The sequence below is a fragment of the Plodia interpunctella genome, chromosome 24 (genome assembly GCF_027563975.2).
Source record: "Plodia interpunctella isolate USDA-ARS_2022_Savannah chromosome 24, ilPloInte3.2, whole genome shotgun sequence".
Classification (NCBI taxonomy): Eukaryota; Metazoa; Arthropoda; class Insecta; order Lepidoptera; family Pyralidae; genus Plodia; species Plodia interpunctella.
Window position 1 is genome coordinate 2,817,904 of NC_071317.1, and position 229,680 is coordinate 3,047,583.

Here is a 229,680-nt window from a genome sequence, read left to right on the forward strand (position 1 = left end):
ATATATTAGAGTAGAAAACCATAAATTTCCTACTGGACTACTAGATTTTGAGTACAAAAAAATAAATTTCCCGAGTATTTTCCTGGTTTCTCCCACAGCCGTTGAGCCCAAGGTCCTCTATTAATAAATGCGTTTTATTCTTACAGAATAAGAGCCCACTCAAGATTCAAAATGCGTGAAACGCCTTTTCGGTTATTTGAATACCATTTAGAGCCTTGTTCTAAGAACTGTCTCTGAATAGAGTTCGCAAGTGGGTTAAATATTCATTTCCTATTTGCAGTTCCTTGAACTTCATTAGAAATGAGGTGAGCCGAGACTCTTATAATGTTCAATTTTGTCCACATTTGCATTGTATACAATCGCGTAGTGTCACAGGTAGCCAAACAGTGAACTTATTTGAATTTAAATATAGTTTTCTTTCATTTCGACTTTACGGATCGAATTTTTCTGCATCCATATTAAAGAAAAAACCGGACGGAAAACTATTTTCTAAGAACGTTTGTCCATGCAAAATATCGGACGACGGATCTCGGATGCCGGACGTTGTGTTGTTGGACAAAAAGCCTCCAAATATAAATAAAAATTGTTTATTAGGTAACGAATAAAAGATAATAATTCAGGTTGGAACCTCCTTATAAAAATGCATACACCAGCTGGCTCCGCTCTTACAATTAGCATGGCAATATGTTTTTACCTGACAACTTATTTCTTATTTGTAATATTATTATTAACAATATTACTTTGCTGCAGGTTATTTTCAAGATATACGGTCGCTGTTGGTCTATCTTTGTACGCAGTTAAATATTATAACACAAAACATTAATGTGTATCTCGACGTTACTAGCTTATGTTACCCGTTAATTTCCTCACTTCAACTCTTTTGGTGTTGTACAAAAAGTCATACATACATACCAATTTGTTCCAATCAAATTAATATTAAGAGTCTATAGGTACATGACCTAGAAAACAAATTGTTATAAATTTATTTAAATGCTTTCCAGGGTGTAAAATAGGTTAGTCTTTCCAAAGAAAAACACGTTACGTTTTTAAGGATATATTAACAAAAAGTAGGTAGCATTTTCTAAAGATTTCAACGAGATAATGGCTCCTCCCGCGCCGTACAAAAATAAACCTGAGTCACAGATTTATTTGAGTACTGAATTATATCATAGCGAATTAGTGACAGCTGCAGGCTACGTGCGAAGGCCTTGTCGCCATCTTGTGACGTCACACTCGCTACGTCACACACGTCATCGCAGGTCAACACGCCCCGGGGTCAACGAACGTCCATCAGTTTATTTTGGCGCGCTTCAACCATAGAAAAATTAACGCCACCATTTTGAATTAAAAAATTTCGACATGTCGCGCGCTTTTTATCGCTTTTTATTACCGTCATTGCAATAAATTACAACCCATTCGGGCTATTTGGAATTTTAATTATACGCTTAATGACGTTTTTAATCGATGAGGTACCTACTACTATTATTATTATATTTTTATAAATTGAAAAATCTTGTCAGATAGAAAAGAGTCATCATTACAAAAGTGTTGTAAAACCAGCCAAACCAGGTGTGACATCATAATAGGTGGATTGCAAATTTTTTTAGAGTCGCGGAATATCTGACCGGTCATTGAACTCCCAATCTCGATGAAGAGCCACGTGGTGTGGTGACGAAATATGCCGAAGGTTAGGAAATCACCGCGCAATGCCGCGTATGCGCAATACAAACAAACCACACACGACTAATTTTCATTTAGATCTGTGTTCTTCGTGCTGTTTGATGGTTTTAAACGAAATAAAAGAATCCTTCGTTAAATACCTTCAACCTTCTTCGATTTGGCACTAATATTTTCACTGTTTTTTTAACATCCTACTAAATTATAAATGCGAAAGTTTCTGAGGAAGTGTGTATGTATGTTACTCTTTCACCCAAAACCTGTTGGACATGAAATTTGGTGCACGGGTAGAATATAACTGAAATAACACATAGGGTACTTCTTATCCCGAAATTCCCACGGGAGCGAAGCCCCGGGGCGCAGCTTGTTTTCAATATTTCCTTAATAAGGATGATTTTTCATAGCATTGTCAAATAATAACAAGAACGTACAACAACCTTCAGGTTCGCAAACCTCTGTAGTGTATGACGTGTTATTCGTTGATCGCTCTAATATGGGGCCAAGTTCACGCGCCCATTGTACTGGGGACATAGTATTCACGAGGTTTTGGTCATTCGTTGAAGGTTTTTTATGTATTTGGGTCGGAGTGTAGTAGTTTTTATTTATTTAATTTTTTCAATAGTTAATTTTATTTATTCAATAGTATAATAGAAGAGAAATTTAATTAAAATAACACTGATAAAAACCAACAGCGTTTGTTATCGACGTCAGTTAAACTACAATCATTTGGATAAATTCATCACGATAAATAAAAAACTTCGTAAATTGTTGGAGTGTTTCTTTTTAATTTCTAAATGTTATTATTTTATTGTTGGTTTATTAAATGTTATTCTGTTATTTTTCTGCTGCCTGGTAGCGAAATAAAAACATAGTACCCACGTACCAGCTACCACTGCTGCTCCAAAAGTCCAGGGTCAATCAGGGGTCTTTACATTCTTCTCATAAACGATGGGCTAACCACTTGTCCCTGTTTCAGAATCTAAATTCCACCAATACACCTTCTATCCAGCAAAATGTGGCCCAAAGCTTCGCGACCTTTCGGCTCTCAGGTCATTTATTCTATCTTATCCTAACACCAGCATTACCTGTTTCAACTTGACCTAACCACCTGGTGTCTGACCTTCCAAAAAAACATTGAACTCAAATACATAAATTGTAAAAAACTTATAGTTTTTTGGCAGGAAGCACCGAGTTTAGTGGACATTTATGGCCAAAGCCAGTGCATAATTATATGCGGCTTCTGCCGATTTATGGGAAGATACCTATACGATGTGCTAACGGATGTCCGGCATTACCTACCACTTCATTATATAATTGGTTTCTCGTAAAACAAGATATACAGGGTGTTATAAAAACCTAAATAGTTACATACGAAGACGTAAGATACGATACCCAAAGGTACCTTAGGTAATTCCATTATGCGAAGTTTCAAGTTAATAATAGCACTATTAAAAATAAATCTTCAGTTACGACCACCATTAGTAAGTAAATAGTTTTTAGATTTACTTGAAATTTCACATAATTCATCTACTATTCAAGGTACCGCGTCTCGTACACCCTATTTAACTAACTTTTGCCGTCCACTACGCGTGCGTGGAAACGGATTTTGTGTAGAATGCTCTACGTCTTTTGCAATTTTCAACTAAGTATTAAGACGGATAGTGATAAAACATTGAAATATTTTTTTTACTAATGGATTGAGTTATGACAAAACTCGTCGAAAATGTTGTTGAATATAATGTGAACTTATAGTCCTGCGACGTCCGGCGGCCTCCCCTATACAAATGTTATCCACAATATCAGTAAACCACAAAAACACAATCTCTATATCATCGAATATATTGACATCAATAAGCGTCACAGGGCATCATCGACACAGTAAAACATATGAACTGCTTGGTAAAGGGTTAATGTGAATTCATGTATCAATAAACTTATTGTGTCATGAACGGCCGTTCATTGACCTACGCGGAATTAACAAGGGGTAGCGCCCCTGGTTGTTGAACTAATGTCGTATAGTTATTTATCTTGCACTGGATTGTTTGTTCCATTTTTCGATTGTTACCCCTGGGACACTTCTGATTTTTGGTCTAATGAGAGCATCCTGAGAATGGTGGCCAGGAGACTAGACTGTACAGCAGTGATTAAATATTATTTTGCGTAACTCCTTGTGCAGTCTAAATTGTATTTGTTTTAAAACACGTCACTAACAATAGTTTAAGGTTAATGTTCCTACTATTGACAAAAATGGACAAAAGTCTGAATTAAAAAGTTTTATTATTATTATGTATCTCCTTTTATAAATTCACGGCACTAAGTCCGGTCCTTTGGGAGGCTTGCGTGATTATTATTTGTAAAACTGTAATAGAAAAGAAAATGTTTTTTTATTACGTAAGTACGATTACCTTTTACTCCTAGAAGTTATATCATTCTTAGATATTATTAAAATATTATAATAGGTGTAACTCCCGCCTTAAGTAAATTAGTCTTTAATTAGAGAGACCTATTAGTGACGAAATTTCATAGGAAGTAAATACTAAATAAGTAAAATTTGTTATTCGGTAAAGCGATTTATTTTTTCAATAAAATAAATAATCTTAGTAACCTGACTATCAATGTTAGTAATGGCTTCGGCATACGATTTTCGATGGAAAATCTAAGGGGTTGGTTGGCTGGTCGCTTTAAAATACGACCACCCTATATCCTCCGCGGATGTCGTACGAGACGACTGAAATACCTAGCCTTGGCAGTAACATAGGCAAAAATAGCCTTCCTATGGGTTGACGTCAGGCAGACAGGTCAAATCACTGCTAAATATGAACAAACCGCCGCGCCATTAGGCTTATTTTTATGTTGACAGAGTCAACTTCGCAACATCACAAACACACACTCCATAAAACAAAAATATACTTACAGGCATTTATTCCGTCTAGTGTCCCATAAAAATTGAATAGCTTCTATTAGACGAGTGATTCAACCTGGTTTTTGTCGAGGGTGTTGCACCTACCACGTGCTCGAGTCGGGCATCGAACCCGCAGACATCTCCTTAAGGAAGACCATCGCATTGTTATACCCGGGTGGAAAACTCGCAGTGAATTTTACTTACAGCCTATATTATTTACATGAACAAGGATCGATTAAACACTACTTATATACTAATTTGATAAGATATTTTTATGATGACTAAGAAATTTTATTTTTTATTTTTTAGGAGGCTTTATTGTTTTCATCATCCGTTTCATTAAAATACAATATTGTATATAGTTGTTACTATTTTCACCATTCCCAAAAATTTTTACTTTTAGATTTCTTGAGAAAATCTCCCCGTGTGTTTCTGTCTTGCTATCCAAGATTTTCCCGCTTTTTTCATTGACAAACCATCGCTTATGGCATTAGACATGTCAACTCGAATTAAGTGTCATTTAATGGCGACGTGTGGCGATTTCGAACTATGCGCTAGCGCATTTTATTTATTGAGATTTCACGGTTTTTACTGTGGATACTATAAATACATCGAATTCTATTGATATCGGATAGGGTATGGGCTATGTGAATTTCTGAAGTGAGTATAATATAGACACGTTCACATACTAGGTGGTCAGATGACCTGAGGTCGTGGGATACCCATATTCACCAGGCACATTAAAAAAAATATGGTGAAATAAAATTGATATGAACTGTTTCTGAAATCATGTCTTGATAATGTCAATGAGCTTTTATAGTTTTAAAAATGTAATTAAATCAACTGATCGCGACCACATATTTTAAATGGACACATAACACAGACCAAAATCGCATATACTTTTTTTTTTCTTTATAAAAAAAGGTTGTTTCCAAACAAACGCTGCATCCATCAAAGTACCAGGCAGACATAAACAAACAGAGATTCGCAGCCCACCACGTGGCGCGCCAGCGAAGTTTTTACAGGGTTCGATGACCGCATCGTAATTAAGAGTTCAATCGAGACAGCGTCTTCACGTAATCGATATGTGATTTTATCGCGCGACTTATCGATATGGATATCGATCTAGATTGGCACTGGATAGTGAACATTGCAAAAACATATATATATATATGTATATTCATTAATATATATATGTATATATATACACACAAATTGATTTAAAACTAAGTCTACTGCCGACTTCCAACACGCCGATGAAGAAGAAGCGGCGCGATGAACTTCACTGCAGCATTTACTTCATAGACGTCAATTAACTAACCCTATCATTCATAAAAAGTTAAGTATGTTTTGTCTCGTTCTGTCAATGTCAATATTGTAAAGTAAAATAGTTAAAAGTTAAAGCATATTTTAAAGTGTACTTTAACTTTTTAATGAATAATGGGGTAAGGTGACACAAGAAAGAGACATAATACAAATTTTTGCTGCGAGCGAAGCCGCAAACAGCTAGAAAGGTCGAGAAATACTTACAGAGTCGGATACCCAATTACTACTGATCTGAGGAAGCCAGATCTCGTTGACAATGAAGCAATGAGGTAACTAACTATAGGAATGCAGGGAAATCACTATGGAATGACTATGAAATTGGCTTGCAACATTGTCGCTTGCAGACTGAACTTATGTTGGTAATAAGATATGCTTACATTTCTCAAATAAATTATTTATAACTTTACAATATCGTATTGTCGTATATCATATTGGAAACATCTATCGAGTCGAGGGAGTGATTCACCGAAGCTAGGGGTGGGATTAGATATGTAATAAACCTTGAAATTTTGAAGTTTCGTCTGTTATTTTACGGTCAGCCGGCTATATAACCTCTACCCTTTTCGGGAATGCAAGGACAAAATTTTTATCCCTTAGTGTAAGTATATCATTCTTCTCCTCTCATATCCATATTCTAACTTTGCTCAGCACTTTTTTTTCACTTACAATTCTCAACATTTATTCAATTTTCTTTCCATCCTCGACCTCGGTGGCGCAGTGGTAAAGTTCTTGCCACTGAACCGAGAACCGGGGATCGAACCCGGGACGGGTTCGATCCCCGGTCGGGTCATGATGGAAAATGATCTTTTTCTGATTGTCCCGGGTCTTGGATGTTTATCTATACAAGTATTTGTTATAAAATATAGTATCGTTGAGTTAGTATCCCATAACACAAGTGTCGAACTTACTTTGGGGCTAGCTCAATCTGTGTGATTTGTCCTAATATATTTATTTATTTTATTTATTTATCCTAATTTCCACCATCCTTCTCTAACATCACATCTCAAATGCTGATAAATAATGTTATACCTATATTACACCAAAAAACCTTGAACACGAAACAAATTCAGCTGAAGTCTTTGGCCTCACATTTTCAATGTTATAACACTCGCAGCTGTTTGCCTAAGAAGCTGCTAGACTGAATCCAAAATTTTTAACACTATTGAAAAATCAATTGGATTCAAATTTTGATATATTTTATTCATAAAAAAAGAAGATTTGTCTGTCGCTATGTTTCGGTGTGTATCTGTGTACACATTTAAGCGGTTTTGCTAAGACTGGTTGACACCATTTTACTCAAGTCGCCTAAAGGTATCTGGCATAACTTGTACGATATTTATGATCTAATAATATATTAGATCTGCTGTACGATGCCTGCTGAGCTGTTCATAGACTTTGACGTTTAATATTAATCGACAAACTACCTACCGCCAACTTAGTTGGCAAATAGTCTTATACACACTAATAAACTAAATAGTCAACCGATGTGAACGTTGATCTATGATTATTATAAAGAGGTAAGCGTTTGTGAGTATGTATGTTTGAGGCGGATAATCTCCGAAACTACCGAACTGATTTCAAAAATTCTTTCACCATTAGAAAGGTACATTATCCAAGAATACTAAAGGCATTATCTCCATTTTTCTATTTATCTCAAAATTCCCACGGGAGTGAAGCCCCGGGCAACATCTACTGTAATAAATTCTTTGGACAAAATAGTCTTGATACAGAAAGCCCATTGAGCATTTAGTCTAGATAACAAAAGAATCTCCAGTTTGATTGAGTTTTACAAGGAGCTGGTATGTACATTCTATATTTTTCCTTCGCTCGCAGACCAGCATGGAAGATCGAGTTTCGCAATCCTTGGCTCTGTCTACCCCGTAACGATTTATCCTTTAAGTGTAGGAATGACCACTGACACACACGTATATTACTTGTTCATGCGTGTGTTTTTATTATTATTCTAATTCAGTCAAACAATATGTAACCCAAGCGTGGTTATAAAATGAATTTGATATTTTAATTTTAGTCCAAACATTGAATTTTAAAATCTAGAAACTCGACGAACGCTTGTGAATGACGTCAGACGAATAAGGCTGGACATTCATCATCAAGATCATGTAAAATAAGTGATTTTTTTTTACGTTACATAATTATATACTTTTTACATTAACATAGTTCATCAGTAAGTGGAGGACGATATACGTGCCAATGGTCTGACAACTAGGGATGCCGATGACCGTGCGAAGTGGAGACGAAAAAGTAGGAAAGCGGACCCTGGGCTCCGACGCTCAACGCCTGTAAAGAAACCGGGAACTCGCTCAGATGAGAGAGAGAGTTCATCAGTAAGTAATGTCAAATTATAATTTCTGTTTTTTGATTTTTGTGAGCTAATATTGTTTATAGATCTGCTTTTCATAGACATCGATCTGTGATATGTGTATATGAATCAACCACAGATATTAGAATATTGTATTGTTCTAATATCTGTGGAATCAATAAAAAAATCTTAATCAAGCATATTTTTCTTCCTTTTTGTTGATGAACGATCAACATAAACGATGAAATTAATGAATGAAAAACAATTTTTAGTGTTTAGTGAAAATTCTCTTCATTCATAATGATGAATGAAGAGAATTTTCACTAAAAATAACTGGAAAGCCATGGAAAAACTAACAAAGTGAGTACGTCTCTTAGCACAGTTAAAATAAACCTCTTATCACAGATAAAATATTAATGTAAACATAAATACAGTTTATATTCGAACATAGATACGAGTAGAAGAAATATTCGAACATTATCATCATTTTTATATGCGTATTACGCAATTCGCGAAAAAATACAATGTAACATTGATTCGGTTACGTTAAAATTCACCCTGGTCGACGAATATGTGAATAGTTACTTGAGATTTCATTTTATTATGAGATTTGTTATACAAAAACATCATTTATGGCCTATGACATGATTTTCATACAAATTATTTGAATTTGAACGGACCAATGGTTTAGTCGTGAAAACGGAACTGACAGTCAGATAAACAGAATGACAGAATTTCGCATTTATAATTAGTAAGGATAGCCTATAAATCGTACCTCCATATATTTCCTTATAGTTCCAATAAAGGAGTACTTTCGTGCAATAAATTTATTATGAACAAAGATGGAGTCTTTGTTTATTACTATCCTTTTTCTTATCAGTTCTTGCTTTCATCCTCTTGTATTATTAACCTATAAAAATATGTACAAGTAGGTTCTTGGTTTGTGAAAAAAAAAACAACTCTTCCACGAAAATGATAATGTAACTTTATTGCATAGGAAAATAGTTGGCACGGATCTAAGAAAGTCTAGGCGCTGCTTGATGGCCTAGGTGCAAGCGATAGGGCCTCATGAATGACAATGCGACCCCGAACGAAAGTACTTTTACTATGTACATGCGTGATCAGAGTTGCCTATTGTACACAGCGTAGTTGTACACAGAGCCAAGTCTAAAAAATCACTGAAATTAATTTGATGAAGTGGCGGATGATTGGCGGTTCAATCGGTCTAACGCGTATACCACTGGGTTTGATATTTAATGTCACATATTGTAATCTAACGTAAAACAGATTACCTAACATGTGGTTAACTGCATTTATCTGTGTCAATATTTCAAACTGTCTCAATATCAGATAAAGGACATAATTGCTTATAAATATATGAAAAATAAATGATAGTAATTAAATAATAAACAATACCAGTAGCTGAAAATCATCATGAAGTTACCGTTTTCGATAGTATTAACGTATTTTTAGTTACATTCTATTTGCTTTCTTTTTTGAACATCCTTCTTTTCCAACGTTAAATGAAAATTAATTTTCCGCTTAACATACTTCATTATTGTCAGCTGCATAGAAAAATGCTATAAAAAGACGTTATTAGTTATTAACTTAGTATATTGACATATTTAAATCACTCTCTATATAATGAATACTCTGTGCATCACATTAACAATTGGCGCGCTGCCTGCGGACGCTCCGGCTTAGTCCAGTGCACCATTGACCTGCCTAGGGTAACTATGGTCAGCCTCTCACTCACGGACAAGACAGAACAGCTGATGGGAGGAACAACAAACTTATACCACTGTGAGTTTGTTTTCTGCATTTTAAACAGCAAATTGTCACAATACGCTCTGGCATATGTCAATTTCTAAATAGAAATTGACTTATTCCATGAAATCCAATTCAATCAATTCCATCAAATGATGTGGAAAAAGAACATACATCTTGGACTTTTCATACTTATTCCGGCTGATTGGTTAATTCGTATAACTAGGGGAGCAAAAAATATCTATGACAAGAAAATGTCGACTCCTTATCCTACCAAACTTCAGTTTTGACGCGGTAGATATCGCTCCATGTGTAGTTCCCGTCCTAGAATAAGACCGCGCAATATCTTCGTGTGGTTTTCGATGGTAACTGACAGGCAACAACAGGGTTCCCAAAGCGGCCGCGAGAATGAAACCGAGAATACGCTCGCTCAGGTTAGACAGAGAAAGAAAAATATATACATTAGATTGATGAAAGCATAATTGAAATAAATATATACCTACATAACTTTTCCATAATCTCCAAAACAAGAAACAGTATTTTTTATTCCATAAATAATTTAAGGATTCGATTTCGTTTTTCAAATCGGACGCTATTTTAAAATCAGCATAATTTTCGTCATTATATCCCATTCAAAAACGTGTGGTCCGGGCGCAACTCCCCTCGTTTCCATAATTCATACATTTTCTTGTTTTTCGTCTCCCGTTTCGGTTTTATATCTGAAAAAATTGCTAATGAGATGGTCAACACACTCAGTTGTTTTCATATAAGTATTCTCTATGGTTTTATAGCACGATGTATAATATTATCGCCTTTCGTTCACTTTCAAATAATTTCAAGCATTCGATAGCAACACAGATACAGAATGTAATCGTAACTGACACCTTTGCTGGATAAGAAAAAAAGGAGGATTTAAATAGATGTTATTGGTGAGAATATTCACTATTCTTGCTTCATTATTTAGTAATACTATAATTTTGCCAAGATGAAAGTTGTGAAAAAGACAAAAATAAGTCTTGTGTTATTTTTATTTTTCAACCGACTTGAAAAAAGTAATGAGGTTCTCAATTTGTAGTAATCTTTTATTCTTCTCCTACTCATTGTAACATTTATCTAAACTGCATTCAATAATACTTCGTTAGATGCAAACGAAACTTATTTACAAATCACGAGTTTATTTTCAAGACTTGGAAAGGAAACAGGCAATTAACAAGATTAAATCGGTACACTTTTAGAATTTTCATTGTCAACAATAAGGAATCATAGTGTCCCTACATATTGTCTCTAGGCTAGTCGCGCATGCGCAGTCGTGGAAAGTGTCCAGCATGGGGAATCAGCTACCGACGTGTCCAGATTTCGAAACGATGCAAGCCAGTTGCATAGAATGCACAATAAGACGTGACCTTTAGTGAAATGCAATTTCTAGCTCCAGTAGTCCCATGACATAATCTAGATTATGGTAATATGAACTAGGTTATGTTTGTTGTGTAACGTTTTGATGTATAGATACTGAGGCGTTTTGTTTATTCAGAAATGTGAGTAGTAATGATGACTATATCGTTCAGGGAAACTGTGTAGACGTCACGGAAAATATTGACAGGAAATAACATAAAATCACAGAATATTTAATCAATCGTGTAACATTAAGATATATGTATGCAAATGTTGGTTATGAGTTATTATATACGAGCGGTATTTCGCGCGAGGCAAAGCGGAGCGCTATGATAAAGTAACAACAATGCACTATCATGCATATTATATAAAAACAATGATATTCCGATGAACTATAGCGGAGGAAGAATCCGGAAAATCACACCGACTAGAAAGATTGTCTTTAAATCTCATATATATGTTTTTCTCCCTTTTCAGGGGATTTTAAATCTTTTACAGGATTTCGACCAAGCAAAAATATTATTCTAGGGAAAGTAATTTCCGGACGATCCTGCAAGTAGTAGTAGTAGAATTGCAGCTTTTTGAAGTTGTTAGTAGGTGAGAGGATGAATGTTCCGAGTTTTTAAGCTATTACGGAGAGTTTTGGGAATGACACCTGTGCAAGAGATGATGATCGGAGCGGTGATTACAGTCTCTACTATCCACTGCGTTTTGAGTTCAATGGCGAGATCAGTATATTTGGTAAGTTTTTCTGTATGTGTAGCTGTAAGATTATGGGTGTTCGGTACGGCGATGTCAATTAGGCAAACTGTTTGGTTCTTATCATGGAATGTAATATCAGGTCTATTGTGGTAGATCGTCTTATCTGTAATAATGGTTCTATGCCAGTAGATTTTATATTGTGCATTATCTAGAACAGCTTGCGGTGAATGATTCTAATAAGCGTTTTTATCGGAAATTAATTTATGTCAGAATGCTAAATATTGATGTATGATTGCAGCTATTTGGTCATGCCTATGTTTATAATCGGTCTGCGAAATAGATCTGCAGGCTCCAGTAATGTGTTGGATTGTTTCTGAAGCCCTATGGCAGTGACGACAGAGATCAGATTGCAGGTTGACGTCATGGATTATGTGCTTTTGATAATTTTTGGTATTTATAATTTGATCTTGGATTGCCAGCATAAATCCCTCAGTTTCGGGAAACAACTCGCCCCTCTTCAACCACGCGTTCGACGCTGTCTTGTCTACGTTAGGGTTGGTGAGGTCTTGGCGGTGTCTGCTGTGGAGGGATTTCTGCTGCCATGCTTCGATCTTTTGCTGAGGTGTAGTAAGGCTTTAGTTAGGTTGTTTTGATGAGACTTTTAAGTTTAATGGAGTATATTTCGCATCGGTTTGGACTATAGCTTTATGTAGTAATGACTGTTTAGAGTGGAAGATTGATCGGAGTGTAGTTATTTGTTTTATTTATAATGTCATACGAAATATGATAAGTCAACCTGTCTCTATGTATGTAAATTATTATGTACAACTCGTATTTGTTACAAGGCCTGTATATTAATTATTTACATAAATACGGAGTAAGTACCTATCTGTATTTTAAAGTAACAATTTTGATAAGATGATCATTATAATAATTCATTAATTGTATTCTGGACGCTGTAGTTGTTTCACATACAATGATATGATAAGAAGTGTTAAAAAACTATAAATACTTATATATAATTTTGTTTCACCATTATAATAAATTCATCATGTTAAATCCTCTTTTACTGATTTCAATATCACTCATTTTGTCACCCGCGAGAGAAGCTACCAATTGATGATCACCTGTCCTACCCTACCTGGACGACATTTAGCACATTGCGAACCCAAATATCTACCCAGTCGTTTTAGAGTTTATTCATTACAAACGAAAATCGAAAATGCAAATCTCTTTATAATATTAGTATGGATAGTATGCAAGTAGTAGTCGTTGGAGAGATTTGACACGCAAAAAAGAACATATTACAATTCGGGTAAAATCCCAAAATATCTTGAAAAATATCTGTATTTTAATTACATTCTTGAATGAATAAATAAATTCGTTAATTCACACGCGTGCAGTATGCGCGGCGCATCACAGTGCATCCGCTTTTATGCAACCATTAATTTGACTAGCAAACGTCAATTCTGACCGAGTGGAATATTCATGTCATGATTCATCGTGGAAGAAAGTTGTTCGTAGAATAGAATATAGGCTATTCTTAAATACGTTATTTTTTCAGTTTCATCTGCCTTCATTCGCGTAATATGAGATTCTCAAAACAGCACATTATAAATGTAGGTATAGCCAAAGTACAATCACGATCACAATCACAAAAAAACTACATTATTTTGCTAATTTATGTTTTACTTTCTGCACAAAACTGTCCCGACTTTGCTAGTTAAATTTCACCTGCTTCCGCTTGTCCTACAAAGTAGAATTTTTTCACGTCGCTTCAGATTCCTTGAAAATGCATTGTGCTAAGCATGACCTGAGGTGTACACAGGATCGGCTCCAAATGAGGAAAACTCACTTCACAACAAGAAATCTCCGACGACAATATATTGTGGCGAAAATGTCAGTTTTGTCAAAAACCTTATTTTTATTACTCTTAGACCAGTCTTCATAGTCGTGTTCCTCATGGTCGTGATCATTACGTGGAATGAAACACACCCATTGATGAAATGGTTTGCCATTTTCTATTTCACACACAAGCTAATAATCAACCAGTGTGCAGGTTTCCTCATGATGTTTTCCTTCACATAATTTAGTCGATGAAAACTACTATACATTAGTCAGATTGATATAAAAAGTAGGATTCGAACTTGGGACCTTTGAATCCACAGGCGACTTAACCATTCACCGCCACCGCTTCACCTAGACCAATATAAAATCAATAATGATGACAGTAAGCTCAGATCAACACTCATCATATGAAAGTACCTAGCAAGTTGTCAATCATCTTTACATCCCAAAGTCCATTGACTCCGATGTCACTTTCAATCCACTGGTTTCACTATAAAGCGTGTATGGTTTCACTATAAAATAAAGTACGAAAGTTTACAACCAGACTCAATATTCATTAGTTTATAACTGCAACCGCGAGATCTTTAGCCACGTAAATTACAAATGCTAAACTGAAAATGCCAGGTTTACACGGTACATAAAACTTATTCACTACACGGTAAATTTAATAATAAGTCATATGAAATAATAATCGTCACAATTTATTTCGTCTACATGGTCGCAGTTCCGTAGATATGACATGTTTCATAGATATAACATAGACATTGACGACATTGACACAAAACATTGTCTTTATCATATTTGTATTAACTAAAATTGCTTATATGTGGACGTCCAAATCAAGAGGAACCTAATGGGGGCTGGCACTTAGGTCTTTATTGCCATTGCTCGAATACAAAACAACGGCAATAATGGCGTAAGTTCCGGGCGCCATAAAGTCACTTTTGATTTGGATTAGACGGCCACATATTATTAACATAAATATATGTACGTCAAAACAAATTTCACTTGTTTCATCTGGAATGTCTGTCCCTCTATCCTAATCCATATACATATTATAAAACAAAGTCCACTGCCGCGTAATAATATTATATTAACAGTCCTAAAAATATACTGAAAATGTTTGTCAATGTTTGATAATGATTTTTATTAAAAAACAGAAACACGATAAAAAACGAAAATATAAGAGAAAGATAAGTAACATTATAATACACTAGATGTTGCCCGGGGCTTCGCTTCCATGGGAATTTTGAGATAAAATTGCCTATAGCAATCTTGGATAAAGTACCTTTCTATTGATGAAAGAATTTTTGAAATTGGTTCAGTAGTTTCGGAGATTACCCGCCTCAAACATACAAACTCACAAACGCTTACCTCTTTATTATAATAGATTGTGCTCTAATTATATTTTTTATATCTAATTCGTAAATAATAACGAATATTGATATACTCTCAAAGTTTGAAATTCCGTACCGTGTGAACCCAGCATTAGTAGCAATGAACCTCGGAAGCGCTCTCTTCCTACACTTTCTCTTCCGAGCACTAGTGGGAGTTTCCCGGACGCGCGCGTTTTCCACGACTCGCCGGCCACTTACTGTGTTTTACTGCAGGACAGGCGTACATACGTATGGTATGTTTTCTTACGTGTCCCATCCCAACATGTAAATAATCTTTACAGTACTTATTGTTGAATTTTGTTGAAACTAAATCAAATATTATTAAAACATTTATAAACTACGACAGATATTTCATAACTAGTTTTATTATTAATGAATGAATAATATTTTATCATAAAAAGAAAAATACGATAGTCTTTCTTTACTTTAAGTGATAATTAACTTATCATAACAAATAACTCATTTTTAACGTAATAACTCATTTTTTATTTGTATGTTTGAAACATCGTATATACTTAAATATACACCACAACATATACCTAATGCAATCTAATCCAATGAAACTAGTTTTCAATTACTAAAACACCGCGCCCGCGCATACCAAAATGGCGGCCAACGAGGAAACCCGAGACAGGTTTCCCTTTTCACCAACCGTTGAACTCTCAATAAGTAACAAAGATTTTCCATGACAATGCTTGCAGAAATAGCTAACATTTTTGTACGTTGGCTGTATTTGTACTGCTTCATTAGTAAATATCACAGTAGGAAATACGAAGCCGTGGTGGTCCAGTGTATAAAGTTCAAATCATTTCGTTTCACTGACCCTTTTCACACGTCATATTAACATTTCGGAACTACCACTGCTGAGAAGAAATGCTGAAAAAAACTAATTCAAACTGCCATATGATTATCTTTTATAATAAATTTTTAACACGCTGAAAAAATTATACGAAATAAAATTGAGTTGCACCATCAAATTTGACGATGATTTTAAACGGCGCGCCGCTGATGTTTAGACAAAATAGCGTACTTTGCGTTATTAGTAGTAAGGTCAAAGTTGACGGTGCAACCCACTCCTAATATTTAAATAATGAATGAATGTCCCAATTATTGTTTTAATTGTCGCTTGTGGCGCAACCCCAGATTGTTTCCATTATTTTGCTATTTAGTCTGTGGTCAAAGAGTCGATTTGGAGCCATAAAATCTGGCTCAAAACTCTCTAGTCTTTGTTGTTCGAGAGGAAACGATTACATAATGTCGAGGAATAAAATTTAAATATTTTGTATTGCATTAAATGAACTGAGTAATTGGAAATTCAAAATGGATGAAATAGCAGCCACAAAAGACAATAGGTAAGTGTTAGTTAAATAGTATCTAGTACTTTCGCCTATTGATCTCCCTTATACAAATCTACGCAGAAATTCGCCCGCTAATTGAATGACGCATTTTACTAACCCACTTTTATAATAGAGAGTATTAAGCTGTTTAAAGCGATAATGACCCATACAAACACAGTTTGGTTTGACCCCGTTAGAGCCGAGAAATCCAAACATTTGCATTGTCTGACTGACACAGTCGAACGAGGAAAAAGATTGCCAATTTACATGATAAAGATACAAATTAGCGCTCACAGGATTTGGGTGAATTTCTTTTATAACCATTGATTAGACGCTGCTAAGGTCTTTGTGAAGCCGTGTTAAGAACAGAGTGACAAGGGAATCAATAGTGAAAAGTTTTAAGTCAATTCGGCTATGACGCAGCAAATACCGATCCCTCAATTTTGCAATGAAGTTACGGCTTACGGCTTCGTTATGAAGTCCGGTCCTTTAAAATTCATAACGAAGCCTAAACGAAGCATGAAAACACATAAATGATTATATGGAAAAAAATATCAGCGGTCGATTTGGAAATCGAACCTATGTAAGTGTGAAAACATATTATAATTTTACTTTTTATTTAAAAGTTATATCAGATATGTATTAAATCAAAAGTCGTAAGTATTTCATTGATTATTTAAATATACATATATATATATATATATATATATATATATATATATATATATATATATATATATATATATATATATATACATGTTTTCTCATAACTTTTAATCGAGCAGAAACTCTTCATCATTCATTTGCTCTTTACCATTGAAAATCGCTCATAGATTTCAAGACTGCGGTTACGGTCGAAACGAGCAGGTCATTAAAGTTTAAAATTAGCTATATTCTAAAGATTATTTTTTAAACTACTGCCTAATTACCATATCCACAATTCTCTCTCGAATGCAGCATGACTTCCCTTCGCTGGATACCATCGATATCATCCCGCCATTTCTTTCTAGATTCTAAATCTGCAACATTTTCGACCTAAAGTAGATTTAAAATACGCAACTACATTTTAGTAATGGATGCATAGCGAATACACCAGTTGAATCATCAGAAAAATGACCGGATGAAAATGGCCGAAATGTGTGCCATCGACCTCACCGTGCCAAAATTTTACTTTGCTGTATGGAGGTAAAAATAAATCACCATAATTTTACATAACAAGGCTTTATTATGATTGTATTCGTATGACCCACTGTCGGTCTGTCACGTCACGTCATGAGACATGCTAAATGAGATGTAGAAATGTGACAAACCAAAAGATAATTTACGTTCTCCCACACCCTGTGCTGTAAACGTGGGAAAGACTAATTTACTAAATAACACTTCTAATTACCTACTACACACCAACTGCTGTTTACACCCAATAGTTTCGCTTGTGCTTTTTATGTCAGTCAACAGAGAGCAGAGTTCTACTTTATTTATTGATTTCTAGGCCAAAAGATACAGTTAATATTAAACAATATTACGTATTGGTACTTTATTTTTAACCATATCATGCTGATCACATTCCATCCACCTAAATTCGGCTTCTCTCTTATTCTTTTTAAAAATAGGTGTTTGAATAATGCGGCGTAGGTTCATCTTTAGCCACCCAGACCTACACAAACACAAAGGAATGCCACCCAAAAATATAATTACAAGTTTTAAGAGCATCTATTTAGCTTATCCCTTTATAACAGTCGAATAGTGCAAAATTGTATCTGCAAATTGCATGGTGGTATTAGAACCAAAAAAAAAAATCTGGGTGGCGATAGTCAGTGAAATGGTCAAGAATCCTCCTTGCGTATTTGTTTAAAGGATTACACGGATTTTGGGGACATTAAGTGCGCTTCTTGGCTTTTGTTGAAAGTGTTTTGTTAAGAAGGGCACTTTAAATCTATTTGCTCAGCCACGCGCACATGCTGAGTACAAAAAGTATTGTACATACTTGAGTTAAACGTCGTTTGGTTTGTAATCTACATATAACGCATATAAGTTATGAATAGATCTCTATCCACTGGTAATAGCGGAGAATTTGCAATGATTTCTGGTAGTTTGCTGGTGTGCCTATTGACTGTTACTCATACTGTAGCCGTTTGTGCTGAAAAGATCAAAAAGCTGTGCAACATGTCGGCATCTAAAATATTTAATATAAGACGGTCTATGTACTTCCAAACACACATGTTATCTTGATTTTTCGTCCATCATTTTGATTCTATATTGAAAATTAAAAAGCTTGCAACTCATTATGTCTGAATTACGACGATTTTTATAACGTGAACTACAAATTAAATACTCTGCCCGGAAAGTGTTTCTAAAGCTGTAATTTTTTTCTGAACGAAAACAGATTTCAGCTATTTGACGCATGGAATTAGTAGATACTTCGTACGAAGTACTTACTAAATCCATGATTGGACGTCAAGAAGTTTTGTATTTTATTTCATTTTTGTGTTCAAAATACAAAAACATTCATACGTCATACCCAAAGAAACTTGACCATGTTATTTTTGATTTACAATACATTACAAGAAAAGGCTATATTCGGCGCGGCGCTAACTTCCAAAAATGTTAATCCCTAAGGACAACCCTTCAAGTTACGTCTTAATTTTTTTTTATTCTGTTCTTGAATGAGCCACATTGTGTCTGTGCAACGCACAGGAAGCATTCAACACAATTGTCTATGGTTGAATGGACTTGTTCCATCGGTATTAGCATAAGTAAGTATGGGATACACATAGGAAAGACGTTTAGCAATGTTATTATAGTAATAATGAGCATTATTATGTATGGGCCCATCAATAAATTCTTCTCTTGGTGGATTTTTAACTACGACGACTATCAGGGACAAGTACATTTTGGGAAATTAATTATACAATTGATGATACAGAAAAGCTTGTGAAGTGGAAAAGATATAGTAGAGAAGCGGTCCCTGGGCGCAAACGCTTTATGCTAAAGAAGAATCCGGGAAAACGCATGCAGATGAAATAAACCCAGAATCGTTTATATAAAATTGTGCGTAATTAGAGGTTACGAGATATTTTATATATTTTTTTTTATTTTAGCTATATGCACCTGGTTCCGTTTTACCCATTATATCTGATATAACAATATAACCAGGTGATAACCCTATATATAAGTAAAATAGTAAATAGCCTATGAAAACGCTTGCAGGATCTGAAATAATCAAACGATGCCCACTTCTCTTGTTAAAAATGTAAAGATCTCATTCCATAAATTTAGCAATTTGTATTCATCGGGCTTTTTATAACCACAATCTATGCGAAAATCGACAATCGGTCGATTTAACCACTCGATAATCATGCTTCAATGAACACGTGCGGAAGAGAACAAACCACAATATACGTCTTTTGCAAACTAAATTCACTCAGTTGATTTGCGAATTTAGGCCTTCTGTTAAGATGTTACAGTGTAGTGCAGGAGCGTGTTGTGTTTGTAACATATCATACGAGCACGCGTGATGATATGCATCGGTCAATATCGATGTTGAATTGTGTGGAGGCGGCTTCTTTTTGGCAAATGGATTATTTTCCCAATTCCTTGGGTTCTAGCAATAAATTAAGTCAATATTTCCATGCTTTATTGAGAGCACAAGAACTAGGAAAGTTTGGAATAAATGTATGAACTCTTTATTGTAAAGTAAACCATATGAACATAGTAAGACTAAGTAGGTACCTAAAACTCTTATAGCCTTTTTTCAATAGACATTATAAGTAATTCATCAAAGATTTCACGAAAATGTACAATTCCATAATATGATAAACAACGCTAAAAGAGAGTTCGCTTCCATACAATATAGCGACGTATGCGCACGACACATTGGCGAATCATAACCATGCAATTGGACTTTCAAAAAAATCACTGAATGCGTCCATCCTTAAATTTTTTCGTCCACCCGGTGGTCACTCGCTCGGTGCCCTACACCTTGCGACATATCCGTATTATCCGCAGTGTTGTATACTAGAGACGTTTTAGACTATCGATAAAAATTTATCGAGAAAAAGTTCAATATACCATATCTCTCTCTATTTCATACTCGTGTGTTTTTTATATAATTCGCGGCCGCCTGTTGTTATCTAATAATAATATTAATATACGTGAAATATATAATAACCTTATGTTATATTCGATTGGATAATGATAATTAGGTATGACTGTTTATGTTTACATTAAAACGTGTGTAAATTTTTTTACGTCCATTATATGGCTCCATGTTAGTATAGTATAAGTCTACAGCTACCGTTCTGTTAGCTTTCATAATATTCGTATATTATTAAACAAAATAAATGCAATTCCAGAAATTCTACAACGAAACAAAATAACTTTACATGCCTGTATTTTATTTCCAGAATCATATCAATTCTTGTATGCATAGAAGTTCTACATTACATTAATGATACGTAAATTTTTGTGCTGTCAAATTCTTTGCAGCTGCACAATTTATCGCTAACGATAAAAACAAAATCGCTTCACTATAATACTACATTATTGGCGATTGAAGTTCACTTATTCATAACTAATTTTGGCCAAAAAAGCGTGTTCACGACTGTGTTCCGAATGGGTTGTGTGGGCTTAATCCTGTTTTTTTTTATTCTCGGACAATAAGGGCTTGACCATATTGTGGCGATATGACGGATGGCTGACGTCAAGATGGACAAAATGCACAGGCGGACGATTTTACTGGACTGTGAAAAACTTATAATCTTACTGATATTTTATGAATATAAGAAATTTTGTTAAGTCAAGAGTATTTTACCAGCATATGAGACAACGATTGCGAGGTTGTTGAAACGTCAGCTACATTAAATAAAAAAGTTTTGTGTTCAAAGAGCGAAAGTTAAAAACACTAATCAATATTGCTGTTTCACACTAAATTATGCATTTGTAGGATGAAGCACCTGTTTAGTATTACATTAGATCTCGGAATTATGATGCAGCTCATATCCTGCAAAAACAACAAATATTACATTCATATTCGTTTACCTGTGTTTTAATCATTCATTATTTTACCTTAAATGAGCTATATGTAATGCTAAAAACTATGAAATCATCTCACTTACGTCAATGAATTTATCGATGATAAATTAAATGGATTGCTAAAACCACAATGACAAAATCCCAGGTTATACATTAGCCAATTTATAGAGCATTGTATGAATAAGTTATTTTTCATTCATAACAGTACGTTTTTTCCCTGTTTGCAATTTATTTAAAAATATCTTTATGAGATCACTGTTTGCATAATTTTGAAGTTAAGAACATAAGAAATATTATTTATAGTCAGAATAGTAGATTATGTTGGCGGAAACCCGATTCCAAACAATATACCTCACTTGTTTTTCCACCCCATTATTATGTCAATTTAAAATATGTATATCACCAGAAAAATGACAAACATCCTTGCAAACTTCATTCTACATATTAGTAGATAGTGTATTGAAACATGTTAGTGTATCCTAGCTTATGAAAGTAATCGCGGTCCAGGATTTTCTTCCAACCACGCCGACGCCGCGCCCCGTGCGGGCTGGAGAGGACTCGCGCCCGCGCCGCCCGCCGCTGCGTGCGCATGCGCAGCTTTGTCAGAGTCTTGTCCACCGACACTTTATATACGGCGGGATCCCAAAAACACTGACTTAGTATTATACTATTGAAATCATTAAAAGGTGTACAGCAATGGGAACAGGCAAGTAAGATAAAGAAGACAAAGAAAAAATTAAAAATCCTACTTATTTAGCGTGAAATTGCAGTTGCCTTTAACTATAGCATTCCCAAGGAATCTTCAAAATTTTAGGGTTTATTTTATATTAGCTTTTTCACCGTCCATCATAGACATTTGATTTTTGAAAATATGAGTAGCCTATGTTTGAAAGGCGGTCATTAAGTTCATGCATACCAAATTTCATCAGAATCGGTCTAGCTGTTTAACCGTGAAAGGGGAACCGACACAGACAGATAGACGGACTTTCACATTTATAATATTAGTATGGATTCGTATGGGTGGACCAGTGGCCCATCCCAATTCAAAATTTCATACCAGAAACGAAGCCGAAGGACTTATTTAGAAAACTGTGAAAACATGCAACATCCATATACATCCGTAGAGGCGCTCGAAATATTTAATTATTATATATTTTTACTCATATATTTTTTCGAAAATGTCTTCTACGTGTACATACCATTTACTGATAGTAGATAAGATATACTACACATATGCATATAGATTAAAAAATATTTGAATAAAACTGGAACAACCTATATAACCACATCGGTCATTCGTGTCCATACTAGTTTTTTTCACCTTGTCTACAAATTATGCCCAATATTCCCTTATGTCAACGACAATAAGTACCAGATTCTAAATAAAGATCACCATTCCAGGCACCTTTAAATCCACATTTTATTGAGTGGTCACAATAGGATTACATGTACAATGTACGACAATTACAATGTGTAAGTGGTTACAAATGTTACAATATCGTTTGGAAGTTATTAATGGAGTTTTAAATGTACTGAATATATTTTGTCGTCTAGTTGTTAAGAATTGAAAAATGTTTAGTTGATTTAACGTAAAATAAAAAGATCATTTATCTTTTATTCACAAAGTTTATCAATTCTATTATGGAAAATACAAATAGATATTAATATATATATTTACATTAATATACGACTTCCGTGGCCTAATGGTCATCATGCCGGTCTGCTCACTGGAGGTCCCGGGTTCGATCCTCGGTCAGGTTAACATAGAAAATGACCTGGGTCTTGGATGTTTATCTATATATGTATATGTTATAGAATATAGTATCGTTGAGTATAGTAGAATATAGTATATAGAATATAGTATCCCATAACGTTTCGAACTTATTTTGGGGCTTACTCAATCTGTGTGATTTGTTCCTAAAGTATAAAAAAAAAGTATATACATATTGTCTGCGTCCCTGGGATTCGCTTCCGTAAAATATAGGTCTGTCTGTTCCCAAACTCAAAAACGAATTTTTACCAATATATAGTGTGATGTGATATAGTGTGTATATATATTATGTTTTTATCTGAGCGAAGCTGGATCGGGCCGCCAGTTGGGATATAAAATGTGTTCTATTCTAGGTAATATTTCTACACGTGTATCATGTTTAAATGGTTTTGTTATACATACATGTCACCGTCACATACACTTTTTAACAAATTTTGAAAACAAGATGAAATAATTATATAATTTTGTCGATTCCCACTCATTTCCAAGTTTTTTTCATCTCAATATAATTTTAAAAACTTGGTTCATTATGATAATTATGTCATCATGAAAGCAGTCTGTAGATTTTGCGTGAAACTTTTAAAATCTGCGGTATAATGTTTTTTATTTTATTTTTCTCCTTAACACAGATGAGAGTGAAGAAGTAATAATGCTGTCAAAATCTTGCGCAGACGGCTCTGAACTATCTTATAAAACCTTTATAGATTAAACTTTAAGCCACAGAGGCAGTCCTGACCGTGAAAAAAAAACATTTAAGGTGTGAATTAAATTACCATCCATTTCAGAAGAGCATGCATAATCTATGTAACAATTCATTAAAACTTGTATGTCTGTATGTCCCGCTCACTAACCGTATAATAACACCCCTATTTTTAATTTCTAATGGCGTGAATATAAATTTTCAGTTCAGAGTTCAGAAGTCTATGAATTGTTTATGGGATACATAATGTCCGTGGTGAATATTTTAACACTAATTTTTTTACAAATAACGTCGGTTTCGATTATTATATTATCTGCAAATATTATCTGTTTCGAGATTGGATCGAGGAGAGGGACTAAGTATAATGAACTAGAGTAAAACCATAATAAATTATACCTACACCTAAACCTTCCTCAGGAATTACACTATCTGTTGATGAAGACCGAACAAAAATCAGTCAGGTAGTTTTTTAGTTTAACGCGGTCATACAGACGGGAGGGACTTCTTTATATACATATGTAAGGATACATATTAAAGAGTTAGGAAATACTTATGGAAAGACTTACCTATGGAATGAAAAGTCATATTGCGCCGAACCCAAAGAATAAGAAAAGGTAAGATCAGTTTCGAGAGAGAGCGAATTTTCCCGCAAATATTTTTTAATCCATTGTGTCCTTTACATAAATTACCTTACTATTGATGAATATTAACAATATATGGCTAACGATCAGCAGTTCAATAGTGGACTTGACTATGGTGATAATAATAACTGGACAATATTCCTACGAACCCTCACTTATATCAGTTCGACTTCGTTCATTTGCAGGGTGAATTCAAACAGATTTTCTCTCTCATCTAAGCTTCATACCCGGTGTCTTCCTCGGCCATTGAGCTTCGCCTCCCAGCGTTGGCCTTCCTACTTTTCCTTTCCCACTTCGATTCATCTTCATCATTAATTGTCAGACCATAGGCACGCATATCCTCCTTGACGATATTATTCTGTGCTTATTTAAGCCCCCCGTGCCAGGAAGGACATAAGTCAGATACTCCTATATACGTAATAACAAGTTAGGGCCTACTTTTGTAATAAAATTTTGGAAAACCTTAGGGAGTGCATTGATCCGACCAGTGGACTAAATAAACATGGCCATTGAAGGTTTATTTCGACACGATGTAGGGATATGTGCTGATTTATTCCGATAGCTGACCCATTTATGAAACAGGGTCGGCTGCAGTGCTGGATGGAAAATCTCACCATTTAGAGTGATAGAACTGTGGTGGTTTAATGGTTCCGACGCCCGTCTGTGAACCAAAAGGTCCCAGGTTCGAAAGCTCGTGCCACATGAGTATTTCGATCTGACTCGTGTATAGTAGTTTTCATCGACCACCACTTGCTTCCGACTAAGGAAGAAATACGGAAAACGCTCAGATGGAAGGAGAGTAGTATTACCACAGTTGAGAGTTTACGGACATATAAGTAGTAAGACTTTGAAAAAATGAGACTACGGCCAACGGTGAGACTGAAGGTGTGAAAGATGGAGTCAAGTCCATCAGTTACCGAACGTTGGTTATATCATAGAATATTTCATTTTAAATTTAGAGTGACGCAGAAGTGACCCGCCATTACCTGTCAGACCGTGACAACATGATTGAATTCGCCACTAGGGGCGCTGATGTAGAGGAAGGTTTATGTCCAAGGCAAATTGGAACACAGGGTCGTTCGTCATTTGAGCGGTCTTTTTTCAAGTCAATCCTGTCAATAGAGCCTCGTTCGACAGTATCTCTCACTAGCGTGCTAAATTCCACGTCAAATCTAAGAAAAATCGTTCGGTTTGTAAACAGAATCACCTTAATGAAAACCTGGATACGGACAAAGAAAATACGTAATTTGTCAGCAGCATCGCCAAGCACGTTGTGGTCAGACGATCAGTGATTATTCTCACATGCTAGCCGAAGGCTGAATATTGAGAGTTTCTTGCGAAAGATGTCGCGTGGATACACACGTCGTTGCAATTTGGGGGGGGGGGGGGGGGTAGTTGTGCAATAGTATGTTCCTGTTGACATCGATCATCGATCGAGCCGAGACAATCCGTCGGCGGGTTGTAAATTTTTTACCCAATTCTAGTCATTTTTTTACGTGAAATATCAAATCATTATGGTGATTTTATTAGTTCACAGACATATATTTACCCGATTTTTACGAAGATTTTAAGGTGCCGCCGGGGCGAGGATTTCTTATACAAACATTATCCCATAATAATATTCAAAGCGTGAGTATTTATAATGCATACACATTATACATCTATAAAAAGAGTATTTACCTAGGCCTCAATCGATAAATTTTTTCAAAAAATTTCGGCCACTTAAAAACTGTATGCGCTTTCATAATAATACCTACGTAAGTGGATGAAAATTATAGGAAGTCTATTTTGTTTCCATGCCAATGCCATTACTTTACTCAAATTATAATGTAATTCGATTATGGCTTTGAATATAATCCAATTATAGCGTAATCTGATTTACGATTATAATCTAATCACTTCTTGCCTATGTCTGCTTGCGTCAGTGTATAAAAATAGAAGATGGAACCGATTTCACCAATACAACAAACACATTGACAACCAAAAATATTCCGAGCTGAAAACTGGCAACACTGTTTAATAAATATCAGATATGGACACAGAAATCGAAATATTATATGGAAGGAGCAACACATTAAGTACCAGTGTCCGAAGTACATTGATGGCACAGAATAATAAATATTTATTTATGCCGCCTATCGCCGAATAAGATGCCTACGTGAATGCATGAACATTGCGTGGTTTGTATGAGTGCTTTTATTTACCACAATGTATGCCACACCGCGATAGGTGTGGATTCGACATTACACTACTAAGCTAATACACAAACATGCAGCCCTAGGTAGGAAGTGGTCACCGTTGCCAATGGACGCTGCTCCACTGTTCCTTTTAACGCTTTCACGGACGCACGACTGCCATACCAGTTAAAATAATTAACTTCTATTGTGTCCTATCGAGCTACACATAACACTTTTGTCTACAAGCTCTGATGATGAACCGGTGAGATGCGAGGTGCGAACGATGAAGTGACGAAAAGTGATGATGGAATTTACCCGTTGTTCTATTTTATTTATATTATTAATATTTCTGTGCATGTGAACAACCGATTTAATCATTCAGCGGCGTCAACTTCTCCTGAAATGCATAATGCAGCGCATAGATGCAACGCAAATGCAATGGACCACGCACTAGGCATGTGCTTGTTTTATTACATATTGCTCATGTCATACAAATACATATATTTTTAATTTGATTTGATAATTTCAGTTTCAGAATTTAGATTAGTTTTAAAAGCGAAATGATGGAAATTATCGTATTTAAAAATAGGTACTTACATAAAATAATAATATATTCACCAATTAATTATGCAATTTGTAGTTCGAAAGACCTTTGCGTATTGGATCTTTATCCCATGCAAGTTTCTCAAAAGACCGGACTACTTATGTCCCGTGAATATTAAACAAACTTTATAAATTCTTTATATTTGTCAGATTAAAATCTATATTTTGTTTTGTTGTTTTGTAGTTGTTATAGAATAATTAATTTGTAATGTGTAAATATAATTGTTTTTAAAGCGTGTATTTCAATAAAAACAAGACTGTATAGGTACATTTATCATAGTCAAATACCTAAACTTTTATATGAAAAAATTTAACACAAAAAAAGCTAAGCTGTTAGGGTGAGTTACACTGTCAAATTTTACGATGATTTTAACCGGCGCGTTGCTGACGTCGCTAATTATGGTTTTTTTAATTAAATACTTATATTTATTTAATTTTTTCTGGTTTGTTTAGAAAAGTTTTAGCGGCCCAAAACAGACTTACAGAAGACAAAAGCTCGTAAACGAAACGACTACGAAAGCCTTTGGCCAACAGTGGGATAGGACAGCAGCAGAAACAAATGATAATTTAAAAAAAGTGGTGTTAACTATGTACTTATTATAATTCATTTTATTTCACAATAGTTTACGAGTAACATGATTATACGTCACAGGCGATGTCGAAATGTTTACAGTTGACATTAAAATGGAATTGGCACCCATTTTCAGTTGGACACCGTGGTCTGCAACGTGACCAGGTCACTCACCCGTGATACAGATTATCTACGATTTCAGATGCAGGTCAGTGAACGCGTAGAGGCGCTACGTCGTAGCTTCCGTAGCACTGTGGTAAAAAAATTCAGACGTGTGTTGTTGGCTGGGAAAAATGCTTATTATTATATGTTACTGATGATGTTCAAAATGAAATGTTTTTTTTTTCAATTAAAAATAGCTTAGACTTGGTGCGTCCCGTGGCTTCGCTCCTGTGTGTTTTATCGGGATAAAAACTGCCTTATGTCACTGGTGAAATAGGTAGCTTTTAAAATTGGTTGAGTAATCCTAAAATTATAACAAACTACCTTTTTACGATATGGAGTAAATAAAAATCTTTCTTAATATTATATATTTATTAAAATAGGTCTTATTAAAAATAATGTAGCGCAACTCGAAGGTTACGTTTAGCTGTATGGCAGCGTTGTTGCCTTGGTAGAATTAAAGTCATGTCAGATGCCTACAGGCGACTTAAAGTGTAACACCAGTATAAGCAGTCTACACACTCGAAGAAGAAGAAGAAGACTAGTAGAAATAACTTGTATAGAAAATATTCAATCTAATTTCATCAGACGGAAAATTTTGTGCTTTTCATGAATTATGAAAGCTCACAAGTACTTACGGTTGTTGGTACCATTGTTTTGACACTCGAGATGCATTTTGTAATTTGAATGTACAAAAACCAACTTCATTATGCATACGAGCTGAATTTGAAAACTACACAGTTGTCTCGAAAGAACACGATCTCAAAACACATTGTTTCTGATTTTTTGAGTATTCACATATGTGTTAACTTGTCCAATACGGATTCGTATCACATAGTTATACATCAGTACATAGTAAAAAAAAAGTAGCTTCCCGCTGTCTGTCCCTATGTATGCCTAGATGTTTAAAACTACGCCACCGATTTTTATGCGGTTTTTTTAATAGATACAGAGATTTAAGAGGAAGGTTTATATTTAAGTAACATGCATAATATTGTACCCATGAGAAAACGAGGCGGGCCGCTAGTTATAGATAAATGTCAGGCTTAATTTGTATCGTGTTACTTTATATATATATATATATTTAAAGGTAATATCATCAAAAAACTAAGTTTCTAAATGCACCTATAAAGGTGCATTTTGAGTTAGATCATGTATACTTTACGCGGAGAGAGAATTGTTGATTTGCGATCGAGGTATATACTCTGCTCTGCTTTTCACTTCGGTTACTGGACACTGGACAACATTTACTAAAGTAATTTTGAGATAAATATTGTTAGATTAGACATTTATTTTACCAGTTTATTTCATATAATCATTGAAAAGGTCCCTTTAAATTCATTATTCTAATTCACAACTTTTCACTTTGTATAAATTCTCGTATATATATTTTGCGATCAAACATATCTTTAACTGTTGTATCTTCTTCTTTTTCTACGGCAACGAATTATATTTTTGGCAAATATTGTGCTCCCTGTTATATGTATATTTGAACACTATAAGCTTGCCATTTATTAAATAAATAAATAGAGTAACAAGTGTCTTGTACGTATTTTTGAAAATAAACAATTTTAATAAAATTCGATTCCAGAACTTTTTCACTTCATTATTATTTTCAAAAATAAGTTAAAAGCATGTTTGACATGGTATAACAAATCCATTTATCCATTTTACGTGGTTTAAATATATTATAGTATTGCCCAGAAATTGTGCACAGATTATGAGTTGCGCAAAGAGAAATTAAGATTATTTTTTTACTTTTCGGTCTCAACGTGGCTTTATAATTATATATTCAGTAGAAGAATAGTTAAAATTATGAAGAGATCTAAGAAGAACCGGAAACGTAACTATCGTTTCTGAAAACGAGAGAGTTGCCAATGAAAAGAGAAAAATAGTAACAAGATCTTTAAACTTTGATTATATTTTATCATTGCTCTGACTACTCGAACAAGCGATGAGACTTTGTATGTCTTTGCCTTTAAATCTCCAGACATTTTCCGTGACACAGACATCGAGGTTGCGCGTGAGTGACCCGCCCTGGATCTCCATCAAATTAGTCGCTAATCAATTTAATTGGTGTAAGAATAACCAGGAAACCACATCTACGGTAGACCTTACCATGCTTCCAAACCGCGCAAGCTACAAGCGATTCTATTTTGTCGAAAATATAGTCCATTTAGCTGTGTGTTAAGAAATGGTGTTTATGACTTTTGTTGTTGAAGAATTTGAATTGCTCCAAAGCTCAATGATCTCCCTTCCGTATTGCTTTTAATATTGACTCTTAAGAAATTGTAATAAAGGTGAGATTTCTCTATCAAGAAAGTGGTTAGTTAGGTCAGTTTTAGCTGAATGTCGACGTGGTTGGTGGGTTCAACGTCCGTCCTAGCCTGTCCCCCCCTGTCCCCTAGCAGCACCTGCGAATGGCACTGCTTTTGGTAATTACCAATTAAAAGTACCACTAAACAATTTAATTTATGAGGAGTTTGCGGAAACTGTTAAAACAATTGAATCCAATTGAATCACTGGGCGTAAATAGACAGACATCGATGTTCCAATATTTCTCAGATATAGTCGACAGTCTTGTATCAAACACGACTATATTGACATATAAATATGTTTGTTAATTGTATTTAAGTATATGGAAAATAAGTACAAACCTGAAATTTTCCACTTTATGTTGTAATAGTTCCTCCATAGGTTGTTCTGTATCATCGTTCTGATACCAATACACGTTTCAAATTCAAAGTTCTTTATTAAAACATTCGACCCAAAACCAAAAAGACCACTTTTCGATGATCGATAAATCGATAGTTTAAAAAAAATTAATGTGCCATTGGAACTCTTTATTGGAATTCTGGTACCTACCGGACTTTCAATATAAACTAGCGACCCGTCCTGGCTTCCCTCTGAGAGAAATGTGTACACCCAAACCTTCCTCATAAATCACACTATCTATTGGTACGAACCGCATGAAAATCCGTGTGATAGTTTTTGAGGTTATCGCGAACAGACAGACAGACGCGGCCGAGGACTTCGTTTTATAATATGTAAAACGATAAAGATATTTCTCTTTTGCTGGACGAATTAATGAAATTACTTTAAAATTCAAATAAGGAGTAATTTTGAAGGTCCATAGGCACCTAAATAAATGAGGTGAATGAGTTTCTTTCGGCATTTCATCAGCAGTGGTTGTTCCAAAATGCTAGTAGTTTGTACCTTTGAGAATTTTATAATATTCTTAATTTACAATGTGACGTGCGTAAAAAGTGTAGGTTTCGATTAAATCCTTGACTTTATTTAATTGCTTTTTTTTTATTCATCGCTAATTTTATGTTAATTTATCACTTACATCTTAACTGCTTTATTAATACAATTAAATAATTTTTAATTTCAAGATTACATTATCATAGTTTACGTTTATCCCCGGGATTTCCTTCATAATTCTATCTCATAATTCATTTTCATATTACTACTATTCGATAACAGATGGCGTTCTAAAATCAAGAATATGAGAATGGATCAGGTCAGGAAAATGTCATCTAGAACAGATAATAAATTCTTGGTAATTTATCATAAAAATATAGCCTTTTATGTTTTGGCCTCGAAAACCAATTTCTATCATATTTGATAGAATTAATTCATCTATTTATATTGTTTCATAGGAAAATATCGAAAATATAATTTATCAGATAATTTTGTTGCCCCGGATAAATTTTGAATAAATTTCAGTCAAATCTCACTGGTCGCTTGTTTAGAATTCTAACCATGCTAAATTTCGATCCAATATTTTCAAAATTCGATCAACACTTGATTTTATCATATTTATAGGCAATAAACATTTTGAGGTTCATTCACTCGTCAGACGGTTGGTGAACTTAATTACCGTCAAACGATCCTTATATAGTTGAAGAAGGTGTCGCTACTATTCAATAAGTTTGCCAAGAAAATGAGTGTTCCAAAAGTTTCCGAATTTGGTCGCCATATCAAAAATCCTTGTCACTCTGTATACGTGACCAAAGTCGCTCGTTCGCGGAATCACACCCACAGTGGTGTCAAACGACCTTATTATCCTTAACGACAGCTCCTCCTTGTTATGTTTTCCTGGCATTATGACGTATTATGATGACAGGTAATTTAGATTGAGGAGAATATTGAGCTGAAATCTAAAGGGGGCAGGGATACTCAGGTAAAGACCACTATAATTGAAGAGAATTTCATTCGAGAGTATCAAAATCAGGTAAACTAAACTTTTAGTAATTAATCTGAGCTCTAAACTAGCCCGGTGAGGGCGTCGCTGCTGTTGAATCAATTGACAAGAAGAAGACATTTCGAAATTTAAAACACCTTTATAATCATCGTTTACGAGTCTTACGAGAGAAAAAGAAGAATTTTGTTTGCTGGGTGAAGTATGCTTGTCAATACATGCAAACTATTATAAAGTGTGTTTGTACTTCTTCTCTCATGTTTTTATGACTTTAATTACAGAATATACAGAGCCATATGAGCCGCGAAACTCGAATGTCATTTTTAGTTAGATAGGTATCCGATTTTTTCCAAATTTACTCGCTTTGAAATTACGCTGTCGTGGGTATTTATAATTTATTTTCAGAAATACTCTATCTCACTACAGAAAAATACTTTTTCGAATCTAAGGATACTGAAATTATTATTTTTATTCTTAGATTAGATGACGTATTTTTCTGTATCCTATGTGTATTTCTAGTTGGTGAACGAATGCGTTTTCCATTTGTATCGATCTAATTTTAATTTCGGTTGAAATGTGAAATGATTTGACTTCCGGTTCTAATTTAAAAATAAGCATCATAATAACTACTTACTTAATTCTTGACTACTTTCCAACTAGTCAAACCAGATACTTTTTTCAAATGTCAAAACCAAAATTTTATTTGGAGCTTATTTTGGAGTCAAAAGCATTACTAATAGATATAGTTTAATAGAAACAAAAATAACGTAAATAACGCGTACTTAACATAACTGATAAATTAAAGTGATATTTAGTTATTGTATAACGTTATGTAAATACCTGCATGCATTTTGTTTTATAACCAACTTCCGTCACCATAGACTAAACCAAAAATATAGAATAAATGTAAAACAAATCTATAGCTACTGCGAATTAAGAAACCGTAGGTGCTAACAAAGGAGATAGGATAACTAATGTAAATAAGGCAGTAAAAGCGCCATTAACAGCCTTCCATTGTGCATGCAGTCTGCACCATAGATACTACATACATAGACTAAGACATCTATCTATTCTATAGTCAGTCATCCACAGAGTTTACTGGGCTAAAAGTTGAATGAACCGAAGAGCGCGTCTCATTGCTCTTAGCTGCCACACACAGACAAGATACAGCTCACAAAGACAACTTACTAACACAACCATAGATTACACAAGTGCAAGGAAGCTGAGATAGAGGACACACACTGATGAAAACGAAGCGTGAGAAATGTTGATAACTCACTTGCGTCGAACGCAATCGTCACTTCCGAGTTTGAATTTAGAAACACGACTTCTATTTTTGAACTGTGTTTTGAAAAATGTTTATCACATGCATATGTGCGTGTAAATATACAAATATGCACGCGCGTGTTTTCATATGCGATAAAATGGCTGAGATATTACTTTGATTTTTTGTTTAGAAATTCACGTGGGCGAAGCCGCGGCCAAAGCTAATTGATGATAAAGTTCATACGGCCGTACTCGATGCACGCAATTGGTTGTTTATATCACTAACTAAATTGTGTTTTACTGCTATTTATTATTAACATGCAACGGGGTAAATTTGTTTACTCACCCTCAGCAAGAATTCTGAATATTACTACTTACCTACTATATATATATATGTTAAAAAAAAACGAAAAAGTAGCGAATATTAATATTTGTATACCTAGATGGTTCAAATTAATTAAAATTCTTTATGATCGAAAATAACAACAATTATCGTAAATTACTAGTTATCAACATTATACAAAAAAATACAAGCAACTTCTAAATTTTTATTAATAGCAATATTAGAAAGAGATGCGACCATAATTAATATCGGCGGCTATGTGTGCGTGACTACGTAGGCGATACGTATTAATGAGGTGTGCTTGTAGTGGTGAGAAGGTAAGTTGTATGACTGGCTTCGCTGACTTCTACAACTTATGTAAGCCTGGTACCTCAGATCTTGTTTGCGCATACATTTTAGTACAAGTTTTTTTTTTCACCGGCAGTTTAAAATACACAACCGGCTTGACGGGGCATTTCTTAAAACTGTCTTTGCATTTCCGCGTTCGAAAAAGTAAAAAAGGTCGTTCGCGCCTAAATTTTGTTTAAACTTCATTTATGTTGCATACAAATTCTTTAGGAGGCATTTGGAATACATTTACAATGATTAAGTCGTAAATTCTACATGTTAAGTAAGTTAAGTACGGGCATTGTAAGAAAACAATGTGTTGCTTACTTAATTTTAATTGATTTTTACCAAATAGAAATTTTAAATGTTCTTGTTTCGGAGAATGACGGGTCGAAAATTAAAAAGAGTTTTCTTTTAAATTTTTATGTAGATAGGTTTTATTTTAGATTATAAACTATAAGTACTAACTACTAGCGGCCCATCCCGGCCCCGCTTGGAAACAAAATAAATTATAAGCGAGTCTGTCGAACGCAATCGTCACTTCCAAGTTTGAATTTAGAGACACGACTAACCTTGCCTCGTTAAAATTTTGGAATACTGACAATTTCCAGCATGGACAAATGGACAACTCAACTCACATATTTTTATATAAGAATACGAGTATATTATATCTTTAACAGTTTTTTGACACGTAGGTCTCGATTTTGATCCACTTTCTGTCATCTGAACGGTTTCCCGTATACTTCCGCAGCTGTTAAGCGTCAGAGCATAGAATCAAAATAGGCAAATGAAGTCTACTGAAATGATTAAGTATTTTATAATTACACAATAGTTTCAACTAAAATCTTAATTATTTATCAGTTTATATACAGAAGAAACATAAGATATAGATTATAATTATAAATATGAGTACAAGGGTGCTACTTATTTCAAATTAAATCTCTTCAAGTACTTTATTGTACTTTGGGTACTTAATGAAATATTAAATATTTTCATATTTTCTTAACCAACAGGTAGATTTCCCGAGATATACGTAGATTGAAAGTCTGTACCATGCAAAATAAGGACGAAAATCCGTCGCTTCAGCATATATTTTTTGCAATCTTCGTAGCACGTGCTACGAAGTTCGTAGGAGATTGTTTAAATGTTATTATTGAAAAAGTGCTCGCCTATTATAGTAAGGTTACAAGTTCGAATCCTACTCGTCCCACGTAAGTTTGTATACCAATCTGGCTTATGTACCTACCTATACCAGTGAAGGGAATCATCATGATGAAACTTGCACACTGGTGGATTAATTCGTTCACTAGTGTGTAGTTACCACTTAACGATGGCAGTAGGTAGTCGTAAAAGTTATGTTAGATGCCTTAAGGCAACTTGAACAATATCAGGCACCAGTAGGCAAGATACCACACTCGACAAGAAGGAAAGCGTACTTAGCAGAAATATATTAACTACCATTGTTTTCTACAATTGTCTCTGAAATATTTATCAAGGCACTTTCTGTCATTAGCTGAACTTGAAACATTTTTTATAATCTATTTATTAATTTACCATCATTTTCTGTTATTTTCTGCAGTTGTCATTTGAAATACAATCCTCAGTATACTATGATATCGATGCACTGGCCAGGCAGAGGTGAATGACTGCAAGGCAAATACGGAAAGACCGCCAGCCGAGTGGAAACGAAGGAAAAACTATAAGCTACCTCTTTGGTGAAGCTGATAAAAACATAGAAGACGTCACTTAATTAGAAGGTTTTATAGAATGACAAGGAAATGACCCGGTGACCAAAATCGGAAATATTGTTGTTTTTTTATTCAACATCAGGCGACGTTTAAGTTTATTCAGGCTATTTAAGATTTTTTGAGAAATAGAAGAGATTTGGGAAAACGTGACGCTTGGCACGACAATGACAAAGATACTAATTTATTAGCAACATGAGTTTGGTTAGTTTTACATTTAAATCAGTTTGAATTTGGAATTTGTTAAATGTTTCCCCATTTCCTTAAGGAACTTCTAGGCTTCCCACAGGCTTCCCCATGAGTTCCCAAGATGTTTGATTCATTGATTGATTTTAACGGTGATTCCTTCATTAGACTTTCTATTATATATATATATATATATATATATATATATATATATATATCTGTGCATTTAGAACCATTTGTTTGAATTGTTTTTTTTTTATATTGATTTATAAATATTTTTATTATTTATTAATATATTTATTTATTTATTTATACTTCTACATTTGTAAAAAATATACACCAATTTGTTGTTAAAATCGCAGCGAAGGTGTACCTACCTACATAAATAGTTATAATTAAACTGGTATAAGCCGTGATGAGTGGGAGAACATCTTACTAACTATCGATTCCTGGCTATGAGATATTTTCCGCCCGTGAGGGTTGCCATCTTCTATATTTCCTACTTTTTTTGCCTGAGGTTATGTTTTATTATTATTGGTGCATATTTCTTGGGCATGATTTCAAAATGGTTGATAACCAAGTCTGCAACTTACTTCGGGTTAATTAAATTTGTAGTATGGAAATATGTAGTAAAATTAATATAATAATTAGTAAAAAATAGTTATTGGCTCAAGCTTTTATCGTTCCTCTCCTAGTCGGGAGAATCTTTGTGATTACATGCGTGACAAAAATATCGTGTCCATGTACGTCGAGGAGTTCCCTCGTCGGAAGTCGGTTATTGATTTCCACTCATTCTGATGATACTATCTCTAATTCCTTTATTTTACAGCACTTGAAGTGGACCAAAAAATTTTACATGTTAGCCTAAAGCACTTTTTCTTTATTAATCACAAATTGAAAGAGTGGAAGGTACCAACTACCAGAACCATTACGAAGTCACTACTTCTACACATATACAGTAATTTAATTATGTAAAGATCAAGTAGCGTAGTCAATTTAAACTTCAAAGCCCTAGGGCTGTATAAAATAACCATTATCATATTTCCAGGGTATCCTTGTATTTATGACGGCCGTAACATCTAATACGAATCATCCCTACCAGGCTCTCAGGAATCGCAAACACGTTCCATTTCCTACTCGTCTGGCGGAGGACTGGGCTAAAAGGTCGTCGACCGCGGTGATGGTGATTATCTAGTGCTGTGATTAACTCCTAGTAATTAGTTTAGTTACATGCGTTTAGATGACTGGGAAATTAAATTGTGATAGAGTTGCAATCTTGTTAGCGATTAAATTTACGATATAGATAAAAATGATATGAGCATTTAAATGAATTGAAAGTTACATTTTATACCAAAGTTCCCGTGGTATTTATTTTAATACGTTTCGATGTAACTTCATAATTAAGCAAAATCTGCTCGGCATATCCATACAAAAATTAGAAAAGAATATTTATATACTAAAATCTAAAAATAACATTGTAGTATAGTAATACCAATGTAACTGGAGCCCGATGATACAGACAGATGTCGTCAACACCGTAAGGCAAAAAGACGTGAATTTAGTTTTAATCAGTCTTCTCCGCTTCTCTGTGAAGAAGCTGTGTTTTCATAGAAGTCAATGCGTTCGTAGTCGATTCGTAAACGTGTTAGGATAAGCTTGGTATCCTAGTAGTCACATACAAGGAGAGCATAACGCGAAGACAATTTTTATTTGTTATATACATTTCTTACATATTTGACTTTTCATGTTCTTAGAATACAGAAAACTCACAACCTGTTCCATGTTGTAATGCTTCAGTAACGTTACTCGTATTTCCTTATTCGCGGAATCTCAATAGTGTAGTCTGATGTTTTGATGTTTTGACCATATCTCTTCTCACACAGAATATTTTGATCGATGTTTTAAAAAGTCAGAGATCTATACAGTGACGTTCTTAAGAGAACATATAGGAACCGCAGCTAGTCTTTAAAATATAGTAGGAACCTATCGTTAATATTAGAAGCAAGATGGAATTGTCCACTTATTAATATTAGGTATATTAATAAATGGACAATTCCATCTTCCCGGGCTCAGCTAAATGAGCGTTGGTCTCCACCACAGTCGCACTCCACCGTCCCTGGTACTGCGCCAGCAAGCCCGCTCAGCTTCGCCACCAGCTTGCAGCTTAAGCAGACTTAAAAAAATATTCCTGTTTTTGATAAGCTTCGTCCGTGACGTTATTGGATATCCAGAATGATAAAATGTCCATAAAAAAGCCGTGGGGCACGGTTATAACCTAAGTTTGGTCTACGAAGTAGGGATAAGCTGGCTTTGTGATTCTTCAGATATACTAAATTAAATAAGCTTAAAAGGCATTTAAAGGCTTAATAGCAAAAACCAACAAATGCGGATGCACACCGCAACGGCAAGCAAACCCGTAGCAAGTCGTCATAAACGTAACTTAGATGCCCATTACATTTTCTACGCTTCACTTCTGTACAGGTTTAAACATAAAGTCGATACTCCTATGTTTCGAATTTACTTAAACTTGTAAAATAATTACAAGAGGCAACACCACTGTGGTCTTGTAAAACTGACAACTGACTTTATCACGACGTATTAGAGAATATTATTGATTGATTTCCAGATAAATAGTTGATGAAAGTCAGTGTTGTTGTAAAAGAAAGCAATGAGCAGAAACCAACACTACCCAGCGAGTTACTAGGAATCCATAGATTTGTAGAGGTCGGCTGTCTTTTGTAGCGAAGTGTGCAATGTGTAATCACTGAGTTCCGGGGAAAACGTGAGTTATTGTCTGTGGGAGTTACAAAACTAACTTTATAAGTTTGCCGATAACCCGTAAATTGTGAAAAGTTGAGATCAAATAGTTTTTAGTATTGTATGCACAAATATATCCATCCTATATACTTTAGGGCTAACTCAATCTGTGTGTTTTTTTGTCCTAATATATTTATATATTTATTCTATATAAAATTGAAAAATTTAAGATTTCGTTGTTCTTAGATCTAGAAGAACTTAGATCCTTTTCTAAGTTTAAAACTAAATCACACATAGGAACATGAAAATAACTAATAAGATTCAGTTTCAGAACACAGCCAAAACCAAAGCCAGACTTTTTCTATAAGGGACATTTTATAGAATTTCCTGTATTCATAATGTAATAAAATTACAATTTTAAGAGACGCTTGAAATCAGCATAACCTAGCCTAAAATTAACAACCAAACGAGATGTATTACCTATACGCAATATAAGACAGTTAATCTGGGAGGAGCCTTTTTATTTCTTTTATCTAAAAGCGTTAATTTAGACTCAAATACGATACCCTTTTACATCTAGTTACACTAATAAAATTATTCGTTTTATCTATAATTCGAAAGGAAACTTTGACTGCGTTGATTATCTGAAATTACAATTCGTCCGTGGGACAAATTTCAAGTTGGACGAGAATGTCGCACTCAAAATTTTATTTAAATTGGCATACTAATAAATGGAATATACTAATGATTTATCCATAATTAAGATATTTCCTTAAAAAACAATGACCATCCACCGAAGAAAAACACCATAAACCGGTACACCCACACAGCAAACAGACAATGGTTGTTTTAACATCACCAGGGTAACATGACCTCCAAAATATTTCCACATATCCCCTTTTCCAGACAAAAATTAACTTGACGAAACGGGAGAGGCAGATTTACTTATAGCAGCCGAAATATCTGGCCGAGAAGAGACGTGGGCGCCATTTTTCGATTCGGTATTCTTTAGTTCACACGAAACCTTTTTTCTAGTGAATAAAAATTCAGTACTCGTATGGATAACGCGTGGAGGTTTCGTAATAATACGTGGGCTTCCCATTTCATATACCGATCGTGTCGCATTGAGTGAAATATTTCTGTGCGCCGGGATATAAGTCACTTTCCGAGCACTTGATCTTCCCAAATTGTTTTGGTTCTTTAGTGCTCTCAGATATATTGAAGTCAGCTTGTAAATCTTTTTAAACTTATTAACTTCAAACAATTGATTTGAATGAACTACTAAATTTACTTTGGTTAAAATTGCTTTATTAGCTTTAGATACGATATCTTTTACAACACGTAAGTTTTTTTATCGGTTATTCTACTAATCGATAAAAAGCGTAAACTTATCGACAAGCAAGCGATTGAACGTCACGCATACGCGTCTTAGTCACGTTATCTATCGATATAACCAACGTAAACCGTCAAAACTACCAGGAGAGCATAGCTGAACAAAAGTAAACTATTTCGACAACCGAACGCTCAATAAAAACTTCTAAACTTGAACATATTATGGGACAGAGACAACGCTATCTGTATTATCACCGTTCTCGCTCAGTTTACGTCAGTTGACAAGCACTGGGTGAACGAACTTGGAGAGTTTACTGGGCTAAAAGTTGAATGTACCTGTACGTTCGCGGACATTACGAACAAGATAGCAACTTTACCACACAACGGGAATCCAAGAACGCAGCACACACCTTTTGGGTTTTCATCAATTATAGCCATTAAGTTGTTATGAACAAAGTTGAATTTGAATTAGCATTAAAATTTTCTTGCGCTGTTATGGAGTGCATCAGCAAGTTTCTCACGACTACTCGTACATTCGCATATCAGTAGTGAGACGAGTGTATAGACGAGAGGTATGCATGTGTTAGTTCGCCGGAGGTTGGCGTAGTCTTGAAAATAATTTCGCGGTCACACTCAGCCGCCGGGTTCAACACAACCTGTACCACCTGTATCTCTTGCTCGCCTGGTTATTTATATCTATGCGCGAACCTATGTACCGGCATATAGCTATGTATCCCCCTTCCTAACAATCATGCCAGACGGCCGTGGTCATCAACTTCAAATAGCAATCAAGTGGAATGAAACACAACGGAAATTCTTGGCAATATTAATGGAGTGTTTTGGCATAATCAACGACAACTTTTCCTCACGATGTTTGCCTCCAACAATTGGTGATCTCTGAAAACTACTGTCAGATCAGTATACAAACTCACGTTGCACAAGTAGGATTCGAACCAGGATGGATGGAACCTGGATCTCTCGGTTCACCTGCGGGCGACCTAACCATTGAACCACGGCCGCTTCAACCTATGTATGTACGTAAGAAATATGCGATAATAACCATCCAGCATAATTAATATCCAGAAAGAGATAGTTGCACTAATGAGCAGTAAAAAATGTGTTTATGAAAAGCACCATCAATTTTGCTTTTTAGTTTTACGAGCGTATAAATGATGTTAGCTACTAAGTAATTCCTGGCTATAAATTATGGAGGAAGTTAAAGTAGACATATAAGTATCGGATTTATAAGTACCTACATATTGATTTAATTACTGTTCATGATTTATTAGGTTCAGTAAAGCACTTCAAACCTGTGACTGGTTAAGGGCTTTACTTTAGAAAGTACTGTATCAGTTTCAGAGATAAGTATTGTCAGACAGAAAGACGCTTCGAGCCTCTCCAAGTCTGCAGACATTTCGTTAATTAAAAAAATAGTTTACATATTTTTCTGATAGTCAAAATAAATTATATGCAAATTTATCTTTTTGATGATGTCCCGTGTATTCGATACAGTCAAGTTCTTTCTTATCAAGTATTTCTGTCACTAGTATCAGATTTTATTCGCGTCGCCTAATATGACATGACTTTTACGACTATCGCCATCTTGTGGCAAGTAGTCGCGTACACACTAATAAACTATATAGTCAAGCAGTGTGCAGGTTTCCCCACGTTTTGACGACCTCGGTGGCGCAGTGGTAAAATGCTTGTCGTTGAACCGAGAGGCCCCGGGTTCGATCCCCGGTCGGGTCATATGGAAAATGATCTTTTTCTGATTGGTCCGGGTCTTGGATGTTTATCTATATATGTATTAGTTATAAAATATAGTATCGTGTAGTTAGTATCCCATAACACAAGTCTCAAACTTTGGGGCTAGCTCAATCTGTGTGATTTGTCCTAATAAAGAGATAGTCTTACTGCATTATACAACTCTACATTATACATTCTTCACTAGAAACAAGATCGATGAAATTTTTGAGACTTAAAAACTTTTTATTGTTTTATTTTATTTGCAATTGAAACAATAGATATCCTAGTTTCATCACGCAATCTACAGATCTCATCAACTCACGAAATTTTTACGACAACATTATATCGGACAGGGTTCGTAGACATCTAAATGCTGGTCAAATATAAATTCAAATCCAAACTGTCCAAAAGGTGCCCACTCACTGGTCACTGGGTTGTTAAAGAAGACCTTTGAGAAAAACCATGAAACAAAAGCTATGGATAGTGCAGTAGACTTAGTTTAAAGCATTTTTCGACGTCAATATAATAGTATATCATCCCACCCAAGTATAGTGTCGTATAGGGAGGTAAAATCTATGGCAGGAAACAGAGTAGAATAAAAAATACTCCATCGAAAAGAAATTTATTGATTGATCATCCTTAGTTGAATAAAGAATAAATTTTGCTAGAACCCATAGATAAAATAAATATTTTTCATTTATCTATGGCTAGAACCAATAAAAATATTATTACCCCTTTTTACTACTTATCACATTTACTCTGTGCAGTACGTATGAAGTCAGATTGAAATTTTTCAAGTACGAATTGAAGAAGAAAAAGTAGGAATGCGTATTCTAGGTAACGATGCAGAACGGCTGAGGAAGGAACCTGGAAATCGTTCGGAAGAGCGACAGAAAAAATTACCAAGTGTTTTATAGTCTTATATACGTAACTAGAATTATTAGATGTCAAATTGTGAAAAAATATTTATTAAGCAACAAACTAAACAAAAAGGAAAAACTAGCTATCCAACGTGTAACGCTGCTGGAAACATAAATTGTTTTTCTTTTTATAATTTGATCGCCTGCATTTCAAAAACATATCGCTTAAAACAACAAAAAGGTATAAGATTATTTATTATAAAAAATAAGTTCATATCACACATAATATTTGTTAATTAACAACGATTTACATCATGTAAATTACTTTTCTCGACTTGACTCGCGGGTTTCTTTTCAAAATATACTTAAAATGTTATAGCTACGCAAAAAACTTTTATAAATACTCAGTGTATTCTTACCTTTACTCCTTCACTTTCTTTATACAAAACTATATAAAAATGTAAAATGGCTAACACCAGGGGCCGCTGACCTGGCTTGGAAGGATCGCTCTTGACCAATTAATAGCTGGCATAGAGGGTTTCCGATTGTCAGTATCACTAAAACTAGTATGACCGTCGCCTTACTGAATTAATTGACTAGTTTATGCCTCCAGGTTCTTTCGTAGCTATTATTATTTTATGATATTAAAAGTATTATAACTCTCATCTGAGTATTTTTCAGGTACTCCTCAGCCACTGAGAATCGGAGCCCAAGATCCGCTTTTCTACTTTTTCTACTATTCGCACGACCGTCGGCATCCCTAGTTGTTAGACCATTGGCAAAATATCATCCTTAACGACATCAAGCCAGCGGGTCTGCTCTTCTGCGTAGACCGGAAAAATACGTTGGGAACAAAGTCTGGCTATACCGCTTTCGCCTAGCCATTGAGAAGGGGCAAACCAAGAAGTGCTGGCTTGATATCTTCAAGGGTATATGAGTAAGGCCGTACGAAGTGGAAAAGAAAAATAGGATAATGGACTGGACCCCAAAGTTTTTTGTCTGCGGAAAAAACCGGGAAAGCTAAAGGGATAACAAACAATACAAAAAAGAAGATTATTAGAGCAATAAGATAAATATCTGTTTATAAATATTGCTACAGGCTTACGTGTGTCTATAGTTTCAGTCCTATAGAAGACCCTTTTTTCATAAATGCATCCGATTTTTACTTTTGAAAATTTTCCTGTCGCTTTGCTCCTTTCATCAGTCACCATGGCAACATTAGTAAAATCCAGTTGCACTCAAATCTTAATAACCCAAACACGGCAATTAATTTATCAATGAACTCTTTCAATAAGACGCGGCAGTCGGTCGTCGACCCGCGATGCAAAACGCGAGAAAGTAAACGTGGTCGTTTGGTTAGGGCCGTGCAGACGTGATACTTTTCAGGCCAGCCGTGCACAAATTATTCCCAAGGGAGGACATCGGACAGGCCAGTTATAAAATCACAGCCGAATCTTCAAAATTCGGAAGAATGCAACTGGGAACATGCGAGGATAAAATATTTTTTTTCAGAGGAAGAAATCTTCGAGAACAGAGAAGAAGAAGCACACCCCATTTGTATATTTACCATTTTAAATTGAACATTCAATTGACCGTCGTTAGTTGAATGTTCAATTTTAATTTGATACCTAGCAGAAATTTATAGACGATCCTAAAAATCCACATGAACGAGATTCGACGTACGTCAAGGCACGTCAGTGTCAAAACCTATAGAAAACAACGGGGCACGTCGGAGCTGCAACGTACTGCGTCGCCGCAACTAAGCATGACTGAGCAATGAAGCATGGCTTTTACGATCTTCTACAGCAGACTCATGCGCACGTCTACTAAACCCTTTACTGCTGCGGAACTTCCGTAGCGTGTGATAAAAAGATTTCTCAATTAAATTACCCGATTTGTGTTTGTTTTTGAGAAATTAATACGATATCATCTTCTTGAACTTCGAAAAAGATAAATATGTATTATAATATCCCTAACTGCTATTAACAAGTTGCCGTCTAAACTTTTCTTGTAATACATGACACCAAAAAACAGCAGACAGAAGACATTCTGAAGAATTTAATTAGCCTTTAATCGAAGCCTACTTGCAGTTGGTCGCTACGTCGACATTTACTGCTTAACTGGAGGAAATATGGCGACAGTCGCAAAGACCGTACAGCCGAAACAATAACAGCGCAAAGGGAACGAACTTTGGGCGTTTCTCGCAATAATGGCCAGAGCGATATATTGCTCCATGTGCCTGAAGGGCATATTGAGAGAAACGTCCTGATGCCGCCGGGCGGTACGATGTAGCCTTTTTTACTAATACTACCTTAGTATATACTAACTGCTACACACTATAACGTAACATAATGTATACGTAACTAACGTATATATATATTTCTGCATTATATCAACACAAGGCAAATCCAGCTATGTAAAACAAACTTGTCGCCTATACTTAGTGTGCGATGCAGTCAACCAGATGTTAAATGGTCACTGCAGCCTATGGACACCCGCAATACCAGGGGTGTTACACGGAAGTTGTCTACTTAATTACCTAGGGTTTTTTCCACAGTATAAAAAACACTAACAATCCAAGACACGATAATGCATCACCCACATAACAATTTGTTTTTCACCCGAAATCTAAGTTTAATTCAATAATTGATAAATTGCTGTACTATTTTAATTAATAATTCTACTGTTATTGTTGGTTATACTATTCAAGAATCCCTTCTGGCATGATAGGGACAAAACTGTTTAATGAGTTTATTTCGGCATTTCTTCTCAACAGTGGTCGTTCCGAAATGCCAGTAGTTAGTAGCTTTTTGAGAAAACTAGGTATATAATATAAAATTTGACGTGAAAAAAGTGCCTGTGAAGGTCTAATTTCTGAATAAATGATTTGATTCTAAAGGGATAATGTCTTATTCCCTTATAAATCCCAATATTTAGACCAATAGAAATAAATTTCCCGAAGCACGTGAGGTTTTCTTGCTACCTCCGTGAGTCACAGTTCCGATAGCCACACCAATAGCCATTTCGTCTGGTCGGAAGTGAAAGTAGAAAGTTTGTGAAAATCACTCCTCTCGGTTCTAGCGGTGCACTGCTATGCATTTTATTGTCTTGAGAATTGTTAATGACTAATTTGAGTTAGTATAATTATTTGGTTTCTCATTGAGGCCTTGAGTGCGGCTCAGTAGGTGTTTAGCCGGGAACGTTTTTCTTGCCTAATTTTGTGTTGAAAATAGATTTTTTATTAAAATATTCTCTAATATCTTTTTCCCATATTCTGTTTGCTCCTAAGATACGACTGGCAGAATATGCCTTATGGCATATAGTCCATCTGTTGTCAACTATTTAAGTCGTGCATAGTTTAAATAAATAAATAATCCTTCATAGTCGTATTTCTTTATGACTGGAGGATCATTACGTGGAAAACACACTTTGCATCTTTCTTGGCACTATTATTGGAGTGGTTTGCCATTACCTTCTCCAATTAACGCACAAGTTATATTCAACCAGTGTGCAGGTTTCCTCACGACATTTGTCTTCACGGGAAGCAAGTAATAAAAAGTTGGTACCTGCTCAATTTTTTTAAATCAGATGAAAAAGGGTAGATACTATAACTGCTGACATTCAGAAGTATTTTTACAATATTAATATCAAGTCAATGTAGCGTAGCTTAGTGAAATACACAGTATAGGACTATATACAGGACAATATAGGAGGACTGTAGGAGATCCCTACATGGGATAAGTCCGCCATTTAATTATTGTAGGTACGTATATCTTTCTTGTATTAATTTTAATTTAAGTATGTACTTATTTTCGTACAATAATGTCATAACAAACAAACGAACAATAAACAATTTCTAACTTGTTCTCAATTTCTATGATCTCATTTTAAAATAACGTTGTTATTGTCTATGAAAAGCATAAAAAAATGCATCCAAAGAAATGAATAAGAAAACAACTATTAGATCAACAATCGATGCCCTACATAGCTCTCCCGCCAAAAACTGCTTCAAAACAGACTCGTGAAAGTCCAATTTCGGTCAATACCAAAGAGATTGCCTAAAATCAAGTGCACAACAAAATACTTTGTGTATTAAACCAACCGAAGAGGCGAGCGCCAACACCTGTGCAAAAGTCTAACACTTCAGTGCTGGGTCCTCTACCAATACTCTTTCTTTATTATACTCCACCGACTAGAATTTAGCTGTTAATCGAATGATTTTTTTTATCTTCTTCGGTCCACTATTTTACATAGCAAAAGCGATATAATTGCTCACTTCTTATTTACGGTCGATGGCATTTAACAACGACAGTAAGTCAAACCATATATTGCCAAAAAATTGCTCACTAATTGTCATCATTGTCGAGAATATTATTTAAAAAAGCAGATAAAAACTGCGCACATCATCACATATTTTATATAACCGGCTTGACATGACCGTATGTTTCGTACCTTCGGCTGAGGGGAACGTCTGTAAGATGCCACTCCGGTTGCTGTAACACTCAAAGGCAAAATAGGAAGAAAAGAGTAGATCACGGTCAAACTTTCACTGGCTTTCTCCGACCTAAATGCCCAACGTTGTCGTAGGTCGAGTCGTCGGCCTTCGGGGTAGCACTTTTAGTTTCTGTGTCTATATCTGTCACTTTCATTGATCTATGAGAAAGTCGTGACGTCAACGTTTAGGGCAAGGTAAAAGGGATATGAAAGTAGGTCAGGCGGCGCGGGCGCACTCGAGAATATTCGAGATTGAACAGTGATTGAAATGATATTGATCTAACTTGAGACGGAACAGCATTTGTACAAGCTCGTCGAATATCTGGTATGATTTTTACCTACCCAGGTATGGTTTTTGGAGGGCTAAATACGTTCTAGATTTCTATTTTCACGGAAATTCTGACACTTTGACGATTCTGTAACCTAATTGTCATCATACCGGACTGCTGTCGAAAGTCCTACGTTCGATCCCCTGTCATGTCAACATGAAAAACGACCTTTTTCAGATTGGGTCCTGGATGTATATCTATATATCCTTTTATATTGATTGTCACAAAAGAGAATGGCGATCTTAACAGAGGACTTCTTGGGTTGGTAGTGGGCTGACTAGATGAACCATCGAAGTGGCTCGGTTCTGGCAAGAACATATTTAGCTTTCAATAGAGCGTTGAGAACAGATTTGCCGTCGACACGCGAAGAAGAAAACATAGTTAGAAACTTGTGATACAGGTATACTATAACTAAAGTAACACAAGTATCGAACTCACTTTGGGCGTAACTTGGCGTAAAACCTTTACTTGGTGGAAAACCTCCAAGGAAAAGGTTACAGTAATGTCTAAATGTAAAAGTTATAACTATATCTTTTTTGTTATCCTTCTGGGACCCGATTCTCGCCCAATCAAGGATCATTTCATCAATTTTCTACAAAAGATTTGGATTCCCGATCGAAAAAGTTTGATCGTTAGATGCGTTGGATTAAACTTTACCTATAATTTGGGATTTTCTGTTAATGCAGACATTGTGTTTAAAAAAAAATGGGGGTAACATTTGGTGAATTGAACTTCAATTACGTGAGTATTGGGACTGGTCTATTTCGTCATACAAATCTACTATGAAAATTTGGCTGTTTTTTGCCCATAAGGCCGCTTGTGTAACCGACCAATAAATTTTGAAGCTTTGGCTATGCTATCACAACCAGCTGCCTGACGTCAACCCTCTTTGGGGATGCTATTGTTGCTTATACGCTGTTAACGCCAACCTGTGGTATATTACGTATAAACTTTTCAGGTACGTAGGTAAATATATAACAAGCCCTTAGTCGCCTCGTACGACATACCACGAGCCAATAAATCCACCCTGTACGTTTAAAGAAGTTTTAACTTTCACGCTAACGATTCTTAACTCATTAAAAACATCCAAAATACCACCAAAGAACAGGTATTATGGTAAAAGTTGGCAGGCGAATGTCAATGGCCTTTGCAAGTGCGGTTTTGACCTTTACTATATGTAGCAAATCGGTGAAAGTCCATCGGCCGGGGAAAGTAACTCGCGCCCTTGTTTCGCGACACAGGGAAATGATTTATACCTAATTTATATAAATCCTTACATATTATTAAAAAGAAAGTAAGGTGGTTAAAATTGGCTAGGTACCTTCTGGATACCGGACGGCCGAAGAGACGGGAGATGGCGGAACGATATCGACAAAATCCTACAGAAATGGCCAGAATCTACAATAAACAGAGACGAACTTTTGTCAATATTAATTGTACCTGACTTAAATTGGAAATCGCACATAGATAAAATTAACAAAACAATATCCAGTTACTGTTACGCTCTTTCGATACTTGATGAAATCTCTTCAGCTGAAGTTGCCCGAACTGCATACTTTGGAAATGTTTTTCCTTACCTCACATATGGAATTATCTATTGGGGGAATTCTGTTAATGTAAATTCCACTTTCCTGCTTCAAAAAAGATGTATACGCATAATACATAACTTGTATGCAGATGACACATTACGAAATATATTTAAAGAAAAGGGCTATTTAACATTAACTAATATCTATATACTTGAATTATGTATATTTGTTCAAAATAACAAGTTATACTTTAGAAAAATATGGATCTCAGAGATAACCAAAGAAATTTATATAAAATTTATTTGTATCTTTCCATTGTAAATATTGAAGTGTATAAAAAAAGTGCCTATATTTCTGGAATAAATGTATTTAACCATTTACCTGTAAATATCAAATGTATCCAAAATAGTCACTTATTCAAACTTAAGCTTAAGGCTTGGTTATTAGACCATGTGTTTTATAATTTGGATGAATACTATGAGTATAATACTCGTACCTTACGAGAGTAAATAGGTATGTATTCCATAAATAATTATATCGTATGCAATTACTTATATCGTGTGCAAAGACAAATTACTTATAAGTTGTTCAAACAGTTTAATTTGTAAGTACTGCACCTACCCATATATAGAACATAGTATGTGTTATAAGTGTAACATAACGCTAATATTGCACGCCTGTAAGGGTAAACTGTTGAAACTTTAGTTTTGTATGTGCCACACCTTGTACTACACAGTTACTGCAATAAACATATACCGTAAAACGGGGCTATTTAAAATTCATGGGGCTAATTGAAATTATAAAAATAAAATATTTGGAACCTCATAACATTTTATTTTTCTACTAATTGGATATTTTGTTTTCGTCTGGCAACACTCACTCTAAAGCTGTCACCACGCAATGAAATTTTGAGGTTAGAAATGACATGTGTGTGCTGCAAAAGGGGCTTGCAAAAAATATTAAAAATATTGCTTAATTTATGGCTCTCATACTTTTATTTGGTAACTAGTTATTTTTTGAGGTAAGTTGAACATGATATTTGTATTATATCTTATGTTTCCTTGTGATTTTAATGGATTCTATAGGCTTTTTCTAACTACGTTGATTCGCCATATTTGTTTTGATTTATCAAACGGGGCTTTTTGGTACAGTTTTGGGGCTATTTAAAACATAATTCCAAATAGCCCCCTCTATGTCCGATGACAGATTTGTATACGATTTAAGGTGATGTGCCAAATAGCCCCAAACGTAACTTTCGAGTAATTAAGGCGAAGTTCTTCTGTTTTGTTCCAGTGCAATTGATCATGGTGCGTACATATACTAGGAAGTATACAAATTCCAGAAATGGCAAATCTTTTTTACCTTACCAAAATTACTCAGCGGAAAATTTACAAGTAGCAATAGAGAGTGTAAAAGAAGGAAGAATGAGTCTTACCGATGCCGCAGACACTTTTGGTGTGCCAAAGAGTACCTTAAGTAGAAAGACAAGAAATATTAACTGTACGCAAGAGACAGCAGGCCATCCAACATTATTTACGCCTGAAGAAGAGAAAGTCTTCATTAAATTTGTTTTAATAGTAGGGGAATGGGGGTTTCCGTTTGATACCACAGATCTTCGTGTATTTGCCAAGAAATATCTCGACAGACTTGGAAAAAATGTGTATAATCTAAAAGATAATATGCCAGGTTATGATTGGGCCAGAAACTTTCTTCAAAGACATAGATTACAAATTTCAAACCGTAAATCTGCACATATTTCCAGTGACCGAGCCAGATTTAGGTCAGATGATATTGATGCCTTTTTTGAGAATTATGTTAATAATAATAATAAATAAACATACTTAAAGTACATTCAACAATTTCATTTAAATAATGACTTCCCCTTAAATTGTTCCAAATATATCCTACATTCTCTCCTTTAGTCCAACTGATTAATCATCGTACTTCCAAATAACCCCAATATAGTGGCACTATAGTTTTATAGTGCAAGATTTTACAACAAAATTGAACAAGAGCACTATAGACATATAGCCAGGTACACACTATCAATGTTCTGATTATCGCCAAACTGATTCAAATTAAAACTGGCCTACATTTTACTGAAATATTAAACATTTTGTGTCGATTTCCAGATAGCCCCAAAATTGCGAAAATTGGAACAGCGCTTATAAAACAGGCTATCTTCGGAATTTTAATCAATATACGTTTGAAAATAATAGTTCCGGAAACGCCACTTCAAAATCTGTCCAAATTAATCATCAAAACAGGATTATTTAAACATAAAGTCGTTAAAAAAATTGTTTTTTACCAAATCTTGTACCAAATAGCCCCATTTAACGGTATTTGAGTTTGAGTTTGAGTTTGACGAGTGGAAGATAAACGGGGAGGCCTTTACCCAGCAGTGGGACACAATATCTACAATTTAGATTTGTTTTTAATATAAAAATAGTTACCCCTGTCGCCTCTATAAGTCTGTCTGTATGAACGCTATATATCACTTATTTAAAAATTACCGGATTTTTGTACAGTTTTATTTTGCTTTAGCAAAAAGCAGCAGTTCCACAGTACACCGAACTTTAGCGGATTCTGTATACATTGCTGGTTATTCGTTGCGGTTAATAAAAGCACTCATACTAACTACGCAATGTTCACGCATTCGCGTGACTGAGTTCGGCGACAGTGTGGAACTAGCATTATATTATAGACTATCAGATAATTTATCAGCAAGCGGTGAGACGAGCTCTAATACTTATAATATGTACTTATAATATACTTATAATTGTGTTTATCTAAGAAATTTTTGTAAGTGCCTATTTTTTCTTACTTTAAAAGGATACATATTGTGTACCGTTGTATTTAGCTAAATAAATAAATAATAGACCGCTCCTTATAAACAAAAAAAAACTATATGTAGTTTAGCCGTTCAGGAGTTACGATTCCATAAACAGATACACAAATTCAGAGATAATACATTTATTTACTTATATATTATTTTTACATTTATACATAAAACCTAAGGCTTTGACTTCCATGTGATCGCGGCCCCATTGCTCGGTCGTGCTGCGTTGTTTTAACATCCGGACGGACAACGCAGAAATTGTATGGAGATTCAACGTACGTCAACGCACCAATAAAAAGCCTTCGTATTTCTTTTGAAAACAACAGAGTCGCAACGTGCTGTCATAGCCTAGGTCTTCGTATTTCTATAGAAAACAACAGAGGCGCAACGGAGCCCACTTAGCAAATAGGTAGCAATGAGGAGTGTAGCCGGGATTTGCCGGCTCTACTCTATCGAGAAACAGTTCGCCCATAGTTCGCCATATTTTGCGGTTTCGATATACATTGCTAGTTTTTCCTTACGGTAAATAAAAGCTGTTTGTTTTAGCAGTTCATGCATTCGCGTTGGCATCTGTCTGCCGCAACGTGCTGCGAAATCGCAACGCACGTATGTAGCAATATAAAATTTTTAACCACGCCATCTAGCGTAATAATATCACAATATGTTCATAAGACATGCTTGTATATAGATTGCATTGTTAACAATCTAAATCATAGATGGCAGTCTTTTAGTAATTGACATCACGACATTCAAGCATTTGACATTTTAAATAATGTTGTCATTATTTGAAATAACCACGATTTCTAGTAAAAACCATAAAAATATAACCATGATATCGCCTAAAAATTCCGTCGCCGAACGCTAATTCCACGTACATTGCTGTTAGGTGAATTGCACGTAATATTTTCAGACATCTATAACACAGTAATAACGGCGAGTTTTCAATAAATTTGATAGACAGCTGCTAATAAATAACAATGAAATTGACATTGAGAGACAGATACATAAAACATATTTTAACAAAGTCGAAGAAAACTAAAGACGACGGATTCACGTAGGTATCCAAATTGGACTTGTAAAACTGGACACATGGTGTTCTTCTTGGGTATCCTAATAAATATATACTTACTTTTCGATGCGAAACGAAAGGTATGATGAAGTCTATTTTTGTTTTAAAGAGATCTTGTTTCATTCAACATGTAATAAAAGAATCATGAGGAGATCCCTTGTTGGATGCCGTGGATCGATATCCATCAAGTCTTACTTAAATCATAATAATGCATTACCATCGGAACTAAGGCCACGTGTAAATTTTCATAACAGTGCCGTTGAGCAATCATTGGAAGTCTATCCCGGCTGCACCATCTGGTCATGCATAATAATATTGTCATTTAAAATAAACTTATATTACAACATTTCAGCTCAATGGGTTCAAGGTATCTGCTTCAAAATTGAGTTGCAAGATTCTTCCCGAACAAAAATATTACCTAGTTAATTATTATTACTTACACACAATGAAAGCTTGTAACAAATATAAAGCTTTCATGGCAACGAGGCAAGTTATCACATTCATTTTGTTTTTGTTATTTTATCGGAAAATTTTAGTTAATTTAATGGCAAGACCATGAGCGGCTGCCAATGCCAAACTTTGCCAACCACCGCACCGCACGCAAATGATTTGGCGTTTGCCTTGCCTTGATGAAGTTCTTGTGAAACGTTTACCTACGAATTTACTAAAATGTTTCTCGAAACGTTGAAGTTAGAGCAATTTCTGCTTTTATCGTTATTGTGCAGTCCTATTCTAGCAGAATGGAACACCCGGGACTATGTCAGAAGGGAGCATTCTCTCACAAAACCGTATCAAGGTGAGTGACCCGTGAGACTGACTTTGATCTTGAGACCAAATTTGTACAGAATGTACATGAATATTACTCTTAATTAATTGATTGCAGGTAGTGGAATGTCGGTGCCTTACTGGGACTTTTTAGGTAGCACAATAGTTACTACGAATTACGTCCGTTTGACGCCGGACTTACAATCGAAATCCGGAGCACTGTGGAATACTGTGGTAAGTATATAAAAACCAACTAGATGCCATAAAGATGGCAATTACTTCATACAGCTATAAGTATGTAAATATTTGTTGTAGCCGTGGGTAAACTGATTAGAAGCCAAAGTTTACTAATTGTCCTTTGGTTATTTTTTTAAAGATCCTTTTTTATTTGTTAGATACAAATAAAAAAGTATTAGTTTTTATGGTTGTGTCTGTGACCTCTATCACACTGTGAAGCAATACACTTATTAAAAAATGCAAAAGTTTTCTTTCCGATTGATCATCAACTAAAGTTTTGAATTCCTTTAATATTTCATTTTTGTTATATACCTTCCTCTGACTGCATAAAACTGATTTATTGAATATTGTTGTAACCAATTTTGATATAAATTGCTTTAAAAAGTAGACTCACTCCTTTCTGGTTCCACATCAAAAATAACATTGATGTGAAAGATGGACAAACATCTGCATATTTAACTATTGATCAGTGGAATAAACATTTAAAAAGCAAAAAATTGTAATTTTTCAAGCTGTTAATGGTTTTTACATGTCAGTTATGTGCCCTTATCTGTTGTTTCATGTAGTAAAATTTGATTACCTATTTAGATAGTGACAATAGGGGTAATAATGGGTTCTTTAGCAAAATTTTCAAGTGGTTTTCGAAAACTTAAGGTTGAATATGAGTACTTAGGTATATGTAGTTGGTCAATTATTTACTACTATACTTTTCATGATATTTGAAAATAAAATTTTTTGCGAAGAAAGGGGGCCTAGATTTCTGAGCTATCAAGCAGCTCAGAAATCTAGGCCCCCTTTCTTCGCATGCTACTTTTTACAAAATAAGGCAGCAAACAACCATGTCACCTGATGGTGAGTGATCACCACTGCTCAGGATAACTGCAATACCCCTTGATATATTGTGATGCCCTGGCATCACAGGGTCTTTGCCAACCTTTAAAAAAGTCGTAGATTTGTTTCCATCCTAATATAACTAAACCGTTGCCTCCATGGAGAGAATAAATGTTTACATTGAAATGTAGCTTTTCTTTAAGCAACACTTTATATCCTAAATTGTTTAGATAATGGCATTCAGAGGTAGTTATGACAATGAATTGGTAATAAGGTCGAACAAAAATGTAGCCAAGGTAACGACGAAATCTTTGAAATTAAATTTTATTGCTATCGTCGTAATGCCTATTTTCTATTGTTAATTACGTTTTGAGACAAACAATAGTATTCACAGTTCATTAGTTCTCATCTATGAATGTTTAATGTAACATTATATGATGAAACTAATTGTTAGCGAATGTGGTATTGATTGCTGTTTATAATGGTTATTACAATATACAAACTGTTATTTATGAATTGTTCCTAAAAATCAACAGGGTTTTCATTAAAAAACAAAAAAATGTTTATTGCAGCCATAAGTTGCCATTTATATAATACTAACGGCCCGTCCCGACTTCGCTCGGATAAAAACACAATAAATTATACACCTAAACCTTCCTCAAGAAACAAACTATCTGTTGGTGAAAAATGCATGAAAATCCGTGCAGTAGTTTTTGTGTATATTGCGAACAGACAAACACAGCAGAGGACTTTGTTTTATAATATGTAAAGATAAAAATAAAAGCGTATGTAAAACTTTATCTTATAAAAAAAATTAAAAAAGTGCCTAGAATCTTTTATATCTGATATATCATTTTCGGTACTCGCACCGATGGAGGAGGTTTGTCGGTGTTACCCAGTACTGAAAAATGGGCTATTCTGAACAGTTCGCTGCTTACCGCCCTTTGTACGCAGTTATCAGATTTTACTGCTGCTAACTTAAGCCTAGGCTTATTGGCACTGCCATCCCAGTTTTATCAATTTAATTTTTTATACTTTCAACTCGAGATTTGTGGAAGAAGAAACATACGTGTTTGCAAAAGGAAAAATTAGCTATTGGAAAAAAATAACTTTCTACTAATACGTTCTAATAAAATCCTTTATGTATTTAATACTTGTATTTTAAACGCAAAAGTCTGTCTGTCATGCTTTCACACTTAAACCGATGGGCCGATTTTGATCAAATTTGGAATAGATACAATACCCCAGTGTCAAACGTAGGTTACAGCGGGCAAAGCTGCCGGCAACAATTAATCTCATAGTTTACTATAATACTCTTTTTTTATGTTAACCATTCTCTCGTAAATTCCTAATGGAACATGTAAATATATTTAAAATTAATTAATTATTATTTTCCAGCCATGCAACACACGCAATTGGGAAGTACAGATACAATTCAAAGTGCACGGCAGAGGGAAGGATCTATTCGGTGACGGGTTTGCGATATGGTATGTCAGAGATCGGATGCAAACTGGACCTGTCTTTGGTAGCAGGGACTACTTCTCCGGACTGGCCATCATATTGGACACATATAGCAACCATAATGGTGCTCATAATGTGAGTTATTCTGAGTTTTATTGTACTGTTGAGTTTAAGTTCAAAGTCGCTTGACAGAGTTCATCATATGGGTGAATTTCACGTGCGTTTTGAACGCCGCCGTGGGCTATCATTAATGTTTATTACATTGTACCATACACAGTAATCAATTTAATTATCCTATTTTATAAATAAGTAAAGTACTAGTACAATGTTAATTTTATAAATGGGTAAATAAAAAAAAAGATTCTTTATTAAAAAAAATGTGCGACACTAATGAAACGCTACACGCCGCATTCAAACAGTCGTGAAATTCACCCATATTGGATATGCGATGACCTTGCGAAGTGGAGAAGAAGAAGAAGTAGGAAAACGGAACGGAGAAGCATCTGTCAAAATCGAAGCATTTATTCCGATAATAGACACACAGACACTTTTTTACAATACACTCTATAAAATAATATTTATTAATACTTGCACTTCGAAACAACCACTGCTGAGAAAATATTCTTTATTGCACACAAGAACCCACAAAGTATGTATAGAAATTAAATGTTTAAACGAACTTAATGGCAATAGCCATCCTTATACAGTGTGTCCTTGCCACAGCGGCAAACCATGATTTTTTTTAAATTGAACGAATTGAAAATTGTATATCATTCACAGCATCAACACCCGTACATCTCAGCGATGATCAACAATGGCTCCCTGCATTACGACCACGACAGAGACGGCACACACACTCAGCTGTCAGGATGTGAGGCCAAGTTCAGAAACTATAACCACGACACACACATCTCCATCATCTACAAGCATGACACGCTTATTGGTGAGTAAGACGGCGCTCACTAATGCCATCTATAGGTACTATTATTATAAAGAGGTAAGCGTTTGTGAGTTTGAGGCGGTTAATATCCGAAACTACCGAACCGATTTCAAAAATTCTTTCACCATTAGAAAGGTACATAGGTTTGAGACAGTTAATATCCGAAACTACCAAACTGATTTCAAAAATTATTTCATCATTAGAAAGGTACATTATCCAAGATTGCTATAGGCTTTATCTCAAAATTCCCACGGGAGCGAAGCCCCGGGCAACTAGTATATAATATTTGTTGATATTTGTTGACGTCCTTAGAGAAATGGCTGCGGTAAAGTTTGTTACGTCGCGTCTTCACCTGCGCTTCTAAAATCTGTGGTAGACTTAAGTTTAAGTAAATGTTTGGCCTCAATAAGTGATATCATCCTAAGTTGGATAAAAAAATAATAATTTGACCATAAAATTTTATCAATTTCTTTTAATAGGTTTTATATATTCTCAAATGACATTATTATTTTTTCCGAACTATGACAGATGTCGACGCGAATGCACGAACATTGCGTTATTTATGAGAACGTTGTGTATTTACCACAATGGAAAATAAGCAATGTATGCCGTTCCCGCCAGAGTTTTGCGAACTATTTGCTTGTAATGTGTAACCGCCATAACAAATATAAATAAATATATCGATCTTGAATCAATCAACAAAGACCGTATCAGGGCAACGACCCTTTTAAGATAAATAACTGCAATGCTCACCACACGTGGTCAACTAATACGTGGCTCGAAATTTGTTCTAGAGATAAACTAATCTCTGTATTGGAAATATTCGCTTTGTGACCTATATACATTGACCGTATTGTCAGATGTGCGATTAAACGTGTGGTTCCACCCTAGAATAGGACCACTCCATATTTTCCCGTGAATGCCGTAAGAAGCAACTAAGGGACACACAACCTAAGAAGCTGATAGGCACTATAGATATAGACACAATAGCACTCTCAAGGAGGGTTGCCTCAGGTAGGTGGTTTGTAAAATCACAGCTGAATCATCTAAATTTTAAAAATTATTTTGTACGCTGTACCTACTTGGGCTTCGCGACGTCACATTCCCGAATGAAACAGATAACATGCGAAAATGAGAGAGAACTACAATGTTTACCACACGTGGTCAACTGATACGTGACTCAAAACTTGTTCTAGAGATAAACTTATTTCTGTATTAGAATTCGCTTTGTGTCGTATGTGACATTGACCATATCGTCAGATATGTGATAGCCTGAGTTCAATAATAGTTGTTGGTATATACTATTAACGCTAATGGTACAATTTGAATTGCGATGCGTTCTATATGTAGCCATTAATGATGATATGAAATATGATGAATTTATTGCACATCATAGATATATTATCATACAAATACTAGAGTCGCCAAATCTGATTAAATTATGTCTAAAACTATAAAATAATAACGACAACCTTATTCATTCAGATAACACAGATAATATTTTAACTTTCTTTTGTTGTATCGCTTATTTTGTCCTCTAACTGGTTCCAAGTGATTTTCTGTCTTTTGAGAATACATCAATCTTTAAGCCTAACCTATTAAATGCTTACTGAGTATGATAACTCGCTGATAAATTATTATGTTGAGAATTCATAGAGCTGTCTATGAATTCTCTTTATTGTCGCTACTATTGTAACTAAAAGATTATCTTGTTGGGTCAGACAAACTCCTCCTAGTTTAAGATGTAATTAGTATGTAATTGTTTGATATAATAAACGAAAAAAAAAAGCTGGAAGAAATTCCTCCATGGTAGTGTTTATTTTTCTTTCTATTTCTTGTGGAACTGTGTTCTCTTATGTTATAAAGTTATTATAAATAAACAAATGAGTCTGTACACTGTACATATTAATATGTACGTCATTTCTCTTAGCTATATTATTTACGGTGCCAACAATGCTTATATATAGGTACACAACATTAACTCTGTCGAGTATTTGTAAGACAAGAATCGTACTACTACACAGTAGGAACCATAAAAGTGAGGTTGTTCAAACAACTCGTAAATCAAAGCCGGCTCTAAGGAAATACCTAGATTTCTATGGTCGTAAAAATAAATAAATCTCCGTGCAGTGGAATATGAATATATACCACTGCACGTAATATGAATATTATTTTGAAGTCGGAACAGTCGAAATCAACATAAAGTTTTCACAAAAATTGGATGTTAAGTGAAAAAATATAAGTATCTAGCTGCGCCTCCGGGCTTCGTTCCCTTGGGAATTTCGGGATAAAAATTACCCTATGGGTTATTTTCTACCCGTGTACCAAATTTCATAACAATCGGTCCAGTAGATAATGCGTGAAGAGGTAACAAACAAACAAACTTACTTTCGCATTATATTAGTTAGGATTACTACCGTTTCTAACTTCTTCAATTATATTGAGGACATTGTTACTTATAGAATATTGATTTGATTTATTTTTTTTATATTATTCGTGATTGGTCCAATACGTGATAGTTCAAAATCGCACATTGATTTTAATCTTGCAAGGAAAGAAATGTCACAGATAATAGATGCGTTTTTTCCTTAATAATCCTTACATATTATAAAAAGAAATCCCCCTGTCGCGTCTGTCTGTCTGTATGAACGCGATAAATTCAAAAACAACGGGACAGATTTTTATACGGTTTTCACCAATAGGTATCGGGATTCCGAGGAAGGTTTAGGTATATAATTTATTATGGTTTTATCCAAGCGAAGGCGGGGCGGGCCGCTAGTTAATTGTATAATTATTAGGATCAATCGCGAATTTGACCAACTGCGCCAACTAATTTAATTATCATTAACAAAAAAATAGACATCATCTCTTGAGAATAAAATGTAACGTTGGACACATTCCAGTGTCAACGGACCTGGAAGGCAAGAACGCGTGGAAGGAGTGCTTTAAAGTGGAAAACGTCCAGCTCCCCACTGGGTACTACTTCGGGGCGTCGGCCACCACCGGGGACCTCAGCGACAACCACGACATCATCTCTATCAAGATGTACGAGCTAGATTTACTCGAAAATGTGAGTTTTTAAAGGTTTCTTGAGAGGTAAACCAGAGTGGGTTAGTGCTGGTTTGCATTCTTTCTCTTCTTTCGCTTCTCACCATTGAATCGATTCGAATTCGTTGCGTCACAATGGCGCACTGTGATTGGTTCGCTGCGTCTCACTTCGAATCGATTCGATGGTGAGAAGTGAATTCAAACCCACACTAAACCCACAAACACTTACGCCCTGCGTCCGCGACGTCGGACGTTACGGACTACTGTTCGATGATTTGCATAAAAACGCTTGATAACAACATTGAGGAATTTTTATTTCGTGCACTACACTAAGTACTTTCACAATTAATATTAAGGAAGTGAAATATTATTCATTCATCATACAAAACTTATGTTATTAGAAGACTGCAAACGAAGATGAACCTTCTGTTTGTGTGTACGAGGCTGATTATTGTTTGCACCCCATATTATTTCTGCTTGACCTTAATCGAATTTAGGGATCACAGTGTTATAATCTAGAAACCCTGAGTTATTTTCCTAAACAGTATTATATTTTCTTAACAATACATAATTTTTTAGCAGGTAAAAGAAGAGGACAGATCGAACATAATACCATCAGCTATCTCTTTCGAGGCCCCTAGAGAGCGAATCGAAGACTCAAAACCGGCTATGTCTGGTTTTAAAACCTTCCTATACATGATGCTTATAGCTATAGTCATCATAGTATTGGTCGTGCTTGGCATTATGTGGTACCAGAAACGACAGGAACATTCAAGGAAGAGGCTGTATTGAGTGCTTTTTTAGGATGGTATGAGAATTGTATTTCCTATTGTAAATTAGTTTTGCAAGGGCAATTGTGATAGTTCTCGTTAACACTGGCGGACATAGTACTGACGTTTGACAAAATTTTGTTTAAAAACTAACCTTTGAATGGACGACACTTAACGGCCCGCACTAATCATCAAGCTTGTATCGCGGGTCCGATGACACAAATACAGTAACGGGCATAACCTTAGACAGAGGGTGTTGACTGTCCGCTGTAGTGTTAACATGAATTATATAACCTCAGTTTTGTATAATAGTGATTTAAAGTTAGTAAACGAGAATGTGGTTTTGTATATTTGAAATATGGTTTTGTTTTGGTCCAAAATATTGTATTGGTAGATTTTTAGCATTAATTTCATGTAATTTCATTTCACCTAGTGACAACAAACAAAGTCCAATGATTTTATGAAAATAAATTCTTAATTAATGAGAAAACAGGCAAAGAACATCTTTTGTTTAAATTCGAAATTTTCATTTTGCCATCAACTACGAGAGAAAACTGTATGCATATGTCTGATAATTAAAAAGAAACTGATTCCCCTGGAATAATTACTTTGTATTATAGCTGCAACATCTAGTTTTAGCAATACATTGTCTTCACCTATACTTATTGATAATTTTGACTGAAAGTATTTATTTTATTTTTATTTATGAATATGTGATGATATTGTATTGTATTGAATAGGTGTATGATCTTGTAGAAAGTTGCATAGATTCTTATTATGTTTTATTTAACATTAAGACTTAAGATCGGGACAGACCGAACACATATGCGTAACGCTATGTCCACACATGTGTGTGGACATAGCGATACGCATATGTGTATTGTATACGTATTCTGTTTGCACTGACCTTTATTGTCGCTTATTTTTCTAATCATCGAGGTTTTATGTTCATAGCACACTTCTACCGCACCGCTCCCACACGGCAACATGACGCTCATTGAAAAGTGAGCTCTAAAGCGTCCCCTGTAGACATACTTTTCATTGACAACAAATATGCGGTCTGCTTGCTGTCAGCTTGTTGTCACTGTAAAGTATGTCTATATAGGACGCCATAAAGCTCACTTCAACGAACGCCATTTTGCGGCGCGGTGGAAGCGCGCCAGAACCTGATTTTTGTAGCCATCACTTTATTTAATAGTTTCATTTATTAAATAAACGGAAGATCATATGTATGGATAGTTGAACATATTAAGTAGGTTTTATAGTATGAATAATATATGTACAGCATAATCTGGTCACTAATTGTAGCTTAGACCCTTTCCAATGATTGCTTTTTCTGTAAACTTCTATCTGTACAGTCAACAACACGTCAAGCTATTCAAATTCATTGCAAATTTGCCCATTATTTGATCTTGTATACATGCGTGAGATGCAGTTAATTGTACTAGTAATATAACAAAGATTGATTCTGACTCCTGCACTGTTTTCGGTTTCACACACTTGGTTTTCGGTTTTCGGATTATTTTAGTGCCTCCACCTCCCCCTCTCCGCACCACTCAGCCCTTTCGTGATCGCCTTTCATGGAGGAGTTCAAAATAAATTCGACTGTAAGAACCAAGTAATAAGGCGGTAGGTTATCGTCCTCTGATTGATCCAGGTGACAAGCGAGAGCTTCTCCAGATGACGGTCGAATCACGCCATATGTTTGATAACTACTATTTGTTTAGCCAACATGCCACATTATTATTATAAAAGCAAATCACTAGAAAGGGCGCATAATCTTTATGGAATAACATATAATATATTATCTCATTATAAATCGCTATTTTTTATTCTGGTAAGTTTTTTCTATGTACTTCGATATTTGGTTCCCCATTTTTTGTGTTTACATGCATTTTGTATGTGGTATTTGTTATTGCTACTAAGTATATTTTGTTTGTTTTGCATATCTAGTAACGGACGGATTCGGCATACATTGCTGGTTTTTCATTGCGGTCACTCATACAAATTACGCAATATTCATGTATTCGCGTCAGCGTTCAACGGTAGTGTGCAGCCGGCATAATAAATAGAGTCCGCGCCACGAAAATGTCCCGTGGTGATTTTTGGAACTGTCAATAACAGCTTGGCCACGTTGTTGTTATTATCGACTGTGAAAACTTGTCGGCCGGGCTTCTTTTTTGTCGCGGATTTAATTGTTTTCAGCCAGTCTCAATATTTTCAACCTATTCTAATGATACCTATTAATTATAAATTGAATTAAATGCCGCTTTCAGTATAGTAAAATGGAACATCGTAATAAAAAAATAATAGATTACAACAAAATAGCCGGTAATAATCTCGACATATATTTTGTAAAAAAATAATGAAAAAATTTAGGAAGGGAAAAAATCTTACAAAATTTATTTAATGTATTAAGGTTTTTGGCAATACCAAATTGGGTATGAAGTTATGTCAATTTATTTACATATCCGACTTTGCTTAGATTTATATTGTCATATCATTTATTATCAGCATTCAATAAATGGATATATTTCAATGATTTTTAATGTCCTGTTAATTTCGATTATGGTTTGATTGTGTATTTTTAATTTAAAATCATTGAAATGTATCCGTGGCAATCGAGTATGTGTAAGAGTGTTGCATTAGTGTGTTTTAAATAAATGATTTATAAACTTTTAAACCCATGTATTATTTGCAACTGTGCGTTTTACTTATATAAATACTAGCTGTTTACCCGCGACTTCGTCAGCGTAGAATAAATAGCACCAGAATAGAATATCCCGCGATTTAACCTTTTCATACAAACTTTCTCCCCCATTATAGTAATTTGGAGATTGATTGTTGAAAAAAAAGTAGCCTATGTTTGATCGTGGATCTTTAACTATATGCGTACTAAATTTCATCGCAATCAGTCCAGCAGTTTAGCCGTGAAAGTGAACAGACATACTTTCCCATTCATAATATTAGTATGGCTATTCCTTGATGTTTGTATTTATAATTACCTAATACAAAATATTCCATGCTTATTTGGGAGCGAAATAAGCAATGTAGAATGCGCCAACTTGTCCCGCACATATTGTAAATGTTGATCAAGGGCTATAAACTGGTACACTCACAGACAATATCTCAAGTCGTCTACCAGGATTCCTCAGCAGGACACTGACAGGTACCGTGAACTACTCTGTTCATCAGAATCCCCTTTGATATAAGAAATATTTGAATTGATGAAATAGTTATTACCCTCGTTTCATTGGGTTATTTTAGCTGACATACCGCGCGCAGGGCCCTTCTAATCTATGCCTAAATCAATCTCACATTTTTTTGTAAGAACGCAGTCGTCGACTCGTACTCGTGATACTCGGAGTTCCTACTCGTACTAGGTAAAAGCAAATGTAATCTGTCTCCCACCCACAGATATAAGAACATTTCTATGCAAGTGACGTGCAAAGTGATGAATCTCTTTGCTTAGCCCAGAATAGAAACAAGAAAAAAATTAACTGTCATTTTAATGTCATGTGTCAGCAGCGTCAACGTCAACAAAGCGTCAACGTCAATCTTGCGAAGGCCGGGTGCAGGTGTCGGTGTGTCGCTAATTAATTAAGTTTTGGAGATATCTAGTATTTTTCCATTATTTCATAAAACTATTCAATCTTAGGGTAGAGGTTAGAGTTTACCATGGATATGAAATCTTTTTTACATTCTTGGACAGCCAAAAAGGGCTTGAATCCAAATTTCGATGTCAGGGCCACTGGTAAGTCCTGTAACCAAATCTATAAAATTATTTATCATGTACTTATTCTATTCAGACTTTAGAAATACTAAAATACTGACCGAATAAATAGTATCTTGAACCTATACCTAACCCAAAGTTGATCATAACCTTAAATTCATAGGTCCAAAACATCGTCAGCGCTTCCTTTGCGAAGTGCGCGTAGATGGCATTGCGTATGTCGGAGCTGGTAACTCGATGACCAAGAAGGAGGCTCAGATGAATGCTTCCCGGGACTTTGTGAACTATTTGGTCAGGTCAGGACAGGTGGCCGCGACTGATGTTCCAGAGGATGTCAAGGTCAAAACTGACCAGGAGAAGCCAGAATCGTCTGGTATTAGCGGATTTGGAGGACAACAGCAGTATCAAAGACCTGTATTTCAGGTGATTAAAAATATATATTTTAATACCTGATATAGTTCCTTGCAGCCTAGGATTATCATTAAACTGAGAATTCAATTGTTTTATTGTTGACTGTGCAACACAGAAAGGAGATCAGACATAGACATGTCATACTATTTATAGTTATCCCATACTACTTTTATTTTAATCTATCCTGTTACAATGTCCTACCTCATAATAAATGGATACAAAACCTTTCTCTAAATGAAATATAGGACCATTGTGAGCAATTATTTTTCTTATTCAATTATATTCAAAAGGATATATAAATATATATATGGTTTAACAGCATATTGTTAATATAATTTCATTATGTAACTGCAGGAAGGCATGGGACCTGAAAGCATGGGTCCCGCCTACCATGCTTATGGAGGCCATGACCAAAACTTCACGTACATGGACCGTCTACAACAACAAAAGAATGTAGAGGAAGCTGAGGACTTAGATGTCAATGCCAGTCTCCATGGGAACTGGACAATGGAAAATGCCAAATCGAAACTACATCAGTTTTTACAAGTGAACAAAATCAATGCGGATTATGTTTATAAGGCCATCGGGCCGGATCACACTCGGTATGTTTTGAAAAGTTTGGTCATCACAATTATTTAACAATTTCTTAGAAAGCATTTCTGATCGTGTAAACTTTTTATTTTAGTGCACATTTTAGGCCAGTGTTATTAGCATTATAGAACACTATTGAACTGCTATTAATTTATGACATCATTGCTTAGCTATTTACACAATTTATTACCTTTAATAATCATTGTTATTTATAAAAGTGATCAAAATCCCATGATTTGATTAAATTCCTGTTTATTGCACTTACTGTTTGCTAATTTATTAATTTAATTTATGCTTATAGCATTTGCCATAATATTTCATATAATTTTTATGTGTTAAATTTTTGTCAAGATTTTTTATTATAGCCACTTAAGCCACTGATTATTCATGAAATCTGAAAAATCAATGGCTGACAAATTTTGTTCATGTTGGAAATGAGGCCAAGCATAACTATGTATGTGATAGTATTTGATTTTCCATCGCACCAGTGCCACAGTAATATTTACTAAGAAAATATTGGTCTGCTTTATTCTTTATTACTGGAAAGCCAAAGCTGAATATGGGAAAGCAAAATACTTTAGCTTTCCCATATTCAATAGCAGAAAACAAATTAAACACTGGGGTAGCTCAAATATTTGCGAGAAAGTAATTGTATTGACAACATAAAAACATTCATGGAAAATTAATAGTTGCTTTTACACACAATAGTGGCACTGCTCATTTTCCATAAAAATTCTGTAGATGTTGATACAAGAACATTCTCGCCAAAACTCGTGCTAGCCCGTTTGCCGCCTCATGTTGCGTTTCGTCTTTCACTACTTGCTCATGTGGAAGTAAGTGACTCTGTGAGATGGAATTATGGAGATGGAATTGAAATTAGTACAATCAATCTATTTTAGAAACAAATTTTGCAACACTGTTGCAAAATTTTGCAACACTGTTGCAAAATTTGCAACACTTTTCTAAAATAGATTGATTGTACTAATTTCAATTCCATCTCCATAATTTGTTTCAGATGTAACATTTTTAAGGTCCAAGTCCGCGACCTGAATGCCTAATAAATCCCTAAATTATACAGGGTGTTATAAAATACCTATACACATGAGAAGTAGTAAGATATGGCACCTACCATGGACAGATCCATTATGCCAAGTTTCATATTAGTATGAACATTTATTTGTATTCATTAGTATAGAAGAGTTTATATTAACTTAAAACATCGCATAAAAGATCTACCATGGTGCAGTATCTTACCACTTTTTATACATAAGATATTTTGTAATACACACATTTTGGGTCACGTCTTGGAAGCTGTGGCGCATGTTAGGTTTGAGATTTAAACATGATCTGCAGTTTATGAATGCCAAATACCTGTGATGAACAAAATTCAAGACAAAAGGACTATGCTATCTTCATAATTACGCAAAGCTTCTTTTATTCCTTGTTTTTGATACAATGTTTGAAAGAAGCATGTCCCATTTTTCATACAACCGAAAAAGCTGAAGAAAATAATGGATAAACAAATTCATAGTCTTGGGTTTTGTTCTCCACACAGGTGATTGGGTCGGCAGTCAACACAGTTTATATTTGGCCTCATTTCCAGAATGTGACGTTGTATTCCTATGGCTATGCAGTGGTAAGTAATATGAATTTCGAATATTTTTTTCGTCCAGTTCTATAACTATACATATTGACAGTTGTTTAGTGTCTGTATATTTTAATGAAATTTATTAGTTTATTCAATTGTTTCGATTATTTTGTGCCTTACATATTTTAATTTTGGTCTGAAAATAAATGAATAGAGTTTAAAAGTTTTTCAGTTGGAAGTTGCCAGTTCTGGGCGTCTATGATTTTATTCTAGCGGATAAAAAATAAACAATTCTTTCAATATCTTAAGATGTTTAAAACCATTTGTGGTTCAGAAAGTTATGGTCATTCTCATTGCATTGTAATTTAACTTTGATTAATTTTCATTGTTAGATTCAGTTCTAAAAATAATTATATCTGTACACCATGTATTTTAAATAGTTGAATAATCTTGACATGTCCTATTAAATATACACTTTGAAAATCAACATATTTGGACATTTTTAAATTATTTGTTAAATGATAAATTACATATTAATTTGCAATTTTTGATTTATATAATTTAAATCAAAGACATTCAATGCATTTTCAACACAGGAGCTTCGGTTGCGAAATGACAATATACGTGCGTCAACTGGGACGTAACATCACGGGGCGGGAGTCGGCATCCAATAAGCAGACTGCGAGCAAATCCTGCGCTCTGTCGCTCGTGAGACAGCTGTACCATCTCGGGGTCATTGAGGCCTTCAGCGGCACTCTGAAGAAGGATCGGTGAGGAATTGCTTTTCTTTTTTATTTTCTAATGTGGCCAGTATATTTTTACTCTTTTGGTGGTGGCATGACAAAAGGGAATATTACGCAATGCTTTATGTAGTGCGCAATTGATAAACAAATCACAAGTTGTCTTGTTTAAAATGTCAGTTGTCAAACCAGGATAGACTGTCATAGTCGATATCAAAATACCTACACAGTCTACACCAAACGCTAGTGCTGCCCTCCGGCGTGGTAAATTTGCAGTGATTTCACTACAGATGTAAGAGACGTAAAATTTGTAGGCGATTGTCAGACAACACACATCCTCTACTACTGTGTGTAAAAGATTCGTATGTATGTATTTATGTATGTATGTTTCTTGGGGTGTTTAGTGAAGCAAGTTAAATATATTTTAAAATTAAAACATATGCAATAGAAATTTTCTTGTCACCTTCGATATCCATATTATTAACTCATAAAATATATAGGTATTTTAATTAATTATTATTTACAGCACACAACAATTTTTCTAGAGCACTGTTATATCTCTTAAAACATAAACTTTTTGTTTTAGCTCAGCCGAGGGTATTATGAAACCATACCCGGTCGCCATCAGTCCTGAACTTGAGCAGCAAATTGAAGAAACGTTGCAGGGTAAAATAAATCTATTCTTCTATATTATTAACCGTAAAGTCTCTGTCTGTTTTAATTTCACGTCAAAGCAGCTGGACTGATTTTGATGAAATTTAGTATGGATGTAACTAAAGACACGAGGTCAATCATAGGCTCTTTTTAAAAAAAAAAAAACAACCCCTTAGGGTTTGTTATTATATAGGGTTTGCTACTATACTTTTTTACTTCAGGTGGATCTGTGGTTTACTTATTTTTCATGTGTTTTTTTAATATAAGTTAATTTATATTTTTCTCTTATATTATATATGAATATTATGATAATGACTTCAAACTAATTGGATACAGAAGGGAATCTTTTACCAAGTAGTGAAAATTATCAAATTAAATGTATTTTCACAACCTTGATTTTAAACTCCCTCCACATTCCAGAGCTAAACATCCAGCCGATAGACGTGAACACGGCCCGACCGGAAACGGAAGCCGAGGATGGTAAAACAGTCGTGACGCTGCTACAGCTGGACAGAGTGAAGGCAATGCGCGAGGCGAAGCAGGCGCCATCTGGTGTTGTCTCCTGGTCGCCGCCGCAGCCTAACTGGAATGCTTGGACTGGCTGTAATATTGGTATGTTATAATCTCTTACTCTCTCTCATACTCATGAAGTTTTTTAAATATTTTTTTTCCAATACATTCTATCGCGCCTATGAGACTATTTATGAAAGCTACATTGGTATGGCTTCTTAAAAAAATAAACTTTGGAATGTTGAAGATTAAGCTATGTGATCTTACAGGCCTAACCCTATTTGGGAATGCTCTTGTTTGCTATCAGCTGCTATGGCTAAATATCCCTCGTATGATATACAAGTGGGTAACTCTAGTGGGCCTATTCTAGGGCGGGACCACAATTTTTATCAGTATGTTATAATACAAACATTATTAAGGAAGTCCAAAGAAGAGAAGATGGAGTGCTTTCGGTAGGATATCGCTAAAAGGAATGTAATAGACCGGTTAACATCAGACAGGGAAAAGTGGAGGAGACTGACATGCTGTACCGACTATTATATATATTTATTTCAGATGAAGGCCCACTCGCCTCGACTAGTTTGGAAGACATAAGTTCTGACTTGGAGAAACACCAAAGAGATACCTACCAAAATAGTACTTTATACCAGGTATGTAATGTTTAAAATATTTATTTATATTAGTAGGGAGTATTACGTAAAGTTTATTTAGATGGCGGCACCAGCGCTTTCTGTAAATCAAAGACAAAGAAAAGTATAGACAATGAATTGCCGTAAACAAATGTCTGTACCACTTTCAAGACTGAACTGCTTGGCCATTTTGATGAAAAATATAGTTTATTGACCCGAAGATAAATAAAGGCTACCGCGGACGAAGCTACGGGCAGCAGCTAGTACTATATTCATTAAAATTTATTGTCGGCTCCACACAAACGTTGAACGACGACGCGAATTTACGAAAATTGCGTAGTTTGTCCTAGTGTTTTTATTTACTGCAATGAAAAATCAGCAATGTATGCCGGATCCGTCAAAGTTCGGCGAACTTTTCCGCGATAGTGTGGAGCCGGCTTAAATCGGAGAAATCTTATTTCTAAACAAATACTTTGTAATTACTACTTTTTATCGCTTTAAAGATACCGTGCCATTTAAAAATTCGTACATTTTTATTTCTTACAGGAGAGCTTGCGTGAAAGGGAACAGTTGCCAGTGTTCGGCATGAGGTCGACCATAATGCAAGCCATCAACGACAATCCTGTGGTCATCATCAGGGGCAACACTGGTTGCGGGAAGACCACCCAGGTTTCTATTCAATATCCTGCTTATGAGTGTGTGTGAGAGAGACAGCTAGTGTTCGTGACGTCGACCATAATGCAAATGTTGAATAGGGCTAAAACTGGCCAATCACATCAGTTTTTGAAGTGAAAACTTTTTAACGGCGTTGTGCACCTTTTATGATGGGTAAAAAATGTTAAACTCGCGTCAGGACACGTGACCTGTGGGCGAAGTGCGGGTTAAAATTTCACTTCTCACCATCGAATCGATTCGTAATGAGACACAGTGAACCAATCACATTGAGAAAATTCGTAAGAAGTAAAAAAAAACGATAATATTTAAATAATATTTAAATTTTCATATGCCCGGAATACAATCGGTTATTTTGTTTAACCATTGTATTGTTATGTTATGTAACTGTTTGTTGTTCCTTGATAAATTTAAAATAAAAAATAATACACATCAGGCATATTTATTTATCATTCATATTTCAATATGTTTTATGAGAAAGTGACGAAACAGGTGCTTAAACTAAGTAAATTTTTTGGTCTTTAGGTGTGTCAATTTATCCTGGACGACTACATAGGGAGTGGGCAAGGTGCCTGGGCCAACATATGCGTGACCCAGCCTCGTAGGATCTCAGCTGTCAGTGTGGCCGAGAGAGTGGCCAATGAGAGGTGTGAGGAGCTCGGCAATAGTACCGGGTAAGTTGGGGTAACTTAGATCCATAGTCGTCATAAGAAACAGCTGCGATTTTCCTTTCAAAATCCATAATCAATTATTAATCATTAATAATAAGTAAGTTTGTTTGTTACCTCTTCACGCATTATCTACTGAACCGATTGTTATGAAAATTGGTACACGGGTAGAAAATAACCTGGAATAACACATAGGGTGTTTATCCTGAAATTCCCACGGGAGCGCAGCTAGTAATATGTAATCTGTAGATTGTTCTTGTATGTGACTGTGTCTGTTGTGAAGAATAAACAATAGTGACGGACTATATTGTTTACGCTGGCAGCTGTGTCAAGTCCAAATCAATGCCGCAATAAGAAATGTGATAGGACCAGAATAAAAATAAATTTCAGGACAACAATAAAAGCCTCAAAAATGTAATTAAAAAAGAATCTTATTTAGCCTTATGTAATACCAGCTTTTTGCCCACGGCTTCGCCCGCGTCAATTTTTCCGAGATGAAAGTTATCCTATATCCTTTTCCATATTTCAAACTAAGAATTTCAAAAAGATTGGTTGAGTAGATGAGTAGATAAAGCGTGAAGAGGTAACAAACAAACTTATAATATTAGTTAGGATAATGTACCTACTATGTTATCTTCAGCTACTCCGTGCGTTTCGAATCAGTGTTACCTCGGCCGTACGGCTCCATCATGTTCTGTACTGTGGGCGTGTTGCTAAGAAAGCTGGAAGGCGGCTTGAGAGGCGTCAGTCACGTCTTGGTGGATGAGGTCAGTATATTGAAACGGAACGGGAAAACTTTTTAGATTATTATTCATTATTTTGTTTAATTGTGGTTATTTTCTGACCATGAAGTCTACTTTTTGAAAATAATGCTGAAATGTTAAAAATTCTGGAGTCAAGCTGGATTTTTCACAAATTTGTAAAAATGTGTGACATGTATGACAGTATATTGAAATTAGCTTTTGCCCGCGGTTTCGCTCGCGTCCTCTGCGATTTCTCTGCGGAAGCTTAGAAGACACTATTTTCATACAAACTTTCACCCCCCATTATAATTATTTGACGGTCGATCTTTGAAAAATAAAGTAGCCTGTATTCGAACTTAATTAAATGCATACTTTACTTTCTTCGATGACTGTTTTCCGCGGTAAAATACATTAGCTTAAACTATAATTATGCTTATTGAAAAGATATGGCAAAAAAATACCTTACTTGTTACTCATCATAATACTTAGTGCCTATTTTTTCTTACTAAATACTTTAAAAGTATACATATTGTGTACCGTTGTATTTAACTAAATAAATAAATAATATACCCAGGTGCACGAGCGCGACGCGGACACGGACTTCGCGCTGATCCTGCTGCGGGACATGGTGCACACCTACCCCGAGCTGCGCGTGCTGCTCATGTCCGCCACCGTCGACACCTCGCTGTTCTCGCACTACTTCGGCGACTGCCCCGTCATTGAGGTCCGTTGGTTTTTTATTCTGTTGGCACAGAAAACTGTTGAGGTTTTTTTTTTATTTTATTTTTTTGTTGGCATACAGTTTTACAACATAACAGAAATGCTCGGATAAAAACGGAATTTACGACCCGTCATTGATTCTGTTAGCAGAGAAAACTGTTGAGGTTTGTTTATTTTCTTTGGCGGCACACAGTTTCACATAAATAAATAAATATATACGGGCAAATCACACAGATTGAGCTAGCCCAAAGTAAGTTCGAGACTTGTGTTATGGGATACTAACTCAACGATACTATATTTTATAACAAATACATATATAGATAAACATCCAAGACCCGAGCCAATCAGAAAAAGATCATTATCCATCCACGTTTTCTTGACCCGACCGGGGATCGAACCCGGGACCTCTCGGTTCAGAGGCAAGCACTTTACCACTGCGCCACCGAGGTCATCATACACATAACATGGAAATTCTCGGATAAAACCGTAATGAAAAAAGTATATAGCCCATGTTACTCCTAAAGATTTCGTCTATCTCTTAGCCTGTGCCAAATTACATCAAAATTGGACCAATAGTTTTTAAGTTTATTCATTCAAGATTCCAACCGAACATACATACTTCACAAATTGCAAATCAAATAGAATCTTATAAAAATACTTACATTTTTAATTTTATTCACAGTAACGCCATCTACAAAATTCTACAATAAACACTGTGAAGATTGTAGGTTTTATAAAAAAAAAGAATTGGCTATTCTCCAACTAGACAAATCATTTTTTTTTCTAATGTCAAAAACAAAATTTTATATGGAACTTAAATGACAGTAATGTACTGTGACATCACAGATTTTGGATTCAAAAAGCATTTCTAATATACTTTAAAAAAGCTAACACATTGTGAATATCATTAATAATAGAACACATCAATTAAAGTGACATTTGAGATTGTCGTGTTGGGTTATTCAAATACCTTCATACATTTTATAATTTATCCAGTCGAATAGCCAATTAATATTGCCTCAATTTTCAGGTGCCAGGTCGCACTTTCCCAGTGAAGCAATACTTCTTAGAGGATTGCATTGAGTTGACAAAGTTCACGCCGCCGCCCGATACCAGGAAACGGAAGTCTTCCGGCAAGAAGGCGAATAAAGACAACGATGAAGATGATGACGATGAAGGTAAAATTCTGTTTTTATTTAAATACCACCAAAATTTTCTCAATATACCTATATTATAAGCTCGGTATATCCTTATCCTACTAATATTATAAATGCGAAAGTTTGTGAGGATGTATGTGTGTGTGTGTATGTTTGTTATTCTATTATTATTTGCATATAAGATCTACATTTGTTAATTGACGTCTTTGGAGAAAAGGCTGCGGTGAAGTTTGTTGCGCCGCTTTTTCTTAACTGCGCTTTGTAAGTCGGCGGTAGACTTAGTTGAAGTAATTTTTTGACGTGACAATAAGTGATATATGATCCTAAATTGAATAAAATATTTAAATTTGAATTTGTTAAACTATCACGCAAAATCGACTGGACGGATTGCTATGAAATTTGGTACACGGGTAGAATATAACCTGAAATTGGAAAGGCTATATATATCGTCATCCAAACACGTTGCGAAAAGATAGGTGTTTAAAAAGCTACCCTGTATATGCATCTCAGCGTTTTCACTTCTGCATTACTGCTTTTCCTTCTCCACTTCGCACGACAACATAATTCATGTGTTATTTTATGTATAAATTTACACGTGTTTTGCAAATAAAATAACTATTGTTTATTTATATAATTTGAGGTCTGGGGGCGGACGAGCAAGACGAAGACCTTAACAAAAACTGTCAGCTCGGGGCTGACTACAGCCCTGACACCGCGCATGCGCTGGCGCAACTCTCGGAGAAAGATGTGAGGATTTTTTAAATTTCAATAAACATTATTGAATACGTATCTCTACGTAAATAAGTCCCGTTCTCATGGAACGAAGTATAAACTTCGATACGTAGACAGAGACGCCGAGATATCTTCTATTTCACTCATACAAGAGAGGGTTGTGCGTAACAAAAAATTGAGAAGAAACGAGACGTGACATCTTTTGTCCCTCATCGCGTATGAAATTAGCCGAATTGGGACGGGAAGTTGTGTGGAAATATTTTATCTCAATTGGTTACCACTCGTTTTCATAGTAATTTCTTTGCTTCGTGTCTTTCGGAACTTTTTGAGTAGTTTATATTTAGAAATTTCAAATGATTAGATATAGATTTACTCTTAGAGTTATGAAAAAATATAAATTATATGATTTTATGAAAGAAGAAGAACATTTCAATATTTACCTAGCAAAATAAGCTATTTTACAAATAATCCGACCGTGACGACTGTGGCCTAACGGTCATCACGCCGGACTGCTACACTACGAGGTCCCGGGTTCGAGTCCCGGTCATGGCAACATGAAAAATGATCGTTTTCAGATTGGATTTTATCCAATATGTATATGTTATAGAATATAGTATTATTGTGCTAGTATCTCATAACACAAGTCTCGAACTTACTTTGGGACTAACTCAGTCTATGTGATTTGTCCCTATATATTTATCATATTTTCTAGAAATTTAAGTCCCACTATTGGGCAAAAGTCTCCCCCAATTATAGATCTTAAATTTCTTTTAAACTTTCCACAGCTAAGTTTCGAGCTGATAGAATCGATTCTCCTCTACATCGATTCCCTGAAAAGTGACGGAGCAGTCCTAGTGTTTCTGCCCGGATGGAATCTGATCTTCGCGTTGATGAAGCACTTGACTAACAACAGGATATTCGGAGACACATCCAGATATGTCATCCTGCCCTTACACAGTCAGATACCAAGGGAAGACCAGAAGAAAGTGTTTATCACACCTCCACCTGGTATTATTAAGGTAAATATAAATAAATATGAACAAGCACGTGTTATTATTTACCACGTGAACAGCTATTTTTCCGTCTACATACGTCACACTACACGTAAACGTGTGTACGTGTTGCATGCGCGACTAGGTTTCCGACGCTCAACGGCGGTGGAAGAAACCGAAAACGCTCGGATGAGAGAGAGAGAGAGAGAGAGAGAACTTATAACCAAACTTCATATAAATTCATCATCAATCATTCATCTGAGATATATATATATATATATTAAGTTGATTGTCCCCTCCCAGGTGATCCTATCAACGAACATAGCAGAAACTTCGATCACCATCAACGACGTTGTCTATGTCATAGACTCGTGTAAAGCCAAGATGAAACTATTCACGTCACACAATAACATGACGTCATACGCGACAGTTTGGGCCAGCAGGACCAATCTTGAACAGGTATTTGTAAATGTTGATTATCTATATATAAGTATAAAAGAAGACACTGAATGACTGACTGACATATGTATGCCACAGCCCAAACCGCTGGGTCTAGAAACTTCAAATTTAGCACGTAGGTTCCTTATGTGGTCTAGGGGTGCACTAAGAAAGGATTTTTCAAAATTCATCCTCTAGGTAAGGGGTTAAAAAGGGGGTTCAAAGTTTGTATGGGGAAACCAGATCAGTTAGAGTCTAAATATTTAGCTAAAGAGAAAATCAAGCGGTTGAAACCACGGGCAAAAGCTAGTTAGTGTATGAATAGGATTTGGAGTGGTTTCATTCTAGGGCTCATGTATGATTTACAACTAAGAAAATAAATAAATAGTCTACATTTCAGCTATGGTTATATGGTTAAGGAATTTATTTGAAGCGGTGGTGGTGACGTTTTTTTAACAGCATATTGTTTTTACGTGTCTGCCCTATGTGCCCCTCCCAGAAATAAGTTCTGGATCCGTCCCTGTTCCAGCGCAAGGGGCGGGCGGGGCGCGTGCGCGCGGGCGTGTGCTTCACTCTGTGCTCGAGGGCGCGCCATCGCCGGCTCGAGGAGCACCAGACCGCTGAAATGTTTAGGACTCCGCTACACGAGTTGGCGCTCAGGTATCTTAACATATTATATATACTATTGTTATAATATGGTAAGCGTTTGTGAGGTTGTATGTATGAGGCGGGAAATCTCTGGAACTACCGAACTGATACCAAAAATTCTTTCACCATTAGAAAGGTACATTATTCAAGATTGCTATATTTTATCTCAAAATTCCCACGGGAGCGAAGTACAAGAAGAAGAATAATCACGCCTGTTTCCCAATATGTCAACGGATTTTGATGCTATTATTTTATAGTTAGCTATGATAGTGTAGTGATAGTGTGATTCTTGAGAATAGTTTAGGTGTTTAATTTATTATGGTTTTTACCAGAACGAAGCCGGAATATGCCACTAATCATCATTACGTAGTATATAACAAAGTTGCTTCCCGCTGTCTGTCTATCCCTATGTGTTTTTAAATCTTTAAAACTGGGCAACGGGTTTTGATGCGGGTTTTTTAACAGATGGAGTCATTCAAAAGGAAGGTTTATATGTGCATAATAAGGTCGTGCGAAGCCGGGGCGAACAGTTAGTAATAACTAAACTAAAAACAAATGAAGCAAAAATTTTCATGTAACGACTAGACAACGGGCCCCTGGTACATGCTTTTAATCCCGATATTTTTTTGTAAATGCAGAAGAAGTGCTAGAAAGACCTTCAGAAAAAATTGGAGAAAACCGATGAAATGAACTTCGATTGCCTAAGAATCGGGCACAAGATCTTGTGTCCCTTATAGTCACCTCATACGACAACCACAAAAGATCTAGTAGTTGTTCTATTATAGAGTGAGACCACATACCTGACCATGTGTAGATGAACCCTAAAAAGGAAGAAAAATATTTTATTTGGTACAAAAGAACATTAAAAAAAACAGAAACAAACTTTGTGTACCAAAATGGTCCTCCCCTCAGCATTTTTCGTGGTATATACCACAACACTGCTCCGTTGCTTAAGCAAATTTTCACAAATAAGAATATTTGTCCAACAGCATCAAGCTCCTTCGCTTAGGCAGCATAGGTCATTTCCTGTCAAAGGCTCCGGAACCGCCGCCGCTGGACGCCGTCATCGAGGCCGAAGCCTTACTGAGGGAGCTGGGCTGTTTAGACTCGCAGGCCAATGACGCTTTGACTCCGTTAGGCACTATACTCGCTAAGTTGCCTATTGGTAAGTATTTTTTAATTAGAAATAGATTTTGTCTGTTCCTAGCCCACTTTTTAGCCCTTTAAGTCTTGAAACTTTGAGCTTAAATTAAAAAACCGTAAATATGTGTGTAACTTAACTTATACATGAAAAATAGCATATTGTCTATTAAGATCGTAAATCGAAGCATTTTGATTGAGGCGAGGATCTAGTTACGCCGACTATGAAATGCCAACGGATTGAAATGATATACTTTTAACTTGATTGCGAGGAAAGTAAGAATTATATTATAAATAAGATTATATTTTACGATCTCGAGCAAACGGTACGTTCATAGGTGAAGATTGTACTGTAGAGTTTAGCTTAAAATCTAATTTTAGGCGTTTTACATACAATCAAAAACTATACGGGCATGCGAAGAGAAAATAAACTCAACACAAGTCTCAGCGCGAATCCATCTCACACTTGACCAGTTTTTTATTTAATTTTATCTATTCGGAAAACTTACAGATTAATGTAAATAACAATAAGGTGATTCACAAATTTATATATTTTTTACGTGTAAATTTAAATACCAGAACCTCGCCTCGGCAAAATGATGGTTCTCGGCTTCGTGCTGGGCGTGGGCGACGCCCTCACGACAATGGCGGCGAACTCGACCACTTTCCCGGAGATCTTCATGCTGGAGGGGAGGCGGAGGCTGTCCATGCACCAGAGGGCGCTGGCGGGCGACAGGGCGTCCGACCACGTCGCTATGCTTAACGCTTTCCAGGTCATTGCCGTGACAGTTTCAATTTTAACAGATTACCTATTTCTGTTGCCACTATAACAACAAATATTAAAAACGGAATAAAATATTTTGTTAAGTGAGCTCTTTTAATACTTTATTTTTAGCTAATAATTTAACGCTGCATGTCTTTTTAAGTTTTTAAAAGTTCGAGCTGTTTTTGATGCTTAAATCATTTTTAAAGTTCAAACCTTTTTTTAAATTCTAAAATTCCTAATTATTCTTGAGAATTGTCTCTTCGATACAAATGTTTTTGAAAAAACAATCTACATAGAAAGACAATTAAACAAACACGAACAGACTGGTCGCAAGCTCGAACTTTAAATGATTCTTAACTTGTCTCGTAAATGGCTCGAGTTTAAAAGACTCGCGATGTGAAAAAAACTTGAGCCTTAAATACGGCTCTCGCTTTAAAAATGACCATCAACGGAACGGCACGCGGCGAAAATAACACATAACTGTTTTGTTTTCAGATGTGGGAAAGAGAACACTCAAAGGGCGAAGACGCAGAGGTACAGTGGTGCGAGTGGAAGGGCGTGCAGCAAACTACGCTGCGCGTCACTTACGAAGCTAAACATCAACTCGTCAGTGAGTTTACAAGCGTTATATATTTTGTATAATATCTAGGGGGCTACCATGAGACATAAAGCACGCAGCACATCATTGCGTCCACACGTTCTCTCTTTTTTTCACATGGTAAATTAGAAGATTCCTAAATTGTATTTTATACCTAATTCGGAAAATATCGACGCAGGGAGAGAATTTCGGACCTCAGCAATTCGCAGGAAAATGGGAACCGACTTGGTTCATCTTTCCTATTGCGACTTGTTAAGGTCTGATGAGGTAAAATATTGCCATATAAGGGTCCACCCTTTCACCAAATCGTGTCGTTCGATAGCGAATAATATATTTTTTTAATTGTAATTGTAATCGAATGATAATTATTTTATCGGCTTTTACACCTCAGTATAATGTCACCTTCACAAACTTCTATTGTACATTGTATTGTCTAAGTAAAAATATATTTATTTATTTATTTTTATAACATCTTTAGACATCCTGACGACCGCGATAGGGTTCCCCGAAGAGTGTTGCGTGCCCCAGCGCTGGAACCCCAACGTGAGCGACCCCACGCTGGACTGCGTGATAGCGCTCATGTGCATGGGGCTCTACCCCAACGTCTGCCTGCACCAGGGGAAGCGGAAGGTGACTCTCTCTCTCTTACTCCCTCTCTCATTCTCAGGATTCTCGTCTGTGACGCTCCGAAACCAGGGGTCTGTTTAAATAAGGAACCCTTAAATTTTACACAAGACAGACAGTATGTTGCACTTATGGTTTTCTATGTATCAGATACTTTATTAGCAAGCGGTGGAACATGCACATAATGTTTAATTATTACCAGGTGCTGACAACGGAAGGCAAGCCGGCTTTAATCCACAAGACATCAGTCAACTGCAGCAATCAGGAGCAGAAGTTTCCGTCTCCATTTTTCGTGTTTGGTGAAAAAGTCCGAACTCGAGCGATCTCCTGCAAACAGACCACTATGGTGGCGCCACTGCATCTGCTGTTGTTTGGATGTAGGAAGGTCGAATGGGTGAGTACTGGCAGTTTAAAACAACTTTTTTTTTCTTTTTTTTTTCTTAATTAAAGTAAGTAAAATTGTTGTAGATCGACTAATTAACATTATAAATTCTATGTTTAAAATTCTGTAAAATTGTTGTAGACCAACTAATTAATATATAAATTCTATGTTCAAAATTTCGTCCGGAACGATCAGTCTATTTTCCCGATCAGTCTACTTGTACAAACGGTTTTGTAGCACGATGCCTACTATCGCCCTTCGTTCAGTTTACAATAATTTCAAGCAGGTAGCACTATGCCAACTTTTTGGACACTATGGCATATTTTATCAAGTGAGTACTTTTCCAAACAATATTTATTTTCTGGCTTGGTCTACTTATTATGTTAAATATTCAAACCGTCTACTTGTCCCAATAATTCCTGACCGGTCTACTTCCAATATAACCGAACAGTGTATACTACTTTTAATTTCTCGCAATCGGAAGGTAATCTCAAATGTCAACTCAACAGTATTGGTCCATATCATGTCTGAAGGGCTCGACCATTACTGTTCCACATGTTGGGTAAACTGAATAATCTAGTGTTAACTGTTATCATCCCAGGTGGACAACGTAGTCCGATTGGACAACTGGTTGAACTTTGACATGTCTCCGCGCGCTGCTTCGCTCGTGCTGTCGCTGCGGCCCGCGCTGGAGACGTTGGTAGAGCGCGCCGCCGCACAACCTGACGCGGCTTTACAGTTCTCACCCACTGAGCAAAAGGTAGCACACTATAGATGTTCCATCTATCGCTGAATTATTTTACAGTAAAAATTACCAAAACGCATATTTATATGTTTGGTCCGTGGCTAAAACTATGTTTATAATCGATAACTATTCTTATTTCAGGTTCTAGGCTGCATAAAATCACTTTGCGTGGTGGATGCCGGAGACTATAACATACAAAGGGATGTCTCCACCCCGTCCTTCAGATCTGATGGCCCCAAACGGGGCATGCGGGGCTGGGGCACCTCCGGACCTAGGGGTAGCTTTGGAGGAGAAAGAGGCGGCTTTGGTGGTGGAAGAGGTGGCTTTGGAGGTGGAAGAGGCGGGTTCGGAGGCAATGGAAGTGGTTATGGGGGAAATGGAGGTGGCTTTGGGGGAAATGGACGTGGCTTTGGGGGAAATGGAGGTGGTTATGGAGGTCGAGGCGGCTGGTTTAGAGGTGGATATGGGAGCGGCAATGGCTACGGTAGAGGCGGGTTCGGCAATAGAGGCCGCGGCCGTGGTAGCTGGTGAACATTCTTTTATTGAGGTGTATGTGATAAGTGATTAAAATAAAAATTGACGAAATAATGCAATGGTTTTATTTCATTATGGAACAAAACATAAGACACTATTCACAGTAAAACACGAATAACGTTCTAATCGATGTGTACCTAATGGTTTACAAAATAACTCGCTAAACACAGTGTAAGTTTCGACTAGTACCGTGAGTATGTGTTAATGAATACTATATGATTAAAATTACCACTAATTGCGTCGTAGTTTTAACGCGTTACAATCAAAAAGTTAAGTATGGGTATTATAAAGTAACGAACTAGTTTTAACGCGTTACAATCAAAAAGTTAATTTAGTATGGGTATTATAAAGTAACGAACTAGTTTTAACGCGTTACAATCAAAAAGTTAATTAAGTATGGGTATTACAAAGTTACGAACTAAGTACATTAATAGTAGATAACAATTATTGTTGAATATAAAAGTAATATAATCTAATATAATCTAAGTACATTTAAAATAGGTAACTATATATAATGTCTAATCCTAAACATGTTGTAAAAAGCCTAATATTCATCAAAAGCTGACGAGTAGCGAAGGTAATTGGTCCTATGAGCGTTTCGAATGCAGCGGCTATTAGTACAATTTTTCAAAGAAGACTTTATAAAATAGAATTTATTTGGGTATGACGGATTGTAATATAATGTGTTTAAAACGCTCGTAGGAATGACCAATTATATGTTTTAGGGGCCGTTTCGACGAGCGTAATTTTTACGCTGCGTTAGAATTTACGTTGGCGAAGTCAGTAGTAGGCAGTTCTTTTTCGCTAAGAGCTACTATTAGAACAGTCACCAAAGTAAACGCTATCTCCATCTCTCTCTAAGCTATTTAAAGCGTACTCGTCTCAAGTAACGGCACTTACAAAAGCGACCACGATGGATGCAACTCCATTGAAATCTCAGCCGCGATAAATGACATTCGTTTTGTGAGAGACAGACGCAAGACTCTCGAGCCCTTTCGCTATTCAGCTAATTCAATGAATATGAGGTTTAATACAAATAAGTATTCGTCATTCAACAGGGTTTTGCACAACTATCAATATAAAGTCTTTGTCCGGAGCCACCATAACCTCACTCTTTTTGCTTCTGATCCTCAAGAATGTCAGGTCGTTAGTGGGGTCCAAGTCTCGAACAACGGCCTTCGCTTTGTCCACTAAAGCTGATAGTAGACCCGCGTATTGGACTGATACGTGATTCTCGAGAGTCGTTTTAATTGGTATACCTTGGGACAAAAGATTTTGAAGGTGAAAAGCTTAATAATGGCTGGCGTCTGGTGCCTAGAAGATACTGGGGAGGGATACTACCACGAAATATACAACACGTAGCACGATATTGTGTCATGGTTCTCTCTTAATTTTTACACGATGTGGGAAAAGTAGACAGCATGCAGGACGTAGGTAAGTACGTGTTTGTATGTTACATGGTAGGTAGGCCTTCTGGAAGAATTATACATAGCTTGGTAGTTTGTATAACACAATAATCGGTATTCACAGATGATGTACCGTTTCATATTCTCCTATGGATGGCGTACGAGGCAAATAATGCACTCGATAAGAAGCTAGGGATACAGCCTTGTCAACTGTTAGGCAACAGTGACATTCCAAAGGAGGGTTGAAGGCGGGTACTTGGTTGTTAAGATTAGTAGCAATTTTAAGATTTGTTTTTTTCTCTGTTTCTTCACGATTTCATAGCACCAAATGCAACTGGGAATAGTGGAAGAGCTAAAATAATAGCTAAAATGCAAAATGGTGTAACAAACATACCTTCACCATTCACAACTATGACTCCAGCTACTCCCTTATGAAGAGATAACTTGCGAACTGTTTCCTCTGCTTCGTTTGCCATTGTTTATTTATTTCTATAAAATTGCCACAATACCATTTAGAGCTTTGTCATCAAATTATGTCTGACACAGAAAATGTGCCATGGAAACGATAAAAAAAATGCTACTTATGTGCCAGTGCTATTCCATTTATATTTTTTAAAATCTTTTAATGCTATGCATCATAATAATAAATCCTTATGTAAATATAACGTGATAATCCATAAACTAATATTTTTATTATAAATATAGACCCTTATGGAAATCTATATCATTCTAATTTAACTGAAATATGTGGAAATGTGTGTAAACAACACAATGCAAGACTTTGACTGCTTTATCTTTCTCTCAGCAAGAAAAAAAAAATACAAAGACATATGATGATACAATGGCCTTTATTAGAATCATAGTTTCCTACAATATATAATGTATCATATAATTGTATTAGTCTACACAGATTCCTCACTATGTTGTTTACTTTCCGCAAGTAAATACAAGGGCATCCGTCCGCTCCTCAGCTTCTGTCGTTTGTGGACTTTCAGCTGATGCTTCATCATCTGCTTCCTGTAACCAAATGCTTTGCCACAGATATTACAAACATGTTCCTTTATCCCAGCATGATCCACTTTCAAGTGTAATTCTAAATCCCGTTTGGTATAAAAGCCTCTACCACATGATGCGCAGATATAGTCATGCTTCCCTTTATGTGTCAACATGTGTCGACTCAAGTTGCTTTTATTGACAAAACGGTGCGCGCATTGCGAACATTGATATGACTTCTCCCCGGTATGAGATTTCATATGCATTTTAAGTGACTCGGAAAATCTACCCTTGTAAGGGCAAAGAGAACATTTAAATGGTAGATTATCTACAAAGTGTGTTACTCTATGCCTTGTAAACTGGCCTTTTATAATAAACTTTTTGCCACAAATGTCACACATGTACGATGTCTCTTGTTTATGTAATGCTAAATGATTTTTCAAATAAAGTGCTGCATATGATTTCTTGCATATCGGACATGTACGTCTCACCTCTTCATGTTCAGGAGATGCCCGGTGTTCACAAAATTCTGAAAATGATTGAAATTCCAAATCACATTTTCCACAATGGTAGCTTCTTTCTTCTTGGTCCTTTACCAGTTTATCTAATGTTATTAAGTCGTCATTGTCCACGTAACTGGAAGATGGTTCTTCATCATCATCATTATTAGCTGTTTCTTCATAATTTTCTTGTTGCTTCAAAATTGTTTCGGATTGTTGTGCTGTTTTACGAAATAATATTGCCCCTAGTAGTAATGAATTGCAGGATTTGCACAAGAATTTCGGATATGGGTCGTCACTCTGTATGGTTATACCTCCGAATGTAATAAAGGCTTCTGACACATCTTCCTGATTGCCAAAGTCGTTTCCGTAAATTGATATACTGCCTTCCTTTAAACAAACTCTACAAATCTTTTGTTGAGAATCTTGGTTTTCTGACTTTACGAACACAGAAACCCTTTCATTTTGGGATAATTTTCGATTCTTTTTCCTATTCGATTTTTGAGAACTTGATTTGTGGCAAAGCTGCCTGCAGTGTAAAATATTGAGAAGCATTGCAGTTCCAACCATTGTGCGGTTTGCTTCACAGATTTGTATACTTTACTAATATCCAACTCAGAACAATATATACACTATAAAAAACTATTTTTTATTTTCGTGGCTCCATTTAGTAAAAATTAAAAACAATTTATTCTCTACTCATTAAGCTCTCAGGGACAGACAGCTGACAGTGACAGGACAGGTATGATACTAGCGAATAGGACAGATAGTATCGATAATGTCAGTAGTGCGATGCTTTTTTAGATAAAAATAATCAATATAATTATTTTAAATACGTTACTAATAAAAAGACAAGTTGATTTTCAAATCATTAGTTCGCATACAGTATTTTTTAGTTTTGAGCATTCCATGGTATCTACTTAATACTTATCACTGTTGTGTGTGTCAAGTCAATGTCACTTCGTAAATTGTGATTTTAGGTTATGTTATTTTGGAATGGATGGGAATTGAGAATTTTCGTAAAAAGGTTGTAAATAAAGTCAAAGGAAAAATTAAAGCGGGTTGTATTATCAATACCTATATAGTTTAATAATAAAGTGTAGCATGAATTTAACAAAGGTGAGATTACAGTTCCCAAATCTGTGTGTAAATATCTTGAATTTTTTTTTACTTAAGATGTATTTAATTTCAGAATATCTGGCGATTTGCGCCAGTTGTACGCAGTGCGATCAACTCCAACTTGGCGTTTATGAGACCTCTGTCGACGCCTGTAACTCGAATATCAGCAAAACCTATAGAGAATACTCCAGTGTCCCATGAACCCGACAAGTTGTATAAAAAGGTGGAATTAGAGATGAGGGGCATTGATCCCGCAGTATTGCTAAGTTATTCTTGGTTTTGTGTTGCAGCAGCTTCACATTTAGGCATTGAAGTGACTAAGAGGTTTGTTAAACTTTATAAATTCCTTTTTTATTTTTTTTTTCTTAACACTGATCAAAGTTTACTTTATATATATATATATATATATATTCCCGGTTTTTGCCCACCAGTAAAGTGTTGGAGCCCAGGGTCCACTTTCCGATTTCTTCTCCACTTTACATGATCTTCAGTATCCTTAGTAGTCATATCATTGGCATCATATTCTCCTTGACCAGTATATATCTGTCTAGCCTTACAAGAAAATAATTTTACTTATCAATAATATTGTTTCAGTTGGGCACTCAGAAAAGCAGAGAAAGAAAGGCACACATTACTGAAATGTGTACATATTTACAAGAAACACAAAGTCCAGTATGAAATCCGTACATACTTCAGATTTATTCATCTTCAGAGGCTCACCGGATCCACCTGTGACACATACTTAGAGTACATCGAAAGGAACCTGCCTGAAGGATGTGCTTTGAAGGTCACCAAAGTTGAATGCCATAAAATTCCTGATCATTTGACGCCACCTGGCAATGAATAATTTATTTAATTAGATTGTAGTGTTTAGAATAAAACAATATGTACTAACACATTTAATTATTTTTATTATGTGGAATGGTTAATGAGATCATTCTCCTTATTTTTAAAGACATTTTGCTGGGCATTACTTTAAAATACTAATTTAAACTTAGGTATACATAAACACATCCCTATGGTATTGTTACTCAAAATGCATTGCATATGTTTTATTCAACTGTTTTGTTTGTATATGGATAAAAAATAGAAAAAAGTTCATGTCATTTATATATAAACAAATGCACAGTTTTAAGTAGAATATTGGGTATCAAGTATCAGGAAATATATGATTCTTCTCACATTTGACATACATATTTAGGATCTAATGCTCTCCCTTTACCTAATAGCGAAGTGGATGTCTTTCTTCTAGGAATAACAATGTGTATTATACACTTAACACCTACAAGCATTGTTTAAAAATTTTACATAGTTTGTAACAAAAATGATACTTTACAGAGTCTCTTGAGAGAACAGTAATATATTTACTTATATTTTTAACCTGAAATACATTGACTAGATTTACACTTCAACACTATATACTTAAATGAAGAAAATATTTTAATTCTGGAATGGTCAGTCAGTACTTTGGCAGTCAGTATCTCTTTGTTTGTGAGGTACTCTCACACTTATTCTACTCATACTGCTTGTTCTTGCATGCGGTGAAGATGAAGAGGATTGCAAATGCTAGCTCCAGACCATGGAACATGAGCATCACAGCACACCAGATGTACTCCAGGCGGAGTATGTAGGTCTGGTAGATAAGGAAGTAGCAAACACCAATTGCAGATGGTATTGTCAACACAATAGAGAAGAAAACTGGAATTTCTGTAAATAAAAGGAAAGTATTCTAATCAATGGTATAAGAATAAAATAATATTGTATTTTATTGCCTGGGGTGAAAGTGAAAATTTTCACATCTTTATGAGACATAAATTACAGCCCATAATATAGTACCTAATACAGTATAGTATAATGTTTATAATGTTAAACTTTATTATAGTTAAGTTATAGGCTTATTGAATATGAAGATTATGCTATGTCCTATTACTTACTAAGCATTAATTCATTCAAATTTCGGTTGTTGCTGAATTTATTGATATGAATTAGTATATAATTATAATATAATTTATTAAAATAGGTACTTACTTTTACTGGCTAAATTGCCTCGTCGGCCCAAGAATATACGAATGACTTCCACAAGGCATAAAGCGCAAAATATCCCGGCTTCGGTCAGCAAAGCGTTTTCAGGGTAGGATACGTTGATGGCTTTTAAAATGCCCATGGCCACTTCACATACGAAGAACATGCCTAAATAAAAACTGTTCAGGTAAAGCAATATTTCGTAAGCAAGGCTAGAGTTCACATTTGTTACTTTAGACATGTTACTAGATGATAGAATAAAATATTCCGAAAAACGTGCCAAAATTCTATCGACGATCAATGTTTAGTTTGTTTACATTTTTTCGACAGTTTGACTTGACTGCATCACAGCGATATATTGACATTAGTTGCTATGAATATGAAGCGACATCTAGATTCAGAAGTGGAAGTTACCTATGAATTAATTCTATGATGTCGCATGCAAACGACAGATGGCATTAAAATTAATGATGGAACAACAACTTCGTACAATAGTACCTACTAATTCCATGAAATGTCCTTCTTACCTTCAGCACAGATATAGTTCTGTGGCACAGATTATATACCTATTACTTCCAGTTATGGATTTCTATGACTGCCTAATTCCATGCGTCCAGCCCTGTTTTTTACTGGTCGAAGGAGAAAGGAAAAGTCGTAAAACTTAATAACTAGTAATTTTATTGAAACAACAAAATACACCACGAGTTTGTTCTAACATAATAAAGAAAATACAAGATATTTTATACTTACTTAGTAATAAAAAGTCTTTGTTCATAAAATAGTGATAAAATATACTTAAAAATTACTTCAAATAATAATCAGATAATAAAGTTACCTATACTTTATGATACACAAAACCTAACCTATATACCAGAAGTATATAAGTAGGTACTACTTATTCAAAGCTGAGCTCAGTTCCCTTTAAGTGGCTCTCCGCCCAGTCATCGAATCTTCTAGAAAGATCATCCGACATATAATTCTTCCAATCCCCAATTTGCCCCTTCCTTATAAAGCGGAGGTCGGTCTGTTCTAAATACGATTTGCCAAATGATTTCTCTAAGATAGCTTCCAGATTGACAGCTCGATTAGTCTTCATGTTCTGGAAGGAGAGATGGTCGCACAGCTTGTCTATTTGCACATCTGACAGCTCTTTGCCTAAGAATTTTGCCGTCTTTCGGACGACAGATGGCAGGTCTCGCTTCATTTCTTCAAACTTGATGAAGAGGAGGTTGGGATCGTGACGCCTGTTCCAGAATCCTGTAAAAAAGGAAATAGTTATGTACAGTTTTATTACAAAATTATGATGTCAATATCTGTGGTGGGATGCCTGCTAGATAGCTCAGTAGCACAAAAGAAGATATAACATCAAGTGACTCACCAAGTATATGGTTCCATACGGGTCCGAAAGGTGCGCGGTCCCTCATGAAGAGGTCACAGAACTCCTCGAAGGTCCCCTTGAGGCCGTGCACTAGTGTGCAGTAGTGGTAGTACGACACCACCATGTCTTTGGGGTTGCGGGACGTGTAGATTATCTGAAGAGAAAAAAAGGTTTTTCAAATTGGGAATGAAATAAGGATAATCTGGCCTTTAGGCACTTTTCCCTATGCGTTGGCAAAAACGTGTGGTTCCTTACACGATACTTAATTAGTTTATGACGTCCCGAAATGAGTCTCCATTAACACAGAATTCGTTAGGATGACATTTAAAACCTCATTTTCTTGGATTCGAATGAAAGTAAGTACTCGACTTTGATAAACAGAAACTATATGTCAAGCATGGAATTAATAGTAGCAGGTCCGTTGTACGAAGTCTTACTAAATCCAAGACGTCAAGTCCTTGTCTAGTCTAGATATAATTTTCACCCCAAATAAATTTATATCGATGCCTACGGTTGCGGTGCAAGTCATAACCTCATAGGTAGTACGTCAGATATTTGACGAAGGTACTAAAGGCCATATACCTTTATGCTATTTGAATAAACGAAAATATTAACATTAACACACTTGACTAGAAGACGATGGATTCCTATTAGTATGCGATGACAATACTGGCATACATGCGAACATACCTTGGGTTTAGCTGAGCCGTCTTCCCTCTGGATATCCAGCGGCAGCAGGTCCCACGGGAGATGGCTGCGGATGTAGCGAGGGTGGGGCAGCCGGTACTTGACCAGGTCCACGGATGTGCCCTTCACGGACTCCTTGTGCCACTCCGCGTGCCCGTCCACCATGATGCAGGACAGCTCCACCAGTGGACATCTTATCTGTTAAGTTTTAACTATAATTGTAGGAAACATGTAATGGTACAAGGTCAAATTAATTATTTTGAAGTACAAAATATTATAATGGTAGATGTATGTACAAGTAAATTAGTTGTAAAGTATGTAAATAAAAAAAAAAGACTTTCACTATTTACATGCACTATTTAATTACAAATTCTATATTAATCAGTATGCGTAAAAGCTACACATTATTCGTGTTTTGTTACGACCACTTCTGAAAAGAAATGCCGAAAGAAACTCATTCGCTATGGTGGCACTATAATAACTACTACACATTAATATTTAATTCAATGGAAAAAGTATAAAAATATAAAACGAACCTGTTGCAGAGACTTGGCTCCCTCGTAGTCCAGGTCATGACCGATGAGCCACACCATTTCTTGAGCCCACGTCGAACCTACGTAGGTATATGACATAAGAAACATTGCTGGTTTTTCGATGCAGCTAAGATGCTCTTACATATAAATTACGTAATGTAAGTTCATTCGCCTCGCCATTTGATTGAATTCGAAGATAGAGTCAATAAAAATAAAGTACTAGTTACCGACCAACGAGCTAAAACTAACTCCAAACTCCCTTAAACAACTAAATAATATTGAAAGATTGTAAAACGATTATAGAACAACCAATTGCATAATATTAATAAAGAGAAAGTAAACTTAATAATGATCGCTTAAACTTGTTTGATTAAAAATAGAAATCTATTTTATTCTTAGATATAATTTCGATGTTATGTTATAATAACTTTCACTTTCAATAAAACTGTTATCGAATAGCGAAAGTTATGTGTTTATCTCTCTTGCTCTTCTATTTACTTTCTGGTTTCTGTCCGTGTCTTCGTCCGCGTAGATTTACATATGTGAGTACTAAGAAATCCCAATCCCAAATAATCTCTCATACTATACTAATCTTATAAAGAGGTAAGCGTTTGCGAGTTTATATGTTTGAGGCGGTTAATCTCCGAAACTTGCGAACCCATTTCAAAAATTCTTTCACCATTAGAAAGGTACATTATCCAAGATTACTATTGGCAATATTTTATCTCAAAATTCCCACGGGAGCAAAGCCCCGCGCACCACCTAGTCTTTAATACATCCATGTTATTATCCTTACTAATTATAAAAAGAAGTCTGCCCTTTCGCGTCTGTCTGTATGGACGCGATAAACTCAAAAACTTCAGGACGGATTTTAGTCCGGTTTTCTGGTGAATCGTGAAAAGGTGTATAATTTATGGTTTTACCCGAGGTAGGCCGGGGCGGACTATATCTATAGTCGTTATGTCACACTTTCACGGCTAAATCGCTAGGCCGATTTTGATGAAATTTTGAATACTTGAGGTTAAACACAGGCTACCGCGGTCGGCGCTGCACGCAACAGATTAATAACTACATAGTATAGAACGAATTAATTCCTTGCCTCGTCTGTCTGTCTCTGTCTGTTCCCGATAAACTCAAAAAGTACTGCACATATTTTCATGCGGTTTGATTCGTGATTCCTGTTTAAGTGTAAGTATAATTTATTATCCTTTTTCCCGAGTGAAGTCGGGAGGGGCTAGTAACATTATAAAAGAAAGTGAGTGATAAAATAAATCAATTCTGCTAAAGTTAAATGATATTGGTTTCGCAATGATGTTCCGTCCAATAGTGGAGCTTAGTAGCTTTTTGAATCGTGTTACTAGTTTGAAAAGAACCATAAGTAGGTATAAGCAAACACTAAACTTGAAAAATTATTTGAATATGTAAAATGTTTTTTACAAAAATGTTATTTTTGACACAAACTTCTATTGTTGTTAGAGAGATCTTAACGCATTAATGTGTGATAATAAATCATGTCCGTGCAGTAAACCGTTGAGGAGAAATCACGTCTGGAGCCGTCCCTGGGGGGCATCATCTGGTCATGCACATCATAATAATGCATTGCCATCTAAATTAAATGTCTACGTACTAAATTTCAGCTTAATCGGTTGAAGATATCTGCTTTAAAATTGAGTTGCAAGATTCCAACCGAGACATAGTTACTATATTACATTGCAGGTTAAATAAAAGCTCGTAAAAAAAAAGTGAAAAACTTACCAGTTCTCGGATAAGAGCACATCCAGACATCATCTTGTAGCACCTCCATGTCCAAAATGTCTTGTCCAATGTTCATATAGTCGGCGGGCAGAATCACCCTGCCAGGATTTATTTCCACCATACAATCTTTTTTCCCGAACAACCTATCCAACAATTCTCCCGCGCCATCCAAGTCCTTGTCCAATTTAGAAAACGTCAAATTAGGACGCGTTCGCATTTTGAATTTTTTTGTTCTACAATTATGGTTTTTGTCAGTAATTTTTATTTTTATTTCATATAGCTAGCTCTGATACACGTCTATTTTCGCCGGTATAAGAAAGTGTTGTGTGCGCGTATGGATTCAGTTTCCGTGTGCCGCAGCTGTACTTTCGTTTTGGTAGGGTGCAGCTAACAGGATTGTTGTTATATTACGACGAAAATAGACAAAAATTTAAATTGTAATATTTGTAATATTTTATCTTGTCCTTTCTCTTTAGATCATGTCCGTGCCATATAACAGATACCATATTCCTTGCGGAGTAGAGAGATCCAAGAGTCTTTTTGTAGGTTTTCTATTAATTGGTACCATGAAGTTTAAACTTATAACTTTAGGAATATGTCCAAAAATATAAAAAAAACTAAGTGGGATTACTGTAAAAGATTCGCAAGCCAAATACCAGAGCAAGAGGCGCGCTGGTATGTACAACCGATTGAATGTTAAATCTACACGGACCTCTAACTCATACATAATAATGACGAATTTCCTATGAATTTGTCCTGGGTGATTGTCATAGACGGTACTTTGTTCACGTAATACCTGACCCGGCCTTATCCATCGCTAGATTTCCTGGTTTATTTATGCCTGGTTAGGCATGTGTTAGTGCTAATACCTACCCACTGCTAGTACCATAGATAAAAGAAAGCTACCTATATGGCGGACATTTTGTGATTTAGGTACGTGTCAGACCGAGTTGCGCCTTTTCTTCTTCACTTGAGCTTTAGAAATCGGCAGTACATATGCTTAATTTTAAGTAAATTTTTATGACAATGACATACCTACTATGTTATTCTAAGTGTAATTAAGAATTTTAAATTTGAAAAATACCGTGATCAGATTCGTGGCCCAAAATTCTGAGCCATGCATGCATCTTTATGCATATCTTTATGCACCAAGGTGAAGGATGAAAGGTGTCTGCATGCGGCGGAGATGAGAATGTTAATATGGAATAGGATGAACAGGATGCGAAATGAATCTGATACCGTACTGACCCCACATAAAGTAAGGCGCCTATTGTAGGGCGGAAACCACACCCCACAAACATTCCGGTTCGCAGAACGTTCTATTGTAACCAGTCTCGTTCACTACTTCTGCTCACATTGGTAAGGTAACTTGAAGTTGCAACTAAGTACAAAGCTTGTAAGTAGAATTACTTAACATGTAACTTCTTATTTTTGAGTTTTCGTGTGTTAACCATTAAAATTAGATAAACTAAAATTTTGAAAGTTCAAAGTTCTTTTGTTGTTGTCTTTACGATCATACTAGCGCCGATAAAGGCAGGGCCTGTGTTTTGACTCAAAACAAGTAGTTGTAAACTTGTAATTTTTTTTCTAACGCTCCTTGGCCACTCCGATTGAGTTTCAAAACAGACAAATTCAGATTATCCTTTATATGGGTATTGTTAAAAATGGTAGTTGGTAGTTGTTAAAAATGGTTTCGCCTTCTCCATTTCACTTTGGTACTTAGTTACATACAAACTTCAGAAATCATGAACTCTATCCTGTCCTCGGAAGATTTGTAAGATAATACCCATAATAGATGATGGCGTAACTTCCTAACTCATATTATAAATGCGAAACTTTGTTAGTTTGTTTGTTACCTCCGCGCTTTATCTCCTCAATCAACTTCTTCAATGTAGTTCAAAGTAGGGACAAAGGATAAAACAAATATTCCTTTGGAAAATATACGCGGGCGAAGCCGCGGGAAAAAGCTATTACAAAATAAAAGTATACCTATATGCGACGAATATAAGTTCTAAATTTAAAACATAGATTAAAAAAGTAAACTGAAGTTAAAACTAAAAAGTTAAAAGTTAAAAGTAAACTGAGTTCTAATCTGTACAAATAAAAAAAGACACGCTGTCTTGACTTGATTCGAATGAGGTTCTTACCTGCCAGTGTTATTTTCGAAATAATCCCAGTTCCAGAGCCACTCTAAACCCCTGTAAACGTTGCCGTTATTTAGAAAAAAAAAACAAATTATAAAATGAGTGTTCGACCAAAATTGACGTATGGAAGATTGAACCATGGAGACGCGGAATTGTTAGATAGGTTCTTTCAAAGAAAGGATCGTATGGTGGAAGTGTTTCCTGGAGGAGTGATTCTACCCGCTGACTATACGCCCGTTGGCCAGGATATACTGGATTTGGAGGTCCATGTTGATGATGTGATGATGTCTGGTTATGCTCGTATCCCAGATCAGGTAAGTATGTGAATTACAATGGTTAGTATAGATAGTAACTATTGTTTGAATATTATTATTTAAATAGTAGTAGAAGCATCATTTGAGTCTAAAACACTCAATATACCTATAGAGAGAGAGCTCTCCCTATATTGAGCGTTTTCGTCTCCAGTTCACACTGTGGTCGGAATTACCAGGAAAACCATTGACACGTCCTTCCAGACGACATCAAGCCATCATTTTAAGAGCATCTTATATAGCAACTTTATTTTTAGGGTCAACGTGGGCTCAAGAAATGATCTGGCTACTCGGTCATGACCTGGACTTTGAAGGGGCCAAAATATCATTAGAGGTTAGCCAATTGTATAAAGTACGTGATAAGTACCCACATACGAAGAATACGACTAAAATATTTTTATAAATTTTTTAGTCATAATGTCGAGATTTCTGATTTATTTTATTTTCTAATGGAAGTATCGTAATTTAATCTGTTGACTGAAGGTGTAAACGACAATCTCAATGAGTTTGTTCTACTTAGTGGAACTACACGATTGGATAGAAAATGTGTTGATAATGATATTTTTTTTATACTTATTATTTTAGAATCGCTGCCCCCTCGTAGATTTGGCATACAAAACTACCGAGAGCCAAGTCCTTCCCATAGACAAGGTGAAGCACTACATGGGCCGGCCCCGATACATTCGTAGCCACTTGCCCTGGGAACTCCTCCCAGTGGACATGCTGAGGGAAGACGGCACTGTGAGGCCCAAGGTATAGGCACAGTTTAATGAGATTCGTACTCATACAGTTATTCGATGGCTTGAAATTTCAATATTCTCAACTAGAGATGCTGACGACCATGCGAAGTTGTGACGAAAAAGTAGGAATTCGGACCCTGGGCTCCAACGCTCAACGGCTGAAGAAGAAACCGGGAAACCGTTTAGATGAAAAATACAGTTATTGACGGCCTTGCTAAAGCTGAAACAGCCGTCAGGGTTGTCATAAAATATGAAAGACGTGACATTGTATCTGTATTAATTTTTCCAAAAGTTACAAACCGTTCATTTCTTCAGCTCCGCCGCTCCCAACCGGCATATTGCACGTTGGGAGCGGCGGCCGTCCCTCCTGAAAAATTAATTTGAAACTTAATACACTTTTTTGGTTATATTTAGTGGCAAATAAAAGATCTTCTACTCTGTTAAGTAGATAGATAATAATATATTCATCACGGTAATCATTTGCAAATTTTCACACGTGGAAAATTAAGAGCCGAGCATAATATGGCTGACAAGAGTTGTGGTTTGTTTCTACCAGATAATCTACACCTGTCGGAACCCAAAAGATGTGGTTACATCCTACTACCATTACGCGAGTCTGGTGCACGACTAGTTTAAAGTTAAAAATTGTCTAAAAGTGGAAACAAAGTATACATAAATTTCTACTTACGTTATTAGCTGGAAGTTTAAAAAAAAAGAAATTAAATAAAAACAAAATAAATTTCATATAACACTGGTTACTCAAAAATATCTGTTTGATTTCTACCTGTATATATAGGTGACTATGTTATGTATGACTTTGTTATTGAATACGAAAAAGTATTATTAAGCATTATGCATAATTAAACTTTTATGTGACGATTTTACAATTTGCAGAAAATAAAACACAAACCAAGTTTGATGCTCTTTTTATTACGACAAAAGTGAGATTCACAATGTTTTGCTTTAAAATTAATCAAATTTTAAAATGTAAAAAAACATGAATGTGTATGTTTTAAATTATTATAGGAGTAATAAAAACCTATCTACAAAAAAAAAATAAGTACATGTACATTTTAATCTCAAAAGGACTAGATAAAAAATATCATAATTGACTCAACAATACAATCGGTTGTTTTGTTCAATTCTCTCTTTGATATTGGTTTAGCACTAGTCTCGTCGAATACGTAATCGCATCGTTATGGAAATTGAATTGCGCCTCTATTGTGCGTAAACCACACCAAAAACAATTACGTTTTTAAATCTGTGGCGTAAACAGAACGATTAATGTCCCTTTTGACCTCGATATCGACACGATTACGTTCTCGCAAATAATCATAAAAATATTGAGTATTTTTAAGACGTAACTTTTAAAATTCACCTGCAATTTATTCGTATAGTATTATGTAAACGTCGGAAATAAACACAATTATATATTATATAATAAAAAGTCCGCCTGTCCTGACAGTCTGTCGGAACGCGTTAACTCAAAAACTGCCGGACTGTTTTCACCAATAGGTAGTGTAGTGTGGTTCCTCACGTTTAAGTGTATAATTTATTATGGTTTTACCCGAGCGAAGCCGGGACGGATCGCTAGTAGAAGAATAAATAGCGTGAAGGACCAGCAACGAGCGATAAACGGTTTGATTTATAAAAATAATTAATTAAGGCCCGTGCACACCGAATTCCTGAGTGGCACTTTTGCTGCACGATTGTATGGAATATTAACGCATGTGTGTACACGTGCGTTAACATTCCATACAATATGTGCTGGGTAAACGTTCGGTTAGCACGGGCCTTTATTTGTTACATAAAATAAATAAGTAATTAACTAAACTGTCCATTTCGTTCACTGGACAAATCTTCAGTTCGAAAATCAATGTTTATGTATTAAACTTTTATTTTCTATTTTTTGTAAGAAAGAATTCAAAGCGCTTTCCTGATTTCTTCCTCAGCCATCCAGCGTCGGAGCTCAGGGTCCGTTTTCCTACTTTTTCGTCTCCACTTCGCACGGTCGTCGGCATGCCTAGTTGTCAGACAAGTGGCACGCATATACTCCGCGACATATCTAAGTAATACCTCTCTAACTCATTTATAGTTTGGTCTTATACCACGAAACTCAACGGCATGATTAAAAAGTGATACAGGCACAATTTCTCAACGGGAAGTTTAAAGTTGATACGAAAATTCGCTTTATAATGAGGAGAAATTTCCTAGTTTGCACAACCGTGACGTAATGGTTACCAACGCGCAGTTGCGTAAACTGATCCACTCTACCGCGCTACGGAAATGTTTCCGCGAATCCTTAGTAATGCTCGCTATAAATAAATTTCCTATGTTATGTATATCCTGGAATTAGATAGTCTTAAATTGTAAGTTTACGAGTGTGTTTAGATATACCGTAGTTTAGTTTCGAGTAATAATAGAGGGACAAGCTTAATTGCATGTTTTCCGGGGGTTTCCCTATTTTTGGGGGCCGATGTTTAACATACAGCTACGTATGTTGATAAATAAACGATAGTCAACATTTTTTGTTGTAGTACCTATAATGATCCTGTTCAATGGTACATTCATATGGCATTTAATTACTGGGATTGTCACAGTAAAACTAACAGCATAGAAATAGTATTTTTTTGTAACCATATAAAAATATAAGTTTCTTGGTAGCTAGTTGAGTGGTCGTGAGCGGTCGAGTTATTAAAAAAAAAGATCGCGACGAATTGAAAACCTCTTCTTTTTTGAAGTCGGTTAAAATGTAATATAATTAATTAAGTATATGTAGCAAAGAGCGCGCCATTATGATAGTCCTTACTATAAATTATTTAAAAATGATTCCTGGTTCATTGTTTTTTAACTATGCTTGGCCAACAATGTATAGGTAATGTAATAATGGGAATGTCCAACACCCATCTTAGATTGATGTTGCGTGATGTGACAGATTTACAACGGCCAAAAAATTTTATGTTGTTATCATTATTTGTTATATACTTAAAATAAATTGTTTTTCTTTCACACATATGTTTATAACTAAATAGACATTGCGTGTTCAGTTTGAAAGTCTTTGGTTTCTTCTTCAAACAAAAATTATCATTTGCAACACTTAAATAGAAATTTCATCGTTGCTGGTGCCTTAACTATAAATGTATCTTGTGTAGTGTCGTAGTTTAAAATGTTTAGATAATAAAATAAAACTTTTAATTGCATGTTGAGTACTTGGTAACTTGATTTCATAAAACAAAGCAAATAATAATTCAAGAAAGAAATTATTTTGTTTGCCATCTAGAACCAAATTCGATAACCTGCACTGTAGTGTCCCCGCCTAATCAATCAAAATCGCACAACCAAACTGATATTTCGTCTAAGAGACTCTTTGATGACAGAAAGAACAATATTAACATCTGCTTAATATTATTGAGTATTGTAGCCAACTGTATTAAACTGTAGTTAAAATATAATCTGCTACTAAGTAGCAATGTTTTTGTATAAAATACATAAAATAGAATCGCTTTAAGAAATCTACGAATCTCATAAGTTTTATTAAAGTTTTCTAAATAGCATGGGCATTGGGCATGTATAATAATGGAATTCACAGCAATAAAATAATTTATGATAATGTAAATATTATGCTTAGTTAATTTACGAGTAGAATTGTATAAGTCTTTCACTTTCATATGTTCATGCTCAACAAATTAATCTATTTTAACAATATCATAAAATTCACTGTTATACAGCGTTACATATTAAATATTATTTTGTTTACATTTATTTACTAAATTTCTATTGTCGATGCGTAAAGCTCATATGTTAATTTGTAATAACATTGGAATAAATCTTTGGGATGTCGTGTACTGAGATCTCTAATAAATAATTCTTAACAACAATTCGACTATCTCAAATCGTGATTCGTGACTAAAACAAATATTGCACTTAACTAATTGTGACTATATACTTATTTAACAATACTTGTACAGACTAGAAAAATATAGTGTTCCCACAGAAGTGAAAATTTAGGAAAATACATATAATAGTACGACAATAGGCCGACATATAACAGCGATTAACACTAACAATACTGATATTAACAACGGTGATATTATTGATAGTGATAGTGAACATCCACAATCCTATAAGAATTATTTACATCCAACTAACAATATAAGCACTGTAGGTATTATATTAAAGAAATATCGTATACAAGTCGATTAAACGATAAATAATTTAAAGAAATAAATAAAACTATAATGTGTCAATTAAATTCGTTGCTTTTTAAATTGATACTTCGAAAAAGAAACATCAATTTTCTTCGCGTTAATTTTTCTCACAGAAAAATATTGTAATAAAAAGTGTGATTTACCTATCCCTAATAGATAAAGATACCTTTATAGAACACCTATGGTCCAGTCCTTTCCTTCGAATTATTCTTTCAAATACAGTATTTTTAATACATTAGAGAAGTGAAAATCAGAACAGATCTGCAAGAGACAACACAAAAGCTAATACAAGAACAAATTACAAAAATGGGCTTTAAAACGATTTTAAATAAGATGACAACTAGAATTACTAGATTTATGCCTAACATGGGGATTCCCAAAAGCACCACAACACTGATGATGATTCACATTTTTCGAATGATGATGACCATGAGGCTGCACATTTTGAGGTGGATTTTTCTCTTTAATGGAGTCCTTAGATTTTTGAGATAAGCAGCTTTTGTGACCAGGGGCTATTTTGGATTTAAATCTACCGACTTTGCCAGGTCTAGTGTGACCTGGATCAACGATTGATTCGGGGACGCTGCAAACGTGTGGGATTTGAGATATTTCTGCATGTGCGTCTTGGTATTCCGTGTCTGTTTCTACAAACAAACAAAAAACAAGTATTTAAGGTACAAATATAAAAAAAAAACTCCAACAGATCTGACCCAAAGTTAACATCTATACGAGATACCACAAAACAGAATCATGAATACGAATTATGTTTTCACTCGACTGTATTATTGTTACCATATCTGACATTTAATCTGGATAAAATAACATTCACACGTTTTATGTAACCTTACCAATTTCTTCCCTGCCCTGGCTAGGGGACACCGAGGAGCTGGTCTCCGGTCTGAGAGTGGAACACGAGTCTCCTGCTAATGGCGGGGCTGAATGCGACGGCGTCATACGGGGTACGCACTGAAATTGGAAGTATTTTATATTTTTAAAATTATTATCTGTGGAAGATCAGCGTCTTGGTTTACACCACGGCATTTGGTGAGTGGAGACAATTTTGTTACAATGATATATCATTGATAGTGGTTGTGGCAAACGTTGTTTTTTCTTTGTTTTATTGTTGACTAATTTTTTATGTTTTTTATGTTGTATTATAACAACGTCGAAAAAATATAATTTTTCTATTATAGATGGAAAGAAAGAACGCAACTTGTGCTGATGAAACTACAAGTAGTTAAGTATATGATCTTTTAATGAAGCATATTGTTGATAAACGTAAGCACGTTTTATCTATTGTATTTTTTTCATTCAACTAAGGAGTTCCGAATATAACTTAGATCTTTTCTTACCATATTATCGGCAAAATTGTCGAGTTCTCTTTCTTTGTAACTTGCGGCTGTTCCGGCTCTGCAGGGGGATGTTGAACTGTAACTAGGAACATAAAGACTGGATGGATTATTATTAGTACTGCAAAGGCACATAATGCCTGGATAATAATATGGTGGTGCTATCACAAATGGTTCCACAAAATTTCTTAACGAATACACAAGTAATTTAATAAAATGCAGAGTATATTTTGCTTCAGTGAATTAGTGGTTAATATTGTGACTAAGTGGTTCTGGCGAAATAAAATTCCATATCCCGGGATGATATGGAACTGGATGTCGCACAAGGTTACTAACACCTAAGGAAGAAGAAGCCTTCATTATAGGGAGCCGCAGAATTTCTTAAGCGGCCTCGGGCTTAGGAACACGCACAGATGTGACAGAAATATACAAGATATTTTTTTGACTTGGCTATGTTTTAACCTTTACTGAAATATTTACCAGAATGAAGAGTTGAGGCTGTCGGAAGTCTTGGCGGGGTCCGTGAACTCGGTGTCATTCCAAGGTCCCGCGAAACTAGTGGAATTTGACCTTGTGTCTGAAATCAAATTTAACTGCAATTGTCCATGAATGAGTTTTCATCTGGGAGATATTTTTCTTATTGTAGGTAATTTATTGTTTTCTTCTATTTTTGAGGGTAAACTATGTAATGTCACACATTACATATACAAGTGGTAATGTGCTTGTTTAATCATTTTTGTATTGTTGAATATCTATGCCAACATAAATCGATATTTACATTAGACCAGGTTCAAGAACAACGTTGAAATTGCCGCATATTCAGCTTTCTAGCTATTTACAGTAACATCATTGCAGAAACGAACGACAATCAACATCATGAGAAAGAACAAAAAAAAAACTCAAATTTCGTAAAAAATAATGCGCAGGCGCACCTCTACCGCGGTCCTTGTCGGTCCTGTTGGGGGAGTTGGCGATGCTCCTCCGCGCGACGTCCTGGAACGTGACGGGGGAATATATCCGTCTCTCTTCCACCGGTGACGTCACCGTCGGCGCTGGAGTGCTCGACCTCCAACACAGACACCAATCATTATTCATTTGAGAAAGAATCAAACCAGAAGATATTGCTGACGTTGCTGCGACCACGGCGACTGCAAGGTCGTTGATACGTCAGCTACATTAAATTAAAAAGGTCGTGCTAAGTCCCTTTAATATTATGTAGTTAGTACATACCTAGTATTCGATTCGGTGATGTAACTAACAAGAGATCATGTAAATAAACTCTGTAAATACGTTTATTTCGTGCTAATCTTAATATTTACTTGTTTACTTTATTTTTATACGTTTCTAGCAATCAACATATATATATATAGGAACAAATGGAGATTGCATTTAACAAATACCTACCTCATTTGGGAACTCTTCAAGCCTGGCGTCGCTGGCTGCACCGCCATTAGACTTCCAGCGCTATTGACTAGGGAATTAGGTCCAGAATTGACTGCGTTCGGTAGATGAGTGAAATTTCCAGAACTATCCTTGTTATTGTGCTGCATAGCCGAATGCTCTGCTATACTGTCTCTCACGTCTGCCGCCCTTTCCCATTCCAGTTCTGTGCCAGGTTGGAGTTGAGGGGATATCATTTTGGTTAACGAAGGTCTTGATTCACGACCTTCTAGCCAATAGGTCTTCATTGATCCTAAATTTAAAAGAAACAATGCATTACTTTAGTATAGACAACTAGCTTTTGCCCCGCGGCTTCACCCGCGTTGGTTTTCCAAGATGAAAGATACTCTATGTCCTTCTTCAAAATTTCAAGAAGTTTGATTGAGTAGATAGAGCGTGAAGAGGTACCAAACTTACTTTCGTATTTATAATATCAGTTAGGATGAAAACGAGAGAAATGGTTATGCGTAAGAATAATGTAAGTACAATGAGGGATTGGCGGTTAATAAATGAATTAATTACCTTTTCCCTTAACCTGGATCTCCCCCCTCTCGGTGACCATATAAGACGGCGATAGCAATTCCTGCGTAGTCTGGGAGATATGTATCCTCATAGCTTCGGAAGTAGATTCCATTCTCGAAGCTGTATTGACTGAATCCCCAAACAAACAGTATCGGGGCATCTTGAGGCCGACGATGCCGGCCACTACTGCGCCTGAGTGGACCCCCACTCGGATGGAAAGGTGAGAGCCTGGAAAGTAGATTATGAGGTCGGAAGTGAAATCAAAAGTTATTTATATTTGTGTTAAGGAAGAAAAGCCAGAGCGTTTGTAGGTAATATGATAAAACATCGTGTCGTATAGGGAAGTAAAATCGATGATAAATTGAAAATAAATTGTGTTACATAGTTATAATATAAGATGCATACAAGTGTAGTAAATAATTATCATAACGTCTGTGTTAGAAAAGGAATCGACCAAACTTTTGCAAATTATGTGTATATGAGAGTTAAACAGAATATTATAAATCACCTGTGCTAGGGTCCTTCAGATCAGTTATAGCGTCGACCATGTCGAGAGCCATATCACAGACCTTCTCTGCGTGGTTGTCTTCCTTCTCCGGGGCTCCTGACACCACCATGTACGCGTCTCCGATTGTTTCAACCTGGAATATGACATTCATCTCATCAATCAACATCACCCATTTATCTGTCTCGATGAGCGTATTGGCAGTTTTTTTCCTCAGCCATAAAGCCTGGGACGCCAGGGCCAATTTTCCAGCTTTATCAACTTTCCAATATTCTATAATATTTAGCAGTACCTATACAGCATACAACAATCAGAATCTAGTTACTAATAAATTTAATGTGTAATAACATCGGTTATTACGAGAAAGGATTGGAGAAATCCAAATCTAAAAACTCAATCATTCATTCATGAAAATTATAACATCGATTAGGAAATTATCAAATTTTAATTTTATGTAACAGTTAATCAAAAAAATCCTTGCTCTTCGCCGTATTTTCCCCGGAAACCGCACATCTTCGACGACGACAATATATAAATAACGTACCTTATAAACCCGGTTCCTCTCGGTGAGTGTGTCGAAGATGGAGTACATGGCGTTAAGCATGGAGACTACTTCCATGGGCGTGATGCGGGAGCAGATCTCAGTGAAGGTCACCACGTCAGAGAACAAGATGGACACGCTGTCGAACATCTGAAGGATAAATACAGAATGACGGGGCTGCAAGACAACATTTGCTACAAACGTATTGAGTAAATTGGAAGTTTTTTAAAAGTTTGACACCTCTGGTGTTATATTGTATAGGCGATGCAGCCATTGGCTGCTGGGACCATTGCCCACATGCCTAATTTGCCTTCTTGGTAATGTAAAAATGTGTTCCAGAATCTATATAAGTTGAAAATATCTGTTCCTCCTTTGCTTCCTACTTTGGCTTTTTGAAACAATCTTCGGTAAATTTGTCTCAGGGGAAAAAATTCAAAATTTAACCTTTGAATCAATTAAAAATTAATATTCTTGCGAGTAACCTTAAATAATCGAGACATCAAACATGAAAGCTTGGTTCAGCATGCATGCATGCATAACGAATAAAGTGTCATGCAAACACATTTTACTTTAATAATCACGCTCACGCTACATTAAAGTATCTCGCAGTTACTTAATCCATTGAAAAACAAAGAAACAGTAAAAACTAAGTTTATGAGATCTTTGGAAAATAATTACGAACGCTTAAGCCGATCTAGAACCTTACAGTCACGGCCGCTTTGCTGGCAGATTAAGGGTTAATATTAAAGGGTATAAACCCCACAGCTTCGAGCATAATCCCTATTATTGGTTTACAGTGTATACAAGGCTTTTATGTTCTATATTCTGAGGGATTTTCGCTAGTTTCAGATATATGTTGTTGGGTTTATACGACTGTCCTAAGTGCTACAAAACATTCCAGACATAAATGCCTAGGTAGTATGTCATCTATCTTGCTATTTACTTTACTATCAAGTTGAATAACGTCAACAAGTCACACGTGTATCATCTTAGTTAAGTTGAATACATTTTAACTTTGAAAAATTTGATGTAGATTTTTTTAAATCACCCTAATTTGTATTTTGATTTATCCAAGTTTCAAGTTCAAGTTTTTTTAATGGACCTAGATAGAGATTTCCAAAATATCGAATAAATATATAAACACATATATAACAATGCAAATACTTAATTATGCAAATAAATGCTATATTTCACCTATATTTGTTATATTCTACCCATGAACCAAATTTCATAATAATCGGTCCAGTAGATTTTGCTTGAAAGACTAACAAACATACATCCTTACAAAGTTTGGCTTTTATAATATTAGTAGGATTAGTAAGATTTATTCTGCCCCTAGTGTCAAGCAGTTGCAATTGTGCATTGGTAACATTATCTGCTGGAGTATAATTCTTCCTCTCTAAAGCCAACATCGCGGTCTATTTTAGATATTTCATTATAGCACTACAACATGGATGAATCTTTTGGCTTCTGACATAGCACCTTGTCTTTTTGTTCAGAAGTAGGTATGTCATTTAATTATACAAGCTTTTCCTACCTATGGCTTCGCCCATTTGTGTTTCTCTTCCAAAAATAATCCAAATATTTCTTACCTGTCGCATTATTTGCAGAACGTGTAATTGTTGATTGTGATACCTGACTTCGTAAGTGTAACACCGAATACTTCTCTTGTTTCTTTCACTTTCCCATTTCAATTCCCGTTACATGCTTGGACTCCTTTCCCATTTATATTTTATATTATAACTCACCTCACAGGTATCTATAGGGTTCTCCCCATTCCTTAGCCTGTCCGCCACCTGCTTCGGTATCATCTGGTACAACAGCTCGTCTGTCCTCTTCATCTCCTCGTCCAATTTCCTCATAGACTCCTCCAGTTTCTTACTCTTCTGCTGTTCCTGGTCCAGAGCTAGTTTCAGTTCCACAGATTGCTGCGTGCCAGCCAGCATTAGATCTCTGGAATTGTTCATAATTGTCCGTTTATTAGCTTGAGAATCTAACATGGGTTTACGCCAAGATTCTTCCTAAGTCCGGTCTAGTCCGGCTCAAACGCTACTAGTTAGCTTTGAGGCCAACTTTTTGGGAAGAAACTGAAGAAATACTGGTATTAAACCCAAGTTGAGATGGGTGGGGAAAAATAATCAGAACTTGAGCGGGAATTGACCCACGCTCCTGCCTAACCGAGATACCACTGCGCTAAAGCTGCTAAATTAAAAGCTTGCATCGCGCTATTGGTTCCAGTAAACGTCAAGGCCCATTCTGTATTTGATAATGATAAATAAAGACATTTAACTGACATCTCAACATGGATGGGTTTACTACCAGTAATTCCCGTTCAAGTTCTAATTATTTGTTCATCTCATTAAATATTTTTAAAACTTTACTTTACTTTTTGAATTGTTTGCATTATGTTGACATAGTTACGAACCTACTGAAGTCATGCATGGATAAGTCGTTGATGTAAAGCCCGGTGGAGACCAAGGCTGAGAGGTCAGGCATCACCGGAGTGCCGAGGTACATCATCATGCGCCAGTTGTCCATGTAGATCATCTGACCTGCAATATACGACTGGTTTAGTTGACGACCTGTGGTGCAGAGGCACAATCCGATGAACAAATGTTCATTTTATTCAATTCCCCAATTCCCCACTCGCTTGTTGTTTATGTGTCGGTCATGAATTCGGCGATTTCTATAATATGACTGCGACATACGACCACATCGTGAAAATCCGATTGGTAAAAGGTGACGAAGTACGAATACTTATCATGTTACTTCGACGACCTCGGTGGCGCAGTGGTAAAGTTCTTGCCACTGAACCGAGAGGTCCCGTGTTCGATCCCCGGTCAGGTCATGATGGAAAATGATCTTTTTCTGATTGGCCCGGGTCTTGGATGTTTATTTATATATGTATTTGTTATAAAATATAGTATCGCATAATATAACACAAGTCTCGAACTTACTTTGGGGCTAGCTCAATCTGTGTGTTTTGTCCTTATATATTTATTATTTATTACTTATCATAATCAATAGCACATCAACCTACCCAAAGTCATTGCAAATTCGTCGCTATTGCCGCGTTATAGAAGTTTATTCATGGTAACTTGATGTGCTGTTGACTGTATCAAAATATAAAATTGTGAATTTCTAACAAAATTGCATCTGTCTGTTGAATGCAAATGATGTACTCGTCTAGAGTTCACAGAATCGTGTATGATATAATAGAATATTACTAAGAAAGAAAATGTATACAGAAGTGCAAACGTGATTTGTAAAAGTTGTAAAAAAGATGTGATGAGGATTCATATCGTTAAACTGAATGACATGTTGTAATTGTAACTGAGTGTTAAACAGAATATTAATAAATTATAGTTAATAACAAATTACAGAGAACGTAACTTGGATTGTACAATTTAGTGCATGAAAAAAAAATCGATCATAAAAGTTATATCCCAATGAGTGTCTAAGTTTTCTCTCTCTATTTCTGCTGGTTATCCATGTGCACATAAATTTTAATGTAACTCACAGAAATACATCGTTTTTTGTGTGATATACCCAACTAAATTAGGTGATAGGTAGCTAATTTATCTTGTATGTACAAATGCGTTTTGACAAATAGCCGTCAAAGATTCACAATCGTATTACGACTCAGCATTTTAAATTAAATTAAATAAAAAAATATTTTCTGCAACGTTAATTTAAAACGTGCAATGTGGACTGTTTGTCAAAAGGCGCTGTGCTAGTCTAGATCCAATCTTGTGCCTTTGCAATAAGGTGCCTACGGACCGTCTACCTTTGAGATGTAATTTTATATGGTCAGGCAATCGTCTCCCGTCATAAGCAAAGCGCTTCTTAGTAGTAGTGACGCCTGGAAAATGTAATGGGATTAGGTACTAATGTTTCTACACAATGAGGTGTGTGGTTCCGCCCTAGAATAGGACTATCCCATATTCATATATATACTGTCGTACTAAGAGCCATGCCCGATTGCTCCGTTATGCTCGTTGTCCGTCGACGGATTAACCCAAAACAACGTAGAAATTGTATGAAATTTTGTTACATTCGTCGACACTGTTAGTGTCAAAACCTTAAACCACAATGAATGGAGCTACAAAATGCTGCGTCTTCTCTACGGAGCATGACTCAGCAATAAGGCATGTTCTAAGGGGCACATAGCCTTAACACTTTGGCCCACCTAAAAGCTGAATTTTGTTTAAAATATTATTATAGTACATACATAGCTACATATATCAATATTTCATTTTTAACAGTTTCACCAAGTTTTATTTATTCAGAAATATTCTTCTTACATGTTCCAGTTATATTTTTTTATACGTCTCAGTTGATGCAAATAAACTTTTTATCTATCTATCATCTATGTATCTACCTTTCAGCCTCAGGTTCTTCTCGGTGACGCCGTCAGTCTCGTCGGAGAGCCGCATCAACTCGTTCCGTTTGTCCGGAGCCTTGTCGTGCATGGCTGCCTCCACCGTCACCAGCTCGAAGATGTTGTTGGTGCGGTTCAGAATCTGCAGTATCGAAATTATTATTTTTTTCTTTCAAGGAAATATATCGGTTAAAGTTAAGGCTGACAGCAATATTACGAGTATTTGCAATTCGAATGTTCGCTGTAAATTCGCAACTGTAATGCCGTCTATACACTATCGCGGTGCAGTTTGCCGAACTTAAATGTTTACGTAATCGCGTCTGCATCTGTCCAAGTTTGGCGATAGTGTGTAATTGGAATAAAAATTGTGTATCTAATTATTTTAAGCACTCTGTTACATTTGGTTGATATTTGCAAAAACGTAGTCAAGGACATACCGCAATGTACCTAGGTATGTGGAAAATAAACAACTTCCTTTTACGTATGATAGAGGCGATTAAATTATGTAAAATTTTCAGATTTCATTTATTTGTAAGTACCTATTTCTTCAAAACTTTGATGCAATAAAAAAGATTAAATTTATTGAAATTATAGATAAGTAAGACGTAATACATCATAAGACGGTTTGCTCCAAAATGCTCGAAACACTTCAAAAAGACTAAATCATATGTGTAAGTGTAAACCAGCTACAATAAAATAATAAATACATATGCAAGGAAAAACGCACTGTTTGAAATTTGAAAGCAATGAGAGGCCGGACCAGATCGAACCAGTTGGTGATCTTCTTCCCCACCAGGTCTGGCAGGATCACCATCAACGAGTTACCGATGCTTCGCACTACCATGTCTGATCTAAAACAATATAATTAGCTATACTAAATAAAAATGCAAAATTAAAACTTTTAAAAAACTTAATTCAATATCATTTGCGCCATTAGATAATAATTGCGCTCACATCATTCTCATTTACTTTTTATTCTAGGTTTTTGGTTGGCAAAGAAAAGCCGTTTATCCAACAGAATACATTTTTCAAATACATACTTTTCTGCTTAATGATATTCTATTTTATTTTTAAATCGACTAAAATTTGGACCTTGTTTATTTTTCGTAAGATGATTATTTTATCTTTCTGGCAGAATTTAGGAAATTATTAATTGAATAAATGTCAATAAAAATAGTAACCTTTGTGTGCTTTTTTTAATAAAATTGAAGAAATAAAATGTTATATTAATTAAATAAATAAAAGTTTTTACATATTAAGACTTACCCAAAGACAATACAAAAGGGGAAGATCTCAAAGAGCACGGCCGCGCTGATTGGCAGATGTTTCTCCTCCCTGGTCATAGCCAGCGAAGCCAGTGTGAACGCGCGGTTGTCGAAGAACAGCTGGAAGGTCACGTGCACTGTGTCGAACAGCAATTCTTCGCGGAGGAGCTCTATCCGCATCTCCTTGTGGTAGAAGTGGCGGGCTACCTGGAAAAGGAATAGTTATCAATCTATTCCCAAAACTTTTGGAAGTAGATATCTATGACAAGTCTTCACCCTTGCAGGGAAAGTGCGCAAAAAGGGCTAAAGTGTATGTATACTTTAACCCTTTTTATGAATAACGAAGTAGTTACTTCACTGATATAAAACTAATTTAAAAGTAAATTAAAACATAATTTAAAAATTAGTTTAGGTGCAATTACATAACAAGAAGGCGCTGCCACATTTACCGATGAATGGATAAAAAAAATATGTTATCCTTAACTGATGTTTTTTGTAGGTTTTTTTAACGTAGAAGTAAAAACAATGGAAAATATTGTTAGTGTTAGTGTCTATAAAAAATAGTAAAACTTAGTTTTGTATAAACAGAAATATACTTTCGTCAATCTGTTTATCAGGGGGCGTAGCTCAGATGGTAGAGCGCTCGCTTAGCATGCGAGAGGTACCGGGATCGATACCCGGCGCCTCCAAATTTTGAACTTATTTTGGTTTCTAGTTTTAGTTTTTTTTTTAAATCCTAATTAGGTATGTAGCTCAGCTGTTACAAAAATATTATGCATGATTGACAACAAATCGTGTTTACAAGGCAAATCGAAACATTCTAAATTTAACCATTGATTTAATTTAATTGTCGATTTATAAATCGAAACATACAAACAAAAAATTACCGAAAAGAGGACTGTCCAAAAATCATCTCACCTCCCTGATTTGCCCCATGGCATAGTAGACAAAACCTCTTCGTTTCGACCTGTAATGTAGCGTGAGTCCCTGTCTTGTCTCATTTTCACATATGAAACTCGGTGCCCTCATTCTGGGGTAACTGAACTTTAAATATTCGTGTAAGTTGTCCAATCCATTGAGAAAATCCCTCATGTGTCGGCCCAACACTGATAAGACTCTGTCATAGCCATATTGTGAGACGAAGCCGACGAAATATACTCCCATTTGGTCCATGAACTCTCGTTCTGATATGCCTAGTACCTGTGGGAATAAAATAGCAAAGATTTAGATCACAAACTTATATACAAAATTAAGTTCTAAAGGATAATCTATCAAAATATTTGGTTTGGTCTAGAGGAAGTAGGTAGGTATTATAATAATCTATGGAACTACTAAATTTTGAAGTACCTATCTATTTTCCATAATTACATTAAAATGTAATGTAAAATGAAAGAATTGAATTTTTGTCACAAGCTATTATGGTCGAGAAGAGGTCATCAGAGATATGTTGTTATATTCAACGCCTTACAAAAAAATCATGTCAATCGTATCCTCGCCGGAAGCCGATCCTAAACGCACCATCAGGTCATGCTTATTACACCTAGGTAATGCATTGTTAGGAAATTGAAGCAATATGTAAAATTTCAACTCTGTAGGACAAGCAGAACTGCGGAAGTAGGTGAGGGAAATTTAACTTGCAAGATATAATTACAGACAATCGATGCAGATTATAAACTATAAATATTATTATAGGTTTAAGAAATAAATAAATACACAAACTGAACGGAAATTTCAACAACTTAAACAATCGGGGATGTAACTCAGTGGTAGAGTGTCTGCTTCGCATGCTGAAAGTCCTGGGTTCAAATCCCAGCATCTCCACAAAACGTTCATTTTTGTTTTGTTTTATAGCAATGTTTTTTATTATCTAACTCAATTCTTTTAATTATTTGTTTGTTTGAGATAACTTAATTGCATAAAAGCACATACCGAACCAACATCGAAACAAAATTAGAACACCTTCACACCACAACACCGCCTTCTAGGCGGTGTGGGCGGTGCGGACTTATTTCTTATTCTATAAATGAAGGGATCTCTTTCATACAATAGAGAGCAATTATTTTTATAATAATATTATAATAAATTAGTTATAGAAAATTATTTAATATTATTTTTTTATTAAATCAAGCTCGTAACCCTTACATGAGTTCTGGGTAGTCAGTTGTTATTTGAAGAAAATAAATCAACTACTAAAAATAATAAAAAAATAACAAAATTAAGAAAATATTATGGCCCATGAGGGGATCGAACCCGCGACCTTCGCGTTATTAGCACGACGCTCTAACCAACTGAGCTAATGGGCCGATGATGCGACTGTTGAAATTTACTATCATTATAATTAGGGTACACTATTCAACGGAAGTCGAAGATTTTTTAGAGATCTTTTCAAGGAATCTTGGGAGTATCACCAGATGTATGATATGAACATTCAATGTAATATTGTTATTTTATTAAAAAACTTACAATACAGATAAATATAAAAATAAACTAAAAATAAACTAAAACTAAACGTTTAAAACTAAAATTAAAAATAAACGTTTATGATACCGCTCAATTTCCCATTAATATTTTTGTCGTTTTGTATGAGACAGGCACTGAATTCATAGTAATTTTGAAATCTAAGGAGTTAGATAGGCCGGGTAGTGGTATGGAAATGTTCTAATCATGCTAAAATTATTATTTTTTGTAGTGAATAAATTCAAAAACTACTTGACCGATTGTGGTGAAAATTCGCGTTCAAAACGTTCAGAAGCATCTAATATAGGAGCATCTCATTCCAAACACAACGTTGTCCTACGCCAATGAAAATAGATTTACCTCTTGAGCAGTCTTCGCGAGCCTGGTGATAAGGTTCTCGGGGTAGACCTGGTGGACGGAGAAGGAGGGTTGTTCCACCCCCGCCTGCCGCCTTATGTCTTCCCACCGCTCCTCCCCATATGTCTGGCGGATGTACTCCGCCATGTTTTCCAGGAGCAACCCGTACATTTTGGCTGGAGAAAATAAATTTGGAAATTTACTAGGTATATTATTATACCTATCACCTGTTTACCCGCGGCATCGCTCGCTTAAATGCCCTCGGGAACAGATTTTTCTTCTTATTAAAATGGGTTTGAGATAAAATATCTATAGCGCATTTAAAATACAAACAGCGCCATCTAGTATTTTTAATGTAAAGTTTATTTTATTAATATTTCATTTAATCAGAGCGCCATCTAGAGGGAATTCCAGGGTTTGTGAGGATGTGTGTAACGTGTATGTTTTTTTTCTCTTTCACGCAAAATCTACTGGAACGATTATTATGAAATTTGATACACGGGTAGGGTTTATGTCGAAATTCCCACGAGAGACCCGGGGCGTAGCTAGTAACCCGAATGAAGCCGGGACGGGCTGCTAGTTAATTAGCTAAGTAACCGATATAAAAGCTAAGTTTAGTATATTAGCTAAGTACCTATATAGGTTATTCGAATAACTTTGCAATACATATTTGATATTTGATATATATATAGGTTCAATCATAGATAAAAGAAATATATGTTTAATTTTATCTATGGGTTCAATATAAACAGTTACAGTATCAGTTATTAAAAGTCATTGCTTGTGTTTCTTAAGTGATCATTATAAAGTTAATGAAATAGGAAACCCAAGTTTTAATAATTGCAAATTAAATTGATTTAAGACAAATCATATTTATGTGGCTACATGTTTAATTAGGACCAAGGACACGAAATCCCTCAGGGGGCTTTATCCCTTAGATCAAAGAAAGAAAATCCATGCTCTACGATTCATCAGCACAGTAATAGGTATTGCAAAGTTATTCGACTTTTTATAGTAAACTAGCGGCCGGTCCCGTCTTCGCTCGGGTAAAAACATGATAATAAAAAAACCTAAGCACGGGGACTTCTAAGGTCCCGTGCTCCAACTGATGACGTTATTGTACAGTGAATCAGTAAATAGTTTTCCCTATATGATTCAAAAAAAATCGGAACCATTCTTTAATAGGAGTTAATTTATTTTTTGTATTCCTCGAAGCGCACTTTTTTGGTGCGGTTCGTCGGGTGCGCTCAAAACAAGTGCGCTTCGAGGAATACCTCTCATAAGCTCCAGCGATTGGCGCTCTTAAATAGACAAACAATTCACCTTTACTTATTATTCTTAAAGATATCATAATACAAGTTTCATTAAAATATGGACAAATAACATCTCAAAAGTCTTCACGTAGGGAGATGGGAAAATCAAAATCTAAATATTTACGACACCGTCTGCGCCGCCCCGGTCGCCTACTATTTCCCGATTGCTCCCTCCATTTGTCCCCCACATCGGGAAAAAGGAGGGGAAATTTTTGTTTACCCGCGACTAGAAGATTCTAGTCGCGGGTAAACAAAAATTTCCCCTCACAACAAGACAAGACAAGGGAAGATTCCCTTGTCCACGATCCACCATTATCACAGTGTTTCGCGGTGGTAGCGAAAAAAATATCAAAATTGTCATGTTATAATTCGACAATTGGCGAATATCGTAGCGGGTATAAGTAGTTTTTTAATTACAATTTATTTTTAACAGTGTTTTGTGATCAAGTGATATTTGTGATCTTACGAACTATAAAGACCCCTAAATCGTTGGGACAGTATAAAATCGTAAATAAAAACAATGTCCCGTTTTATTTATTCAAATCACTTTGCTAGAATGGTCCTCCAAATTGGTATTTTGTTTATCCATGTCTCTGTTTGATACAGAGAGTGACAAGAGGAATAGATTCGAAGCAGTAAATACGTTGAGCGCGGCCCAATTTACTTCAATGTTACATGATATTTATTTAAGTACATGAAGAGATTATTACTCTTAGGTTTTGGCGAACCATATTGGGTATTCAGGCAACTTCTTTGGTAAGTACGAGTATTTATGATTTTGATTACATCCCAATCCCAACTATTGTTAGAAATTTATTTATATAACATGTAAGGATTGCATTTGCTTGCTCATGTAACACTATTGCTAGTAAGTCTATAAACACTTTTTAAAGACTAGCGAAAATAATAAGCACAGGTTAAAAAAATATAAAAAATGATTTTATGAAAAATGGAACTCGGCTTCCTCGCCCCAAACCATCCATCAATGGTTGTGTATTCAAAATATCGTATAATTCTTATCAGGAACTTCTGAGGCTTTCCCGAAATGACGCGAATAAATTTGCAGTCGAACCCTGAGCTATAGCTAATCTTTGCGTAATTGTCTTCCTGACAAACTGAATTCTTTAGTTTGCTTGTCTGCCTGTAATCAAATTTTGCAAGTCAGATTTATTCTATGCGGAGTTGAAATTACCCACGTCACTTCAGTTTCAGTTCTGCAGTTATTATGATAAGCATGACCAGATGGTGCACTGCTCCTAACGAAGGAACTCCTCAACGGTTTACAGCACAGACATGGGTTTTTTGTTAAGCGTTAAATGTCACAAGATCTCTCTGACGACAATAAAAGCTTAAGCACCTCATAATCCCAAGCCCACAGCCACAGCTCACACATACACTCAATCCATTACAATTTTCGTTTGCATTTTATTCCTCACATGTTTAGGCATTATCAAAATCGAAATCAAATCATTTATTCAGAAATTAGGCCTTCACAGGCACTTTTTCACGTCATATTCTAAATTAAATGATGTTTACCAAAGCTACAAACTACTAGCATTCGGAACGACCACTACTGAGAAGAAATGCCGAAAGAAACTCATTCAAACAGTGTTGGTCCCTATCATGCCAGAAGGGCTTGCCATTTTTTAAATAGGTATAAATTTATGTATAATTTTTTATTATAAAAAAAAGTCGTCCATTACGCCTGTCTGTCTGCACGAAATAAACTCAAAATCTACCGGACGGATTTTTGTGCGATTTTCACCTATAGATAACGTTATTCCTGAGGAAGGTTTAGGAATTCATTACCTATACAATTTATTATGTTATGTATTTAATTAAATTATATAATTTATTATGGTTAACCGAGCGAAGCAAGAACAGGCCGCTAGTTTCATATGAAACAAGACAATAAGTATTTAGTAGTTACGTTTCTATTAGTATCAACATTTTGAAGCAAAGGCCAAATAGTGCCTCGGGGCGAGCGCTGGAAACATAACATACGGGCTCGTGAAGGGTCGAGGCTGTGAAAACTTTTGACGACGAGAGATGGGTTTGGTACGTCCTGGCCCAAACTGGGCGTAAAGTTTACGCCTGGGCGAAAATGTGGCATAAACATTTTTTAAATTTTTTTCTAAACTAAACCCTGTAGTCTCTAGTGACGACATATTTTGACAACGAGGCACGTTTTTTTTACAACGAAAAAATTATACTTTCTTTTGAATTTACCTATGTTTGTTACAAAATAATATATAATACTATCGATCCGTCCCGCCTTCGATCGGATAAAACCTTCCTCAGGAATCACTTATCACGCATCATCTTTCACGCAACAAAATCCGTTACGTAGTTTTAAATATCTAAGGACAGACAGACAGCGGGAAGCTAGTTTGTCTTATACTATGTAATGATGTTCTAGAGACCTCCAGTTCATTTTCATCAAATAAACAATATTACAGTTTTCTAAAAAAAATTCCGGTTGGTGCGATTGAGAGTAAAACAACTTGTTTGAGACAACACTTTAAAAAATGGACTTATTTTATCGAAGCTGAAGTTTTATTTATATCCAAAAACCAACAGAATGTTGTTTATAAACAAACCTTATCTAGCTATTACTTATTATTTTCAATGAAAGTCATAAATTACGAGTTCGGCTGTACTCGAATATAATCCCGAGGGATCGGTTACGGAAGTTGCGCTAGATAGACTCGCGTCATGTCTCTATCATCTGAAAGTATTCCCGGTTCCTTCTTCACCCATGGAGCGTCAGAGCCCAAGGTCCGTTTTGCAATTTTTCAGACTAGCTATACGAAATCTAGTCGCGTTTCGCGGTGCTCGCGGAATATCGCGAAGTGTCTAGTGCTCTATACACAAACACAATTAACTGTACCTACATATTATATGCATTTATCTTATGTAACACCTGTTTCATAAGACGCAGTCACCTGACTGCGTCCTGAATTTGACCGAATTTCACTACAAATTCGCTCACCGCCTCTGCAATATGGGGAAATATCTAGAAGAAATGTAAGCATTAGATCACACACTTTTGCTCGTGACTGTACTTTTGCGTTCTCATTCACACGTTCGCCAAATACTAGTCTCATGCAAAATAGGGTTGCAAACAAATTATTTAAACAGCCTAACCTAATATATCCGAATTTCGGCTTTATTTTAAAGGCGTTTAAGTTAGAAATTGAGTGATATGGAAATATTTAGGTCAGATTTGTGAATACTAGTACAAAGGAACGATATATTCGCAAAGCTATTGGTTCTGCTCAATGAACAGTTGGCGAAAAATCTATTGTGTTATTATCGATAGTTTATCTCAAATGTTATGTTCTACCTTTGTACAATATTGATAGTGCTGGTTTCCTAATGAACGAGGTAACCTTTTGACAGAAGCAAGTGATGCTCTATGAAAGGTATTATACACCAGTCAGATTGATATACGAACCATATACGAACATAGGAACCATTGGATCGAACTTGCGACTTCTCGAGCTTTAAACTGTGTTATAATTTATAATACGGATGCCCGTATTATAAATTATAACACCTATGCAGGTGAAAATTATGAACTAGCGTTCAAAATATAATTTTCACAGTTTTATACCTAAACCATAGATGTATTAATTAATATTAGTTTATTTAGTTATTAATTAATAGATAGTCTGATTTGAAATCGGAATATCTACTCGTATTAGTAAAATTGTACAAAAATCCGTTCGGTAGTTTTTGAGTTTATCGCGTTCTTACAGACAGACAGGGGGACTTCTTTTTATAATATGTAAGGATAAGTTTGGTTGTTATGATATCTTATATTGCATTCCCCTGCACTGGGCCACTGAAACTATTTTATTTCAAATAAATAAAAAATGAAAATAAAATTACATTGGAAAAATATTATTAAGTAGGTTAAATTTATTATGTCAAAACATACCTAAATGTATATTAGCAAAATCCTTCATTTTTCTGTTACAACCCATAGAACAACTATAATAGGGCAATTTAATCGATAACAGCGACTAAATAGACTCATATAACTTTACGACCACCGTATTAAGGAAGCAGGCACTTCAGTATTCTTTATAAGGATGACAAAACACAATGTGATATTGAAGCTAATAATAGCCTCCACATGTTATTCTATACGCGATCACCGGACAAATCTATGTATTGTATCATAAATCATTTATTTATATTCTTTTAACTATTTACCTTTGTAGAATCTTACAATTAAGTATACTGACTCTTGCTTGTGGCTTCACACGGTTGAAGTTCTTCGACTCATTTTCTGGGATGAAACGTACACCATGTCCTTCTCCGTATTTCTAACTATACTTATGTATGTAAAGAGGAAGAATTATGTGAATAATTTACTAGCTGTTTACCCGCGGCATCGCCCGCTTAAATGCCCTCGGGAACTGTATTTTCTTCGTATTAAAACGAGATTGGGATTGTTGAATTGAAATATCCGTAGCACATTTAAAACACACAGCGCCATCTGGTGTTTTTATATTTGGCGCCACCTATCATAGGTTTTTCGCAAATACAATAGTTATTTCCGGGTTGACAGGTACCCTATGTCCTTTTCCATACTCTTAATTATATATACTTGTGCGATATTTCAAGAAGATTGGTTGAGTCGATAACGCGTGTAAGAGGAAACAAACTTACTGTAACATGAAGATCTTTACAATAACACGTTATTGAATTGAAAACTATATTTGCAGTCAGTCAGGTTACAAAGATAATGCAGTGTAGAGGGAGGGACCATACATAAATACATAAATTAAAAACATAAAGCTCGTCGCTACTTATACTTTACACTCACTTTCACATTTATAATATTAGTTGGGATTGAGATTATTGTTTTACCCGAGCGAAGGCGGGGCGGGTCGCTACCATTATGAAGCCAAAGTAAGTTTTTGTTTGTTATCTTTTCTCTCGCTTTATTTGCCCAGGAAGTTGGACATCTTCTGTCTCATTTGGGTGCAAGTTGCCTTGTGTTTAGTTTTCGTGACACAGACGGTGTCGTTGAAAGACAACGAAAAACCATTGAATTAGTAGGTACTCCGTACAACGGAGTACCTACTAATTCCATGCGAAAAACTCACATGCAACACATGACTACATGCCATGACTCACGTCCGCAGGATCCCAGTAAATACCAATTGAACACGGAGTATGCGCAATTAAATTATACTAACGTGTACATAATTGCGAATCCTTATGATCACTTGCCAGTGTGATTTGATTGTGTGCGTCAGTACTCCTAAACTGGCTGAGTATAGGTCGTCTACGAGCTACTAGCTTTTGCCCGCGGCTTCGCCCGCGTAAATTCCCCACGGGAACAGTTATTTTTACGGGATGAAAAATAAGACTATCTTATGTAACGTCTCAAGAAAATTATTTGAATAAAGAGAGCGTGAAGAAGGTAACAAACTTACTTTCGCATTTATAATATTAATGAGGACGAATTATTCTTATTACATATCTACATGGATAAGACTAATAGGACTAACTTAAATTTCAATTAATTCCAAAAAATAATACGGGGCACCCCGAAGCTCGGGATCAGCGTGACATTATGAATATTTGTCTCTGACGTCAACTCTTTTTAGGAATGCTGTTGTCGCCTCATGCTACGTCCATGGGAAGTAATACTTATAAATATACATTAATTACATAGTATGAAAAATAAATACCTAGATAGTAAGGAAATTAAAGATTAGATTTCTTCCCATTTTATTCCCTAAAATCTATTTGGGTTACGTCGAACTTTTTAGGTTAAAACTGGCAATAAATGTAAAACCATATCTGAATAAAAGAAGTAAATCACAGAAGGGTGAATACAATGACTTTACGTTATCATATTACATCGTAAATCGCATGCATAGTCGATCGCTCATACAAAGTCGTGAATTTATTGTAAAATGACGTTTGTCTGGAAGTGACACGCGGCTAAGTGGACTTTCCGGAATGAAATAGGGAAATGTTGGGAATAAAGAAATACGGATTTACTCATAACCACAGATTATAATAATAACACTTCCAGTAGGTACCCAACCAAGTGTATAATAGCTCACTTCTTCATTCCGGTTTTTAATCGGTTGAAGACATTCGCGAAGCGGGCGCTGCGCCGGGGAATATGATTGAAAATATTTATTTATTTTCAACTTTTGACTAACCAATCAAACAAACGTAAACCTTGTCTGTTCGCGATAAACTCAAAAACTACTGACGGATTTTCATGCGGTTTTCACCAATCGATAAAGTGGTTCCTGTGGAAGTTTTAGGGGTATAATTTATTATGTTTTTACCCGAGCGAAGTCGGGACAGGTCGCTAGTCATTAATATTATGATATATTTCTTTGTTAATTTTGACGTGTTCCTTCTCCACTTTCATTGATTTACCCAATATTTTGTGTGTCAACTTCAGTAATGTAAGTTATTCATGTTTTTCATGAGTATCTTACGGGAGGTCTGTGTTGATGAATTTGTTATGAAAAGCTATAAACTTGGGAGGAAAATAAAGGGTTAGTACGCGCATTTCTTCAAGTCTATAAATCAATAAGGTTTAGTAAAGTCTAGTTCATATAGTTCGGTTGGTCCATCGTGGATGAGGGACTCCATTTTTTTTTTGGTTTAGTCAAGCGTTTGAAATAAACTTCATAATATTTTTATTTAGTTCTTTTTATATATATTTTTCTCTTTTTAGTAAAGAGGTAAATTAAAGTACGGCCCATAGCCAAGTGCACAGTTAATTCACGATATCATTAAGATTTAAATGTATATTTTCACATCAGTCGATATATTTAGGTATGTGTGTGCGTGATTACTGAAGGAATATGAGCTTAATGTGACAAGTATTCAGTATTACAGCTTTTTGCATTTTATTTATATAATGATGATTTGTGTTTTGTGTTGGAATGTTGAGAATCTGTACAATACTAGTAAGTAGTGTTTTGGGTAGGACACCAGTTGTAGATGGTATGATATTATTATTTTGTTTCTCTTTCTGGGATTCACGGCACATAGTCCGGTCCTTTGAGAGGCTTGCGTGGGGATATGGATCCAACACGTAGAGGCCCTTTGGAGAGTTTTGATGTTTTGTAGGTGTCTCGCCAAAACCACAGCTCCTGGATATACCATTATTATTATTCTTATACGGGCGGTATACAGAACTGAAATATTATTGCAATCATAGAACTCGGGTACAGTTACAAGCACATCAACCTACTCGCAATTCATTGCTCGCAAACTCGCCGCTATTATCGCGTCATAGAGGTCCGTGCAGGGTAACTCGATGTGCTGTTGACTGTACTTTTTACATGCATAGGATTAAAAGGTCCCCCGAAAAAGGACAAAAGGAGCAGCCTTTATTTTACCATAAAATATTTTTACAGCGCGTAGGAGCGGCTTGTTATCTTCCGTTGTGTGTCTGTATGGCTGCCGATAGATCGTAAACCGAATCGTAGTAAAGCACCTCGTTAGGTGGTGGCTGTAAGGAATAATTTTATGTTCCGATGCTCGAGTAAATTGTTGGTGCTATAAGTACCGAGTTATGACTTTGACCGAATTTGTATTAGAAAATATCTTGCATTTAACATTTTTATACGTTAAGTGACCTGTGAAAAAGTATTAATTAACATTAACTTCTATTTTGTCCTACCTACATGAAAATTAGCTTTCCTTGTTGATATTTGACTATTGTCTATCAAAAATTACTTAGCGGAAAACTTTGAACATCTTTTAAATATAATTAACTATTTAATTAAGCACTAATTTCTTCTCAATCTGTGTAAGCTGAATAGATCTCCTTATTCAGTTTTTTTAGGCGTTTATTTAAATAAAATCCCAGATACGATCCAAATTATCAACAATGAAACCAGTGGCAGTAAGGTTTTAATGAAAGCTTTATATTAAAAGGCTTTTAAAGGTACCCCTAAAACATCCCAATGGACGAACGAATAAACATTTTTGAATGTTACAACGATACGAAATACATAGGTATTTCGTAGCGTTCGTAACATTTTGAGTGAGTACTCTGGTACTAACTGAATATGTGTCATATGGGCAACATATACATCGGTACAATTACTATTTACCTATGTGATTTAGTAGAAATTCAATCTTAGTTTATAGAAAAAAAAATAAAAATCTAGCTGCGCCTCGGGGCTTCGTTCCCATGGGGATTTCGGGATAAAAAGTACCCTATGCAGGTTATATTCTACCCGTGTGCCAAATTTCATAACAATCCGTCCACTAGATGTTGCGTGAAATAGTAACAACTTACATACACACAAACATCTTCACAAATATTCGCATTTATAATATTTATAGCATAATATAATTTGCGGTCTGTTTGTTATCAAACATAAAAGGACCATGAAATTCGCAATTTTTTTTTTATAAAACCACTCACGCACGTTCCGTTTTGGGCTCGCGAAAGTGAAGCATAATGATAGGGATACGAGGTCATTCTAAAAATAAATCCAATAATTAGTGACTCTTCCACTTGGGTCTTAGTAATAAGAACCTTGTTGTTGCTGAAAAGAAATGTAGTTGCTTTTTTCTCAAAATCAAAAGATAATAAAAAAATGCCTTTATCTTTTTAAATTATTGTTATTATTATCAAAGCTACACGAATATAATTTTGGACTAATCACTAATCGCTGAGAAGAACTGATGAAAGAACAAAAAATATGGTAACACTATAGATAGATAAACTGTTTATTTATATCGACTAACACTATGTAGAAGTTACAAACAGATGTGCATTTTACAAAAAAAAAGTTTATTTATTTGTTTTTATTGTAATAAAAAGAAAAAAATAAGTATTATTATTAGCCGGCATAAGATAAAAAATCACTTTGAATAAGTAATAGTTTACTTATTCAAAGTAATTTTTTATCTGATGCCAGCTATATGTACGATATCTGTGTACTCAGAAATATGCAAAAAATAAAAGTGTGAGAATGGATAAATTCTGTGAGATTTTTATCCGCAAGAAAGAACCATAAACATCGAAACGCCAATGCACAGCGAACTTTTTACCGACAGTGCATTACCACGAGATAAAGTATGGGAGGTGATAAGCATAAAGTCCCAACAGGAGTAGACCACATTAGCGACCCAATCGCCATTCTAATCAGGTGCGAATTTTGCTAACTACACTTAATAGGCGTCATTCAGTTTACACGTACATTCTTTGCATAAATGAAGTTGTGGAAGTGACATGGAGAATTGAACTTCTTGTGAGCAATATTCCACTCGTGAACTTTCGATTTCATCGAAGTCCGTGCAGTAATTAATAATTTTTGCGTGAAAAGTTAACTAATTAACGCACATGAGATTTTCTTTCTTTACGAAACGTCCAATATAATTTTTTTTTTGCAATTTTCTTTTGTGAAATTTCCAAAAAGGTAGATGATACTTCCGTATTCTGAGAGCATAGAAGGCCACCCTTTCAATAGGCTGAATACAAAACCCGTGCGACCTATGGGATACAACCCTTTTAAGAATTCTTTGAGGGCGATTGCATATATATTAAACTGTGTTGCAAAAAGGTGTCATCGTGAAAAATAACAATTTCATATAGTTTTTCGCTTATTAAATAAATAAATAAATATATTAATTAGGATAAATCACACAGATTGAGCTAGCCTCAAAGTAAGTTCGAGACTTGTGTTATGGGAAGCTAACTCAACGATACTATATTTTATAACAAATATACATGTAGATAAACATCCAAGACAAAGATTGCCCGCGGGAAAACGTCCATGTGACCTACTAATAAACCAAGATCGCATGAAAACCCGTCTAGTGGTTTCGAGCTTGCGCGGAAAGTTTATTTTTTAAGTAAATAATATGATTTTGTTTCTTTACTTTAAATCCTACCTTTTACCGCCATGAAAACAAATAACAGACTTTTTACGGTATTCACATTTGAGAGTTTCCCACTCTTCTTCGGTCTTCCTCTTCCTGTTCATCCACATTAATATACACCTTTTTGTCACGTGCGCCTCTTCCCTTCTCATTACATATGAATGTACGGGCAAACCAGACATTATAACTTGCAAAAACTGTCCATCAGTGCGCGCGCTACGTTCCTTTTTACATACGTATTTTATGTTAACCTACGTTCTAGTGCAATATACGACTTTTACTTAACAACATCGTTTCCCTTGAGCTCATTTACATATATGCGCCTATACCTCTTAATTATGTAGGGACGGAGAAACATGTATTAGTTACATATGCGGTACCACGACACGTATGAATATACAATTCTGAGCGTTTTGGTCACACACACTAGACGCAAATAATATAGTTACTAATGTAATAACGACGAATTTCTGTGAGAGAGAATCCTTGGATAACATTAGCTGTTACCCGCGATTTCATTCGCAAACGACAAAAGAAAATACATTAATATGTAGAGTAGAATACTCTTATTATTATTAATATATATTTTTTTGTGGAAATTATATACTTAATAAGCAGCCTGCCCTCTAATTACTGTTACAACTAAAATCTGTAATCAATCCCGGGTATTTTTTTTGTTGATTCATCAATTCAATTATTCGTTTTGACGTGAAAGAAGGATAAACAAACACATTTTCTTCATAATTTTAATTTATCTTCCTTTTGATTTTAGTATTATTATAAGATTCTGATCACAAACAGTATCTTTTATCCTTTAATCCCAACGGGATATGAATCCGAGACTTAAATAAATCATTAATCATTACTAAGTTCGGAGAAAACCACCAAGGAATTAAAATAAAAGAGAGAAGCTTTTACCCCGAGTTGTGAGCCCCAAGACTGTTGGATATTGACTCGAGGAAACTTTAACTCGTCGTAAATTAATGGAGAGATACTTTTAATGGTCCGAATTGGAATCAAGGTTGTATGAAGCTAAATTACAATTATTGCAACTTTAATAATAAATAACTAGCTGCGCCGCCGGGCTTCGCTACCGTGGGAATTTCAGTATAAAAAGTACCCGATGTGTTATTCCAGGTTAATTTAAAAAAGAAGTAAAAAAATATTATACCCGTGTACCAAATTTCATAACAATCCAGTAGATTTTGCGTGAAAGAGTTACAAACATATATACACACATAATACTAACTTTCGCAATTATAATATTAGTAGGATGTGAAAGTTTGTGTGGATGTAGGTATACACACATACCGATTGTTATGAAATTTGGTACACGGGTAGAATATTGATGATAATGATATCAAATCATATATTTTTTTATAAAGTAAATAATGCATACGAAGAGCTGCCAATCATAAAAGTGAAATAAGTATAATTAACAAGATTTCGTGTTAAAACTAAGTTCGAATTTCTTTGTCTCTGTTTCCGATGAACCTTCAATATTGCTTTTGGAGAAATTTAATAATCGCTCGAGGAATTTCCGTCTCATTTTTCACTTAATAAGGCTTTTTAGGAAAGTATTTCATTATGTTAAGCCGTAAATAAAGGAAAATATGTAAGTGGGATGTGTACTTAGTGTAGACAATAATGAGATCATTTCGTTCCTAAGTACTTCATGTTGAGGGTGTTTCAGAAAAGTGAAATACTTAAATATTTTTAGCATATACTGTAGATATTGGTTCGAGTCGAAGGTTTTGCAGATAGAGAATATACTGAAATCTAAGTTTGGTCAGAACATAGTACTGTAGGTACTACTTAGTAATTAATTTGTAGGTACTTATCCGTATCCTTGCATATATTACTAGAAACACCCCGGGGCTTCGCTCATGTGGGCATTTCGTGATAAAAAGTACCTCTCTGATATGATATTTCAGGTTATATTTATATTATATTCTATCCGTGTGCCAAATTTCATAACACAATGCACAAATAAAACATTGCACGAATTTTCACGCGGTTTTCACCAATTAGTGTGATTCCCGATGAAGCCTTGTATAACTTTACATGTTTTTACCCGAACGAAGCCGGGACGAGCCGCTAGTATAGAATCTAAAAAACAAAAAAAAACAAATACGTATCTCTGTAACATTACTAAGAAGAGTCTTTTTTCTCCACATTTATTAAGTAGCCAATTTGTTTTAGGTTATATCGCCTAATAATCTTCTTCATCATCACATAAAGACGGTTTTAATTCTGGCTAAGTAATTGTACCCTCTTTATAGGGTAATTACTTATGAATAAAAACATGAAGATAAGTTTGTTTAGCTTTTTATACGACTGCCCAAAAGGAGTGTTATGTTTTGAAATTAAATAATTTAAATTAAAAATACTTTATTGACTTTTTTAATACACTTGAACACTGTTGAGTTATTAGTACTAACTATTATGATTTACATGTCGACACAAGTACGACTACTTATATGACCTACCATGAAATATAAAATACGCAGCACGTCATTTGCGTCCACCCACACGTACTCCTTTTTTACACTATGCATATGAGAAAAAGAGACAGCATGTGGACGTTAGCAACATGCTACGTGTTAGTTCACTATTGCTACAGCATCTTGTTCCAGTTTAATAGCCAAATTAGTTAAATCACAATTTATTGCGTTGATTAACAACCTTAATTAACCAAAATAATGAATTTAAATCGTCTGTCTGAGCTAAGTTGTGGTTAGGTAGCGGTACATAGCGCTGTGGTGTTGGTAATGAGAAAAGTTGACCCTTTTATAAATCACATCTCGACATTAGCATGTCACAGGGAATCTGTGGGCGTACCAAAATAGTTGACCAAACATGCTGGCCAGATTTCTGGAAAGTTTTAATCCACGATGTCGTTTAAAAAAATCTTTCTATTGGTGTCCAAAACGGAACATTGCATAGTCAAACAGCCTGGCCAGAATCGCAAAAAAAAAAATGACAGACGGTTTTCGAGTTATGTTCAAGCAATTTTTGTTGATACTGCATGTTAGAAAAGTTCGCGAATTATAATCATAATTTCAATAATATAGATCAGTAAAGTACAAATATTTTAGTAGCTTAGGTTAAAATAAATAAGTGTATATTTAAAAAAATAGTAAATCCTCTCTTTTATGATGTTTAAATGAGTTTATTTCGGCATTTCTTCAGTGGTCGTTCTGAATTGCTAGTAGTTTAAAGCTTTGAAAAATATTATTTAATTTAAATATGACCTGAAAAGTGCCTGTGAAGGCAGATTTGATTTTTATTTATGCTTTTCTTCTCTTAGCGGTTTGCAAAAGTTCGCGTTTCTGCTTCACTCTTCTTAGGACTTTCTCATTGGTTACTTTTTGTGTCCAGCTTTGACAAATAGCAAGCATCTCATGAAGATAAAATTATATATCCATAATTATGAATGTTGCTACCGACAGTAGCAACCAATATCGGTAATATTCCTAATAGTTACTGCCAAATAAAAATATGACTGTCGTGGTGACCCAATTAATTTCCCGTTCTCTAAATGGTCTCAATGACAAAAGGAAAAAAGTGGATTTGCGGGCGTAATCTCCTTCTTGTTGAATGTTTCGTAACTGGGTGAATTTCCGAGCGTTTCGCTGCGGGGTCACGCGCAACTTTTCAAATTTTAACAAAAACAAGAATCAGTTTTATTATCTGACTTTAAAAGCATTAATCTGTACTGTGATCAATGTCAATTTTATGAATGATTGATTTAGGAACGGCCATAGCGATCGAAACGCTCGGAGATTCACCAACTACGGGTATATAACTATCCCGAGTGTCACAGGCTTTACAGATGAAAGCAATCATGTTTTTCTTAAATTGTCGTTATAACCGTAATACCGTAATAAAATAGTCTATGTTATTCCTGAACGTTTATTCTGTCTCTGTGCCAAATTTCATCGAAATCGGTCCAGTAGTTTTTGTGTTTATTCATTACACCAAAAAATTAAAAAAGACTAATATTGTCTTTTTATATTAGTGTGGAAATATGGACTAAAGACACAATCTTACCTTTGTAGTTGTGGTTACTGTGAAAATCAAAAGACGATATTTTTTTATTTATCCATCAGTCGCCTTGTACGATAGCGGCAGATGAAACAACATCTAAACTAGATGCTATTGTAATTCACATTTTGCGAATCTTCTTTCTCTCAATTTTGCGAAAAGGAATATTGTCTTTGGTCATATTATTCACCCACAATTTATCATTTTAATACTGATGTCACAATTTCCATGGGTCAGTTTTGGTAAAAAGCATCCTATATGTTATTTTAATTGTCACAATTAACCCTCTGTAAATTGCATACTCTAAATCCTTGAAGCGAGGTAGGGTTAACCTTTTTAGCGTGGAATTGAGGAGAAATATTGGTTGCTAGCCCATTGCTTATGAGATGAATCTTCAGTTTATAGATATTTTTATCGTTTTTGTTGATCTATGAGTTATATAACCCTTCCTTTGCCATGATTGAAATTCCATAGTATAAATATATAAGATCTTTGAGAAAGGATTTATGAAAATTGAGATCTTTAGATTTGATTATTTGTTGTTGAACTAGCTCTTGCCCAAGGCTTCGCCCGCGTAAATTTCCCACGGGTACAGTTATTATTCCGGGATGAAAGGTATCCGAACCCAGCAGCAGCTCCGGTCGCGATAGCCGACATTTGACCATATTCCATTCCATTAAAATCGGCTCAACGGTTTAGACGTGACAGACAGACAGAAAAATTGAAAGACTTTCGCATACATACATTATAAATATATAGACTGCTTGTTTATAATTTATGAAACTGATTTTTATATTGCAACTAAGTAACTACATAATATTAAACGTCCTTACCAAATACACAAATAAAAGCGTGTTCCTTCCATTAGTGAGGTTTTTTGGATCTAACTATATGAATCATTATTGTGAGTGGAATAAAAGGTTTTACGAAATATATGGTCTGCTTGATTTACGACGTAGCCCGAGGCCAATAGCCTAACTTTTATGACCTAGGACACAGAATATGTAATATGACAATGCTAGGAGCATACGAGGTAGGAGCTACGATAGTAAAATATTCAATTGAACGACATTGTTATTTACAAGCTTTTGTTAAACTAGCAATGACTATTCGGGTGGAATCTTGGAACTCAATTTTGAAGCAAATATCTTCAACCGATTGAACTAAAATTTTGAACACACGTTTAGTTTCGATGACAATGCATTATTACGATAAGCATGACCAGATGACCCAGGAATGGCTCCAGATGTGGGAACTCCTCAGCGGTTTACTGCACGGACATGATTTCATTTGTCACACATTGAATGCAATAAAATTCCCACGGTAGCGAAGTCCCGGGGCGCAGCTAATAAAATATACATTCTAAAATATTAAACAGTCTTTTTGTAGTGGATTCATAATCAAAAACAAAAGCAGCCAACGTTAACATAAAGAAGATGCAGCCATGCGAGTGGCTACATAGTCATTATTATCTCATTAGGAGGTTATCGTCTGAAGTTTTGCTTATCTGTGGTGTAAAATGTGTGACTAAATTATTATTAAAATAACGTACTATTAACGATAAACAAAGTACTGTCATGAGAAATAAGGATTTTAGTATTGTTGTCAGTTTGCCACGGGCAAATTTCCATGTATTTATAAAAAAAAACATTGCATGGAAATTTTCTTTGCCACACCATACATTTTCTTGATGGTAAATTGACGTCCAACCCAAATTGTCTATACTTTACTTACATATTAACGGGTTATTTTAAAAAAGTGTACAAATTGTAGATCTTAGGATTTTACAATTAGGATCTATTTTAGTTCATTCTTGAATTGGTAGACGAAGAAAATTGCTTTTTTAGGTTAAGTTATGTTTAGTTAGAATTGGCTAAAAGATATTTTCACCAAATGCCTATGTGGCTCAGACAAAATTGGATTTACTAAATACAATTTTCATGAATAGAAACAGAAAAGAACCGGTATTCTTTATTAATAATGAAACCCCAATAACCAACCACGGAAGATCCAAGACGAATCTAATCAATGAAATGAAAGAATGAAAAACATAAAAACAAACTCAAGTCACCTTGAACCAGACAGAGAAATACCACGAAAGTAATAAATCTATAACTTTTCACACAAACAAATTTTTTTTTCTTATGTTTCCTGCAATGTAAATACGAACATTTCGAACATAACAGTGTTACACAATAAAATATAAGTTTATTGTAACAATATTTTTCACAAAATTAATACCACAAGAATTTAAAAAAATAATAATAAAGTTATATATAGGAATAGGAACATATAGAAGTATGAATGATGAAGAATGGAATAGTTGCATACGGCTTTGCCCATGGCAAAAATTTCATTAGTGACATTCCATATGGAACTAATTTCAATGTCACAGAGAAAATAAAACAGGTTGGGAGAGTCTACCATGTTTTCTACTAGAAATTTCAATGTTATTTCTTGTTAGTTTCGGAAATATAAAATTCAAGATTCTACTACTTCATCATCCTAATCAAACTAGCAAAGAAAAGGTCTGGAAGCCTGCACACTGTTCGGTTTAATTCCGATCTGAGTTCTAAAAATAATCATTACTTTTTTTTTACAATTTTATTTAAATTTGGTTTTACTGTTAATCACTTTATTAATTGTAATGGTAATCTTGCAATAAGAAATTGGGAATGAAAAATATTGTGAGTATACTAAGACATTTATTTTTAGAATGCCATTTACTTATAAACATGTACTTTACTAATTTATTGAAATGGAATGATTAATTATGTAAAATTTAATAAATTGTTACAAATACATAATTTATCACAATAATTAATTGTACTGGACCGGATTTCAAAACTCCCACAGATGGCATTTGTAAAGTTTAGGGTTTAAGAAGTTCTGACATCGTACACCAACTTTTAAGGATTTTATAAAAGGGTAAATGAAGTTAACGAGTTCGAATTTTTTCAAACGGCGCATTGAATCATTGTTCTGAAAAGAAGAGACGAAAAATCTATTTTGATAAATGTTTTTCATTCTTTTTTCTTGTTTAATAATAGAAGACAGTTCATGTCTTAGTAAGAAAGCACCTATGCAATATTACTTCAATCAATAATTATTATTGATAAAAAAATATCATAATCCAACATATTCATATTTGTGTTACTACTGTAAAACCTGTAAAACACTGTTCAGTTCACAAATCGAATTTGTATGTTATAATAAACTAACACGATCAAATATCACGAGCACACAGCTTGCTTCCTGTAAAACACTATACCGTTCCATCCCTTTTTACAAGCTTTAATTTAATTTGCAATGTATGTAAGGATATATCGTATCTATATACTTATGATGACAAATGTTAGATGGAAATTCCAACTCAATATTGAAGCAGACAACTTCAACAGACTGAGACGAAATTTTGTGTACACGTTTAGTTTAGACGCCAATTTTATGATAAGTAAAATGAAAAATTATAATAAAAATGATTAAAAACAAAGTCATGACAAACCTAGAATTTGCTAGAAAAATGTCATTTTTATAAAAAGCTTATAATATGAATATCTATTGCTGATTGCCAAAACCGAAATGAAAACAACGTTTAGTTTGTCTTAACTTGGAATTTAAATATCGTAAAAATGTTGCAGAACGAAAGCAGTGGTTTAAATTCTTGCCATTTCCAAACTCACTTGCGCAATAATCCGCGCACAAAGCATATCTTTTCGTCACAGCCGTAATAAAAGTCGGGACAGACTATACATTCTCATTTGCTATGCTTTTACTGCGCTTGGAGTCTCAGGGTGACGACCTTGTATTAGCTGGCAAGGGTCTTTGTAACCTGTTGATTTGGCGGAGAAATGAGATCTTTAATAACTGCCACTCTAATCTTAGTAAACTGCTGCGACGACCTAGAATATTTCAAGCTTCTGTCTCTCGTTTTCGGGTATTCCCGAGTGAATTCAGGGCTGTGACGCCACGAAATCCTGAGTTAGCTTAAGATACATCTTACATATTCTAAGGCGGAAACACAGGTCGAAATAAAAACACAGTCGTATGTGAAATTATTTCGCAAGATTTGATTATGGCAGCGAGGTAAATGCAAATAGCGTGCACACTTGCACGCTAGCTTTTTGCATGTACAAGTACACTGGCCTACTAATGACAAAATCATATTACTATCAGTATGACTTATTATTGTCAATACGAGTTCGGGTTCTAAACAACGTATCGCGATTAAACCCAATTATCAAGTTAAACCAACCGCTATACAACTGTGAACCAAATCAAACTCCAAACAGTGTAGTTTTTACGTTTTGCGCGGACAAATATAGCCTACTTACAGTTTTATTATATGTAGGTATAGATAATATAAGATTATTTTTATTTATTTATTTGTATCATTATTCACAATACAAACATACTATAAGTTCTGCATAACCATATTTTTGTTTGACTGCAGAATCAGGTTTAGTTTTGCGATGTGAGATTTAAAAAACATTATTGCACGAAATTACAAAATGTATGAACAAAAGGTGGACTTAACGCCATGTGGTATGGTTTTACTAGCTCATGACCTACGAGTTAACGTTTTTACATACAGTTTTTTAATGTTACAATGTTACAATGAATAACTTCTTATAAAAAGTAATAAAAGGGTTTCCTAACTCTAAAAGTACGTCACAGGAAAGTTACACAACCGTGGAATCACCGCATAATTCAGCTTTCGTCGCCATTTTGTATCAATATTGATCAGCTTTGATGCGGTGCCGAGATCAACTCAACAAAAACAAACGCACAGCTGTGTCTGCCTGCCACTGTTCTTAGATCTTATTTTAAGTACAATAAGGTATATTTTTACACAAGAGAATTTCAGTAAGTCGTTTTGAAAATTATTTTAGAAACGTCTTTGTGTCAAGGTGTTTCATTAATTTTTTGGGGCTATTTGGTAATTTGTTGCTTTTTACACAATCCAAAATGGCAAAAAATATGTTATATTTATGATCAGTGGTCTAATTTTCTTTCCACTCTATATCCTCTCATAGAAGTCGTACGGGGCGAATCTATTACGATATACAAAAAATAAGTGATATAAATTTTAGCAGCGCATATATGACACTTTATTTGCACTTGTAACTTTGCACAAATATGTGTTTCTTTATATCTCATAAACTTAAAAATATTGCAAACGTCTATTTATTTTCGTATTTATCATTGTATTTGAAAGACACTTCCAAAATAATCCAGGTCAATTTGCCGCCAATGATTGATCACGCTAATGTCATAGATAATGATTGCTCCAATAATATTGACACGCCCTCCATTATGAGCATAATGACAGCAGTCTCCGCAAACAATGTCTGCAAACACGATGGCTATCATTAGAAATAAAGAAATATCTCCGAAAATATGTATTTTTGGGTTCAAATTCCAAGAGAAAGATAGCATCAAAGAAACCTTCCACTATTCTTAAAAAACAATTAAGTGGAGCTGAAAATGTTAAAGAAATATAAGGTCCATACGTCAAAAATTGTGTTTAGGACAGGGATCAAAGTGTTGGAAAGACATTTCGCAAAAAACTATAATATAATTCTAATAAGCCATTCTAATAAGTAATCATAAAACCTTTTTAATAAAATAAGTATTTATCTTTTAGTAATTGTTATAAAAGTGAATGTATGTTTGTTACTGATTTTTTCTTTTAAATTTACATACATTATAGTTACAGTCATAGGAATACAGAGAAGGACATAAATTACATCTTAAAAATTATGGCGTCAAGTTGGTTAACATTTAAAAAAAAAAATTATTTCAGTCAAGACTGTAAAATTATTGTAAATCTTTTTATTAAGTATCACAGAACGGCTTGTAGTCTATTTTTAAACTGTTAAACTTTTGAAGTATATGTGTGCCAATTAATGAATTCATTCATTTTAACTATGTGGCAATAACGAAAGACGTAAAATACACATTCAAATAAACAGCTGCTTTTTTATTTACCGGGAATGTTAACAAGAAGGCTAACAGCGGTGGTTTATCGTCCACTATCGTCTATTGCGCCAGGTAATTGCAGCGGCGTAGCTATCCGGTTAGGACCCTGGGGATCCCAAAAATAAGGGGCCCAAAGGTTAGGGCTGTTTTTTGCTTAAATCATCGAAGCTTTACACAACCCGGACATTTGGGTTAACTTTTTTCGCGTAAGGCAGGGGCGTGGATTCGATACCCGCTCCGGACGTTAATTTTTTCATCTCATTATATTCATAATTTGTTTATGGTGTGACAACTATAACAAAACAATTAAAAAATGGTTGCCTGTAAAGTCGGTTTTACGGGCGAAGATTTTACGTGACAACGTCTTTTTACGCGCGCGGCAGACCGATCATAGTTGAGTGGGAGAGAGACGCAAGGCATTCGGCGGGCCTCTCTCTCGTTCGGTGACTCATCGTAACGTTACACTTTTTCATAAGTGACTCCCAGCCGCAACCTAATTTAAGACGTTGTCACGTCAAAAAGGAAAAGCATCCAAAAATGTCCGTATGGCCCCGGATATCTTCGTTTCGTCGTGCACGTACTCTCTGTCACCGAATCAATACTGTATGCCACAACTGTATGTACACAATGTCAAACGAAGCGGTAACGCTTTGTGTTGACGCAACGTAGCGCAACGAAGCGGTGAGTCCATTCACTTATTTGGGGCAAGCTCTTTTTTGCCCCAGGGCCTATGATGCTAGCTACGCCACTTGGTAATTGGCTCGACCCGTTTTAATTAAATTGTGATAACTTAATAGATACCCCGTAGTGATAAAACACTATTCTATTGCAGACGTAATTGATTGCCAAAATGACAATTTTTATGATTTTTTTATGACAATTTCTTTTTTAATTGATGTTGACACATGTGTACTCTACAGTTACGTTTTTGTGAATTCTTGCAAATACCTTAGGATAATGGGTTAGGATATAATTCTTGAACGGCAACTCTGCATTTTTTTAGTTGCAGGCCTTAGGCTGCGGTGACTTTTACCATCTGGTAAGCGGCACGCCTGTTTGCCTGATTTGTAGTTAAAAAAAAAACGTTAATAGTTGACTGTAATAATAACTAGATGTTGCCTGGGGCTTCGCTCCCGTGGGAATTTTGAGATAAAATATAGCCTACAGCTATCTTGGATAATGTACCTTTCTAATGGTGAAAGAATTTTTGAAATCGGTTTGGTAGTTTCGGAGATTACCCGCCTCAAACACTCACAAACGTTAACCTCTTTGACCACTTTCCAACTAGTCAAATCAGATACTTTTTCTAATGTCAAAAACAAAATTGTATATGGGAGCTTGTATGACAGAATTTTAGAGTCAAAAAGCATTTTTAGTCATGGAATTAGTAGGTACTCCGCGAAGTACTCACTAAATCCATGTTTTTAGTATACTTTAATGAGATTGAAATAAACTGATCATTTAAAGTGACATTTAATTAGTGTATAAATGACCAATCATTTAAATACCTATATGCATGTTATTTTATATCCAGTCGAGTAGCCAAATATGCCAGCGATCTATCACAAGTGGGAAGCCTCTCTGTTCATTGACGTACATATTATTGCATATTGTATGTTAATATGATTATATGTGATCTAATAAGTATGCAGCGAGGGGCCTGCGGTCTGGTTAAATTGCCAATAAAGTGGGTTGATATCGTCGGCACCAACGGGAATACTAAAACTTTTCCCGACAATTTTTTTGGCGGTTTTACTTGGTTGATTTTCCTGTTTATTTAGACATTTTCTGGTTTTTGGAAGTGAGTGTTAAGTGAAAAAGTACAAGAAATAAATCATAGGTCCCGCACCTATTTTTTTTTAATACACTGGCACAAATACGCAGTATTTATAATAATTTTATTTATTATTATTTATTTTTCGATATTTTTTTAATATGCAAAGTTGTTCGAGGCCAAATTCAGTTTTATTTTATATATTTACTAGATGTTGCCCGGGGCTTCGCTTCCGTGGGAATTTTGAGATAAAATATAACCTATAGCTATAATGTACGTAATGGTGAAAGAATTTTTGGAATCGGTTTTGTAGTTTCGGTTATTACCTGCCTCAAACATACAAACTTACAAAGGCTTACTTCTTTATAATAATAGTATAGATTTAAGTAGAACAGAAAACAATTACTATGAGTTTTTCTCGATCGAGGTTGTGGATCCGTTCGGGCGTTTTGCTTTGGGTCAAACATATACATAGGTACTTTAAATGTTTGAGATAGGAAAAAGAGATTTTCTTAAATGTTAACATATCCCCGATGGGTTTTGTATTTACTAGCTAACACACATGTTTATCTAAACAACATGTAACAAAACAAACTTGTTTTCATTGTATAAATAGATCTTTCTCTAAACAAATATAACAAAAAAGCATATGTGGATCTAACGTGTCAATTTGTGTTAAAATCACGAACGGTTCGTGTCACTATTACCATGGAATTAGTAGGTACTCTTAGCACCTACTAATTACATGCACTTTACAAAATTTGGTAGAATGAGATAAAATATACGGTTAGTCTATGGAAAGATCTATGCTAGCCTCTTTTCTAGCTCTTATAATGTAAATCTCTGGCAGTTATTGGAAACCGATATACGAGTGGTTCCTCCTTTCTTTAAGACGGTTTTGTTTGGCTTAGCTTAGATCTTCTTTTTAAATATTTTCTTTTCGGTTTTCGAATTAAACTTTTCACTTTTTCGTTTTATTAACTTAGTAAAAAAAAAAAGAAATGAAAAAAAAAGTTTATGTCGACCCAAAACGATAAATATCCTATATTTATGGGTTTTAATAATGTTGTAGAAAAGGAAAGCATTTTATGTAAGATTTCTTAATGTATAATTCTTGAAATGCAATCTAAATGGGACTTAGATAAAATAGGGAATAGAAATAGTAAATACAATATAAATAAAGACAATATTTAAATCATGGATGAAAGTTATACCTATTCGCGTCATCGCGTGACCTTTTAACAATCTATGGTTCTAATCAAATGATATAGATACTTGACTAATTCTGATTTTAAAAAAATCTATGTCGTTCGAAAATCAAGACAACATTCTCATTTAGTTTTAAATGTTTTGTTAAAAACAAAACAGTTTTGTTAAAATATAAACTAAGCACCATATCACTTAAAAATAAGCACTATATCAACACATTATTTTAATCATAGACTATGGTTACAGTTACAGGATACAGGATCTTACTAAACCTATGTCCTTACGATTTGGTGAGATAAATTCAGAAATAAGAAAAATCGGTACCTTGGATAAATCCTTTTAAGCAAAGTTTCAAGTTAAATTAACACCTCTAAAAGCATGCACTTGTGTATATCTACTTATTACACCCTGTATGTATTCATCGGTTTGATGGAGGGCATTGACACCCTATCGTAAGTCCGACACTGTCTGTAAACAGAACAGTTTTGTTTCACCATTGGTTTTCCCGCGCAATCCTGTGTAAGACATCGTGCCGTCCACGTAACGAACACCAAACGTCGCATATTTTCAGAGGCTCACAATTAGATGGTCCGCCTTTCTTCTATTTTTGTCTACTGTATTTATGTATTCATTTAATTTAGTTGAGGTAAACACGATTGTGTGTTTGTTTGAAATAACTTTATTGCACATAATGAAATCCAAATAAACGATCAGAAATTAAAGAGAAACTTAACGTAAGAAAATATTTGTTTTTTGTTGATTTCGAAAATCAATTATCTCCTTTGATCATGATCAATAAATGTACAAAACAAAATTGAGATAATTTATAAAACTCCTATTTACTAATATTAAAAATGTAAAAGTGTGTTTGTAACTTTGTCCTTTTTCAAACAAAAAATGGATTGAAGTGTTTTGGTGTAGGTACGTATATAGTTGGAAGCTGAAGAGTAACATGAGCTACTTTTAATAATATTACTCTGAAAACATATATAAAACACATATATATGTATTGTATACATATATATATGTACAAATTACAATCACAGACACACATATCCCCAAAGTAATTTCGAGACTTGAGTTAAGGAATACTAAACTCGACGGTACTATTACATATATAGATAAACATCCAAGACCAAGTAAAAGCATATAAATAATTCTCTCTGTGAATTTTCTCTTGTAGTTAATTAATAAATTGTTGTATATAATCTTAAGGGCAACTTTCTCAGAAGTGCTTTGTTCTATGAGCTATTTAAATTGTAAGTAGTTTCTTCGATTTCCAGCTTAGAATCCATTACATATATGTTGTTCACAAATTGAGCTTCAACTTCATCAAATTAAGGCACTATTTTAACAGATATTCAGATATTCATATATGAAATATTCATAGGGTTATCGGATTAGGCGTGGGTAGAGTTGAGATTAACGTAATGAACCTTGTTAATTCAAAAACAGATGTCGAAAGTCGAGATGGGTTTATGCCCGCTCAGTTCTCCGGTTTCTTCCCAAACAGTTCAGCGCATATTAAAGTTGACTTTTTTTGGGATGTAACCGGTATATTTTCCCGATTACTTCGGTGACAAACTGGGCGTAAACTGATCTCTAGTGGGATGAGAAGGGATTTAAGGAGTTGAACAATGAGGTTCGAAAAAATATATAATGATGTGCTGTTGGTATAAAAAGAAAGGGGGTAGGTATGTGTCAATGGAAATTGTAAGTGACAGAACGAAACAGAAAACAATCCTTTTTATAATAAAAACAATAGAAAATAATTCAGTCAAAAATATTTCAACCCTCTTATTTATAAAAAGTTATCATAATTTAAGCTAAAGTATGTTTTTTTTCCTTCTGTCAATGTCAAATATATTATTGCTTTAACTTTATAAATATGAGGGAAATTATTTAATATAAGACACTTATAGGCGTGGTTTTATGGTCATCCTGATTTCTAAAGCACAGCTAGTGCTCAATAAAATATATTTCATATTTTCGAAGTAATTAGAATGTCTGTCTGTATACGAATTAACATTTTCACTCTCCAGTTAATTTCTTTAAATGCTCTGACGAAGTTACAATTGAAACCCAATAATGAAATGGATTCCATCTCACATTAAATTCTAATTTACATAAAAAGTATACAAGAACGTGTCCAAGTGCGAATTAGCACTCTTTTACGACTCTTATACAGCTGGTTCTATAGTGGATGCTCATCTGAAGGCTTGCGAGTGGAAGCGGTACGTTTTACCGTGATATGACCAACTATGTAGAGTACACTTACGTATGACTGTTAACGAATGGACGACAAAATGGACAAAAATAATTTTTTGTAGAAGTTTAAAACCATTATCCATCAGTATAGTTTCAATAATTTATTGTTAAAGTTAGTTTTAAGTTGTGTTTAATCCATTCGCACATCCATACTAAGATTATAAATGTGGAAGTCTGTCAAAGTTTCGCTGAAATTTTGAATACCGCGGGTGGAGCTGCGAGAAACAACTGGATTCTGACTAAATCCTTTGACTGATATCTGATGGTGAAATTCGGAGACCCACCAATGGGCTTTGAAGGTGAAGCGAAAGAATGAGATAACCCTCAAAGTGGGTGCAATTTTCTAGCCCATGCCGGTTCAACACTCTTTTTCAGGAACATATTCATCATTTTGTAGACTGGAAGCTCACACATGACACTAATTGATAGCCACAACCCGACCGCGCAGCCATTTATCATAGCAACAAGTTTATCTAGACCACGGGAATGTGAACCTAAAACCTTTAGCAATCTAGCAATGAGTTAGATATTGCGAGCCTTTAGAAAAGGCTCTAAAGGCTTAATCATAAATCGATGTAACTTATAGCTAAGATAGATTAATATAATCGAAGTATTTTTTAGGTAGATAGATTAATATAATCGAAGTATCTTTTGAAAAATCCCGAGATCTCTCTCTCATCTGAGCATGTTCCCGGTTTGTTCCTCAGCCATTGAGCGTCGGAGCCCAGGATACTCTTTCCTGCTTTATCGTCTCCACTTCGTACGGTCGTCGGCATTTCTGGTTGTTAGACCATCATTAAATAACGGTACACTAATTTGTAATCTCAAGGAGCAAAAGATTCCATTGTTTTTAACCACCGACGCAAAAAGAGGGGTTATACGTTTGACCGCTAAGTGTGTCTCTCTGTCTATATACGTGCATACGTGTACGTGCAACCGTAGTGCATCAACGGGTGAACCGAGTTGGATGCGATTTTTTTATTTGATAGCTGTGGCTTTTAGTAATGTTTGATCAAAATCGCTTCAGCTGTTCAAAAGTTGTAGCGAAATGAATATTGACAGATAAACTTGTAACTGTAGCCGTCCTGTATGCCGACTACGCAATGATCATGCATTCGCGTTCGCGTTCGACGATAATGTGGAGCCAGCATTAAGCAGTACACTCGTGAATTAATCACGTGTGAACAAACCACGCGCGGCGATGGTTTGGCAACACTATACAATATATGTGTATGAATTTTTCTATCGTATCTTGCACATTTTAGAGGGACAGATCATTTATCATTTCTCGACATGTGGAAAACGCTATACAAACATTTTGTCCTTTTCAGCTATAGGTTATCCGGCAATTCTCACCATGTTTGGCGTGGGTCATTACACACAGTCACAGGACCTTTTCACATCATTAACCTACAAAAGCACACTGAGCCGAAATATTATTCTGTTTGGCCAAAAGTGAGGTTTTAAATAATTAAAAGGTGCCTTTTAATTGCACCTTTTACAAGCTTTTATTTAGTTCTACTTGTCCCTATGTTTATTTGTTCTTTCACAAATTCCACCAACTTCTGCTGGAAACTAAAGCGATATGGAAACTTTTTATGACCGAGTTTCCATATCGCTTTAGATTCCATGAAAATGCTCAGATCAGCTCCCGACGAAGCTATTCCTCAACGGTGTACTGCACGGACACCAGCAAGCGGTTGACTGTCCACCATCTGATGAGTGATTACCGCTATAACACAACCGTATATAATACCAGAGGCATCACAGAAGCATTGCCAGCCTTTCAAGTACTCGTTTCTAAAAGTTTGTTAAAGGTTCCAATATCGTATCGTATCGGAAGAATGCTGCCGTAAAAAGTTGATTCCACACTTTACTGATTGATTCCACACTTTAATGATTGATTCCACACTTTAATGATTGATTCCACATTTTAATGATTCCACACTCGTTAATGGCAGAAAGTTTCTTAACTTTCCTTTTTTCCTAATGTTTTATTGTATTATGTTGAAGTTATACTTGGAAAATAACACAAATATTATTATTTAAGGGTATCTAAATGTTATATCGATGTCGAAGTCTCAAACTAAAATAATAAATATTAAAGTTGAGGTCGTAAATAAACTGCTAAGTTTATGTTGACAATCACGTTCTATCGTACTTGGCTTCACAGCCGCGGATGAAAGCGCGAATACGTTGGTTTAGATAGAGAGAGACACTATTTTACAAGTAAAGAGGAAGACAAAGGTCCTGATTTTTTTACTGATTTGAAAAAGGAATTACATTTTGATAAAAAATATCGAAAACTTGAGTCAAACAATCTTCTTGCATACGTGTTTGTTTGAAGTGTGTAGAGGGTACCTTTCTTCCCGGAAAAATAATTATTTTCTTGGGAAATTTAGGCAAGCGAAGCCGAGGGCAAAAAGCATAATTAGAAAAATAATAATTGTTTAGTTTAAACAGTTTTATGTTATACCGAAGGAAAAACGTGGGTGTGTTAAAAATAGATAGATTAAATCCGGTTGAGTTTCAGCTGTCTCATTAAAATGTGAGATGGCTTATCGTATTTTCTTCAACAATAGTATCTTTTTCATCCTTGCGTGTTTCTCATCAGTCTCTTATTTCCTTCTAGGCTGCGAAGCCCGGGGTCAGCATAAAAAAAGTTCTTTTTTAAAGATTCGTCTATGATTTTACAACCGGCCCTCTTTGAGAATGCTATTGTTTTGTGATAGCTGATGAGGCTGTGGGTAAAAAAGTGCGTATCACATACCATACCATACAAAAAATAATAACTGAAGGAGGGTAGGTTTTTAAAGATTAACGTATCTAGATGGACCGGTTTTGATCTCGTTTTTTTATGTGATAGGAAATAATCGAGAGTGTTTTTAGCTATGTTTGGAAAATGTGTGTTTGGAAACGATTAGTTTGACTTTTAGAAGTCTAGGGTTTTAACTTTTTTTTTTAATATGTATTTTATACTGAAGTTAATATTAGGAATTCTTCAGAGTGGCGTCACTCTGACATAGTGACTTTGGTAACGATTACTTTGATTTTTAGGAGTCGAGGGTTTTAATTTTTTTAATTAATATATATTTTATATTGAAGTTAATATGAGGAATTTTTCAGAGTGGCGTCACTCTGACATTGTGACGTCACTTCGACACCACTATTAGGAACAATTCATGGAATTTGTAGGTACTCCGAGTACTTACTAAATCCATGGAACAATTATCTTTTTTGACTTGTGGTGAAAAAGCCATATACTAAAAAATAAATTTAAAAAAGACTACTTGTAAAAATATCTGCAGTCAGGAAATTAATATGGCCGCTTTTCCCTCAAATGTCTTTATGAAAAGACGCGGCACATGAATAGCGGTCCCTCCACATATACTCGAATATTTTAGCTATTCTACGAAAATTAAAAATACATAAATCTTCTTCGGATAAATTCTTCGTACTGGAATCCAGGGTACAGGAATTCGGAGTGGAATCCCTTCAGATTGGAGTATAAATATAGTCGATCGCGTATCTCAGCTGGTCTTGCATGTAGATATTAAGGTGAGTATTCAATTTAATATTTATAAATGTTCACTTAGGTATCACTTATAATAATTATGTAGACATAAGCTATATTCAAACTAGTGAAGTGTGAATTCGGAACACCTCTCCACATTTTTCGTTTGGAAATATATTATATAGAACTCAGTAAACAATATTCCATTAATGAAATAATTAATTCTGGCTCTTATCTAATCTAACCTTTGGTCATAACTGCTTTTTAATTAAATAATCTGTAAATATGAATTCATTATTAAATAAAGAATATTTTAAGTAATTAAATTTCTATGATCTCTTCGAAATGAAATATTTCGATTTCGTCAACAATTAACAAACTAATCACACATATCCCACTATATAAAAAAAATGTTTTCCCAAAAAGAATTGCATAATTGGTATAATCGTCTCAACCCTTGTCCAACTGCTCCTTATCGCGTGCCAATCCAAAAGGGCGTAAAACTCAATAAGGGCGACCTACAAACAAGCTTTAGTATGACAGGGGTCGTTTAAGAATATTAGGTACTGCCTACTGCCCCCACGAGGGGTATTAAACAGTAAATTCATCCAACTAAGTCCGTATGAAGTGGAGAAGACAAGTAATGAAGCGGACTCTGAGCTCCGATGCTTTATGACTTAGAAAGAAACAGGAAATGTATCGATTTGGCACGACTAAGTAGAAATATTTTGCCAGAGTGTCAATTTTATACCCATAAAGTCTGCCGCAAACATATTTACTTAATATAGTGGTTAAAATGGTATATCTATTTACTTTATGCGATAAAAATTGAACTAATTGTTAATTACTACTAAACTAGTCGGCGCTTTTTTATTATTTACGTAGATCATGATGATATTTAGTTTATACTTTTCGATATCGATAATATTGATGTTTGTAAAAGCAGTCTAAATTAAAGCTCGAATCTTGTACAGTATGGTTCGTTTTATTTCTTGGAATGACCTCGTAGTAGGTGGGAACAAAGATATATGAAATAAACTTAGTGGCCCTTCTGTTCATGAGCACCATGATAATCATGTTCATCATGTTCGTGATAACCATGACAAGGGTCCAGAAGGGCCTGAGTCTGCAGACATTGATTCCTTTGTATATTCAATCGCTGCCGGTCATTCGATCTGAGAAATCTCACTCGTTCACAGTCAATCTAGGGTTGCGTTGAAGAGTTTGTGATTTTTTTCAGGCTTTTAGGGTTCCGCAGACGAATGGAAATACACGGAACCCTCGAAACACACGGGTGCCACAGCCAGTTTAATCAAAAAATGAAGGTAAGTTGTCTTAAGGATAGGATTACGCCCAGCCAAGAACCTTAAAATAATGTGTATTCGTAAAAAGTTGAAATGTCATCGTTATTCTAACTACAATATTAAAAACAAAACTGATTAAATTACCTGACTAATTTGCATTACCAAATTAAACACAAGTTGCAGACGTAAAAAATAAATAATAAATTAGCCAAATTAATTATTCTAAATTAGTAAAATAAATATTTTTAATTTACAAGTAATTTTGTAAGTGGTTTTAGTTTTTTAAAGTAAGTGTAAGTGTTAGTAAATTTTATATACATATATTTTTTTATTTGCTAGCGATACATTTACGGCTCCAAAATTGTGATGTCGAAAGATATGATTGTCATAGAAACTCTATACAAATTGCTGGTTATTACGTACATCATCATCAACAGCCATTTAAACGTCCCCGCTGCTGGGGCACAGGCCTTGCTTATAGATGGAGAAGGAGTAATGAGCCATGACCCAACACGAGGGCCTATTGCGGATTGGCGGGTTATGGCTAGGTTACGACTGCAAATACAACCGGGACCAACGGCTTAACTTGCCTTCCGAACACAAACCGACCAAAAACAAAATTACTTTTGCATTTATAATATTTGTAAAGATATATACATACAATTTTCCAATAGCAATAAATAGTGCATGCTGTTCAAAATCAATCGGAAAGAGTTTTGGTTTAGGCAGGATTATCCGACCGAGTGAAAGTGATTCGACCAATAACACAGTGTTATAACTTTTCCAATATGAATCACGATTCGAGAGCACGAGCTCTGAGACTATTATTGTGCTCGAGCTCTTCGGCTATGTTGGTATATTTGTGAGTGTTTTAAATATGCTTAAGATTATTTAACAAATTGGCTGTCGTGGATTACGAACTTAAAGAAATTTTAATTTAAAAAAAACGGAATCATAACAAATATTATAAATGCAATTTTTTACCTATTTACCTATTTCAACCCACGTTTTCATACTATATTCACGAATATACTAAAGGACATATTTATAATTCTATATAATTCTTTCAATTCCGGAAAAAATACCGTTCCCGTGGGAAATTAACGAAAATGTTTTTATAATATTTATAATAATAGCACCGAACACTAGCATTGTAGCTCGAATTTTTTTTATTTCCAAATATCTACCATTGTTATCGAAATCGGAGATTCCACGTCTCCTTCTCCAATAGTACGGAATTATATAATATTATTACATCCGTAACGAGTAACCCGGGCTGAATTAACGCTTACTTTCCGCAAACTACAGATTCCAATCGTATACGAGTAAGATCAACGCAGCAAAAAAATGTGATCACAAGTTCAAATATTTGCCTGCGTTGGGAATCGAACCCAGACCTCCAGATAGCGGTTGGGCGTGGTAACCACTACACCACAGGAGGACGTCTAGTGACGTAGGCCAAATAAAGGGAACCAGAAAAGCTGCTAGGAAGGAAGTAAATAATAAGGCCATTCTATTCTCGGCTTTGATTATCGTAGCATCTCGTAGCCGTCGTAGCCGTTCGTAGAGGAATGCTACGTGCGTAGCAGTGCTACGCGGCGCAAAATTGGATGTTAGCTTGAGCAAATACGTGTAAGAGATTTACGAGAAGAGATTTTCTTTGGACAAAGTTGAGTTTTAAAATAGGAACGGATTTAATAACTTTTGTTTGTTTATTTGTGTATTAGTACTGAACAAGTGAGATCGAGATAACGATTAAATAAAATATGTTATTACTGTTGATTTTAATAAATTATGTCGGTACCTAGATTCGCCTTTAACACTATTGTGTCACAAAAAACAATGACAGAATAGAACAATTAAAAATCTTAATCCTAACTAACGATAAAAGAGGTAACTGTTTGTTACCTCTTCACGCTTTGTCTGCTCAACCAATCTTCTTGAAATTTTGCATACATGTAGTTTGAAGTATCGAGAAGGATATAGAATACCTTTAATCCCGGAAAAATAACTGTTCCCGCGGGAAATTTACGCAGGCAAAGCTGTGGACATAAGCTAGTGTATATGTAAACATTTCATAACAGGTGCAATGCAATGAAACAAGGTCATATAACCTTATTACATTGTACGTTAAGACTTTTTTCCACATAACGTTTACTTTCTGCGTCTGAGTCTTAAAGTAGTGATGTCCGTCCCTTATAAATTGGATTTGTTACTGCCATCTTACATGTGAAACAACAATTGAATGATATCAATTGAAATAGACGTGATAAGAGCTTCATATACATAAAAAATTGAAGATAAAAAAGTGTGGTCATTCTTGTTTTTTGTTGTCTGCGATTTTTTGCTGTAAAATCTGATAAAACGCAGCTTACGTTACTGCTAGAAGCCGAATTTCTGTGTCATATTTTATCAAAATGGGATTTTGAGACATTACAATCGTGCATAATAGTCACCGCCGGTCCAGTATCATTGTCCTTACTGTTTCATTTCTATTATGTAGTCTAATTTAATTTATAGTCTTTCCTATTTATCTTCTCCACTTTGCACAATCTTCAGCATCCTTAGAAGTCGTGCATTGGTATTGGTAGTCTATTATGGTTTATGGTCACTGTCAGTAAACAGCGTTATGTGTGAGACTTGTCCATTTTATAGGACACGGATATTCGCACTTTGGTGTTATTTATTTCGCGTGGGAGTGGATAAATGGCTGTTTTCTCCGTGAATGAGAAGCCATGAACTTGACCTTCCTGTAATGTCTTCCTTGCATATTCCCAGCTTGAATTCTTAGCTGTGATGCCCTGAAGCCTGAGGTTTTCGTATAAAAGTTTACAGTAAAGGCTTAGACATCAGTATATCAGCATTTTCCCTGTTCTTCCGTCGCCATTGAGTGTCGAAGCCCAGGGTCCACTTTCCTACTTTTTCTTCTCCATTTCGCGTGGTCTTGGGCAGCCATAGTTGTCAGATTAACACGCATAATCTTTGACGATATCAAACCAGCATTTCTTGGGTTTGTCCCTTCGAAGCGGCATAGCTAAACATTTTTCCCTTTATATTGGAATACATCCAATAGATACATATACAGATAGACATACAGTTGTTTTTATAATTATTTCTTTGTTTTTTTCTGTAGATGCTCCAATTTAAGTTAGTATAAACAATCATAAATTGATAATTTGCTTTCAATTGACTTTTAAGTTAGACCTGAATGAATAAAAATAAAATTAATGTTACAATTACGATGTGAAAATTGTTTGGCGCGATTGTTATTCCATGAAATTCCCAGCTGCCACCATATTTAGTTTCAGTCAATTCGTGAACTCTGCGGCCGGGATGTGGCGGTAATGGCGGATTAGACGTGCCTGTCAATGACCTTTGATTTCCGAGAATAATCTTGTATTTAATAATATGTTCAAAGATTAATTAAATCAGCTGTCACTGTGTAGACACTGTACTAATTTTACCATCATTCTCGTGTTGTATTGAAACGAACTCTGCAGTTTTCCATACTTATACATTCCTTCACTTGACGACCTTGGTGGCGCAGTGGTAAGGTTCTTCCCACTGAACCGAGAGGTCCCGGGTCCGATCCCCGGTCGGGTCATGATGGAAAATGATCTTTTCCTGATTGGCCCGGGTCTTGGATATTTATCTATATATGTATTTGTTATAAAATATAGTATCGTTGAGTGAGTATCCCATAACACAAGTCTCGAACTTACTTTGGGGCTAGCTCAATCTGTGTGATTTGTCCTAATATATTTATTTATGTGACATTATTTATGCGACGCAGTGAATAATCACTGCGTCGCAATTTTCTATTAAAAAAAGTAACTAAAATCTTAATTAACACTGGTAATTATAATAATATAATTAACCAGTGTTAGCAATAACACACTCGATATTATGATGATGACGATCGCGAATTTTTTTTTTGCGTTGGACGGTACAAATTCAAAAGTCACTAAGTCGAAATCTTTAAAAATGGGTCAGCTTTGGCAGCATTTTGAAGCCTGGTTTAAGGAGGAATAAATGATTATGTCTAATAGCTCAATATAATTTTTTATGAATATGAAAATCGATATGTATCCCTGGGACCTATTATGTAGCTAATAACATATTATTGTACTTGTATGTTTCCTTTTATACAAGTTATCCCTTCCTCCACTTTTACGCCCACACAATAAATAAATAACTGTTAAACGGGAGACAATGGGCTCAATTGTCTCCCGCAGTCAGTTAAAATTGAATATAATTTAATTCTAAATCATGCTTTCAATTATCAGAAATATCTCAAGGACTACTTCAGTTCTCATATCTTTGTTATAATGGAATGGAAATAAAAATGAATGTATTTCTCACAGTTCAATGAACTGTATTTTATTTTATGAGTAAAATAAACGTTCTTGAAACCGAGGTGTCGGTCAAGTCACGTAAAGTCATAAAATAGATTAGTTATAAGATAAATTAGTCCTCACATGTAGTATGTATTGGTCATCATGTAGCTCCCGTCCTGTGTACCACTCCATAAACGAGGATGTCGTACGCGGCGGCTAAGGGATAATAAACCTTGATATTTGGCACATCTTGACACAAGTTGGATTAGATTGGACATTTTGGACAGTCCGATCTCCGCGAACAATCTACCTCGTTTTTGTTCAATAACTTTAAATGATAAAGTAAACTTTAGTGGTAGGATCATAGAGTCATAGATAATATACCTTTCACCATATTTTGTATACTTTAACAAAATGAAATATATTATTCATTGATTGATGCCCACCATAGCGCGTTAAACTCAACGGCGTTAGGATCGCTCTGGGTGCTGAATGCAAAGGGGCGCCGCAGGCATTACGGCGCCTAAAATACGCAAATAAGTCCTTTCCTGATCAAGTTACTTAAACAGAAAACAAGCAAGGCATAATTAAAAAGCAACAATTACTGGGCACATTTAAAATTATTCATAGTCGCGTATTCCTCATGGTTGAAGATAGTGGTCATTACGTGAATGAAACACACATAATGACTTTATTGGCACTATTAATGGAGTGTTTTGCCTTCTCCATTTCACACACAAGTTGATAATCAACCAGTGTGCAGATTTCCTCACGATGTTTTCCTTCACCTGATGCAACTGGTGGTCGATGAAAACTAGTAAACACAACATGAGTCAGAATGGTATACAAACTCATGTAGCACGAGTAGATTTCGAATCTGGGACCTTTCGTTTCACAGGCGGGCATCGTAACCTAATGAAAACGGTGACAAAAACATTTACATTTGTTTTCATCTTCATTCCATTCGAACTCAAATCAGAAAGATATTCCAAATTCATAACTAAATCCATAATGCTCATATTCCCATGAAAAGATTCGTTACGAAATTAAAATGATTGGAATTGAAACCCTATTCTAATTTCAAAGTTGAATATTTCAAAATTTGAAAGTATAAAGTTGCCATATTTACATCTCTCACAATTTTGTTTCAAATGGACGCAACGGCGCTCGTTCCCCGAACTAATATTTATGTAAATTGGATAGAATAATAATATAATTTAATATTTCGTAATTTCAAATTCTGTGTATTCCTGTTAGACTAAATTACATCGACGAATGAAGTCATATTTTAGTACTTTCCCCAAAGTTTTATAAATATTTGTATTTCATGTAGGTTAATAAATTGATAGATATGAAAGCAAAAAATATTCGTAGAAAAAGTATAAGTTCGATTTTTGAATTTATGTTTGTATAAGTATGTTTCTTCGAAAGAGGTAACACGTTATGTTAAGATAAGATTGGTTATCGCAAGTTTGCTAGTTTGACATTCATGCATTAACACTGATTATTACAGTACCTATTAATTTTTTTATTGTAAAACTTCGACATTCATTGACACATCACCATATTTGGCTACATATATCTCAACGTGTTGATACGTTTAACTCGTCATCAGAATTAAAGGGATATATATTTTGATGTTCACTCGGACGTCATTCATTAAATCCTGCATACGTTATGGACGACAGCCGTTGTGTTTGATGTCCGAATTTAATTTTCCTACATATACTACATTGTATTATATTTATGCGTTGTCCTTTGTTTACAAATCAAGGTACAAATCCAGATAAAAGGGTTATTTGTTTACTTGGTACAAAACCTTATACAGGAAATTCAGACAGTCTTAGTACAATAAACATCTCATCAAGCCAAAATAATTTATTGCAAATTCACCGTTAACACAGCCGCATGCTGGATAAATTGTAATTTTTTTAGCAATCAGATGGTACATTGGCACGTTATGAGTAGCGTCGAAAGTTATGAAAAAAAAAAGTATGTTTCCTATGTACAATTCAAGATTTTTTATTATTATTTATTTCCTGTACTTATACATAATGTTACTCCAGGAAAACGTATTGCTTAGTACACAATTATTATATTAGTAATAAGTACCTACTCACGTAATTAAAATCCGAATTCGTAAAATTTCAAATTGATTTATTGTAGTGTGTGAGAGTCACCTGTGTACTGGTAGATGTCGTGAGTAGATAAAGCGTGCATTTCGTATATAAGCGTGCATTTATACACCATGCCGCATCTATTTTATTCAAAAGCGGGGTCTAGAATGTTTTTACTCATTACGTTACTTCAGGAAAATGTGGCATAAATAATATATTTTTAAACGTAGGAACATTCATTTAAGGAAACAAGAAATGTATGGGTGATCATATCATTTATTTTTATGTAGTTATAAAGCGCCTTGGAAATGCGAAAGTATGTTTGTCATTATAAGAAAGCCTTAACCGCAGAGTGGAGTTTGCTAGAATTTAGTTTAAATTTTACAGTTAACAACACATCACCTACGCAAATTCATTACATAATCACCTCTATTATGTTACTGTTGCATTGATATCTTATAATTGTCTTGCTTAAGGCTGTTTTTGATAAGTTTTATGTAAAAAATAAGGACGTACGACACTTTTTAGTTTAAATCCACCTTTTTGTTAACTTTATAATGTAATTGTTTATTATTCCTGAATATTAAAAAAAACTAACTACAAAGATGTATGAAGTTAGTGATAAAATTATTTTCTTTATAGAACAAGTAATAATTTGAAAAACTCTATTTAAAAAAAATCTATTCTGCCAGTTTCGAAAGTACGAAATTTTAAAACACATTTCTGATGCAGCCATTAACAATTTTTATTAGTTATGGATGTACGTACGTACATATATTGAAGCTATTCCATAAGGTTGGTACTACATTGCACTTGACCTTGTCAAACTGTCGTGGCAGAGAGCGATGAGAGTACGTGACGTCCATATAGGGTTGTCACATTAAGTTTACAATTCTTTTTTAACAACCGTTTTGATTGTAAAGGAAATGTGGAACTACGTTGTGAGGAATGACAAAACAAACATTATTGTACAGTATGTACAAATATAAATATATATCTACTTAAGTACATAATCATTTCATTACATAGTATAAAATAAATTCGGGATGTTTAGATCTTTAATATTACGCAATGGATTTTGATACGGGATTTTTTAATAGATAGAATTATTCAAGCGCAATGTCGCATGCATAGCGCAATCTATGTAGCATGCATAACATTGCATCTGTACGAAGCCGAGGCGGGGCGCTAGTCATAAAGAAAAATAAAGCAACAGGTGCTTGTGCCATGAAATCATACAAAACTAAAATATTGGTATATAAATACAAAAATTGATATGATCCATACATTTTTTATTATGTTATATGAAACAGCAGATTTTTATTTTGGGGTTGCTCCCATACGAAAATTTGTTCAGTACCATATACAGAGAATGTAGACAAAATTATGCCAATTTATAAAAAAAAATCCTCGGTACGATATAGATTATGTAACATTTTAATCCTTTTATCAATTTGTTTATTGGTTTTAATATATATTTATATAAGTAGTTTATACTACTTATAAACTTTTGTATTTTAAAAAAATATTTCGTTGCGAGGGCGCTTTTACCATACGTTTTCACTCAAAAAAAGAAAAAGAAAAGTTGGTACCAAACTCACCTTATTTCTTGCCGCCAATAAAATCACGCCGTTACCGGAAATAAAAAGCGAACTTTCCGAACACTCACAAACAAAACACTGACATAAACATTTTACACTTTGAACATCAATTTTTTTAATGGCAACACTTTATTTTTCGGATCTAAAATAGATTATTAATATTTTCGTATGTTAACATCAAATTTGAATTTTTCGAACGCGTATCCTGCCAGTATGGGCGTGACATAAGGGCGGCAACAGACCTGCGTGTTTAAAGGCTACTGCTCGACTGAATTAAATTCGGGTTCGCATCTGGATGTCGCGTTCGCAGGCGCGGTACAGTCAGCGGGAAAAGTGGATTGCGACCGTTTCGTATTTGTGCAAATTACCAAGAGAATAAATGCCTTTGTGACGTCGCGATTATGAAGGTCATTCGTTTAACACTTCCTGATAAGTGGCCGTCTGTATATTGTGTCCTTGGTGAAATAAGGGTGACCGCAAAATATTTCCTAAACTAGAATATGTGATTTTAATATTATTTTACTGTATTTTAATTTAATAAATAACAATATTTTCAATTTTATTATTTTAATACGTAAGTTTGTTTGTATGTTTGTTTGTTACCTCTTCACGCATTATCTACTGGACCGATTGTTATGAAATTTAGTACGCGGTTAGAAAATAACCTGGAATAAAACATTGGATACGTTTTATCCCGAAATTCTCACGGGAGCGAAGCCCCGGGGCGAAGCTAATCTGAAATAAACATGATTTTATTTTCATTAATTTTAGAGAGATTATGAAACATGTGATAACTAAATACAACTATTTAAATCAGATAAGCCTATCAAGTCAATTGTTGTGATGTCAATAATGAGAGCTACATATAATGTTGTGGAATCTGTGTCATACTGTATTCATGATCTGTTTTAAGCATAGGTACAGTCAACAGCATATCAATCTATTCATAGGAGTTTGTTTATTGATATTGAGTGTGTTGTTGCTAAATTTGACACTTGTGTCAGATTTTAATTAAGTCGTCTAAAGGCAAGTAACTTGTTTATTATTTACTAGTTCAATCTGTGTGATTTGTCCTGATCTATTTATTTATAGTGCTCCTTTACACTATCCTTGGAACCTACACACCAAATTTCTATGCTCGGTAGTTTCGGCTGTGCGTTGTTTTTCAGTCGTCACTCAGTAACGGAAGAGTTTTATATCTATATAATATGTGTCTTATTAAACAGATATCATTATCTGTTTAATAAGACACATTAGTGTGAAAGAGAAGATTTTTTCTTCACTGTCACACAATGTTTTTATGAATAAAATGGACGTAACTAACTTTAGTGAACCCTCCTTTAAAGCAAAGTGGGTTAACAATACTAAGGTGGCCGAGCTCCGTACATGGCCTCACACTGTCGTCGGTTAGCAATTGAAATTATATTTGGCACAGATAATTAATATTGGACGCACGCGACGTTCGTAAGTCGACGCGCACACTTTAGACGCGACAAAAAATAGACTACGCTCCATTTTTTACGAGTCTTTTTCACAGACTTAACTATTATGTTGAAAAAATAAATCAAAATATTAATTCAATACATTCTAAACTAAAGTAAAAAAACTACAAAGTAATTTCTTAAAAAGTCTATTTTAATTTATATTGCTGTAAAATAATAAAAACACATTTAAGAAAAATGAACTATACACATGCCACATGAGTTTGTATAGCTTTATATTTTCATAGGCCAACTCTTTCTTCCGATGAATCGTGAAATTTACACACTGATAGATTATTTAGTTCACTAGTGTGTAAACATGCGATAGGGTATCCTTCAGAGGTGTCTTGGGTCTGGAATTGAACTATCAATAACAGCTCGGCCACGTTGTTATTATCAGTGACTGTAGCGACGCATCCAGGGAGTTCTTTTGTGGCTCTGACTCTAATGATATTTGTGAATTGAATTGGAAGAAAATACAATTTACGTCAACTTAACATATTTTTTAAATACCATAAAGTATATATACCTATATACACATACAACAAATCATCTTTCTTCACTTACACATCTGTTTCATCAAACAAACCTCGCTTTTATGACCTGACCTAGACTTTTATTGACTTAGACTAAAGAACATTTTCACTCATCACAATGGGGTGCTTTCGCCACGTACTCCTTGACTCCAGGAAGGTTAACTACAGTCTGTTGAAGCTTCTTAAAGCTGGGGTATTTCTCATCCAGTTGAGGAGCTTCCATGATGCCCTTAAGGAAGTCGTAAATGCCCGCGAAGAAGAAGTCAGCCCATGTCAATTTACCAGCCACAAGATAACCATTGTTATTTCTAATACCATCATCTAACTTCTTCAGAAGTAATGGATACTGATCTTTAGTATACTCCGCATGTCTTTTAGCCTTAACTTCTGGGTTTTCCTCGTTCCTCACATGAGTTCCCTTTGCCCTTATATCCTGGATCAGCTCCACAATCTGATCAATTTCGAAGTCCTCTTCAATGTCAGCGCCTGAAAGGCCATACTTTCTCCCCAGGTATCGACACATGGCGGTGCACTGAGTGTATATTTTTCCATCGATTATCATGTACGGCATCATGCCGTATGGAGTCTTGGGTTTGAATTGAGGCCAGTCGTTGTCTGGGATCCTGATGTCTTTGAACTCTTGTCCCCCGTAAGCGAGGAGCATCCTGGCGCCTTCCCCTAGGGCCTTCGCTTGAAAATAGTAAAACTCAACTTTAGGCATGACTATCACTTTTTTTAGAAAACGTGTGCGTATTGTAAATTGTCACTGCTAACGAATTTGTGACGGTTGTAAACACTCGATCTCTTTATATACACGGATACCCCTCGCAACAAGATAAAAAATATAGGTGTTTATTCAATACGGTAATAACAAAATTATATTATTGCTCAATGAATTCACAATGTTATGCAATTCGCTTCTTGAGCAATATTGTGAAGCTTGTTTTTTTTAAATTAACTAAAAAATAATAAAAAATTGACAAGATTTAATGGACTAAGCACTAAGTTTGTATAATTTCATCGCTGATAAATATTTGTTATATAAATATCTGCCCGCTCTGGGAATCAAACCCATGACCTATAGATAGCGTACCGTAATCACTAAGCTACGAATGTCGTCGAAATATTTATGTCAAAATTGTAAGCAAGGAAAAATGTTATTTTATAAAATTAATATAATTTATTCACTAACAGTATGTCTCTAAAAATGTTTCCCGAGGGGAAAGCCTTTAATCATAACAGCTAGTACAAATTAATTACTTAAAAACAACGTTTATTTAATGACATTATCACGGTTCGTCGGCCACCGTAATCAGCCGCAAGAAAGAGAGCAAAACGCCAAAAAACGGAATTGACTAAGAGAGTGAACAAAAAGAATTGTTAGTAAAATGACGTCGGCAGTGATTTGTAGAATTCAATTAAGTTAACTAGGTTAAGCTGACAACCAAGACTAGAGGTGTAACTGTAGGCTAAGGGTTGGTGCACACCAAATGCGTATATGTAGAAATTGTTATTTATATATGCTGAAAATTTATGTATACGCAATCGGTGTATGTCAGCGTTAATTGTGATATAGTTGTGTAATTTTAATAAATGTACATCGTGTACGTTGGCAACACCGAAATTCTTTCCGTACTTCATCATTATAATAAATGTGGAAGTCCGTTCATACTTAGTATTTTATGGCAACCGCTGAACCAAATGCTACACGAAGTCATACATAAGGTGTTAAATTAACCTTTACTCCTCAAATTTTGTGAGATGTTTGAATACAGTTTGTGAATACACATCAATGGGAGAATTTGGAATGGCTATTCTAGTTATACGGAATTCGCAATTATTTAACACTGCATAATACCATCCATACATTGTAACTTGACATGTAGTTAACTAGATATCTACTAAATGACTGTATATTGCAACTAATTACAGAACAAACATATTAACTGTTCACGTAATAATATGTAATTACGATACACTGTTTTTATTATATTAAGGTTTAAATAAATAAATATACATGGACAAATCTCATACAGGTTGAGTTAGTAAATACAACACAAAAAAATTTTATTCTTAAATCGGTCCAGCCGTCTTTGTATTACCTATCAACAAGATAAAAAAATTAGGTGTTTATTCAATACGGTAATAACAAAATTATATTATTGCTCAATGAATACACAATGTTATGCAATTCGCTTCTTGAGCAATATTGTGAAGCTTGTTTTTTTTTTAAATTAACTAAAAAATAATAAAAAATTGACAAGATTTAATGGACTAAGCACTAAGTTTGTATAACTTCATCGCTGATAAATATTTGTTATATCAATATCTGCCCGCTCTGGGAATCAAACCCATGACCTATAGATAGCGTACCGTAATCACTAAGCTACGAATGTCGTCGAAATATTTATGTCAAAATTGTAAGCAAGGAAAAATGTTATTTTATAAAATTAATATAATTTATTCACTAACAGTATGTCTCTAAAAATGTTTCCCGAGGGGTAAGCCTTTAATCATAACAGCTAGTACAAATTAATTACTTAAAAACAACGTTTATTTAATGACATTATCACGGTTCGTCGGCCACCGTAATCAGCCGCAAGAAAGAGAGCAAAACGCCAAAAAACGGAATTGATTAAGAGAGTGAATAAAAAGAATTGTTAGTAAAATGACGTCGGCAGTGATTTGTAGAATTCAATTAAGTTAACTAGGTTAAGCTGACAACCAAGACTAGAGGTGTAACTGTAGGCTAAGGGTCGGTGCACACCAAATGCGTATATGTAGAAATTGTTATTTATATATGCTGAAAATTTATGTATACGCAATCGGTGTATGTCAGCGTTAATTGTGATATAGTTGTGTAATTTTAATAAATGTACATCGGTACATTGGCAACACCGAAATTCTTTCCGTACTTCATCATTATAGTAAATGTGGAAGTCCGTTCATACTTAGTATTTTATGGCAACCGCTGAACCAAATGCTACACGAAGTCATACATAAGGTGTTAAATTAACCTTTACTCCTCAAATTTTGTGAGATGTTTGAATACAGTTTGTGAATACACATCAATGGGAGAATTTGGAATGGCTATTCTAGTTATACGGAATTCGCAATTATTTAACACTGCATAATACCATCCATACATTGTAACTTGACATGTAGTTAACTAGGTATTTACTAAATGACTGTATATTGCAACTAATTACAGAACAAGCATATTAACTGTTCACGTAATAATAAAATAATATAATTACGATACATTGTTTTTATTATATTAAGGTTTAAATAAATAAATATACATGGACAAATCATACAGGTTGAGTTAGTAAATACAACACAAAAAAAATTTTTCTTAAATCGGTCCAGCCGTCTTTGCATTATCTAATAACATATTTAAAAATTCGCGACGAATTGAGAACCAATTCAATTTTTTCAAGTCACAAATAAATTTAAGAAATAAACACAACATATTGAGATTAAAAATATATAATTGGTAGACCATGATTAAAATAGAAACAATCGCTATATTTATAGATATATTTTTCGTATATTAATACGATAACAATAATAAGTTATATCTACCATACACACACGATTACCTTCACGATTACCTTTTGTATTGACTGAAGCAAAGATAACATAACGTAATGGGTAACGACTTCCTTAATATTATCTGTAAGGAACACGCACACCTGCGATTATTTTTACACTTAGGTATATATATTTTTTTAACTACTAACAATTTTTTTAAGTCCTCACAATCTTAAATTAAAACAATAATATCTTTCAACCATGTACGTTAGGATTAACGTTCAGTTTTTGGATATCATTAAATTTGGTTACAAATTGTAAAATCTTAGTATTAATCATAACATTATAATATGCACCATAGTATTGAATTTTTAAATAAAAGCCTGCATTGAAATAAAAGAATTAGTTTTTAAGTCCCTTAATATCGATAAAACGATTTAAATATTACAGCGATAAGGTTTCAAAATGGCGGGAAAAACAGTGTACAGTTGTTAATTTATACGGTTCGTGGTTGGAGGGTGACCATGACGAAGGTGCGACTACGAATGCTTTGAAGTTAGGCAAAAAATATTTAAACCTAGAAATGCCACCAGAGATTTCACATTCATAAAAATTATATCAATACGAATTTATAAAACTTTCGTAAATAAATCAAATTCTTCAGCTTTTTTGTACTATCCATATTTTTTATACGTGAATAGATGGAACATACATACATGCATACAATGCAAAGCAATTGAAGTTAAATAAAAGCTTTTAAAATGGTCTCGTATGCACGTAAGCACCACGTGTCACACGCGCGTTGAATTTTAAACACAATTTGACTCAGCTTGGCTGCAAAAGATCTGACAAAACTTTTGACACAGCATTTGATTGGCTCATCATGCAATGATTTATCCATATCCATACTACTACTATACTAGTCCATACTAATACTACAAAGAGGAATGATTTGTATTTTTGTTTGCAATGAATAAACTCAAAAACTACTACGTCGATTTTGATGAAATTTTGCACAGAGATAAGCGAAACCTTCAGGAGTGATACTTTTCATAGGCTAGTTTTTATTAACCGAGGGAAGCCGGGGCAAGCCGCTAGTATGAAATTAAAAATAAATTGTTTATCTGTAACAGATAATAAATATTATATTTCTCCCAGTAAAAAGAAGTGATATTATTAGGTCCTTACATATGAAATTGGCGTGTTGTTGTACTGGCCACTTTAATCACAAATTTCTCCACAACACATGTATTTGTGTTTCGTTAACCGTCATTCATTTGTTTTTTTTTTTAAATGATGAAATTTCTTTCAAGGGAAAAGAATTTATTGATTCCCATCCGAATGGTTTTTTAGTAAAGGGATCAATGAGCTACCTATGAGATGGCAAAAGTGCATAGATAATAATGGTTCTTACTTTGATAAAATAAATATATTATATTAAAAAATATTCGACTTTTTGTTCCTCCTATACCAAACGCCAATTTCAAATGTAAGGACCTAATATAATATAGTAATATTCCCTTATTTTTATTTATAAAGATAGACAAAATAAAAGATCACGACGAATTGAGAATATGCTCCTTTTTTTAGACTGTTGAAAATTCGAAATAGAATTTAAAAAAATAACAAATTCAAACTTACCGCAGTCACAGCAAAATGCAAAACTCACCACCATTGCTCACCGCCGACAAGAGAAGTCAATCTCGGTTAAATGGCACGCTGCGTGACCGCCATACTGAGATGTTATACAGTTTCCAGTATTGACTGGGTAAAAAATAAAATGCATAAAGGCATTTAAATCAATCAAGTTAAATTACACTTTAATTCGTCAGTTTTATGAATATTTACTATTTTTGTTCTGATCCAAGTATGGCAATCCTAATAAGGATTGCCATTAAATTCCAAAATGTTGACGTCACAGCTGTTTGAAATAATAAAAAGTATCTCATTTTCTTCTACATAGTTGTATTCCTCATGGCAGGGTCGTGGTTATTACGTGGAATAAAACACACACAAAAACTTTCTTGGCATTATTAATGGAGTGGTATGCCATTGCCTTCTCCATTTCACACACAAATTAATAAGAATCAACCAGTGTGCAGGTTTCCTCACGATGTTTTCCTTCACCGGAAGCAAGTGGTGCTCGATGAAAACTACTATACATGAGTTGAGTCAATGAATTGGAATTAGAACAAAAACTCATGTGGTACGAATAGGATTCGAACCTGGGACCTTTCGATCGACAGGCGGGTGTCATAACCACCACTGCATCTCACTTTACTAGTTGAAAAAAGTGGGATTAATTAAATGTTTTTCCAGGGTTTAAAACTTTCGCGCTTTGAAATAGAAAATATAACAAAAAAGTTCGTGCTTAGTCCCGAATATATTATTAGTTGCTTTTGTTTGGAAAATGTAGAAAAATATTTTTGTTTTAAGTAGCTACTCGTACATAGTCATTAAAAGTTTAAGCAACTTTAAAAACTATTACACTTAAGTAACAAAAAGGCTTTAAGTACATAATTTGTAGTAGAATATTGAAAAAAATTCACGCTTCAAATAACAAAAACTCAAACAAAGTTTGAAAACAATATAAAATTTTTAAACAACAACTGCGACAATTCACATGGGTCCTATTTAAAAACAGAATGAGCAGCCATTTTGTTCAGATATAATAATTGAGTGAACAAAATGGGGTCGTTTCTGAAAAACTGTCTAAAGAAAAATAATAGGCATGTCAAAGACAAGAAAACAGTAAGTTTCGAGAAGTCAGTCGTCTACACTCGAATTTGATATCGCTCAAAATGGCAAAAGTTTGTAATTGAACACGGGTATTCCCCCAAAAAAATTAGTTATTCTGTATAGCGCTGAATTGGTGCTGGGAAATTTTCTTAAAATCATTATTTTTTTCTGCTTTTACTTATTTAAACAAAGTGATAAGTAAACCTATTTCTGACCTTTGTATTTACTTAACCTACATGTTTTTCAAACATCAAACGCGTATTTTCACAGTTTTTTCCTAAAAACACATGAATGGAAAGAAATTGGGAAAACATTTGCCGAAAACCGAACTTTTTCAACATTAATAGATTTTCAGGTGAAAGGTATCTTAATAATTGATTTCCTGTTACTCTCAATATATTTTGTGTTAAATCTGTACAATGGTCATACACACATGGCATAAACAATATTAACATATTTTTATATTACTATAATATATAATATTATTTATGCCTAGTTCATAAGCGCAGTGGAGGACTACGACCGCACGTACGACACACCGATGTTGATCTTCAAAATGATTGGCATCAGGCTGAATAGGAAGGACTCCGAATTTGCCAAGTGAGTTGTTTTTTCTTGAGGGAAGTCCACTGACCACAGATAGAGACAAGATGTCACATAAAGCTTCCTATGGCGAGAGAGGCCTATGCTCAGCAGTTGGTACAAAGAGGCTGAAATGACATCATCATTTCATGATGAACAATGAAAAGCGCATCAAAATCCGTTGTGAGTTAAAAAGAAACAGCCTGGCGAGGCGGGCGACTTCGTTTTGCACTATTTTATTTAGTCGTAAACATTGGAAGTAATATTGCATTTTGGTGAAAATCACAGAATGCCTTGCCGTATCCCAATACTTTTCTCTTATTCAGTACCATTATGGAACTACTGGATTTTTTTCTCTAAGGTATAGTTATCTCAGATACGATATAGTTTAGCTTTAACTATTCTATATAACTTTGAATAATTGATCAAATCAAAACCCCTTAAATAACATAGGTTGATGAATGGTTGCGAAATTTCAATACCAATTTTACCTATTCACTGCACTCTGCTAGCCGAAAATCTTTTCAGTCAGTTTAAAAAAGCGCGTCTCTTCGAAGATTAAATTCCTAGAGCTTACTGCGGTTATAAACGTCGAATTTACAACAATTAATATAAAATGGATCATAATAAAATGCCCAGTTATTTTGTTATTAAGCTAAGCGTTATTTTACTAGTTTTTACAACGTTTAATGTGTACGACATCGCCCGCTGCGTTAGGATGGGTTTCGGCTAATCGACGCAATCATATACCAATCACATTATGGCAGATCGTTGAAGTCTAGTCTAGCGATAGGCAACACGGAAACAATTCAGATCAGTAATTTTCCCGTTACTAAGTTTATTTATTTTTAGATTGTTCTGGAATTTCTACTACTGGTTTGAGTTCGTCAATATAGTGGGGGCCGCGGTGCTGGAGTCCCTCCACATGATCCTGGCGAAGAAAGGGAAGAACCTGGAAGACAATATCCAGATATTCATTATGGTACCCTGCGCGGGATACGCTCTATTAGGCAGGTTTTTGTTTATTATCTGGCTACTAAACCGCGACTCCGGCCGCGTGCATTTCCCACAGGAACAGTTATTTTTTCGTGATGATAAGTATCATATGTACTTCTCCGTACTTTAGTCTATATGTATGGAAAATTTCGAGAAAATTGATTGAACAGATAAAGCGTGATGATATAAACAAACAAATAAATTAATATATTTTTTTAGCTTTAACCAACTGCTACAAGATAGTGTCCCATCGAGAAATATTCGAGAACCTGGTGAATGACCTCCGAGACATGTACCCTCGGGGAGAGGTGACTGAAGAGCAGCATCAGATCATCAGTAAGGCTAACTCGATCGTCAGCTACGTTGTAAGAGGTGAGAAAAGGAATATATCTGTGATGTCTTCATGGCGAAGTGATCACGACGCCGGCCATCCGCAGGTCGGTTCGATTCCAAGCGCGGGTAAATGTTTAATAAATATTTGTCTAATGTTCTTGGTGTGGTGAGCTTGTTTAGTCGTTTGTATCAGTCGGACTGTAAAAAACGGGTTTGTATAAGCAATGGAAGAAAAAGAACAAGAAGACTTGTATCCAACAATAAGACATAAATACTAGTTTTTTCCGATAGCTTGCTTGTCACATAACATTGGACACTATATCTTTGTCCATTGTCGATCGTATGAGAAACAGTAACTTTTGATTTTAGCGGAATTAAACCGATATAATAATCTAATTATTAAAATTAAATTCTTAAAAAGGCGTAAAAATTGTTAAGAGTTCAACTAAATGCCATTTTCTTTTTAAATTTTTAAACGGCCGTAAGAATATCTTGTAGTGCAATCTATTGCCATTAAGTTAGCTAGGTACATAAATAATCTTGAAATTATAATCAATCTAGTTAAAGTACGGACAAATTTACCTGTAAAAACATTTATTTATAATTCATGTCGTAGGTAATATTTCTGAAAGGGCAAGACTCCATACGAGAGGTGAATTCGGGGCAAAAGGTCTCATTACTACGCATGTCATGTCACTGAGATTTGTTCATTTGTAATGTTAGTGACAAAATGCCACGAGATTATTGTATTCCTATTGAATTTGTTTGGTTTATTTTGCGGTTACAAAAAGGAAGGCGCTTGTGTATTTTTTTATTAAAGTATAATATTATTGCGTACGTTATATTATTTACTTACATTCTTTTAGAGTATTAATACTATTTTTAAATGTGTACGAATATTTATGTATATTTTTTAGCATGCGGCTAGTACATAAGTATATCCTTGTGTTGAAGAGACACCACATAGACGATTGCTTCTAGCAAAGTTCTCTATGATTCCAGGTTACTACTATCCAACGCATTGCTCCCTAAGTGGCACTATAGATGGTTGATTCTAGCTAAAGACAAAGAAAATTATATAGATGACGGACGACTAACGTGACCAAATGTTATAGGAGACTTCCATACGTGGCATTTCCATCGTGCCCATTTACAGGTTACTACTACTCCAACGCACTGCTCCTCATAGCCTACATGAGTCGTCCTTACATCGCTACGTTGAAGAGGCACCTTGGCTACGACGCCCCGAAGGAAATGCTGCTTCTGTATTACTTCCCTTTCGACGCCTTACAGCCCGTGGTGTTCGAAGTTATCACTGTTGTGCAGACTTGGCAAGGTACAAATAGAAAAAAATAACACAAAAAAGATGGTATACATATAATAGCAATGATCTGACAACTAAGGATACCGCAGACTTTGCGAAGTGGAGGAGTAAGATAGGAAAGCAGTCGCGGGGCTAGAATGCTCTATGGCTGCGTAAGCAACTGGGAAAATGCTCCGATGAGAGAGAGAGGTAATAACCATGTGCCTATAAGTCAATGACGTTATTTGAATGTGAGCTTTAAGGCGTCAACTATAGACCTACTTTACAATGATAAGACGAGAACTGACAGCGTACAGTCCGCTAATTTGTAGCCATTTATGTCTACAGGGGACGTTTTAAAGCTCAGTTTTCAATGAACGTCGTTAGTTCTTCAGTTATTCCTTTAAGGTCATTAACCCTTTGATCCTGGAGATAATAAAAACACTTGATCAACAATAGGATCGCGTCAGATCGGGCCGCGCGGGAATTGATATGTGAAGTCTAAATTGTTTTTATATTGAATACCTGCATTTTGTACATTAAGAAAGCAATATATATTTTTAATTGAATTGTGTTGAATAAATGTATGTGTTCAATGTGCGAAAATTTGAAAAATACAAATAATATCTGTAATCATATTGGTCAGGTACAGTGGCAGTGCTGTCCCTGCAATGCGGCGTGATGATGTTCTGCATCCTGCTCAGCCACATAGCGGTTCAGTTCGACCTTCTCTCTCTGAGGGTTCAGGGTCTGGTGCAGGTGTCTACTGACGACCAGCTGCCACCGACGTATCCGTTGAGTAAGAATTGCATTGATGTACGACTTCTTTCTTTTCGAGTGTGTTAAGTGTGTGTGAGAGTGTGGTAATAGTTGAAGCGGTGGTGGTGTAATGGTTAAGACGCCCGCCTGTGGATCGAAAGGTCCCAGGTTTGAATCCTACTCGTGCCACATGAGTTTGTATACCTATCTGACTCATATGTAGTAGTTTTAATTCCAAGAAAGTTGTTGTGTATGTTTCATTCCAAGTAATGACCACGACCCTCAGCCATGTGGAATACGACTATGAAGAATAGCTAATACTGGTGTCAGATTTTATTCAAGTTTAGAATAAATTTAAAAAATTAAAAAAAATATATGTTGAATAAAATCTAACACCAAAAAAAGAGTTTTTTGGTGTTAGAGCAGAGCAGAGGCTCTGAAAGCGAATGAGCTGATGGTTTCCAAACGGTTGGACACACGTAGCTAAGAACACTCTCGATTAAATGCTCTTTCAAATAAAAAAACGAAATCCAAAATCTTTCAGACGGTTGGCAGCTACGATGCCACGGACAGACATACAGACACGTTAAACTTATAACCTTCTGTCGTCGAGGGTTAAAAAGTTAAAGCATAATAAACATGTTTAACATAACTAAAATATGTTTTTTCACCATAGCACTTAATAATTTTTGTGAAATTCTTAAAAACCATTATAGCATAAAAACGTAATCTGGTTTGAAATAGATTTTAAGTTTTTTATGAATAACAAGTTAGTCTATTATAGTATTTTATCTAATTATTTATTTACTTCAGACAAATATGGCAGTATATCTAAGAACTGTGTAAAGAGCGTTACCGATGATGGTGATAGTGAGACGAGGATCCGCGAAGAATTGGATAATATAATTTCCAGGCACAGAACTTTGATCAGGTAAAATTATCCTAATCCTAACCTATATCCTAAGCAATATCACATAATGCAAAAGTAAGCTTGTTTAATATTATAAATGCGAAAGTTTGTAGGTTGTCTATTCTATTCTGCTTGACATAATTAGGTTAGGTTAGGTAAGAACATATCTCCCCCCGACGGGTTCCCATCTTGTCGCGATGGTGGGGCTTAGTAACCGGGGGGGCTGGTCTGATACAACCAGCCACCCCGGTGAACCAAGAGGAACCCAAGGCCCAGAGACTTTGGTGGGTGCTCTGGGCCTGGTGGACGGTCCCCTCGCTAGTACTGCCATTGGCTGGTGACCCGCCACCAGCCTTTGGATGTGGAAACTAGAGGGGACCAGAGGTGATAGACTAGACTAGAGGGGACTAGAGGGGACCTCTACGATCCCCCTGTCCTCTGTGGCCGAAGGGTGGCTGCCTCTGTATCGGGCGCAATGTGTGGGTGTCATCTGCCTATCACCTCTTGCGCCCGTACTACTACTTGCGGCCGGCCGAGGGGGCGTCGCGGTGAAATGCCTAGCGACCCCGTGACGTCCCCCATAACGGCAGCGTGGTAACGCCCCAGGGGTTCCAAGGGTTTAGTGGGTAGGCTGGGCCGACTAGCGGCCCAGGAGTCCCACACTCAGTGCGTAACAAGCATTCCCCTGGGTAAACAAAAAAAAGGTAAGAACATATCTATAAACCTTAAGTATCTAAAAATCGGCGAAACGAACTTTCGGTAAACAGTGTTTCTGTCTGAGGTTCCACACTCACGAACTGCGGGACTCTGTTGGATCTTATACGCCACAACATCTAGTCTGACTCTTTGCTTATGATGGCATAAAAATTATATATACCAGCATCCGCAAACATACCCGACGCACTACAGATGTACTCGTAATCTAAATATATCAGTCACCAGCATATACACGCGGGCGATGTTGCGGGCAAATACTTTATTACTTCTTCTTTTGATCTCCAGATCTTTTGTATGTAGATTTGTGCATTGAAACAAGGTCAGCTTAAACTTAAGTTTCACTATTACTAAAGTTTTGTAGTGAATGTTACGTAGAGCTTATTGTTTTATAGCAAATCTCAAACTTTAGTTTCAAAGGTTGCTAATTAAAGCTCAAAACTTTGCAAGAGAATGAGCTTCAGCCTAGAACGTCTACTATATTTCAAGTTAGCTTTTAAACTGCATGATACAATACAAAACAATGCTTTAGTTTGTTAGATGGAGCCTTTCATACACATCTGATAGCAACAACAGCTGATGTTATAAAATATACGAACCTTATTTTTTAGTTTATGGAATTTAAAAAAACGCTATACTTATGTTTTTAAAAGCAAAGAAATAGCAGAATTAAAAAAACTTATATGTAAACAATATTCGTATTATTCTTGCTGATCTCATTTCGCAGGCTGGCTGGTGACGTGGAAGACCTAATGAGTCTACCATTGTTGTTGATTTTCGCAAACAGCATCATTATCATATGTTTCTGTGGATTCTGTGCTGTCGTAAGTAAACTTTTCGTCTGTTCCATTTGTTAGTTTAGATACACAGTACACTCCGTTTTTTCTTACGAGTCCTAACATGTGAACGTCGATTATAAAAAAAGGTTGTTCATGTGAACAACCTTCACAGTACTTTGTTGAATTTTGTTTAAAATAATTCAAATGTTAGTTCAATCCTAGATTCTCAAGTCGAGCATTTATTAACCATGAAAGTAATTCCTTAAAATTCAAATGCACTTTGCCTTTCAATTTTTTATATTGCTGTAAAATCTTAAAAAGACATTGTAAGATTGCTTACATAATATATTCATAATAAGACTTGTAAGAAAAAAGATTTTTAGATATATTCACTGAAAGTTACTTATTGTATTAGGGTTTTTATATAGGTCTGTAGAAACCATTTTTTTTCTCTCTCTCTCTCTTTCATCTGAGCTTTTTCCCGATTTCTTCATTAACCATTGATCGGAGCCCGGAGTCCGCTTTCTTAATATGAATTATTTTAAATATACATTATTTATTTATTTTTAATAAAAATACATGACTTTTGATGATTACAGATAGTGGAAAAAATAAGTGATGTGGTGTACAAAACGTTCCTTGTGACAGCCCTACTTCAGATCTGGCTTGTGTGCTCATACGGACAGAGACTGGTAGAGTCAGTAAGTCTTATAACTAGTTTGTTACATACGTTAAACGTGCAATATGAAGAAAAAGAAAAATGCACGTTATTTTTAGGTTTAAAATGCAAGAAAACTATCAAGTAATTAATGGAAGGCCTCTACATAAATAAATTTAAAACCCATGAGAGTTAAAACTCGTTTTTATACAAAGAAATCGGACCACGTGGCCAGAGCGGTTTTTATATGAACAAAGGCGTCCGGTCATTTCAAAGTTTAAATTGTTTTCTGAAACTCATTATTGCCTGTAGAATAAATACCTGCATACATATGGTATTGAATTAAAATAAAGTATGCTCTATATTTCAATATGTACCGTCACTATTGTCTACGGCGTAGGGCACTCGTAGGCAGCTCGTAGCATTCTTGTAGCTTGTCGTAGCAGGTAACCAATTTAATCGTATAAATATATATCAAAGACTTTGTAAGTTTTGTAATAAAAAATAATAAAAGTTAAAAAGTTAAGTATCTTGTGTGTTTATAAAAATTTCGGCCTGTTGTCTGCCTAGCTAGCACGATTTTTTGCAAGAACGACATCGTATCAGCATCAACAATATTCATAATATGTAAAATGAACAGGAGCCTCTATCATACCGTAAATTTATTAATTATTTCCATTTAAACAAAACAATTACAAAAAAGTTCATACACAAAAAGCATTACTCGTATAATAAAACCACGGAGGTTAAGGTTTTCAACTACAATTTAGAGTTTATTTTTTAATTTTCAGAGTGAGGGCTTTTCCGAGGCTCTGTACAAATGTGGCTGGTATAAAACGTCGATAAGGAACCGCAAAACCATATTCATAATGATGCACAGGTATGACAACACTTGTGTTCTTTCTTCATAGTCATATTTCCTCATGGCTGAGGGTCGTGGTCGTGAAATGAAACACACAACAACTTTATCAATGGAGTGGTTTATTACATGGATGAGATTGTTATACAAACACATGTGGCACGAGTAGGATTCGAACCTGGGACCTGTCGGTCCACAGGCGGATGTCTTAACCATTACACCACCGCCACTTTTTGTGCTCTAGCGATTTCAAACACACGATATTTATTTAACCGAGCGAGTTTACCACAAATTTTCTCATTTTTATACAGTTGTTACAATATTTCTACACTATACATACGATTACCTTGGGTAGGTATTATATATGCAGTACTTCTTTATAGGATACTCGTAAGGAGATATCCGCATTCTTGTAACGGACGCGCTGACGACTAAGTACTTTTTAGAGGTGTTACAATTAATTTGAAATATTATTAGGATTTACCCAAGATAATAATATTCTACCACTTCGTATGCATATAGGCTATTTTTTAACTAGCTGTACGTCGCCGTGTTGTCGAATTTTTGTGTTTTAACCCATAAACTTATTTCAGATCTCAGAAAGCAGTGCGTGTTACTACTTATGGGTTTCAAACAGTTTTGTGTCTGGCCAGTTACACAACTGTAAGTTTATTGTCTGTGGCATGCTGTCGTCCTTGTCAAAGTGCAATATATCTATTTTCTAGACTAGAACATATCTAGTTATTTCACTTATGATAAGGACGGCAGTATGAATTTTTTTTCTATAAGTTTATATTTTTTATATAAATGGCCAGCTCGAATAAATCGAGACAAACAAAATGTTGATTCCAAAAATGATTCGGTCGAAATTCAAATATTACAAATGTTTATTTTCTTTTTCAGGTCATTAAAACTTCTTGGTCGTATTTATCTCTATTATTAAATGTCTATAAAGAAAAATAAATCTAGGAATTTAGCTCAGTGTGTGATATCTATATATTATACACAATTATAACTATATGTATCGAAATGTAGAATATTTTTATTTGAGTACCTAAGAATTTAAAACATATTGAACCTGATATACCTATTAGACTAGAATTTTATATGGAGCTTGTATCACAGTGCATGGAACGTCATTTTGCTTGCCAGCGGACGAGCAAAATGACGTTCCGTGCTCTGTGTTGTATAACAATGATGTTTTCATGGTCAATGATGTATTCGGCATGATGGATAATGAGACGGAAAATATAAATCATCATAATTAACAAAACTGATCAATTCAAGTGACATTTTAGTTAATGTGATTTGTAATGTTACATTTAAATAACTATATGCATTTTATTGTAAACCCCAGAAGCCAATTTAGACAGTATTGCTGTCTCTAGGCACCACAATCTCAGTATAGACCGTGTTGTGCCGCATAGAAGCGCGGTCGATGAAGTCTGCCAACTGGTTGCTAAACTTGTTGCAGTCCGACACTTCCAGTTTCACGATCAAACTCCGCACCAAGAAGAGCAGGTATAGGTTTATTACTGAAATAGAAATAGGTAAGATATTTACAACACATTCACTAGCTTTTAACCGCGGCTTCGTCCGCGTTAATTTCTCGGCGAAAGCTAAAGCGACATGATTTTCATAGACTCCGTTATAGTAATTTGGGAGTTGATTTTTGATCTTGAAAAAGTAGCCTATATTTAAACATGGGTACTATATCAAAATCGGTCCAGCGGTTTAGCTGTAAAATAGACAGACGGGCAGTCTTTCGCATTAAATTTATAATATCAGTGGAAGTATGGATTTTATATTATCCATCAATCTTGGAATAAATAAGATCTTTGTTCCTTACAATAAACCCAATCCAATATGTATATTAGTCGAAATTAGCTGTTAGTAAAAACCAATAAAAAATCACATTCCACTACCCAAGTATTTACTAATAATCGCAAAAATTGTGACTTAAATAAAATCTGTTACCAGTTTTAGCAATACCAAACTCGATAAGAATGAAAGAAAACTATAGAAAACTAGATGTTACCCCGTTGTTGGCTTCGCTCCCGTGGGAATTTTGAGATAAGATATAGCCTATAGCAATTTTGGATAATGTACCTTTCGAATGGTGAAAGATTTTTTAAATCGGTTTGGTAGTTTCGGAGATTACCCGACTCAAACATACAAACTCACAAACGCTTACCTCTTTATAATAATGTATAAAAATATTTATCATAAATAAAAGTATGTACTTACTTAGACAAAACATGAAATATAAAATCCAAAATCCATCATAGCCCCGAGACATACACACAGACAAAATCTCCAAAATCACAGACGTCAGCAGCATGGAAATCATGAAATAATAATAAATCTTAATGTACGACGGCCGTTTCTGAAAAAAGAAATTGTATTTTACTGCGATGTGCGCCAGAGTGCAGCACTAAAATAAAAATAAAGATTATTTTTTAATTTATTTAATCAAAACATTTTAGAGTTTTGACTATATACAATATGACAGTCATTAAGATTGTACTTTTTATTGAACGTGTTTCCGGTTTTATACTTGGCTAAGACGTATCCAAGCGCGGAACTTATATTTAAAAAATGGTAAGCCCTTCTGGCATAATAGGGATTATTTTTTTTGCGACCACATATCATTCTCTATATATTTATCTATAGTTTATAGATACTAATTGTATTTTATGTAATAAAATAAAAATAAATTAATATTATATATTACCGTATGAGTGCCATAGATCAGAAGGATATTGAAGGCAACTTCCAAGACGCAAGCCGCAATGGTGAAGATCACCGGCATCTCGTAGTAGTTAACATTGCGCAGGAGCAGCATCGCGCTCAGATCATCGACCTCTATCATGTACAACACTAATACTTGCAGGATTGTAAATATCTGAAATATAAGATAGGTTTAAAAAATCTATTGCATCTAGACCTAGTTAAGTCCCCTGGTGCCTTTAACCGCCTATATCAAAACATAGACAATATAAATAGAACTTTTTCTGCACAAAAATTCAAGTGCAGAAAAGGTTCAGAGTTCAGAAAAATTCTGTCAAAAAGGAGAAGAAAAGGAAGCTTTTAACATACAAATTTTTTTGCCGATGCAAAACCAAATAGAGGATTGATTGTACACGCAGTGTTGCCAGCCAACGGAAAAAAGCGCTCCCATTGATTTTCTTAACTTTCTTGACAGACCTTCACGAAGACACTGAACCGAACAAAATACAAAATATTAATTTTTCAACTTATGAAGATGTAATATAAAGTCTATTGACGACTTCCAAAGCTGGTAGAAGAAGAAGCGTAGGCGCATCAAACACTCTAATTGAACGAAGTATAAATATATACATAAATATAATAATATTTAACCAAGTACATGATTATACTTTCGTCCAACTAAAAAGAACGAATGAATTTTGAAAAATCTGTTCCATTTAATACATTTCATAATATTGTTGTTGTTATAAAATTTGGACAAATATTTATTATTTAAATGACTATTTAAGACTTTAACATTTTAGAAATTGTGATGCAGATTGCACATTTACGTACGCACTGCATTTACGTAATGTGACTTATTTACACATTATCAGTTGACACTGGCAGAGCAGAATCTAAAGGTCACGGTAAAAACGACAAAGATATTTTATAGTTTAAAATTATTCTTAATATTTACCTACATGTCACATAATATATCATTATAAACATTATAATTATACATAGTCGTATTGGTAATCCCAAATGAACTATAGATAGAATATGTAAATAAATTATTTTCATTTTCAACCATAGAGAATGTCTAAAATTTATACTTGTAACTATTAAATTAAATTTGTGTTTTTGTGTACACAATACCTACTTATACAAAAAGAAAACAATTCTTAACTGTCTTTATGCCCTTCTATGCCCTTCTTAAAAAACTAGCAACCCTTGAGTAACTTATATAATATGAATTCTGAGTAGTATCTTATTTAATACTACGATGAAAATTAAATTAAATAAAATAACTTTACTTACAATATTTAAATAACCAAAAACTAAAATTCCCCTTCTCAACGGCAAGCACATGCAGCATCGTCGAAATTCTGGCCACTCACAATACATTTTTATTTTTTTTTAATAGTTTTGTTCTTAATTTGATTTATTTAAAAAGTTTTAAATCTCTTATCTCACGGTCACCGCACGCACGAAATCACTAGTTCGTCATAAACAAACCACATCAAATAAATAACTACCGTGTACGTTTCTTGGACATGTTATCAGCATTAAATTTTAACCTTATTTACACTGATTTAGCGGCCATTATAACAACTAATGAGATTAATGATAGGGGAACGACTTCTGGGTAAAATCTGTTTGTTGACAAACATCCATCGGGTTTTCTGCACACTTCCTTAGATATTTTTTGCTGAAATTTGTATGGTGACTTTCTCACAGAGGTTTATAAAAATATATTTAATATTCTGTAAGCTTCTGATCAAAGTCATAAGTAAAACTATGACTGCTTGAATGAAGTATCTAATGAACGACTGCTGTCTGAGAGTTTCTCGCGTGGATATTGTGTTTGTCATCATTCCTATATTGAATAATTGCTATAAAACAGACGAGCGACAATAAACTCTATGAAAAGAACATTTGAATGCAAAATTGTATAGCAGGTTTTTGAAAGGTGGTCAGAAAATTTGGTCAATCACCAGAAATGCTTCAAAGATAATTCGAAAAACTCAAAAGAGATATCACACAACATTTTTCTTTGCAAAATCTTTGTAGTTGCGAATCTTATGAATGGGATATAAATAAATAGGTCTATTGTCTATCATATATTATCGAGTCAATTCGAAGTGAGACACAACGAATGAATCACATTGCGGTATGGTTGTCATACAATGACGCAGTGTGATTGGTTCACTGCTTCGCACTTCCATTCCGTAGTGAGAAGTGAAATGCAAACCCGCACTATGCCCTCTGATGGCTCCCCTTGGTGATCGATCTGGGGAGACTTGAAGTCAGACATTGGCATGGTTTTCCTCCTTGAAGACGTCAAGCCTGCATTTTATGATTCGCCCTCCTGCCAGGGCGGCAGCGGCATAGCCAGATATTTCTTACCGTACGACATCCACTAAAGGATTAATGGTATATTCAAGGGGGATTACGCCGGTGTCATTTGGATACATATTCTTTGACAAGAGATTACCGTTTTTATCATATTGTCACCTTCAATCCACGTGCTTCAATTTACAGCTGTGACTTAAGGGTTTTTTCTCAGCAATAGATGGGGAAAAAGTGAATCAGTAAAGAGATTTGGCACAAACTACATATAGATATTATGCCGGCTATATATTATCGCGAACAGTTCGCCAAACTTTGGCGGATTCGCCATACAAAATCTCTTGAAAAAACTTCGGCGATTGTGTGTAGCCGGCGTTAGATCTTTGCCACAAATGCTACACCGAATTGCGGGATATGTTATAGTCAAAACTTAACTTGAATTTCATAAATAATAGGCTATAATTATACTATAATAATAAGCAGTATAATAACTATATCTATCTACAGTACTTTTGTCGACCTACTTATATCGTACATAGGCGGCGATGAAATCAACGACTGGTTGCTAGACTTGTTGTCAAACTTGTCTTCCGACGCTATTAGCCTCCGTACCATGGATAAAATGTAAAAGTTTGACACTGGAATGAAAGACACGTTTATTTACACACTATTTCACATACCTATAAGATATTTGGCAAAAAATCGTGACATTGTCAGGTACCTTAAGCCTTAAGGTAACTGACTAACCTGACACCTAAATGCTTAAGGTGACTTGAATAAAATTCTGACATCAGTGGTATGGTGTGTTGGAAGTGGTATGGTGGAAATAACACAACAAGTTTATTTGTTAGACAAATTTAAAAACCCCGACTTTCAATATTCATTTTGCTACAACTTTTGAACGGCTGAACCAATTTTGATCAAACATATCTAAGAACCATCGCATAAAAATTTGCTATCAAATAAAAAAACCGCATCCAAATCGGTTCACCCGTTGGTGAGCTACGGTGCCACGTACATAGATAGACAGATACACTTAGCGGTCATACTCATAACACCCTTCCTTTTGCGTGCGGGGTTAAAAAGAGAAAGAAAGACACGATGTTATGGTAGTATGCATGACAAAACGTTCATTCATTATTACATTCGAGATTCTTTCCCATGTGGGAGCCCCCTTGCGCTGTCGTTTCGGCTGTACGGTCCTTGCGACTGTCGCCATATTTCCTCCGGGTAAGCAGTAAAAGTCGACGTAGCGACCAACTGCAAGTAGACCATTGTTATGAGAGGGTATTTTGGATAGTACTTACTAAAACAGAACACAAAATACAAGATATGAGACTCATCACGGTGTTCCTGGTCGCTGTAGGACTGAAAGAGATTTGAAATCTCCAAAACTGTCGACTCGAACATCACAAATATCATGAAGTAGTAATAAGACTTCATGTACGCAGTTTGTTTCTGAAAATATTATATTGTTATTACTAACTTGCATTGTTACTTTATATATGTGCCAAACTTCATAAAAATCGGTACTATCGTTTTTTAGTTTATTCATTACAAACAAAACAAAAATAAAAATCTTTCCTCTTTATAATTACACACTTTTATTTACTTGTACCTAATAGGTATATGATTTTATATGTTTGTTACATGTACGTTATTATTATTTTGTGTTGTGGTGTTTAATTTTTGGCAATAAATGTTCATTCATTCGTACGTTCGTTCTTTCATTCATTCATCCATCCATCCATCCATTCATTCATTCATTCATCCATCCATTCATTCATTCATTCATTCATTTATCCATTCATTCATAATATTAGTATGGAGTAATATTGATTACCATGTGAACTCCATAGATCAGGATGGTAGTAAAGATAACATCCAGTGACAATGTGATGATGATACAGAACACAGGCATCCCGTCGATCACATAGCGGAACATCACACCCACGCGGTCCAGCTCCAACATCGCTATCAAGGGTACATACTCGGCTGCTTTGCACAGCGTCAGCATCTGAAATAATTACAATATTTTTTGTGAAGGTACAATTAAAATTTTGTTTTTGATTTTGATAAACGTCCAAGACCCAGGTAAATCTGAAAAAGATAATTTTCCATATCGATCTGATCGGGGATTTCTCCAGTGTAGCAGTCCGGCGTGACCATTAGGCCACAGAGGTCATCAAAGATCAAAACAAATCTATGCGTATAGTGTATACATATATAAATATATGTATTATATCCTACATTATGTCTTTTTATTATTTTATCTATGACCTTAATATTAAACACTTAATTATTTAGGAAAACAATATTTCTATGAATACTTAATGCTTTAATAAAAAAAATGTAATACAAATTTGGGAGACAGAGAACTTTGTTTTATAATAGGTAAGGATACTTCCACATGTCTAGGGTACTTACAACATTGATATAAGCGATTGCTAATATTCTCTCCTTCAACGATACGCACAACCACCGGTAAAACTGTCGATATTTTGGCCACTCACAAAACATTTTTATTTATGTTTGCCTAATTCGTAATTCGATTATTTAAAAAAATCCTGTCTTTTATTATGAACGTTTCGTCTCCTACATACATTAATAATACATTTTGTGCACGTTACGACGCGATTTCGTCTAATTATTATTGGTCCGATTTTGATAAAATTGTCTGGCACATAGGCACTGATTAGTTAAACGTCCAAATATCACTGGAAAATTGGCTCAATAATGTTTTAATGAACAATATGTCTTCGTTTTTCTGGTTCTTTCCTAGCTATAGAACGTCAGGACCGCATGTCCCCGCGTATTAAAAACTCTGCGGTATCACTTTTTCAAAACGGTTGATCTGATTTTAACACAACAACAACACAACATTTATATTCAGTTATAATTTTATATGCTTCTAGTACAAAATCTGGTATAATGCTTTTTTATTTACAATATTTTAAGACATTAATGTCATAAGTGTTGTTGCCAACCGAGCATGTATCGATCATGAAGGACCAAAAGATGATATATTTTATTTACAAAAAGGTTATATTTCTAATCTTTGGTTGGGACAGAAATTCTGCCGCCGATAGTTGAAGAAAGAAAAAATAACGGCGAAAAGGCGTATAACAGATTTTATTTCTGTCTGTATGTTTCTGTCTTTCATTGCTAAACCGCTGGACCGATTTTGATGAAATTTGTTGTGCATTTAGTAATCCCCCGTTCAAACATAGGCTACGTTTTTTTTTTTCATTCAACCCCCAAATAAATTAAATGTCTGTAAATATTATACGTGGGCGAAGCCTCTGGCAAAAGCTATTAATAAAACTAGTTTTAATTCATATTTTTATTTTTTGTTATAATCTAATTCACCTAGCCTAAACATAATATGACTTAGCAAAATCTAATTTAATATTTACAAATTCCAGGAGTGTTTGTAAAAACCAAACAGTTTTTTTACAATAATCTCACTTTGCCGCAAGCTTTTATTTTCATCAACGAGATTTATTTTTACATTCAACGCGTCACAAAAAAATTATGTCAATTCCGTTAACCGTGGAAGAGTTCTCTCGTTGGGTGTCGATCCTGGTCATCTATTCATAATAATGTGCTGTCATGGAAACTGAAGCAATGTGGAAAATTTCAACTCTGTAGGACAGGTGGTAGTAAGTAGGCGAAATTTTACTTAAGTACTCGATTTGATTACAGACAAAGCAACATCGGAACAGTTAAAACTAAATAAAATCTTGTAGCGATACTTCGGTTGAAAGATACATCATTTTTGAGTAATTTTTAACGTCATTTACCGTCTACCATTATTACCATCGTATGATATCATTTAGGCTTGACAATTTTCAGGGTTCTGTACCCAAAGGATAAATTGGAATCCTATTATTATGACTTCGCTGTCCGTAAGTCTGTCTGTCTGTCACCAGGATGTATTCGATGAACCGTGACAGTTACACAGTTCACAGATATTTCTGTTGCCGCTATAACAATTATTACTATAAAACACAAGTTCATTTGTTAGACAAATTAAAAAAACCCCAACTTTCAATATTCATTTTGCTACAGCTTTTGAACGGCTGAACCGATTTGATGAAATATATCTAAGAATCGCCGCGTGACAATTATCTATCAAATAAAAAAAAACGCATCCAAATCGGTTCTAATTTTATCGTTGATGAGCTACGGTGCCACGTACACAGACAGACAGACAGACAGACACTCTAACGGTCAAACTTATAACACCCCTCTTTTTGCGTCGGGGGTTAAAAATAAAACAAATATAAGAGGGCTCCTAAAAACAAACTTGATTTTTGTCGTTTATATACATAATGGTACGGAACTTTAATGCACTAGTCCGACTCGCACTTGGCCGGTTTTATTATAATCTCGTATTATTGATTGGTTTTCGTAGTATCGGCGTTTTCGTCCGGTATTGCGATGGTGACGGTGCCATTTTGGTCAGGTTCCCTCAGGGTTAGAGATGGACCCTCTATGAACTCTGCCAACTGGTTCCCGAAGGTATTCCCACTGGAAACTTGGAGTTTCTTTACCAAACTGCGCACTAGGAGCAGCAGATAGAAGTTTATGACTGTAAAATAATAAAACCTTTATTTTAGTGAATATAGCTTAAGTACCTACATATATGGTAGTAAAGACCTCTACGCGCGGAAGTCATGAGGGATTCGAGAGACTGAGAGTCTGTCATGTGACGTGTGTGGTGGATTTCGTACGAGGTAACTAAGTGACACAGCCTAGGTAGCTTATAGGTAATAATAGCATTCCCAAGGAGAGTTGATATCAGGCAGGCGGCCGGTTGTAAAATCATATCCGAATCAATAAAATATTAATGTTATTTATGCTGATCACAGGCTCCGCGGCGTCACAGCCCCGAAAGAAATCTGTGGTGATGAGACTAATCTCGTTAGAAAAATCACTCCCTCCCGATACACAGACAATCAAGATATAAGAGCATTAGTTTACAAATGAAAGTTATCATAATAATTGACTGACGCTATGTACGAGTGTTTCAACTTGCTTAGTGTGCTTCCGTAAACATTAAACGATAACCATTGTCACAGTGTCAATTATAATTTTAGGCCATTGGGGCACCTCATCATCAGCCATTTTATCGTCCCCACTGCTGGGGTACTGGCCTTCTGTGTGGATATAAAAAATATATAGGGACAAATCACATGGATTGAGTCAGTCCCAACGTAAGTTCGAGACTTGTCTTATGGGATACTAACTCAACGATACTATAATCTGTTACATATACATAATTATATAGATAAACATCAAAGACTCAAGTAAATTTGAAAAATATCATTTTCCATCTTGACCTGACCGGGAATCGAACTCGAGACCTCCAGTATAGTAGTAGTGACATACAGCAGACTATTTCGCCTAACGGTCATCATGCTGCACTGCTACACAGGGAGGACAAACGGATGAATGGATGGGTAATGCGAATTGGTGGGTTTTAATGACTACAATTACAGCCGGGTCCAACGGCTTAACGGCTTACGTTCGAGACAATACATTTTTGGTCACCCATCCCATGAGCGACCATAGCAACAGTAACTTATACATCATAAAATATTCAGAAATTGTAAATAGAGCGTAGGATATAAGGCAGCTAGTTGGGTCGACGATGTAAAGAAAATTGCCGGCAACTGGATAAGGGTGGCCTAAGGACAGAGATAGTTGGCAGAGCAGAGCGGACGGAAGCAGATCCCTACAGTGGGTTATGGAGGGCTTGCAGTTGATGATGATGAAATATTTAACCAATTTTAGCCCATGACTTCGGATCTTTACTACATCATATCTTTAGCCCGCTATTTATAACTTAAAGACTTTGTATTTGTAATATTAGTACGAACTCTTACCTAAACTGAACATGAGGTTGAAAACGGCCAACATCTTAAAGTGTGCGTACTTCATCAGCACAACGTCAATAATGGTGAGCAGGACAGACGAACAGAGAGAGAAGATCATGAAGTAGTAGTATATCCTCGCCAGGAGTTCGCGTTTCTGGAAAATAAACCATAAAGTTGGAACGAAAAAGTTAGTTTTTCTTTGTCAATGGTTTCGAGAACTCGTGTTAGATCACGGCATGGAATTAGTAGGTTAGGTACGAAATACTAAATCCATGGATCACGGTTCAAGGTGATATGATATTTATGTTTGGAACTAAAAAAAAATAGAAATGTCAGATCATGAAAAATCTTTTTTTAGTAACTGGTAGAAAGTGACCATTGGATTTTTTATAGAATTTATTTTTAAATATTGAAATTGCATAGGTACATGATATTTTTCATGAGGACCCGGCAGACGCTCTTCATTTCTAGGCGCTAGAAATAGCTCTTAGGTGAATAGTAGGAAGTAGAATTTTACCATGTGTAGTCCGACTACCAGGATGATGGTAACAATAATGTCCAGTATGAACAGGGTAACATTAAGTTCATAAGGCATCTCCGAGTACGAAGAGAGTATACGGAAATCTGCGCTCCCGAAATTCAGGGTAAGAAACGTTACCATTATACATAATGCCTGAAACAAAAATAATCGAGTTTATTTTTCAATTAGGTTTTCAATTTCCATTTCGAGAATATAATCGAAAAAAAATCTCAGTCATTCTCTTAATGCATATATATTCTGTTGGACTGGTAAAATTTATCGTCTCTCGTCTCTATTTCAATTTCCCGTTTCTCCCTATCAGTCAGTGAGAGTTTCCCACGGGAATATTTTTTTGCACTTAGAATATTAATGGGTTTTATCCCACTAAATAAATGCAACAATTTGAATGTGAGTATGTTTGGGACAGATAAGTAATTATTCTCTGTACCTACTCTTCGATTTACACGTATGCAAAATGACAAATATGTTTATTGGTTGTTTAGTTAGGTACTAGGTATAAAAGCTTGTAATATCAATGTTAATATTTGAGTTTAATTAAATATGCACTTTAAAATGTATTTCGAATATCAAAATACCAAAGTATATATCAATAAAACCCTATACATAATAGTACTTCGAGCTTTGTAATTCTACCACAAAAAGAATTGTCTACTTACTATGTTTACATAGGCTAGGGTCAAAACCCCTCTCCTTAACGGCAAACAAAAACAACATCTCCGAAACTCTGGCAACTCACAATACATTTTTTATTTATTAAAAAAATTATAGAACACAAGTTTAAAATTCGAACAACTGTCTAACAGGCACAACCGGTCCGCATGTTTTGACTGGCCACTTATAATAAAAATATATGCAGAACTGGTTTATAAATATGAATGACCGACGCTTCTGTAATGGTGATAAGTTAGAGATAACACATATAAAGCTTGGTACCGGGCACGGATCCAGCGGCTTGGGCACGATGGGCGCTTGCCCAAAACCTTAATTGACTTTGTAAATCGCCAAAAATAGTTGAATGCAGAAAATAATTTCCGCCAATCACTTACACAGTATTTTTTATCAGTTTTGGAACTTAATATTTTATTCATAAAAAATTGTTGCACACCTGTGCCTGATTTTTCAGGCTAGTGTAAAGGAAATTTAATTTTCGTTATTTTAAGGTTTATGTCTCCGGACCGTTTCCGATACTTACGAACAGCACGTCGTCGCTGTGAGTGAGCCCCATATTTCATGAGATCTGGATCAGCGCCTGCTCCATACGAATGTCATACCGATAATGATTCACTTGCAATGTAATGCGAAAGGTCACTGGATAACAAATCTGCCGTTTAGTAAGTAGGTAGGTATTACCATTTATCTAATTACGTAGACAGATACATAAAACATGGTCAGAAAATACGTTGAATTTTATGTTACTAATAACTTTTAAAATAACTAATAACGTTAAAAAGATAAATAAATTGAGTATCATATATTTCTTTTATTTATGGTACCTACCTATACATAGGTACATAGTAACTAGAGCACAATTATAGTTTATCAAAACTCATGAAGAAACAAACTCTGCTCTGGGTACGAAAGAAAATCAGGGTGGGCAGGCTGTTCGTCCTCCCGTGTAAAATATAAAAGTAAATCAAGGGAAAGGGCTATAGTGACTTACATTGGAGATCATCTCTTAGGCTAGCCTAGCTACTTACTACCTAAATTCCACCAATAACCGCCATGCAGCTAATCGTGGCCTTCGAGTTTCACAATTCTTGGCTCTGTCTACCCTGTGAGCGATAAAACTGTGTCTTTCATTCTTCTAAAAACAAGAACTCATCGGACATTATATCTTGATTCGAAGGTATTTAGATTGAAAATCAAAAATCGTCATCTTTAAATAGGTATAGTTTTTATTATCCGTTTTTGGTGCACATAAATTGTCTTACGAGACCAGTTTGGCCACGCTCACAAACAGTTCCTCGAATCCTGAATATAAACACTAATATTATTAATATCTCCTTACTCACAATAAGGAAATATCCTCGTATCACAGAAGAGTTTTGTCAGTTCATTCGAAAGCCTTGTGGACATGGATATATCTAAAAATCTAATAAAATACAGTCATCTGCATTATTATCTATTGTTGTATACACCGGTTCTTATTCCAATGTGACAAAGTCTAAATTGAATGCATCTGAGACCGGCTGCTCCTTGGTCTACCTGGGATGATAACGAATGATAACTAAACCCAGGTCTAACCAAAGATACACGAACTACGTTTAACCAGCTGAGACCGGCGGCACCTAGCTAGCCGCGCTTCGTAGCTTATAGAAATTGATATAGAGCTGTACCTAAGTATACCTACCTAAGTACCTACATAGGCATTAAACTAAACACAATAAGTACAATACGGCATAAGGATTGAACGGATGGGAGCACGATGGAACGGACCTTTCGATCTCAAGCTCAGTCTACCATCACCATTTCAAAAACCAAAAAATCATCTGCCTTTAAAAATCTCCATTGTGTGTTATGTACATTTTACCCATTACGTTAAATAAAGGGTAAAAACCAGACTACCAATAAACAAATATGCGTTTGGGAAAAAACGGTAAATAATTGTAATAAACATGGATGAATGTTAGTTGTAATCAGTCCGTCGTCACCGGATGTCCACGCCACCCACCGAGATTTCCTGGATTACAATCTATTGTAAACATGCAATGAATAGATGGAATGCAAAATGATGTGTTTTTTTTTTATCCAGAATAAAAAGTACCTAAATCTGTATTATAAGTTGACGTTTTCTTTAAAGATTTCATACACATTTCATAGCTATTCATAGACATCTATTATTTTTTTCTGTAAGAAGTAACGAAGCTATACTAATGTTCTAATACTTTATTTCAAGAAGCACGGCCGGGCAAGTCCACGAGCGGTTTGTGCTGTACTTAAAATATGTGTCCTTCATTACAAAAAAATATATTTATAAAATATATATTTATTATAAAATAATGAATTAATTCCAAGCATAAAAATGGCTTTGAAATATTTTTAACATAATTGTTCTCATTGTTCATGCTTTAAATAAAATTCTAAAAATTAGTCGTTGTCAAGCTGTCAACTAAGAATTTATATTACTAAAATTTTTTATCACTAAAGACTAGGCCTCTTAGAGGGCTTAACTGATATATATCCAATATTGACGTGACTTACGCCTTCTTTATTCTTCAGTGGACTATATCCACTTTTATTACAAAAAATATTTTACAAAAGACTTGGCTGTATGGGCTAGTACCCTTTGCTAGTTGCCTTTGCGTATGGGCTACTTCCTCAATGAAACGAAAGAATAAAAAAAAGTCAACTTTAGGTTACTGTCAAAGTGTCAAGTCAACTTCAAGTAAAATTATTTTGTTTTCCATTATATATATTTATTGGGCCTTGTTGAGCTCAGTTGTGTTGATTGATATTTTCGATTTCGTAAAACTGTGTAAATTCGGAACAATGTCTAACAAAAGAAACAAGGAAGAAATAAACCAGGATAGCGAAAGTGAGGGAGAGCAGGATTCTGCAAGCGAAAATTCTGATGTGGACTCTGATGGAAACTTAGTCGGTGACCAGGTATGCATACCCTAACCTCAAAACACATGGCATTTTAAACATTAATAAAAATGACCGTATTTTGCTGATATCTTCGTTATATGTGTCAAATTTTAATTAGGATCCTAATATACGGTGTTTTGATTCTCGATGCCAGTACATAGTTAATTTACTTCACATTATTTACGTTCCGGTCTACCGCTCCGCTGTTTTGATTCAATATGGTTGCAAGTTTCAATACCTTTATTCATTGTTGTGCAATCTCAAAGAAATTACTGAAGTTCCTGGCACTTTTTAAATTTTAATTTTTCACAGATTGTATAAGTCATTCAAGCCATCATCTGATTTTGTTTGTTATTGTACTGTTAATATACCTAATATGAAAGTAGTTTATTTTATGGCCTACCTATATGGCGGAGATAGATATGCAAGTAACATGGATAAGTAGCTACCATACCAGTAGCTGGTATATGTATGTATACAGCAACACATAGATTCTGCTAGGTGTAATTCCACCTTTATATACTGATATTGATATATCTGGTGTGGATGTACCAGGTGTCTCTCATTTCTGTAGACATAAGTTTTTGTATACAACAATATCAGAGCATGACTAATGATTTTGAATCCATGACAGACTGTACATAAGGTTGATATAGTACATGTACTCAATAAGAACATAATGTAAAAATTCAATCATTGTTTTTACATTATTCTGATATCAAATAATCAAGTTTGATTGTTTTCAGGAACTGCAAGCTGACTTTGAGGGCCGTAATCCTGAAGACTGTGACTTCCATGGCATCAAGCAGTTACTGCGCCAATTATTTCTAAAGTCTCATGTTGATTTGGGAGGCCTTGCCCAAATTATTATCTGTAAGTTTTTGGACAACTTAAGGTATTTCCAGCATTTTATCAGTTGCTTAGGCAGTAGTAGAAAGTCAAGAGTCCAGTGTCTGCTTTTCAACTTTATCACCTTCACATACACACACACTATCTCCTTCTCATTATAAATAACCATACATATTTTTTTTCAGCCCAAAATTTTGTAGGTAGTGTGGTGAAGCAATGTTTAGATGAGCCCGAAGATGATGATGATGAAGACGACGGCAGTGATGGTGTCTTCGGAGTCACCACAGTCATTAATATTACCAAAAAGAAAGTAAGTGTTACTTTAGATCCCATTAACTTTACCAACCCAAAAGTGATAGTTGTGCAACATCAACAAAATAACAGTACTGTAGAGGTTAACTTTAATCTGTGAATTTTTATCACTTTTGTAATGATAAATCCAACTCTGTCCATAAAAATATTTTCTTTTTGTTATGCAAATATTATTGTTGTCAAAAACTTGTAACTAATTTTCCAGAATGAACCAAGCATACAGCAAATAAGGACACTACTCACGACCCTAGCAGAGGACAATGCAGATGACAGAACCAAAGCCCTCATACATAAGATACTCTCGGACGACTCGCAACATGTTGGACTTGTTATCAATGAAAGGTACACTTTTTACTTTCCTCAAATACCATTTCTGCACATAGACTTTTTGATTATGCTTTGGTATTCTATAGAGATGTCAAGAGTTTGGCTCTATTTACCCCATTAAGGGCGCGATACTGTATGTATGTCAATAGTTTTCCCAAGTTTTTTGATTTCGATTTTCTAGGTCTTACTAGCATACTGATTTATATCTTGTCAATGTTTCAGAATCCTAAACATTCCCGCACAAATCAGCGTGCCTCTATTTGCTTCACTACAAACCGAGTTAGAGAAAGCCATCAAGAAGAATATGCCGTATACATTCCAGTATCTAGTGTGGATCTGTAAAACATATAACACAGCAGGTAACATTGTATTTCAAATTTCATTCTACTCCTATCCAAATTTGTATAATTTCGAAAGTAGTGAAAATTAAATGGGGCTAATATGTTTTGACAAATACTCATTGTTTTTGGATGCATAAAACTTGTAATATCTTGAAATAAATTTGAATAATATACATATATTCAACTGATATTACTTTTGCCATAGAACAATGAAAAGAAAAACAAATACTTTTACACCATCTGTACCACGTTTGTCTAGGTACTTAAAAAATTTCATTTCAAAGCATTGTAGTGGCAGATGTAAATGAATAGTGAATGTGTTTGCAGAGAACTCATCGGAGGTGCTGTATGCGAACCAGGAAGAGAGGCCGCTGGCGAGCGAGGCGGTGGCCAGCTTCGACGTGGACGTGGCCGAGCAGGCGCAGCTCTCGCAGTGGGACTGCGACGGCGGCGCCCTCTCGCCATGCCGGAAGGTAACCACCTCTTATATTATTGGAAAACAAAGTGATGAGTATAGCGGAAGCGAGTGAGATTTGTCAGGATCATGGCAAGTGGAAATTCTTTGTCTGCCTACCCTCATGGGAAACAAACGTGATAAAATGTTTGTATGGAAAACAAACAGATGTACCTAATTAATTAAACGCTTAAATTAATTTTGATTAAAGAAAAAATATTTTAGACCATTAAACATTCATGTTCTTGTGTTTGCACTGATCACAGATATTTGTCTGTGGTTTTGGATGTGTTGTGCCCGTTTCTTTGTGTCCGCGATACAACCTTAGTGTATGCAGTTGACTGAAAACCCTAAAAATTTAACTTGACCCACTTTTGTCAGATTGAGAGGGCAAATTTTGTTTCAACAAATAAATGGAATGAACATTTTGCACCTATAGGGTAGGTTGCACTTTTCCACTTTTAAATAATTTTGATGGCTTGTATTATTGTTCAATATATTCCACATGTCTTAATTTAAATAATTTGTTATTCCAGGTACTCATTTTCGACGGCAGCAAACTCAACCACCTCGTGAGGCTTATCAAAGAAGAGGTGGAGAGCGCCTAGGGCTTGTCTATGTAACTGACATGTAATCGTATGCCATATATACGCGACGTATTTATATTTTATTACTGCTAAGTCATAACTATATTATTAAATTTGCTAAGCTTTTATACTATCTTTTATTTTTAATTCTTTAAGAGTGGAAATAGAGAAAAAAGAAAGAGATAAAATTTTGTGGCAACCCAAAAAAATAAAAATTGGCTCATGAAAAGACAAAACTGGTAATAGTGCGACAAAAAAAAATTGGAGGCGCCGGGTATCGATCCCGGTACCTCTCGCATGCTAAGCGAGCGCTCTACCATCTGAGCTACGCCCCCAGTTGGAATGAAGTGTGAAAATTCCGATGAAATGACGAAGCGAGTCCGTGCTAGTGTGTTGCAAAAAACTTCAAAAAGATGGCGTTAATTGAAACGAATTTTTAGTTCGGCAACTTTCCGATAGATTATTTACTGTAGTATGGAGCTGGCATGAAATAATTTTTATGACGGCTCCAGACTACAGTTTTCACACCTTGGAAGATTCGGTATACATTGCTGATTTTTCAAACTACAATGTTCGTTTATTCGCGTCGCATCAATCCGAGTTCGGTGATAGTGTGTAAGCATTATAATAAAAGTCACAGACAGTGAGTTACATAAAATCAAACACAAGCAATCAATCTATAGTAGTTTATTCGATTTTGCTTACAACATGTACGATTGGTTTAGTCTTATTCTAAATAACCACTATCTTGATAGGACTCGGAGAATCATACGGCCCACTACCATATCCATACTATTCTATCGAAATAGCACAGAAAATAGAATAATAAAATCGTTATTTCTTTTAAAACGTTATTCAAATTGCAGTTCCGTCCAAATGTTACATTATTTCACGTTTCTGAATACTGATGTACACAGATCCCAAAGCAAAACCAAAAAAAATGTCATATTTTTTATCGTACCTATAGATTATTAGGTTAATTATTACCTAAAGTCAACTTTACGCCTGAACATATCAGATCTGACTTCTATAAATGTTCAGAGAATCCCTCATGAGAAAATCTCTCAAGCAGCACAGTCCTTTCAGAATTTTGGAGGTATTGTCCATTTTTTGTATGTCTGTTTCCGACAAACTCTTGTCCTGGGCTAAAAAGCCCGATACGGCCTCTTCGGTCATCCAGTGGGCTGGGAGTTTGTGCATGTTGAATTGATTGGGGTCTGGGTTGATCGGCATCGGGGTCAATGACTTCTCCCAAGGAGTGATGTACTTCTGTTCCGAATGGAGGCCTTCGATGTATCTGAAATAGATGTATCAAAAACATTAGTTCTCTTTTATATCATAGTAAACACATTTTTTCTGAAATGAATTTCGTTTAAGTGATCTTGAGTGTTCAAAAAATAAATCAGAAGTTTTATGGAAATATTCTATTTCATTTGGGTACCAGCCCGTTGTCTTTAGTTTCATTTCGTCTTGGTACTGACCGGATGTAGGCCTCGGAATGTGTGACGCGGGGAGCGCGGGGCGGCGCAGCCACGAACAGCGGATCCAGCCCCGCGCGAGGGGGGGCCGACAGCGAGGACTCCACGCCCACACCCAGGCCAGGGGAGGGCGTGTTGCGCGCTAGGGGCGACATGCCTGATAATGATGCTGGGGAAAAAATAAATATATAAAATATATTAATCACTAAACCTTTCCTTTTTAGTGTGGGTCGGGCTAAATTTGTGAGGGCCAATACAACAACAATAAGAGGGTTAGTTGTATCAACTGTTAAAGTATACTTGAAGCTCGTAGCTGTACAATATTTGACATTGACAGAACGAGACATTTTATTTTAGCTTAAGGTATGCTTTGAAGGTTAATAAGTTTTTTCTATATCTTTCTGACGACATGAACTAGCTTTATGTCATCAGAAATATTACATTAAGAAATATTAAATTTACATTTTACATTTAACGCGTGAGAAAAAAACTTTGCCAGTGCAGTAAACCGTTGAGGAGTTACCTCTCCGGAACCGATCCTGGTTGCACCATCAGTATATTGCATTGACATCCAAACTATATGTGTATGAACTTAATAATGCATTATCATCCATACTAAACGTGTATACAAAACTTCAGTTCAATGAATAGAAAATAACTGTCTCAAAATTGAGTTGCAAGATTATACAGATTGAGTTGTGTGATACAGATGATACCCAATACTAACTCAAGTCCCAGATAAATCTGAATATTTGTCACACCTTCACGTGTGTGGAAAATTTGTTTCCCCACCACACTGGTGTGAAGGCTCAGTGTTACGTGTTACGTGTGAAGGTGGGTAAGTAGTATTTACCTCCAGGTGACATCACCCCGCTTCGCGCAGTGAACGTCTTTGGCGGCTTCTTCGTGGAAGGCATGAAGGTTCTGGAAACAAATTATTTTTTAATCGATCTTAAACTAGTTTTAGATTAGATAGATATAATAAATATAAGTACCATATAGGTAGGTAACCCTGTAGGTACTAAACTGAAGTTCGACAAAGGCGCCAGACCCCTTCTGATGCGGTTGCAGTTTCTGGAGCTACACTAGTCCTTTTGGAACTCAACCAGATCTCTTACAATTAACATGCAAGTCTCGGAGTTTCAGGAGAAGCGCGTGATCCTTTTTGATGTAGATGCTGTTTCTGGAGCGACACTCACCTGGACCTCTCGTGTATCGCCATCATTTTGCCATTGCCTTTGTTGACATGCAAGTCACGCACATGTCTCAAGAGGCGCGGTAGGTTGGGGAAAGGCGCTTGACCCTTTCTGACGCGGTTGCAGTTCCGCCATAGACACGGGTACTCGCTGAAGGAGCCCCGGTAGTGTTGTTGGACGTGTCCCGCTGCCGACACGCATGTTGGGAGAGAAATCAATGGTCAAAACAATCTTTCGATTAATTTTCCTACACGTCAACGTCGCTTACAAAAACTAGTGCTGTAATCGAGAGATTATGGCACTATAGTGCTTGTAATCGAACGATTATGGCACTATAGTGTTTGTAATCGACGTTTACGATTTCAATTCAATAAATTATTATTTATGGACAACTCTCAGCCTATTACTTAGCGCTAAGCTTGTATCGCGGGTCCGATGGACACAAACACAGAAACAGGCACAACACTCCCAGAACCGCACACAAACATTTGTGATCACAGGTACAAATATTTGCCCCCACTGACAATCGCGGAGGTCGTCAATTTCGGGAACTTCAATTGGTAATCAAATTCGAAAATCGCGCCTCGTATATTATGACCAACAGTTATATTGTAGTTTCTATTACAATTTTGCTATAAATATTTTAAAATTTCGTCTGAAAACTAAGACGGTTTGAGCGTTTCAATTTGTCTAATTAGTCTCGATACCATACATACAAAAACAAAATATTTTTATGTATTGCATATTACCTATATGAAAGTATTGTATCGATATCGTGCGGCGTTTGCAAAGCCATACTCACGTTCTAATTTACTCTTCTTAGTCTCAATGTAAGTTCCGATCACTTGCAGCATTAAATACAAAATTATCGTTATCAATATTAAACAATAAATATATAGCACATAATTCAATAAATGTAACGTACAGTTACAAAAACATTTTACGATTTGACGCATCAGAAAAATATCATTTATGTATCATTAAGTGTTGCACGCAGCTCTGCCCGTGTTTTTTGGATGACAACATAGTACCAAACAAAGTTGCCTTTCGCCTCTTTCTATTTCTAAGCTTTCTTCTTCTCTCTTCTTGCTTTAATTTATTTTTTATGAAGAAAGTATTTTCGCGAATGATTGACGCCATTTCTTTCGCAAGTACGCGTGCTTTTATTAACCATTTTGATATTTCGCTTCCTGTGTTACATCACGCACCGGATTTTGATGCAGTTTTCACAGTTATTTAGATAATGTATTAGCGAAGGTGTATACACCTCGTGCGAAGCCTGGCCGGCTAGTGTGTTTATATAATGACACTTACTGTTACCTCCGTCTCCGATGCAGTGTTCCATGCAGTCCTGGAGGTCCTCGAACTGGTAGTCGCACGTGTCCCACGCGCACTCGTAGGTCATCTCCATCGGGGTCTGATGACGAATATGATTTTTTTTTTAATTTAACTATACGGTGACTTTTAATTTAATACATTGGCAACATTTTATGCTCAGTCCGTGATTCTGAACAACTTTTAGTAACTCCGAAATCGCTATAAAAGAATCAGCTGTTCTATACAAAATTAAATACCTAACTTGTGGAAAATGTATGGATTAGCAGATTTTTTTTGGTTGCTTCCATACGAAAAGTTGTTCAGTGCCATGGACTGAGCATGTAGATAAAATAATGCCAATATATAAGAAATCACCTGTATAATTTATAAATTTAACTTCCCACTCCTAATGGTTTATATTCTTACACAACTTTAACAGCAGAGAAATAATCACACAGTTTAATTCAAAAGGAAATATAACGAGATAATTTTTTGTTACGAGACGAGATAAGTTAACGAGATAAGTTTCTCCAATTCTATTTCTAATTAAATAGGATGCAATCCTGTCCTGGGTGTGTTGACCTTAATGCACCTAGTACAGGATTGTAAGATTGATATACAGTACGTAGCTACTTTTTGCTGCGGTCGGAGTGGCGAACAACACAAACAATAGGCTTACAGCTATGATTTCGAAGATGCAGCTTTATCACAAAGAAAATAAAGGCCAATTTGAAACTCACATGTTGCGACAACTCCCTCATCTCCTCAGCCAGTTTAGCTGACGTTTCCTCATTGCACCGCGCAGCTCTTTCTTCCCAACTCTGCTTGGTTGAAGTCGGCAGTGATCGCCACTCGTTGCCCACGATGCGAGAAATCTCGCCTGTTTTAATGTTATATGTTATGGCTAAACCCCAAAGCGCGGTTACACCTAGGTTTAGCCGCCTGATCCTTAGGTGCAGGCGGTGTCAGTTGGCTAAACTTAGGTGTAGCCTGCTTTGGTTCAGCTAGACCTAGATTTAGCTTTTATAATTTTGGCTATACCTAGGTACGTCTTTGATGGTTAGACATTACAAATTTGTTATGGCTTTACCGGCGCGAATCCAGAATGAGCCGCTGGTGATGGTTCATAATTAATATAAAATTAATTATGAACTATACGATCTAATACACAAATGTATATCAACATTTTTTACGATTAATTTATCTTTATAAGAACAGTCAAATGCATTTAAAGTTACCCTATATGGACTTATTACCGGCCGACCCGGCCGGAGACCCTACATTACCATGGAATCAATTTTTTTAGACTTACGTTAGTACTTTTTAAACATACTTAAGTCTAAAAAAATAGATTCCCGAATGATCATTCTAGGGACGTCTCCCAGATTATATAGATGATAACAACAAATGCGCAATGAATGTGGTAGGTCAACATGCCATTGGCTACCCGCATTACTATATGTATATTACTATTGAATTGAGCGTATATATATCTCTATTGAAAATAACAATGTTCGAAATTAGGCAGTTATTTACCTCTACATAACTTCATAAAAGGCAAACGTGCACAGTACTTTATCTAACAAAAAAAAATATAAGGCCAAAACATACCATTCCATTTTAATACTAATAAAGCGTACATTTTCTCATTGACACCATGAAGATAAGTCTCTTCATAGTAATCTTGCAATTGGAAAAAAAACTATCAAACAAAACATACGGTCATACAATATTTATAAAGGAGGGAAACACCTACCTAATTTCTTATTTCTGTCCTTGGATGCTAAATTTGTAGATAGATGTTGTTAGACGGCACATTACACAAAAGTTTTATAATAATAGAAAAATAGTATAATTTAAAGTGAAAGGTAGCATGAATATGGAAAATAATGAAGAACAAAAAACCTGACACTTCAGTGGATGATAATAAACAAAAAAACATTAGTTTGACCCTTTTATTCATAACTGATGTCGAAATGTTTTGTCTCGTTCAGTCATTCATAAAAAAGTTACTACCCATCTTAGTTAAATAAACTTTTTGCTCTTTTGTCACTAGATTATTCAGGATTGAGATTTACCAAAAAAAAGAAATTTGAATGAATGGGTGATGTCAGAAAAATATGAATTTGTTAAAACATATTTTTACAATGGAGTGTTTCCATTGTTTTTTTTTTAATGAATGGGTGGGGAATCTTTTTACCCAGCTTTGGGACATATAGCTATTTAAAAATATTACAATAGGTTTTAACTTTTCTATGAATAACGTACAATAGGCAAATATAATATCTGATTCATCTTTTATTTAAAATTATTGATAGAAATATCACAGGTTCAAGCAAATCTCACCAAAAGTTGCATCGGGGTTGTTAGCTATGATTGCTTTCCTGACTTCGCTCGAGTACAGGATGTAGCCCGTGACCAGCTTCTGCTTGGAGTCCTTCTTCTTCTTGGTGCTGTGGGGGGTCGCGGGGGGCCGGTCCTGGCTGGGGGTGGCCGACATCGACGGGTTGTAGGGGTTGCTGTTGCCGCCTGGGGGATGATTACAAATTATATTCATTTTTATTATAGTAAATATGAAATGTTGTTTAATTTTTGTTTGTATATAGATCTAGCAACCTGAAATAAATAAATTTTATCGCAATTCAAGACTATTTCACACTAGTCGTAGTATATTTAAATACACTGAATTGACTATAGAACTCTGAACACTGTCGAAGTTGCCCGTCTATCATCCCACTTCCCACTAATATGTTTGTTACTTCTTTACGTCACTTCAAACGGCTGGGCCACTTTTTATGAAATGTTGTATTGAGATAGCTGATAGAAATAGCGCTTTATTATAAAGTAAATGGTGCTGCTATGCATAAAAACATAAGCGTATTTTTATATGTAATTACGCGGGTAACACCGGGTTTCAGCTATTTCAATAAATAAAACGTATTCTCAATTTTTCCAATTGAATAATGAAAACAAACATACCTATACTCAAAGGAGTGGCCGGCGATGCGAGCGACGAATCGTCCAGAGAATTCTCTAGAATCATCTCCACGTCTTGACTGCCGATCGTTGTATTGATCAGGTTGGTAAACTGTGGTTTACTGTCCTGTTCAATTTAAAAATTAATAGTTAATAAAAACATTTCACATAGTCACTGAACACACGAGATTGACCCTCTTGTCCATAAAAAGTTAAAACTTTGTTTTGTCTCGTTCTATCAATGGCAAATGTTATAAAGTTTGTTTGTTTCTAATAAGTTTATTGCACGAAATTAAGTAAGATATATTAATTAAAATTAATACAAGAAAGAAACATGTACAACGATAAAGATACATGTAAAAAGTATACGAATTGTATGACAGAAACTTAACTCAAATGCGTGTAACCCACGCACGCGCATTAAGCCATGCACACATAAAAAAATATGTGGCTAAATTTCACAAACGTTTGAACGCGGCGTGTAGCGTTTCATTCGTGTCCATAATTAAATTGATTACTATGTATGGTACAATTTAATAAACACTAATGAGAGCCCGCGGCGGCGATCAAAACGCTTGTGAAATTTACCCACACATGCAAAAAGAACAATTCATTCATAAATCTTGTCACTCCCTGTCATAGACACCGATTTTTTTATATACGACCGCGAACGTAATAAAACATTCCTCATTCCTGTAAACAAACATTTACCATAGAATCAGCGTTGACGTTCGGGTTGAACTGTTTCTGAGTGAAGGCGTACGAGGTCGAGTTTACTTCGTGTGCCGTCGCCAGCGGCGGCGGGCCCAGCGGCTTCGGGAAGAAGTAGATCTGGGGATAAAATATCAGCACTATGGTCCGTCTCGGCATCACTTGGTTAAAACTAAAGAATCTTACTATCTATTGGTGAAAATCCGTGCAGTCGTTTTTGAGCTTAAAATATAAAGAAATAAATATTTTATTATCATTCTCATTATTGTTTTTTGAAGAGTTTGCTGTAGGCTTTTTGAATTTTATGATGGACTAACAGACCTTGTCATTTCAGCTTAACCGGAATTTTTATTAGCTTTTATTATATAACTTGCATTATGATATACGAATTAAATCAGCCTATGACACTGCAGCTCTCCAACTTTCTCCACACCAAAAATCACCTCGATCCGTTTTGATGTGAAAAACGAACAAACACACATTAACAATATCAGTATATATGTAGATATAATCCAGCGTATTATTGTACCTCGTCGACAGTGACGTCTTTAGTGTGCTCCATCTTGCGCAGGCCGGCCTTCAGTTTCCGCGCCACGCGGCTGGATTCATCATACACTGATTCGCATACGAACACGTCCGACTCCGCTATCTCTGTCGGCCGGCCTGGGGGGGACAGAGAGGGGAATACAATGGGCTATTCGACTGGGTCAAAAATAAAATGTATATTTAAATAATCAAACACGATCATAAAATGTCACTTTGTTAATTACGATATTTACTATTTTTTCGGTCTCATTAAAGTGCATTAGAAATGCTTTTTGACTCCAAAATCGATATTGTGACGTCACAATACATTACTGTCACACAATACTTAACAGTATTGTTTAAAAAAATGTGTTTTCTTGGTCTTTGAATCTTCAATTTTTTAGGATTCTTTCTCAGCCCTATCACGAAACACAATAACACTTACATTTCAAATAATCGTCGTAGTCCAACACCGCACACTTGCCCACGATGCCCACTAGTGGGCTAGTGTCGTGCATAGTCGTCAACAATACTTCTTGTTTATAGAACGGCTGAAAATCACGTATTTATGTTATCACACAGTCAAATAATAGACGAAAACACACTCCACACTATCGCGGGCCAGTTCGCCGAACTTGACGGATTCGGCATACATTACTGTTTTCATTGTGCTAAATAAAAGCAGGCCATCAATATAATGTTATATGAATAGGTAAATATTTTAGGTATGATTATTATAGATTTGTTTTTGAAACAGACATTAAAATAAAATATAATATTTAGTGCCTTTTTCACCGCTTGCTGATGGCATATCGAACAGACAGCGTTAATTGTGTTTCACAAGTTTTGCAGAAAGCTAACTGCAGATAATTTCAGGTAGAATTATTTAAGAGTTAGTTTGTCTGTCAAATTACAATATATTTTATCAGAAAGTGGTGCGACAGGCGTTTAATGTTTACTGTTTTTTTGTCGAATTATCTATTTCAGGAAATGAAGTAAAGACGTAATGATATTGTACCTTGTTGATGATGTTAGCCACTTCCGAAGGGAAGATCAGGAACGGACCACGGAAGTAGCATTTGTTACTAAAACAAAAGTAATATATTCGTGATAAAAATACACGAATATTTATGGCAACATTTCATATACATTAACGCGGCGCTTTTTTTTTTAAGTATGGATCATGATTTACGTGAGATTAACGACTTTTTTGATTAATAAAATAGTCACATCAAAAATCTTTAAAATTATCTGGTTATAAAACCAGACTTTTTAATATTCTACCTTTACAACAACTATGGTTTACAAATATATTTACATACTATTATAAAAAAACATACATACAGCCAAATGCGGTCTTCGAGTTTCGCAACTCTCGACTCTGTCTAACTCATAAGGATAAGGTCATAAGACTTTTCAGGTTTACTCAATTAATTTATCGAAAAATAATAATTTTCCATCATGACCCGACCGGGGATCGAACCCGAAGAGCAGATGAAGACAAGCCGATGCAGGAGCAGAGCAGAGAACTCACTCGGCCGTCTCCCAGATGGAGTGCACCTGCGCGATGAGCTGCTTGCCGCCGTCCGTGACCACGTACACGCAGTCGCCGGTCTTCACCACGCCCGAGCACGCGGTGTTGTATTGCTCGTAGTACGTGTTCTCGTCGTCCGTGCCCAGCGGGTTGTACATCACCACGTCCTACGACGGGAATTTACAATTTCATGTTTTTATTTCAGACTAGCTTTTGCCCACAACTTCGAATGTGACTAAAAAACCGTTTCCCGTGGGAATTTCGGGAAATCCTTTCTTAGTGCTCCCCCTACTCTGTCCTAGGAACCTACACACCAAATTTCAGCTATCTATGCCCACTAGTTTCGGCTGTGCATTATCTGTCACTCAGTCACTAAAACTATACCTATTAAACTGTCCGCTGTATTAATAAAAATTTTGTTCTCTGATTAGGCCTGGAGTACTTTTTCTTTGTTTGTCCCTCTCTCTCTCTTTTCTGTATTTGACATTAAAAGAACGAGACAATACAAAGAATAACTATTCCGAGACTAATCAGAGGATGTGTGTGACAAAATATATAAAACACACGGCCAAAAAACTTAGTTCGGCATTTTTTGCAGTAAAAAGGATCAGACAGTGTACGAACATCGAAACAACTAGACTCGTGTACTTAGCTTATCGTGTTTCATAGCTTAATGTCTTACAGATTATTGATTGGGATTAGTGGAAACGAGCATTTCGTTTTATTCATGAGCTAAAGCCTAAATCTATATTATTTGAAAATTGAATTACAGAACAAAATCACCCGAACATGTTTCTGAAAATTTCAAGATTTCTTAATACTCTTTAACGATAAATACTGTATGTCGGTTTAAAACGAAATATTTGGCATGGTATCTATAGCTTCATATGCCGTGCTAGTACTGCAACTACTCAGTTCCCACACGGCTCGATCGTACAACGAGCCTATTGTTGTGCGATTGTCTTTATTATCTCCTGACTCAAAGGGGTCACTGTGGAAAGTAATAAATAATTAGAAACAAATTGAAAAAAACTAACCGGTCGTTCTTTTTCCTGAACGTTTTCAAGCACTTCCAACTCTGCTAACTCGTCTTTGTGTTTCTCGACGCGTTCGCGGAACACCGACACCGTCCTACTGGGCTCCAGAGGTACCTGAAGTTATACAAATAACTATATAACATGCTGAAACTGAATAGAGGCCGTTCTGGAAACAAATTCTAAGTTGCTTTTTTTTAACTTATTTCGTCACAATGCTATGCAAAGGTAATCTCCTTCCCCCGATTTATACGATGCCAAATCCAAACGTTTCTTCTAAAACCATTTCAAAACATTGCTCCACAATTTTTGCTTGCATTGCTTTACAATTTGACGATGTATGTTAAAATTAGTTTTGATATTAGTTAGAATATTGAGTAATATTTAATTTTGCATACGTTACCAAATTTGAATTTGTATTGATACAAATCACGAAGTAAAACAAAGATGAGATGTCAAATTGTAATTTTTTCAACAAAAGTTGTATGGTGGGGCTGAGGCAGAAGAATGGGGAAAGCGGTTCTGCACTTAGTGTAAAAATGTATGTCGCTGAATACAAAGAGATTACGAATATGAACAAAGAAGAAAAATGAATGGATACATGTTTGTTACTTTTTCAGACCAAACCTACTGAACGGATCTCGATGAAACGATACACGGCAAGAACGAAACGTAGTATTACACATATGGGATACATGTTGTCCCCAAAATTACCACGGGGGCGCAACTAGATCGTAAATAAATTTGAGAGAAATAGCTCTTACCTCTCTAGGAATAAGAGTGGCCTCCTTCTCTGCTCCCTCCCACACCTTGATCTTCTTGAACCAGCGGTGCCGAGTGCTGTATCTACTCTCGCACACGTACACATCCTTGTCGGTGTAGCCTGTGGAATGCAATAAGTAAGCTATTTTGGATTTTACGCGAAAGAGATTAAACCAACACATATACATCCTCGTATTTATAAAATTAGTAAGATTAAAATTTGCTCTTACCCTCTGGTTTGAACTTGAAGTACTCCTTAACGTTCATGACGTAGCAGTGCCCCATGACCTGGTCTAGCGGTATGCTGCGGTGGGTCTCCGTCTTGAACACCTCCTGCTGCAGGAACTTGCGCGTGCGCACGTGGAATGTTTCGTGGGGCCTACAGATGTGAAATTCTAAATATTATTATATATGTATATTAACAGCTAGTTTCTCCGTATTCTAAACTTTTCTTACAATATTTTTTTTAAACCTCGGTCTTCACGGCGTCACAGCTCCGAATGGAACCTGGAACTCGTGAGAATGACAGAGATATGAAGGGACTCACCGGAAGTACACATTCGCGTACATCATAGGCACCCCCTCCTTATTGGTCCAAACTCTTTCCACCTGAACTATGGACGGCTCCTTGTTCCCTTTCTCGGGCTGTACGTATACGAAGTCCCCCTTATTATACTGGGTTTGTTGGAGAGGTGCGCTGCCGGCTGGCATTGAGTCGTCCGTGCTGGACCTATAAAAAAATATTTTTAAAAAAGAACCGTGGCCTAAAGTAGGGCCACTTCTCCCGTGGATGTCGTACGAGCCGAATAAGGGTTAATAACAGCCTTGACAGCTGACCGGCAACGATGTCGGACGAGTCGAGTAAGGAATAAGAACACCCTTGACAGCAACAATAACAGCATTTCTAAGAATATTGAAATAAGACCGGTCATAAACTTACCGCCGAGTAGTGAAAATTTAAAGATTTTATCTTATATAAAACCAGTAATAAGCGTATAAGAGAGAAATAGTCAAAAATCCACTCAACAAAAAACAATAATTCCGTGACATAGTTATTTACCTCAGTGATACAAATAGGAGATAACTCAGTGGTAGAATTGCTCAAGAAACAAACACTGATTTTGAGTTATCACCGTAGGGATATGTTAAGCCCCGGGAGGGCTCGGAAGTCTAAATAACAAAGCGAAACGTCTAATGAGCAATCTGCCTAGGTAGCTGATCGCCCATGCAGCAAAACATCTGACTATGAAAACGTCGATTGAGATGGACATAATTGTTGTAAAAGTCAAATAAATCAGGATTCATGTTGAGCCGCCGTACAGTGGACATGACAGCCCAACTCATAAGCAATCTACTTAGCCGGAGTTTCGAAAATCCCACTAGAACAAAGGCGTGGGCAACAGCAGGTTTAAAACACACCTGGTCTCGTCTTCGTCCTCATTCTCCTGCAGCAGCTTGCACTGTTTCACCAATTCCACGCTGGTGGTGATCGTGTCTCGGGTGAATGCCAGGGCGGGGGACTGTAGGGTGTTCTTGCAGAGTATGTCCCGTTGTTCCACGAAGTAGGACTGCAGTTCGACTGAGTCTTCGAATATTTGGCTGTCGGTGCGGGAAAGGCGACGGGCTCTGGGAAAGAAATAATAAATGAAACTAACATCTCCAAAATTTTAAGACAAAGATTATTTATTGGCTATATAAAACATGCGTTTACACTATTTACTATATAATAAAAGAAAACTCATCTTACATGTATTACCGTATAACAATAACAAAACGGTGTTAAAGTAATTTGGCTATTTATAAGACGTAAGGTAGGTGTTTCACGATCTAGAATAGTACCGATCCATATCCACCCGCTGATGTAACTAAGGGATAAGAAGCCTTGACAGCTGTTAGGCAACAAAGCATTTCTAAAGGGGGTTGACATCAAGGAGGCAGCCGGTCGTAAATTCACCGGAAACAAGCTAGGATGACAAAGGATCTAAAATCATGATGGTTACTTTTGGCGCTAAAAGCGGTGAAAAATAGGTTTATTAGGCGTAATTAGTGACAACAAAGTTAGCGCCATATATATCGTTGTGACACATATTAGTCTAAACATACATATATACATGTCATATACATACATGCCATGGCGGTAAGCAGATACTAGCTGGCGTGACGGCGTCTTTACATGTACAAGTACATTTGTTCCATTTTTGTCTAAGATTGCATTTTTTTCTTCATTTTTTCCATTATATATATATATATATATATATATATTTCCTTAATTTTATTTATTATATTTGATAATTTAACTAACCTCTCAAACACGGCAAACATATCCTGTTGGAAATGATCCAAGCGCTTGTAAAGCCCTCTGTCCAGCCTCCGCTTAACTAAATCCAATGATATCGCGCGCACTTTATCCCCGCTCGCAGTTTCATCGTGTTCCGGAAGTTCCGCCATACTGTCTGAATAGCATCTGAAAAAACAGAACGTGTTACGAATAATATTATATTCGTTTTATTTTGTAAATTTAGACTTACTTGACTAATAAACAATTCAGATTACAAAATAAACATTTTAGAGCTAATACGCTGCAGAGCTAATACTGCTGCACTAGAGTGTAAAAAAATAGGATGTATGGGAACGCCAATAAAAAATTTAGCTAAATACAAAAATAGGGTATGTTTGAACTCGATTTTTTCACTAATATCTATTTCAAATTTCATCAAAATTGCATCGTATCGTCGGTAAGACGGACAGACTTTCCCAATTATAATCTAAGAATGGATATGGAAGTATGGATGAATCTCGTCTCGCCAACGCTAATTACCTGCCCTCCTCATCTTGGTGATTATAGACGGTGGTGAACAAATTGAGAAGCAGCTCTTGTACTGCCGCTGGCACATCGGGCACTGAGTCGTCGTCCTCTCTGTTGGATAGACAAATTAATAAATAAATAAATATACTAGGACAAATCACACAAATTGAGCTAGCCCCAAAGTAAGTTCGAGACTTGTGTTATAGGATACTAACTCAACGATACTATATTTTATAATAAATACATATATAGATGAACATCCAAGACCCGGGCCAATCAGAAAAAGATCATTTTCCATCATGACCCGACCGGGGATCGAACCCGGGACCTCTCGGTTCAGTGGCAAGAATCTTACCACTGCGCCACCGAGGTCGTCAAATTGTATTTAGTCATATATTTAACTTCTAAGGGCAGTCGGTTTTTATTAAAATGTTGACGATTATAAGAAAAACCGACTGTCCTTGAAGTTATCGTACGAGAATTCAATTTTTTTTTAGATACGAAACCAACAAAAACCAATTATTCTCACCTCAAAAGCTGTTTAGTCTGCAAACACATCCGCTGCAGAATGAGCGCGTCTTTATAAATCTGTGAATCAGGCTCGTTGTATTTACAAGCGTTGTCGAACATCAGTATGAAATCCGAAGCCAACTCGTTGACAGATCCATAGACGCCGTTCTTTAGTTTATGGGCTATCTTCTCCATGTCTATCGGATTCTTGATCAGCTCGTAGTAGTCCGGGTATTCCACTTTGTTGGGAAGTTTCATGAAAATGAGCGCTAGTAGACGGTTTGCTGGAAGAGGAAAATATGATAAGTGATTTGAATGAATGAATGAACATTTATTGCGAAAAAACCCGACAATTCGCAAATTAAAAAAACTAACTTTTCTAACTACACCAATGTTACGCCTTATACGTGATCATTATGGATTCGATTTAGGTTATCATGGATTCTTCGTCGTCGAATATAACAAAAAATTATTTTAATTTATTTCTTCAGTTTTGTACGCTTGACTACTAACTACATTTCTACCAAATTACAGTGTTGTCTTGGAGCTAAGCCGATGACGAAACTATAAGGGTTCCTTATAGTTTCGTCATGTCTTCCGAATGAATAAATTCGGATCCCTAATCCCTAAAAAACATAATTACTAACCTTTAGGATCCCTATAATCTCTAATGGCATCATATAGCGTCCTCAACTTCTGTTCCAACGGTGATAACTGCTTATTCTTCGCCGCTTTGAATGTCTTCAATACTGCCGCTTTCTTCTCAGAAGTGGGCACACCAGTGTGGAGTTCCTTCAGGCGATCGTTGAGGACTCGTTCTAGAAGGTTCGCGTCGTCGTATATCATAGAGCCTTCTTCGTTGAATTGACGGCAGTTCGAGAACATCAGGCGGAAGTCTGATGTCATTTCTTCAAGAGAGGTGTAACGATCATTCTGTGGGATCAAACAGGTTATATTTAAATATAAGATAACGTAATTGAGTGGTTAAAAGGTTCGCCAGTGCCAGCCGGATCGAAAGGACATAAATTCGAATCATACTAATATAAGATTTCTAAGAAAGTTTATGCATTAAAACAAACTCAAAAAATACTTAAAATATCACCATATCGAAAATACCATGACTACACAATAAATGAATGTTTACAAAAGATCGAGCAACGACTAAGGTGATAAGGTATAGCCATATAACTTTAAAGACGAATATAATAGTGGTCTATTATATTCGTCTTTAAGCACACAACAATGAATGGCCGAGCTTTCAAGAACTATTGTTGTACGAACTGATAAGCCAGATGAAGTGAATACTTTTACATTGTTCTGCATTATAATAATATGTATTGAAAATGTCAGTGGCTATATGCCACCACTGAATGATTCCTATAGATAATAATGTGTTCCACTACTCTTCATATACAATACATGAATAAATAAATTAGAACAAAATACGAAACGCACCTTGATATTACTCTCAATGGTGATCATATCAATGGGTTTGTCAATCACATTATAATACTCTGGATACAACTTCTTGCTAGGTTTCTCCATGAACAACAGCATGGGCTGACGGCCGTCTGCGCAGGTGAATTCTAGCAGCTGCTTGGATATGTAGTGAAGCTTCTTCTTCAGCGGCAGTGAAGATTTGGGCACAGATGGAGAAGGTGCGGGAGATGGCGTAACTGGAATCGGATTGACGCGCGGACGACCTGAGGTCACGAGGCAGAGGTTTATGAAAATTCCTTAGTTTTTTTTTTAAATTCTCTTTTCTTCTTGGATTTTCTGTTAAATTTATTGTAGTTGATAAAGTTCAGATAATACAGTGTTTTTTTAAACACTGGCCAATTTTTTACAATATGTCCAACATTATTGCTGTTATACTTCCAAAAAATATATAAGTAGTGAACATTTTTAAGTTTATACTATGAGCATGAATGATCCGTGAATTTGTATGGTCTCCCATATTTTTTTGTCAACTTTTGCTACTTCTTTGAATACCTAATCTGTTTCGCCGTCCAAACCTGCTAAGAAAATTTGGCTGGCTTTAAAAAAGGTATGCATGGTATTACGTCGGACATTTTGGGTATAAAATGAGAAAATACTGCCATAATTGTGATATCATGATGTACTTGGATAGTCTAGTGTTCTCCATTTGTGCTTCAGTGGCATAATCAGAAATTCATTTAATTATTAATATTTCCGAAATACAATTTTATATTTTACAAGTTTTGTTATAATGTCTCGCAATCCGGCGTGCATCTTAGCATAGGCCTCCTCCATCTTTCAAATTATCTTATTACAAGTATAATGTGACAATTCTACTAATATTATAAACGTGAAAGCAAAACGTCTGAGTGGATTTCGAGAGTTAAATCACATTTTCATCCTTAATTTTGCATTCTGGCCATTTTGTAGATGATATGGATACAAAAATATCCTATATTTGTATATGTTTAAGATAAGAAAACCTGAAATATATCTGGAAGATTGAATTCTATATAATAAATTAAATTAACTTATTTTTAACATGCCCATTAATAAAAAAATATACCACATACTTGAAAAACACCCTACAGACAGACATGAAAAAACAGTAAAGAATATATCATTGAAACAATAATTTAAAACACCTTTAGACATAAATATACTACGAAATCATTTAATTCCTAGCAGGTGTCATGTATAATGGCTCTCATTTACACTAACAATAAGGGAGCAAAATTTGTATTGTGTGTAAGTAGACCTTTAGATAATATTTCTTGGAATTATCATTGAATCCGACAGACCATTTAGCTGATTAGCTAAAATGTTTTCTATTGTTTACTTTTAGTGTTAAATGCTATGCTTTTCTGTGATTGGTGCACGTTTAGTATAAAATCGGGTAGAAGTGGGAAAAAATATCATTCTGAATTCGACGTGCGAGAAGTGTACACGATATCTAACAAAAGGTGCAGTGTTTACCTGGTATTCTGGCAGAAGCAACCAATGTGAGTAAATCTTTATTTATTTTACTTAATATAATTTTGTCACTATATGTCTATTAAATTTTTGTGTGTAGGTAATATATTTTATACACTGTAGGTTTGTTTGAAATAATACCATGTTAGAGTTTTAATATTAACTTTTTTTGTTATTTATCTACAAGTCCAAATTTTTTGTATTGTTTTGTGGTGCTTTATTTTGTTATAAACATAAGCAAATATTCAACAAATTTTGTGGACATAATTTATATGATTAGTAGTAATTAATGTTATTATCTCCCGTGTTGTTTGAAACTATATTTTGTATCTCTCTTTAATGACTATACGTACTTTATACTATACTACTATATTTATATATACTATACTATAGACTATACGTACTATACTTTAACGACTATATTATACAAAACTTTAACTATTTAGATTTTAATATTAACGTTACTTCATTTATGTTTCAGGACGAATATTGAAGCCATCTGTTGGCATCATGCATCCCACTATGCAGTTACCAAGAAAGGCCAGAAAAATGACATCATTTCTATACCACCGTCCGTCAAAAGATGCGAATCACAACCTTATTCCGATACAAACAATGTACAAAATGGCTTGTAAAGTATACTCGGCAAATGTGCAGCCATCTGTGTCTTTTTTGTTTAAAATTCATCCCGTTATTCAAATACAATGTACGATTGTCTGTCATTGTTGGAAGACAGACGCTGGTTAATTATAATAGTTAACTAGAATAATTTATTTACTTACAAGAAATACACGAATATTTAAATGGAAATTTTGTTTTCTTTCATATATAATAGATTACACTTTTATATATTTTTTTATATCTTAGCAAAAAAATAATGTTAACAAATAATGCCACACTAGATTTCTATTGACCGCCATACGACTCAAATTCTAGATAAAATCTTTAAAGTACAAAGAAAACATATGAAAAATACATAACAAGAAGGTAAATTATAAGATATAAAAAAGGATCTCCTGTCAACCAGCGATAGTTTGAGAGCATATATTCACTAAATATAATTGTATATTAGGATGATATACACTACTAATTGACGTGTACTGGACTAAACAACTAACCTCTGGGCCTTGGTGTGTTTTGGTTCTGACTCTTGACAGTGGAGAGGCTCTCGTCGTCGCTGGACGAGCTTTGCACTATGTCCAACAGTTCCTGAACGCGCTGTTGCATCAACCTTGAACATGGATACATACAGTTACGTTTGGTGATTGTTCCGATGGCGTTCCAGAATACAACCAGGTCAATTCTTTGACAGACTTAAAATTCAAATCACGTTAATGACATCAGCTGGATCGCAATTGAACCGCTATTTTTTTACCGTTTCGGTACATATAACATACTTGAACAGATTCCTAAATAAAAACTTAACCTTGAATGGATCAAGATCTCCCTGTCAAAAGCTTGCGTCAAAATGTTATTTATATAAAAAAATATTTACCTCTGCAACTTGACGCTGTCCTTATAGAGCCTGGACGTCGGCACGTTATACTGTTTAGCGTTCTCGAACATAATGTTCATGTCGCCCGCCACCTCCGATAGGGTTCCGTACGCGCCCAGGCGTAGTTTGTTCCTGATCTGATTCAGTGATACCGGGTTCTTTATCTCTTTGTAATAGTCCGGGTACACTCGACGGGAGGGCAGCTTTGCGAACGGTTCCGCCATTGGGGTACCTGAAAATATACTATTAACTGTACTACTATAAAATAAAATCCATTGTAATAGTTCCATGGTATAGAACCAAAGTCGCTTCTCGTTGGCTGTCCTACCATTTTTCGAGAATGTCCAACTCAGCCAGTCGTCCAGAATTTTATGGCCAAGTCCTTTAAAATTACGCTAATGGATTTTGATGCGGTTTTTGGATAGATAGTGTGGTTCCCGAGGAAAGTGTATAATTTATTATGGTTTTAACTATTGACCTATTAAGTATTAGGTATAAAGAGAAAATATTCGTATTTTTGTAAAAAAAACTGGGACCTATTTTGTTGAAATTTGGCAGAGATAGACGAAACGTTCAGGAGTAACAAAGGCGACTTTTACCATTAGGGCCGAGATGATTCTTGACAGTCTCGTACAGTTTCCATAGCGGAGAGTTCTCATCTTCTATCTTGTCTTCGTCGCTCTCAGCTGCGCTATCTTCAGAGTGCTACAAAAAAAATTATAATGTCAAAAACAAAACGCAAGTTTATTCCATTCCACTAATTATATAAAGGCGACAGCTAATACCTTAGATGAACACGTGGGATACTTTTAATCTCTAATGTCCGCGATTCTCGTAGGATTTGGTCAAAGTCTGATAGCGCAGTGCACAATACACATAATACTTACATACAATACGCTTTATAAAATAAATTATTTTGAGGTATAATAAAAAATAATTTATTTTTCTCCATAATAACAAAGTATTTATAACAAAAAGTTAGATACTTTGATAGGAAGTACCATAAATAGTGGAGAATTAGTAGTGCCTACCAGTGTAGGTTTTCAAGGATATTTAATTTCAGATAATTTGCTCTTTAGTCAATAGGGAGTACTGCACATTTATCCCGCCAGAGTACAGCACTGTATGTTAGGTACACAAGCGCTTTGCCGCCTTTTGCTATGTTGATGGGGTTGATTAAAACGTTTATTTTAGAGTACTTCATTAATCCTTTCATTATGTAAGCATTCGTTTGTGAAAATATACAACAATGTAGCATATTCGGGTGCCGAAATATTGGGAAAAATCGTTTTCCATAAGATAAAAAACTCATAGAATACGCCTCACGCTGTAAAATTTTCGAGCCACGGTTGAAAAGTAGGTCGGAACCCTTCACACGTGAAGACTTATTAAAATATGGACTTCATACAAGTAATCTTCAGTCAAAATCAAGTTTATATCAGTTTATGACCACAGTTGACCAAATGATGCAGAACATACCCTAAAATAGTGTTATTATTTTAAGGATAATCCACTAATTCCTTCCTTTTTCCTTTAAACTCGCACCACGATTGCGTAGAAAGTATTTTTGGTAGTAAATCTGCAACAATATTAAAAATTGGCGCTTTTTGCCTCCATTGGCAATGTTTGTGTACCTTAGTTGTACCAGTAGCGCCATCTGCGCTGAGCTTTGCGTAATATGCCCTATTAACAAAATCGTTGCTGCAATGACATCTTGTATTCTTATCCATATAATTGAAAACAAAAACCTAATAATAATAAAAAATCTTACTTTAACATGAGAATCATCGCTGTCCGGAGGCTCCATGATAGCCAGCTCCTTGCTGGTGGGTACCGGACCGACTCGAGAGGTCCTCTTGCTGCGGATCCGTTCTGAAGTCTTCGCTGGCCCACTGCGTCCGTGCTGGTCTATCTCTTGCTTACGGACTTGGATCACCTTTAATTATAGACAATAGATTAGTTGCCTGTGTATACAATGATGTATAAATGCATTATATAATGAAACATGATAATCAAAAGATCAATTTTATTAAAGTAACATTTTTTCTAACAACAACAACAAAAAAATGTTACTTTATATAAATACATATACAACTTAAAAGTGCAAGCCACCTCCTCCTGGAGTGCGTAGTGTTGCATCAACAAGACAAGAGTTCCTGGGAAATCCAGGAACCATGAGCGAAGCCTGCCGTACACCATCGGCGGTGCTCCGCTTCCTGAAGGAGCTGGGCTGGCTGGAATTATCAGCGGCTCAAACTCCGCACGCAGAAAGGGCCCAGACAAGAGGAAGGACAGTCCTCGAGGGAAGTAAAAAGTAAGTATACAACTTTTAATAAATAGATATTAATTTATATGTAAACTTAAAACAATGTCCTCTGTCTGTTTGCGATAAACTCAAAAACGACTGCATGGATTTTAATGCGGTTTTCACTAATAATTAAGGCCGCTGTATTATACACATGCCATGCCCATAAATAATCAAAAGGTTGGTCTGTACTCTACCTTCTTCAACATTTTGGCATCCTTATAAATCTGACTGCCTGGCTCATTGAAAGCGCAGGCGTTTCGCACCATCAACTGTAGGTCCCTCTCCAGCTCCGTCAGGCTCACGTACTCCCCGCCTTGGATCTTGGCCGCAATCGTCTTCAGGTCGATAGGGTTGTCGATCACGCTGTAGTACTCGGGGTAGCGACGTTTGGAGGGTAGGAATTGAAAGGCAGGGTAGAGGGGGCGCCCGTCTACGTTTGCTGTCATCACCTAAAAAAAATATAACAAAAATATCATTTATTTTTTCATTATTTCATTCCATTCCTGTTATGTAGCACAAAAAAGTAAATAATGGTCAAGTACCATTCAACTTCAGAAAACGAGGGTTCCACGTAATATTACAAAAGTAAAAGGAATATAGGATGAAATAGTTACAGCACTAAACAGTTCCTCATAGATGTCTTCTTCATTATTGGTTGATGTTTCAGAGATGTCTTCAGCCACATCAGATCGTCTGCTCGAGGACCCGTTGCGGGAGAGCTTTGGAGTTTTTATCTCCTCACCTAGAGTGGTAGACCATTATTATTCATTTATACCTTCAATGTGTTGGTGTCAGATTTTATTCAAAGAACTCCTGTTCAAATAAAATCTGACACCAACACAATGAATATTTCAATATTAGAGGCGAACTCTTTAGGCAGTCACATGCCTAGCCTTGGTTGCCTTTGCATTTGACATGACCTTTTAAGACTACCTACCATCACCATTATGAGAAACATTAATAAGATCTCAAAACATAAGAAGCACAAAGAAATGAATTTTGTAATTACCACCCTTAAATAGAAATAGGTTAAGATTTGTACAAAATGCAAGGCGTAAGATACACCAGCCGTAGAATAGGATCTCTCTAATGGTGACATTTGCTATAATTTCAAATTACTTGGACATCAGAAAAGATTATGAAAACCACTGCTCTCTTGACTCACCATTCTCCAAAGCTATCTTGGTCTGTTTGTACAGCTTCCATAGCTCAATAGCATCCTTGTATTCTGCCGAGTCCGGCTTGTAGAAAGCCTTTGCATTGTTCACAAGCAGCTCTATATCAGCTGACAGCTCTTCTATGTCTTCGTATGTGTCCGTTTTCAGCTTTTGTTGAACCTGTTGACACCAAATTTAAAATTGGTAAATATTGATCAAACCTCAGCTTAGAGCTTTTATTTAAATCAAATAATTTATTCAGAAATTAGAGCTCCACAGGCACTTCTTCACGTCAAAAAGCTACAAATTACATTTAGTTAAGCCAATTGCACCAAGACAAATATAGATCACACACATTGTTTGACCTGCATTTGCACCATACACATTTTTTTGCATTTTGTAAGGTAGACATCAATTGTGAAAGATTTGTTTTTTTTTTAAATAAGATACTTGTGTTACAGTAATTAATCACTTACCCTCAATAAATCTATGGGCTGAGTGACCACTTCATAATACTGGGGTTCCTGGCGCCGTTTTGGAGCTCTTATGAAGGAATCACAAAGCAAGGAGCCATCTTCTTTCTTGTGAGATCTTATCGTATCATACAGCTGCTGGCACATTTCTCCCTGGGGAATAATTTAGGAATTATCTGTATTATGAATATAAGCCAATTTGTTAAACTAAAATGACTCGTTCTAGCTTCACTTAAGTAAAAACATAATAAATTATACACTGAAACCTACCTAATTATTCATGAAAACTGCATGAAAATCCGTGCAATCATTTTTACCATTCAAAGACAGTCAGATTAACAAAGAATTTATATTTTAATTATTACAATTTTTATTGAAAAGGCAGTTCGGTCAACTTCTCTTCTTCTTACATTTGATCCAGTGGTTGCCATTGTCGGATGGAAATACCTGGATCAGATTACTGATCCGTAAAATAATACGACGACTTAATTCATTGACAAATTAAAACAAAATTACAATTTACAATAATATTTTCATGACTATCCGCTGTCGGCGTCATGAAAATCAATATGATAAAAAAATTAACTTACGGGATCCAGCTTCTTTTTCTTCCTGGATGGCGGCGGTCCAGGGTTGCTAAGTTCCACTCCATCATCACTATCATACCCATCAGCGCCCCGGCTAGCAACAGACGAAGCACGGCGTCGTTTGCTCATTTTAGTACGTACACAAGTGCCCTACCTTACAGTAATGAAGTAAAACGCACACCACCCACTTTTACCAACGTTTAAGACATTTTATAAATTTTGGAGATAATCATTGATACATTTAAGGACGTAAATTGTCAGGATACGTAAATAAATTAATTTTTCGGCTTCACTCAATGCATCAACAAAATGATGCCAGCCATGAAAAAATGGAATGTCAAGTCAAAGAACTTTAGTTAGCAGTCAAAGTCAAAATTGACATATTTCTTCTTTTTCCTGCTTACAGCAAAGAAATACTTAAATGACTAGGCCCACACGAAATACAATACGATAGATAAAAGGTGTCATTTTTGTACCAGTGGCACCACAGAGTACTCACCTTAACTTATAAATACCTAGCAAAATTTAATACCATTATGTTTTATACGTATAATGCCGGCTCCACACTGTCGTCGAACAATTTTCCAAACTTTGGCGGATTCGAGACATTGCTGGTTTTTCATTACGGTAAAAAATAGCACTCATAACTAGGTAGGTACCAACTCAATGTTCACCACAATGATCTGTGATGTTCACGCATTCGCGTCGGCATATGTCTAGGTTCGGCGATAGTGTGGAGCTGGCAAAAAAATTTTTGGTGCACGATTTCCGCTTCCGGATTTGTTTCTCGTTTTCAAACTTCTCACATAAACTATGATTCCCAAAAAAACTACCCACAAATTGTTTTTATTCATATGCGTGTGTTGTACACCCAGAATAGATTTACCAGAAATATCGTGTAGTAAAATATCGTGATTTGTTGTAATAAAATGAACAAATATTTCAAAAACTTTATTATGTGCGGCGATGTAGACTATCATTGTCTAATTTGTGTCGAAACATTTTATACAATGGATGACGTTGAGAAACATATCCGATGGGAGAAGCATAGGAAAGTTTTAAAGACTCAGTCATACTTTCCGAAGCTTAGAAAAGATTCAATTTACAAGGTAAAGTTACGTAATAATACTTAAGTCAAAGAAGAGGTTTTTGATTACTATTTCAGCAAAATGGTTCTGATTTGTTTAGGTAAAGTGTCAATAATGAGTATATTATATTTTCTAGCATTATAATAACTTTATTTTGGGTTAGCATAAAGTTTTCATATATATTAAGATGTAGTAGTATCTACCGATCCATTATAAGATCATCATTAAATAGCAGATACTAAAAACTAGGTACTTGAAAGTAGAGATCTGATACTATTACCTATATAAGTACGTCTCTTAGACAATTCCCACGGGAATTATATGAATCTTTATATGTATGCAAAGTCGCAGATAGATCTGCGTATATTAGGTAGGTAGCTGGTAGCTATGATGCTTTACTAGAGTAAAGCATCATAGCTACCAGCTACCTACCTAATATGAAATACTGAATTATTAAATAATTTATTATTCCAGATTGCAAACCAGTTCTACTGTGAAATCTGTAACATCATTTCGCCAGACATTGCAGATATAACTGTTCATATAAAAGGCGAACAACATGTAACCAATAAAGCGAAGCCTGTAGAAAAACAAAATATTAATTGTAAAAGAGACTCAGGCTTTATTATCTATTCAGATATAATCCTTACTAAGGAGGAATGGAACGTTGTGGTGGATAAGCGTTGTCTGATTTGTAATGTGCCCGTGACAGGAATAACAGGCTTGGATAGACATGCGAAGACTCCAGAACATGTAGTCAAATTGATACAAGCAAAGGTGGTCAGGGAAAACGATGACAAGTTCTACAGAAAGGTGAGTTTAATAGAGTTGAAATTGCTCAGTTTTCTTACGAGTGTCCTCTGTAGCATATGTCGATACGTCCATCTGTAAGTAAGTAGATCTTGTATTCCACAGAACAATAAAGTATTCATTCTAAATCCAGCGGCACCAAAATAATTTTTGTTTTCAATTTCTTTTTGGGTGTATGTACTATGTCGACCTATTTTTTGCCCTGCGTTTACTACTTACTACACTTCACTTATCCAATGGTCCAGTTTGCCGTGTTAGGTCGGATTTAAATAGATTTATTTAGATTTATATAAATTTTATTCATAGTTATTACTAGCGGCCCGTCTCGGCTTCGCTCGCGTAAATACATATAAACTAAACATTCTTTTAGAATCACTATCTATTTTTTAAAAACCCGCATCAAGTTTGTAAGCGCCAACCAAAAACAGGGAACAGACAGACAAGACAGCGCGTAGCGACTTTGTTTTATACTACGTAGTGATTTATTTAGATCTTAATTACAGATAAATCCTGATATGATTTACTGCTTAATTTGCAAGAAGACTGTATCTACAGAATCTCTCAGCGAGCACTGGGAAGATAAAGATCACATTGAAAATAAAGAGCTAAGTATAAGCAGGACTTCCAAAGGCTCTGGTGTTATCAAACGTAAACAGAACGAAAACTTGAAGAAACTGATGGAAATACAGAAAGTTTTATATGATATTGATGTAAAGGGCGGGAAAGCTACGTGCAAAAATTGCGAGAAAATTGTGAAGTTTCATTTTTCCGAGATGATTTCACATCAAGAAGAACATAGCATTGAAAAAGAAGATGCAAAAAAAGCTAATACTACAATATATAGCGATGAGGAAGAAGTAAAGTTCACGGAAGTCACAGACCATGGCAAGAAGCGAGCTGAGTTAAAGCAATATGGCAAGAAACACAATATTAAATTAAATGAAGGAGGTAGTAGGGGTTATTGTTATATTTGCCACATCCATGTCTCTGCTCATATACATGTGTTCAGAGAACATGTCAGAGGCTGGCAACATAAAGGCCATTTGGAATACAAAGGTATTAAAAAGGAGACTAAAAGAGAGCCGCGCATTTACAAAACTGCACCTTTAAAGAAGTTTCTGGAGAGTGTTTTCCACTCCGCTAAATATCAAACGGTATGGCTAAATTCCGAGTTCTGTGTGGACAACTTTAGTTTCCTTTTGGTTGCCCCTATAGCGGATGTGCCTTCTCCTAAGAAAATTTTGTGCCACGCCTGCACAATAGAATACAAACTGGAAGACAATGAGAAACACCTCAAAACTGCTCAACATAAGGCAAATTTTATTGATGCAGATGTTGTGACGACTTTGGGCGGAGAGTTCATAAGAGAGGTGAGTAGACTTAAAAAAGTATAGATAATAACTTTCTAAATTTTTGTCATTCCGTGGAATATTTTATTGAATAAAAATATAATAATACCTAGGTTACTTCTTTCTGTTCTTGTCGCGGAGATACACAACTATTCTTTAATGTTCTTTAAGAAGTATAGTAATTTTGGAGTGAAGCTACAACACATTTTTTAACCCGCGAAGGCACGAGTTATTACTCCATATCCATATTAAGTAGTATCATGTCTTTTTCCCATGGGGGTAGGCAGAGAGGATATTTTAAAATCAATGTTCTGTTACCTACCAATCGAACAGCGGAGCTTACTGGCACAGGTGATTTGATTGCAACACCTAGTTTGAAGATCATATTTGTTTTCGAAAATATATTTTGATTTGTCTCCAGGTTGCTCCTAACCTCTACCACTGTATCTACTGCAACCGCCAAATCGCGTACTTCGACAACGTGTTACGTCACTTCCGTAGCTGGAGCCACAAGGACAGTCGCATCAACAAGCACATGAACAGCGTCTCCTTGAAGCAACTCAAAGATAGCCCTCTAGCGCTGTTTAGCGCAAACCCTGATGTCTTGTATCTACAATTGATGGAGCAGTTCGCTTTTACAAGGTTGCCGAAGCTGCCTGCTAAATAAAATTCAACTGGTTTCGAAAGTTTTTGATTTTGTTTTGTTTGACTTTTATATATCTATGAATGAAGACGTGCACACGTGGCTTTACAGTCATAATTATGATTTTGTAATCTTCCTCTAGCTGGCTGTTCAACAAATCCACTTTTTATGTCGTGTTACACATAACGCTTAAAAATTTTGAGCTAGTTTTTTATTATTATTCAATAACTCTGCAACTTTTATGTTTGATATCAAAGCTGGAATTCGCCAAAAGAGAGTAAGTACAACCTCTTTGACAACTAATGGTTTTATATTTTAAATTTTTTTAAAGTTTTTATTTTATTTTCTTTTTGGTGTTTGTTTTATTAGTATTCAAGTACATCATTAATTAAAAATATCCAGAAATATGTAATTTTTTATTACTTCCCTTAACATTTAAAATTAACTAATTATTAACTAATTCATAATGAATAAAAAATAACTTTGCAATTTAAAGTCAATATAAGTCATATATCTTAGTATCTAGTATATACTTATTGTACAGAGAGCTTGTTGCATAAACTTCACAGACAATAAGTTTGATAATAAGTAAATTTAAGGTTCACAAATAAACTAACAATAATTGCAGTAAACATAATTAAGAATAAGTACTATTCTATCCTTATCATATTTGATAAAATTTCATTCCACTAGAAAGAATATATCTATAGCACATATTGTGCATTTGTGCAGGTTGGATTTTAGGTATGATGGGTCAATGCCCATCATGGAAAAAAATAACAACCTAAGTATTACAGCTTTAAACCTGAGAAGGTTAAAAGTTTTAATTAAAAATATAACTTTCTTTACATCAGTCTTCGTCAAGGCAACCCAAAATTGAAATACATATAAATTAAAATTAACTACAGACATTAGTAAGTTAATGAATTGAACATAAAAGAGTCGATAGGTTAACTCAGTGGCTGGCTAAAGTAAATATCAAACCACTGTGGAAAGTGGGACAACAGTAATATCAAGTCACTTTCAGACTCTTTGTGTAGATTACGCAAATAAGTTAAACTAGAGTTAACATACTGTTCTTTCAGTGACCCTGGCAAGGCATTGACATCAAAATTCATTAAAATTACTAAGCTATTCAACTGTATCGGATACAAAAGTGTAATAGTTCCAGAACCATTTCTTTTTAGGCTTTTTATGAATGTTGGAATGAATATTTGCATTCGCCTATCAAAATTGGTCATTATAAAAATAAAATTCAAAATTCCTGCACATATTTGGAAGCACATTGGTGAAGATACACACTTTTGAACTAAATCAACAAGATTGGCATTACCTACAAACAAACTTTCTATGTCCAAGTCACTAGATAAAACTTCAAGACAAATATTTAATAATATTTTTTCAATTTCAGGCTTCATCTTTAATGCTATATCATCATATACATTACTTTTAAATTTGTCACTTAATTTCTGACCCCATAAATCTTTTAATATGCACAAAAAATTTCCATTTCTGACATGCCAGTGTATTATATCATTTGAAAGCATATCAAGGTAAACACCTTTATCATTTAAATTTATTAATGCTTGTATTATTTCTGGATTCACAGCAGATGGATTGCTTGAATTGATATCCATTTCTTTAAATCTTCGAATTAAGAATGCATCTAATTGTCTATCAACAGAATCTGTATGCGATGTGTTGACTTGAAGAGTATGTCGTTGGTACATTTCTGTTAATGATTGCATCAAATTGTCATCCACCATGACATGATTTTCAGGCTCTATTCGGCACATTCTCCTTATGTTTTCGAGTATAGTAAACCGTAGATTGTTGTTAATTTTTGAGTTATGTTCCGACGCACTGAGGATCTTCACGAAGCTCGAAGACAGGGCTCTTGCTACATTCCGATCGAGAACTGGGTTTTTGTAGCAGAAACTAGGGCAGTCTCCATTGTTGGATTTTATCACTTTCTCAATTAGTTGATTATTCATGTTTGTGAATAAGATCTCGTAAAATTCACGTTCTTTTTAGTAACTATTATTGCATTGCATCTATCTACCAATAAATTCAATTTGAACTTGTATTTTGCTTGTCTAAACAACAAACAAAAAGAACAACTTCGTTCCTCACTCACTTCCTCTATAAGTATTACTTACTTACTCTACTCCCGTCCCGCGCGAGGCGCGAGGGGCTCTTTTAAATCGAATCCATGCTTTTGCTTTACTCATTGAATGAGACAGAGTAATCTGTCAAGTCTGACACTGACGTAAACAAATGTCAATATAGTATTTTTTTGCTTCTATCTTGTATGCCATCTTGTGGAGAACTGATGAAGTAAGTAACAATATTTAATTTTAAACTAGATGGCGTTATAGGTTTTTTACTTGGTAAACCAGCAGATGAGTTTTATATTACCTACCTATTTTTACTGTTTTATTATTTTCTTAGGACCACACGACTTAACACAGAGAATACATTGTTAAATTAAATTATTTTAAATAAAATGTTTCCTGCATACTTGAACCAGCAGTTAAACCCGCATTCTTTTTTAGCCTGTAATTTCATGCCGGAATTTTAAAAAGTGGATTTCAATGATTCCTTCCTATGGTATTCAAATTCAGGCACACAACTGGATATCGTAATCATTGGAGGCATTATTTATCTTATATAATATAATATTAATCAACCTCATTCATTTTGAGTACTGGAAGTATTATATTTATATTCTGTAACAGAATATATATAATACTTATATTCATGTTGAGTAATCTGATTCATGATTAGGCTAGACACTGACTCGGGAAGGCAAGACAAAATTAAATGATGTGTGGTCAATAGTCTGACAACCACAAATGCCAAATACCGTGCCAAGCACAGAATAATTTGGATATCGGACCCTGGACTCCGATCTCCGACGCTTCACGGCTGAGCCGGAAAACTACTCATATGAGGGAGAGAGAAACAGGACTACAAGTTTTTGTACCTAACTTGGCTTTTTATCGCTAATAAAACTAACTTATTAAGTACTTACCTCATAATAAATAAATATAGCTCATTAGCCGGTATCATTGTATACGAACCTACCTACTTCAACTTATTTGTATAACACCCAATATGTTAATGCAGATTCTACCCGTGTATCAAATGTCATCAAAACCGTTCAACAAATTTTGCGTGAAGAGTTACAAAACCACGTGCAACCACCATCCAAACTATCGTCGCAAGTAAGTACCTAATATTGTTTATTTTTAGAGAAAAGAGAGAGCCAGGTGCATTATTCACCCCGCGCTTATTGTAAAAGTCAATCAAGGGAAATGGGCTGCTAGCCCATCTCCTGTCACTATTTCTGAAGCCCAATTCTAACTTAAACAAACTTGCTACAATTTGCGACTTCGGACTTCTGGCTTTGTGTACCCCGTAAGGGTTGAACTGGATCATATATATGTAGATAGGTAGGTATATCCAAAACCATTTGATTAACTAATCCCATAATCATTAATAGGTCCTATATATTATGTTACCTCTTCACTGGTCTTCATCTACTGAACCAAAATTTTTCAAAATTCTCATTAAGAGTACAGAGAAGGACAAAGGCTACTTTTCATTCCAATTTACGCGGGCAAAGCCGTGGGCAAAGGCTAGTAAATGATAAAGAAAAGCGCTAAGAGGAAAGCGGAAAGATCTTCAAAAACAAAGGAGCATGAGAGAGGTGACCATCTCCCGTCTCTTTCTCGGGCGGGGCCTTACCACGGTATGCCCCACGTATTTAGACACAATGTGAGGTCTTGATAGTAATTTATTAGGCCCCACAAATGCAAGCTTTCGAAACACCATTCAGGGAATAGTAGAGTGAATTATTATCTCGACTCGATGACTTTTTTCATCGATAACGGTGTAAATATAACTAATTAAGACATCCGAATAGTCTGTTATTTCATAGCGAGTGATCTATTTTATTCTTTATTAAACAGTGAAGGTGCTTTCTCACAAAATTTAGAGAGTAAATAATTTTGATGTAAGTAATGACGATTTCGTGACTTGGCCTGTTATTTGCAATGATTTGTTCAATGTTTTTGGAAAGTTGAAGAGCTCGTTATAAAAGCAAATTAGGCAGAGATAGTGTTTTATATATCTAAGTAGACGATAGTTTTGTAACCATAGGTAAAGTATAGGTAATATAGGCACGCAGCACTTGCTGGGAGAGACCTTCATCTTCTGTCTTCTGTCTTCTTGTCTTTGGTATACATACCAAATTTCATCACAATGTATCGAGAAGTTTTTGTGTGAAAGGGTAACAAATTATGCATACCTATAAAAATATCTAGCCACAACTTAGTAGTTATGTAGGTGCTAAAGTTTGTCGCCAGACAATTTTATCAAATAGGTAACTGTCAAGCCCTTTTAACGGTCTTTCGATTTTCCATCTCGAGGAGTACCTATTTGGTTGCAGACTTGCCACTTTTAGTGGACAGTAGTCGCGACACCTATGATGATTTTTTTTCATTCTCTCTCTCGGAAAGCACTAGTGTGTCCGAATAGGTAGCATGTGGAAAATGTGAACAAATCATACAGCTAATATAAAATGTATAATTTAATGCTTCACTCACGATGGTGTAAAAGTCTTAAAAATATAACTTTGGGCCTCGAATAATTTGGCGAAAATAATAACGATTTATTAAATACGCGAGATTTGTAATTTGTATTACTTTGTAATGTGTATTGTGTACTGTATTACAATGAAAATAAAAATCTCGATTTAAAATCAATAACCATTTTAGAAACGCTACTGTTACATTTTAATTTTCTCAAATTTGAAATGAAAAGTAGGTAAGTACAGTGTTTGACACGACAAAGTTGACTTTTAATCCTTTCAACGATTTACGACGTCTGTTCATCTTTATTTTCTAACCGCGCATTTGTCTGAAATTATTTGTTCAATCGATAAGTTATCAATTCCAACAGATGGGCGGGCGAAAAATATCCACCCTACCAAGTGGGTTCATTCCCAATCTTCTCCCATTTTTCCGTTTCATTAAAAAAAAAAAACTGGAAACAAACGATTTCATCTTAAGAACTAATTCTAGATCGCCAAGTGTCAGATGGTGCTAAAAAGTGTCAGGTATGTTGCGACCCATAGACTGACATTCTGAATGATTGATCGCCGACGTGACTCTATAAAGGCATTACACACAGCCATCAAACAAAAGAATTGGCCTCTAATGCCCTCAAATGGCCCGACGAAAGCGTGCGAAAAATGTCGTCGATGATTGCGCTCACGCAATCCACTTTCGACAGATTGAACATTTTTATAAGTAAATAATTCTTTTATCATATTTTTCGGATATTTTTACTTGGATTGGTTCATTAAAACGGATGGAAATTCGTAACAACGCACATATTATCAAAATGAACCATGATAAGCGCACTATTTTATTGCACTATGATCACATAGTATGCACGTTTTTGGACCAATTAGCGGGTTGGTGTAGCATATTACCGACATAATCCCAACTAAATATTATATTAAAAAAAAGAGTAGTATTTACTTACCGAGATTTTTTCAATATTACGTACCTACACGCCAGTTGCGTGTAAATATCACTTCAGCTTTTCATTCCATAGAAGAGAAGATGAAAAGTTCGCGATAAAAACGATTAATCGCACCTCATTGAGTGATTAATCGCAACGAGATATCAACCGCGAATTAATGCAATTTTAATTCCGTCCCATCGATTACTCCGGGAGTGTGTTCCCACTGTACCATTTTGTGCACAGATATCATGATTTTATTAGGTAAGACTGGTTGGTAAGGATGGATCTAAAATAAAAATAAATGTTCTCTAAATGTTACCTATTAAAAACCCTTGCGTGATCTTTATTCAAAACAGCGAAAATATCAATAAATAATTATCATATAATTTGTTTCATTCACAATTTTTTTTTGAAATTTATTTTGGCACAAACAGTCATTAAAATTTTAGCACAAGACATCTGCACCAGCACAGATCATAAATGCTTAGACACAGCGTGGTAGCACCAGTGTTACTATTATTGTGTTGTGCTTTGAGTGTTATAATTGTGTGTCAACCTACTAGTGATAGCACTGCACTGATAGCAACATTGGTGCCATTGTGTGGTACTACGAGACATTGTACTTCAACTTCGCCACTTTTGTTTCGCTCGGGCCCCTAGTTAGGATGCATGTTTGCATTTTTTATATATTATTTCATATGTTATGTTCGTCTGTAAGGTTTCTATCATATGGGTCCCTGACATTGTATTTGTTTAAAACTTATCACTCATATTATAACCTGCCTGAAATAATATATATTATTTATTTTAGGTCAGCATTCAGAGTTTCGGCCAACCACAGTCGATTGAGGGCTCTTGCATCTAGCGTTACAGAGTGTATGAGGGACAACAGCTCGACATTATTTTTGGTCCTTCGAGCCGGCAGCTCGTAACAGTAGGTACTTACAACAATTTAATATTTTCATATTCTTGTATAACAGGGGCAAAATCATCGAAGCCAAGACGCAACCACTACATCAAAGCGATTTATTATAAACACTGCGGTAATCGCGTAAAAAATGGACGTCATATTCGATTCGCCTACTCTTCATCTCTTCGCCCACAGGAGTGAGCGAGACGGAGGAACCTCTCTGGGTGGCCAGTACACGGTAAATGACGTCTAAACAATGATCTATTATTTCAGTGAGCATACGTGAGATTGTTCAATTCAGAATGACTCCATCCCGTAATGAACCTTTTGAATTGAACGTCATTATAGGTAGGTACAATACTAATCTATGATTAAATGCCTTCTTAGTACTTTTATGTTCTAAATTTGAAATATCCATTACAGGGAACAGCATGATCGGCGTATCAGAGAAGTTTGAAAATCAATTCAGATACTTTGTTCTACATAAAATTCGTTGTCGGATGATGTTCTTATTAAATTAAAATCAGTAACGAAAAACACAAAATTACTAAATAAATAATAATGTCAATAAACATATCAATACTTAGTCACCTTTATTTTGAAGATTCCCTGTATTTATTTTATTTTCCCTGATTCTATGTATATTTATATAAATTTTTTTGACCAAGACAAAAAACTATTAGGCGTAGGTTTGACCCATCCTGGCCTATAGACCAGCAAGCTAGTTACCTATCTAGTACAAACATGTGTATAGTGGACTTACTATTGCTAATAGAACGTTTGAAAACTTTGAACAAACCTCCAGCTTGTGATCTACAGTTGTTAAGCTAATTGCTAATTAGTTATTACCATTTAGCTAAACAACCCTGAGATCACACAAACCACTATCCAGCTATGCCTTTGGGCCTTTAGTTACGGTTGCTATTATAAATTTGTCACTACTAAATACTCTCACACCTTCACGCATGTCCCCAGTTGCATTCACGGCTGTGGCGCTCAAAACCCAGTTGTGGTGTAATAATTCGACTTTAAAATTTTAAACATTAGGTTGTTATTTCCCTCCCGACCGCCTGCCTAATATCAAACTGGAGTGGTTCTTATTCTAGGACTGAACCACACTCCACGAATTGTTACTTTAATAGTTAACTTGACTTATTTAAATACTTACCTATAGACTTATTTATTTTAAAAAATTACGTCCATCCAATCATCTCCTGCGTGTGAAATCCAACAAGACGTAAAGTAGACGGCACGGTGCGGCGATAATGACGCCAGTTTGTCAATAATTTCTCCGTCGAAATTGGCTGCGCCCGCGCATGAAACAAGTTGAGGCGTCTTCGTGTGAGGCGCTGGCCACCAACAGCCTGCTGAGCTAAGGAAATGTAGATAATTAGGTGATTTTAGATGGTTATTGTTAAAATATTCTTATACAGGTGGCTTTAAATCGACCAAATTTTCCATAAAACTCACTAGAACTCACTGAGGTACTTATATGAAATATGTATATATGTACATATAAAATACGTATGTTGTCGTATGTTATAAATATGTAACTTTGTAACTAAGTAATACGTTACTATTAATTTAGCTAGTAATAAAAAAATAACTAAACTAGCTAAATATCAAACTTGTTTCTGTTACTGGCAACATACCCGCATGCATATTTTAAGTTAAAGTATGTTTTGTTAAAATATTATAAAGTGACATATTGACAACACATACTTTAGCTTGATTTGAATGAATAACGAGGATAGTTTTGTGATTTAGAGTTGAAAATCTGTCAAAATTTGGACTATAGTTGGCTGATCGGGAAAATAGACCGATCGTTCTGGAGGGAAATTAAAAAATCACATGGCTTTTTAATTAGCTGACAAAAAAAAATATTAATTTCATTATTTTAAACGTTTGACAAGTCAAGATTTCAAATAATGTTATTATCACTTTTTTGTAGCGATGCAATGTATTACCATCGCACACATAGCGTAGCGTGCATTGGTACGACGGCGTCCTAACCCCGCACGATCGATTTCAGCCGAGACGAGTAAAGAAATAAAGAAAATTAAACGTGTTGGTTATATTTACGATCGGCTATCACGCCATCGTTGTTAACTTTAATAAAACAAACTTGACGGCGCAGTGTTGTTTCCTTCTACTACTTAGACATCGTTAAATGAGTTTTAATTATAGTGTTGGGGTAATTTGATAGATTTATCGTAAATGAATTAGTCGGTAGTTCTAGTACGAGCAAAAATTAAAGTGACGAAGTTATTGTCTTAATTAAGTATTAGATTTTTATCCCATTTGTTTCTACATGATGAAACAGATGGTCCAAAATGTCAGACGGTATTGATATTGACAAATCATAGACAAAACTGCCTTGTGTGTCGCTTACCTAAGTATACTAATCATCAATTCTAATTAGATTGTTGTTCAAATAAATGCTATTTAAGGTCCTGCATTTCATATCAAACTTGATTTACTTATACATTTAACATAACTAAGTTTGTTTTCAATTACACTAATACCATGTTAGCTATTTAACTGCGGAATACCTAATTAATGTAAGTAACTGAAAGTATTTAAGGAATAACATTCTCTGTCTTATCTTTTCTCTGATTTATCTTGTTTGATTAGGACTAAAATTAATTTGTACTCGTTTGAATTAGGAACCAATACAATTTTTAAAGCAGGATGCTTAAATATTGAGAGCAGGACTAACAACCTCACGGCACGCATTTCAAAATAAGAATTCCCAGTAGTCATGCTCATTGTCAATGTCATCGAACATGGAATCAATCACAACACTTTTTTCATAAAATATAATATCCGAATGACCTAATTCGTCGTTTCTCCCCGTGCGGTCTCATTTAAGAACGTAATAAAACCTTTTTTGACGTATCCATGGCAAAATCCCTAACTGATATGCCCCTTTACTCCGTTAAGGTGTTAAGAAAGGTTTACAACGGCACGTAAGAACCTTCTTTATTGTGATAGTGTTAAGTGTGATATTGGTATGAGTGGTGGGACTCGTTTAGTAGACTACAAAGGGGCCGATAGGCTCGGCGGCACCTTTGAAGTCGCGGTCTGTAATTATGTAACTTGTAAGAGTGTTCAGAATGCATTGGCTCTCGGCTCGGATATCGTCGTGCCACATTACTATGGTTTTACTGGCTTGCTCAGGAATCAAGCTTTAGGAGTTGTGGATTCATGAACCTGATGATATTTTCCAACCAAGTTTGGTCTAATATTCACTTTGAGTTACTTTATTGATTAGGTAGTCATCAAAATAGGCAGTGTTATTTATTATACTTGGCTATAGGTACAGATAACAGCACATCAACCTACACAATTAATAGCGAATTCACCCAATTAAAAATTATAAGGTAACTTAATGATATGCGCTTGACAACATTGTTTTACTTTACAGGATTCTCATTAGAAAGGTTTGTCTTACTTGTTTCGTATTTAACAATGATATCTATGGCCCATATAGACATAAAAATCAAATCAATAAAAAAAAATACTTCACTTAAGACGTTACCTACATTATCATGTGCAAACATAGAAAAAACATCAACAATCAACATGAGATAAATAAAATATTCATAAAACCTATGAAAATTCTATTAATATTTTACTAAACTATTTAGGTAAGTACCTACAATAAGAAACAGATATTCCAAATCCAATTAGAAATATCATAAATCTGCAACTTCCGAATCTCTCACCGGACATTTCCTTCAATAATTAAAAGCATTGTCATTACTCCGTGACGAATTGCACGAGCGCGGGTAGCGGGGCGGGGCGGGGGGCGTGGCCTCCATACTTCAAAAGAGCCGCGCTTCGCACTACAAGAGCCCACTTATTGACGTGCGAAAAGGATAGCAAGAGAGAAAGTACGCACGAGAATGGGACAGTAGATCCATGTTTGTAGTAGTAATGTGTATAGACGCGTGATTCAAGATTACTGGAATGGCGGATAGGGGCGAGCTTGCGTCAGTAACGCTGTTTCTTGATATCGATAAACAGAATTTTTGATGTCGTTTGAGATGTCTATAATTTCTTGTAGTACCGGTGTTATGTACGCATCTGTGGTTTAATTAAAAAGTCATTATCTATTGTGACCCCAAAACCGCATGTTATTTTTTTATATAAATTTATTCACGTTATAGGTACTTATTAACGTTTGAGTTATCGATTTTATTTTCTTTTCTTTTGAGGTGATAACGTTCTAAAATTTAAATAAAACCATTCAAATGTTACCTTCCCAATATTCTCATTATATTTGTCCCATTCTCATTATTTTTTGTTCTACTATAATTCCACCAATAAATTATATTTATTCAAATTTTAATCAAAATCGGCCGAGCGGCTTATTGAGTCGATTTTGATGAAATTTTGAATAATTTGGAATAATTTGGAATTAATGGTGAAAGCGTGATAGACAGACTTTTGTATTTATAATTATAGAATGGAAATATGGTGCCGAAAGAATATGTGTTAGAAACATTTCAGCATCATATTATCTCCTCATCTATGGCATTTATTCACGGTCATGTCATATTAGTAGCTATATCAAGCATTTTAACATATACGTTTCTTTCAACTCCTACTTAAATAAACATTATTGAAAGCAAAATTATCGATATTACAGCATCCGGGCGCATCTCATCACTAGCGATAAATCTGAACCGCTAAAGAAGCTTACGTCATTGACGTATTGTTTATAAATCAGAGACCGCCTGCTATATGAGATCCCGAGCCGACAATGCAATCCAACTAAATTGAATAGTTAATCTGTGCGCACTACATCTCTCGTAGAAATGCCCTTTAAACTTGACGAGGTTATATGTCAGTGGGAAAATTGAAAAGTAACTGAGCGGCACTCTTTTGTTTTGATCAAAGCGCAGATTTTAAAATAATTTATATTCGTTGTGCGTGCACTATTAAAATTTAATGAAATTATCTTCATTACAGATGAAAATAAATGAATGATGAAATGATATTTTACGATGAATAAAATTTTATAACGATTACTTAATAAAACTTTTATTACGATTAATAAAAGTTCAAAGAACAACCCATCTAGTAGATAGTCTATACATAAGTACATCATAATTATATTTCTGTCATTTAGTATCTCTACTCGAGGTAGTTAAGATAGACGTCAACAATTTCATATCAGTTGCATTTCAAATTTTACCATAGATTTTTGTCTACTTTAGTAATATTTTTAATGTATAAAGATATATATGTAAATGATAAAAATATTAATACTTACATCAAATTTCTCACGTTCTGGCGTAAGACTTATAGGTACTAAAAAAATAAAAAGAAAAAAATTGCAGTGTTAAGCCCCGCTTGTTCCTAATTCGATAATTATGATCCCGGCCATTAAATCGAATTATCTATGACATGTACTCAAGAAGAGAGAGATAACTACTCATTAGACGTGATTTGGCCAGAATTGATAGAACAATGACTGATTGCGATGAGCCCTTTCTCTGGTCTGTTGTAGAAGGTGCAGAAGGAAGGGAGGAGGCTCAAGAATTTCTGGTTGTACGTTAATAGCAACACTGCTGACTCATCTTGGTAGACGGTGTATCAAAGTGGTTGAGAACTATGGTTCTCGATTCCCACGATCGCGAAATCGATAAAGGTGTTACAATTCTCTAATGTGATATTTGGGTAGTGAACATGAAATAATAAACTGTCGAAACCCATTAGTAACTAGCAATTATTTAAGTTGAGTTTTTTAGATCAAAATTATCAGAAATTACATATATAATTTGGATCATAATAGCTCTTCGGTTTTGTTTAATTAGGTTATTTTTTATAAATTAAATTCACTTGAAATAAAGTTATATTACCTTATATTTAAGTTGGATAACCTACAATTAATCGAGTGTATCGAGTTAGACGATTACTAATCAGCTATAGTGATCTCGAATGTAAATCTTTTCGCTAATAAATGGATATTTCTGCAGCAATAAATAATGACCTTGACAAAATCCGAAAGCACAACAGTTGCAAACCCATTAAACCCGAGTTCCGACTCGAATCAGGCCACGCCTAACCTCCGTTTAGTAATTAACCATCATTTATCTTTGCACCTCTGTCAAAATTGTGTCGTTCCTTCCAAAACATTTTAAAATATGCCATAATTAGGACCGTTTGATTAATTTGACCAGCGCGAGTAGTGTTGCCAACTCTTGAAAAAATGCTAGTCATAGTAGTCATAATTTACCACAAGTTTACCTAACTAGTGATGATGAAAAAATGGTAATAATCTTTCTGTTGAAATTATATTTCTTGCAATTGTATTGACTAAATATACAGCAGATACCTATTGTATATATTGTAAAATGTTTGGTGTACTACTGACCAAGTACCTTTCTAATCAGCAAAGTAGCTAAGCAGCAAAATGCTTACAATGTATGACTAATAGTGTTAAATGTCAATCTATATATATATAAAAGATTAAACATATAGCTAGATGATTTGGACTCCTACGAGTCAATTACCTTTAAAATTGCAGTATAAATCTCTTAAAAATCCTCTAAAATTTGGAGGTGGTGACGCCTAAGTTGGCAACCCTAGGAGCAAAATCGAACGTCAAATTTGCCTTTGAAAGTGTGAATTAGACGATTTTTCTCGTTGATAAAGGCTGACGGATGTGAAACACACTTTTGTGAGTTAATTATCCATGGTTATCTGTTAAATTTATTTAATTACATGCTGTTGTAGGTTCTATAGTGGATGGATTTGCGGTGGACGTTGGACGTTATAGTGATTAATGACTTAAGTATGATTTCTCGAAGCTATTTTTGTCAGAATAAATTCATTAGCCGTATACCTTGGAGGTTTTGGCTAGCTAAACGTTTCTCATTGTTATTTTTATTTACCTATTAGTCAGAAAAAAATATTTGGTATTGTTTTGGTTACAGCATTTAAGGTTACGTTAATGAGAATAACCTTGAAATTGAATAAATAGGTAGATATAGATTTAGTTTTCTTCCAGCTCCAAGCAAAATGGCTAAAAACCCGTAACGTTGCATAATTTAAACTGTACCCAATTAATTGCTGGTTTATATTAACAACTAGGTAATTCCTCGCTTCTCAGTTATAACATCAAAATTATAATTACGTTTTCTCGTAGCTATTGTATTTAGACATGGAATTAATTAAACTCGTGTAGCGAATAAAATTAACATTATACATAGATTGCCCGCTCTCTACATAAGAACAACGTAGCGGCAAATCGACACACATTGCTTAGTCGCATCCCGTATTGATGCATCGCTTACATTGAAAATAAGCAATGTATGTCGCTTCAATGCTTCAGACTTAAGCTAATATCAGTGGGTACGTTCCATTCTGAAGAAGGGTTACCCAAATTATCCTACACAATAGCCATTTGTGAATAACCTGTAATTTTCTTTTTGTACTGTAAGCTTTCAAAATTAGACCTCACTATTGTTAAGAAATAAAACATTTAAATAACATAATTATTCATATGGGAAAAATTGTTCAGCTTATTTGATACCTATCCAGGAATTGTAATATGATTTGATTATGAGTAATTGATTTTAGTATTGATCTATATATATACATTTTATTTTTATTGGTTTTTGGAATAATAAATCGAAACTTTTGTTAAATCTATACTATTATTATGAAGAGGTAAGCATTTGTGAGTTTGTATGTTTGAGGCGAGTAATTAAAAAGTAAACCATTAAAAAGTTACATTATCCAAGATTGCTATAGGTTATATTTTATCTCAAATTTCCCACGGGAGCGAAACCCCGGGCAACATCTAGTGTAATCATAAAACTCTAAGATTTATGCAAAATAAGACCGATATTGGACAAAAAGCAGATAATTTTTTATACCCTCGCCTTTGACTGACATTATCGTCTTTCATAAAAATATCTACACAAAAAAGCAAAATATCAATAAGTAACATTAAAAATATACATTAGCGAGGACCTCTTTACAGCGCAACATTTTGAAGTGAAGCGGTTAACCGAAGAGTTTACGAGCTAACAATAAAAGCTAATGGTCATTGCATTGCAATATTAACACAATGTTCGTTGCGAACCTTTCATTTGACGCATCTTGATTCACAAGAATCACAATGTGGATAAGACTGATCTGACTGATGACCTATTTATGTCAAAATTGTTGTGAAACTTCTCTAAAATAGTATTTTATTAATAAATAAATATTTGCATATATCACAATTATACCAACCTAATAAGATAAATGCAACAACAAAAAATGTGTCATAAGTAAGACTCTTTCCAAAAATCTTCCGTTCTTTTCTGTCCTCTTATATTAATTATCTGGTTACCCAACAAGTTTAACACATGTCCACCATTGGGAGTATAGTGGGAATGGGACGCGTTTTGTGACAATTTTGATTTGCATTTCTTTACCTTTCCCTTGTTATTATGTCCATTCTACCGCTTGTTTAATTTTCTGTAAGAATTACATCTTCATTAAAGGAATAACATCTGTGTATTTCCATGAATTAATAGATTCATCAACTACATCTTCATGTTATTTCTCCTATTTATATTCCTATTTATAGTCTACTCATATTAAGTACCAATAAAAAAAGTAATAACTATTGGTTCAATCTGCTTCGTAAAATATATAAGACAACTAGCTTATTTACAGAATTTGTTGTTGCGTTTTCCCAAACAGACTAACTAATCAATAACAACATAAATCATGTCTTAGCCTGAAAGTTCGTTTACCTGAAGTCCTCACAAACCATCGATGATAAGTCATCGACTAATTGAATCGATCATTAAAAGGCTAAATCCGAGAATGACAGCCAAAGCAAGTAATCGCTATTAAACCGGCTTGTCAATTTATATTGTCTCGTAAGTAATTCCACATTCCCCAGCCGATTGTGAGGCGTTATAATGACAGCAGGATGACGTATGGATCTGTCGCTTACGGCGTTTGGAGGCGCGCGCCGGCGGCCACATCAAAGAGGTGGGCTTCTTTGATGTTGCCGCGGCACCGCCCTTAGAGCTGGGACACAGTTCCTTTCAAGACACTTCGAAATTATATCGATAAACATTTTGAGATTTGTATCGATAGTACTATTGCTGTATAGTCAACAAACAAACAACTTGCTCTATAAGTGGCGGTAATAGTGACGAATTTCTTATTTTGGGTCGCTTTATTAATTGTACGATATTTCAGATATATTATTGACACTAAGAGGGTTTTTTATTATCAACAGTGTATTGTGTGATAAGTGTTTAATAAATTAAAAATATGAGACAAACTTTTTCATTTCCAATGTAGGCATTATCTTCTATTTAGAAAAAAATAACAAAATCAGTAGGTAGGTCAGTGAAGCCAATTGAGTTAATTTTGATGAAATAGGTATAATTTTAAAATTAAATGTCTCCTCGTCTAACTAATTGTGAACCAACAGTATTTAAATTTTCAAAATAATCGAAGATTAATAAAAAAAAAAACAAATGACAAAACTATCGATATTGGAGTATCTCACGCTCTACGCCCCCGTGAGGTAATAAAACGAATGGAGCACGTATTTTGACGTGAGCGGCGCTTCTGGTCGTCCGT

The 229,680-nt window shown here is 35.2% G+C and overlaps 16 protein-coding genes, 2 long non-coding RNA genes and 4 other non-coding genes across 36 annotated transcripts; 11 read left to right on the forward strand and 11 right to left on the reverse strand.

Moving 5' to 3' along the window:
- The first annotated feature begins 53,919 nt into the window (after positions 1-53,919).
- LOC128680328 (uncharacterized protein) lies at positions 53,920-63,221 on the forward strand. Of its 2 annotated transcripts, none has more exons than XM_053763393.2 (6): positions 53,920-54,146; positions 54,234-54,349; positions 56,582-56,779; positions 57,425-57,587; positions 60,488-60,654; positions 61,215-63,221. In XM_053763393.2, exons 1-6 carry the CDS (start codon positions 54,020-54,022, stop codon positions 61,422-61,424), a joined length of 981 nt encoding a protein of 326 aa, XP_053619368.1. In that variant the 5' UTR covers positions 53,920-54,019; the 3' UTR covers positions 61,425-63,221. The 2 variants fall into 2 exon arrangements, with proteins under 2 accessions (XP_053619368.1, XP_053619367.1); XM_053763392.2 differs by having other exon boundaries at positions 53,921-54,146; positions 61,212-63,221.
- Positions 63,222-64,948: 1,727 nt separating this feature from the next.
- mle (maleless) lies at positions 64,949-81,871 on the forward strand. Of its 3 annotated transcripts, XM_053763381.2 has the most exons (23): positions 64,949-65,156; positions 65,299-65,558; positions 65,901-66,148; positions 68,322-68,495; positions 69,052-69,131; positions 69,540-69,731; positions 70,185-70,279; positions 70,805-70,927; positions 71,456-71,604; positions 72,239-72,365; positions 72,916-73,065; positions 74,092-74,239; positions 74,859-74,965; positions 75,736-75,969; positions 76,246-76,401; positions 76,910-77,040; positions 78,018-78,193; positions 78,748-78,941; positions 79,430-79,544; positions 80,011-80,162; positions 80,359-80,550; positions 81,140-81,298; positions 81,425-81,871. In XM_053763381.2, exons 1-23 carry the CDS (start codon positions 65,081-65,083, stop codon positions 81,812-81,814), a joined length of 3,828 nt encoding a protein of 1,275 aa, XP_053619356.1. In that variant the 5' UTR covers positions 64,949-65,080; the 3' UTR covers positions 81,815-81,871. The 3 variants fall into 3 exon arrangements, with proteins under 3 accessions (XP_053619356.1, XP_053619357.1, XP_053619358.1); XM_053763382.1 differs by lacking the exons at positions 64,949-65,156; positions 65,299-65,558 and adding an exon at positions 67,693-67,773 and having other exon boundaries at positions 66,010-66,148; XM_053763383.1 differs by lacking the exons at positions 64,949-65,156; positions 65,299-65,558 and adding an exon at positions 67,741-67,773 and having other exon boundaries at positions 66,049-66,148.
- Positions 81,872-82,292: 421 nt separating this feature from the next.
- Positions 82,293-83,919, reverse strand: LOC128680333 (dynein light chain roadblock-type 2). The gene is made up of 2 exons (XM_053763400.1): positions 83,618-83,919; positions 82,293-83,076 (listed from the first exon to the last, which is right to left on the reverse strand). Exons 1-2 carry the CDS (start codon positions 83,697-83,699, stop codon positions 82,865-82,867), a joined length of 294 nt encoding a protein of 97 aa, XP_053619375.1. The 5' UTR covers positions 83,700-83,919; the 3' UTR covers positions 82,293-82,864.
- A 135-nt stretch (positions 83,920-84,054) lies between these two features.
- LOC128680324 (gastrula zinc finger protein XlCGF17.1-like) lies at positions 84,055-85,468 on the reverse strand. The gene has a single exon (XM_053763389.1). The coding sequence runs from the start codon at positions 85,284-85,286 to the stop codon at positions 84,126-84,128; it is 1,161 nt and encodes a 386-aa protein (XP_053619364.1). The 5' UTR covers positions 85,287-85,468; the 3' UTR covers positions 84,055-84,125.
- Positions 85,469-85,671: 203 nt separating this feature from the next.
- Positions 85,672-86,733, forward strand: mRpS10 (mitochondrial ribosomal protein S10). The gene is made up of 3 exons (XM_053763398.2): positions 85,672-85,835; positions 85,909-86,159; positions 86,430-86,733. The coding sequence occupies exons 1-3, from the start codon at positions 85,821-85,823 to the stop codon at positions 86,680-86,682; spliced, it is 519 nt and encodes a 172-aa protein (XP_053619373.1). The 5' UTR covers positions 85,672-85,820; the 3' UTR covers positions 86,683-86,733.
- LOC128680332 (transmembrane protein 216-like) lies at positions 86,724-88,214 on the reverse strand. The gene is made up of 2 exons (XM_053763399.2): positions 87,864-88,214; positions 86,724-87,542 (listed from the first exon to the last, which is right to left on the reverse strand). The coding sequence occupies exons 1-2, from the start codon at positions 88,096-88,098 to the stop codon at positions 87,349-87,351; spliced, it is 429 nt and encodes a 142-aa protein (XP_053619374.1). The 5' UTR covers positions 88,099-88,214; the 3' UTR covers positions 86,724-87,348.
- A 304-nt stretch (positions 88,215-88,518) lies between these two features.
- Positions 88,519-92,549, reverse strand: St2 (Sulfotransferase 2). Its single transcript, XM_053763391.2, has 5 exons — positions 92,211-92,549; positions 90,459-90,535; positions 89,926-90,120; positions 89,236-89,389; positions 88,519-89,114 (listed from the first exon to the last, which is right to left on the reverse strand). The coding sequence occupies exons 1-5, from the start codon at positions 92,425-92,427 to the stop codon at positions 88,753-88,755; spliced, it is 1,005 nt and encodes a 334-aa protein (XP_053619366.1). The 5' UTR covers positions 92,428-92,549; the 3' UTR covers positions 88,519-88,752.
- A 2,090-nt stretch (positions 92,550-94,639) lies between these two features.
- LOC128680299 (luciferin sulfotransferase-like) lies at positions 94,640-96,036 on the forward strand. Its single transcript, XM_053763345.1, has 4 exons — positions 94,640-94,668; positions 94,923-94,999; positions 95,251-95,418; positions 95,962-96,036. The coding sequence occupies exons 2-4, from the start codon at positions 94,943-94,945 to the stop codon at positions 96,034-96,036; spliced, it is 300 nt and encodes a 99-aa protein (XP_053619320.1). The 5' UTR covers positions 94,640-94,668; positions 94,923-94,942.
- Positions 96,037-96,334: 298 nt separating this feature from the next.
- Gyc88E (Guanylyl cyclase at 88E) lies at positions 96,335-152,050 on the reverse strand. Of its 3 annotated transcripts, XM_053763384.1 has the most exons (18): positions 151,791-152,050; positions 112,434-112,606; positions 110,535-110,816; positions 109,618-109,823; positions 109,079-109,202; positions 108,352-108,493; positions 107,758-107,832; positions 106,396-106,522; positions 105,719-105,923; positions 103,974-104,120; positions 103,433-103,565; positions 102,925-103,152; positions 102,367-102,655; positions 101,895-102,028; positions 101,443-101,539; positions 100,966-101,047; positions 100,462-100,579; positions 96,335-100,257 (listed from the first exon to the last, which is right to left on the reverse strand). In XM_053763384.1, exons 2-18 carry the CDS (start codon positions 112,599-112,601, stop codon positions 99,938-99,940), a joined length of 2,877 nt encoding a protein of 958 aa, XP_053619359.1. In that variant the 5' UTR covers positions 112,602-112,606; positions 151,791-152,050; the 3' UTR covers positions 96,335-99,937. The 3 variants fall into 3 exon arrangements, with proteins under 3 accessions (XP_053619359.1, XP_053619361.1, XP_053619362.1); XM_053763386.1 differs by lacking the exon at positions 107,758-107,832; XM_053763387.1 differs by lacking the exons at positions 112,434-112,606; positions 151,791-152,050 and having other exon boundaries at positions 109,618-109,819; positions 110,535-110,673.
- Positions 100,490-101,556, forward strand: LOC128680336 (uncharacterized). Its single transcript, XR_008405848.1, has 3 exons — positions 100,490-100,572; positions 100,807-100,849; positions 101,446-101,556. It is a non-coding gene; the product is annotated as an uncharacterized LOC128680336 (long non-coding RNA).
- TRNAA-AGC (transfer RNA alanine (anticodon AGC)) lies at positions 110,233-110,305 on the forward strand. Its single transcript has one exon. It is a non-coding gene; the product is annotated as a tRNA-Ala (tRNA).
- On the forward strand, positions 111,366-111,437 carry TRNAA-CGC (transfer RNA alanine (anticodon CGC)). The gene has a single exon. It is a non-coding gene; the product is annotated as a tRNA-Ala (tRNA).
- On the reverse strand, positions 111,846-111,919 carry TRNAI-AAU (transfer RNA isoleucine (anticodon AAU)). Its single transcript has one exon. It is a non-coding gene; the product is annotated as a tRNA-Ile (tRNA).
- A 1,354-nt stretch (positions 152,051-153,404) lies between the features above and the next one.
- On the reverse strand, positions 153,405-154,592 carry LOC128680329 (glutathione S-transferase 2-like). Its single transcript, XM_053763395.2, has one exon. The coding sequence runs from the start codon at positions 154,526-154,528 to the stop codon at positions 153,914-153,916; it is 615 nt and encodes a 204-aa protein (XP_053619370.1). The 5' UTR covers positions 154,529-154,592; the 3' UTR covers positions 153,405-153,913.
- A 6,933-nt stretch (positions 154,593-161,525) lies between these two features.
- Positions 161,526-168,936, forward strand: LOC128680334 (odorant receptor 4-like). Its single transcript, XM_053763401.1, has 10 exons — positions 161,526-161,672; positions 161,878-162,030; positions 163,148-163,327; positions 163,941-164,093; positions 164,867-164,984; positions 166,405-166,501; positions 167,056-167,157; positions 167,906-167,994; positions 168,567-168,636; positions 168,877-168,936. Exons 1-10 carry the CDS (start codon positions 161,588-161,590, stop codon positions 168,934-168,936), a joined length of 1,107 nt encoding a protein of 368 aa, XP_053619376.1. The 5' UTR covers positions 161,526-161,587.
- Positions 168,076-180,333, reverse strand: LOC128680300 (uncharacterized). The gene is made up of 7 exons (XM_064436787.1): positions 180,114-180,333; positions 179,434-179,589; positions 178,926-179,070; positions 177,435-177,628; positions 170,708-170,878; positions 170,221-170,359; positions 168,076-169,508 (listed from the first exon to the last, which is right to left on the reverse strand). Exons 1-7 carry the CDS (start codon positions 180,198-180,200, stop codon positions 169,339-169,341), a joined length of 1,062 nt encoding a protein of 353 aa, XP_064292857.1. The 5' UTR covers positions 180,201-180,333; the 3' UTR covers positions 168,076-169,338.
- On the reverse strand, positions 172,085-177,433 carry LOC128680330 (uncharacterized). The gene is made up of 4 exons (XM_053763397.2): positions 175,462-177,433; positions 174,878-175,051; positions 174,342-174,492; positions 172,085-173,672 (listed from the first exon to the last, which is right to left on the reverse strand). The coding sequence occupies exons 1-4, from the start codon at positions 175,552-175,554 to the stop codon at positions 173,536-173,538; spliced, it is 555 nt and encodes a 184-aa protein (XP_053619372.1). The 5' UTR covers positions 175,555-177,433; the 3' UTR covers positions 172,085-173,535.
- A 2,500-nt stretch (positions 180,334-182,833) lies between the features above and the next one.
- Positions 182,834-186,043, forward strand: LOC128680326 (uncharacterized protein). Its single transcript, XM_053763390.2, has 7 exons — positions 182,834-183,063; positions 183,792-183,918; positions 184,080-184,204; positions 184,412-184,548; positions 184,756-184,892; positions 185,202-185,347; positions 185,865-186,043. The coding sequence occupies exons 1-7, from the start codon at positions 182,947-182,949 to the stop codon at positions 185,934-185,936; spliced, it is 861 nt and encodes a 286-aa protein (XP_053619365.1). The 5' UTR covers positions 182,834-182,946; the 3' UTR covers positions 185,937-186,043.
- A 134-nt stretch (positions 186,044-186,177) lies between these two features.
- Positions 186,178-186,250, reverse strand: TRNAA-AGC (transfer RNA alanine (anticodon AGC)). Its single transcript has one exon. It is a non-coding gene; the product is annotated as a tRNA-Ala (tRNA).
- A 337-nt stretch (positions 186,251-186,587) lies between these two features.
- Positions 186,588-210,075, reverse strand: polybromo. 10 transcript variants are annotated; one of them, XM_053763371.2, is made up of 35 exons: positions 209,740-210,075; positions 209,153-209,302; positions 208,685-208,856; positions 208,134-208,261; positions 207,714-207,968; positions 206,983-207,147; positions 205,811-205,916; positions 205,212-205,443; positions 204,835-204,947; positions 203,317-203,328; positions 202,220-202,467; positions 201,412-201,697; positions 200,784-201,048; positions 200,267-200,365; positions 199,751-199,912; positions 198,868-199,074; positions 197,996-198,178; positions 197,679-197,827; positions 197,451-197,569; positions 196,690-196,803; positions 195,653-195,819; positions 195,137-195,203; positions 194,564-194,669; positions 194,123-194,256; positions 193,594-193,713; positions 192,886-193,009; positions 192,253-192,435; positions 191,663-191,689; positions 190,647-190,786; positions 189,910-190,006; positions 189,392-189,433; positions 188,593-188,776; positions 188,247-188,317; positions 187,397-187,562; positions 186,588-187,212 (listed from the first exon to the last, which is right to left on the reverse strand). In XM_053763371.2, exons 1-35 carry the CDS (start codon positions 209,863-209,865, stop codon positions 186,930-186,932), a joined length of 5,202 nt encoding a protein of 1,733 aa, XP_053619346.1. In that variant the 5' UTR covers positions 209,866-210,075; the 3' UTR covers positions 186,588-186,929. The 10 variants fall into 10 exon arrangements, with proteins under 10 accessions (XP_053619346.1, XP_053619345.1, XP_053619353.1 ...); XM_053763370.2 differs by having other exon boundaries at positions 189,904-190,006; XM_053763378.2 differs by lacking the exon at positions 189,392-189,433.
- Positions 203,661-204,526, forward strand: LOC128680335 (uncharacterized). The gene is made up of 2 exons (XR_008405847.1): positions 203,661-203,745; positions 204,198-204,526. It is a non-coding gene; the product is annotated as an uncharacterized LOC128680335 (long non-coding RNA).
- A 496-nt stretch (positions 210,076-210,571) lies between the features above and the next one.
- Positions 210,572-214,033, forward strand: LOC128680323 (uncharacterized). Its single transcript, XM_053763388.2, has 4 exons — positions 210,572-210,845; positions 211,299-211,637; positions 212,138-213,004; positions 213,405-214,033. The coding sequence occupies exons 1-4, from the start codon at positions 210,666-210,668 to the stop codon at positions 213,648-213,650; spliced, it is 1,632 nt and encodes a 543-aa protein (XP_053619363.1). The 5' UTR covers positions 210,572-210,665; the 3' UTR covers positions 213,651-214,033.
- Positions 214,034-229,680: the final 15,647 nt, after the last annotated feature.

Bases quoted from the DNA above. Each gene is read 5' to 3' on its own strand.
- LOC128680328 (XM_053763392.2), top strand. From the start codon at position 54,020: ATGTTTCTCGAAACGTTGAAGTTAGAGCAATTTCTGCTTTTATCGTTA. The intron at 54,147-54,233 runs GTGAGTGACCCG...AATTGATTGCAG, and splicing joins TCTCACAAAACCGTATCAAG to GTAGTGGAATGTCGGTGCCT. The intron at 56,780-57,424 runs GTGAGTTATTCT...TATCATTCACAG, and splicing joins ACCATAATGGTGCTCATAAT to CATCAACACCCGTACATCTC.
- LOC128680324 (XM_053763389.1), bottom strand. From the start codon at position 85,286: ATGGTTGGAACTGCAATGCTTCTCAATATTTTACACTGCAGGCAGCTT.
- LOC128680323 (XM_053763388.2), top strand. From the start codon at position 210,666: ATGAACAAATATTTCAAAAACTTTATTATGTGCGGCGATGTAGACTAT. The intron at 210,846-211,298 runs GTAAAGTTACGT...TTATTATTCCAG, and splicing joins GAAAAGATTCAATTTACAAG to ATTGCAAACCAGTTCTACTG. The intron at 211,638-212,137 runs GTGAGTTTAATA...TCTTAATTACAG, and splicing joins ATGACAAGTTCTACAGAAAG to ATAAATCCTGATATGATTTA.
- LOC128680299 (XM_053763345.1), top strand. From the start codon at position 94,943: ATGATCTGGCTACTCGGTCATGACCTGGACTTTGAAGGGGCCAAAATA. The intron at 95,000-95,250 runs GTTAGCCAATTG...TTATTATTTTAG, and splicing joins GGGCCAAAATATCATTAGAG to AATCGCTGCCCCCTCGTAGA. The intron at 95,419-95,961 runs GTATAGGCACAG...TGTTTCTACCAG, and splicing joins ACGGCACTGTGAGGCCCAAG to ATAATCTACACCTGTCGGAA.
- LOC128680332 (XM_053763399.2), bottom strand. From the start codon at position 88,098: ATGTCTAAAGTAACAAATGTGAACTCTAGCCTTGCTTACGAAATATTG. The intron at 87,543-87,863 runs GTAAGTACCTAT...TTTTATTTACAG, and splicing joins AGGCAATTTAGCCAGTAAAA to AAATTCCAGTTTTCTTCTCT.
- Gyc88E (XM_053763384.1), bottom strand. From the start codon at position 112,601: ATGTACGGGTTGCTCCTGGAAAACATGGCGGAGTACATCCGCCAGACA. The intron at 109,203-109,617 runs GTAAGTCTTAAT...ATATTGTTTTAG, and splicing joins CCCTTTTGTATTGTCTTTGG to ATCAGACATGGTAGTGCGAA. The intron at 100,580-100,965 runs GTAAGAAAAGAT...TTCCAATTTCAG, and splicing joins ACAATTTTGCCGATAATATG to TGCGTACCCCGTATGACGCC.
- mRpS10 (XM_053763398.2), top strand. The intron at 86,160-86,429 runs GTTTGTTAAACT...ATATTGTTTCAG, and splicing joins GGCATTGAAGTGACTAAGAG to TTGGGCACTCAGAAAAGCAG.
- mle (XM_053763381.2), top strand. From the start codon at position 65,081: ATGGATATGAAATCTTTTTTACATTCTTGGACAGCCAAAAAGGGCTTG. The intron at 71,605-72,238 runs GTAAGTTGGGGT...TGTTATCTTCAG, and splicing joins GAGCTCGGCAATAGTACCGG to CTACTCCGTGCGTTTCGAAT. The intron at 76,402-76,909 runs GTATTTGTAAAT...TCCCTGTTCCAG, and splicing joins GCAGGACCAATCTTGAACAG to CGCAAGGGGCGGGCGGGGCG.
- polybromo (XM_053763370.2), bottom strand. From the start codon at position 209,865: ATGAGCAAACGACGCCGTGCTTCGTCTGTTGCTAGCCGGGGCGCTGAT. The intron at 208,857-209,152 runs GTAAGTGATTAA...TGGTGTCAACAG, and splicing joins AGCCCATAGATTTATTGAGG to GTTCAACAAAAGCTGAAAAC. The intron at 187,563-188,246 runs GTAAATACTACT...TTTTTTCCCCAG, and splicing joins CGGGGTGATGTCACCTGGAG to CATCATTATCAGGCATGTCG.
- LOC128680334 (XM_053763401.1), top strand. From the start codon at position 161,588: ATGATCCTGGCGAAGAAAGGGAAGAACCTGGAAGACAATATCCAGATA. The intron at 163,328-163,940 runs GTACAAATAGAA...CATATTGGTCAG, and splicing joins TGTTGTGCAGACTTGGCAAG to GTACAGTGGCAGTGCTGTCC. The intron at 164,985-166,404 runs GTAAAATTATCC...CTCATTTCGCAG, and splicing joins AGGCACAGAACTTTGATCAG to GCTGGCTGGTGACGTGGAAG.
- LOC128680329 (XM_053763395.2), bottom strand. From the start codon at position 154,528: ATGCCTAAAGTTGAGTTTTACTATTTTCAAGCGAAGGCCCTAGGGGAA.
- LOC128680330 (XM_053763397.2), bottom strand. From the start codon at position 175,554: ATGTTTTGTGAGTGGCCAAAATATCGACAGTTTTACCGGTGGTTGTGC. The intron at 175,052-175,461 runs GTAAGTACCCTA...TAATTATTTCAG, and splicing joins CAATCGCTTATATCAATGTT to ATGCTGACGCTGTGCAAAGC. The intron at 173,673-174,341 runs GTAAGTACTATC...CTTTCATTCCAG, and splicing joins GTATTTTGTGTTCTGTTTTA to TGTCAAACTTTTACATTTTA.
- LOC128680333 (XM_053763400.1), bottom strand. From the start codon at position 83,699: ATGGCAAACGAAGCAGAGGAAACAGTTCGCAAGTTATCTCTTCATAAG. The intron at 83,077-83,617 runs GTATGTTTGTTA...TTTTGTCCCAAG, and splicing joins CATAGTTGTGAATGGTGAAG to GTATACCAATTAAAACGACT.
- LOC128680300 (XM_064436787.1), bottom strand. From the start codon at position 180,200: ATGTATTGTGAGTTGCCAGAGTTTCGGAGATGTTGTTTTTGTTTGCCG. The intron at 179,071-179,433 runs GTAAAATTCTAC...TTTATTTTCCAG, and splicing joins TGGTAGTCGGACTACACATG to AAACGCGAACTCCTGGCGAG. The intron at 169,509-170,220 runs GTAAGTACATAC...TTTCTATTTCAG, and splicing joins ATATTTCATGTTTTGTCTAA to TAATAAACCTATACCTGCTC.
- LOC128680326 (XM_053763390.2), top strand. From the start codon at position 182,947: ATGTCTAACAAAAGAAACAAGGAAGAAATAAACCAGGATAGCGAAAGT. The intron at 183,919-184,079 runs GTAAGTTTTTGG...ATTTTTTTTCAG, and splicing joins CCTTGCCCAAATTATTATCT to CCCAAAATTTTGTAGGTAGT. The intron at 184,205-184,411 runs GTAAGTGTTACT...CTAATTTTCCAG, and splicing joins TTAATATTACCAAAAAGAAA to AATGAACCAAGCATACAGCA.
- St2 (XM_053763391.2), bottom strand. From the start codon at position 92,427: ATGCGAACGCGTCCTAATTTGACGTTTTCTAAATTGGACAAGGACTTG. The intron at 90,121-90,458 runs GTTCGTTTTATA...AAAACTTAACAG, and splicing joins GAGCCAAGTCTCTGCAACAG to ATAAGATGTCCACTGGTGGA. The intron at 89,390-89,925 runs GTATGTTCGCAT...TTTTCTCTTCAG, and splicing joins ACGGCTCAGCTAAACCCAAG to ATAATCTACACGTCCCGCAA.